The following is a 223116-nucleotide window of genomic DNA, read 5'->3' as shown; positions in this document are numbered from 1 at the left end:
GGATCAATTTCTATCACAGTGAGAGGAATTTAGAGAGGAAATAGAAGCTCTATTCTATAGGCCCACTAATAATAATGATAACCTGCAATAGCTACAGATTCTACGAGACACATTCATTAATATCCCTAATGCTCTGATATGATTTATTGAACTGTAGTCTATTACATTACAGTCTGAATGTCATATCGGAATTTTTCTTTTTTTCCTTTTGTCAGGAAGTTAGCCACACTTTCCCTCCACCTGTCAATCCTATAACAGGTTAATATTTATTCTGTACATTCATATACTGTATACCAATCATTAGTGTTTACAGACAGAAGAGAGCTAGTAGTTAGAGGCTAGAGTTTAGCCAGTAGTGCCTGATCAAGGAAGACACATTGCAAAGCGCAGCATAGACAGAGTGGTAAGTGGGGTGAGGAAAACGCTAAATTTGCTGACACAATCAATTTCTGCTTTAAACAAATTAAAAGGAAAAAGCCAAGAAAGGGGGATTAAGCATAAAATTAACTTCATCCAAACAAGCCAAGTCTTAACTGCAAATAAATAAACAGGCGCAGACTGCAGAGGTAGACATAAGAAGATATAGATTTTAATATCTTTATAAACATTTTTGTACTGTTGTTCTTTGATGATAACTTACTCAACAATTTAATTATGGCAAAGAAAGAAAAAAGAATGATTAATAGACATACGGCAGAACAAGAAAGAGGAGGTGAGGAATTGTGCATTAACAAATAAGAGGTTCTAAAAATATACCATGAAAAATAAACAAGTCACCAGAAAATAAAAAATGTAAATACTCCTCCTGACAGGAGGAGTGAGAAACCCTGTTATCATCATTGATGTCACTGATATTGTTTTTTTTTTGTTTTTTTTTTGTCATAGTAATACAGTAAATGATTAATATCAGCACTGCGAGAAGTCCTCCCGTCTCCATTGTTACTGGTACAGTTCACGTTACTGATATGGACACTGTCTTATCAGTACTTTTTTTTTTAGGCAGGCACAACAGCTCCAGCGGTACAGCATGTCCTGTAATAGTCCATCTCCAATCTGCGTTTTACTCCATCCTCTTGTTACTTCAGACGCGATTGTCTTGCTCTTAGATCCCTACATCCATGAACAATCGCATCAGTCACCGCATGATCCTAGTTTCGCCATGCTCCATTCAAATTGTTCTTTTTAAACACTTATTAATCGCAAGAGTCGTTTAATGTAAGCACACATTTTTTTCTCCAGAGTTGTGTTGTGTCCTTTGAAGGTAAGCGATTCCAAAAAATGTGTTCCTCATATTCTCAATGAGGCAAGGATGTCCTCACTCGAGAGGGATCATTTAACACATCCTCACTGGGAAACAGAGAAGCCCCCATTTGACCCTTGACCTCAAAGGCTCCTGTGGGCCCTGCAGCGGGGATCCATTTCTAGGTCCTTTTCGTGTCTTAGGAAAAAATAAAATAAAATGAACAACATCTGACACAAGATATAGACAAACTCTTCATTATTCACAGCTTGATCTCCCAGAGACGCGCAGTGCTTTCCAAGCGAATGAAAACAGCGGATGGCAGTCCTTATCATCTTGAAACAATTAGCAGCTTAGTCTTCAGTTGCACAAAAAGAGAGAAGTGGTGTAAACTAAGGTGTCAGAAAGAGTTGTGTAGAAATGCTGTTAGGCAGAAGGTATATTACCTGAAAAAAAAACCCCAGCATTATGTAGAGAGAAGTTGTTAGAATTTGTTACGGCTTTGTATTGTGTATGAGCTTACTGGTTGCACTTTTTATGGCCATAAAAACATCTGTGGCTATAGATTTTCACTTGGTAGTGAGAATGGCAAATCCCTGTGTTTCATATCGACTCACAATTTATTGCCATGCTTACACTTTACCTCTTTGTTTATGATAAACACATCGAATTGTTTGGACCTGTTGTTGGCGAAGGATGGAACAGAAAAACACATTTGTCAGATGGGATGAGAGTAAGATAAAACTTATACTGGAGGTTCATTGCCTTCGCATTTATACTCAAACATAAAGCTCAATGGGGCACTTGAAGACCTGTCTTATCCATTTCAGAGCCAACTAGCTAACAAGTTTTACCCTGCAAGCTCCACGATATTCTTTGTTCTCTTTTCACCAAATTGTGGTTGTTAGAACTCCAGCTTACTTAAAAGGAAACTTAAAATGTATAAGACACAAATACGTACAGTGATTAAATCATATTGGTGTTGGCAGTGCAAGCTTGGTCTGCATTTACCTGTCATGTCACCTATCATTCTCAGTATCTCCCATTTTTGTGCTGTGAGTTTTGCTCTTGTTGATGTTTGATGCTTTGATACCTGTTTCAGTTTGAACAGGTAAGCTCCCTACACTACGTTTACACATATAATCAATTCACACACATACATAAAAAGACACTCAGGCCTTTGTAGTGCAGGAGCAAGAGAGGATCTGAGGACTTATTTTTTGTGATTAGCATTGCCTAAACCCTCTGAAGGTCAGCGGAGAATGTAGTCAGTATTTGTCACTATCAAGGCCACAAAGAGGGCGTTGGCATGTAGTAAAGACTGGGATAAGGTTGCCCTATTGTTGGCTTGTTGAACCCCACTAGGGGGGCGAACAGTGGTCCGGGGAGTACACTTGTGCTTTCTTCTTGTGACTGTGCCATCTGGGGATGTGTGGTCATGTTTTCCCCCCTCTGTGAAATCTGGGGAGGAATCTTCTTTGTCTGCCATGACCTCCTTTGAATGGTGAACCTCATTGTCACCTTTCCCTTTGCTCACCCTGTTACGAGGCTTTGTGCAGTTTCGAGAACGGCCAGGCCTTGAGGGATGCACTATGTTGGTCTGCCCTCCGGAACCCAGTGCTACTCCACGATTCATAGATGGATTCACTGTCCCAGATAAATTGTTAGTCTGGGCCCTGGATTCTGAGCTTGGAACGGTTGGTGAACAGTTGGGGAAGTCCTCCTTTCGGAGCTCCTTGAGGTCTTTCCCAACCATATCAACTGGTGACTGGCAACCAACGGAAGATGTTGAACCTCTGAATCGTTTTAACCACTCCCATAATGACAGGGCCTTGCAGTCACATGACCAAGGATTGTCATTAAGACGTAGGTATTCCAGGGCAGGCAGCGTGTCTAGGCAATGTCCAGACAGCTCTATCAGGGAGTTGTTAAACAGGTAGAGGGTGGTGAGACGTTTTAGGTCATGGAAGGCCAAACGGTCAACCCACTCTATCTGGTTTTGGTGCAGAAGCAAACGGTCCAAGGCTCGCAGACCTCTGAAGGTGTTCTGGTTAAGGCTCCACAAACGGTTTCCATGCAGGAATAAGTGGCTCAGGTTGTGGAGATCCATAAATGTGTCATCCTGCAGGTACTTCAGGTGGTTATCCTGGAAAGACACATGGAAATACAAATCTTCATGAAGAAGTTTCATCAATATGTTATCATCTTTTCAAATTCAAGTGTCTCAGAGAGTAAGCCCCCTGTTACTCAATTAGAGCATTCCTAACCCTACCAATGCAAGATTAGCTTGTCATTTAGTTGACGCATCAAAGTCTTGACATCGCATGATTACTCTGTGTGGGTTGTGTTTGAGTGCATTTATATAAAATGAACAGCATTAGTAGTCTTAGTGATAAAGAAATGAACATGTAAAAGACAAATTGTGTACAAAGTATACCTGCAAGTAGAGATACTGAAGATTTCTGAGACCTTGGAAAATGTTATTTGGAAGTGAACCGAGTCCACAACGGTACAAGTGAAGTGCGTTGAGCCGACTCAGCCCATGAAAAGTGTCTTCAGCCAACGACCGCAAGTGGCGGTTATCTCCTAGATCCAGCTCCTCCAGCAATGTGAAGCCATGAAAGGTCGATGGCTCAATGTACGTGATATTGTTGGAGTAGATCCAGAGAGTGACGGTGTTGGCGCTGAAGTGTCCTCGTAGCAAGCGATGGATCTTATTGTTCTGTAAGAAGATGCGCTCGCTGTCGGGAGGAATTCCATCAGGTACCGACAGGAAGTTGTGGGCTTGACAGGAGACGGTGCTGGGTGCAGTGTAGCAGATACAGTGACGGGGGCAGGACCAAGAAAACTCAAGCCCACAGAGAACCAGCAGGAACTCCAGTCCACAGCCTGCAGTTAGAACACACACACGTACAAAGAAACACAACAAGGAAAAATTAAATAACTGCAACTTGTGACTTAGAACCTCTGTATTTAGTTCAGTACTTAAAAAACTTAAATACTGCATATAAAACCATCAGCTTTGGGTGTAAACCATTACAAAGTAATGCAATACTGTAATCACATTATATTTTTCAGCAAGACAGTAAAGGTCCCGTTTCGACCTTTAATATATCTGTAGAATAAATGGCTGGCAATCTACAACATACTGCTTGTCATATTTCATCGTGGACCAAAAGGCTGGTCATTCAAACAGACAAACATTGCTATCTCTATATCCACACCAGTTGTCTGCGTAAAAATTAGCATCATATTGAAGTTATACAACACAGGCAACGAAAAAATAACACAGAATCTGTGATTTTTCCACTGTTTCACCATCTTGTTTCTGTGCCAGTCAAAGACATGCGTAGCTCATCCCAAGTCCATTATGTGCTTTGTTTTAACACTGCGCTTACATCAGCTCTCTGATTGCTTCACTCGTGGCACTGAGTGTGTACGCATATGGACCTTCTCGCTCACAGTTTGCAGCCCAAATCAGATAAGTTTGTTTAGGCCCGCAATGAGGAGTCTATTAAAGACGGCAAACAATAACACCTGCTCCACTGAGTCACAAGATGCCTCAGTGAAGCTGACTGAATCTCTGGTGCAACACTTCTCTGATTCGACACATATGCAGCTAGTTCTGAAATGACGCTTTCCAATTCTCTCCCACCTTTGGGAGATATGCTATCAAGAGTCCACTCCCTTTGCTGAGTCCACTGGCATTTCTTTGCATCGAGCGCAGGCTGTGATCAGTCACTTTGTGTTGTTAAATGGGGTGTGGAATGCTTATTTAAACTTGTAGTAAGCTACTCTGGGGCGCTTTCTGATCAGTGACATGATTCCTGCAATCCTTGAGATGGGAGATGTGACTTATCCGTGGTCTCATCTAAAATGAACACAACTCACAGCCTGTCATGAAGGTTCCATCTGAAAACCCCTGGCTGTCTTCTACCCAGTTTATTATTCACAGCATAGTGGAGCTGTGATTCACTGCCTCTAATCGATATGCCTCTGTTGCTTCGATGCTTTTAACTCACCCTATAATCCTGGGTCTTTTATGCTGGAAATTCAGGGGCAGAATTACTCTCCACCTAGAGACGGGGCTATTTATCTGAATGTATTTTCTTGCCAAACTGTGGCTAAGCTGTGACATTCAGCGTCTGACTCCACTGACCTTTAACAGTAATTCTCTGTGTCTAGTTGCAGAGCCGAAGCATGGAGCGGTGTGTCACCTGAACACAAGTGTGCTCTCTCGGGCACGGATCTAATCCTATTTGTTAAGCTCTGCCACTGGGCAACAATGGAAATGCATGCATCCTCCTGAACCAGAAATGTGCTCACTAAATGAGGTGATTCTTCACAGCTGAACACAGTCAAAAGGTTGAGTGTAAGAGCGTGTTTCTGTGTGCTGGTATACAGGCGAATATAATTTTAGAGACCGAGACATGCCGTGAGATAACTTCAACAAACCTAATCTTTTTTTAGACTTGTGATGTTACTGTCATGACCTGCATCAGGGCTACCGGATTTTTAACAAAATCAATAACAAACAAGAGAACTGTTACACTTATTTGTCACTCTGCAGGCTTTTTTTATACCTCAATTTTTTCTCTCTACTTTCCATTTCTGTGGCCATGTATCAAGCGTGGCACCCGCTGACCGAGTAAATAGGTGAAAATGTTTTGCATTACCATTGGGAACATAAAGGCTTGCTTTATTTATCAGACAAATAAGACAAGACACAGTAAATTCTCCAGCCACGCTTTCAGGAAAATTTGCATTACGCAGGAACAAGCGCAAACTTGAGATGCGGCCTTCTAATCATTTCATTTGGTATGGGTGTCACATTTTATTAGTAAATTGACCTTTACAGAAGACACATTTTGAGGAAGAACGCACACAATAAAACAAATGTCATCCTTCTAATGCTTTTATATTCGTTCTCAGATTAGATACTTATTTCACTAGGCTCGCTGCAGGAATTCATCCAAGGGATTCTATTTTTCATAAAACCGATCTTATCACTCAAATAACTATTTTCTGAGGCCTTAAACTATTTCCATTAACACCTTACTTCATGCATGTCTTCAGCTAAATTGTCTGAGCAGTCCAAAGACAGTGATAAGTCTGATACACGGGGAAAGCGAGGTGATGAGAATGTAGATGCTGCCTTGATAGGGAGACAATTTGAATCAGTAATCTGCTAATCATGTTGGACACATAAGGATGCGCCTCCTCGCCTCTCACTCTCCTCAGCTTGTCAGGACAAAGTAATAGATTCTTTACCCTGCCCTAAAATGGATGTTTCTTTATTTCTTTACCACTTTGCAGAAAAAGGTGCAATGTTTATTCCTCCCCTATGAATAAAATGTTTTAATGTCAGCCCAGATGAGGCTTTAAATTACATGAACATACTGTATAATGTGGATGCCCTTTTGATGGTGAAACAATCTGACATAATCTGTTCTCCATGCATATTTAGGTTCTGGGGAGCTCCAAACACCTTTTTCAGTGTTTCCAGTTACGCTCAGGGCATTTGTGCTTTGTTTTGCAGCCGCCGTAACGTGCATCTCCACTATTTCCGCTGGAGACTTTAATACCTGCCAGCTCAGTGATCTCTACATGCATTGTACTTGCGCCACTAAACGCTACGTGAAATACAGATGGAAATATAATTGCACACGGGGACTGATTCACACAATGCCACATCAGATAACACGTGTAGCCGGTTCAGCGACATGGCAGATCATGTCAGCATGACAAGCATAAAAGGCTGAATTACTCTTGCTTATAGAGATTTTCAATAGGGAGACTGGTGTTCAGCACAGAGGAACAAATAAGCATTATGTGGGAATGCTGACGTTAAATGTAAAAAAATTAGTGTTTATCATAACTGCATTGTGTGCTCACACAATAAGCCTTCCAGCTCATATTGTATTATATAAATAGCTTTTGGGCATGACAGTGCATATATATGCCAATAGTGCCTATTGGAATTTGGCAGAAAAAAGGCGAAGCTCTGAAAGAGAGATAATGTGTTTTTGGAAAAGGAAAAAGCACGGCTATTTCTGGTAGGAGTCTGGCCTGTCTATTAACACTTCACTTTGCATCACAGGTCTTTCACCTTCCAGTTTTCCCATAAAGTTTCCCACTGATGAGAAAAGGTATCGATAGCTCTTTACAGAGACAATCACTTTTGACCCCTTGACCATCGTCATCATCAAGTTCCTTTTTTTTTTTTTTTTTTGAGGGTTAGAAATAGAAAAAGATAAATGAATGAATAAAACAGAATGGCACGGGTCCCTTGCCAGACAATGAGAAGTGACTGTGTAGAATATCAATGAAACGTAGTTCACACTAGCTTTGCCCTCATGAATAACACATCTTTGCTAATAGGAGAGAAATGGTACGTCTGTAAAGCCGTGAGACTCTGCCCATCATTAGACTGGACAAACTCAATTTCCTGTGTCTCTCCAAAGACCCTGATAAGCTCTCTGGTGTTTTTGCCTCTACTATTGGCTGGTTCTAAATAATGTCTCAGCTCACTTAGCACTCAAAACATGTTTGCAATCATGGTCATGCATACAGTGGTCAATAATTATAAGTCAGTGCACTGGACTGTTGAATAAATGATCACATCTTCTTATATATGTGTGTGTGTTTTTCCTAGATGGTTTGACATGCAAACATTAAACAATTTTAACAAGAGTCTTAAGACACAAGGCCGCAGTGAAACTTAACCTCTTTAAATTGTGTTTTTGCGTTCAATCGTTTCTCTTCGTATTAACTTACATAAGCCTTTCATAGCAAGCAGAACGTCAGCTCCTGACATTTTCAGTGTGGGTCAGTGATTGCATATTTATTTTAATTAGCAATGTTGGAACAAAAGCACACATGCAAGTATTTACTGTTCAAGGAAAAGAAACAGCCGTAATGGCACAAAAATTATACTTTCACTCAAGCTCTTTCTCATTAGCATTTTTAAAGTATTTCTCTGTTGACTTGTTAAAAGCACTGATTACTGCCATTATTCTCTGACTGAACAGCAAACTCACACATGAACGCCCCTGCCAACAGCTATGACCGACAACACTTGCCGGGGAATATTTGTTTTTTTTCTCTATTTTACAGTTGACTGCAAAATGTTATAGATTTTGTCTCGTTTGCCATTTCCCGACCCCACTGCAGGCAATATTGCCTCATAAGGTTGCATGACTATTCTTCTGGTGAATGAAATAAAAATGGGTGAGAACAGTGACAATGCTGCAGACCTTTTAGAAATGTAGCATAAATAAAATTGTTTTTTTTTGTTGCAGAAATACAGAGTATCGCCATGATAATCCTCTGGTGGAGAGGTATCAACAAACTGAGGGATCTTTTCCTGTCTGTGTGTGAGGAGAATATTAACTGCATAAGATTTTATGCAGGAAATCAATTAGTTTTTACCTTAATTCACCTCATCACTTCATATAATGAGACTTTAGGAGTGTCGGGATCTTCATAAAATATTCAGAGGACTAAGTTAAATTCCACAAGTTGTTTTTCAGAGCAGCAGGGCTCTTGCTGTTGATTTACATTTGGTTGTTCTTTTCCATGTTTTATTCCTGTGATTTGTTCCATGCATATCAGCACAGTGTGTGCTGTGAAGCTGTAAGCTGTCAACAGTCTTCCACAGTGTGACCACTTCCTGCACATTAATTATAATTTGATCACTCTTCTGTCTGCTTGGCTTCTTTTCAAGGGACAGAATGGCTTCATGTTTCTGATTACATCCCTGCCAAGAGAGAAAAACAGTAAAAGTATAGAGAGCAGGTGAGAACTGAAGCCCAGTCACATAGCAGGCTGGCACAAGCTGCCAAGTTATGTCAGGGTTATACAGACCATTGTATTTCCCACTTGACTGATATTTATAACTTGCCAAGTGCTATATTATGGCTGTTTGGTATTGTTAACAGTACTGGCAGGTCAGTTGTGTGGCCCTTGATAGATCTATAAAACAATGACAGAGGCCTCTCTTACTCTTACTCCCTGCTGCAGACGGCTGCAACTGAGAATGTTGGTTAGATGCTACACAGCACACCAGCACATAAAAAAGGAGCAGACAAACCAAAGGGAAGTTAAACATAAAGTAAGCAGACATTGTACGAGTGACAACAGTGTTTCTCAGTTCAGAGGTCCTAAAAATAACTCCTCTAAACAAGCGACATCTTACAGCGCATGTATAGACTAACGGAAAAGATTTGTGGAGAGTGTTTGAGTATATAAAGTTTGTGTATTTCAAAGATGGAATTTGGAGATGCTGAAGAAGCCAGGCAAAGAGGAGCAAGGCTGATGGCTGAGCTATCCACAGATGTTTAATACCAACATGTTAATTAACTGACTTAAGAGTTAATTCCGCTTGGACTCTAAACAGCATCTGTACCTCCTGCTCTTTTACACTTCACACCTTCAGATTATTCTCTTAAAAATCCACTGATGCCATACATCATGCATGTATGCACAGCTGCAAATGCATACATACACTTATGCATGCATACAGCACGTACACACCATCCATGCGTATTCTTACACTAGCCAAAAATCACGACTGTTGACAGCAACACTATCAGCCACCAACTACTTTCATTTATCACGACAGCACAAAGCAAAATGATTCAAATATATTGCACTCCCTGTGGCGATATTGCACTGCACTGCCCAAACTAAATTAACGGTTCTGCCAAACCTATATAAATCATCCAAAGCATATCCATATGTAGTTCACAAACTGTAGTTCTATTAAAGTGATAGCATTTATAACACAATTCCCGTTGGTGGAGTGGCTAATAATTATCCTTTATAGTGGCTCTCAGAGGTGTTTACAGGCTCTAACTCTACAAATGCAGAGAAATCTTTACAGTGTGATTCGCAGTATAAATGGATATGAATGGATATCTATACCTCTTCAGTCTTCAGATACTGAAATTTTATTTCTGAATGAAAGTACAGCTGTACATATGAGATCCCAGAGAAGAAGACCTTTTTAATTAATTTAAAGTTTTCTTTACCATGTCGTCATAAACAACGATGTTAGCCAGTATAACCAAAAAACCCAAACCAAAAAATATTGCACCATTGCTTTTACTGTTAATAAGACAACAAAAATTTTCTTAATAACACACAGAGATAATATGTGTAAATAAGCCAATTGCAATTTGTTTTTAGTAATAACAGAATGAATAATATAACAGCGCCTTGAGACAACTGTTGTTGTGATTTGGTGCTATATAAGTAAAATTTGCTGTGAACTGAATCAAATATTTTTGTTTACTTAAAGTAGTACTTCTTACCTTATGTTATTTTATCAGCTAAAACAGTCTTACAAAGCTCTGAGAGGTTTGGTATAATATAATGGATGATTAAAAGAACAACAGAAAGTAATACTAGATGAATGCCAGTGGGGAAGAGATTCATAACAATCAACAGCATTACTGGATTTACATTTTCCAATCTCACATTGTTTTGTTTGTGTGTTCCTCAATCTAAAAATGACATTCTCATAAACTTCCGGACTGGATGCTATTTTTGATTTTTGCCTCAGTGGGACCAATCTGGAAAAGCAGTTACACTGGATGTTGTCTGGACATGCCCAAGAAGAGGGTCTTGAATGTGAGAACAGCCAAACTGAAATAATTGAAGGGTTTTTTTTATTCTAGTTGATCTCCTCTCAAAACGTTTTGATCACACCTAACATTTTTCCTAAAGGCAAGCAAACAAACATAACCAAAGCATTAGTGGTGATACAGTGACGTTATGTACTTATGTTCCACGGGGAACTACACAAACCGAGGAACGTCCGAGATCGAGAACATGTCAGTCTCCGATACAGATTTTGTACCTAAAAACGGAGCTACTCAAAAGAAAACAATACTTTGCAACATATGCAAGGAAACTATTCCTGCTAAAGGTGAAAACAACAAACTTGTTTCACTATTTGAGGATAATACACAGCACTGAGAACAACCAGGCTATGATGGTATTTGAGGAGATACTAACAGCTGGTGATGTGCAATCCAAAAGTAAATAAATTACTAACTTTGCTGGAGAAATAGGGAGGTTGATGCAAATTACTGAAGTAGTTACATGATAATAAAGGGGCACTTTGAGCACTGGGCACTAGTTAAAAACTTTGACCCAAAACACAACATGTATCATTTCTTAGTTTTATTATGTGACAAGATTGTGCAACTATTTTAAGTCACTTTTGTCCTCATTAAAGTAAAGTGTTAAGCAGTTATGTGTTTACTTAAAATTTCCGCTGAAAACACAACCTTGGCAACTTTTGTTATTTGGCTTATGCTGTGTCACTGTATAAATGCTGTATCACTACAATTGCACTATAATGCTGCTGCTCGCAAATTGTGGCAGTAGATTCTCACTTTGAACAGGCTAGTCCATCATCAATGACAGCAGCTCAATGGAAAAGAAGGATGGAAAGCGCCCCTCATTTTGTTTGCACTAATCAATGCTGCAGGCTGCAAGCTGCAATCACTGATAAAACATTGTCATAAATATCATTATTGCAAATTTTCTTTCATTATCGTAAGTATATTTTGAGTTGGAAGAGTGGATCTAAATTAATTTAAATTATGATTTCTCTTTGATTAAACAAATAGATAAAATAGATAAAAATAAATGCACCAAGCAATTAAAGCTTAGCATACACAGGTTCTATAACACTCCTTCGAGTTTCCTGTGCCGCACACTCAATAATTCTTTGCAGAGTTTTTTGCTGACTTTATAGCTTCTAACAGCTGACTGGATGGATGTCAGTCAGCCTGGCTGGTCCAGTTGCTGTGTCTTGTTCAATCATGCGCATGTATGTCAGTGACAGAGTGCAGCATAGCCAATCATTGCATGTCTTTGTCAGAGTGACAACTCGGCTGTAGCGATACTGTGTGACAGTGAGCCGGCAAATGGAGAAGGAGCAAATGACAAAAGAGTCTCGAACAATAAGTTAATCTGCCGACTCCATCTAATTTAAGAAAGATGTAATTGGAGAAGTGGGAGGTTGTTTTTAAAGAGTGCCAGTGCACATGGGAAAACATGTCTACAGGACTTGCAGTTACTCTGTGTACCGGAGGACTTGCTTACAAGCCTTGTGTCAGCAAGCATCTCCCCAATGAAGAAACTGAACAAGGCATTGAGTCATTACCAGCTCCAGGGCTGATGCTCTTTAACTGACCCTGTGCTTTGATGTTTCTCTAGAAGGGGAATGCAAAGTATTGAAATTTCCCCGTGGAGTTAATAAATTAACACAGTGCTTAGAAAAGCAGAGCGGAATGACCAGTGTGGGCCAAAAGTAAAAGTGATTTCTTTCTCATTTTCAAATTCAAACAGCAACACAAAATATAAAAATCTATTATTTATAACATTCCAATCAGTCTAATAGCACGGTGATGTACCCTACAATTTGCCTCAATCTGATTGGAGTTTTACATCAAACTCCCCTTCATTTCACATACCTGTCAGCTGAAAGACTATAATCTTAGCACAGGTAACGTGAGTTTACTGGATGACTTAACAATGTCACACTAACAGGAATAATTTCGTGTTTACCGGACAAATATTGAGATTGTTTTTACCTATCAAATTGCTATTTATAAACAAATATCGAGTTCATTGTGACATTTTTTCCCAATTGTCAAGAACCTTTGTTCTACAAGTCCTGAAAATTTCCTTCAGATTTTTTACATCAATTGTTGTGATTGATTGCACCATGCTGACACTTGTAGAAATGACAATACCTCTCCTTTTATATTTTTTGCATAGCCCATTCCAGCTACAGTACATGCCACTAAAAGCTTTTTTTCTGATTAATGATTTAGAGTTGCATAGCTCTACTTTGGAGTCATTAGGTCAGTATAGATCCATGTCTACAGACAACGGTGCCATTTTCTAGTTCACTAATCTCGACATCCTGGTAGCCCTTACATTTTTCTTTTAAAACAAACCGTAAGGTACCTTCCTGCTGCAGCAGCTGCCTTCTTGCATACAAACCTCATGTGCCCTAGATTCAACAGATCAATTATTCATAGCAGGTGAGAGTTTGGTGCTCCATGTACATAGAGGCATACACACACACACACACACACCGAGTTTCATGAGTCTTAATTAACTAGCTAACAGTTTTAGATAGAAATAAAGTTTAAAAAAAAAAAGCCTGCACAGGGAACAACAATTCAATGTGGTTCATATGTTCAAAAGATGACCAACAGCTGCGAGGACAAACACGGTGGAAGTCAGAGCTGAAAGACGATCTAGAGGCAGACGTGGTACGCAATACAAGCATGAGTGTACCGCACACTATATTAAGTGCTGTGTACACACAGTGTACAAATGAAAGTGCAGGTGCTCACTCTCATGAAGTACATAAATTGATACAGGTCAACTGTGTTAGGTTTACAAATTAACACAAATGAACAAATGAGCAAGTAAGCAAATGAAAACTCCATTCAAATTCCGCATTTAGAGTGCCAAACGCTCAATGCGAGTAAGTTTAAAAAAGCAGCCTGTTTTAGAAGTTAGCGAATACAATTGTAAACACCCAGAATTCAGTAGAGAAAGCCAGTGCCTTGTTGCAGCAGAAGGAATATCCTAAAAAGCTGCTTAAACCCTTGGTTTTCCTCAACATTTCACATATTTGTGGGTGTGACCATTAAAATACCAAAAACAGGACGCTGTCAAAGTCACCATCTAATTAACCCTTTAAGACCTACCATAGAACCAAGTCCACCAGAGCTTATATTATATTTTTACATGTTGTAGAGCCATTTTTGGGAGCATTTCAAGTTGCTATACATCAATACAACCATTATAGCCCAAATTTTAATAATATGTATGCATTAAGTGCATAGTAATTACATAAATTGAAAAAAAGTGCAATAAACTACAAAAAAATTGAAAATCGTTTTTGTTTTTTTAACATATATTTCTAGTTAGAGAAATTTAAGAGGCTTATCCCTCAAAACTGTAAATACAAAAAAGTTGCACAAAATAGTTTCCCACCACAGAAAATTTATTTTGAGTGTCTTCATAGTTTTATTTTTGAAATACACCAATTTTTATATATAGCAGGAAAAATGAAAATAAATATTATAGTGCAAATTTGCAAAAAAACAGCATATGCATCAAAATAAACTATTTCCAGCAGTGCAATTTGACTTGTAAGCATCCCAGAAACGACACAGAAAGTCATAAAGTCAAACATAACCTTTAAAAACACCAGTATAGGCTCATGAGGCCCTGAAGGTAAAAAAACTACATTTCCGCGAAAATGACATCACTTCCGGTTTCGGGCAGGTCATGGCGGACATGCGATAGTTCGCGCTGACGTCTATTCCAACGTAGGAAGTGTTACAAACAGCTGATCAGATCGGCAAAGTGTGTTTCTGGAACATTATGTTTTTGTTGCTGCAAGTGCTTTTTATGCAATTTTTGCAAAGCTATATGTGGAAGGAAACCGTGACCGAGGACAAGCTGATGGCATATGATGTAAGTACAACTCCTCTGGTTTCATATGCAAAAAAAATTATTGCGCTAGCTTACGCGGTTGCAGTGCTACCGAGATTTAAAAATAGTTATGCAAAACGGAGCGTGCCCGTTCCGACCGGCTTTAAAGGGTTAAAAAAGCAAATGTAGAAAAGGACAAAAAACAAGAAAGAAACTGTTAAAAGGTAAGCCATAGCTTGTTCCTTCCACCCATAAGATAAACACACTCGCTAGCCACTTCATTAAGTACTCCTACTCAACTGTTTATTAATGCGCATCAGCCCATCCCATTGCTGCAGCTTAATGCGTTTAAGCATGTAGACATGGTCAAGGTGCCCTGTTTAAATTCAAGTACCAGAATGGGATAGCAAGAGGATTTTAGTTAATTTGACATGGTTGTTATTGCCAAAGAGGCTTGTCTGAGTTTTTCAGACCCTGCTGATGTATTTAGATTGTCCCATACAGGCATCTCTAGGGTTTACAAAAAAAAAATGTCCAGTGAGCAGCAGTTCTTTGGGTGAAAATGTCTTCATGATGACCAGAAGAAGCTGATGCCCCAAACACTGAACGTTAAAGCAGATGTGCTACAGCACACTGGGTGCAGCTCCTGTCTGCTAAGAACAGGAAAGTGAGGCTACAACTGATATGGGCTCAACAAAATTAGACAACTGAACATTAGAAAAGCATTGCCTGGACTGATAAATCTCACCTTCTGCTGCAGCATGTGGATCGTAGAAATTTGGAAATAAACAACATGAAAGCTTGGTCCATCCTGCTTTGTATCAATAATTCAGCCTGCTGTTGGTGTAATGGCGTGGGCAATATTTTTGTGGCACACTTTGGTCCCCGTAGTACCAACTGAGCGTCATTTAAACGCCACAGTCTATCCGAGTGTTGTTACTGACCATGTCTATCTCTTTACTGTGCTGCCAGCAGGATATGGTACCATGTCAGAAAGCTCAAAACAGCGTAACTGCTTTCTTGAACATGATAGTGAATTCTCTGTACACAAATGGCTTTTAGAGTCACCAGATTCCAATTAAAAAGAGCAGCTTTAGGATGTGGTAAAATGGGCAATTCACATCAATCTCAGGTTAATGTTTTTAGCATCTTGTTGGGTCTACGCCATGAAGGATTAAGTCAGTTCTGAAGGCAAAAGGGGTTCAACCGACTACTAAAATAATGGCTATGAATGTATATACCAAAACATTCACAAAAACTTGCAAAGAACGTCTGCACTGTAATAATTCACCTTGCTATTAATATGCACTAAAATCCCCCAAATGTTTAATGTGCTTGTAGGTGATACAATAGCAAAGAATAAGTACTGAAACTACTTAATGTGTGTTGGGAACCTATGTTATAAATCACCAAAGATTCTTCAGAACCATTTTTGGAGCTAATTTCCATATATTTTAGCATGATTTGTTTTCCTTAGCTCTGAGCTGCTATTAGAATCGATCATCGCTGTGATTAAGGTGACTGCACACACTGTCACTGAAAAACAAAGAAGTACAAACTTTCAGCACATTTCATATCCTAGTGAGCAAAAAACAGGTAAATTATAACATCTGTTTTACTTCCAATACAGACTCAATTGAACTATAATTAACAAAGTGTGCTCATACAGCAATGCAGTGCAACAAAGATGAGATGCAGTAATGGTACATTTCTAGCAAAAGTCTTCATTAAAACCAGTTGATTGGGGAAACCCTGTCATAATGCAAATGAGAGCCTGTGTTTGTGTTTATTGTTCTGAAAGGGCGGGGGAGCTTGGAACAGAATACAAAAGAGCCAAAGAAGAGGAGCGAGGGGAAGACGTGAAGTGGAGGACCTTGATCTTAAGAGAGTAATCCCTTTTCATTAAGTGTAGTTTTTCAAATCCTGAGAGCTTCACCATTGATCCTTGGGTAATGTCAATTCATTAATGTGCTGGGCCTCTACAGGCCTTATCACCTTGAAGGCCCCCAACACTTTCCCCCAACAAACACACTCAGCATTTACTGTAACTTTTGATTCATGAGAGGGGAAAAAGACTTTGTTGAGTTCAGTTTTCATCTAATCACATTTAGACCCGTTTTTCTCCTGATTGGATTCTATCTTGGTCTTTCCACTTTTTTATTCAAACTGTTCTGTCTTCATTCAGTTCATCTTTGGTTTCATATAGTCTAGCTCCAGCTGAGCATGATAACTTATCATTTCATTCGCTCCATTCTCTGCAGCGTATTAGAGTTGCCCTTGAGTCACTTGTGTGTCTCCATTTAACAAATGCACACATACAGTACCTGCGCCTGTTTATGGATGCTTCACTCCTGAGAGACAGTTATAATGTCCCTCCAGTCCTGAGTAAACAGTGACAGCTCATCAATGTTATCTCTTGCATTTTTATAAATGGATAGTTAATTACTGTTCCTCTTTACGACCTGTCTCTGCAATTATTTACTCCCCTCCTTGCTCATGCCATGTCCCCCTTGCTGTTTAATTGATTCTGTTGTTCTTTCTCAAAACTACAAAGCAGGAGGCTTTGCTGGATAAAACACAGCCACTGTCTAGTTATGATGAAAGAAAGCACGGTCTGGCTGTTAGAGATACTATAGCAGCTTATGGGATTCAGTAAGCCAGTGAAAAAAGAAAAAAAAAAACACAACACCAAACCAAAGATTCACTTCAAAGTGTCCCATTGCCAAAACCCTAAAAAATATATAACACAATAATTCATTCTTGACTCCATATGCTTTGCCAGTTGCCTATGAAGTGAAATCTGAGGATCATGAAAAATCGCCTTGTCTTTTCAGAAAACATGCTGGTGTTTCATCATGTCAAGAGAGCTGCTGCTTTTGCCACAACTCTGCCATTTCAAGTTTCTGTTTTGCTTTCCTACTCTCCATTGTAAACCTGAACCCTCTGGAGGCAAACCACACTCGGCTTTGTGAGTGCTTCCCCCTCCTTCTCAGCTGCTTGTCTGCATGCAACTACCACTCACTAGTGAGTGCTCCCAATCCTCTCTCTCCTTATAAAGCCAAGTGCTTTGCTGCAGACGTTCCACAGATAAGTGGTTTATTCCCCCCCCCCCACCCCCCACCACCACCACAGTGATGGCCAGAGACTAATTTTTGTTGCATGTAATGACTTGGTGCCTTGAACTCTTTTGACATGTGACCAAACAGAGAGCCTTCCACTGAATATTGCAGCAAGTTATAAACAACAATGATATTCAGACGAGCAGCAGCAAAAGAAGATGTCAGGCCCTGTCTCACTTCATATGGTTGGATGATGAAACATGATTCCCTCCAGCCACTTTCCCTCCATCTCTCCTTGAAGATGGATAAGGAAAACTAAAGTCAAGGACGAAGAGCAAGAGAGAGAGAGAGAGCGAGAGAGAGAGAGAGAAAACCAGTGAGGGGTTTGTTTACACGAGAAATTGTGAGGGTGGAGTTTCAAAGAAAGGAAAAAAGGCAGAAAAAAAGAAAGACAATGAGACAGTGTAAAGACAGAAAGAAGGGAGGGGAAACCTATGGATGCTAAGTTGAATTAAGCCACCTTTAAGTGAGCTGTAAAGGAGGAATACAATGATAAAGCACCGTATCCTGTGTGTGGTATAGTCTGATAACAGTATTTGCCTGGCGCTTTTTAGAAGAAATGGCTATAGTGCCATCAACCAATTTAACCTTAGTATTATGAGGTTACTACCACAAGTCGGCATATAGAAATTCTAATGCACAGCTGTTTCAATGCTAGCAAGTTATAATATTGTTAGCATTACTGCACTATTATTCATTTGTTTTGCCTCATAGCAATATGTTTGTTTCCACATTATTACCCACAATTTCTGATCCCCTTACCCATATTATATACTATATGATCATTTTTCAATAGCATAATAATAAGTTACTTGGTAATTAAGTGGTAATAACTTGCTATTTCTCGACTACTATCTTGTGTTTCCACCTTATTACCACATAATTGTTGAGTTGTTATAGAAAATGCTTATAAATATTCCTCTCTTCATATTTATTGTATGCCCACCTATACACATACAGACTACAGAAGGGTTACACAAGGTCCCTTCCTGTCTCTTTTATCAGAAAGCTAACTGGGATGTTGGTGAAAAACAGCACAAAGATCAGTTTTCATAAAATTGTTGTGGCTAAAACCGATCCTCAGTCACATGTCTAAGAAAATAAAGGCAACATCAGCAGTACTGCCTCCATATACAGGAAGTCACTGTTACTGTGACTGATCAGCAACTGCAAAGTTATATTGCAACCGTCGTCTGTTAAAGGCAAAACATAATTACAGTAACATATTTCTTTGTAATGCATTCTTTTGTGAGTGTTGGTATGCGTGTGTGGGTTTCTCCGAGTAATTACAGATTACTTGCATACTGTGTATTTAGAAGCATCTGCATACAATCTAAAACAGAAAAGCATAAGAAGGACAGAAGAGGATGTTAAGCTAAATTGAAAAAGTGTTGTTTTTTTAACAGAAATGCACTTGTAATTGATAAAGTCTGCAAGAATAATTGCATTTAATTATAGCCATGGACGTAAAGCAAATTGAATTTGAGATGCAAAAAAGATAAGAGACAGTAGGAAAGGAAAGAAATGAAAGTAAGATAGTGATCCAAAGGCTCCTCTGTGGAATAAGTTAGAGATTACTCTTTTGGTTTTTGTGTGCAATGCAGGACTCCTTCACAGCAGACTGACCGAGCCTCATAAAGCACCCCTGCCTTGCATATCTCCCCATTGGGGCTATTATCTTCACACCTCTCTGCCCTCACCACCACAGATGTTAGCTCCTCACCATGTCATTGCCTCTCACCTACCTATTTTGCTCTACCCTGAAGCAGAATCGTTGGTAGGGCTGTTTCAAAGGTAAAACTGGGCCCCAGTCAGCCATGCAAAGCTGTAATGGCAAAAGCCCAAACTCAAATAGACGGAGTTTGCCAAAGTGATTCTTTCTGTTTAACTCACAATGCTGAAAAAATAGCAAATGTGAGGCCTGTAAGGTGCTTTTAAAAGAGTTTAAATGCATTTTGCAAAAGAGGGAACAACAGCTAAAATCATTACGTGCCAAAAGTATTTCACCACTTGGATTAAATATAGCATTTTAACAGTCTTAATATGAATACAGTTTAATAAAACAAAATCTTGTCATGTCCTTTCTGAGGTAAGTCAACTAAAAGTGTAAGTCTTGCAATATTCCACAGTTCTTACTGCAAATAAATTCCCTGAAAAAGCAGAAAACAACAATGAATGGACATTGTTTGTGTAGCTTGTTCCTCTGTGGCATGACCTCTATTGTTGCCCAAGCTCTATAAAAATCACACAATTTAGCTTCACTCTAGCGCTGTGTTCCTTCATTACCATAAATATTGACACTGCAGTTTATTCTGAGTGAATCCAAAACACCTATCTGCTCCAGTAAAGACTCAGCAGAGTAACTATTGTGTCTTTATCCATATCGGAAAGTACTCCCCAAAATATATTTTTACTTCTGTTTGAGTAATGTGTGGCAAAAATCGAGCACCTTGCTCTTTGAGGACCCTTACCTCTTTCTTTCAAAACAAGCTGTCCAATATTTGTTACTTGTTTTAAATACCTTCAATAACGAATGAGCTTGAGGCTGAGTGCCACCATCCAAATCAAAACGCATCAACTTGAGACAAATATAACACGTTGTCTGTTTGGTTTATTCATGGGCTTTTTGTCCCAATGTCATTATTACAAAGAAACAATCTGCTGCTTCAAAAAAAGGAAAGAATTCAGAATCAGACAAAAGATCTGCACAATAGAATAGCTTCACAGTGCAATAAATATCAATAGAATGTGCAAGTCTTTTATTTGAGATCTGTGCTTAATTTTTCACCAACAATAGAAGTTTATTTTGGATGTGAATGCTCTACACTCACTCTGCCATGTGCGCTGATGAACTGACTATCAACCGCTTTGTTTTTTAGAGACATCCATGAAGTGATGACGCTCATTAAACTAAGAAAATCGTGGAATATTTGACTATTTTGTGTAAATTTCATGTGAGGATTGTGAATTACATTTTTTATAGCAGAAAGAATGAACAAAAAAAGACAGAGTACTGCCATTAAAATCTCTCAGGGTTGCAAACATGACAAGATGCAAGCCAGTGTTGAATTTATTTATTTTTTTTGCAACCCTTATGGAATTGCCCACAATTCTTTATAGCGATGATTCTGAGTAAAAGAAATATTTGGCTGCGTTAAAAAGGGGATGTGTGGGTGGGTAAGTAGGTGGGTTGAAGGTAGAAAGGTGGGGAGTTTATGTAGCCTCAAGTGATCGTGGTGCTGATTAATATACACCGTGTGGTTATCTTGTCGAGAAAATCAAGAAAACATGTAAGCAATAATTTTAGGTTCCCATAAGAGAAAAACAAAATGAAAGAAAACACATTTTATTCCTACTCATTGGAAATACCAGGCTCACACTAGCATAAATGATCATTCTTCAGGGTTAACTGAAAATGTGTACATCCAGTTCCTCCTGTATAGTGATGATATTGTACTGTGGATCTAACTCTGTAAAGAAACTGAATACTGTTTTAACTCTAAGATGAGACTAGATGAGACATAATAACTTCAATCGCACACTGCTGTGTAATAACATGACTGTATTTTCAAAGGGAAAAATACAGCATCATGATCAAACAACCAAGAATACTATGAAGCAAAGTGAATTGTGAATGCAATGCAAACTAACATGATTAGCAATGTTTAATTCAAAGTGTTGCGATCTATTATTGACTGCAGTTTTACCAGTGTACTATAGTATGCTGCTGGCAGGATCTGTGTGCAGCAAATATCACAGGTTTAATCAAAGACTGTAACATGTCAGTTATTCTTAGGCAAATATGGTATATACTGTGTACCGGATTAATCGCAGAGCCACTGGATGTCTGTGCAACACTAAGCCTCTGCTTCTAAGGGAGTCTCATTCGCCTTTTGGCTTTCTGATTTAGCTTGCACGTCTCTTATGATTGCATGAGTATTACATTGTGTTTTCTGTTGTGTGGTTTTATTTTTTGCATTTTGTTTTCTTTTTCACAATGCACAAAACTACAAAGACTGTAGTTTCATTTTTATTAAATAAAATACTTAAAATTACAGTTACACACTTTATGCTGCACTCTGTCACTGACTGATTTCAGTCACTCAAGAGTTAAAACAACACATCTCACATTTGCAGTAATAAGCGCTTTACCAAATGTGCATCTGCTTTCAGCAAACTCTTTTTCCATGTGTTCCACTGTTAGTAGCAGTTGGCATTATGATGAAACTTAATGTAGATTATATTAATAGCTATCAGTTTCAGCATGCAATAATTCATATACAGCACATTAATTCCATTTCCCCATTAGTTGAAATCTGTCATACTTCAGTCTTACTCTGACCATTGCAATGGATTTAATGAATCCATTGACACATTATCTTCCTTTTCTTTCTTCAGAAGTATGAAACCAAGTTATTAGATCGCTCTATTAAGTACTGCAGGTGGATGTCTTCTGCTAGGAAGTCTGTGACAAATTCCACTAAATTCAGTGTGCTGAGATGCTTTGTACAGTTGGGTTTGTTTGGAGTGTCAGTCTCGAAATCTCTACAGTAAAGCACAGCTTACAGTATTTTCTTTAACAGAAGCCGATGTGTCTGAAGCTGACAATTTTTCAGGCCCTTATTTTTACATGGTTAACCTAACCCATATACTGTATGTAAACTATCTAATCAACCCAGTGCCATTAAATGTTATCTTCTAATTAGATAACCACACAATAGTAAAATGTTTTTTATTTTTTAAATTAAAAAAAATTATCTCCTCAAGACTATGCAGTTGCAGTTTGATAAGATATTAATAGCAACAGGACAGCTTATGCAAACAACCTCATAACTGTACACAGTCAGGTAATAATGTTGTTAAATCCTCATTGGTGAAATGACGTGCATGACCTCGTTTTTCACACCAAAAGCAGCAACTCATTCCAGAAACAAGGTGCACAGTGCTTGAAATCAGTCTTCTTCAGATATTTACATGGAGATGGAGGCAGCTCTGATGACTGATCTGACAGGCTGCTCTTCAGTAGACTGAAGTCCCGCGGTGCACGAGTGACTATGGAATACCACGAAAGCGCGAGACTTCAAGTGAAAGTATACATTTTATTTATTCTTTGTACATTTAAAAGCATGTATCGACTCTAAGGCTTCATCGGGGCCTGACAAACAAATTACAAGTCTGAATTGAATACGAGCCACCTGTGGCATAGAGCATTACCCCTAGAGTGTGGGGTGTGGGGTGGCTGTAGCTCAGGTGGCAGAGCAGGTCAGCCACTAATCAGAAGGTCGGTGGTTTGAATCCTGGCTGCCTCCTGGCTGCATGCCAAATATCCTTGGGCAAGATACTAACCCCATGTTTGCCTACTGGTGGTGGTCAGAGGGCCCGGTGGCGCCAGTGTCCAGTGTCGCCTCTGTCAGTGCGCCCCAGGGCAGCTGCCAGTGTGTGTGTGTGTGTGTGAATGACTGAATGTAGTGTAAAGCGCTTTGGGGTCCTTAGGGACTGAGTAAAGCGCTATACAAATGCAGGCCATTTTACCATTTTTTTTTTTTACCATAAAGGATAAACCCCAAACAAATCAAAGAATCCCAAAAAAATCTAGATTAAAAATAAAATAAAATCTTTGTTTATCTGAACTAGGGATGGGTATTGATAAGATTTTCACGATTCCGATTCCATTTTCGATTCTGTTTAACGATTCGATTCTTTATCGATTCTCTTATCGATTATTTTTTTTTTAAAAAAAAGGAGAACACTAAGGTCAATTAGCTTAGATCTTTGTTTTATATCTTCTCTTTGAACAAGATAGAAATTTAGGAGTAACATGGCCTTACAAACCCAACAGTGAGATCTTAACAGATCCAACCTACGGCTCTTCAATGGGGTGTCACAGGGTCCCCAGGAAAAAAAATTGTGAATGTAAAATAATAAAATAAATATTCTTCTGTAGCAATTACACAAGAATATCCAATAATGTCCCTGCCTACAATTAAACACATTCACTTACCGAAAATCGGGGGCATCTGCTGTGGCAAATGGGTGCAAGCCTTTTACCACAACTTAGTCACTGCTCGGTGACATTCGTCTATCCTGGCCTGAAAGGAGACGCTACCGGTAGACTGCAGCGAGAACTGCCAGCATCTGAGCCAGACTCTGTCTGTCTCATCATGGTCACCTAAATGCACAGTAATGGCAGGTTTTGTAATGAGGCAGATCGCGCTAACATAATATGCACTGTTAGTTGATTATTTACCTGCCGTATTAACGGGAGAGGACGTGCAAACGTTACCGCTGCTGCTGGGTTGAGATTCACGAGTCCGGAGCGGAATTAAAAACACGACATTTATTTAAGGTTATCGCGCGTTTTGTGAGCAAATGCTTTTGCATATTCGTAGTGTTTCCTCCCTTAAATGAAATATCTACTTTGCAAGTATTGCAAGTTGCCCTGTTGTCATCCGTTCCCGTAAAGTATAACCAAACTTTTTAGCGTTTGAGCCGCCATGTTTCCTGCCAGGTAAATGACGCTCCGCAACGTGGTGACGTCATTCGGGGCGACTGGAATCGATAAGGGAATCGTTTGCAAAAATGGCAAACGATTCCAAGGAATTGAAACAGTGGGAACCGGTTCTCAACAAGAACCGGTTTTCGATACCCATCCCTAATCTGACCTGAATTAAAGTTACTAGCTATAAATATATATCTACTCCTAATGTGAACATTGGTACAAGTGCTCATGGCTTGCATATCAAAGTAGAATTCAAAAAAATCTGAGAAATAAAAAGTTTCACACAAAGTTTTGTTTTTCCTCATTGTTAGCGAACTGCCAACTGTTTGCTAACAGTGAACTGGCAGACATGCAGTAAGTGTGCCAGACCAAATCACAGCTTGTGATCTGGTGCCACACCACAACAAAAACTCTGTCACAATCTGCCCAGCTTGACTTGTTAATGGAATCACCTGAACACCTCACTTTCCTGAAATAGAAAGCCACTTGAAGCTGAAGAAATGAATATGAACGGGTTGAAATGAGGTAAAATGCTTTCTCCGTTCGCCTCCTCACATTCACTTTGCAGCTGCTTTCAAGTGATATTCATTAGACACATTCTCACTTTTATTTTCAAGTTCTTAGGTTCAAAATTCTCAGACTATTCCAGCCGACATCCCAAGATGTTTGTGTTCTGTTGAGAGCTGCCCTAAGTGCCAGACTGTGTGTCTTTGAATGTGATGTGTTTATTCAGGTGAAGATGTTTTTAAGAAGTTGGCTTTTTAATGCAGTCGTACACCAGGCTGCATGACAAGCAGGTGGAGTTTTTAAAGATTTATTTTCTCACTCGACTCGTGAATGCCCCTTTAGAACTGTTTACGGACCATGTCGGGAATTTTGCCCATTTAATTCAGACTACACCTTGAATTTTTTTTTTTTTTTTTGACTTTCTGCCTTTCAGTAACCCACAGGTATTAAATTGTCATGTGTTTACGTAGTGTCAAAATGGTTTGAAAGCTCTCAGTATGCCTCTGTGCTACTAGGAGACCAGGCTGCACAACTCAAGAGTGAACTTTCTAAATTTACATGATGCTTCCAGCAGCAGCCATGTTTGCTCATTGTTTGTCCTCCAGGTTTGGTTTCACAAGGAAAAAAAAAAGAAAAAAACCTTGCGAGCAATGCTTTTCAGCTACAGAATCTCAAATATCAGATGCCAGTGCTTCCCTGAGCACCATGACAAGTTTCAGAGCTCTCTGTTTACAGCTGCATGACAATGAGATGTTAATGTAGCTTCAAAAGAAATAAGAGTATGGTGTAGAAAGTACCCATGGAACGTGGTTAAATGGCTAAAACTGAAAAAAATGAATGAGATAATGAAGGAAATAATGATCCCCTATACCCTCCATCTCTATACAACAAAAAAGTGGTTTCTCACATCTCTTTCTGTGTTTAAATACAACAAAACCCCAAAAATTTGCACTAGTGTTGTGCTGCTACTTGCATATCATATTGCAAATGCAATGCCAGTTTGAAACTGGGCATGGTGAAAGAAGCAATATTAAAGTGGTGTACTAATTTTGGGATTTTTAGCTCACACACACGCACACAGTTACTGGACGAATGAGTGAGTGAGCAGCAAATGGCATTACTTTCATTGCCTTCACCACCCAAACTTTATTATCCCCAGGCTGCTCCTCCACCAACGACAGCCAACATGTTTGAAAGTGTAAATCTGCAGCGAGATAATGCACTGCGCCCTATACTTGGAGGGAAAGAGAAAATGAGCCTCCCCTCCCTTCTCTCGCACAGAGACTAATGACACCAGGGAAGTTTGAGAAATAGTGATGGTGAAAAACTTGTGGAGCAAATGCTTTTCAGTCAAGAAGAATTATTTCCTGTTAAGTTGTGGGGATTTTTTTCTTAATTTTCTATTTTTGTTGTATACGTCCCCTCTTTCCCCCTGCTTCTCTTTATGACGTGTTCTTTGGTGCTTTGGGAATGCATTCAGTGAATTGCTCTAGTTAGAAATGACAAAACAGAAATTGGAAGAATATTTCTCTAACAGAAATAATGGTGCAGGGACTGTGGAGTAAGAAGAATTCTGCTGATGTGTTGTGGGACATAGAGTGGAGCCCTGAATGGCATTTCAGAGCACTTTACATTTTTACAGTCCAACAGCTCCACAGTCATCGGTGATGATGTGTGTGAGAGTCATGAACACATTCATGCTCACTGCTGAAAAAGCAGAGGGACTCCTGTTCAGCTCCCTGTAGGGCCAATATGTTATGGATCATTTTGTAGCTGTGGAATTACTATATGTTTTAAAAAGCATAGCATCTGTGCCTCTGGGTACACTAAACTCCACATACACTCACCGGCCACTTGATTAGGTACTGTGCATATGCTCAGTTGCTTGTTAAACCAAATATGCAATGACACAATAAAATAGCTGAACTCTCCTTCCCTAAACTGCATTTGATGAAGAAAGGTGATATAAGTGACTTTGTTTGAGCCATGGTTGTTGATGCCAGACAGACTAGCCTGAGTATTTCAGAAACTGCTGACCCACTGAGATTTTCCTGCTGAACCGTCTCTAGGGTTTAGAGAGAATGGTCGGAAAAAGATAAAATATCCAGTAAAAATGCCTTGTTGACTAGTGGCTGCTCCAGGATGATAGGAAAGCAACAGCAACTTAAATAACAATCAAGGTATGCAGAAAAGCATCTCTCAATTCCCACATCAAACCTGGAAGAACATGTTTACCGCAGCAACTAAGACTGGAAACGGAGGCTACAATTCACATGGAACGAATAAATCTGGGACAATGGAAGACTGTTTGTAGAGTCAATTTCTGCTCCAATATTTGAATAGTTGGGTCAGAATTTGGTGTAAACTACATGAAGCATGGATCCACCGTGTGCCAACAGTTAAGACTGGTGGTGCTAATGTAATAGTACGGAAGATATTTTTGTGGCACATTGTGTCCCTTAGTACAAACTGTGCATCAGTACAACGCCACAGCCTACGTGAGTATTGTTATTGACCATATCCATCCCTTTAGAACATTTTGTTTGATGGCTGCTGCTAGCAAGATAATGTGCCAGGTCACAAAGCTCAAATCGTCTCAAATTGGTTTCTTGAACATGACAGTGAGTTCACTGTACTCAAATGGCCTCCACAGTCACCAGATCTAAATCCAATAGAACACTTTTGGGATGTGGTGGAATGAGAGATTCACATCATGGCCAACAAATCAAATCAACAACTGTGTGATGCTATCAAGTCGAAATCTCAGAGGAATGTTTTCAGCACCTTGTTGAATCGAGTTCATGAAGACATGACCGCAGTTCTGAATTTAGAAGTGTCAACATCTGTACTAGCAAAGGGTACGAACAAAGTGAACTGTAAAAACTTAATTACTTAATGTTCAGTACAACTACAAGAACTGGCTCTTCATAGATCTCACTTTGACTGTGATTTAAGATTTATTATAGCTTTTTGGTAGGTAAAAACTACAGTGGGGCAAAAAAGTATTTAGTCAGCCACCGATTGTGCAAGTTCCCCCACTTAAAATGATGACAGAGGTCAGTAATTTGCACCAGAGGTACACTTCAACTGTGAGAGACAGAATGTGAAAAAAAAATCCATGAATTCACATGGTAGGATTTGTAAAGAATTTATTCGTAAATCAGGGTGGAAAATAAGTTTTTGGTCAATAACAAAAATACAACTCAATACTTTGTAACATAGACTTTGTTGGCAATAACAGAGGTCAAACGTTTACTATAGGTCTTTACCAGGTTTGCACACACAGTAGCTGGTATTTTGGCCCATTCCTCCATGCAGATCTTCTCAAGAGCAGTGATGTTTTGGGGCTGTCGCCGAGCAACACGGACTTTCAACTCCCGCCACAGATTTTCTATGGGGTTGAGGTCTGGAGACTGGCTAGGCCACTCCAGGACTTTCAAATGCTTCTTACGGAGCCACTCCTTTGTTGCCCGGGCGGTGTGTTTTGGATCATTGTCATGTTGGAAGACCCAGCCTCGTTTCATCTTCAAAGTTCTCACTGATGGAAGGAGGTTTTGGCTCAAAATCTCACGATACTTGGCCCCATTCATTCTGTTCTTAACACGGATCAGTCGTCCTGTCCCCTTGGCAGAAAAACAGCCCCATAGCATGATGTTTCCACCCCCATGCTTCACAGTAGGTATGGTGTTCTTGGGATGCAACTCAGTATTCTTCTTCCTCCAAACACGACGAGTTGAGTTTATACCAAAAAGTTCTACTTTGGTTTCATCTGACCACATGACATTCTCCCAATCCTCTGCTGTATCATCCATGTGCTCTCTGGCAAACTTCAGACGGGCCTGGATATGCACTGGCTTCATCAGCGGAACACGTCTGGCACTGCGGGATTTGATTCCCTGCCGTTGTAGAGTGTTACTGATGGTGACCTTTGTTACTTTGGTCCCAGCTCTCTGCAGGTCATTCACCAGGTCCCCCCGTGTGGTTCTGGGATCTTTGCTCACCGTTCTCATGATCATTTTGACCCCACAGGATGAGATCTTGCGTGGAGCCCCAGATCGAGGGAGATTATCAGTGGTCTTGTATGTCTTCCATTTTCTGATGATTGCTCCCACAGTTGATTTTTTCACACCAAGCTGCTTGCCTATTGTAGATTCACTCTTCTCAGTCTGGTGCAGGTCTACAATTCTTTTCCTGGTGTCCTTCGAAAGCTCTTTGGTCTTGGCCATGGCAGAGTTTGGAGTCTGACTGGTTGAGGCTGTGGACAGGTGTCTTTTATACAGATGATGAGGTCAAACAGGTGCCATTCATACAGGTAACGAGTGGGGGACAGAAAAGCTTCTTACAGAAGACGTTACAGGTCTGTGAGAGCCAGGGATTTTCCTTGTTTGAGGTGACCAAATACTTATTTTCCACCCTGATTTACGAATAAATTCTTTACAAATCCTACCATGTGAATTCATGGATTTTTTTTTCACATTCTGTCTCTCACAGTTGAAGTGTACCTCTGGTGCCAATTACTGACCTCTGTCATCATTTTAAGTGGGGGAACTTGCACAATCGGTGGCTGACTAAATACTTTTTTGCCCCACTGTATTTATGTGAGCTTCATCAACTTGCTTCTGTGATATTTAAACTGTAACGTGCAATCCCATTTTTTATGTTCATCTACTAGTTTTATATACTAATATTCTTGCTTATAGACTTTGTTGTGAGTGAGCGAGTGATATAATATGTATGACTTGTAATGTAAAAGTAATTTGATAGCTATTGCTTTGCCCGAAGCATCTTAGTAGCCATCTCATAAATCATGTTCCTAACCACACAAATGTGTGTCATCAGGTGTCATGTAACAACTACCCTTTGCCCGAGTGACACCCGACTGTGTTAAAGACTAAAACTGTGCATGTCAGGCTGGATAAACAGTCTGTCCCGTCTAGCCTTATAAATACTCTGTTATGCAGCGGCCCACTGCTGTTATTTATTTATTTATTTATTTTTGCCTGTCCCTGGCCCACTGCTGTTATATACTTTCGTGACTTGCCAGAGTGTCGTCTTTTCCAGCCCGAGTGCCCGAGCTATGACTACGTTGCCATCTGTCGCATCTCTCTCTCTTCGGTGACTGCTATTTGCTCTGCTATATCACTCATGTCTTGTCTGCATCTCCTCAGACTCGCAGTCAGTCTTCTGTTTGTCCACAGCATTTGTGCAAAATAGATCATTCATGTAGCTAGTGGGAGTTCATGTTAATTAATCCTTCTTAAATACCACACTGACATCTGATCCTCTGTGTTTTTCGTTTAACAACTCATTTGGATTGTCCTTTTATAAACTTTTGCTGACATTTGCCTTTTGCTTACATTTTTCATTAATTGATGAATATGTAAAGACGCTGATTTATGCGACAGTTTAAACTCTGAAAGGCAATTTTGTTAACTTTAACGAACGCTTGATATTGTTAAAGTTAACCCTTCCCTTAGTTCTTCTTCTCTTTCTGATATAATCTCAAGTTATTTCGAGAAATATACCTCCTGCTTTTCACAGCATGTAGACGAAGTGATTTTTGAATGAAAATCCTATGTCAGCAACTCTTTACTGATGTATTACTGCACTACCTCAAAAGCACATACTTTATCTTACCTTTTTGGTTGCAGCATAGTTAACTGCCCGTGGCGTTTACATTCAAACTGCATAACCTGTTTTTGGGTTATTTTGCACTGTAGCAACCCCTGTGATGTACAAATGGCAAACACAAGCAATCGCTGACCTTGACATTTTAGCGAGTGTTGATAGCATTGCTCCATATTTGGACTCTTTTTTTCTGAAACCACAGATGAGCAAGAAAGTTACCTGTAGGTATAAAAATGACCCCCTGTGAACTGCTGCAGAAATAGTTCCAGTAAAATTAGGTATGCTGGGAAAACATGGAAATATGAGTGTGTGAGCCATCTCATTACATTGTGACTTATCTGCCTTGAACTGCCAAATATACTTTTAAGCATTAACTAGCCTCCACCTGAAGAACCTCTCCTTTTTAGTGGCTTTATAACTGCCAAATATTTCCCCTTCTTTCCCCCAATGATTACATTTGCCTCAGCTTTGCTTTCAGATGACTGGCTTCTTTGCTTAGTTCAAATGGTCAGTTTTTTCATGCTGCGCTTTGATGACAGGCCACATCTCCTCATCACATGAAAAACCTGGCTGGTGGGCCAGCAAGGTTGCTCCTCACCTCCCACTGCTAACTGAGATTTGTTTCTTATTAGTAAAAAATGCCAAAGATTTTGTTTTAACACAAAGCTAAAAATGCACTTAATGAAGTAAAGTGTACAAAATAGCCCTCCAAAACATAAACAATATAGTCTTTAATGCAGCAAAATTGTCCTTGGCATTGTTGTAATGTCTTATATAACGAACTACTGAATAATTCATAGTGATTCATTAATACATAAGCAGTATTTAATAATGTAGCTGATCATGGTGGAGACTATGCTTTGGTGTAGTTTAGCTGCTGAATGCTCTGATCTATAAGAAAAACACTGCACTGATATGTAACGGAGCAAAAGTAGAATTTTTTTTTTATAGATAAAACCTTTTTGTGAAAGTGTTAAGCAATTAAATCCTTAACAGGTAATACATACATATTCTAAAATATATGGGTTCACTTTAAATCTAAATATGAATGATGAAAAGGAAAAGTTATATAAAACCCTCTCAGAACTGAAAAATTCAAACTGCTGAGTGGCATTTGATCAGTGGGTTCAGAGCTTGACATCAGAATATCTACATTGTTTGAAAAACATTTCAGTTTCAGTCTCAAACTGTCAAATAGCGAATTATTCTTTCATGAATAACCATTTGCACCGATGTTCAAGGCTCATGCAGAGAGAAATATGTTGAGGTGGAGATGCGAAACTCTTCACAGCAGCAGCCTGAAAAAAGCAAACTGAAATGCAGCCACAAAACATGTCACCTTTAGAGTTACAGATGTGACTCTCGTATTTCCTCAACTGGAAAAAAAATTCTGCCATAGATGCTGTTGCACTTGACTGAACTGAGCACTACTCTCTCTTTTTGGGAAAACTGGTGAAAGACAGTCTGGAAATCAGCAATTGAAGCGTAAGCTCCCTTGGCAGGTTAAAACAACCCCTCCCCCACACAAAACCCAACAACAAACAAAAAAAACAACCCAGATTTTTATTTTCAAAAAATTCTAGGCATGCTGGATCATTGAAAACACTTGAGATCAGCCAATTACACCTGATAAACCAGTAAACGTGGCTCTCAGTATACTATACACTCGCAGCCAGTTCTCACTTTGAGGAGAGAACACTATGACATTGAGGTAATGAACTCATAACATGTTTATAAATGTACCATCTGTCGTAATGCCATGCATGAGTTGGTACAGGTATGATGGAATTTTGAGTTTCTCTTTATCGTGGAGTGGCTGATTTTCCAGGCCTATTATAGTGAGTCACTTTGTGATGCTGTGCCATATTGCCGTGCTAACCACCAATCAGAGACTACTGATGGAGGGAATATCTGGTCATGTTTGAGTGAGAATCTGTTATTGAGTGACTTTTTGCTCTGCAAGCCATTTCAGAATAAAATCTGCATAATTGCTGCCCTAAAATGTGACAGGCTATCATTATCTCTGGACAGCAGCTTTTTTGAGCTAGGCTTATTCCTTTTTAGAACATAATTTGGTCAGAATTCAGTGGACACAAAGCCTGTTTTTTTTCCAACTCTGGCTCCTCTTACATCCCCATAACACTTAAAAGCTAAACTGCTGCAGTAATTACAGTCACATAGCTTTGATCATTTGCCAGAGGTTGGACATTTAATCTTATCAGAGGCAATCACCATAAGGAACAGCTCTAATATCCCCCATGAAAGTCTGTAAATGCATTGCTCCTTGATATTTTTACATTCGTAGCCTTCAAACCATTATATTTATATTTCCTTTTATAAATTAGGCGCTATGAGCTGAGAAAGTGACAGTAGTGCTGCTATGCTCCATTACAGCGAAGCATTCTGTGCAATGACATCCCCTGCTCATCTTCAAAATTGCTTATCACACAAACGTGCTCGCACGAACCCTTTAATGCTTAAATGTTTGCAGCAGAGCAAAAACACCAGTAACATCAAATCTGTCAGCGTGTTTTCATGTTTACTTTGTACAATACCATTATCTAGTGTCCTAATTACAGAGACGAAAGTAGCAGCACGAAAAATTGGCGATGCACAGAACTGCAGATACAGGACTTAACAAGTTCATTTGCCCTTTTCTTGCAATCTCTGATGGCCACAGACCTCCCGCCGGTATGGACCCTGCTGACACTGCACGCAAGTAGCTTGCATTCAAAGACAAGTTGACAGCATCCATTAGTGACTTTATAACCGAAATGATTAAGAGCCAAATCTTTACAGTCCAGTCCAGGCCCAGGTCCAAAACAAGCCTTTGCCTACAACAAAAACACCTTTGACTGACTATTCTGTTTAACAGAGTCTTTATCAAGACTTAATCTTTATAGTCAGTAGCATTTGTCTTCTAGTATTATCCTATTAGATCAAATTGTCTGTCAATGGTTACAAATATTACTGCCTAATGCTTTTCGTTGATTCAAATAAAAAGTTTAAGCTTAAATTCCAAGAGTCAGGGATCTAGAGGATACAGCCCCTACTGCTCAGGGGGGAACATGGGAAACACAGGAGCAGGCAGCATAATCACCGCATGATACGCGGTTTCCTCTCCCAGACATTAAAGAGAATTTTGGTCCTCCATGCCAATTTAAAAGCATTTTCATGGGACTGAAATTTTGTGTCGTTTTATCAAATCAAAAAAGATTGCTGTTTTCATGTTCTTTATGGACAGATTTGTCATCTTCCTGATTAATATTTAATAATAACCCAGAGATTCTTATATCAAAAACTCCAAGGCATATACAACACTTACTTGCTGGCAGTGCTACAGCGATGAAAAAAAAATTGTATTTGATCTAAACTCTCGCAATCTGCAGCTTCCTCTTCAGCACTGGAGGTCGACTGAATTTGCTGTGGTAGAAACGGGCACTATAATTACCAATAATTACATGTTTTTCCTTCCATGGCAGTGTTTACATGTGTTGTGTTTAATTTTAGATTTCACCATTAAATGATTCCCAACTCTCACTTATTTGTGAGAGCAGTAATAATTATGATGATTGTCAGTGTAAAAGCAGGGAATCAGAAGAGGCTTTCAGGATTTTGTGTACGAGAGGCTGTATTCTCTCTTCTATTGCTATTTCTGTTAGACGATGAGAGCTTGGAGGCTGAATGGGGCAGCACAATGACAGTTTCATTCCAGAACTGTTATGGTTGTTCAAACTGAAATTCAAATCCAGATAGCTTATTGGCATGAATGTTTAGCTAAACAACGTTGCCAAGGTCTCAGACTTCTCGGTATAGTGTGCAACAATTCATCCACCTATCCATCCATCCACCCATCCATGCATTCATCCAACATCTCTGGTAGCTGGCAGGTGAAAATAGGAAAACAAGTGACTCTTTCCAAATGTGGACAAACACCTGTCTCCCCAGCCCGAAGACTTTTGTTTTTAACAAACTCCAATTATTTCGCCTTAATGAGCTCCTGTAGTGGTCGATGTGCTCTCCCATCATCATTACTGCGGGGACAGCAGTTGCAGTGCTGGGCCTGACTGGCAGCTTACACAGACCTGTTCTCCCTGACTGACTGCAGGCTGCACTTCCTGACAGCTGGAAGCCAGCCTCCTGGAGCACAGCATACAATCACACACAAAAGGAAATACACAAGCACACAAATGCATGAACTTGTGTGGGCACTCAAAGTTTTTACTTGAAGTTCTGTTTTTGTTTTTTTGGTTTTTTTTTAAAAATTCAATATCACAATTACCTTGATATCAAGAAAAAAGAACCACTTGCCAAAGAGCACTGTATTTCCTTTTTAACCATGCCATTTCCCACTTTTCTTTCCTTGAGCTGCAAAAAAATCAGTTTGACCTTTAAACAATAGCTGAAAGTAGCAAATGTTTTTAAATGTTTTAAAAGTGTGGAAACATTATGACGATTTTAAGTGTCAGCTTACATTACTCACATTATTACAAAATACCCAGCAGTCTGCACACTGCACAAAATTCTAATAGTGAGAAACAACTGACAATGGCTCATCTTCTTATTTTCGCTGATTCCTGTAAACATATATCTATACATAAGCCCCGTGATGATTTTTAGCGTGCAGAAGCTTTGGTTCGTACATTTGATGAAAGTATTTACAATTTATCAAATAAAATCATTCAATCATTTCATTTCTCCCTGGTTCAACTTCCCAAGGGGAAGCAAGGATTACATTGATTTGTGATTGCATTTCCCCAGACACGAGTGCTGGGGTCAGCAGCAATATAAAAAGCAGCAGCAATAACTGATGCACACAAGACAGCTGTTAACCCAGGATTATGGTTCTGGTGTCCGTGTTTGATTTAAGCACTGATAGAAATACGAATACGGAGGTAAAAATTTCTGACTTTCCGAAAGGAATGTGGTTAACGCTCTTCAAAGAGTAATTGCTTCTTTTCATAATGTATCATTATAATGATTAATATAACTTGCATGGCTTCATTCAATAGCTTTCACATCACATTTCACAGTACTGGCTCTGCCTGCTGCTGCTCCATGCAGAGAGGCCTGAAAGAGCCTTTAAAGACCTCGAAAAAACGATGAAATAGAAAGCTGTTGCACTGCAGCATATGGCATTTACACCTTCACTTAAGGAAGTGTGTGAATGCAGCATGTAACATGTCTGTGAGTTAACGAGTTGAAATGATGCAAGATTACGTGCTAGCTAAAACATGTCTGATGCAAAGTGTCAGATTGTAGAGAAGTGTTTTCTGACACGCTCAAATCAAAGTCAGTCTATCTCAGCAGTTTGCAAACACTATGTGTGAGTTTGTAGGTAATAAGTTGGTAATAAAGTTGTTAAATAATAATGTAGTTGGCAGTATTTGAAAGATTACTGTGTTTCCCATCACAATTACAATAATGTGCCTAAACTAATTGCTTCATCAAGATAATGTAACTTATTACATCTGATTACGTTTTGGTTATTTTTTCCAACAAACAGTTGAAACTCAGCTGAAAAAAGAAGATAAAAACACAAAGCAGGCAGTGCAAACCTCAAAATTATCTAATAATGATTTCAGACAGTTTTTTAATTTGGTCAGTTTTGACACTGAGGATTTGTTAACAGCATTTTTACAGGCTGTATAAAAATACAACAAAAAAAAAGCCTTCCTGTGAAAAAAAGCCTTACACTCTGGACTGAGCCTCTTTCTTTTACAGTCATGTTGAAAACTAATTCCTTTGATTAGTTCATCACCAGCAAATGTGAACTATGAGTAGTTTGTGCAGAAGTTTTGGCAGTTTAGCAGTCTGGAACATTCAGGTGCGTTAACACAAATCTTTTTAGTGGATGTCACCCCAAATTCAACCCAAGGTCAGATCAATAACATGCTCAAAGGAACTGCAAAAACCCAAGAGCTACATGTCAGTCCTAAAGGCCTCAGCATGTTAAATGTTATTGTTCGTGACAGTAGAATTAGAAAATAACTATTGCTTGTTTTGAATTATCGCCAGTAACTGCAAGACTTCTGGAACAATGTCATTTGGACATACAAGACCAGAGTGAAGATGTTCAGCCGAAATACATAGCACATCAGCACAAACTACTCATAGAAACTGTCAGCATGGTGGTGAAGGGGTGATGATTTGGGTTTCTGTTGCAGCCACAGGACAGACCCTGGCAACTTTCAGTCATTGAGTTGACAATGAACTCTGTTGTATACTAAATTATTCTACAGTCAAATGGGAGACCCGACTGCTAAGGCTAGGCTGAAGTTGGGTCATCCAACAGGACAATGACCCCCAAAACAGCAGAAAATCTATAACAGAATGACTGAAAAAAGAAATCGAGCCCAGTCAAAGTCCAGACCACAGGCCAATGAAAATGCTGTGGTGTGACCTAAAGAGAACTGTGCATAAATGAATGCCCACAAACCTCGATGAACTGAAGCAACACTGGAATGACGAGTGGGCCAAAACTCCTCAATAGAGATTGACAGACCACGTGACTTTCGCGCGTTGCATGCCGGTAACTCGTGGCAAAACAATCCAAGTACCGCATCAAATGCAAGCATTTGCAGCACCGCAAAACGTTCATTCTCCGGTTCCAATACCTTCTTGCCCCCCAAAAAGGTTATGTACAAAACGAAGGAGAACAATGCCGGTCCGTACAAAGACAGACTTGATGAAAAGGCAAAGAAAAGATACGAGGAAAAAAATCAAAGGAGTGAAAGGGTTATACCCTTACGAGCACACAGAGTGGACAAAATACGTTAGCGTGCTGCCCAACTTTCACCACGCTTTCACCACATTATACGGTTCTTGGGGTGAGTGCATACACTCATGAAGTTTAGTAACTGCAACAAGCCCAGGTACAGTTTACCGACGGATGGGTACAGGACCATGAAATGCACCGTGTAGAACGAAAGACCATCGTACGTATCATAAGTTTACCAGTCTCACAAATCGTCTTCATAAATACACATTTGTTAACCGTTTATTAATGGGACCTTCGAGCTCAACGGTAATTAATTAGTAGTGGAAATAATTTCTGGTTCGCATTACAGAAATGTAGCAGTGACAATAATATTGTATGCTGTAATCGTACTGGGCAATTAGTGATACAAAAAAACCTGTTTTATCCTGTGAATAAAAGTATACGTTTTTGTCAATGTACCATGGTAATAAATGAAGCGAAACGCAATATTGTGTCAGGACAATTCACTATTTATGCACAATAAACACAGGAGCATAGCGCCACAATTTCTGTTCAGTGCCAGACTTGCTTGTAACCTATATCACCAATTATGTTATGAAAAATGACTATTAACTACTACAAAACACTGACCTTTGTGGAAATGCTTGGAGCAGACTAACCTGTGAGCTGGAGTGTTCTGGGATGTTATATTTGGTCTTTGAATGGCTGCAATCCAGGCCATCCGTCACCTCTTTTTACTTCGGAAACACGGCTCGAATAATTTCTCTTCAACGACGTAATCCGATAACAACGATCTCTTTACCCGTCGGCTTCCCGTGGCTGTCATGCGACCGGCTATTGCAGTTAATAATACAACAGCTTCTTGACAGTTTTTTGTGTTTCTTTTTATCGCTGTGTAACTGATTTCAATTGAAAGCCCGCGTGCGCTAGTACCTCTTGCCACGAGTTCCCAGAATTCTTTGCGGTTTTACCCTTGAATGACGTCACATTTTCAATCTCTATACAGACGTGACATACATACAAACTGATAAAGTCATACAGAAAATGAAGACTTCAAGTTATTGCTGCTGAATTATGAGGTGTACTTAATTTTCCACAGGTGGGTGTGGCTGTGAAAACGTCCTTTTCATATGACTATATCAGAATTTAAATTTTGGTTATTTGGAGCAATGTGACATGTGATATGATTTGTATCAGAGGTGGCTCAAATTATAAAGAAATGGATCCAATTACAGTAATTAGTCCTCAAAAATTGAGTACAGCTTTGCTGTTGGGAAAAATGCCAAAAGTGGCATTACTTGAAGGCAAAAATAATCAGAGCAGCAGAATGAATGTTAATTCTAACTTGTAAGCCCCCCCCCCCCCCTTCTCCCATCTAAGAATATATTTGCCAAATACATTACAAACCTTTCAACATATTATTATTAACAATAATTACATTTTTATCAGTTACTGTGATGATTACAATTATTGGCAATAACATGTGATTTGTAATTTATTCATCATGCAGATAAAATACATGTTACTAGTTAATCGCCAGCACAATCGAAAGCTTGTCTGGATTAAGCTGCTACAGTAAGGTACAGTGTTGAGCCCAAATTCACTCTTACAAATCAGTTCAATTCAATTCAGTTTTATTTATATAGTGCCAAATCACAACACCAGGGCCTTAAGGCACTCAGTATTGTAAGGTCAAGACACAACAATAATACAGAGAAACCTCATTAATCAGACAACCCCTTATGAGCAAGCACTTTGGCACCAGTGGGAAGGAAAAACTCCCTTTTAACAGGAAGAAACCTCCTGCAGAACCAGGCTCAGGGAGGTGCAGCCATCTGCCATAACTGGCTGAGGGTGAGGGGAGTGAGACAGGACAACAGACATGCTGTGGAAGAGAGCCAAAAATTAATACTAGCTCATAATTAAATGCACGGTGGTGTGTAAACACATAGTTAGGAAAAGGGGCGAGAGAAGAAGAAATGCTCAGTACATCATTGGAAGGGTGTATTCAGGTATCTGATCCAACCCTGACTATAAGCTTTGTCAAAAAGGAAAGTTTTAAGCCTAATCTTAAAAGTAGAGAGGGTGTCTGTCTCCTGAATCCAAGCTGGGAGCAGGTCATACAGAAGATGGCCCTGAAAGCTGAAGGCTCTGCCTCCCATTCTACTTTTAAATATCCTAATCACAAGTCGTAGAGCGAAATGCTCTACTGGGGTGACATGCTACTGAGCTCTAAGATAAGATGGGGCCTGATTATTCAAGACCTTGTATGTGAGGAGAAGAGATAATTCTGGATTTAACAGGGGGCCAGTGAAGAGAAGCAAATATAGGAGAACTATGCTCTCACTTTCTAGTCCCTGTCAGTACTCTTGTTGCAGCATTGATCAGCTGAAGGCTTTTCATGGAGTTTTTAGGACAACCTGATAATTATGAATTACAGAAATCCAGTCTAGAGGTAACAACTTTTTCAGCATTACTCTGAGACAGGGTGTTTCCAATTTAAGAGATATTGCTAATTTAAAAAAAAAAACATACATACTTGCTAAAAAGAACAATATTTGAAAATGGGCTTTCTGTTGTCAACAAGTTTGTATTTATTTGATTAAACAAATGCATTTGAGAAAGTAAAGGCTGATGTGATCACATCATGAACTAAGTGAAAAGAGAACGGAACATAATAATTCAAGAGCAACCTTTCTTTAATTAGGTAACATTGGGGCAAGCTGTCAAATGCTTTCTCAGCTGGCAGCTGCCACCCACAGCAAGCCACGTCTGTAATCCCATTTTGTTTAAGCATATCATGTGCTAATGTAAAATATGACCATCTTTATTTGACTTTACAGAAGTGTAGGAGAATGTGCTGGATGTTGTATGTGTATATATTAAATAGCGATAGTTCTATAGTGACATAACTATATTACTATAATTCTTATGCTAACAAAAGCTTGAGAAATATGGAGATCTATTTTTTATCAAGTCATCAGCCAATTCTAATGAAGTTGTTTTACGATATTATATTAATTTATTGTCAAAAGCTGCATTATGCTGTCTTTATTCCATTTGGTTTACCCTCTAATCCCCACTGACTTTGCTAAATCTGAAATAAAATCTGCGCTAATTCACACGCTGTGGAATGTTAATTTATAGTTTGGCTCACACAACAGATAATATGGGGCAATTATCTGCCTTTTCATATGTAAAGTATATTTTGGTTCATGTGGTGTCTCAGAGCTGAACAACACATTTAAACACATTGAATGGCCAGAAGAGACCTCAGATTACATTAGCTGTTAGCTAAAACTACGGTTAGCTGTATAATTTATAACTAACTTAAAATTACTAAAATAAGGGATTTAAAACTACTGAGATGAATTTAGAGGCGGCATTTCTTAATCAGCCAAAATTTTCACATGATTTGTTCTACTGTTGGCATGAGAATAGCACACCACAGAAATCATAAGGTAGATAATTGAATTCATTATTTAATGTTCTAACACTCTAGCCTAGATAATAAGCATATTTTACATTTTTCCTAGTTGAAAAAAGAAAAAAACAGAAATAATATGCTGGTTAATATTGTTAGATCGCAGCAGCCCAGTAATATAGGTAATGTAGACTATGTAATAATACTTTTATTACAGTAAGTATTTAGTGGCCAATATCCACATGTCTCGGGTGTTTAACTAACTGAAGTTATAGAAAAGATTTTTCAATATAAATGGTATCTGTGGCTGAAATTTTGTAATGTAAAAAACTTTCTTTATACTTTAAATGTATCATGCAGCGGTGTATAGAATAAAAATGGTAGGAGTACAAGAACATAACCCAGTTCAGTGTGTTGACCAAGCCAGTTGCTAAGAGAAGAACATTAAAAACCTAAATAATTGCAGTTCCCGTGCTATGGTGTGCCCTAAAAACAACTACAATTGAATAAACAGCGTATAAGATATAGTGTGGAAGAAAATAAAATGTCAGTACTTCAAAACAACCAGACCATTTGTAGATCTGCTTTGTTACATTGTACCACTGGTTCAACATATAACAGTTTAATGCCACCAAAGATGAATGGCTGCCTTAAACATTACCATAAATTTCAGCCAGCTTCTCTGCGACACTGGCTTCAAAACAGGGCATCATTATTTTTTATCATATTACATTAGATTAAACAGTCCTTCTGTCTTCTGGTGTATGAAAATAGGTACAAGAAATACAGTAATGCCTACATTTACATTTCCAATATACAAGTCGGCCAGTTATCATTGTAACAAGAAGATTTACACCAAGAGGTTTCCATCCAGTAGCAGTGCCACCGTACTCTATCACTGATAAATGGGCTAGCTCCGATCTGTGGACTTATGCTCTGCCAGCAGCATTGCATTGAATGAGCTGAACACAGTGACCTTGATACCCAGACTCAGAGTTGGTAAAGAATGAAGACTGACAGAAATGTAATGAAGTGTTTGGGAATATTAAGTGCCATTCTCACTGACATTGAATTGCAGTTTAGTATTTTATTATACCAAAATTGCCTACTGCAACTGTAGAACCTATATCCAGGACTCAAAGTCACCTCATAAATGCCATAAAAACGAAGAAACAAATGGTTTGCAGCAACCTGTGGTGAAAAGCAGCCCTATTATACATTTATTGTAGAAATTGTTGCTAGCAATCAAATCATTACTGGCACCAGTGAACCATGTGTAAAGGAGTAATTGACAATGAGGTAAAACACATTTGAATCCATGCATGTATAACAGCAGACAAGTATTTGCTATCCAGCCTTTTTTGTGTGGCCTAGATTCATCTAACTGAGATTGGTTCTTGATAGCACTGTTGTTGCTCCTCAATCCTCCCTTCTCACAGCTTCAAGCACTGACCACATTCAGAATGGGGCACACATGCACGCATAAAATAAATACAAAAATAAAATATAACCTTTTACTAATGTGAACAGACCTGAAAAAAATGAAGGCTTTTTGAGTCACAATCCACATTTGCCAAATTTATCTTTATAGTGATGGCAGTTGCGATGAATGTGAGGAATTTCTGTCCAGATACAAATTTGAGTGCTGTTCCCTACAGCTAGCATTGAAATGAATTTTTCGTTAGACTCCAATCATGATTGCATAGCTCTACACTTAATGAATGATATCAAGCTCAAATGATCTACATTTTGCACAACAAAGTCCTCAAATCTAAAGACCCTTATTACAAAGAATTTAATCTTTTTTAAAGCACTTATTTGAGCGTTAGCAGGCCTAGAAATGTACAGAAATACGGAATATGCCTATAATAATCACTATGCTGTATGTGTCTGTATTAACATATTCAAAATTTACTTTGCATCCTAAACGTTCTGTCGCAATACATTCTGCTGGTGTACCAACTCTGTCTCTCTAGCCTTACCGCCCTTCAGCAAACAGTGGTGAAGATAAACTATATTGATGAAACTATTGTGTGATGAATGATTCAGGAATAGTGGGTGAATCATTTTTCATGCTCCTTTGGGAAATTTATACCATCACTGCACACTGAAAGCTTAGGAGGACTTGAAAAAAAAACTCTACAAAGGAAAGGGATGTCACATCAAAAAGATATTGCAAGAAAAATGTTTATTTGATAAATATGAGAACACTAAATCAAGTCAGAGAAGCTCCACAAACCACTTTTCTTCATCTCTAACCTGTAGTGGTTTGTTGCATTTTTTCATATTAAGTGCTGTTCTTCTTTCTCTTAATTAAATGTGATTTTTATTGTTTTGTGACTGCTTCAAAACAAAACAAAGCTTTCTTGCGACCACACGTCACGTCATTGCTGCAGCTCTCCTAATGCCAAAAACTGAGATTAGCTGAGAAGTTCAGAAACACTGATTAGTGTAGGGGAATCGCAAATGAAGGCTGTGGGAAATTCTAAAAGAATAAACCGACACATTCTCACTCCTTGCATTGTGAAGCTGGGTCAGAGACCCATTCCTATCATATTTCACAGACTTTGGGATACCAATGTAGCATCTAATTTGAAGAAACACATAAATGACACAACCTTCAACCTTAGATTTCTGTCTAGGGACACTTTAATTGCAGCTCATTTTACTTTATTTTTGACTCAACCTTTTTGGTTGCTGTTTGATTCGTTTTTAATGAGACATCAAACTACTTGGACAGGTTTAGGGACTAAACTCATTTGGTCAGATTTAGGTGGGGGGAAAATGGGTTGGGTTGAAATACAACTTTTTACAATGTATCATTGCCATTATTACATGTCCTTGGTAAACATAGTTATGGGTGGTGTCACTAGTGATCGTACTGTGGGCATGTTTGCTGTGTAGGCATGTTTATTTCAGATGTTAAAGTACTCCTATTTAACCCTAGTACACTTTGTACTCTACACCCATGCAGCTTGACAAGTGATAATAGAATTACAATTGGGTCCTGACAAAGTATCTATACAAGTTAGGAAGATAATAGATTCAATAAACATGAAACTATTTTATTTAAGTTTATTGTATTGTATTTTACATATATACCAAACCTCTGGTATAAAAAAAGTTAAGGCAACATAAGTTTCTTTTTTTTTTTTGTATTTCAGGGTTTTTTGTTTCCTCACCATCATCAGTATTTGAATACATTTGGGTCCTTTTTGTTTGTTTATTCCTTGGGGCTTGGGGCTCAGTATCAACAAAATATAATGTTAAAATTCCATCACTGTGTCAGGGATTTAAAATGACTTTTTAATAAAGGAGTTTACATTTAAGTACACGGGATAATCGCTTTGTTTTGGTATCAAATTGAATTATGTAATTCTACTGGCACTGATGCAGACTACTCTAAAATTGTGTTGTGCATAACTGCGACAGGAGCTCAGTTTTATAAAAATATAGCTTCATAGCTCTGCTAGTCATCAAAACTAACATGAAGTAACTTTAACATATTGAACATATGCATTCAACTCTTATCTCACCTTCTTATTATTTGTTGTTTGTATAACAAATATCATATTTTGTCAGGGGCAGACCTTGGGGTGGATTGTTACTGGGATTTATACTGGGTTTTTCATGCTTATCCCATTGTCTCAAATACTTGTTCATTGGCAAGGTGCAGTTCTCCAAAGTGAGTTGTCAGGATTTAAATCAGAGCTACTACTCAGCCTTTCTATGAGTGTGGGACCTGAATACAGAAATACTCAAGCTCCTAGGGAAACTGGCTGCTGAAAAGCAGGGCATTTTTGTCCCATAGTGAGATTGTGACTGATTTAACTACAAGATAATTATAGATTAAATATGTAATCCTAATGCTCCAAAGGCCATGGAAGATATTTTGCCAGATTATTTTTTGTTAGAATGAGGATTTGGGACTTTGCAGGTGATAAGTTTGTGAGTCAGAGACCTGCCCTACTCTGATATGCCTTAAAGACAGGACTGGATTCAGATGAACCCCCAAGAGAGGCTGTATCCCAATAAGGATTACCAAACTTGAAGCTATCCTGCACAGTGGCATTTGATAACAGTCACCTTTTCATCAGTGTCTAGCGCTAGACCCACTTAAACAAAAGCACAATGCAGATTCAGTTTATTTTATCCAAGCTGCATAAACCTACAGATCCACATGCGCCAGATGGATCTTTCCTGATTTCTAATTACTCTACCTCATAGAAATTCTCAGTGCTCATCATTTCCATTCAATCTGTCACACTATAGAGATTTACCTGGCAAGAGTTCAGGGAATGACGGTGACAAACCCACCTTCATCTCCATGTTTCTATTCCTAATACACTTCATATCATTGCTAATACTTGTAAATAGGCAACTGAAATCCAGCTCAATATTGTTTGCTGAAATGGCTCACTGTTTATGGATACATGAAGCATAATACAAGGTTGAGATAGCTCGAAGCAATAATGGGAAAGTGTGTGTGTGAGAGGTGCAAGGAGTGTAAAACTGAAGCTATAGCCAGCATAAGAGTAGACTGGATGGGCAGGGCTGGCTGGTCCAATTATACTTGAGCCTTCAGGAAGAGTGAGAGGTAAAAATGCAGGAATTCATGTCACCTTGAGAAGCTATTGTTACTAACAGACCTCTGCCCTAGACACTGTGTGTTTTGCAAATATCTATTTTTAGTTTTGGTAGCAGAAAAGGGAAACGATTATGTGCTTCTCATGCAAAAGATATGAATGCTAATGGAATTTGTAATAGATATATATAGTTGAGAAAATTAAAACACTTTATGTAGCAACAACATGACTTGCAGAATGTCTTTGAGAAGATCTATATACATACTCGGGTTCTTCAAGGATTCATTCTATCTTTATCCACCCAAATTACATCTTTTTGGGAAACAATTTAATTCTAAAATTTAAAGTGGTTCAGCTTCACTGATGAAATTCTAGTATTAGAACCCTGGTGATATATATATTTTTAAAGTTAAACACTGTGTCTGAGTCCCTCTCCTGACCCTGATACATGAACAGCTTGGTGAAGTTTCATCGATGCATCCTATCCACACAGAGAAATACAACCACACACTCGTCCATTTGCACACAAGAGCAATTTAGAGTAATCAAATAACCTAACAAAGATGATACACCTGGAGAAAAGCAGTGTAGAAGATCAGCGGAGCCATTAGCTGGTGCAGCGTGGCATGAAGATCAGCTTTCATCAGCGAATATACCAGATTTGTGGGCTGAGCACGCTACCCACATTTATCACTAGACTCATTAGACTGCATTCACTGTATGTAATTGTTTATAACATAAAGTCTTCACTAGAAGAAGCACAGATTCATCTCTTATTTTTTCTAAATCTTTCCATAATTTGCATTAGAACATCAACAATTCACTTTCTTTTTCTTGCTTTTTTGCATTACTTATGCCATCTAATGTAGAAGATAATCCTGCATAGGTATTTCTCAAAAGCTCATCTGTCTTGTGTTCTGGTTTGTTTATGTGACCGAGTGAGAGTGCATGTTTGTGTGTTTGTGCATGCGTAAAAGTCTGCTCTAGTAATCAAGCTCTTTTATTAGAAAGCTGTGCAGTGCATAGGTTTTTTTGTATTACTGCCGGAGCAGGTGGTTTGTCATTGTGGCTGATCGATATTTGATCTTTTTGTTTGTTGCATGGTGGCACAATAAAAGCAGAAGGAGGCAAAATAACAGGGTGCTCCTATAGGGAACCAGATAGCTCCCAAAGCAGACAGAAAGGCTCTTCAAACCCCTCCTCAGGAGGGACAATGACCATACAATCTTTGGTAGCAGATGAAGGAGCTGCAGAATTGATAAGAAAACAAAATGGAATAGAAAAGGAGTAGAGTAAGATTTGTTGAAAGGGATGCTGATTTTTGACAGAAGGTCACTCCGTTGAGTTACTGTGGGGTTGTCGTAGCTCTACTCATAAATGTGCTTTTCTCTGTTCACTAGGCCTCTTGATGAATGATGTTAGTGTTTAGTGAATCCCTTGAGGATTTAGCCATTTAGAAAATTGACTGCATGACTTTCCCACAACAATCATGGAATCGCACTAATGTGAAGACCTGAGTAGTTTGACACCAGCTAATTTAAAGCCATCTCAACTGTTAATTGGTTGCTTTATATAATTATCAAAATCAACTTATCTGATCATTTTAACGGCTCTTTACTCACATTGTTGTCATCATAACTTCAGAACTGTCAAAAATATACATATTAACATCCAAATAGATGACACTGGCCAGCAGATGCCTAACATTTTTCCTGTCTGCACAATTGGAAAGGTAATTTAGGAATAAATAATGCCTACCTTGTGCTTCTGGGGCATTAAGTAGTGTTTATGCAGAAAGATTGTCGCTCATCAAAAATATTTATTTGTAGTCATGCTTCCCTTGATTGATTTTCTGTCAACTCCTTTCTCAGCAGAAACAGCAGAGGGCTTGTGCAGAATTGTTAAACACAATCCTCCTGAATAGCTTCTAACTACAGCGACAACCCCATACAAATCCATGATGACATAGGAGTCTATCTATTTAATTTTTTACACGCTGCCTCCATTGTCCTCAAAATATAGCGAAGCCAGCATGAAATTGCAGATGCATTACTCTGGCTAAATTACAGCTCGCGGGCCCGACCGGCACTTCCTGAAATAGATGAGAAGCAAGGGGTCAGTTGCACTTTTGTCATCCACTGAAAGGAGTTGCTCATTCCATGTCTGTTCCACCTACTTATGTCACCAAAGACGATTCTCGTATGTGTGATCGGCACGAGGTCTGTCACTTTGATTAATGGCACAATAACATTTACAGCCACCATGCGGTTTATTCTATATCAAATATGTCCCTCTAAACTCTCGGGTTTTATCTGCAGATACTTTGCTTTTATATCTTTTGCAGGTGCTGAAAAAGGGTCATATGAGAGGGAAAAAAATAGAACAGAAAATCACTTCCAAGGCTCTCCATTTCTCTCCCCTCTATATCGAGTAAATATGACAAATTTATGAACTGTGAGTTTGAGGGTTCGAAAGTCATAAGTAGGGTTGCCAAGTGTCCCGTTTTAGCTGGAACATCTCGTAAAATGAGCAAAATTGGTTTGCCGCTTATTCTACTAATGTCACATACAGTGAATATGTACACTATGCCCAGCTGGTTGTGCATTGTTCAATGCCAGAGTGTCCCTGATTTGATAGTTAAAAAGCTGGCAACCATAGTCATAAGTAACCCAAAGAGAGGAACTGGCACTAGTTGTTGCTTTTATTATAAGTTGTTTGATGGTGATTAAAGCTGTATCTAGCCAAGAGAAAATGTTCATGTTCACAAATCGGTAAGTGTGGCACGAATGACGGACCCAACCACATAGTTTGTTCTTTTAACCTTTTTATTCCAGTCGCTGTTCCTCTCACACACAGCCGTGATGTGCTGATGGACCTCCAGTGTGTCAGCCTCCCCTCCAGCTGTGCCACAAACAACGTCCCACCACAGTAAAGCAAGCACTGAATTTATGTCACTCTGTTTAAAGTCAACACCAGGTTAACTTATCTTATCTTAGCATAAAGCCATGTATTCTTATCATGCAATGCTGCATCTTCGAGGGACTTTTTGCCATATCTCCGCACCAGCACCAATTCTAGTGTGGTTTCCTCACTCATGCTGCACTTCTTTATCCTCAACATGTATTTACTGCACACACACTCATCGTACATGCCATAGAAATACTTCCTCATTTTAATGATTTTGGAGAAATATCCAAAGTTTTCCGGTGCTCAGTGTGTGTGATGAGGGAAGGAATGGTTATGCAGATGTATATGTGTGCTTCTGGCTTTCATGTGAGTGAATATATGTGTGTACTGGGACTGACAGGCTGAAAGCAGGGCAGTGACAGGTCCTGACTGTGAGATTGACGTGGGTACTGGGATTGAACAAGAGATGGATTTAGCTCAACTAATTGAACTGAGAGACCACTGAGGCTGTAGAGGAAGCTAGACTCAGCGTGCTGAAGTGCCTCTGTGTGTGTGCAAATGTATGCATGTGTGAGATTGTAGCTTACGTGTGTTTTTTTTCCCTTTTTACATTTATATTATTATTAATGACTCTGCATTCTGTCAAGATTGATGACAAAGCATGGAAGTGGCTTGTGTTTGCCATAACCAAAGACTGCCTTGATTGAGATTTTTCTTTGTTGCTGTGAATTGTTTTTGACAGGCTGTGCCAAGGCCTCATGCCTCACCACTGACAGCTCTAGCTTTAGTCAATGCTATGTTACATTTGCTATTTATCAGCACCCTCAAAGCTGACTTTATTATGCCTATATGTCAGTCTCAGAGAGGAACTTGATTTTAGCTCAAGTACTGTGATATCCAGATTATTGTTTCTGCAATAATATATATGTAAGTCTTCTCTTACATGTATACTCATACATACTGTAGTCAGCTTCGATGACAGAGTGATTCATCTTTTATGTTTAACTCCACGGCAAGTGCTGGTGAGCAGCGTACATTAACCCTCTCAGACAGGGCTGAGACAGGCTAGTACAGAGCAGGTTTTCTTTCTCTCCTGTCTTGCTGTCCATCATCTATCATGATATTTTCATCTGCCTCTGTCTGTTTACTTGCCTTGTCTCTATTCATCTCCATCCTGCCTCCCATTCTCTGTTCCACCTGCCTCCTTGCTCCTTCCTGCACCGCTGCAACACTTTTATCTCAGTCACCCCCATCTTCTATCTTCAATGAGTCCCTATGCTTTTTCTTTCTCTTGGGAACTATCTATCGAGATGAGCAGTCTCTGTGTATGTCTGTCCATCTTTTTGTCTTACTGTGTCTGAGCCAAGAGACCTAGTCCCCCTTGTTGACAGCCTCTTTCACTATGACTGTACTTTGGCCATGAACCTCTGACAGAAACTTTAGAAGGCCTGTCTGGAAAAAGACATTGAGGGGAAACTGAGAGGGCATTGAAGAGGTTATGAATCCCTGTACGAAGCCCTGTGCTGACAGGCAGCTCTTCCCTCTTGGCTTGTAGTCAGAGGCTGAGATGGATGGGAGGGATAGTCGGGATGGATGGGTCCCAGCTGGAGCAACAGCTATGAGCAGCGACACTGGCTAAAAAACACCAGCAAGGGATAAACCTAGTGATGAAAGAGTTGGAACGACAGCATGAACATGAGCATGCATATGTTTGTGTATGGCTGCACATTTGTGTTTATTTGTATCTGTACAGGCGCGGCGTGTGTGCGTGTGGGGTGGTGGTGAAACCAGAAAAGATGTGACTTGTGAAGCACTGCAGAAAGCATGGCAGATTATGCCTGGAAATCCCTGCATACATGTGTCAGCATTATGGGTGTGAGGTCTGCAAAGGCAGAGAGTAAAAGCTAGACAGGCCATATCGGGCCACGCTGTTTCTGTAAGCTGTGACTCAGTATGGTCTCAGCTTCTGTCATGCCTTCTTCCCAACCTGCCTACTGTAATCCACCCAGCTTGCCATGGGGTTCTGGTTACGGCAATGCCCAACCCACCTAGGTGCCAAGAGGAACACAGTATTCCCTCAACAGACAGGGTCTATTGATTGCCGTGTCAGAGGCCCTATCATACTATCCGTTTATTGGACTGACTGAAGTTTTATTCAGCTTGCCCTGGCTGTGTATACAGCCAACAGATGACATTTAAACTATGGCTGGTGTACGCCTGCTGGACTGGAGCTGACAGCCTTACAAATGGCTACTTTACAGATGGCATTTTACTCTTGGCTTATTAATACTATTAAACACAGCTTGTTTATATGAGATGAAGGCCAGTCACATTGTTTTGGCCAGATACAGTCTAAAGCAAAGGGGTGTCGATATTGCTCATGGGAGCTTATTAAATCCCTTAATAATAAACAGCCGTTACTTTTCTTTCTGACTTTTAGGCAGCGCTGTGGCATGACATGGCAAGACTAACATTAGTTTGTTCTCCTTTCTGTCGATATAGTAGTCACACTTAGACTCAGTAATTCAAGTAGCACCACAGAGGACACAGACGTTTTATAACCACTGCCCAGACAGCAGGAGCTACTGCACCTATTAGCATTAACCAGGTCTTTTCTCCTTAGCAAATTACCCAAATGCACCAGTTCATTTGGAGCACATTTAAAAAGGAATCAGCCAATATTGTCATGCTATTAACCACTTTGATTTACACCATGACCTCAAAGATATGTCAGAATTGGTTAAATAAACTATGTATAGCTCCTAGGGTAATTGGATTTCTGCTCACGTCCCCAGGCAGATGATACAGTTACATGTGGGAAGAAGGGATTACCTTTGATTATAATGGAAACCTGATTATTAAATGTAAATGGAGCGGAAATTACCATGGAAAATGGACATCTTCACAGGAAACAGCCATTGCACAAAGAACCTATACAAGGAAAATAAAAAAAGGAGTGTCTTATAAATAGCCGTGCAGTCTGGCTTTAAAAAAAGTGTCCCTTGTGAGATTTATGCAATACCAAACTTACTAAATTTTTCACTAAAACCATGTTGGTGAATCACAGTAGAATTAAATAAATACATAATGAGTCATTTGAATACTACAGACTGTCTAAAAATGAAACTCTTTTAACTATTAATTTCATTTAAATTTCATTTTTTGTATTATATATAATATATAAGTTGACCTGTGTATGTATGTATATATATATATATGTATATATAGTATACAGTTTGTCAGAGATTTAATTTTATCAGTTGATGCGCTTCAGGCACAGAGCACAAAAAAGTTTTGGTATTTGTGAATTATACCACTGAGCTGATAAACTGAAAGGCTCCCAGCACTATGTGTTGGTTGTTGAGAGGACCTGCATACAGCACATGTAGGCAGGTTTAATCCTTACATACTGTCTGGGTCAAATTTGACCAGATTTGACATTTGAGAGCAGTAAAAATACTAAAAATATTACAAATTTTTCTAAAGTGAGCCAAATACAAAAAAATAGAATATTTTAAAACTTTAAACTGTTTTACAGATGCTTCAGATGTTTGTACATTGATGCCACTCCTGGTTCGAGTTGACCTGTATCGGATGAGATGGATTTAAGATCCAAGAGTTTGGGTTAAATCAAGGAAAATTATGGTTTTAGGGAATATATGAGTATATGTGCAACGCTCGTGTGTATTTTTTACCCCTCAGCAGTAAAAGACTGATGGGTTATTGTTGTCACCCTGTCAGGTGACAAGAAGAAAAACAGCACACTGTAGGATTTTAAAATTCAGATCATAGGTGCATCTACTGGGTGGTTGAGAGGTTCTACTGGCTGCTGCTAGTATCCTTTTATACAAGGGGGACCCTGACGCTATCAGAAGAATTGCTTGTCTACTCCCCATATTTGTCCAGGTTCCTGCAGCTCCTGCTGGTCTTTGAAGGATCGCTGAGCAATTGTGAAACAGTGAAATATTGAGATACAAGAGGGACAAAAGATCTTTGCCCCTAATGTAACTAAATAATCTATAAATTAAAAAAAAAAAAAAAATTATTCTGCTCGAACTGAGATAAGCTAACGGTGTTTAAAACAGAACTCAAACAGGGGTTTGGGAAGTTGGCATGCCCCCATCTAGGGATTGCTTTTATATAACGTGAGGTGCGACTTCCCACTTCTTCCACTCCCAAGAAAAGGCAAGCAGCACAGAACAATTCAGGATGCCAAACTGTTTATTTGTCAGCAAAGCCAAAACAGAAAAGTTTAATATGATCCCTATTCATAGGATTATAAAGCCACTTGAACTGTTATTCCAGTGAGTGTCCCACACACAAAAGGCTTGCTACCACTGCGTTAAATGCACAAATGAATTCGCAATAAGCCATTAACAAGCCACAAACACTGGGGACATTTAACCAGAACCACAACTCGAAACTTTCACCAGATCACAAACTCACAAACCCCAAATCATAAAAACTGACACTTGGCACTAGCAGAATGAAAATAAAATCAAGAACCATTCAGCAACAGTACTGAAACTTAACATGACCAGAATCATTGTGAAAACCAGGAATCTAAAACTGAAAAATGACTCAGAACAATGGGACTGATACACCCAGTGTTTAATGCAGCATCATCAGCTTTTGTTGCTTTGGTTGTGGATAAATTGAGCCTAAGTACAGAGTCGATATTGAGTTGCTAGAGAGAAAGGGATATTTATATCTGAGTGTAATTAAACTTTGGATTCTTTGGGAAAAGCCTGCTTGTGATATTTGTCACCTTTAGGAGACTGTTCTCATCTCACACCTATAATAATATCTTTCTGAAGGTGCAGTATTTTCAGTAGCAACACCCATGTTGCATGTCATTTTCATTCACATAATTAGGATGCTATAAGAAGATACAACTTGGAAACAAGTTGTTTTATGTCAGTGTTAATAAGGTGATGAATAGACATGGCTGTTGTTCTTGTCATACCAGGAAAGAAGAGATGCCTGTGGGGATGTTGAGGTTGCGGTGAAAGCCAAAAAAGCTCACCTGCTCCACTTGGGGAAGAGAAAATCATCGGGAGTGACTGAGGACAGAGGTGTGAAAAATAGCGGAAGGAGACATCAAATGGTAGAGAGCGAAGTGAGACGCTGTCATTACCCCTGAGAGGACAGGTGTGGACCACAATTAAGACTGAGTTTCACTGGCAGCCATCTGTGAACAGTCCCCACATCACCCGCAAGGGACAGGACATTTCCAAGCATCCACTGCAGTGTGCACATGTGAGGCCAAGCACTCCAGTGCACGCATTCACACACATATGGCAACATCTTCATGAATGAAACAGCGATGTACAGCGATGCTGCAGTTGAATTTGAGGTCAGAGAGATGCTTGAAATAATATTTCTCTCCATTTTAGACCTTTCTATTCCAGCTCAGTCTCGAACACAGACACAGCCCCCTGCTACAGGTCTCAGTCAGGTCTGTCCTTACTACAGTGCTGGCTCAACCAAAATAATTTCCCTTCCTCTCTGAGCTGCAGGGTAATAAGGGAAAAGGAAAAGGGAGGGAGAGAAAGAGGTAAAGTCTAAATGAAAAACCAGCCTCGGTTTAACATCTTCTCTTTCTGGGGCACGGCTAAGCTTTATTGGATTTTTTTTTTAAATTCCTACTTTCGTTAAATCAGACAGAATTTTCTCATAACCTTTGGCACATGTGCAATGTCGAGTTTAATCACTTCTCTTGTTGAAATATACTGTACATGATATTAAAATGCAAAGATGGACAAATAGTAATTCAGCATTTGACAAGTATTTCATACTTTACGTTCTCTTGTTATCTGACAAAGTGATGCTGAAACCTCTGCACTTTAACATCACTTTAATGAGAAGATGCATGAGATTCACGAATCTCATAAACCCACTTAATATCTAGCCTCACTGTATAACAACTAAGGAGATAATCCTCAAATTCCCCTTTCAAATTGAGGTCCCCAGTATGAAGACCGGTGCAGGAATGCAGTTTGCCGGTCAAGAGTTGAGGTAGAGTAAAGACCTTAAAATATAACTGCGTAATGCAGGTCATCACAGAGGTGCTCTTAGCAGCATGTGTTGCAGAAACAAGCCGAATATTTTATTATAGATTTTCGATATATATTTTTAAAGGCCTAAATGAAAGAGAAACACGAGAACTCACTCTACAGACATGCAGCCACAACATGCCAGACAATCCTCCACCCTCCCTATTTGTCTATCCATTCAACCACCCATCAAAGATACAATAATATAATTTGGTGATGAGAAGACAGGCTGGTCATAATTGCCTCTAATGACCCATTGTTTACTGCACAGCCTCAGCTGAAGTGTTAGCGTTTTTATATTGCAGTTTCTGAGTCAGTGAATGATTTTTGCAGATTTTTGAATGAATTTCAAAGATATCTACAAAGAAGCATCTGTTTTGTGGGCTTTATTTGCTCTTTTGGTGTGTGTGTGTATGTGAATGTTTGTATACTTGGTCATGTAGTTCAGTGTTTTACTCCATTCTTTTAAAAACTGAATTGGAAGATCTCTTTTAAAATTAGTTCTTGCTAAAGCATGGAGCTATATCAGTATCTACAAGAGTTTGCATTGCATTACAATTTAGTGCATCCCGAGTGGTGGAAAAAGAGAGAGAGATCCTCAGTGATGTATAACATGCTCTTATAGTGAGTATATCTTACTACCATCAGGACAGAGAAACAGGCTGTCATCTTTGTGAGCTTCTCGTAACCAGTCATCTTTTATACCTTGTAGTAAACTATGATGAGCTAATCCAAGTGAAATAGCATAATTGTGCTTTGAATTAACTTTATAATCCTTAGTGACATATCTCGGTAACATCCACCGCGAGTTTTGTGTTTCAACCTCTTAAAATCTGTGGGGAATTTTTTTTAGCCTGCTAAAAATAGTTTCTGTCATTCTCGTAGCATTTTGTTACAGTTTACAGTTCAAGCATTGATTTTTAAATGCAACATCGAATAAATTATTGATAAATAGAGTGATGTTAATAAAAAGCATTGAGCAGCCTAACCAGTGCATTAACTATAAAGCTGCATTTGAATGATGTTATTATTAGGTCATTTCCTGCTTGCTGATCTCAAATGGATAGTTCATTGTCATCAGTTCAGAATCCTCTCTGGCCAAAAGTATGTTTGCGCAGGTCATTCGGATGGAAAAACAATTCTTGCAAAGTATTACAGTGGATATCTAAACAGTATGTATTTTGCATAGGGTATAGATCCTTGGTCATGGTGGTGATGTGAGTGTGAACCAGCTAAAGGGTGAGTTACATACAACTATATATAAAAGACTATAGTATAGAGACTGTGTGTACATGTGTAAACAACTTTCAAGTGCAATTAACTGCTTAATGTAAACAAGATAAGGACTGAATAAAGTCCTCACCAGTTTTTTGTGATGTCTCAGAGGACAAAACTCACTTAGTCTTTTTAGATATGTGTCCTCCTATTAACGAGAATAGAAACCACAGCATCATGAAGTAAAATACTCTCAATCATGCAAGAACTCAGCAGTGCTGAAGAGATGGAGCCCTCAAACCCACACTTACTAACGTTGCTCCCGTGGAGAGAGCTCATTTGCATGCAGTTGATAGAGCATGATTTTTGCTTGTGCACTGTCTGTAAAGTAGGTTTTGTACAGCTCGTGATAAATATAAATCTCAGCATGCTTACCTGCTTGTATAGGTTGGTTTGCTGGCATTAAAACGACAGATGTTAGTTGTACATTTTAAACATTTTTTTTTTTACATAATTTTTGAAATTGTGCAATACTGCATTCAAAATAACACTTCTATTGCCAAATCTCCTACAGCTGCACCTGAGCACACAATACATTTGCGCTCTCTGCAATTACACAACCTTTTCACCGGCAAATACACCCAGGAATCTCAAATATGAGGAAAGATTCACCCATTACATCTTGTGTTGTTTCACAGAAAGGAAGTATGAGATAATCATGCTAAAAATAGCCAAAAGATTCCTGCTGCCTGTGCCTCCCCTGCAGACACACTAGTAATACTGGGACCATTACTTAGAGCAATGGAGAGCTGAAAAAAGTCAAATAGCATATGATGCAAATGTGTACAAGATCTTAATGATTGAGCAATTGCCTGATTAAAGAATGTATTTGACTTTAAAACCCTGCTCTAATAGGAATGTCATCTTATCATTATACTATAGAAAAATGAAAATTGAATAATATGCTAGCCCTAAAGCCAGTGATATTTACAATATAAGAACACTGACTGTGTAACGATTATGTCAGAGTAAAACATATAGATATTTTGGGGATATACCAGAAAGAAAATGTATCAAAGCTTAAAAGAGTGAAGAAAGAGATCTCAGAACCTTGACTGAGAAACTCAGTGACCCTCATCCACTTCTTCCATCTCTTTTTATCAACTATATCCGCGCTTGACCATCTGGCAAAATTCTATCCTCTGACAATCATCACTGATAAGGTAACAGAGACATCTGTCTAGTTATCTCCAGTAAAGACAGATGTGATCACCATGACTTCACTCACTGAATTTTAAAGCCTCATTTTAAAGTCTCAGTGTCTTAGACTCTTGTCTGTTGTCATGTTGTTGTTGTTGTTGTTTTTCTTGGAAACATAAATTACACTAAATCAAAAATCAAAAAATCCAGGCCCTAATAAGACCGATTTTAAGTGTTGCGAATTGATTTAATTAATTATAGAGTCTGAAACAGCTTTTTCACACAGTGCTGAAAACATGTTTTTTAATGTCTATGCGAACCACACTATTCGGCACTTTTATGGTTTAAAGCCAAGCAAAAGAAGCAAGGCTAAGATGCTTTTGATATGTGCAAAGAAGCCCACAGAGGGAGTTCATGGATGTAGTGAAGGAGGACATGGAGAGGGTTGGTGTGACAGAAGAGGATGTTAGGGATAGTGTGAGATCAAGGCAGTTGGTCAACCTCTAAAGGCAGCAACCAAAAAAAGAAGAAGACGAAGACATGCACAATGCCCGTTTCAAGACCCTTTAGTGATATCACAAATAGCATTTGTTTGTTTTAGGTTAAGCCTACTTCTTTAAAATTCTCTAACTATTCTTTACCAGCTCTTAAAATCTTTTTGAACTGCTAATTTGTACTAAGACATTCAGTGGAGTATTACAGATGAGATTTTCCTTACGATTCATGGACTTGAAAATGTGTACACAGTGTCAAACAGAGTAAAAGTGAACTCTTTCATCTATATTTTCTGTACACTTTTAGATAATACTAATTTACTACTCCTCGCTGTATGTCTTCAGCTTATAATTTCTTGTCTAGGACAGAAACTCTTCACCAATGTTTAGCCTTGCCCAGCAAGCTCCCTGCACCAGGCGGCCAGATAATGGGCTGGTGTGGTGCACGGCAGGAGCAGGCGTTCCTAATGACCCGTAACTGAGCAGCACTGGGCTGTACAGTAAGAGCACTCAGGAGCCTCATGAAATCTAACCCCGATCTCATTTTGTAACAGCATGCACTTGCTCTGAAACATGGCGTCACTGGTGGGCGTTAATAATAAAGAAGCAAGACAGGCTCTGAGCCTTCAGAAAGTGGTTCTCTCTCCAGTTTTACTACATTTGTTGAGTAGCGTTGTTGACAAGTTAATAAAATCTGCTTTGGCTCTAAGGCTTTCATTCCAGCCCACACTGACTTAAGTCTATTTCATTCACAGCAACTTTTCTAAAGTTATTCCTTGATGCATGCAGATGGGATGGACTGGTCTATTGTTGTGGAAGGAATAGAGGGGGAGAAAGAAGTGTGCTGATGCTTCACAGCTCCTAATCCTATTGGAAGTTAGGCCTGCTGTTTGTTCTCCTGTTTTGGCCCTATCAGTCACACTTAGATGAAGCCTGAGGGGAAGTAATATGGGTAGATTGGGCCTGAGTGGCATGGGGAAGTTGCCAGGGCACATGGGGGACTGCGAAGTAATACTGTGTGAAGTACCACAGCCAGGGGTTCAGCTCACAGTGGATGGATGTGTAATGGTAATGAAGAGAGATGAGATGAATCTGATACTCAAGGGAGGGAAATGTCTCTCTTTCACTCACTCTCTCTCACACACACACACACACACATACACAATACTGTAAAGAATGGCCATATAGATCGTGTGCTGAAATGCTCGCTTGTGATAAACATCATTTGGTACGGTGCTATTTCTGCAGTGTCTCCACTTTTAAATGTTTCAGGAGAGATACAGTGAAACTTACAGGGATGGAATTCATTGATATACAGTATGAAAGGAATGTGCTGACACAATAAATCACCAGTTCTTGAATTGTGAACTTGAAATAATTTTCTGTGATAGGCTACACATCCACAGTGGGTATCACTGGGTAATGGACTTCCTGTAGTACGGTCTGAATAAGGACTCTGTAAGATGGAAACAAAGATAGGCTGGGATTTTAAAATATCTACATCCAGTCCGGCTCTATCTAGCTTGGAGGGATAAGAGTGTCAATTGGATGATTCAGAGTGTGTCTATTTTAAAGCACCTACTGGACACTTTTAATGCATGGCTAACTCTTTTTTTTTTTTCTTTTTTTTCTTTTTTTTTTTTTTTACAGAATTTGCTGTGACTTTTAAAATATGCAGTGATGGATGTCACTTTCAGTCAGAGAGTGCTTTTTTTCATACTCCAAATTAAAAAAAGAATATAAGTGGAATCTGTTTTTACAGCATTTTATCCTGAGTACTTAAATAAGCTGTAATAAAATCCATAACAGGACCTTTGACGATGCTTGTTATCTTATTAGGACCTAAGCAAATATATCCAGCGCGTTCTCAAAAAAGCTCTCTAACAGCCCATTGTGCTATATAATGAGAAATGAGAGAAAAGTGAGATATTATCTGGAGTCTGTTTACCTACCTTACCCTGGTTGCTAACGAGCTCTGAATGTCTATGTCTCATAGAGAAATGAATAGGGGTTGGGGATGCACTTCCCCCATCCAAGTTAGAGTAAAAGCCATCAATAATACTCTTTAGTCAGTTGCAAGGTGCAGATTAGTTTTTGCCCCATGACTTCAGCCCTATTCTTCTACATGGCAAAACTGCTCTGAAGAACTAGAAAAATAAATCCTTTCCTTATTCTAACCACTAATGAAGATTTATAGCTGGACGTTTGAAATTATAGATAACTTGCACACTGCAGCGAACTAAAACTAGAGAGAGAGGGCAATGAAGGAAACGGTATTAAGATCTTTGAGGTCTTCCAGCAGGCACGCCAGTGACATGCACATATATCTTTTCCATTTTATTACAAATCAGAACCCAGTACACACACAGAGATGGGTGAGGCAAGTACAGTTTAACATGAATAAATCCTAAATTAAAAAACACGTGAAAACATTGACATTTGGCAAAAATTGCTCAACCATGCTGATTGTATTTGATCACAGAGCACTAATGTAACTAATGTAAACATGGAGTGCTGCTTTTTTTCCAACCAAAAACTCTCTGCCAGTGTAAATGCTTAAAGTGGGTACATCTCTGATCCAGTTTTATTTCTGTCTCTATTAAGGTTGATTATAAGTACTTGGTTAGAATAAAGCACAATATTTTACGGCTGAACCTTTATCCACTCTCTCTTATCTCTCTTGTGGTGTTATGATATTTGATCTAACAATGAATCCTGATTGCTACTACATAGCTCATAGTGGCCCCTAAGAACTTTTCCGATGTAGAATAATATCTCTATAGTTGAAGTTTTGAAATAAAAAAAAAAAAATGTAATTGAAGCAAACATTAATGACAAACATTAAAAAAGATAGTGAAAAGAGTCTTTCTCTGCTAGTCAAAACAAGGCGAAGCAAAATGAGATTTTGCTTCACCTTTAAAAGGGCCACAAAAGAAGGTGGACATACAAAGCCTGAAGCCTGGAAAATCAATCAGGAACATAAGTGTGAGTTCCACATAGCCTCTTTGTATTGCCTTCTTGCTATGCTCAGGTTAGCTTTAATCATCACTGATCCCTTGCTACTATTCAGGAACTCACAGCTTCTTCTCCTGCCCTTAAAGCCTTTGATATGGATAGGTGTGAAACTGGCTCTCATTGCTGATCCCTACCAGCACCAGGCTCACCATCCAGGTAATTCAGTTTGCAGTCTCCGGTTTGTGAATTGATTACTTTGCTATCCCTCTTTAAATTGGTGTTTGGAGAGTGGCTCTCTTTCACTTCTAAAAAAAAAAAAAAAAAAAAGAAGACGAAAAAAAAAAGAAAACTCTCATCAAATCAAATGGAAATCTAATATAGGAGGCTAATGGGAATGGATAGTGGATAGCCTATGGTTCAGAATGATGCATGGACGTGATGATCTGATGTGTGCATTAGACAAGTCCATAGCTGACCATATTCCATTGGCTATCTTATGGGCTTATGGATAGTATTTTAAACAAGTCTACTTCTCCAGGCCCAGGTTTCTTAAAGTGGAGCCCAAGGCCAGTGGGGAACCTTTGTACCATTTTATGTGTCAAGCAAAGAGTGCACTACTGTACATTTAGTTCCTTAAAATTTCATGTCATACTGTAATACAACAGCATAGAAAAATGGACAAATACAGATAGTTTAGAGAAATTTAAAAGGCACCTGATAGCAATAAATAAATAAATAAAAAAAACAAACACATTATAAACAGTCATTTCTTCTCTGTGTGCACATTCTTCGTGTGAGAACTCACATAGTCACAGATAGGTCCATAAATACCGTGACCTAAATACCACATAAATACCAATTTTTGTGCTTTTGCTTATGTATGTCACCACAATCAGTACTCAAGAGTGTTAATTCAAGACATAAGCAAAAGAAATGTTTTAAATGTTTGGGAGGCTCCGGACAGACCAAGGACACAAGGAAGAAAATATATCTCTTGGATGGCTTGGGAACACCTTGGTATCCGAAAGAGCTGGAAGAGGTGGCAGGGAAAAGGGAGGTCTGATAATCTCCTCTTAAGGGTAATTTATGGTCCCACAAATATGTCTGTTTGCATATGGTTTCCGTTCAGAGAGTAAAATGAGAAGGCGTTTAACACACCATAAATGTGATCCCTGTACCGTAGTCTTCCATGATCCCAACTGGACATTTTTGAACGTGGATGACCTATACATAGGTAAAATGCTTATTGGTTGACAAGTGGGCCAAAACAGGGAAAGGAGCAACAGTGGAAATCATGAGGAATTTTTACTATCCTCCACATTTGGCTGATGGACCAACAATAGCACAAGCAAGAGAAGCCCACAGTCCAGTTCTACTACATGTTTTTGACACTGCCTGCATCTGACAACAAACACTGCCTTTGCACTGCCCCTGCTCAAGGAAGCTTTAGACTGCTACCTGTACACAGATAAGCGGTAGAAAATGGATAGATGGATGGATAGGATTAACTGAAAAGCAGTTTCATGGCCAGGTTGGGACAGTTCCCCTATTTTATTACAAATTAGCAGATAAAACTTTTGGAAACGATTCCAAAATGAACTTCATTTGGGCTCTGTCTGAAACTCTCACTATGAGGTCCAAACAAATGTCGATGCAAGTGAAGGAGGCCGTCACTATGATGAAAACCCAAAATAAACCTATCAGAGAATGTGGCACATTATAAAAAAGAAAAATTAACTGACAGCTACATCAAAAGTCTTGGAAAACTACAGAAGATAACTATTGGGGATGATGGCAGAATTCTTTCTTCAGTTAAGCAAAACCCCTTCACAACATTTAGCCAAGTCAAGAACACTATTACAGAGATGCCATATGATGTCAAAGTCTACATTCAAGAGCCACCTTCTTGAATATAAATACAGAGTTTACAATAAGGTGTAAACATTACACTGATTACACTCATAAACAAAAAGAGCTGATTAGACATTGATAGAAAGTGTTTAAAAGAGCCTGCACAGTTCTGGATATAAATTCTATGGAATTCTATGGAAGCAGAATGATTAGAAAAGTATGGGGAAGAAGAGGAACAGCTTGTGATCCAAACCATGGGAATCCTATTATTAAAATTATTTCCACATACCCAATTATTTCTGAGCTTTTAAAAATGGGGGACTATGTATAAAAATGTCTGTAATTCCTAAAGAATTAAAGCAATACTTCAGTTAAACCCCTTGAATTACAGCTGAAAGTCAGCACTTCAATCACATCTTGTTTGATTTAAAATCCAATGTGGTTATGTGCATAGGCAACATTTACAAAAATCATTTAATTGTCCTAAATTGGTGATTACAACTTTAAGAACTCCTGCTTTAAGCCAACATTATGAGCAATAAATTAATCAATTAAGTAAATTAATACATTAAAAAATTAAATCCTGCTCTCCTCTCCTCTTTCTTCCCCTACAGATCAGACCTTTTTAGTAGACCTGGGTAAACTCTAATGTGTTTAACTTGACATTATATGTTTCATGGCCTTGTAGCCATTAGGATTTTTTTTTTTTGCAGAGCAGCATGAGCTTATGTAAGAAAGAGCTTCATGGTAGGCGGTGAGAAATTCAGGTGACACTGCATAATTATGTAGTCATGTGTCAGTCTTTGAGTCTCTGTTTAAGTAATGCATGTTGAGTTTGCGGTACATTTGGAGTGTCTAAATGCATCTCTTTGCCTCCAGCATCACATGTTTGCTGCGTTTTCCCCTCTTCTGATTCAGTCTCTCTATATCTCTGTATTCCTCACCTCTTTGTCATGTCTAGACACTCACTGTGGAGCCAGGCTCTGCTATATCACAGATCGATGAATCACCTGGGGTAACGCATGCAGCACAGCTGGGCATTGTCGTTTTCCTTGGAGCCACAAATACACAAACAAACAGACGTACATACAAAGATTTAGCCTTTACATAGCCCCTGAGTCTACATATACTGTAACAGATGAATGTCACCCCTCCAGGCACTCTGCTCAGCAATCAATACACCACATGCAAAATGTCCTGCTGGAATTATGCTATTATGTGTGAGGAATGCCTTTAGGATAGAAATTCAAGTAAAAGTGCATCTGAAGGGCAACTTTAGCCCAGTATGTTAAAACACAGTGAATGAATTAGTAATAGTGTTGTTAGGACTGAAGCTCCCACACTTAATATTCTCATGTTTAACCCATCTATCTCCAGGGTCTGTTGGGCATTGTAAAAACATCACTGACCCAAGACAGACTTGCTTTTTGATCCCACAGACCAGTTTGAGTCATAGTGGAGGACATGTTAACATGCAATTAAGTAAGACCAAAAATCTTGTTTTAAATACTTAATCTGCTGAGTTAAAAGAACTGCAGCACTAGAACACAGTATCAGTTTGAGTGCATGGGCATATTTTCTGTGATACAATACATGCTATTGTTTCTATGTAAAAAAAAATGTGAATGACAATCTCTATCCATATAAACATTGTCACAAATATTTAGATATTATTTCAACACAGTTTCTTGAGTAGCAACACAGCTAAGCTGCTGTTGCTGTACTGTGCATATGTGGATTCTGCACCCATTTTTACTCCGAAAAGCCTTCATCACAGGCTAGCCTACCAGGCTAGCTTGTTGAAAAAAGACCCAATGAAGTCCTCGGACAAGGCGCCAATTGAGTACACTGAGATTGCCACACTAGGCACCAAATGGGGCAATGAGATGGATGTGGTCCTCCTGCTAATGGCTGATGCTGAGGATAATGAGGGGCTAATGAACGTTTTCTACAAAGAAGCGTGGGAACACCTCACGTCGGACAAAGAGAACAACGCCTTCTTAGCCTCCTATAGAAGACATTTCTGCAGCGGAGCAGGTCAATCAAAAACAATCGTGACACGCAGCCTAGTGGCAGCCTAGTGGAGCTGTTCAATGCTACAAAATATGCAGCTGGAAAGGTAACAATCCAATGGCACACAGTGAGATCTCCACCTCACAAAATGAGTGTAAGAAGCTCCAAAAAGAAAAATGCACTAAGAAGCAGGTGCTACAGTTTTTCAGTGAGTGCATGGATGAAGTCATCTACTGCTAGCGTTGCCATTTTCATCACACAAGCTTGTGAAGGGAGCAACAGCATTTGGTTGTGTTGAGATGATAGAGAAAGACATTTACCAAATTTACACAGTGAAAAACCTTGTGGTTTCTCATCTCAAATGTTTTCATAGAAAATCTCTGTCCTCTTGTCAATTCCAGCCCTCCAAGGCCGAATGCTAACAATCCTCCCTGGCGGGCAAGTCATATAAATTGATCACCACCAGTGCCTCGTTCAGTGCCTTATTGCTGCAGCTAGCCTACTCAGCAGAGCTCCAGGACCAAGCAACTGCCAACTCTGATGCCAGTGAGCTGTGGGAAGAACTGGGCATCATTACAGGCCAGTGCCACTACCTTACTACTGTCATCATCCTGCAGAACAGGCAAGATGACTCAATTTGTCACAGAGAAGCGTGACATCCTAGATGAGGCCGGTGACTTGACTGGACTTGCTGGGACAAATCATAAGAGAGCATGTCTGTGAGTATGCTAGTGATTAAATTTTTTCTCAAATGGTGAGCGTGAGGGTCCATATGGATATCTACGTGCCTGTCTGTCTTTTGTGACTGCGTGGGCTTGTCTGAGAAGAATTCACATTATAATGCACCAACTACGCATGCGCCCCAGGCAATGGACTTCAAAGAAGTATAACAGGAATGATTTTATGGCCACTGGGTCTTCAGCTGTCCGTGACCACAGTGGCATGTAATCAAGGCTTAAGACCCAATCAGACAGCAAATACATGTCTGTGACATTGTTACTAATAATTCATCTATTCAAGACTAAAACACAGTACTGATGACTTCAAACATACACAGATTTGGTAGTTTTAAACAATCTCAATTTTAGACATTTTGAAGTTCAGAGGCAGAGTGAAAATCTGGCTAAACTAAGGAAAAATTGTGCATTTTTAAACTAAAACTGGTTTGTGTTAACAGTGCCTAAGTGACAGGGAAAAGATAGTAAATAAGACAAGCATGTCCACATGTTTTGGCTTCCTGACAAAAGACAACCTAGGGGTAGAAGGATGTCTTAACTTATGCAGAGTTTATGAAATTATTAAAAAAGGGAACATGGACGGATGTACTGAGCAGTACATATACTCAGTGAACATGTGGCAAGCATAATCTTGCTCCTACTGAAAAATTCAAGACGGATGTGCAGTGGAGCAATTTCACCAGGAAAAAGAAAACACATCCAAGACCAAGGACTTGCTCAAGGTCATTCCTTTCCCCCCCTCCTTTTTCCTCCTTTTACAGCTATTTCACACTTTATATCAAATAGCTATGAATCACAGCAAAATGCCTTACATATTTGTATTAGTCACAAAAGCAGGTGGTATTAACTGAGACATCGATTTATCAAATTATGCTGAGACAATACAAAACAACTGCACAGCACTTTATATTAGAATTGTGAAAAAATTGATTCCCAGATACTAATAGCTATTATTGGATTAGATGCCCCTTTGCAACAGTATCAATACCAGCATAGCCACTACGCAGTAATGCTGCATACAAGCAGGCTTACAGCTCCTTCCCTCAATAGCAGCTGAAACAGTTGACATTCAGAACACTAAGCAACACTTTAGGAGGAATTTTGAGTAGTCAGTAAGGCAATATTGAATTCGAACATTGGTTGATGTGCAAGTTAATGCAAGTTTGCCATCTGTTATTTTAATATTAAGGTAGCAAGTAGAGGCTCTGGCTAATAATAAAACAGCAATATTAACATTGGGCAGCAAACATAATTCCTTCCTGTCTGTAAATTTATAATAAATGGTGTTAATTTTAACAGGATGACACAATTATTTGTGTCAAAAATGGTTGATTCTGAGAAATCTCTGGTATCAACTAGTGAGAAAAAGTTTCAGCTTACTGTAACACCTCTTATCTGCTCAGCAACTGAAATTTAGAGCCAAGTCACAGGAAGCACAGCACTACCTGAGCAACCTAAAAATATTGTTTTGGGTGGTTTTTTGTTTGTTTTTGGCACTACCTAATGGGAGTAGCACATGCTGAAATTTTACAAAATAGTACATGTGTCAGACTTTATGTGGATACCTGAATATATATAATATATATATATATTTTCTCCTCTGGTTTCTCTATAAGAAAAACTTTATATTTCGAGTTATTCAAAAGTTATTGCAGTTTATTATGCCTTAAAACTGAAAATAAAACTGCTTAGTCAAGATGGTTTCCGTCAGTCTTCTCTGCTATCACACATTTTATCAACATTTTTTCTTAGTTCTACTTCTAAAAGAGGAGGCATAATTAATAATTGCCTCAACTCTCTGCTTTGAGAAATCTCTTGAGATTGGTAAGGCAACTGTGGCGCAAGCAGAGCCTTGCATCTCTTGTTCTGTCTGTAGTCTGGATTTGCTCCTCCTGAGATTGGTGTCTCCCTGGTGACTGTCTGGTTCAATTCAACCCAGAGCTGATTGCCTGTAAAATCCCAGTTCCTGGAGTGCTAGCTTCTAAAACATTCATCATTCCCCGACTTCTTCTAGGTGCAAACTCAGCCTATATCAGAGGATTTGACAGGGGCTATTTCTTTCGCCCTGCTGGAAGATTTTACAGAGTCCCCGCCACCATCCAGTGATCAAAGAGCAGGGTCAGATAGTCGTGAGGTTCCTGATCGTACTTCTGTTCTTCTTACCAGTCAGACTTGCTGCTTTAAGGGCCACGTTCTTTCTATGTACAAAACCATCCTATGGAGACTTACTTGTCATGTTTCTCCATCTGTTTTAAATTTTAATTTCAGGACAGTTCACTTCAATAACATTTCAACTTTGCTAGCTGCAATTACAGGTTCTAACATTTTGCTTGTGGTACTTGAATAAATGCATCTTCCTATCAGTGTGCATGACTGTCAGCAGATGAAGAAATGGAGGGTAATTTTAAAAGTCCATCTATTAAGAAATGCTAATTATATACCTGCCCCTGTTTTAGAAACAAAACTTGTTTGATGTTCCCATGGTAAAAGGCAGAGTTCATGCAGATATTTATTAGCATTCCACTGCTTTATCTATACTGACTGAAACTAGTTGTGGTAATCAATGTACCGTTTTCCACAGTTCTCATTGTACCTCTTCACAGCCACAGGGCTATTTGCTAAATCAAGATCAATACAGAACAAGACATCTATGCAGATAGCCTGCTAGAATTCAGCCCTCTGTTGTTCTGCACATTTATTTTTAAACAGATGTGGCCTTTGTACACAACCAATTCTCATGTTATAGTTCCCTGCTGTGTTATAGTTCCTCTCCTTACTTACAGAGATGGCAGAAAAGGAAATTATAGTAAAGTTAAAAATTAACAGAAGGCAAACGCAACACTGTGAAAATAATAATTCAATTATTACTTCAAACGAGGAACTGTAAGAAGTGCTCTTCAATAAGTTTCTTAGTTCACTGAGCTATACAGTAATCGCTCATTGTGCTGTCGTCACTTTGATCAGAGGAAAAAGTGTTGTATCCTTCAGCACTATCAAACTGCACCTCAGTCACTGTCTTCAGGCTTATTTTATCTTCTATAAAATCAAACAACTTTCTCATCATATATTAAGCTTGCGATTGTTTGATTCTGCAAGATAACAGACAGTTTCGACGCCTCACTAAATATCAAGTGTTTGTGTGGTTAGCCAAGGCTGGGCCCTAATCAAATGTATCTCTTTCCTGTTTCTGCTGACGCCTCTGTTGACACATCCGTAAGTGGCTTTATCGCCACTCCTCTGGGAATGTCCTCCTAATAGAATTAATTGCATCCCATGTTCTGTTTGCATTTTTAATTGCTCCATTTGTGTTCTTACGCGCCCAGTTAATTCCTGCGCTTGTCTTTATCAAGGTAAATCCTAATATTTAAATGACCTGCCTGCCAATATAACACGCAGCACAACAAATTCTACTCTCTCTAGTCATCCTCCTGCTTTTTATTTCTCTGTGTGATTGTGACCTCTGCTGCAGTCATCCATGAACACAAACATCCTACTGATAAAAGGGGGATGCAAAACCAAAGGCTGTGCATCTAAAAATCTGTTTGCTGTTTTTCTTTTTTGTCAGACTTTATTCAGTATAGTCAGCCAGCAAAAGTTGGCAGATTGGCACTTTGGGTGGGAAGACGGTCTGGAACAGTGGCTGGTTTGGCACTGATAATGCCCAACATTACTGAAGCAAGGACACCTTTAAACCATGTACAGTATGTGTGCTGATGTCCTCCAAGGTCTGGCACCGGAGACTGTCAGAGTTGAAATAAATTACACAAACATTCACACACACACAGCTTCATAGGTAGTATAGCCACCATTTTCCTCTGAATACAAAGCAATTTACAGTTTTGTCCTTGGTGCAAATTCAGGGGACGTTCTCTTATCGTTTTCTTTTGGGATTTTTTCATTCAAACTGGTTAGTGTGACATCGAGCTTAGGGCTAGGCTAACATCCTTCCGTATGTGCAAGAGGCTGTGTGTGAGTGTCTTTGTACACAAGAGTTTCCAAGATATGAAAAAATAAAGCGTAGCTCTTTAACATCCTCTTCCAATGGCTCTTTTGCAGTCTTCTTCACCAGTGAGGCTGACACAGCTGCTGAAATGGCCTGATGTCATTGCTCATCCAAACAGAATTAAACCTGAAAGGTCTAAGCTATTCGAAGGATCCCCTAGGAGGCATGGGGAGAAAGACTGGACATTGCACAGGGACAGTAAAACCTGATTTAGTACCTCTCAGTGGAGCTGAGAAAGTGCACACATAGACAAAGCAATACTTAGCCTGAAGTAAATAGTTTTGGTACTCGTGATTACGTAAGCATATTTAAATACTACACCGAGACAGCTGGACTTGCTTGAATTTGAAAACTGAAAGCTTTCTCTCTACTAATTGGTAAGTACTCCCAGGGGTTATTAGCTTTTCGAAAACTGTTGAGGTCAGATGTGAGGTTAAATGCCTTAAACTCCTCAGAAGTCAGTACTGAAGAAGCTTTTCAGATGGGAGCTAATCTTGTTGCCTTAGCATGATTATATTGTGAATATAAAAATTACTGATTTACTAAAATCCATCCATCCATCGTCCAACCAGGGTGCTAGAGCCAGTCCCAGCTGATACTTGGTGTGTGCTGGGGTACACGCTACAAACAATGTAGATTAATTAGAGCCTCAATCTTAAATAATCACTATGTCTCATCTTTTTGGTCATCATAGTGGCATTGTACTTTGAACGTGGCTGTTAGATTGGTCTACTGTGTACGTTAAAGTCTGTTAAAGGACTTTAAAGCTAATGGGGCAGTCAAATTCATTAGTTTTGATGATTTAGGAGTTTGTGAATCAAACCAGAACAGGGGAGAAACAGACAAAGAAATGATAAGACCTGAGTAGCAGAAACAGGCTCCAAAGAGGTAGCTCTTTGCCCTGTCTGCCAGTACTAGGTTACACTCATAAGCAAATGTGCCATGCACACAAACCTTTGATTGCTAATTTCCCATCATTCCCATCAGACATTTTACATCAGTCAACCAGGTTATTTTTAGCTCTATCTGTAATTACGTTGCGTGTCAGTTGATTGCTGCATGCTATAGTTGTGGAATATGTTCCAAATGATTCACAGACATAGCTAAGTCTGAGCTGACAGAATTGGGTTGCATCAATCGGAAAGAATGCAGTTAGTTTTCACTTTTATCTGGACTAGATTGTTCTGATAAGCTTGTTAGTACTTTGAAGATTCAGAAAAAAACACACAAAAAAAAGACCCACTTTGAATCCCAGAGAGTTTGTTGGCTGAGATGTTTGTGGTGTGTAGTTGCCAGCTACAGTTAATAGAGTGGCAAATGTTGCCTCAGGTTTGGAAGTTATTTCATCGCTCACTTGCAAAGTTTCATCATAGGGAGGATATGATGCATTTAAGCACTGCTAAAATCTACCAGGTAACACATGTGGCTAAATGACTCTAAACGGTTTCATACAAATTTGTTAAATGTGAAATTTCATGTAATACTGCATAGAAAATTAACACGAGACAGAAGGGAGATAATCAGCTCATTCTGTAATGATTCGTAAATGATTTACAACAAAATGCTAGCACTGATTTAGCTTGAAAATGATCTGATAATAAGTTAACACCTTAGGAGCTTCACTGCTTTTTCCTCCTTGATCATTTCTCAAAGATGATAAATGAAATTATTTTACTGATAGATATAAATGAGCTCTCCTAGAAATGAAGGCTCATGGCAACTTAGCAATAAAATTACCTTTCAACATGTAGGCTTCCACTCACAAGCAGTGGGAAATAGGGCTTCCAAGCCAGCCCATCAAGACCAATTAAATAAACAAGACTGGAAGCCATGGAAATAGTGACAGTTTATTTTCTGACAGGGATCATAAATCAGTTAAGCTCAAAACAACACAGAAAAGGCAACCATAAAATGCAAGAGAGAGCAACATGAGCTAACCTTAGACCTATGCAGTCCCAGGTAGAGTGAGAAATGCATCAGGTTCTGGGAAATGCAATGTCACATGTACAGAAATAGGAAGTAACAAAGCCCAATACATCATTACTGCACTTCAATTTTGAGGTATTGTTGCTTTACTTGAGTATTTATTTATCTGACGTTTTACTTTTTTACTTCCCACACTTTTACACATATATCTCTGCTTTCTACTCCTTAAATTTTCAATACCCGATCAACTGAATTCAACTGATTTCAATCGATTTGAACCTAAATGCAGGGATCAATAACTTAAACAGTCCTGTTGGTGTATCCATCACCAGCACTTATTGCACTTGTCAAGATAAAATAGGCAAAACATATAAAACTTGTGTATCATTTGTACCTCTGTACTCAGAGATTAAATTGGGGTGGAACAATCCAGAGCTTGTGGTCGTAGTACTATAGCATCTAGCTAGTGCTAAAGAGGAGGAGTGAAAGTAAAGGGAGTAAGTAACTTTACATGCAATGTTGCTGTCAGCTTACCAAATCTTAGCAGACACACAAATTGTTTCTGTGCAGTTTTATCTGCTAACTGAAGGTGCAGCTGCTGTATTTCCCAGCAAGGCAAAAGAGTCCAAATTAATATAATTAATTCAGAGATGGAGAAAGATGTAATAAAGGCAGGGCAGGGGTGGAAGAAAACAGATTACCTTTCATAGTAAGGGCTGCTCAGTGGTATTTGATAAACTGGATATTTAAAGCTGACTAGTTTCCGCTAACTGTAGTGAAGTTTTACAGTAGTGCACTATGTTGGACTAGTGCAGAGTAGCTGTATGTGTTCATAGTCAACATCAAGGTTAGCAGACATTTATATAAGTAACTATATATTGACTTTATACTGTCTATGGGCTGGAAATCTGTGGCGATGGCTTGTGTAATATCTTGTTGCGTCTTACTGAGTTCAGTTACATAAATCCACAAAAAAGCACCAGAAGCACAGGTCAGCTGATTCCAGTCTATACACAAACTGTACTGCAAGTCACAATAGGAATAATTGTAAAATATTCTTAAGTCTTCTCTTCTGTACCACTACAAAATAAATCCCACTTTAATCTCTAAATATATTCATTTTACTGTTTACAAGCAAAGTCACTCATCTACAGTGTAGGCAAGAGCAAATAGAGCTTTTTATTTAAAAAATATTCTCCTCTGCTTGTGCTCAACATAACAGATGTTCAAGCTGTTAAATTCAGTAGAATTAGAATTTAAGTTGAAATAGAGCTTGTATTCAGTTGTATTAATACTTTTGTTTGTAATTCGATTAATATGGCAGGTGGAGGTTCAGTTAGCTTTGCACAAAAAAATAGCTGCTAGAAATGTTCTCCAAAGAGCTGCTGGTAACTTTTATTCCTTAAGTAACTTTCACTTTCACTTGACTAGAAAAGTTGAATCAGTAGTGGATCTTTTACCTGGCTGTAGCTCAGGTGGCAGAGCAGGTCAGCCACTAATCAGAAGGTCGGTGGTTCGATCCCAGGCTGCCTCCTAGCTGCATGCCAAATATCCTTGGGCAAGATACTAACCCCATGTTTGCCTACTGGTGGTGGTCAGAGGGCCCGGTGGCGCCAGTGTCCGGCAGCCTCGCCTCTGTCAGTGCGCCCCAGGGCAGCTGTGGCTACAATGTAGCTTGCCATTGCCAGTGTGTGAATGTGTGTGTGAATGACTGAATGTAGTGTAAAGCACTTTGGGGTCCTTAGGGACTGAGTAAAGCGCTATACAAATGCAGGCCATTTACCATTTTACCAGAGTATTTTAAAATCAAGTATCTGTACTTCTATTTAAGTGCAGTATGTCTGTTCTTTTGCCACCTCATGTGCAATTTGGCTTTCTAATCTCCTCTGTTTTATTTTATTGAGCATGAAGGCAGTCATGGATGGCACTGCTAAAGTGTTTCCTCATGTAGTGGTGCAGAATGGGTGTGACACAGACAGGAAATTAAAAATATAAAATACTTCCAAGATATGCTACCATGGTAAGTCAAGTAGAACTGCAGTGCTGCGCGACCTCAACACTGACATTCAATCAGCATTGGGGGCTGTTTGGGTGAGAGTGAGCCACCTGACTGTCAGTGCTAAAAGGGTTCAGGAAGTCCAAGGATACTGATCAATAAATGTGAGCAAGCATACTATACCATGCATGGTGGCTACTTACACATAGTCACTCACTTTAAGAAAAAGCATTACACAGCAGGAGGAGCCCACTGCACGCAATGTACACATCTACACATGCTCCTTATTGTTTATTTGCTACATTGGACTTATGATTGGGGTTACATTATCTCCCTGAGGCTGCTATGAAGCATTATAGCCATCCTCCTCTTCACGTTATTAAATGTTCCTGTCATTATTTCTGATGACTTCTCAGAGGCATTCGTCTGAAAATAGAACTGCCTTGTTCAGTGGCTGTCAGGCAAGAAACGTCTGGTGCTGGAAATGCTAGAAAAGAGATGGGTGAGAACATGTGTAGTGAAGAGAGGGAAAATCTGATCAACTGAACCAGTCCCTATGTTTGGCACTAATGATGAGCCTGGAGGAGAAGCCTCTTTCCCCTCCCCAGATGTGTATAAGATGGTAGCAAGAGTGTTAAACAGATGAAGAGAACATTGGCCCATTATGGTAACTGTCTCTGCTAAAATGTTAAAGCGATGCTTAGAAAAATTCACATTATTGTGATCAATTTCAGAGTTTCTGAGTCTTGATTATTTATATCTTTCAGACAGCAACTGTGTTTTTAGTTTCCTGTTAAAATCAGAATTAACAGATGGGACTACGGCAGTGGAAAAAAACATTTTTAGTAACTTTTTATGTGACAAAAGTGCAGGGGCTCTCTTGAGTGTTGTTTTTTTTAGGCAGTCTCTTTTCGAGCACAGAGAAAAAGGATTCCTCTTAGTAAGAAACAATTGAAATATCAGATGTCAGTCAGTAAGGCTTTAAATTTCTGGGTGCAACAGCAAAGACAGTTTCTAGATGTTGTTTCAGAGAGTTTTGCAAGACAGTGTTGATTCACTGTACATTTAAATGATGTTGATGTTTATGTTATATTACTGTGATGCTGTATTCCATAAAAAAATCTTAGTTAAATCGTCATTGATTAAAAGAAAAGACAGAATTGTTTTTCAATATGACAGCATACAAAGTTGTTGTATTTAGCTGTATTTGGAAGTTGCATGTTGTGACACGAAGACTATAAATTGTATAGTGACTTCCCGGGGAAATGGGAAATCAGGCTAAAACTTAGGCAGAAAATGATAAGCACTTTATATTTTCATTTGTTTGAATTAGGCCAAAACTCTGACGTAGTCTTTAAAAAGCATCACTTTCAGTTGGGGACCAACTAAAATCTTTTTAAATTTTTCCAAATTTAACAAGGTCTGGCTGCAAATAACTAACTTTCTTTGGGCCCAATTACTGTCTATTTATTGAACAAGGCATTGCTGACTGATGTGTGTTCACAGTGGGCGATCCATGATTCATAGCCATTTTTTCTTTGAATACCATCAGGCATAGTCCACATGTATGTTAATGAGTCATGGCTGTAATTAGCTCAATGAATAATTCATTTAGTTAACATTTAAAAATGTATGCCTGCATATGATACATGCATCAAGCCCACAGAAGAGGAGTGTGTCCTTATGCACCATTTGCCTTACAATAGAATGATTACTGATTGTCAGGGCTTCAGCTTGATTTCCTTTTAAACGGAGCCAGGCAGAGCTGGCCGGCAATTTCCGAAAGAAATGGTAGAATTAACCTCTCAGTGTTTAATTTAATATAAACTCAACATTCCTCCACTTATACAGATGAGTACTTAGCTGTCATACTATTTGTTTCGTGTTTTAGTTTGTAAATATAAGCCTTAAAATATTTCTTTCCATTAATATCTATCTACAATATGGCTTCAATAGTTACCGCTCTTTTATGTAATCTGTATGATTATTTTAGACCTTGATCGAATTCCTGTCGCTTCATAATTTCACTTTGTGTGCTGTGTCTGTTATGTGTAAGGGCATAACATTCACATAGTAGGAACATAGTGTAGCACTCTTTAGCCTTGAGCTGACTGGCAGGGGAGTCAGAGCACTGAATGCATCCTCGTCTCAGCATTACCCCCAGCTGTTTATATTACTGATGGCTATCATTCTACTTTTCACTCATCCTGCTTCTCCCATCTTCCCAGGAGATGTTCACAAGTGACAATTCCTGAAGGGGGTTTGTGGAGTGATTCGATAGAATAGATCCTTTCTAACAATAATCTACACCGTGTCTCTGGAGACTTGCTCATTAACAAGAGTAGACATATGTGCACGCAGGAGAACACACAACCACACAACCACAATTGCTCTGCTTCTACCCTGTGCAAGTGGAGGGACTGGCACCATTTCTGCCTCATCTCTCCCCTACTCTGCCCTTTGCTCCTCTCATTTTCCACCTGTCTCTGATCCTCTGCCTCTTTTACATTTCAATCCAGCGCCTGTTCGTCTTCGTGCTGACAGTGGAGTGAGCAGAGAGAGAGAGAGAGCAGGAAAGAGGGAGTTGTCCCCTTTGGGTAGCTAAGCGATTACCGTTAGAAAGATCCAGTCCCTTGCATCATACCTCTCACAACCTCCTCTGCTCTCACATTACTTTGTGGGAACTCTATTCTGCCTTCCTTACACGTCTCGCGCCTCCGCTCTTCTTTCTTCCTCTTTCCATATCTGTTTATTCTTACTCCATTTATGACTCCACTTGTCTCTAATCCCTCCCACAAGTAAGCCAGTTAATTCATGTTTATGAGCTTCAACATATGTGTTGTAATTATTTCTCATGCATCTGAGGAGTACCCAAATATATATATATATTTGAAACAAGAGTTTTTAAAAAGAAGCTTCCTCATTCAATTTGAAACAACTGGATACATACTGGGTACATTCATATATGCATATTTGCATTTTCTGCCTATGCACATATGTTTATAAGAGTATATCCCAGTATGTATTAGCATATGCAGTAAGATGCTTCAGGAGCCATTTCTGCTTGCCTTATCTGTCTGAGTGGAGAGCTGGCTGCTCCAGCAGCAGAGCCAGAAACCACTGCCCACTGCTTAAGTGGAAAAGGACTAATCCCTCCTCTCAAAGCCCGCTCTAGTAAACACCACTTCTCCAAAGCCACCCATGCACACCCAGCCTGTCCAGCCATGGTCCCCAGTAGTCTGTGTAGGTTATGTGGGGTGGATTTATGTAGGTGGTTGCGGGGATTTATTGCTGGTACCTGATCTCATATCAAATAATTACCAGTACAACATTTAGGAGGTTTTTGTTGTTGTTGTCTTTTTTTTTATCAACATTCAAGACTTATTTGTCTTTCAGATGCTTTATTAAGAACTGGTGTGCGTAAGAACACTTTGTTGAATCAATATACCAAATTTCCTCATTCATTACACTCCATTTCCCTCATACAAAAATACATATTGTTATAGAAAGTGTAGACGTGGAAGAACTTTAAGAGACTGGACCCATTTAACTGCAGGAAAGGAGAACGAAACTGTTAGTGAAATCTTCCTAAATGGGTTTTCATTTGAACCCAGGAGGGGTCATTCTCACATTTCAGTTGGTAAATGACCTCCTCCTAGTTTGATGTCTTCAGGGTATAATTTATTCTAATGAAGAGAGATTATATCTTGAATTAAAAAGTGCTCAGCTCTGACCAATATACCCGGATGAAGGAGACAATCAAAAGATCAACATTTCCTGCTGTAGCTTTTAATATAGTCCAATCTACAATATCTATTTTAATATGCATGTCAATCCCTGTATCATAGTGGTGAATAGTACCATCAACAGCTTGACACAGCACTCACCAAGGAAGTATAATGATTTAATTTAAAGAATTTCTTTTTTTTCCCTCTTTTTTGACTTTATGCATATACATTGTTGTGCATCGCCAGAAGTGTTTGATGGCAGTTCCTGCAGTGTAAGTGAAGGCTTTTATCTGCTTACCTTGATGCAGTGAAACAAGGTATTTAACAGTAGAAGGTCAGATGCAAAATAGAGATTTGCCATATGGCGTGACGAGGCTTTGATGAGGAAATTCATCACTCACTGCCGTATCTGGCAGCCTTGTGATTTTTCACTGTAACACTTCCTTTGGCCATTTTGGGTCCATTTTAAAGGTGGGTGGGAGGTTGAAGAGCCAGGGTTGCAGATTGAAATTCATTTAACTGAGCTTTGCATAGTACCCGTGTTCCACATGGGTGGTTGGTTTTTTACTCAATCAAGTCTGGTAAAAGTTGACCTACATCATCCATTACTCTGCAAGGTGGGAACAGTGTGTAATGTGGCATGCTTTTTCCATTATTTCAGGGAGCACTTGCTATCAGTTACAGTTATATTATCATAAAAAAAAAAAAACTTTAAAATGTGGCAGTCTTTTGATATCATACTATAGCCTTTAATGGGAAAAAGCTTCCCACAAAAAGGACACCCTCAATTATTTTTCTCCCTTTAGTCACCTTTTGCATGAAGTTTTAATTGCTTAACATTGAAAAGGATTGTTATACGCTTACAAGTATTTTTTGATAGTTTTGAGATATATAACTGAAAAACATGCACCTATAACCAAGATTCACTATCAAAACTCAGTTCCATGTAAGGTTAAGTGTTACATTCAACCATATTTTTTTCTATATCAACAATTAGAACATTTCAACAACTTAGAGATCTGACTGACATCTCACACACCCTGTGCAGTGACCTTCTGTGGTTCAATTAGGGTTAATCACAGTTCAAATCTGTTTAAATCCCTAAAGGAGTTGAGGAGACTGTGGATTGAAGTTAGAGTAATTATTGTGAAGGTGAGGCTGGCAAGAGAGCAGCCTGTATAGAGCAGAGTAGATCTGAATCAATTGATTTAAGACAAAACAGGTCTAGTCTCTGTATGTCTAGGAGCTCATTAGCTTTGTCCCTGCACCTGCGTGATGGCTGCACGCTCATGCTGCTCATCAATCTTTTAGGACATTTGCCTATGATGGCAAGGTGGCCCTGGTGCTGGGTCACTGCCAGATGAAGCAGATTCTGAGGGGGACCAAACAAGCACAGAAATGCTGCAGCGGCCGGCTGGGCTTGGTTGGTTTGCTCTGGTCTGGTGGATGGACACCAGAGGAGTTCAGCCTGTTTGTCTTTCTGCACAGCAACCAAATAGCCCAGCACAGCACAGCCAGTATTTGGCCACAGTCATTGCATGCATGTGTGTTGGTTGCTTCAGTAACAACAGGGAATGTAGAGATTGGAGAAGCACGCTGGTAAAGTGTGTTTCTCTCTGCCAGTGAAACCACACAGCTCTTTGATCCTGTTTTACTCATCTAACCCAACACACACAACACACACAAACCGTGAGACTATCTCAGGCTGTCTGTCAGCTGTCAGAGAATTCACCACGACTGCACGTTGCCTTTTTCTTTTTCAAAGCCGGTCACCCCTCGAAAACAGGAATGTTATTTTCCATCAGAAATATGTTACAGGTGTAACCCTCCAATGTTACTGTCAGAAAAAACTAATGAGCATCAATTCTCATTCATCACTTTTTACTCCACAAAGACACACACTCACACAAACACCCACATCATCAAATCTTCAGCTCCACCAGCCGAGGACATACTCTACTACACAGCGGGAGCAGACAGTCTGTTGCTGATTCTGTTTGTTTCTCCTGTTTGATGGAGTTGAGCGTCCCTAGGGCACACTCAGAGTATTGTGGGCAGCCACAGAACATAAACGATCTGAGACTTTCTTTTTAGGACGTGTTCATCATCATCATCATCCTCAAAAAGATGTTTGGTTTCACAGAAGCAGTGTGTTGGCCTTACAAAGCATAACTCCACTTGTATGAATGTATAGATTTTAGAAACAACACTGCAACATTTAACTGAAAAGGCTTCTTCCATTATAATGTAAAATGCATCTCGATAATGAGGTTTTCTGCATCAATCTGGTGGTTTTTGCAAAGGTAAATGGAAATAGCAATCCAACGTGCTATTAAGCGTTTTGCATTTCAGAGTGGCTTCAATTAACCTTTTTAATGATTGCACTGGAAGACACACTGGAATCCCTTGTTAATCCAATAATTATTGTCTGGCGGATGTACTTGACTTCGCCCTGCCAGCCAGCTAATTCACTTCAAGTGTTTATTTGCAGGAGTCAATAATTCTTCTGATTAGAATTGGATTTGCAGCTTAAAAAGGGAGAAATTTGTCAGGTTGTTTCCCCCACACTCGTATTAAAATGCCCTTAGTTCAGGTCTATGTAATTTGTCTGTGTAAGTGTCTTTAAAGAATAAATATCAATGTAAATGTAGGGCTCAGTGAAATAAATTATTTTATGATAATTACTATGTTAAATGTGACTATGCATGGCAAATTTTAGGTGCCAGACCCAAATAACTTTCTGCTTATAATCACAAGGATAATAATTGTCATTTACTTTAAGCTTCAAAAACAATTATATAGCCAAGTATTTAATTGCTAACTCTAAAGAAGTGCAACATCAGAAAGAAAGACAGAAGGAATTTATGGTTTTTGATGGCTAATAGTGGTTATTTCTCAGCAAATGTACATTTTTTATATACAGCCTTACATGTCCCTGAAGTCAGAAGGGTTTTTTTAACAGGAGGTCAAGCTTCTGGTTAGAGCTCTCTGTGTATACATTGTTCTAAAACTCCACTAAAACACCAACATATTGACAACTCAATTCTATGCCAAAAAACAACATTAGCGTTGCAAATAATACGTGTAATAATACCTTGAAAAGTGAAGCTAAAATTTGCTAAAAACAACTTCACGGTTCTTGAATGAACTTTATTACTGAACCGATCACACAGCCAAGTGATGCACTCCAGACTACTATTATCTTTCTGCTGCTCAGAAATGCTCTGCACCATCGTGACAACACTTGCCATTATAAGAGGATCATTTTCTGGCAACTGCAGTGCAGCCAGGGAGACCACAACCTCAGTTATATTTGTGCTCTCAGTGCCTTTTAACAACAAGATTGGATCATTCTCTTTTGGTCATAAGAAATGATGTTTTGCTTTGTAGATATTAATGTAAAACTAGCATAAACTTGGTAAGAAAATCATTCCCTTTTTCTAAATGCGCTTAGTGGCAACGGGCAGTCACTCATCTCTGCTCGCTTTCTCTCCAAGAGACCCATCTGCTGTTTCAAGTCTGTTTATTGATAACTATTTGCTTCTCCTGTTTTGCTTTCATGCCCTAATTTTATCCCTGAACCATTTCGGCATTTCAATGACTCAAGCGCTGCTAAGTGTTTGGCTTAGCCGGGCATAATATAAAACATCCTGGTGTTGCCACAGTGAGTCTTGAAATGTGGGAAGCTAGTTAAAATATTAACTAGAAACTGCAGAGTGGAATTTAAAAAGAAAAACCTTCTTAAAGTGCTTCATTTATATCTCGTGTGAGCAGGGCCATGCTCCAACATAGAGAGAAGACGCTCAAGAAAATCCCCAATCAAGCAAAAAGAGAGCATTCAAAATGTTTTGTACAGTCATTTGCTGAGATATAAATTCGTCTTTCTTCCTGCACACTCTGTCCTGCAGAAATGACTAAGGAAGGCTCATGAACTAGTGGTAATTGCCATGGCAGAATGTGTCTTAACCATAAAAAGTACAGCACCTGCTCCATGTTATCACCAAAAACAAGCCCACGATGACTGATTTTTGTACCGCTCAGCTACAATCCAGCAAAAGGTTGCAGTCAGAATACGTTTTGAAAAAATATACAAGGATGCAAATCACAACACAGAAGCAGAACAGGTTATTATGGATGACATTAAAGGTTGAAATTAACTATGATAAAACACAGTGAGAAAAACACTTTTTTTTTAGCAAAGAGTGTAAAATGGCTTTAATGAGGTGAGACAATAAAAATTAATGCGAAAGGGGGGAAGGTAGCGCAGGAGATAGGAAATTCCCCTAGTGAAGGGGAAAAGGTTTATATCAGGAATACAATCTAAAAAGTGTCTGCTTCAAAAACATGGTTTCCACTCCATTGCATGGCTAAGGAGGTCAATTTAAGGATGGCAACAAACCGCTGTGTTTAATGATTTGTCTTCCTAATCTGATGCAGATCATTAGGCAGAGGCCTCTGTACAACAAAAACAAGGCAAGGATAAGAACATCGCTAAATCTGTTCTCTTTAACAAAACAACACAATTCTATCTGCGGCGCCTGCTACGTGGGTTTGACAGCTTACTTGCATCCATATAATCGAGGGAATGGATCCAAGATATTTTTAAATTCAAGATGGTGATACCTGACTGTACAGACCTGAAAATGTGGAATTTATTGCCAGAATCCTCTTCTCTCTATACTCTTTAGTTGTTGTTTTTTTTCACAGACTTTGAGAAATTGGTAAGAAAGTGTGGTAAGAAATGTCTGATGAACTGCTGATTGAATTTTCTTATGAACAGTGACTGATCAGGATGTGTATGTGGCAGCAGGTGGCAGCCTGTGAGGGAGAACCAGCCCAGCTGAAACGAAGCCTAACTGCTGGGAAGTCACCAGCAGGACGGACACATATGGAGAAATGCATGCTTTTCTGTAGAGTGGAATTTGTGTGTGTGTCTATGGACGTTGCTGGAGCCTGCCACATAGGTTCTGTTATAAATGAGCATGGCACGCTGGGGCAGCTGGAACAAGCATGGGGCAGCTGGGTAATTTGGAGAGTTGTGTGGTGCGATTTGTTGGCCCAGCTGTGTTAGCTGAGGTGGGAAAAATGTTCCCGTCGCATGAAAGTGTGTGCTCATACATATATGACCACAGTGGCGCATGCACGCACATGCTTCTATAGGGATGAACTCACAAGAGGCAGCTTATCTCAAATCCCTGAACGAGGCAGGGGAAATAAACAGGCCTGGAACCGAAATGACACTTCACTGAAATATTGATCATTCTCCACAGCAGAGGAAGCATGCGCACGCAGACACAAAGATAGATAGATGAAACAAAGTAATGCAGATATGAGGGAATAGGTTTCTCAGCGAAATCTCCTGGCTGTACACATCATGTTTTCTTTCCTATGCTTTGAGCCCTACACTGATCATTTTTGAGAATGTCAATAGGTGGTGTATAATTTATTCTCAGAGCTGGCAGCTCATATGTGGACGGGCTCAATATGCAGTATGACTTTAAATAAATAAACAGATTGGCAAACCACAGACCTGTAAAGGGAAATGTAGCAGCTAGACTGGCTACTCCAAACAAATGAATTATTCACATTACTATCTCACAATGTCTGCCACCGTGCACAGCTGCACCCTACACCTGTAGGTATCAACTGAAATGGAGGAGCGGCATTAATACACAAGTCCTGGAACTTTTTAAAAACTTTTTGAAAAAAACGTTTTGTTTCATTTTGTCACTGGGAAGTCCTTCAGATGCAATTAGAAACCGAGTGGCTTTTAACAAATCAATTAGCACTATCTTCGAGTCATCCAGCTAACTGAAGAATGGGAGGGAGGGGCAGAGAAAACTAGAGGAGCTGGAAGGAGATAGAGGATGTGTGGAAGGAGGCAAAAAGAAGAGCTTCTGTTTTTCTTTCTCGCTGCCTCACTCTAATTAGACAGGCCAGTGTGAGCAGAATCTCAATAGCAGGATGCACAGTGTAACAGATAAAGTGAGGAAGAAGAGAAAGCACAGGGGATAGTATACTACTGTACTAACCTGAACCTATACATAAAGAAAACTGGAAGGGTGCACAGGCCCGTGGGCTGCAAGATGGATAAAAGATAAGATATAATGCTGCCACATGATTCATGGTTGATGCAGTAAAGCCATAAAGAGGTGAAACATATTGATAAACCTTTTGCATTTCCTTATTTTATTTATTAAATAAAATCCATTAAAAATAATCATCTCACATTGCATCAGTTTAGCATTTAAGTGAAAAGCTGATCTCAGATCAATGGATGAATAAGCAAAAGTAAATTAAAAAAACATCCAAAGACATAAGTATTCCCACCACCATATTACCACAAAGGTTTCAAACACTATCTTTATCCATCCTTCACAGCAGAAGTCGTCCACTATTACATGCTGGTGTAACTTTGATCACACAAGGTCTCGTTTCGCTTCCTGTAAAGCACCAAGTGACAGAGCTTCTGTTGAACACAGTCGTGTTTTTATTTATGTTTATTTTTTGACCAATTTTGGATCTTTAAATAAGTTGCATGTCTCTCTGTCCATCTTTGATGGTGTAGTTACTTTTGGTCTGGCTGATCATGCTTTGGAAAAAAACGGTGCAATTATGGTCAAATGAGTCCAACGCACTGTCCTGCTTCAGTCTTGCTGTGATTTGACGCTGAGAAAGTCCCTCAAGCAGATTAAAATAACAATCTGTCAGTATCAGTGCTACTCAATAAGCATTTTTTTTTTTGCCATTGTTCACCTTGTATTTTACAGGAGAACAATGGCTACAGCCTGATTTACTTGAAGGGTTCTCTGATAAAAAAGACTGAATCGATCTGAGTCATTTGAACTCAGCTTCAGCTGGGAGATTACAACTCAAGGAAATCTGACCTTTTGTTCAAATGAGTGCACATGGTTTTGCATGCTCTCCCAGTGCCTGTGTGGGTTTTCTCTGGGTACTCTGGTTTCCTCCCACAGCTCAAACATGCATGTTTGATTAACCGATTATTCTGAATTACCCTTAGGATGCAAGTGTGAATGGCTGTCTTCCCATCTGTGTCCGTTGCCTTGCAGACTAGTGACCTTTGCAGTGTGTACCCCATCTCTCACCCACTGTCATCTTGGGCATGCTCCAACCCCTCTAGTCAAATGAGTGGTTAAGAAAATGAATGGAAGGATGACATATGACAGATGAATATGGTGACTATGACAAATTTGCTCAACTGTATTTGCTTAGCAAGAAATCATGGCAAATGTTAAATATTTTTTCTTAAGTTTCTGTCATAACTTCTGTTTTGACATGTTTTTAAATACTCAAACGGCTGAGAGTCAATATGCCTGCTTTAGAAGCACGTTTGATTTGGATTTACTACAATGCTAATTACCAAAAAAAAACAAACTGTGAACATAATATTAAATATTTAAATTAAGGGAAAAAACTACTTATAGATTGAGATCACACTCATTTATGTCATGTTATTGCAACTATTTCCACTTTACTGCATCTCAGCATTTATTATTGACAAATGAGAAAAAACATGTCAAGGTATCGGTCTATTGCATTCCCTCGCTACATGCTACTGAAAATAACTATATAGATATTAATATGAAAAGACATCTTCAAAGCTAGAGACTATCTATGAGATGTTAAAATCTTAAATCCTTAGGCACCTGAGCCCTTTGTAAAAAATTTTGTGATAATCCTGTCACTTTTTTCGGCAACTCGGCTGTAAATGATGCTGTCAACTGTGTCGACTTTCAGCATAACTTTGGAGTAAGTATGAAAAAGCATTTCTAGAGAATATTTGGGGAACAAATGGATTATGTGCCTCGAGCTAAACTTCATCGTCACAGGCCAGATTTGTCATTCTGCAGGATTTTAAAAGCCTTCCTCCAAGCTCTTAAAATGGATTTCCTTGATTTGTGTCACTATTTGGATACTGAAGACTGCCAATGAGTCAACAGAAGGCGATTTTTCTTAGCGTGGTGGGACGAGCTTTTCCAAAATGATAAATTTAAGTGAACTTGACTTATCAAAGCAATTTTAAAATCTGGGGTTGTGAAATTCTCTATAAAATGTGAATTACTCCCAATGGGTGTGAAGTATAAAACAAAAGTGGTTCAACTTTTGTTTGTCACAACAAAGAAAATTTCCCACTGATATACAGCTTAGTAAGATAAGTACTGAGATCTAAGGTGGCTTTATTAAATAATGAGCAGCTTTTCATATGGAGCAGTCATACTGTGATGGAGAAAAGAATGAAAGTGAGATAATCTATCAACACATATAAGTGGTGATGACCCATTTCTTCTTGGCACCTGTTTTCAACACTTCAGCTAAAGCATGCTTTATTAATAACATTTATCTTTCACTTCCTGAGTCTTTAGGTGCACACCTGCACAATAAAGAATTCGTAACAAGGATATTACATCTAGGAGGTAGAGCGGGCCATCTACTGATTGGAAGGTTGGTGGTTCGATCCCTGGCTGCTCTCGTCTGCACGCCAAATATCTTTGTGGAAGATATTAACCCCAAGTCGAAATTCACTGAAGTGCAACTATTGGAGTCTGAATGTGTGTGAACTTGCGTGGAAAAAGGCAAGCGAGGCAAGTTGTATAAAGCGCTTTGGGTACTCAGGTAAAGTGGAAAAGTGCTATATAAGAACCAGTCCACTTACATTCTCAATACTGGACAGTAATATTTTCTTTTGACTCTCATTTTTAACCTCCTAGGACCTGGCGTCCACATATGTTGACATCACATTTTGGGTTATTTAGACCAAAATAGTCAATTTTGCTCTACAAGGGCCTGATATCCACTTACGAGGACATTATACTGCTACTGTTCTATCGAAATTTTAAACGAATATCCTCATATGTGGCTCTCAATTTTCTTAGAAACAAAAATCGGGTAAAAAAAAATAAATCTGGTAATTCTTTGTTTTTACATTCATTAGGTCCCAAATATCAAAGAGAAATTAAAAATGCATGCTGTGGAAGAGTTCAGGTCTTAGGAGGTTAATGCAGACGAGTGACATCACAAGAACAGTGATGAAAACGTTTTGCTTTTAGATTAAGAGAAGGCTGCCCAGTTGTTTACGTATCAAACATTTACATTTAGACCTTAAAATATTAAAATGATATACAACACCAGGTTACATGTACTTTTAGTCTTATATTTCAGCCTTTATTTAATGATCAGATTTGAGCCTATATGTTTATCTGATATATGTGCTTGGTTGCCATGCTTACATGTGACAATGCAATGCAGTATAATGGCTGCTGAATCACTGTGAAGCCATATTTCAGCACAGTTTTAAATAGACTTGGCTAATGGGTCTGGAATCACCCCCCACTCTGGAACAAAGATTCACCACTGTGGATAATCCATCTGATTCAAATTTTCTTCCTTCCTTTTTTCTCCTTTTTCAAGAGTTTTAATTAAATTTTCTAATGATCAAGGCTCTATATGAAGGGGGAATTGGACAGTGAGAGGAATTGAAGTTCAGAAGAGCGAAACCTCTGCAATAAAGCTTATTCACTTAAAGCATATACTATGGCACCAGACAGTGCTATCTCACTATGTAGTCGCCAAATGACCTGACAGAAGAAGAATGATATAATTTACTGTGTGTGGTAGCGGCAATAATCCAGTTTAATATGAAACCTGGTGCAGATCACAAAGATGCAACACATGTTTTTTAATGAGGGAGGCAATTATGCCGTGATTCGGAGGATCCGTGTGTATGAGATTGTTAATTTCAATTACGGGGCACATCAGTATCCACTTCAGCTCTCTTTCCTCTGTGGGGAAATCTCAGAACCCCCTCTATATTTTGGATCATAACAGCATTAAGTATAGTTAGATGAGCTTGAAATCCTTATCATCAGCTCACTGTTTTACCTTTTAAAGGAAGATACACCAAAAATCTGCAAAAGACATTTGATTTTATCTTTAATCCCTATTTTTATATAAAGGAGCCAAAGAAGAGTTTAAATATAATGGTGTCTTGCTCCCCCAAAATAAGTGAAGGTCTCGTGGATAATTTACTAGCTGTCGTGGTTATGCAAAATCTCGACCCAAAATCCAGACTCCAGGACAGGATTTAATAAACAAACAAACAAGCAAAAAAACAGCTGAAGGAAGCAGGGTTCAACAGTAATCCAAGCAGGTAATCCACGAGGCAAACACTTAGGCAGACAAACAGTATGATGCAACAAAGAGCTAAGGAAAAGTGAGGGCTTACATACACACAAGGTAATCAGGGAAAGAGACAGCTGGGGGGGGAAAGGCACAGGTGAACAGAATCAATTAATGAGGGAGGCAGGGAGGGAAGCAAAACTGACTGAAAAATACACAAGACAAAAGACTATCAAAATAAGATAGGAAACGAAGACTGAGACATGGCAAAGCAAACACAAAGAGAAAGCTAACTAAACATGGGAGATATCACAGAAACAGACTATGCGAGATCAGAATGAAAACATAATCTAGGCAAAGGTAATATCCAAACTGAAAACTCCAACGATGTCAAACAGAAAATATGAAAGAGGAAAATGGGTCCATAACAGAAAATATTGTGTACAAAACCCAGTATCGTGACCTGCAAGTTTTAAGTTAAAAACAACAACAACAACAACAGGAAAAGCCTAAAGGCAAAGTTCTAAGTCTACTGGTTTATCTACATTCTACCTCTTACATACAGAGAGGATAAGATTCATCCTTAGGGAGAGAGTGAGGGCCGAGGTGAGAGCCACTTCTCCTTAGTCATAAAAAAAGCACTAATTGAGGTAGTTTAGGAATTGGATTAGAAACCCTCGCATATGCCTCTGCTTCGGAGCACATGTATGACCCTGGGTTTTTAGATGTTGAGAGGTGTAACTGTAACTGAAAAGGGTTAAGTGCAACCTAAACATTTTCAGGTGTTTTTTTTATTCGTTTCTCTGTTTGTTTGTGTTTGCAGATGATTTTATGGTTTATGTTGACTTTGATCTTCAGTGGATAGTGTTGCATTTTATGTCTGTCACCAGGAAAAAAAAATGGTTTTGGCTACTTCAGCCATGTGAGAGGGAAAAACATGCCCTCAAAGTCTTACTCATGTGTGACAGTAAGAAGGATCATGGGATTAATGGGGGGTGTGAGCTGCACTTATTGTAGGTGTTATGTCGGGATATAGCACTGAAAGAAAGTGAAGGCCAAAGTTTAAAGCTTTGCTGTTGGATGGCACTGGTTGTGACTATGGTTATGCAATTTTGGCTGGATCAAAAAAGTGAAATAAGAGTGCTGGGTTTTCCTCTGATTGCCTGGCCTTTTTTCTGAATGAAAAAATATATATGAGAGGACATAAAGAGAATAATATGCAGTATAGAAGTTGGTGGAGAAAGTAATGTTTAGTCTGCACAGCAGTGGCAGTGTAAGATTACTGGGCAGACTGGAGGGATTAATGGATGTCAGGATGGAAAAAAGCTAAATAAGCTGGAAACATTTGCAAAACCACTTCCACAATAGCTGCTGCAAGACTGAAAAACATCAGCAAAGGGGCTTTACAGTGGCAACAAATGGCTCAACTCCTTAATCTTTAGTGTAATGCCATTATTATTGGTGACATGGTGTCAGCTCAAAAGCCATGATATGGTGCATCACAGAGTCATTCTGTGTTCACATTACACAAATGGATGGGGAGAGAGTAGCGTGCTTGGAAAAAAAGGAAAACAAAATTAATCTAACGAGCTTTTCCTTCTTAAGTACGTGCTCTGTCTCTAGCTGAATGACAATGACGAGGCATCCGCTTACCACGATACACATCCCATTGTGAATAAATGAATATGTGAGCACCCTGCAAAACAAAGCAAATGGAGGAATTAATTCAATGAAATGAAAAGCCTGCATTGCCAGATAAGCCATACGGCTTCACAGCTGAGGTATGAAATGTGACAGTGTATGATGAGTTGCATGGATATCATGGCTGGGCTACATACGAGAGTCTGTCCATTCAGTGGCCAGTGTAACAAACTTGCAGCACCAGTCAGAGATTTTTGCATCATTAATTCAGAGTCTTCTTGGCTCAGTGTTTTGGCTGCTCTCGCCGCATAGGGAATGAAATGCCAGGAGAAATGGAGGTCAGAGAGCAACAGAAAGAACTTTCACAAGAAAACTAAATTACTTTTGCAATATTTACACACATCCACGTGTTTTTTCTACAGAGACTTTAAGGAAAAATCTAAATTCTGTTATACTGATCCGAGTGAACACATGTATTTCATGAATGCAAGTTGAGCACCATTTTTAAAAATTTGTCTAAGGCTGGGAATTTTAAAAAAAAAAGTGTCTCTACTAAGAAACACTCCAACTACAGTGTGCAAGATCAGAGAGGAAATCCATACTAAGATCTAGATTTAGTCTAACCCGCAGTAGTGCATCAGGGCCAGCAGCTGCCCAGGGGGTGGGAGGCTGAACGTTCAGCTTCAGCAAGGCCACTCAGCTAGCAGGATAGCTAAAACAGGCACAGCGCCTGGCATTGAGCTACAAAGAGCCTGGGCCTGCAGGGGAGTCCTGTTTGATGGGGAGACAATAAAGGTGGATGGTCACCATGCCAACTACCTCTAAGTGAAAGTAAGGATGAATGGTGGAGGTGGGCAAACTAAAAAATAAAAATAAAAAAAACAAGAGAAAGAACAAAGTGAAAAGCTTGGTAGTTACAAAGCTGCACTGAGGAGCTCTAAATGCTGCATTATTAGAATTGAAGAGTCCTTGATAAGAGCGAAAAGATTTTGCTCTTAGCAAATGAAACGTACCAACGCCACATATTTTATTTCCTTATATAACTACTCTGGACTGCTAATTAAGCCCTTAAAGTCATCCTGACTCTATGCTGGAGTCGGTTAAAACTGCGTCTGATAGGGAAGTGGGGCATCGCTCAGATTTGAAGTGATCTTTCCTCCACAGAGACAAAGAGAAATGAAAAAACAAACAATGCACTATGTGACTGGAAAAGCTCTGGCAACATCCCCACAACATGGTATTTCACTTGAATGAGCTTATATGATGACTGTGATTGTGGGAGTCCTTATCACTCAGTGTAAACAAAGCCAGATTTAGATTTGAGGAGTTTGAAGCAGCTCGCATAACTGTTAGGAGGTTTTTTTTATCAACTCCCATTTATTCACATAAGTTTTATATGACCAAAGCTGAATTGACTGAATTTGTCTCTGGTGGTTATATACGGCTTCTTAAAAGTCCATCCGTCCATCCTCTTGAGACATTAAAGGGAGAGTGAAGAAACCCATGTTCCAGCTGATCCTGCAGGAGGAATAGCACTGTCCCATTTTCTTCAGTACTGTGGATTCCTCCAGTAGTTCAAAGACAAGCATGTCAGGTTAACTGGTGATCCTAAACTGTCTGTCTGTGTTACTCCTGTGATAGACTGGCAACCTGGCTAGGAGGTCTAGGGTGTACCCCACCTCCCACCCGCTGTCAGTTGGGATACGCTGCAGCTACTGCATGACCATAAATTGGATAAAAGGTTAAGAAAATGGATGGCTAGATGGAAACATTTCTTTCCTGATAACAGTAGTCATTTCAAGAACACCAATTCCCCAACACAGGAAAAAATAGTAAGCAAGGGGTCACTGAATGGTTTTACACTGTGGCTTTTACAGTCACCACGTCCTAACCTAGTGAACAACCATGAACAAGTGTATTAGACAGTACTTTCTACCACCATCATCAAAAACCCAAATAAAGGAATATCTTTTGAAAAAGTGATGTTCCGCGCCTTAGCTCCAACTCTAATTAAGACACTTTAGCAGTTTAAAATTGATTGCATTTGTGTGTGTGTGTGAGAGAGAAAGACTTGCGATATTCACTGTACCATCATGTCTTAATAATAGATTCCTCTTTTTTAAAGAACTATAGAAAGGCAAATCCCAAGTGGATATGGATGTGCAAGGAGCCACATTAAAATACAGCTCGGAAAATATGTGTTATTTTTACACTTGTACAGTCAAAGAGAAAAAAAAGTCTGCATTATATGAGGGCAACACTTCAGATTAGCAGACTGAGAAAGACAAAAGAAAAAATTGAATGTATTCCATCTATGGCTCTCTGTTCTTCCCTCTGAAGTGTTTCCAGAATGACAGGAAGGTACATGGAAAAGGTATTTAAGCATGACAGTAGAGCTGGAATTAGTTAAAGCTACAAAATACTGCTGTCAGAATCCTTTCTGCTCAGTCAAACAGCTTTAGCTGGGCCTGCAAGTGACCTTGGATATATATATATACATAAATGTATGAACACATGGACACGATATATAAATATTTCCATCCAGATATCCACGTGGTCCACTTGGGTTTGCATTATAGACCTCAGATCTCATTTTATTTTATTGTTCATGATGTAATTGTATACTGGAAAGTTGTGTTTACCTTAGCCAGAAAATAACTGGTTTATTTATCAAAGGTTTAAAAATATCCTCAGATCACAGCTCCACAGAGGCTGATAATAAGTCTCGAGAGTGTCTCTCATTCTCAAATAGAGCTGTTTAACACTGAGATGCTGAAAAGGGATAGCAGATATTTTTGTACTTTATACTTTTAAATAAATGAACCCAAACATTTTTTTTCTTGTTCACCATGCTGCTTTTTTGATACTGTTACTTACTTAGAGCGCATAACACACTCAAATCTGTTTATGGTTGTTTATCAATGTGGATAATGTATTTTCCTTGACAAGCAAGAAGAAATGTTGAATAAAACTATTTTTATTTTTTTTTAGTGTACAGTTCAATTATAACATTTAGACAAAACCCCCTAACCCAGTACACACACACACACACACACACACACACACACACACACACACACACACACACACACACACACCATCTGCTGCTTTGAAGAAAAGACTTCTTTTACTCAGGTTGTGAAAGCTTTTTATGTTGTTGTTGTTTTTGCCAGCAAAATTGAAAGTTGTAATGTAAGGAACATTATAATTCATTTGAAGCTGTGTTTCTGGCCACCAGATGAAACAAAGTATACTACTCACTCTGACTTTTATCTTTGGTTTGATCTCTGCTACTGCTGTTTTTGTAGTAGAAAGACGCAAACATCTAATGACCGCTTTGTTGTTATTTTGCAGAATTAGCTGGTTGCTGAGTTTGTTGAATTTACACCACGTTTAAATCTCAGGTTAACCGATAATCTCCCTCGAAGAAAAGCGTGCATATGATTTGGGGTGGCTGTGGCTCAGGAGACAGAGCAGGTCATCTGCTAATCAGAAGGTTGGGGGTTTGATGCCTGGATGTTCCATTCTGCATACCAAAGTATATTTGGGCAAGATACTGTACCCTGAGTTGCTCCCAGTGCTTTTATTGGAGTGTGAATGTTAGCTACAAAGCATTTTCTGTGAATGGGTCATATTGTGTAAAGCTCAAGTGGGGTAGAAAAGTGCAATTTAAGAATCAGTCCATTTAAATCTGCAAACTCTAGTGCACCGCAATTTGCCTACACTGACTCTCACTATACTTTTTTAAACTGCCATTTGCTCACCCAGAAAAAGTTCCCTCAGCATGCCCACCGTTCTCTGCACTGTCCTGCTAAATGTCATAAAGTTACACATAGGGACCCACCTGGGACCCACATGGCGCTATTAGTCACTGTGCCACTTTCAGGCAATAGTGGGTTCACTGCTTTCCTCAAAGGGTCATTAACAGTCTGTGCTATGGCAGAAAGCAATGTGTTTGATTCAATTCTTCCCCCTTTAGCTTGTCACGGTCATTAACCTTCTTTTTGTTAGTTCATCTCTCTAGCTGTGTGGCCACTTCATTTCTCATTTGGCAGCATGTGCAGCGATGTTGTATAATTTAATCATTTTGGATTTTAAAACACACAGTTTTGGTTGTTTCTAGGTCACATAAGACATTCATTCGTTTTTTTATCCTTCTGTTTCTCATTAAGACTCACATTACTTTTATTATTCAGCCAAAACAACGGAAAGCATTAAAGTTTTGGAAAGTTTCCTTCTTCTTCTTTTCCCACTCTTTTTTATGCTGACGTCAGTGGTTTCTGTCCCTTATACCCATTCCATAACTATGTATCATTTCTCATCATGCATTCTCAATCAACTCTCAGAGCATCACCTGCTACAACCTTTGCCCATTGCCCAAGCAGAAATCCACCACAAAAATCTCAAGGTCTCAATGGGTGACAGGCCATTAAGTGGTCTACAAGGAGCCTTAAACTCAGCTGCACTTTCCTTTACCTCTGATGGCTGTCCGGTCCGTTACAAAAGTAGAAGGGCATTGCAGATACCACAGGTTTTCTTCTAGTTCCCAGAAGAGAGCTTTAAGCTTTCAAGATCTTCACAACCCACTGACCATAAAGTCTACCAGTGCTTGTGCAAAGTTGTGCAATGACAGACCCCTTGATGATATCCTGTACTGCAAGCTAGCGCGTATAAGGCATAACCTTATCACTACATAGACTGCTGTCTGCACAGAGAATTTGTGATAGCCAGATGGTAAAATAAAACGTCTTTTTGATTTTGTCCTGTATTTATTGTTGCTCATAAAAAACTAAGCTACTGTTAAACTGTATTTTCCATGGTCAGATGGTGTTATGTTATTCGCCTGCAGTCTTACCAGTCAGAGGCTTCCATTGTTGTCAAAAATGAAACAGAAAGAGCTCAGAGAAAAACACTGCAGCTTACAAGAAAGTAACATAAAATGTGCAGGATAGAAAACACTGGCTTCAGATTGTATAAAAAACATTTGTGGATTTATATTTGTTAGTATTAATCATGGCACATATTGTTTACTGTATATAGAGCAGTGCTTTTTATTACCAACTCTCAAGACTACAAGACATTTTAAATCAAGAGTGCCAACTATATCTGTCTTTCTTTCTGTGTTTTTCTTTTTGCAGGAGGAAGCATTGTCTTTCAAATTGTTAGGAATGGAAGAATGGATCATGTTGTGAGAGTGGTTGCTTGAGCAGTAAATTTAATTTGAGCTAGAGGTTTGAACCGTTGTTGTTCTTACCGTCAAAGACATTACCCAAGTGATACCACACACCACACAGGCATGGGGCGGTTAAGCCAAGTAGCCATTCTGAAGTTTTTCTATGAGTTTTGACAGGAAATTCTTTGAGATGACAGTAGACTGACTAAATGTGAACCATTTCCGAATGTATTTCTATTTCTTTACACAGAAAGCCTGCTTCACTCGTCCACAGATTAGGCTGTTTGGCATGTGGCAAATAAATGTTTTGAATGGTCTCTATGGAAGTGCTATATCACTTTTAAAACAACTGATACAGGAAATCTGATTTAAAGAGATAAAACAATCTCTACCCACAATGATCCTGTAAAGGTAACCTCCAAAGTCAGAGAGGGAGTGAATAGCCTCCAGTATGAGAAGGAAAAACCAAGCTTGAGCCAGAAGCCCCCGAGGCACCAGGCATGAGCCTTAACAAATAAACAACACTACTTCCCCCTCTGCATCGCTCGTCTATGCTGCATTTATCATTTCACAAGTAATGCTTTTCTTTCCTCATGTTTTAGGGCATTAAAGGTTTATTCAAGTATATCTATTATTTAAGCTGACCCTGGTCAGTGGTTGGGGAGATAATTTATTAATATGTTTATTTGGGTTGCCAGAAACAAAGAAAGAGAAAGTTCTTTTATTATTCTAATGAGGCAATGATATATTTAGTCACTCCTCTTGCTCCTTTCATTGCCACACAATTTTACAGTAAAGTAAAAATCCATCATTGTCTGCTCTTTGCATGGTTATATATCAACAATTTGCGATGCTTCATTTATAATAGCACATTGTAATTGTCTTTTCTTTTTTGCAGTTTCAACTTGCATCATCTGTTCCCTTTTCAGTCTGTGATTTCCCAGAATGACTTAAACCAACTGCTACAGAAAAGCTTTTCACAAAAGAAACACGTATTGTCGGATGATTCCCTTCTCTCCAGTTGGGCCTGCCTCATTAAACATAAAACTACCAGATACATGATCGCAATCAGCAGTGCCACCTTCAGATTATTATAAGATCTTAGCTCATTTGAAGATGTGTTAGAGCGGTTAGGCTCACTTCTCTGTTTGAAAGTTACAGTACAACAGGGAAATAAGAAAAGGAAGAAAAAAAGATAGATGCCCGCTTACAATAGTCAGCTAATATTTGTTAAATATGTGTAACATGTGTATACGTGTATCTGTATTACTTCACAAATTAAACAAAGTACAGTAGTAAAATAATACAATGCCAGGCCTAAACTTAAGACTAAGCACTTAAGTACTGATAAAAGTGGTAGTATAACGAATTTTGGCATTTTGAGGAAAATAAATATAATGTGTAAAGTAAAAGGTCAACATTTCACAAATCACATAATGAGACCTCTTCCTGATGACTGAGCCTGCTGTTCAGGGTAAACAATAAATAAGTCCAAGTTACTTATCTTTCTCAGCTTAGGCTCTCACATTTCTGTACTTTTCACAGAAAACCACCTCAAGACGGACTGACGGTCCTACATTTGCGCCCGTTTGCGTAGATCTCAGCCTACGCAGAGAAGGATTATGGGAATTCAAGCAACATGTAGGACACAGAGATGGGCTAGCATCCTGTTCTCCATGCTGACTGGCTGAAAAAAATCAGCTTGAATAGGGAAAAGGGAATGACCACAGCAGGGTTTACTACCAAAGAAAGAAGAGCGAATACACATCAAGCATAGAAAGTGGAGTGGAGAGTTTTAATTTAACTCTTCTTTTTACTCCAAATCAACAAAGTTTCTTGCTTCTGTCTTTTGAGTGAAGAGTAACGCTAAAGGACCAACAATGTGCTAAAACATAAAGAAAAATTGCCCACTTTGTTTGAAATGTTTTTGACACTGCCCCCAAGTGGCAGTAGATGGCTAAATATGTACATACAGGTCTGCAAAGTTCGACGTAGCATCATAGGCTACCATGCTGGGACCATTATGCACTGTCAGAAGATGCTGCATGCATGTTGTTGACATTAAACACCTTTGTGATCGTGATGAAAGGAACAAAATGCCATAAAAGGAATGCAGCATATAAATCAAACGAGAGCCCTCCAAAAACGATGGTGCATTAAACAGGTGGCATGGCATCGTTTATCATTCTGCAGAGCCATGGCCTTCTGATGACTTTAAGTTACCTTACATCACTTTCTCTCGGTGTTTCACCTCCAGCACAGTCAGCCATGTCATCTGTATCCACTTTATCTCCACCCCTGAGCCAGCCCATCAGGAGAGAATGTCACAATGCATAAACAGCAACAAAAATACCTGCATCTCCTTCAATGAATAATAAGAGTGGAGGGAAACTAGAGAAAGAATCATGTCTATATATAACTTTTTACTTTAGATTCAGTGTGAATGTACAGATCAAAAGTGATGTAGACTGCCATATGTTATATCTGGTCATCCATCACAAAGATGTTGACACACTGGGTGATTTATGTTGTCTCCACAACCACTGCTGTGAAGAGTAAGAGATGCTGTTCTCTTTTTTTATATCCTCCCCTCTAGGAACACAAGAAAATAAATGGTTCTCTATATAAAATGTGAGCTTGAAGACTTGAGTTTCTTTTTTTCATCGTTTAAAACCAGATGACCCTTTATTGGAGGAGGTGCCACATTGGTTTGGATAAAATAATTTTAATGTTTTGTGGCTGCTGCCAACAGGGCACTGCCAGAGAGCACAATGGCAAGCAATACAAAGCTGCAATGCCTGTTTCTCTGTCTTGTTCACACACGCACACACGCACACTCACAAAAGAAGTTAAGATCAGAAGATATCTATTTAATGTGATCAGATCTTATCACAGCAGGGGCGACAGCTGACAAGAATTCAGACCTAAGCAGTAAAGGCCCTATTTTAGCTCGCTAGTTTAAGCTTTTATGTGAGGAGTCGTACAGCAAAGTTTTTAGCAAATTAACACACTGTTTTCATTTAACACTATGCGTTTATGTGACTAAATCAATTAATTCAGTGAGTGCGGAGTGGATTTGCCTTTGATGACGCTCTTGTGTGTGGGTCAGTGACAACAGTTCTCCTTATAAAGTGGATTAATTAAAGGCCCACACCCAACCAGCTTTTTCATGCTTGACATTTCACAGAAGCATCACTCCAGTTCTCTTCTTTCTCCTTCTGTTCACTTCTCTTTTTCCAATCTAATAATACAAAGTATCTAATAACACAGAGATTATCTTCATCAGCACTTCTCTTCAGCGTAACAATATCTCAGATTGCCTATTGTATTCCCATGTATTGTGTTATTGTTATCACAAAGGTTAGTAATTAACTTATAGTATAAATGGAAGGCAGTGTCTCTTGGCAGTAAATCTTCTTTCTTATTAAGAGTGGGTTCCTTCACTTTCAACCTTTTATTTTAAAAAAAAAGAAGATGTGGTTCTATGTGTGGTATTTAGATTAAATAATAAAGGAAAAAAATATTTCCATGTGATATAGAAGATTTTACTTATGAGAATCAGAAATAATCTGACGTGTCCATTCAAGCACAAGCACGGAATTTAACTAGAAATGAACTTGGCTATGCATCTGATCTTGTGTAAATCAAATTTTTTTTCTATTTGCAGAACCACCTCTGTTTGATGTGTGTGTGTGTGTGTGTGTGTGTGTGTGTGTGTGTGTGAGAGAGAGAGAGAGAGAGAGAGAGAGAGGGTGTGTGAGTGAGAGAGAGAAGGGCTATTTCTCCATGACCCCTTCCTCCAACACCACTTATTGATTGATTGCCAGCACCAAGGCTAAATCCCCTTCCAAGGACAAGTGGCTTCACATGCTCACAAGCCCCTACACACACACACACAAATAGAGAAACACAAGTCCCTTGAGCTTTTGCTTTGAACAGGCCTCTGAGTACACTGTGCTTTGTGTGTGTGTGTTTGATGACAAATTCAGTACAGGAGCAGCTGCAAACAATCTCATTCTATACTGAAGAAGGTTTGATGGAGACAGAGCTAACTGCTGCTGCTGGGCACACGTGTTAATGTAACTGCAGCAAGCATCCAGACGAGCACATGAAGTATGTAGGTAACCCTTGAACAGTTAGTTGACAAGAAGTGCTTCCTGGATTCAGTTTGCTTTTCTTTGAGGTGCTCTTTGGTATATAAGCTTAAACATCAAAGAACTCTAAGTCACTCGCTTTTTAAATAATGTTTTTTTAAAAAAAATGTTTTTATTTTCATGGCACGGTCACATTTCACCTAAAAAAAAAAAAAATTCCAGTGCATTTCGGCATATAAGCCTTTATGGGGGAGTTAAAAGATGCTGATAACCCTACTGGATTTCATTGAGGGGGCTAAGGTCTATTAATAGAAAATCCTAATGCTAAAGCATACAATTATAATTTAAGATACAATAATTGAGCCTTCACCTCAACTCACAACCAGCACATTATGATCAACTTAAAGCTACATCTCTCAGCCTGAGCAGCCAACCTCATTAGCACTCTTTGGCTGAATTAAAGTATGTAACATTAGTAAGATTCCAGAAACTTCTGAAAAGGCTGTAGGCTGCTTAGTAATTCCCATGGTAATGGTATATCTCAAAGAATTGGATTTTGGTGTCTACATACTTTGTTCAAGTTTTACTTTTACATACATTTTCATAAAGTAAACACTTTAGAGACTTTTTATGCGTATTCCACTCAATACACATGTGAGAAACATATCGGATTAAAGGGAAAACATAACAACAAGGCACTGGCCCCCTAAATAACGCTGAAAGATCTTTAATATGCCTTTGATATTGATATGATATTACAAAACTGATAAATACGGACATTTGGGAGTCCTGATGGAGTGATGGAACTCCATTCCATAAACATTCAGTTTGATTGAGGTCAGATGACGATAATGGCTATAGCATATGATTTGCATAATTTCCATTGTCCTCAAACATGGATGAGGGCATCATTGTCACTGAGATAGCTCCTATCAGGATAGAAATGCATCATCATAAGATAAAGGTAATCACTTAGAATAAATCCACTAGATCTCCAGCCAGTTGTACTTTGCAGTAAATTCAAGCAAATAACGTGCCTCAACTAACAAGTGCTCTTCAGCCACGGTCGCTGATGAACGTACCTTTCTGTTCACAGGAGACTCGGGTACATAAAAACTGCAACTCAATAATCCCCTAAGGTAACATTGTTGACACTAAAGAAGAATTTATTTGGCCAATAAGTTCCTAACCTCTGCAAAAACGCTGAGCTAAAGTAAAGCAGTAACAGTTTTTCTCCCACTTCAATCAGCACAATATTATTTTATTGTCAATTTGACATTTTGCCTAAGATTTGTATAATCAGGAATATAAACTCTCTTTATACAATATGCACTATCTTCCCTTTTCCTTATCGCTTTCCTTTATTGCGAATTATAAAGGTTAGTGAGGTTTGCTGAACATGCACATCACTCTCAGTGATCAAGCATCTGCTTAGACTAATCATAATTATGTTGATAGTTATGTAGTTAACACACATCAGTTCACGTGCCTGAGGCATGTTGCAGTTTTTCAGACAAATACACAAAATGTCCCAGTTCTTCAGAGTATGAAAATGTGAGTGGTGAAAATAATAGGTGCTGGTATGAGAGGAAGAGTGGATGCTGTAGGGCAGCAACGGCAGGGGACGAGGGGGCAGTGGTTGGACGGACTGCCACCAAGCAGCTGTTAAGCTCTGCTGGCCTGCCGTGTGTTATTTATTGCAGCACTGGTTAGCATCTCAGCGTGGTGTCTGCAAAGTGGGTCAGCATATTATCTACCTCCTTCGCCTCTTCTCTCAGTCACTATCTCACACTCCTCATCATGCAGCCCTTTCACTAACTCTCACTCTGATGTCTTTTTCAGTACGTATCTCACAGCTTCTTTGTTTCCCCCTTCCCTTCTCTTATTTCAGCCAATTTAGCCACCTGTGTTTTCCTCAAACATGTCCCTTTCTGTTTCTGACGACAGCGTAATGTCTTTTATTACCACTCGAATACCTCTTCTTCTGACTTTCCTCCAGTTCTCTGTAGATTTTTGTAGCATGTAGTTTTACTGAGAAAGTAAGGAGAAAGTAGTGAGAAAAAGGGTGGGGGCAGCCACTAAAGAGCAGGAGTAGGTTACTAAAGCCCAGACACCCAATGAGCTTCATTAGCAGCCTTCCACTGTGATTCAGGAATCACATTAAAAATAATAAATGCACAGTGCTCACAGGAGAGTACACTTTTGCATGCATAGCCTCACACTAAAGAATCTGAATACATTCATATACAAACAAAGCCTCATGCTCAAAGGCTTTTCAACAAACACAAGTTCATGGACTTTCAACAATTAAACCTGCCTGCTGTGTATGAATATGCTCAAGCACGCTCCCTCGCCTGATTCTGTGAATTCTCCACAGAGTGCATGATCATCAGGCCACGAGGCAATAAGGATGTAGCCTGCTGAGTCATCAAGGTTTCTCTCGAATCATTGCTGGGTTTGGTTTTGGACCCTCAAGGCTTCAGGGCTGCCAGGTTCCCACAACTCTTAAGAGCTGCACTGATGATTTGCAATCCCCTCTCCGACTGGCCTAAAGCCTTAATCAGAATCTCAATCCCAGCAGCCCCTGGGGCATGGGCGGGGCACCCGCCTATTCCCAGAGCCAGGTTGCTAGGATACAAGACTGAGATCTAATAAAAGTGAGCACCTGTGTATGAATTGCACCTGCTACTCGAAGGGGGGAATTATTAAAATCTATGCCAGCACCTCTCCTCTAATCTTTCCTTCCTATTCATCCTCATTTGATGTGGTTAACTGTTTGCAGTAATTCAAATAGTTTGCAAACACAATCAATCCTTCCTCCTTCACCATCACCAACAAAAATAGTCTTATCAAGCCCAGTGCTAAGAAACAAGCTGAATTTAAACAGTTTTTCCTCAACCTTTCATGTTTCTGGACTGACTTAAAAATATATTTTTAAAAAAAAAACAGCAAAAAAACATTGAATCTAGGCCATCCAAAGTTTTAATGTTTCATATTCAGCTTTTGGAAAACACACATGAACACACATGCCCAGCAGTGAGAAAACGATAAAGAGAAAACTGTTTTGTTTTTTTTTTGTTTTGTTTTTTTCACATGCGCTTTACTCTCCTACCCAGGGTTTCTTCTTTCCTACTTCTTCCAACCCTTCACCCTCAGAACAATAGAGAACATGGGCTGGTCGTGCACAGAGCTTTGGTGAGATTGCAACCAATTAAGGGAAGCAGTGCTACACTTTGTGGAACTGCTGCACATAAGACAAAGTGGTATGTTTGTAATCTAGCCCAGTGTCTCCTCACCAGTTCATACTCATTAATCCTTGCTACACCGGGTGGCAAAGGGGCAACGTGGAGAAGAAGCGGCAGTTTGCGCCAGGGTCGCTTCATCATCACCCTGTACCAAAGTACCACTACATCTCTCACCCCTATTGCCTCATCCATAGGGTGCTATAAATGTCAGGAGTGCCCACCCCATTCCCACTGCCCCTATACTGAGAATCAATCCACTGGGAGTTAATACATGTTTCTGTCCTCTGTCCACTCTTCCATTACCCTGGAGAGTGCAAGGCTACCTAATGGACATCCGTTATGGAGGGTCACTCATTCTGCTGTGAGATTGTGATGTTGTTAATGGTGACCTGTAACACTTGTAATGAACTGGATGTTCGATGCAGCCTGTAGAGTTCAAACAATGTCAGCAATTTTCACCAGTAACGACACATAGTCTATTCTCTCTGCATTCTTGATAAACAGTGTAATTTGTCAGCAAAAATAAATAATTAAATGAATAAATACAGACATAAACAAGATTTGCCATGCTTGCCATTGGTGCCCATAACCACTACTGAAACTATAGTCCTGAAAGCCTGTACAACATCAAACAAAGCACACCGCAAACGACTGTATCCAGTAAATATCTAGGCATGTGTTACATGTCCCATTGGACGACTGCTCATCTCCTGCACTCTGCTTCCCTCTGACATTTACTTACTGCTATTGTGTCCCATCCTAATATCTTTAAAAGAAATTTCTTGTCCATCTGTCATTTTTTTTTATCTATTCATTCTTCTCAAGGGCAAAGGATATTTTTATCCTTTTGTTTCTTGCTTGTGTCCCTTTTTCTTTCCTGTTCTGCTGAATGCTCGGCTCCCCTATAGAATGTACACTACCTTTATTTTTGGCCATCACTCATTGTCAAGTTCAGTATTAGCTTTAGTATTGTGTTCTGCTTGTAGGACAAAAAAGAATACATTGTTTTAAATGTCTGGATTCAACACAGTTTGGGGGTCACTCTTGTACTGAAACAATGACATTAGTGTACAGATCCATAAGCTGAACCCTGTAAAGAGTTTGCTTCCTTAAGCAAAAGTATTGATGCTGAGTGATTGACTTTGTGTCAGCATGTTAAGTGTTGTAATGTGTTAAGCAAATTCTACAGTCAGGCTTAGATACTCTTTGCTAAGAAAGTTGGGAAAGACAGAAAGGAGAACATCAGGACCCTTCAATTTTTTTTTACTATTACTCCAACAGTTATCTTCAACCTGGCAGAATATGAATACATTGTGTACTGATGGCTGCAGAAAGAGGGGGAAAACAAACAAAAAAAGCTGTAGAGTCATGCAGGAGCTTCCCTGTCTTTGTTGGACAGCTTCACAGAGGATTTGGGGCCCTGTCCTTTCATAGTGCTGAATAAGAAGTGCAATGCTTTATTTCAGTGAGTCAGTGTTGAGAAAAATATGTGCACAACAGAAATATGTGTATCAAAGCCTAAACCAGCTATGGCCTAAATGTGTCAGGTTCAAACGTCACTTTGTGTATCGAATGAGGAAAAGAGCATAAGCAGGAAAAACACAGATTTATGGGTGCACCATCAGCCTTAATGGAGTCTGAGAAGCAACTGTGTACACTGCATCATCTTGGATTGTTCTACTGCTACTCCGACATCTTCCTTTTTTCCCCCCGCTCCTCAATCCTTCAGTTGCCTAAACACACATTTCAGGACTATTAAATGTCAGCTGGAGCAAGTACACAGAATAATGCTCTGGCACATAAATATTGACTTGACACAATTGTAGCATACTTCACAAGTGTTTTCCCCACTGTCACATTCATAGGAATTTTATTTATATATTAATACCAAAATCATGTTTCTTCCTTTGAGCGAACAAAGTTTAATTTCATATCGAATCACATCACTCCAACGGGCAACAAAATTCATTTCAGCAGCTCCATGTGTCATCTGTTCAGATTCGGAAGTTTACTGTTACTGTTTTTACCACAAGCCACAACTGTGCAATATTGTACACTACTGCACTACTGCAACATCCTGAAATGGCTCTCTTACTCTTACTTTGCCTTTGCTCTTTCTCTAACTCTCCATAATTTTATCTTTCTCACAAACACACATTAACATGACCATAATCCTATCAGCCACAACATTTAACACACAGGTCAACTCAATAACACTGAACAGTGTTTTACTAGGAAACCTTGCATTCACGTCAATCAGCCGCCTAAACCCTCTTGGATACCAAGCACACCCCTGATGAAAGACAGTGTGTTCCACCACATACACACATACGCGAAATTGTCAGGAAAGGCTTAGGGAACATAGCAATATAGCCAAGGCATTAACCCGGCTTTACAATTTCTCAAATCCAAGTAATTCAGCATTTGCGGGATGTGCCAAAAAAGGTCCAGTGTAGTGGTAGGCCACATTGTGCAACTATAGGACACCTACACAATATAAGGCACTTTTAATACTGTCGCTGGCAAGCCATTATAGCTACCACCTCCACCACCACGACTCTATACACTCTCATGCACAGTATTTCTGCTAATGATGTTAAAAAACCTGCACATTTCTAACAGGCCAAACTGCAGCCATCGTCTTTGTGTTGCATTTTTCTTCTCTCATTAGTATCTCCCTTCCTCTGCCCACGTGAGACAAAGAACAGAGGAATGTAGACTGCATTGTTTGGTGCCCTTGATAAGAGTTGCCAGCATAAATGAAAAATAAACATGTCTGCCTGGCTGTCTTAATGTAGTTCTCACATCAACTACAAAGCCCAATGGAAATAAGCAGAATAGGATGAAAAAATTGCTCCTCTTGACATTATTATGACAGTTGAACCATAAATTTTTGCCTGTTTCCTGTTATGCAAAAAGAAGTTGCCTGCAGATCACGTATGTTTCTGCAAAGCTCTATCCTGTGTACATAAACACAGAAGGATCCATAACAAATGCAAGTAAGCTCAACACAAATACAGATGAGAGGGGCAGGTGGAAAACACAAAGACTGCAGAAAAACACGCCACTATAGGTCTGGAAGGAATTACGCAGTTCAAAGAATATAATTTAAAAAGTTACGATAGTTTGGCATTGCTCAGTTCATATTGGATTAAATAAAGAAAGATGGAGTCCAGTTTCAATGCTACAAAAGGGAAAAAAAATCTTTATTGCTCAACAAGAAGACGACTCATCCAGACAGCATTCACTTTGAGTCAGATATGTGAATATCCAACTGGACTACAACTACGTCATTCTTTGAAATAATGCTGGACATGCATTTAATTTAAGTTATGAACCATATTTCTCTCTTCTTAGTGTAAAAGGTCTAAGTTCAGAGAGATGGTAAGACAGGAGCAGACGGGGCCACACCAAAGAGCTTTTTAATAATAGTGGATAAATGAATAATGTTGAGTACTTGAACATACTTAGTATTCCTTTTTAGAGCCCAACATCACAACAATTACTATAACACATGAGAAAAAAGTATAGTATTCCTATTATGACATTTTAACATTGTGCCCTATATAGACATTGTTCTTATAAGCTGAGATGAGCAACACAAATGGGATGTCCTCTAACAGCCCCAAACAGACTGTGAATCACTCCTCAAGATAACATCAAATAAAACTAATCTCAGTAATCATTTCTTCCTTGTACAAATAAGAAAAAAATCATCCCTAAATGGAAAATGTGGTTACAACGTGCAGGTTAGTCACAAAGTTCTCCCCTGCAGCTGCAGCTGTGTCTTCGAAGCACAGACTCAGTTGATCACAGTGTGCTCTAAACTAATAGTTCCAACTTCTCACACAGTAGTTCCCTGTTGCTTTTTTTTAAATTCAGCATGCCATATCATCAACATGAAGGGACGGTGTCACGGTGTCAGTTAATGTGATCATAACGGTGGTATTCAAAGACACAATCATGGTTATAAAAGCACTGAATGTGTTTGGGTAAAGATGTACCCTTTTAGCAACACCTTTATGGAAATGCAGCACTATATTGCTTTATAGGGATAATGGCACTTGGTGTATACACATCAGAGTGTAGATTATAGAAAGAGACCAGGTAAGAAACATCTGAAAAGAAGGATCTGAGACTCACTGTGATAAAGAAACTTGCGGTGTTAGAGATATGAAACATTTTGTTGACTGTCTATCCTTTAGCATGGAGAACTGGAGTCTGCACAATACTGTATATCATTATAATCAGTGCTATATGCTTGGGCGGGTGCTGACGAGAAGCTGGCGCACCCAGAGTCTGATAGAGAGGATTAAAAGTAATATATGTGTGTCAGTATTCATGAATGGGGTGCATCATGATCCCATGAGAAACATGTGGTGAGAACAGTGAAGGAGGAGCCAGGGCATGGCTGACAGATGTGCTGTGCAGCAGGAACACAGGTGCGGGTCTGTTTAATGAGCAAAAGGAGGCCATGTGGACTAAACTCCCTCATCTGTTGCCATCACACTTATGATGAGTCCATTTTGGGGTCAGTTCCGCTCTGTTTACCCTCCTCCAGGACAAACTAGATTTCAAACTCAGCCATATGGAGTTAAATGCCAGTTAGTAAAACACACATTCTCCTACCTGTCAGAAGAAGGCTACTTCAGAGCTCTTCTGTGATTTTTTTTGTGGGAGGAGGGAGGATGGGGGGCTGCTAAACCTGCTATATGATTGCAAAAGCACTTGAGATTGATTGTTGTTTAAGAAACTGAATATTACATCTACCTTCAGATAATAAACATCCAGAGGGTTAGTATTGATTTGGACCTTTAATCAGAGAAAACGTTAGGCTATTGTCATGTGAGCTTGCAAAGACAGGCCTCTGTCTTGTTGAGTTATACTCTCTAGAAATTAAAGTCTGGGCTGGTTGAAAAAAGGTGAAGGCCGTGTTTGAATGATGACAAACTGAACATAAGATAATTGTGCCCAACCTGTCACGCTGTTTCCTGAGGCAAACATTTCAAACTCACAGACAGATGAATAGCTGTCAAAGAATTTCCTGAGATCTCACGATTGCATTTTGTAATAAGACTTTCTCCAGACCACTGTGTGCCTTACATGACTGGGTTTGGCCTCCTTGAGATTAACAATCATGTAGCACATAGATACTGTACTTCTCCATGGGATGTGAACAATGCTGCATGCCAAGGAGGGCAGATAAGAGTGGAAGTACAGTTGAGTGGGGTTGCTGGGGCTGCTTTATGCGTGCACAGTTGTGTGCCAGCCTCTCAGAAGGGACAACGGGTAATTACAGGACTCAAAGTGGTAATGGGAAATATGCTGTATGTCACACTCTCCACCATACAGACTGAGGTCTGAAATTTGTAGTCAATCTGAATATCCCATTAGATCCAGACAAGGCTTTTGTTTTCCTAGAGGCTGACGCAAAGCTAAAGCTACGTGGGCACAAGTGCCGACCTGGAGCTCTATAATCTATTGTTATAATGCGCTGTATGCTATTTGTTTTCCTTTATTCTGATTTACTGAACAAAGCCAGTTTTATGTCAGTTAATTCTGGCGTTTCCTCATCCTTTCCTTTAGGGTAACAGGAAAAAATGTAGGACTGTAGTTGTGGGCTTTCAGAATCAGATAAAAACTGCATTTGAGTTTTTACCTTTTGAAGTCCCTCTTGTCTGACATGGCTTGTACGGATGGTTTGCACAGCAAATAGACTTAGCCGGGGCATGGCCCATCTGGGACAACACGAATGGGTATGGGCAGATGAAAGGTTTTGGAACCCTGCTTGTGACAACAACAGTCACAGATCTCTGCTTTGATGGTGGCACCCTATCTTCAGCATCTGCCCCATCCTGCTAACCTCCTGGCATTCCTCTACGAGAGATAATCACTGTCTCTGTCCCTCCCTGAAACATCACCAGCAGCTCAGTTATTTACCACTGCATCAGCTATGTATCAAATTCCTTGTACTCTATACAGTGAACCCTCTGATCTCAAGCATCACTGTTCATTACCATCAGCAATTACAGATATCTAAGATTATTACACTGGAATAGACCTGGAGAAAACACTCTCAGCATTGATTAAAATGACAGTGAAATTGGAGAATTACTGTCTCCTGGTTATCAAAGTCATTTATCAACATCATGTTGTGTGTGTCCGTGTTTCCGCATCATGGTGTGTGTACAAAAGAGTGTTTATTATAAATTGATAAGTGCATTTAAAGAGATCAAACCTACAACAGTTTATTTTTCATCCTCTCGGAGAGGAGGACGAGTACATTAGATTTTCTGAAATATTACGATATTTTTTCAGGCCGCTGCTAAGCCACGGGTCCGTATATGTAAGCTGAGACTCTCTCAGAGTCCATTTTGAGAGGCAGAATTTAGTTAGTCTTCACAGACCCTGAGATGCCGATAACTTGCAGGATCACATAGACAAATAATCCTGCCATCAGTGGAATATGTGGACCTGTATGAGAGGAAATACTGCAGGTCACTTAGGCCAAAGAAATAAAAGCAGCTCTGTGGTCTCCATCCGTGTCTGCTTTTGACCTCTGGGCAGTAACACAGTATTCACTGCAGATGGCCTGCATGCGCCTCACTGCTCATTGCTCACCCAGGTCCCTTTGCTGCCACCTTGTTACCTCCAACTCACACACACCAGTCGCAACGCCAACTGACAGGGCTGAGAGCTGGCGTGTGCCCATCAGCCCTGGGCACACTTCAGTGCAGCTGGGGAAGCTCATACACAACTTACTTGAGTTTTTGTCAATACCATCATAACTGCTTGAAATGCTAATGTGGGCTTTATGTGGGTGTACAGCAAAGGTAGACCTCTCTAGCAAATATGGGAAAGCATATATATCACTTTTCAAAACAAATCATGCTTATCTTCTGGTAGACAGAATGCAGCTGCACAATCTGCAGTTATGTCTTAATCAGGGTAATATTATGTGTTTTATATTGCTATTGTCTTTACACATGTAGCCTTGATTTGATACTGCACTTTTATTACATTTTGTAAGTCCTTGACTTACCATTGAATCTTATTAGACAAGCTCGTCTGGTTCTCTTTAACTAAAAACAAAAGGTAGTCACGGTTTAAATATTTTTTTCTGTAAACTTCTACTGTAAAATCTGCCATATCTTCTTTGTTCTATGACCAACTATAAATACAACATCCCTTTATTTATACATTGCTAAAGTCAGGTCAGTTTAAACCTTTGCTAGCTGTTTAAGCCACTGTTGATGGCCTTTTGTTCTCTTCTCTGTCAAGATGATCACACACCCCTTCAGTAATATTGAGGTCCAGGCTCTGGGGTGTTATAGTGTTACATTGTGTCTTTTTTCTACCTGTGCATTTGGGAATGTCATGCTGAAAGATGAAGCCAATCAGATGCTTTCCAAATAGTATTGCGAAGTGCATCAAAATCTGACTGCATGTTTCTGTGTTTATAATTCCATCAGCTTTGACAGAGCCTCCACTGTATTTTACAGATGGCCGTAAGCGCTCACTGTTTTACCTCTCTCCTGACCGTCTCCATATATATTGACTTTGAACCAGAAATTTTAAATTTGGACGAGTCCTGTTGCTATTGATTTTCAGTCCAGTTCTTGTGTAATTTGGCATACCTCAGGCTTTTATCCCCGTTTTTCTTTGTTAAGAATGGCTTCTTGACAGCCACCCTTCCATGCAGGTCATTTCTAATGAGACTTCAGTGAATAGTAGATGGATCAACTGAAGATTCTATGTCAGAGCTTTACTGTATTTTTTTCCTTTTTTCTTCAGGACACACCTTTCAGACACTGCTCATCTGCTGTTGATAATTTTTTAAGCCTGACATTTCTTTTGCCCTTTACTTGTCTAGTTTTCCCAGATGTTTTAAGCACAGACTGTACAGCATGCTGAAATATGCCAAGTTTTAGCTGTTTAATTATCACCTTGTTGAAGCAAACATATAATTTTATGCATGTTAAACTGGGGGTTTTTTTGGCAGTTTTTGTAGATAGAGTAAAGAATTGGGAACATAGAATATATTTTTGTGACAGGCTGCTAGTAACAAACTGGCCAAAGACACCATTTAAATTGGATCTTTTCTAATGGCTCATTCCTTGAATTAAGTGCCTTTTTATGCTTGAATGATTCATAGGTCACCGTTAAGTGGCTTAACAAACAAAACGTTCCTTTGAAAATGGCCAGATACAAGGACTGGAATGAATGAATGAAAAAGCAGCCAAATGTTGAGGAAAAACTTTGAAAGACCTTCAGGAAGCCTGGAGAACTACTGTTTTGAAAACTTCAAAAATTGCTTGGAAGTCTGGCTCATTGGAAGCAAAGTATAGAAAAATGACCGGTAGCTTAAGATTTTTGCATAGCACTGCGTAAGTATGCCTAAAAGCAAAAATCAGTCCAGTGCCGCAGTTATCTACCTGTAGTCCAGCTGTCTGCAGACAGATAGAAGAGCCCTCCCACCCCAACTGAAAAAAATACAGGCTAATTCTTCTTTACATCACCAAACGCTGTGTTTGCTCTTTTTTAAGATACACACAATCTTAAAAAAGCAGAGTGTTTTTTCTTCTATCCACGTATCTCCTCGCATCCAATACAACACCACAAAATACTCTCTCTCAAATGAACTACACGCACCCTCTAAAGATGTGTATGTGCAGTAAAACACATGGAGACATGAATAGATGTGTATCCTGCACCCTTCAACTTTTTCATCAGCAGTAGAAACAGACAGGAAGAGACAGAGTGGGAGACAACCAGAGAGACATATATAGCTAGAGGACATTTTGCTCATAATAACAAGCTCTGAGTACTTCTAACTGCACAGAAAATAAAATTCTAGATACACAAATGCAGCCACAAGAAAAAAAAAAGTGGGTGAGGGGCGTAAACAATTGCACTTGAATGTTGAGATACACATGCATTATTTCATGCAGATGTAGTACAGCATTTGAGTAAATAGAGGTGCTGCACTTCTATGTAGCACGCACAGATTGGTTTGCATTCGCTACAGAGTTTATTTGCCTGCACCTGGTCTGTGTGCAGCTGGATTATCTCACATGACATGATTCCATAATATAATTTCTAGAATATAAAGCTTGTAGCTGAATCTGGCTCAAGAGTTGGCAGTTCGTAGGCGGTAGGGTAAAGTGTCTTGCCCAAGAACACAACTACCAGGACAGAGAGCCCAGGGATCGAACCAGGGACCTTCCGGTTACAGATGCGCTTCCTAACCCCCTGAGCCACGGTCGGCCCCTTGTCAATTAGAAGGTTGCCGGTTCGAGCCCTGGCTCGGACAGTCTCAGTCGTTGTGTCCTTGGGCAAGACACTTCACCTACCGCCTACTGGGGATGGCCATAGGGGCCGATGGCGCGATATGGCAGCCTCGCTTCTGTCAGTCTGCCCCAGGGCAGCTGTGGCTACAACTGTAGCTTGCCTCCACCAGTGTGTGAATGTGAGAGTGAATGAATAGTGGAATTGTAAAGTGCTTTGAGGTTCTCGTAAAGCGCTATATAAATGCAATCCATTATTATTAAATTGTAAAGTAACCTGTTACCGATTAAGATCTTAGCCCAAACCTTTAATCTAGGTTAGACTCACCACCTCTATTGCCTGCATGTGTTTCTGGAATTTCAATTTTTAAATTAGTTTGATATTTAACTGTGTGTCTAATTCAGCCAACTCTGGAGGTATTGCTAGCTTTACACTATGTTGTTTGTGTTTTGGATCATTGTCTTGATTTTACAGTTTCCAAAGTGACAATTGTGGTTAACTCTCCTCAAACTAGGTTCCAGCTGTTCATCGTGAGGTGTTGAGGGATTAGGAGTGTCAAACTCTTTTTACATCATGGGCCACATGCAGCCCACTTTGATCTTAAGTGCCTGTCACTCTGAAGACGTTACAGCTCAGGTTTTTTTACATGACAAAGAAATGAAAGAAATCTGTCGGCACGAGTCTTTAGGCTTAACTTTTAAGAAATAAACATCCTGACAACCCGCTGTTAAAAAAAATGTTTATGTTAATTACTTTGATGTTGTAGGAATTGCTTGATTGTAAAAAACACGTCTAATGGGTCGAACTGGAGACCTTTTCCACAGTATTCTGTCTTATATTTGACACCCCTGGTTTAGACAAATATTCTTCCCAGATATTTGTGGAAATTAAAGACAATTAATGATATTTTGTGTTTCTGGCATCTTTACAAAGTCATAGTTGTGTGATTGCTGCTTTGATTCATTACTGATTCATTGTTCCACAAATGGTAAATGGCCTGTATTTATATAGCGCTTTACTAGTCCCTAAGGACCCCAAAGCGCTTTACACAACCTGTCATCCACCCATTCACACACTGGTGATGGCAAGCTACATTGTAGCCACAGCCACCCTGGGGCGCACTGACAGAGGCGAGGCTGCCGGACACTGGCGCCACCGGGCCCTCTGACCACCACCAGTAGGCAACGGGTGAAGTGTCTTGCCCAAGGACACAACGACTGAGACTGTCCAAGCTGGGGCTCGAACCGGCAACCTTCCGATTACAAGGCAAACTCCCAACTCTTGAGCCTCGATCGCCCCACAACTGAAATAGCGCTAATAGCTGCGTCCAGTTTGTGGTGCAATACTGCATCAACTATGTACAATTGTCTATTAACACAAAGTCAAGCAGCTAACATGGTGTCATTTTAGTGAAAATGAAAACAATGAAAACAACAATATTAGACTGATATAATTCTTCTTATGTCTGTCACATCATCCTCGAGCCGGCTTTTGTGTTGCCTCCCGCCCACATTCTGAGTTTATTTCAAAACATTTCCTCTTTTGATGTACTCGCCCATCAATGAAGTTAGCGCTGGAGTGACAGAGAGTGAAAGAGAGACTCTGACGCGTACGTTAACAATAATTCGCCACTTGTAAGCCAACTGCTTGCACTCGTGTGCGGCCATACAGATCTTTGTGAACACTTGCGGGAGAGCAACAGTGTGACGACTCTTTGGGTTAATTACAGCGTCACCTGCGATACTCACGCACGCAGAGGGCATGTGGTAACGTCGCTTGCAGACGAGGAGAGATACATCTGTATCCGCACTGTGTGTGTGCGCTTTCAGATGTTTGACATAGTGTGTGCTCCCGTGTGCATGTGTTAATGTCAACAGAGAGTGCAGTGGGAGAGGCTCATTGTCTTTGAAGACGTCAGAAAGAGATGAAAGGGCTCTCTCTCACTGATGCTTCTCTTCCCTGTTATCCCTCTCAACATTTCTCTCCCTCCCTAATCCAATGACGTGCCTAGCTCTCTCCCCTTCCCCTCCCTTATCCACACATATTGTTGTATTTACATGCATAGGCCACATCAACCTCTTCTTAAAGGAAAATAGATTTTGTGGAAGTGAGTCCTGAAGCACTTTTGCCACGTTGATTGCCCCAAGGGGTTGGCGAATGGATGGATCTTTCCCAAAAGTAGGCATAAAAAAGGGAGAAAGAAGTTTTCCTTTACACACATAAATACACACAGAGAGATACAAGTTAATATTTTTGTTCTCCATCAACATCCCTATATCCACAAGCATCCCAACAACTGCTGAACAACCCTTAAAAAAATAGATTTTTTTTTTTACTGCTTTGCTTCCCCCAAATGAAAAGGTACAACACATTCTCTCCCTGTACTTGTCACATACTGATGCATGGTCAGGACTCTTTCCTCTCACATTTTAACACACCGAGTACCTATTTAGTGTGATTATTCAACATGCAGTATACTGGTCCAGAATACTTTTTTTTGTGGCTGATAATGAATAACAACTGACAAAAAGCACACATAAGGAAGTAGGTGGTGTGACGGATGCAATAAATCACAGAACTTCTAACGCGAACACAGCAGTCCCACCTGGGACTTGTGCTTTTAGACTCTTTTTTTTCTGCTGCTTTTTTGTTTGGGCACCAAAAAGACTAGGCACTAAAAATTACTTGGTTAGGTTTAAAAAATGTAAGCTGTTCTGAACTCACATATGGTGCTGGTTCAACAAAGCCCTTTACACACACACAGTCGCACATTATTGACTGCCATGCAAAGTGCTCGCTTGCTCTCAGGAGCAATGCGAAATTCAGTATTTTGCCCATTTGGGTAACAAGTTTCTCCACCATTTCCTCCAGTGATGCATTCAGAGACACTGGCAGAGTTTACTTGCTGTGTGTTCTTAGCTTCTGTTTTTTTTTTTATGTTTAGGGATCTATCTATCTATCAATTAAACTATCCTGCATGAAGACAAAATGATGCTACCAAAGGGATATGCGGTGCTTTAAAATGCAACACTTAAGGTTCCTGAGCAAGTGTCAGTATGGGACAAAGTGGAAGTGAAATCAGGCTGGTAAGGTTCGATGTGAAGAAAATAAGATTTAAAAAAACAAAATAGGAAGAAAAATAGAGATGCAGAGAGACATTTCAAGCAAACACCACTGTACTTTACAGGATACAGGGTTGAACTACAAAAGTACAACATGGTGCAATGGGAATAGAAACGTCTTTTCTGGGGAGAGGTTTATAGTAGGGAAAAATGTTGTAAAATTCAGGTGAATTGGTCAAAGTGGGAATTTTTTGGTCTTTGTTTTGTATTCAGGTGTGTCCAGCATGAATGTGCAGTGAATTTCAAAGGTGAGACGGATTATATAAATCTGTGAATTCAGCCTAGTAGGTCAAACCTAGTAGGTTGAATTAAGATGGATCCTCATATGTCACAATGTCAACAAATAATGTACAAAAACACGATAGAAATAAATGAAAAAGATCAGATGGTGTCACTCAATGCAAACTCAATGTGTGGGATGGTTAGCAGGTAGAGCTATTGTCTTTACAGTGAGCACATTACCTTTTTTTTAGGGTGAATTAACACAAACTGCCCAGCCTGAATTGCCTCCATTTGTCCATTTGCTCTGTGTCTGAACAATCACTTAGACAAACTCAGTTCACAGTTACTGGATCACTTAATTTACTGTTAGGTTGCATTTAGCTCAATGCACTTGGGTCTGCCGACACTTCCCCACTACCTGGTTTCTCCTAGTACAAATGAGACAGCGTTAGCTGTTCAATTACTGCGTTAGTATAGAAGCAATGGCACAAGGGTGGAGCAGTAAAGGGCTGAGGATGGACCCCCTCTTGTCAGTCTATGCCCGACTGACAAGCTCAGTGTCCTATATTCATCAGGAGCAGCCTGAATGTCAGAGAGGAGAAGAGATTAGTACAGTGTCCGCCTTGACGAAGGTTAATGCAGGAGCAGGCAAACCATTTGCAATCCAAAAGTACATTAATTACTGTCAGAATCTGTGTGCGCCGGTTTCAACAGTGACTATTTCACCAGCTTCACTTTTTTTCTGTTTGTCATTGGTTCGTGGTTTTAAATCTCATTTTAATAGGGATCGTCTTTTGCTCTCCTTATTCTATTTTTCTCTTTGAATACTCATTCACTGTGCCATTAGAAAGGGCAGGGCATTTTATTTAAGTTTTTCATTAGTTTTTTGAGTAGACACACTGGAAGCCTCGGCCAAAACACACCCACTGCTGCACATTCACTCTGCAAGGCAAAAATATTCTTTAATGTAAGTTCTGAATGTGAGAAACATTTCCAATCAGAGTCAGTTTTACTTTTATTCAGATACAGACAAACTGGCCTTTCAAAATGTACAATTCGGTTGATTGTAATTTTTGAAAGTTTAAAAAGTATCTTTTCCAAACCGACAAAGTATTTTTAACTGGTGATTAGTGGAAGACAGTGCCACAACTGCTCAACCAGTGTGCATGGCTAAAAGGATTCAGTAATTTGCATATGAATATCTTGGATTTCTTCCATTCACCATATTTTCCCTAGGTATCTAGTTCATCTCTTAATGAACAGGCATACTCACTCTTTCCTAGGGTGTTAAAGCATTTCACAAACCATCTTAACTCAATACAAAAGGGAACTAGAGGTAAGAGCAAAGTGCTGTGCAACATGAGGCCTTTACTAATTTAGCAAAATAATGCTGTGCGCTAATACAGGGCAAACCTTCAATACTAACTCAATATAGCATTCTGAAATGGATGTTTTGCATGAATAAAAATTAGAATGACTATTATCCATGAAGAATAGGATTTACAAAGTAAATTTTAGTCACAATTTAGGGAAAATAAGCACAAAATGTTATGGTTAAAGAAGCACATGGCTAAAATTGATGAAAAAAGACCCTGGATGCTTTTTTTATTTCTATTTTTACAACAATGAATAAGAAGATTTCTATTTTTTCTTTTACATGTCACGATTCAAGAATGTTGATTTCATTTGAAGGACAACCAAGCTAACGACACAAAGCCTGAGAAAAAAGAGGTGTGGGAGGCCAGAAGAGTCTGCTGCTAAAGCTGAAATACCTTATTTTACTTGTCACAGTTGCACACTTCCACAGTCGTGCCAGGAACACATCACTATGGTAAATTATGTGAAACGCACAGGTAGCATAGTGCTGTAGGTTTTCTAACAGTACCTCACATTTACAATGATGGTCTTAGGCACTAAAGAATGTTTTATATTAATATTTTGCATTGCATATAAAATAAACTCGCTGTAGATGAGGTTCTACGTCGATCCAAGGTCATTTAAAAGAGGAAGGATGACAATAGAAGACTTATACTCTGTAGAAGAAGAATATATTTATTTCATCTGCTGCTACTATTCAAAAGCAAACAATAAATCTCAGCTACATACTATGTAGCATGTCATCGATAGCCAATCAAGTGCAGGGGTGGATTTGCAGCTCAGAAAAAACCTGGTGGTCCAACACACATTCAAATGCAAAGATCGGAAGTAAAGCAATGTGTACCTGGCTGCATGCTGACATTGTCTGTCTTTTTTTATTCAGCACAGGATCTCTACAACTGATCCAACTGCGACACAGCTGAGTCACGTCTCACTGTTGTGAAATAAAAGGTGGAAGATGGAGGAATCCACCCACTGATAGGTTTGCATAGTCAACAACTAAGGGAGAAAAACCTCAACAAGGTCGAAACTGCCAATAAGTCCCTGTTGTGAGCCAGTCTGATGAGAAAAACAGCACTGCTAACTGACCACAGATGTGCCCACACCCAGCTGGAGTTTCTAACAGAGAAAATTGCACAGTAACCTCTTCTATCTTCCCTTTGTGTTGCTTACCTACAAACTCTAGCTGTGGGACTCCAGGTTATCATGATACGATCCACCATACATGCAGCAGGTAATTGGTTAAGCTATTGTGGCATCTAGAATAAGCATCTCAGGTCTACAATCACCAGTTTAATTCATATATCCATTGTGATTTTCTGGTATTACCATCAACCATCAGTCAGCCTAAGCCAGGCGCATTTTCACAGAAAGTCTATTCTCATTTCAATTAGGGGTGTCAAGGTGGTTTAATCTGGAATCAGATATGGTAATGTTTGAGAGCTGCACGCAGTTGTAATTAAGGCCCAGTGGGAGCTGTGGCCCCAGAGAGAAGCAAAGGCTCTGAGGTCAGACTACAATCACTGCCTTCACATGTGGCCTGCCTGCCTTCCTCAGTACCACAAAGAAATCCGAACCTCAAGCCAGGTGACTTTATTATCAGCAGCCTAATTGGGAAAACATGCTTTTCATTGGCTGGGTAATGACTGTGAATAGTTTTATAGCTTGTCAAACAACAGGCTATTTTCAATTACCTGCAGACCCAAGTGTTCGAATGCCGTGAAATTGAGCAGTGGAGGAGCTTTTTTTTTGTTAAGGCTGCTGATGTGCTTAAATCTCTCCATTTGGAAAATGGACCTCAAACACTGATGGCTCTAAAATCACTACTGAAATTGTGAAACCTGACAACACTCAGATAATAATAACAAGATCAGATATGTTTCCATCAGCTTGGTTTTGTGCACATTTTCAATTTGAGGAAACGAGGAAAAAGCTGAAATAATAATAAAAAGAAGATGAAATACTGTAAAAAGGGTTTCTATTTAGGTGACAGAAAAGCAAAAACACTGAATGCAGAGAAGGCTGATAGAAACACATGTCACACTTACTTTCACTCCAACAGAAAGCCATGAAAATAAGGCATAAAAGGAAAAAGGGTAGTCTCTGTAAATTTTCCAATCTAACCACATGTTTTTGAACGTGTCACTCTAAATACAAACATCAGGGGCCCAAAACAAAATGCTTAAAGTTACAGAATGACACTGGAGACTGGGGCTGGTCTGTCCTCACAAACAGGTCCCACCTGAATTCATTGTTTTTTTCCTTTTTGCCTGCCAGCACACAACTGAAAATGGATTTAGAGTTCTCAAGTGTCCCCTCTCCCTCACTCTCGTTCTCTTGTTTTGTTTTTTCCCCCCGTATGACACGCTTTAACTCCACTTTATCTATGTCTCTTTTGTTTCTTCTGTGTAACATTGTGTAGCTTTTCTCCTTTTTTAAGCTAAGCTCAGCTATTCCTCTTCATTCCAGCTCTATGGTCCTTTTCACTGTCCTCACTTCATCAACTCTCAACTCTCTCATTTTTCACTTTGCACTGGTCTCTTCAACCACTTCACTTTCACCCTTACACACCCACTGTTCCTTCTATTCCCATGCTACCCTGTTTACATCCTCCAGAGGCTGAATTCTCTATTAATAGCATAGCGACATATAAGGAGAGAAAAGGAGACGGAGAAATAAAGAGAATTAAAGGAAAAAACAGAAAGAGGGGAAGAAAAAAAAAACTTGCACCGCATTCAGAGGGAAAAACAATGATGCCTGTTGCAGGGAAGGCAGCCATCCACAGTATACACACCACAGATCCCACTATTACAAAGAGCTGAGCTTCATCCCACACCCTCAACCCCTAAAGGCAGTCTGTACCATAGCACTCCTATTTTAATGAAAGTGTGGGTTTAACAATGTGCACAATGGGGTTTAAAATCAAGGCATTTCCTCTGGACACTGTGATTCACTAACAGCAAAAGCTTGCATTGCTCTTACTTAAAATTCAAGCTTGGATTTGTCTGTTTTTCTGTTATATAATACTCACAAAAAGCATTAAGAGAATGAATGTGAAGCATTTACACATCAACACTCTTCAAGAGGAAAACAGGCTTAATATTCTAAACTAAGAACTCATTGGCACCAGCACGATGGATTATTATTACTAATTGTTTTTTTTTTAACCTTTTGTGTGTTTACTTCTTTTCCCCTTCCTTTTACTTAACTAGGCTTCTCTCAGAAAGACTGACAAAGTATTACTTCCTAGGTTTAGAGATGAAGAGGCCATTTAAAGAGTAAAGAGCAGGTGAGAGAGTGGAGTAAAGAAGACACAAATATAAGAGTGTCTCGAGGTCAGCTCAGCTGGGTTCCAGACTCATTCAATCACTTGAGCACAGATAAAGAATCTGAGAACCTGTATTGCTTTCCTTAAAATTAATTCCTTTCCTCAAACAACAACAGAGAAAATGCAAATGAGCGGCTGCCATGGAGCTTGAATGTAAGGGGCAAAAACAGGGCAGAGGGTTCATTATTCTTCCACTTAGTGTCATAAGGGATGGGTGGCTGGAAGAGAACAATGATAAATCTGGGAAGAAAGGATATATCGGAGAGGAAAGAAAAAACAAAAACAAAAAAAAACCAGGACCAGCTGAGATTGCAAGCATTGAGTTGCGGAGCTACAGGCATTACTGAGTGGCATATTTATCATAAGATGGTGAGAAAATGATCTTGTGAACAGTCAAAGTCTGTGAGCGTAATACATAGCAGGCTCGCTACGTGTACGTGTATCTGCATCAATGCCTTAAATCAGATGTGTGCTGCTGGCAACTTGTGTTTTTTAGTGAAACCATTGGCCACAAAACAATTTCAACTCTGCTGCCATTAATCATGTGCCATGGATAATTGTGAAAGTGTTATTAATGAATTTCATGATGACTGCAGTGTTTTCCTCCATCTGGTGCCTTCTGCTGATTGCCTGTCTGCTGCTGTCATAAGTGCTCATTGCTTGTTAATTGTTGTTTAAATCCTAATCTACAGAACCAGATCACAAAAACTGATTCCTAATGGATCTGTTTTGTTTCCTGAAATGAAACTGCATGATGTTGCGTGATGTAGTCTTTTGGTTTGTTTTGTGCACGTTAACTACAAACATGTACAGTACTGTTCAAAGGTCTTGAGCTCAGACTCATTCTTTTATATTTTATTTCCAATGAGCCAGACTGTGTTGTAATCTGTTAAAGTGCTCTAGAGCAATAGCTCTTTTTGATGTTTTTCTTTTGACCTTTGGCTGTTTTTTCCACTCATTTCCACTCTAGCTTTTGTACCTAACCATTATTAGATGAATGTTTTCAGAGGAAAGGTTTTTCTTTTTCTTTTCTTTTTTTTGGACTACCTAACACTGATATATGAATCATTCAAGATTTAAAAAGATTAAAGTTAAAGAATGCACCAGTGTTGTATCTGCACATAACTTAACAAATTGTATCAACTTTAAGCTCTTCGTTACTAGCTGCCTGTCGCAAAAAGATATAATTTACTCCAATTTCTTTAGTTGGCATGGCTCAACTTGGCATACCTCAGCATCGTGCGCAGTGCGCCAAAAAATCTGAAGAAACAAGCAAGTGGAGGATAAACAAGGGAGTGACAAGCCTAAAAAATTATCAACAGGAGACAAATAGCATGTGAAAGTCATGTCGTTAAGAATTACACAAAGACCCAACACTGAACTGAGAGATGCATTTGGATTTTTGGCTGCTTGTTGAAGTTTCATCACAAACAGTCTCAGTGAAAGGGTCGCTGGCAAGAAGCGAGAAGAAAAGGCTGACATATGCTATATTTACAAGATCAGACTAAAACCAGTGACATCATCAACATGTACAGACAAAATGAGGTGAGAAATAGTGTGTGTTGAGTGTCTACGACCATCAGTAAAACATAGTGGAGTCTCTGCCATGTTTTGGATCTGCAGTTCAGCCAGTGGAGTTGGGGATCCCCAAGGGGTGGGGGGGTGGGCGTACTGTATACTGCATCTTCCAAAGATCACATGTCCCATTGGACTTTATACAGATTTGCTTCCTCCCTTTGTGTTAGTTTCCTTCTACTGACAGTTACTTAACAAGCCAGTGCATGTACAGTAATGAGAAGGCCCCTGACTCCCAAAGTGAACAGTGGACATGTGCATTTTAACCCTATCTGAGTAGTTTTTGGCACCCAACCAGCAAGTGTGACAAAAAAGATGAATGGAAACTAATCAGCTACTCACAAAAACAGTGCAAAACACAAAGCTCCCAAGAGAGGCTACTATGCATCTATACAACCAGTGTGTCATGACTTATCAGAAAGAACACCTCCATTTGTCACCCTGGTACAACAAGCTTTGTTCAATGAAAGCAAGAGAATTGAAAACAAAGTACCATCAACAACACCACAAGTTTTCAGAAAAAAATCTAGGGGCTCCATGCAAGGAAAACCACTGAACACTTTACAAAAGACTGCAATATTCTAAGGTAATAATGGAAATGACAGTCACTTTTTGAATGAGGCTTCAAAACTGAAGTATTCCTGGGTGCATCTTCTTGAAAGGCTGCGTTCAAAGGCTCTGGTGGGTCAGCGCGGTGCAGACAATTTTTCAGAATATAACATTTCTAAAGAAAATGGGAGAGGGGGGGGGGAGAGAATATGTAAAGACAGCACGTTGGATGCTGGGTCAAGTATAGCAGTGACAGTGAGCTTTTCTGTGCACCCAACCTGGCTGATTTCCTGCGATTGCAGGAAAATTACTGTGCAAAGGTTTTTCCATCACAAAACCTCTCGATAGTCCGAGCCCGTCGGTCATATTGTCTGATTCTGAAATGGATTGTGAATTATATGTTAGAATATTGAATATGTGGTTGGTGAGACACTTAGAACAGATGGTGTGAAAAGGTTGGAAATTGGGTGAGATAAAGCAAGAGGAATGAAAAAGAGCACGCTATAAGGAACGCTTTTGGTAATGGATGCAAATTACATCCCACCAGTCAGATAAAAATGCATTAAAATAAATTTACACATATAAAAAAAAAGAGTGTCAATTTGTTTAAAACATGGGTTTTAACTGCCAGTGCGTCCTTGCATTTGTTACGCCAGCAAACCCGCCATCATTTGCCCCAGGTATCATGTGTTCGCTCACTAGCGTGCTCTGACAAACACGTTTTTTTTGCGTGTTTATTTTTCCCTTATTCCTGCTGATATCATACACTTACATGGTTGCTGCAATTCTAGGTTTATTTTGTTGTTGTAGTGCCGCTGCCATTTCTTATTAATGTTAGTCATGATTGCTTTTCTTTCCTCTTGACAATCTTTGCCCTGATGTCCCACCACTCATAACAGCTCCCAACCTTACTCTGTTTATACTTCAAAACCTATTAGTTTGCCCCAAGTCACAAGAGGCCACGTTTTTCCCACAACAGACTGAATTTGCTATCATGAATTTGCTATCACAGGTTTATTTCACTTCTGTGCAGTCTCCTTCCTCTATAGCTCACAAGGGCACATCATCTAGATGCTACTGCTAGATGTTACTATACATAAACAGAGATTCACATACGGCAGAACTCCATGAGGGGAAAGTATATGGAGCCGTAATGTATCACCCACACTGGTATGGCCTTTTCACACAAGCTGTTGTGGGTCTCTTATTGCCCACACTTCTTACGAGAGCAGTGGCAACATTTCTAAACTGAATGGCTTGGATGCTAACTATATATCAGCAGAAATTTTGTAGTCTCTGTAGGAGTGCCCTGGAGGACTGAGGGGTAAACAGGTTCAGGGTTTGCTCGGTAAAATCGCTTGTTGTTTCTTTGCTGTCATGTTGAAAAGGAAGGAGTGAATCAAGATGGGAGGAGAGGATGTAGAGAATAAAAGGCAGTGTTTGATGTGTATTCACACACAAGCAGGGAGTGATTAGACAACAGAAAAAGCACCACTCTTTAATCTCATCTTTTAGCACATCTTCATTACTTACTCACCCAGTATCAGTAATGAACTGAAGTGCCACGCAGTCTGCCAATAACTAATTATAATATATTATTATATATTTAACGACACCAAAAATAAAATTGCTCTTAATGAGCACTGCAGAGCGTGTCCTCTTACACCGCAATTCAGGTGGTCAGGCTTAAATTTGTTCCAATATATTTTAACATAAATAGGTGACAGATATGCTTATGAGCTGCTGACTCGGTTCAGTTCAGTCTGATTAAACTTTGACAAGCAACATTGTGTCTCTCCTACTTTAGATAGTCGATAGGCTGCCCTCTAATTCATGAAATACTGATTTTCTGTATCCTTGCACACACTGTACAACTTCACAGCAAAATAATAGGCTACAAGCAGTGGGTGGGTGGGGTGGGGTTGGGGGAAGGTTGTTGTTGCTTGGTTCCATTAAATGCAAAGACCGTGACAGAAGATAATTACAGGAAAATGCTTTATGAAGACACTTTATAGAGAGATGTCACTGCCTTGCTAACTTTAACTCTGCCTGCACTGCTTCCTGCTGTTTTAAATTTATTTTGCCTTGTAAGACAGTCTTTAAAAATACCTGCTTAAAGGTAATCAACTAATGCTCCTTAGAGAAAATAAGATCTACATTTAGGCTCTCTATCAGTTATTTTTAGTAAAAGTCAACATACTAGTAGCAACTGTTTTGGTAATTGTATTAAATTATAGCATATTAAAGCACTCCACTCCACTGCAGGTACAGTACAGTGGCTATATCCACCTCTTAGCTGTTGCATCCATCTTAACTTCTACACAGAAAATCTATAACTATGTCTCTTAAGGATATTCTTTAGTTGTACTATACATAGAGATGACCACTTACAATCTTTATGTCTGTTTTTGTCTTGTTAAAATGACCCTGAGATTGTACTTAAAAGTAAAAAGAAAATTGACAAAGACAAGGAGACATTTTTTTGTCTTGCTTGTCTCAGCTGCCTACCACTCTTCCTTTTAATAAATCCCTGACTGTCTATTTAACACAGCTGGAAAGTTTCATATCCACAATGCCTGAATATGGACACTACCCTTTTTCTCCTTCCTGGTATCCTCCAAACTTTACCTCCTGTGGCGTTACAGCCAGACAAAGACTAGGCCACCACATATGCCATCTGGTCCGTCACATCCAACAGAGCGAATACCTCATCAGGGTCAACCATTAAACCATTTCAGCTGGCAGGAAAACATTTCAATTTTCATAGCAAACTTTTCAAGATTTTTTTTTTCATTGTTGGCTACAGAAATTGTAAAATTAAAACAGGATCAACAGACAAGTTCAGACCTTGAACAATGCAATTCAAATTAAACAGAGAGGAAGCAGACAACCACATCTTGAGTGGGGTTGCTGCTACAGTATGGTAAGATGTCTGTGAGGGTTCTCAGTCATCCAGGTCATCGTAGTCTAAGGAGCTTGGAAAGAAAAGCGTCTGGACTTCTTTAAGTTGCTTGAAGACGTTTCACCTCTCATCCAAGAAGCTTCTTCAGTTCTAGGGTCAAATGGTGGAGAGTGCCAGATTTAAGCTCTGTGGGAGTAACCCACCGAGAGGGGCAATGGACAATGGAGCCACCTCCACGGGACAAGACTCGGCGGTCCATCTGCATCTAAAGGATAAAGGTCACTCTTTCGAGGATGCCAATGTTCAGATTTTGGACAGAGAGGACAGATGGTTTGAAAGAGGAGTGAAAGAAGCCATTTATGTCCACTGTGAGTGACCATCTTTGAACAGAGGCGGTGGTTTACGACACCAACTGTCTGCCATCTATAATCCAGTTTTGAGATCCCTTCCCAGACGCTTTAACGCCCACTCACATCCTGGGCCATCTGACCTCAGGAAATCACATGATAGGGTGGGGCCAGGTTTCACAATGAGCTCACCCGAAACCTTGGCTGATTGTGACCCACACCCGTTTTCACACCTTGGCTCATGTGATTAGGTAGAGGATCATTAGGGGGTCCATTGTCCCTCTTGGTGGGTTACTCCCACAGAGCTTAAATCTGGGACTCTCCAACATTTGACCCTAGAACTGTAGAAGCTTCTCGGATGAGAGGCAACTTAAAGAAGTCAAGCAACTTAAAGAAGTCCAGACACTTTTCTTTCCAAGCTCCTTAGAGTATGGTAAGATCTCTTCAGCAGCTTTGGTAGAACAGACAGAAAGTCAAGTTCTTCCTCCACTGGAGGGGAAAACAACTCATCAACTCTGTTGGGTTTGTGTTGTGTGAACATTTTTCCTGAGTTACGAAATGTGTCTAAAAACCTGATGTAGGGTGGGAAACAGAATCAGTATGCTAAAGAATCTAGAACTAAATTTATATTCAAACTGAGAGGACTTTATTATTCTGTAACTTAAGGTAAAAGAGTGTGCAACTTGCATTGTTGTGTAATGCGAATAATTCATTAATATGTGTTCAAGCTTTAGCTAAACACAAAACATAGCTCACAGAAGCTCTTTAGACACAGAGTGATAAAATAATCCACTTATATCATGAAATCAAATGTTTTTAGCAAGCTTAAGCTGTGTTCGAGTCCTCATTTGTTTATTTTGGGGTTGTCTGAGGTTCCGTAGAAGACTTTGGGGAAAATTTAATGCTCTAGCAACCTGATCGCATAACTTGGTGCCTTGTGTGAGTCAGATACACAATTTGAAGAGACAAAATTGTTAAGTTACTGTATTTTACCTTGCACACATGCAACTGACAGCGCACTTGATGGTTGTTGTCATGGTAACACACCAGCATAAGAGTTTTGTCCTTTCTTCATCAGACTTCCTTCTTGTCATATTATCAGCTGTGAAGGGGCACTTGATCTCACATATATCACAGTAGAGACAACTGACCAGGCCATTTGAGGAGGCTGCAGCATCAGGCCACATTATTCTAGTGTCTCTCACACTCCATCCACAGTTTTGGGTGACACATCCCTGCTTCCTTCTCCATTTTGCGCCGCACAGCCCTCGAGTGTTACGTTGTGATTAGTTGGGTCAAACTCTAAATTCAGGGAGAACGTTAAGAGCTGTAATTAACCACTTTTGTCAAAGTAAAACACAAAAATGCTGATTCAACTTTGACCGTTAGTGAGTCAGGGAAAAATATCTAATAGATTTATTCTTGTGCCAGTCAACTGTGCATTCCAGTCACAAAAGAGTCCCAACTCATCTCACAGAGCTAAAAGTTTTTAATATCCCTACCCAGTGCAAGACTGAAAATGACGGTTATGCTTGATTTCCCTCTCTGGAGAAATGTTACCTATCATCTGCTTTTGCAGCATCTCTCTTTTTATCTGTTTTGTGAAGAGGCACACTTTAAACACAGGAGGTTCTGCCAGATTCAAAAATAGATTCAAAGTGTTTTTGCACAGTGATAATATGATGGCACCTCTATGAATTCTTCCAACTACCTGCGAGTAACATAGACAGAGGATTTCTACAGGGAATGGGCAATGTAAAGTTCTCAGATGATACTGATAAAATGTGTTTGGCTTTGCTTATATTGTATTGTTGGAGCCACTCCAAAGGGACTCGCTTTTATACTGTGTCTAAATGTGCGTGAAAATTGTGCTTTGCCAAAATTGTATTTGAAAACCCGTTCAATCCCCTTTTAGAAATGCAGTGTTAAACAGTGTTATTCCAGGGCAAGAATAGGCCATAGTTAACAATGAAATGTTGCCTATTAAAAGGCGATATTTTAAACTAAAGGTTTCTGTAATTGCCCAGCAGCAGAGAGGTCATCTGCCAATTTGTAAAAACATACAGTGAGACACCTAACTCAGTAATATGCAGTGTCACAAATAAGAAAAGCAAGACTGCATGGGGGAATGTGTGTGGTGTGGGGGTAGGCTCATTAAGGACCACTTGTTTTTTTTATTTTTGTACAGTGGTCTTCATTATGTGGTCTTGGATTAGTAGCCAGAAAATATAACCAAACGGTGTCAGAACATTTTCAATATAATAAAACAGAATTTGAAATAGCAATTAGTGATATAAAATGTTTTTTTTTCTGCATCTCCAACTACTGTTGGAGATGCACCTGAGGTGAGCCTTTTGGATGCCAGTTAATAGCTCTTACTGTTTTATATATATATATACATCTATATATAAACACCCAGCACTCCCCTGCGGGCGGTTTATCCTTCAAGCTCGGGTCCTCTACCAGAGGCCTGGGAGCTTGAGGGTCCTGTGCAGTATCTTAGCGGTTCCCAGGACTGCGCTCTTCTGGACAGAGATCTCCGATGTTATTCCCGGGATCTGCTGGAGCCACTCGCATAGCTTGGGAGTCACCGCACCTAGTGCTCCGATTACCACGGGGACCACCGTTACCTTCACCCTCCACATCCTCTCGAGCTCTTCTCTGAGCCCTTGGTATTTCTCCAGCTTCTCGTGTTCCTTCTTCCTGATATTGCTGTCATTCGGAACCGCTACATCGATCACTACGGCCGTCTTCTTCTGTTTGTCTACCACCACTATGTCCGGTTGGTTAGCCACCACCATTTTGTCCGTCTGTATCTGGAAGTCCCACAGGATCTTAGCTCGGTCATTCTCCACCACCCTTGGGGGCATCTCCCATTTTGACCTCGGGACTTCCAGGTTATACTCGGCACAGATGTTCCTGTACACTATGCCGGCCACTTGGTTATGGGGTTCCATGTATGCCTTGCCTGCTAGTATCTTGCACCCTGCTGTTATGTGCTGGATTGTCTCTGCAGCATCTTTACACAGCCTGGATATATATATATATATATATATATATAGCAATGATCTGATTTTACTTAAACATGCCTTCTATCATCTGATATTTATGTACATCAATATATTCAGTTTTTTTTTTTTTTTTTTAAAAGGCTGTTCCCGACATACATTACACATACCTCCTCTTCACTAATGTCAGTAGGTATAGTTCTCTAATGCTTCCTCAAGGCCTGATGAGTGAAGGGGTGGCTATGTTTATAATAACAGTGAGTACATGTTTATTTGCCATGAATTCTAAATAATTTATTCCACTTTAGTCCTTTTCTTTTAAACTTGTCCCCCATGACACATCAAAGAGTGTGAATTTAAACTGCCTATTGTGCTTACATTAAACTTGATTGTGTGACACGCACACAATAGAGTTGTTTTTGATTGATTTATTTTGTAGGGAAGGTTACACTTGCTCGTGAACAAACAGCAAAAATGGTTGCAGCAACACTGCAGGCAGAAATCACAGAATCCACATTCATCTTTCTAAACAAGAACCCATTTGTAATTGAGCTTCAAACATGCATAGATACAAATTATTGTTCATGTATTCACGATGAGACAAGGGACAAGCACACAAAACGGTAGCCAAAATGCACACACTGAGCCGACCTATACACACAAAAACCCAGCATAGGAGGAAGAATGAAACTAAGTGCAATAAATTCAAATGTTACACAGAACCTTTTCGAACAGACATATGACATTTAGTCAGCTATCATAGCTGTCAAAACAAGAGTTTTCTCCACTCTGAAAAGTGCAGTGGATGATAGTGTGGGAGACAAAATAAAAAAAGAGGGGCGGTTGAGATGGTGGTAGGCAGAGAAGAGGGAGCTAACTTAAGACAAGAGTGTCGATCAATGGAGAGAAGCTTGAATAACACCCATAAAAAAGAAAGATATCGTTTTTAAATGCTTTTACAGTGCAGAGTTATACAGAAATTTTTAAGCGCAAAAAACGGAGGGTTTCATATGTTGCCTTTCTATTCTGCACCACTTTTATACTATGTCCATCTGCAATTGCCTCCACTCCAACCACCACATAGTCTTCTCTGCACTGAAGCTGATCACAGACTGTCTCGGTGTGGACACATCCAGGCCTGGAGGCACGCTCTGGGGAGGAGAGACCACTGGATTTCATTGCAGAGCTCTGATTTCGCTGGTCCTCTGATGATTTATCTCGGTAGCCTCTGCTCCTCCCGGGGTGTGATTATGTGCGCAGAGGCTGAATGTATTCACATTAATATGCCTTTGGCAGCTAGCGAGAATAGATGCTATCTAATATTGCTATGAAAGACTACAGTAAATGCATGGCAGTGTCTGAGAAGCCTGTTGATTATCACTCAAAATAGTTAAGCCACAGGCAATTCCCACTACAAGAATGAAACGTTTCATGACATATCACAGCTAAAAACACCCTCCTTTGTCTTACTCTATCGCCCAGTCCCCTGCTACTTCATTATAAGTAATACCACAGGTGCATACTACAAGGAGCCTCAGTCTTTCGGTGGTCTTTTACAATCATTATCATTATGTTGCCAATTCCTTACTGTAGCAGCCCTAACAACCTGTAACCCTGTACTCATATTCCAATCCTTCTGCTGGACAAACTCTGTTTCTCGCTCATTACCATACATTGATTGGAAAAAAAGGACTCCACTCTAAGGCACTCTGGGCTACATAGTCCCACAATATCTACCTACTGCCTCATTAAACCACTATTAATAATCCCTGCAGCCTTTAATGTTAACTTTATTCCCTCTGCGTTTTTGTAAAATATCTTTAATATTGAGCACTTAAGCAAGCAAATGTGATTTATATTTTAAATTGGCACCCGTTCTTTTAGGGCAGAAACCATGCTTATGACCTTTAGAGCGCTGAAAGCATGCATGCATACTGTGTACTGTAACATACTGAATCCATCCATACTCTTTTCTTAGAGACCCTATCTTATCTTGGATGGATGGATGGAATTTAATCACATTAATTAATTAAAGTTACATTTGGCAATATAATTTTTAATTGGTCATTTTTAATTAACATTTCTTTTCAGTGAACTTTTAATTTTCACTTTTTATTCCTGAGTGCCATCTTTACTCCTTCATAAACCTCAGCCTGGGACAGTGGTCTACAAAAAAACAGCAGAAAAACAAAAACAAAACGTGTTGGAGGAATAGTTGTTTTTGTTGTTTTTGTGCTTTCTTCAAAAAATGATATTTCTGATGTCAAAGAAATCTTACTTTCAAGGACCAAGGCAGGATTTGTATGAAGAAAACCACATGAGATTGAAGATCAAGTGTCTGTTTGAAGAGGGTGCTAGTTCATGTCAGACTTACAGAATAGTACAGTATAATCATTTTGGTGCGTTACAGAACGTTGCAATCTAATACTCATGGGCTTGCTGAGTATTTTAATTAAGCAATTAGTTTACTTTAGATGGTTGTCTCACACAGTTTTACAAAGCTGTCTGAGTTTTATGTTGCTATTCTATGTTCTTCCCAGATACATCTTGAGCTCATTAAATGGTGAACATCCGTTACAGTGCAACATTTTCTGAGGAGTTGCATGCATGTACTCTGGGAGCAACACAGATGGTAAATGGACTGGTTTTTATATAGCGCTTTACTGCTCTGAGCGCTCAAAGCGCTTTATACAACTTGCCTCATTCACACAAGCACTTTATTTTCGGTGCTCTTTCTACATAAGTGCTTTCTATCTAACATTGAACCACCAACCTTCCGATTAGCAGGTAGCTCTACTACCTGAGCTACAGCCAGGAACTGAATGCAAGAAAGAAAAAAAAAAAAGCTTCAAATTCAGTAACTCAACTAGCTAGTAATGCTTTCAGCAATAGAAAAAGCTCCTTTAGCCATCCATATCTAACTCTCTCCATATCTTCCTCTAACTTGCTCTCTAAGGATCCCTCTCATGTTTTCCACACTGTCCTATTAGAGTGTACATCCAGGCTGTGCCACATTAAAATCCCTACAACCCACTGCTTGTGGACTCAGATAAAGATCCCTCCTTTTTTTACTGAATAGTTTGATCCATCTCAGACAGCACACACTACATTAATATTCTCCCACAGATCAGAGACAAAAGAGCCACAGACCCAAGTGCTGTACTGACTGGTGTGTCATCTGTGCATCATCCAGAAAGAGAGAAGGAGAATGAGACAGAGGGAGAGGATGAGGCAGGGATACTCAAATATATGGTAACACTGCATGAATCTTTCATTTGCCAGCAGCTGTTTTCATAACCTTTTCACAGGGCAACTACTGTGGTTTTTCTCAGTGCCAGAGTCACTGGCACATCAAGTCTGGCAGCAACTGGAATCTGAAGGAGCATAAAAAAAAGAAAGAAAAAGAGGCGGGGTCACTGGCTATGGTGACAGGTCAGCTGTGGGAGGAAGAACGTGTTGGTCTCTTGGGTCTTTGGTTAGGTTTGAGGAGACAACGGACATGTGTGCTGCTGTGAATGGACGTCCCTGGCAGATTTCCCTCAGAGGGAATCAGGCAAGAGACAGCATGCTTATCCCTGGAGAAACTGTCCAACCCCCTGTGCCAATTTGGGTCCTACTGCTGGTGCATGATGGGAAAGAAAAATATCCCTCCCTCCTTTTCCGCTACCCTGTGAAAAGCACCCTGACCTGAATACAGATCCAGATGAAAAACACTTGCCCCGTAGATGAGGGCTGACACGACTTTCGGAGTGTTCATCATCTAAAATCCCCCCCCCCCCCCCCCCCCCCTTCCCCCTTTGCCCTTGAAGGTGAGATTTGGGGTGTAGAGACTGCATCATCACGCTCTGGCTCGTGAACCAAGCGAGAAAGCACGAGGAAAGACGGAGAAAGCACTGTGAGGAGAGAGAAAAACAAGCAAATGTGACTGCGCAGTTGAGAGCTGCAGCCCCAGATTCACAATCATACTGGGAATCACAACACCTTTTAATAATTCAGGATGAATAGAGGAGAAAAAATTCTGCAGCAAGCAAGGAAGCCAAAGAAATGACAGGGAGAAACAGAATCCAACACTGTATAAAAACTAGCAATCTGGGCAGTATGTCTAAATTACTGCTTTATGGTTACGCTATAGTACTATGTCAGAGTATAGAAATATCTTTTAGCTGTATATATGGTCTTGGCTCATTCATGTTTATATTTTTGCACAGATATGGCTAGGAATCAGGCTTTTTTTTTTTTTTTTTTTTTTTTACAAATAAAAAAAGATCAGTGTATAAATATGCATTTATTTTCTTTGTGGGTGATGGACTATGTTATGTCTGTACCTAAGGACACATTTTGCCACCAAACTATAATTGAGAACTTTTACAATTAATGTGGTTTAATCTTTCAATTTGAACAAGAAATTTATCAGACAAGTCAAATTCTAAATGAAGTTTGTGTCAAATTAATTGGGCCATTCGATTTTTTTTTTTCTGCTTCACTCGAACTTGGCCCAAACAACATCTCATTGAGTCCCGGTATTCTTAATTTCTTACCACTGGCAAGAAGGTAGAGAGTGGAAAAAACATTTTGCCAATTAGTTAGAGCCCTTGTGATTTTGCCACTCTTGCTAACAATTCCAATTTACATTAATTATTCATTTTGAGGCGGCACACACAATCCCTGCCAGAAGGAAAGAGGAAATGCTGCGGTGAGATCCGATCATTTGTGTTGATGCTGTCCTGTTTCAAATACCACCACTTGGTATGTCTGCCGTCCTGTCTTTTGATGGCTGTCTGTCTGGATAAGATTGTAATGGCGCGTTAACGGCTATCTCTTTGTGTATCGGACAACAACAACTAGAATCAAAAGAAAGAAAGCAAATTTCTGGATGCTTTTTGTAATAATGTTTGTGTGTGCGTGCGGTTGTGACAAAATATATTTCCGTGACCTCTGTTACGTGTTTAGTCTGTTCCTTTGTATCTGCATTCAGAATGAAAAAGTACCAGCAATTCTTGCAGTCAGCAAGAGGTGATGGATCAGACAAAAAACACTTTTCCTCAAGGATCAGACAAGAAAAAAGAAGAAGAAGAAGAAGAAGAACACCTTGCCTGCTTCATTGTTAATACTTCTATCTTCTTTCAACAATACCTTGTTTATTGTTGTGACTGGAGATAAGCTGGATCTGTGAGTGTTTAAAGGGCTGCAGGGGCTGAGCGTGCTGAAATGTGGGGGTCACAGAACTGGTGCTGAGAGGTCATGGCCTTTATGTTCCGACAGACTCTTCAGGGAACAACACTTTCTTTGCCCAGCACAAGTCTAAAAACACAAATGCTAACACACAAGCACACTTCTTAGACGTGTCCTATTAATCATAAGCCAAAGAGGGAGCGAATACACACAGCAGGACTGAGCTGACTGCAGAACGAGGGAGCCGACCGAGCAATGAATCATCAGCAACCCAGACAGATGTTGCGTACTTGTTGCTTCTCAAGACAGGAGACTAATTTGCACAAACAAGGATAGAACAAGTCCATTACTTACTTCTGTCTTAAGTTACAACAACTGCTGTACTCATAAAAAAGTCGAAGTTTTCTGAAGTGTAAATTATGAAATCAGTTTGACAAAAATGTGCTATGATTTATGTCAGACACAGGGTTAAAAAAAAACATTTAAACGACGCTAGAACAGGGTTTGTTATTTTCAGTTGGATAACTTGGGTTCTGTCTGTATTTCATTACAAGGTCTTAAAATATACCCATCCACCCCCCTCCAAAAAAAATTAATAAAAAAATTAAAGGAACCCTTTTAATCAGAGTATAGCATCCAGTCAAATAAACCTCTGGGACATTGATCTCGTCAGTTAAGTAGCAGAGAGTGTTGTTAATGCTTTGGTGTTAATGAAATACTGTTGACAACATGTGCACTACAGGGGCAAGGATGAGACTCTAAACAGGAACGCTTTTCCCTCCTGATCTTTTCTTACTACTTTCAAATTAATTTTGTATTTGGCTACGGTCAATGTCACTACTAGTAGCATAAAGTGATACCTGGACCCTACCGAGGTTGCTCAGGAAATCCAACTCCTCCAGGAAGACACATCAATATGTGCCATTGCCAAAAGATTTGCTCTGTCTCCCAGCATAGTCTTAAGAGCATGGAGGAGATTCCAGGAGACAGGCAGTTACTCTAGAAGAGCTGGAAATGGCTGTAAAAGGTCCTTAACCCATCAACAGGGCAGGCATCTGCTCCTTTGTGCAAGGAGCAACAGGATGAGCACTGCCAGAATTACAAAATGACCTCCAGCAGGCCACAGGTTTGAATGTTTCTGACAAAACAATAAGAAATAGACTTCATGCAGGTGGCCTGAGGGCCCAGTGTCTTGTAATGGGCCCTATGCTCACTGGCCTTCGCTGTGGTGCCCAATTGGCATTTGCCATAGAATACCAAAATTGGCAGGTCCATCACTGGCCCACTGTTCCTCTCACAGCTCAGAGCAGGGTCACCCTGAGCGCATCTGATAGACATGAAGAGTTCTGGAGAAACTTGGAGAACGTTATGCTGCCTGTAACATCGTTCAGAATGACTGGTTTTTGGTGGTGGATCAATGATTGTCTGGGAAGGCATTACCACTGAGGGACGCACTGACCTCTTCTGGCTAGGGAACGGCACCCTGACTGCCATTAGGTATCGGGATTATTTGGTTTTCAATGCCTTTGACTTCTAGAATGTCTCTCATTTTTCTACCATGTGAATTTCAGCTTATAATAATCAAGAATCCATTCTTAAGAGGTTTTCTGCAAACATTTCATACTATCTTTAATACCACAAACTAGAGTCACAAGGCAGAACGCTAAGGACAACTTGCTACAACAAAATGATCTCAGGTAACATATTTGCTTTTAAAGGATTATGTTCTAGTTGTATTGTCTACTAATTCTTTACTAAAACAGTCCATCCATCCCTATTCCAGCTGGCAAGAGACAGCTGTTTGCACCTATGGGCAATTTCAATTGTGAATACTCACACACACACAAACTTGATAGTACAAACTGTTTGGTTTCCCACATGCGTGATAATATCACATCCTTCAGGATGACTACGTGGTTCACGATAAGTAGATGAATAGTCCGTAGAGAGAAAAAAACTGGAGCTGTTTAGTTCTATAGAAGTGCTTGCACCTGCTAGGTGGGAGGCAGAGAGCTGAAGAGGGCTCATACATACACGGATGTAGCAACAGTAGTGTGAAACTCCAACAGAGAGCGCAAGACAGAGAGCGTACATATGCATGTGCGTGCATGTGCGTGTACACCTGCAGCCAGATCGCCCAACTTCTCCCACACAGTGCCAAGAGCTGTTCCGATCAACAGGATAATAGCGCCATCATCTCATGGTTTCATAAGCTGAGGCACCATGCACAGATGAGAAACCAACTAAATGTATGCATTCTAAGAGACAGATGCAAAGCAGTGCTGTGTGTGTGCATGTGTGTGGCAGGGCCTGTTGTGAGGGGCGCTGACAGATTGGGATGTGGGTGCGCTTTCTTCTCACTGCCACATCATGTTGCTAGTCCTGCGTGGAGACTTTGGGAAAAGGATGATATTAACATCATAAACAAGGTGTGAAATTTGGAAATAAACATAGGTCTGATGGAGTGCTCTCCTTCTAGAAAAGGGAGGGGTTACTGAAAGGTAATCTTTCTCCCTTTTCAGAGGCTTTTTTGTCACTATTTACTTCCCTACAAATTAAATGACTATTGTAAAGAGCACGTTGTTTCTGTGCTGTTTAATTAAGCAGAAAAAAGAAAAACAATAAAAAATAAGGAAAATCATTTTTCTTTTAATGGATGCCACTTTTACTAATAATAATTCTCTGCAAAGTTCTCTGCAGGGAATGAATCTGAATACCAAAGAAGCCAAACTGCAGAAAGAGCTGCACAATAAAGCTGCCTAAAACACAGGGACACACTAGATGTGCCAGCTTATGTTGACTGCCATAAAAATTGGGTATGCCAACAAAAGCAATAATGAAAGAGCCCGCAAGAAGAGAGTCAACGACAGAACTGGGCTGAAGGTATGTAAAGCATTTTTAATCTTGTTAAGAGTAGTTGTTTTGGCTAAGAACATTGTGTCATAAATCCTTATGATAAGTCTCAAACTGAATCATAAAGAACAAAGAGCATTGTCATTGTTTCATTATTTTCTGGTCACATCCAGAGGATGGCAGAGGTGAGCATCTGGTTAATCAAAGAAACAAATTAGTTGAGTTCAGGTGCCATAACGTCCTTATTATTCTTATACAACAAAGCAAATAATCAACACTCACTTGGTTGAAATGAATCAATCCATCCAGTGCAGTTAAAAAAGTTTTAGTGGCTTTCTATATATTATTTATTTGCTCAAGTTATCACTTGAAGTTTTTTTTCTTGTAAACGTGAAAGCAGCAAACTTACTTGTAGAAAAATAAAAATTGGAAAATGATTATTAAGATGATTAGGAAATATTTTTTATGTTCTTTGATCCCTAAGAAATCAAAATCTAATTTTCCTGTCGAATAACTAAGAGTATCCAAGTTATTTTGCCTTTGTTTATGGGTATCACTTTTACAATGCTACCTGAGGTTTATGCATGATGGCAATGCATTTTGTAAGTCTCCTAATGCATCAAGTAAATCAAATTGTGGAGTATTAAAAATTTTCTTTTTTACTCAAAATAACCAAAGTGAAATTAAATGAAACACCTTGCCTGACAGTAATATGTGCTTAGTTTTCATAAAAGTGTAGAAAACTATATGGAAAACAGAAGATTTGATTGAAAAACATTTAAAATAAACAAAAAGGTTGTCCTATAGTTTAATCATTTTACGCTAAAGACTAAAGCCAATAGTTGCCTTTGATCCCCTTTTATAGGGCTTGATCCAGTCTGACTTTGTGCTGGCAATGATTAATAATAGTTATAAATAATGAAGTTACTGCTGCTGTTGTAAATGCGCTGAGCTCTCTCAACTTTGAATATACTCGTGCCTATTCTGCTGCTTTAGTGATACCATAAGAGCAGCATGTATTTGATAAACTAAGAGAAAAGACTCCTACAAACACCTGGGCATCTGGCTGGGACACCTCCTTTCCACCTCCTGTGCATGTAAGGTGTTTCTGGTTTCTGTGCTACCAGGTGGAGGCCCACGACATCCAAGAGAAATTATTCTCCAAACTGATTTTGGAACATCTAAAGGCTAGCTGAAAGATGGCGGCTGGGGCGAAGGTGGTCTGGGTATCCTTGCTTAGACTGCTGCCCCATGACTTGGACCTGGATAAGTGGCACAAAATGCATGGATGGATAGATGAATGGCAATAGAGCTTAGATAAATAAGTTTGAAGTGAAAATTTTTGACTGAAATTAAAAAAGGTATTCACACACCTCATCAAAATGCTCCATTATAACATCTTCTACATATGACTTTAACACACCCACCTCAATGTCTTTGAGCAGTGTGCACTTTTTAGTGCACGAGTTTTAATGTTTATTACCTGGTTTCTAGCATTGCATATAAGCACATGTTTGTAATAAATGTCTTCAGTAGAACAGTCTCACGTGCCCTGGTCCATGGAAATGCGCATCAGTTTTAGGGGTCAACTGTTTTTTCATGTCAATGATACCATCTTAGGCTCACAAAATCCCCTAGACATCCCCCCCCCCCCCCCACTCCCTCCATCTACCCAATCTCCATCCCATCAGTTCTTTCTGTTTTTGTTCTTTTTTTGACAATGTCATTGAATCTATTAACTTCTGTTTCTTCCACAGCAACACGACCTGTGAATGTATTTGGTTAGAGATCTGCTTTATTACCAGTGCATATAAGCACCTACCTTCGACTGCTTTGGTAAATTTTGAGGTCCCTTAAAGACAATGCATGACATTTCTCAGAAATGTTGAAACAATGCATATTTTGCTGCATAACAGATGCCATGGGGGGCAAAGTGGCCCGGCTACAGTTTATTATCACAATGGGTTAAAACCTAAAGTGTCAGTTTGGCTGGCTTTAAGAGGGATTTGTCTGTCATGTAGCTCCTGAGGATGTTGTGCACCGGGCTACCTAACTCATAGTGACTGTTAACCTCTCCATCCGTCATTGGAGAGTGCAGCTGTGACACAAAAAACCTGCTTCTTCCATTAGAGCCCTGACGGACCTTAATGCCTGTCTTTGCGCTTTCTCTCCTTCTCTCTTTGGCCCTGGATCGCTCACTTACTATAATGAAGTTGTCTGCCTCTTTCTGCTCCTGTGAAGTGAGCAACTAAGCAAGTCTTTAATAATAGTTTTTTTTTCTTACCTTCTCCTCAGTACCTCTTTGTTTTCCCTTGATGCCCTCGTCTTTGAGGGACGAAGGGACCCACATTGGAAATGGTGTGAATTAGCAGATAGACACATAGGGATGAAAGACCAAATTATTATGGCCTAAATGCATGAGCAGACTTCTGGGAATAGAGATGTGTAAATGAGCTCCACACACCAAGTGCTGTCTTTTCTGTGCTGTTGTTTTGCTCTTTTAAATAATTGACAAGGCTCTGCTTGTGAAGACAGGGACAAATCTGCTAAGTTAATGTCCCAGCCGGAGGAGTTTTAGTACCAAACACTATCAATCCCCCCCTACATAGAATTGTTACCGCAGTGGCGGTTCATAAATCATATGTAACCCCAGCTCAGCAACAGAAAAAGTCCGTTTTCCACCAGCGTGTTCTGTTTATTGTTTCATCGGAGAGCCGGCAGCAGATGACATCTGCTATATTTACTCTTTAGATTACGCTCTATTTCTAAACAATGCGTTAATGTCAGGCGTGTCTGTGTATTCGGACTGGGGACATATTAGCATGATTGCTGAGGGCAAACTATAGGCTGTTCTTGGCCTTCAAGGGAATAAAGAGATTTGTAGTTTTAGCAAGAGCTGGAGCTGTCAGAAGTGCACACACAGCTTAGACAGTGATGTTATACTGGGGTGTTGGGGCACAGCAGTTGCAGTATTCACTGTCAGACTGTGGCATCTCTGTGTTCCCGGGTCTCCCATGGGAATTGAGCAGTGTGTGATTGAGGCCTTGACTGGAAGCAGCATCTACAAGACACAGCATACATGGTAGTGGCTTTCTATTAGCCTGACAGTTTTTTTTATTTCTTCTTCTCTCTTTTTTTGACTGCGGGCAAAGCAGGATGCAGCCTTCTCTTCAAGGTCCCTTGCCAACCACAGCAGATGGGTGGAAACCTCATAAAAACAGCTCTGAGCTTTCCCCTTTTGCTTACCATTATAATCCCAAAAGAAAATATGCTTCTGCGCTGCCCAGGCAAAAAAAAAGAAAGAAAGAAAGAAAGAAAGAAAGAAAGAAAGAAAGAAAAATCCATATCTGAAAGTGTTTTTATAGAAAATGGCCTTTGCTTTTAGAATGCAATGTTGAGATATTTGTCCCTTTGATGTGTCAAAATGATGGTCAGCAAAGAGATGTTTCAAGAGCAGCTTGTTTCAAATCAGTTTCATCTTAAACAGAAAGGCACCTGGATTTTATCCGGTGCCACGTGCAAAGGAAACTGCTTCATTAAAATGCACAACTGAATTCCAGCAGGATCAAGGTGATTGGAATGTAAAACAACCTGCTCCCAATTTCACAAGTCCTCTGTACTCTTTCAACTCCCCCATCCTAAAGTACAGTCTTCCCAGCCACACCTCTGCCAAAAAAAGGCACAGCAACAACAGTTAAGCAGGCTGGAGTTGCAATGCAGCACAATACTAACGTGTTATAAGCATTCGCCGCGTGCATTATGTGTCACAAACCACCTCAGCGTGTCGTTTAAATCTAGCTAGTCCTCTATACTCTTTAACAAATACTTGAATAATTAAAACTCTTATCTCTGCCACACAAAACGGCACCTTGCTCCTCTATTGTGAGTTTGATGCCCAGTGTTTATGATGTAAGCACTTTTTGGCTTCAGTGATTTCTATGAGTGAGGGCCAATTCAGAAGAACAGTGTTTGTTAGGGAAGGAAAGCTGACAAATGTCAAGGACTCCAGTACATAAGGAGGGAGCATAAGAGAGGTCCTTTCTGCACCAGAAATAGATTTCAATTTGTAAGGTTGCTGCAAAAGCAGAAGGACATTTGTGACTCAGATTTAGCCAGATATGAAAAGAAATGGAGGGTAAATTGAATCTGGTAATTCCAATTCTTTCTTATCCCCTTTCTATGAGCCTTAATAAGGTCAAAACATGGTTATGCTGCTGTAAATGACTGAATTTAAGACCATTCTAAGACAATTGTCAGGGATTTGCATATAAAAAGATGTGCGATTGTAGAAAAGACCTTGGCCTATATTCTGTAATTACTACAACTCCATCTGTCTCTCAGTCCTGCCTTTTAAATAATGCTCGCACATTTCCCTATTCAACTATTTTTTGGATTCTATAGTAAATCCTCTTGTCCCCCTCAAGCGATTATATGCGACAACATCTTGTACCAGGCTGTATCGCATCAATTCACTCTTGAAATATTTAATAAAAGAAAATGGTGCTTTCAAATAAGCGTCAAATATATACCAATTTTTGAAAGTAGATGAATCAAAAATAAAGGTTCAAGCTGAGTTTCTTTCAAGATTAGTCATAATTAGCCAAATTATCATGTGACTGGATAACGTGAGACTGTTCTTTAAGTGGTGCTGCAGTTGTAGGCCACAGTGTGAATTCACATTTCAGGCCTGAATTAATTCGTTGCAGCAATTACCTGAACCCTGACTGTTCTTAAAAGTCAACTTTAGCCATGACAGGCCTACGAACATAGATAACATTAGCCAGAACACAGACATGGCAGATATTACAAGCACTAAGCTCAGATGTGACTGTGACAGTAACCTGCCTCATTAATGCCAGCGATGAGCAGGTCACATCTACAGGAGATGGCTACTGGGCCAGAGACGGGAGGCAGGAGGAGAAAAATGAAAAGAAGACGGTTGTTACTGTCCTCATCTCATTCCCTTTCGAGTGTTTTAATTCTCCCTATTTGCCAGAACTTTTATGTGGAAGCACCTTCGAACCTGCATACTCGGGAAACTGAATTAGCCATTGTATTTACATCAAGCACCATGAAACAAATGAGTTCTGACTGTGATATGGATGGAGCGTGAGAATAATCTGAGGCATAATAAGCGTGATAAATCAATGCCAAGACAAGAAGCTCTGCAACAGACTGGCGATCAGAAAGGACCTGCTCAAGGTAGCTTTATTATACTGAGCTCACCTACAAGCCAACGTTACAAACACTTAATGGACCATTTACAACGTATAGTTTCTAATCTCAACCACACAAAACACAAATATGTTCCCTTTCCGATGATAAGAACAACGAACATGTGCGATAGACATCCCCCTCTCCCCTCTTGTTAACCTCTGCTGTGTCTTGATGATATGCCACTCCATTTTGAGAACTTGCTAACTCTCAATGGCAAAAGGGCAGATGCCCAGGTGCTGGTGTAACCGAATTGCTGTCCTCAGCACACAAAGGCAATGTCGCCTGGGGAGGATAGCTCAGGAAGGGGGAGAGCTGTCACAGTAACAGGAGAGCACCTGGGATTACTGTCAACAGTCTCTTGGACTGTCTCCCTCTGTCTCTCCCCCACCTCCCTCCTGTCTTCGAAGATCCATGGCATTCTCGACGACATTGACCTTTAAACTCCAATTAGCCACTTAATCGCAAATTAATTATTAATATTAGAAAAACCAACAGGGCTTAGGTTGTTTGTCTCTTTCACCTCATTATCATCCGCTAATGACCAACCTTGCATCTCATTTCCACCACAAAGAGTGAGGAAATGGCGTTCACACAAGAATCAGGTGACTTTTTAAAGGGCAAACAGAGATGGACGGACGTTTTTTTTTGCGCACTCTGTAATTTTGACTCGTATTCCAAGTGAAAATGTTGTGCGGAGTTAATCGTTCAGATGTCTCTTCAGACCGCATTAATAAGAGAGTTCTCAGCTGCGTAAGAGCACAGCATCCACTTCTGAACTCAGAGCCCTCATGACCTAATTCAATGTGAAATGGTTGACAGGGAAGTGTGAAATGGCTCCCAGAAAAAAACAACAACAACAACAACAACAATTCATAGCAAAGAAGTGTCATGCACACCAGCGAGTGCTGTATTCTTTAACAGGCACAGCACCGTACACACACACACACATAAACACTTGTTAATTATTTGTCATCTTCTGTTAGATGTCACGTGCCAGACTCTTTTTTTGGAAGCACTCCTGAGTATTGGGCACTAAATAAATGGCTTTTGGGTTTGAGCAATCTCCTTTGGCTAAATCAGATATTTGGAATGCACTGTGCACTGTGGCAGGATAATAAATGTGACTCAGTTATCCAATAATTGGTAATGTTCCTCTGCCAATTACCCTAGACTCTGTGTTTTCTAGAATAGGTCTTAAGACTACCAATGGGCCATTTTATTGATTTTTTTTCTTCGTTGCCTTCGTAGCTTGCACCAAAGCTTATGCAAAACGGCACAAAAATAAGTTGCTCTCGGTTTATTTCATTTTTCGCGCATCTACTTCATGTTTTGATTACCCTGCGAGTTTAAACAGATGTGTAGAAGGTCTTAAAATTTACACCCTTAAACAACTGTCAGAGAGAACCAGAAATGTCGTCCTCCGCTCAGATTTGCTTTCTATTTTTCAGGCAGCTTAGAAAGACTTAGAGGATCAGTTTGAGGTTTATATTTTTGCTCCTCTCTACATTATCCTCTTCACTTCTCTCAAACCTGCTCTCCTCCAAACCCTCAGACATCAGTCCGCACTGCCTCACACCCGCACAGAAACACAAGTCACGCTGAAAAGTACAACAATGCAGAGCTGACAAGGAGTGATAGCAAAAGGCTGACACTGTGAGCGGATTAGGAAGGTGATAATGTGAGCAAGGAATCTATTCTCGACTATCTTTGAGTCTTGAGGATGGTTGCAAGTTTGCAGCAATGACGGATGGGCATTTCTGAGCAAACATTTCAAATCACTTGTGATGGATAAGGGCACAACCCATGTTTCTTATTCAGGAAAAGCCAAGAAGACATCTTTTTCCTTTAATGTTTTGCCTTATGATCAACAGCATAGCACTTGATGTCTATGAGTCATACCAGGCTCTGGTTAAAAAAATTCCTGCCAAAAGAAAAAAAAGAGTAGCCCCTTGACATCTGTGGTTATTTGATATCGTGGAGGGCATTATTGGAGCTGTGGCTAAAGAGCATTTCTGATTCCACTGACACAAGTCCACAAGATACAACCTGCATAAGTGAGCAGAGCTGGAAAGCTAAAGAGCGGAGGCCACAGGTGTTCCCCTTACACTATATTCATTGTGCTGCAATCATTAATAGCAAATCCTCCAGCCCAGCCAGGTAGTGCTGAAAATAACACGAGCCATGTGCTACTTTAAAGTCAGTGCTTGTAGTTGCAGCTGATTTTCCAAATATGATTACTAAATGCTACAGCATATCAAAAAAAGCAATTATCCCTGTATATATTGTCAATCACTCTAGTTGGGAGATTAAAGAGGACACTGTGCTGTTGTTGTTTTCAATTATGAGTTTACCATGTTCAAATTTTCAGTTAATTACTATTCATAAAATTGCTGATGCGAATGCATGTCCTCACCAGCGTAAAGCTTCCATGCTCTGTGGTGTTCTTCCAGTTCCCTTTGTTCTTTTTGAGCTAAATTCTATTAAAAAAAGAAAAAGAAGCTCATCATGTTAAATGAAGTCAGTGCAAATGCATTTCCTAAGTAGTCTTATCTCGAAAGCCTGACACAAAAAAGGAAACCTTACCAGACTTTCAGTGTTTGCAAGTGTGTTTGTGCACGCATGTACAGCTGTTTTCGGGAGACAGTGAAAATCCTGTTTTAGATTTAGAACATGAATGTATGGTCATGAATTATTAGCATAAAGATAAGGTATCAGTGCTGAGGTAAAACTTGTGCTGCTTATGCTATAGAATTTCCAAGGAAACACATAATCCATTCCTCATGCAGTTTGCTATTATGTGTGCTGGGCTAAACTATGGGAGAGACAGATGCAACAAAATGTAGTAGGTGAACAGCAGGAAAAGATCAGATGTGTTAAACCTGTCCAAACGACAAGCTGAACCAAGTACATGCTGACCCGAGTGTTTTGCTCTGAAAAACAACTCCTTGTGCAAATTACGAAGCTTTCGGGGAAGCAAACGTTGCTCTGGGAATATTTAATGGGAAAAGGATGTCACTTTGTGGAAACCTGTGCAATACTAAATGGGAATAATGGTCGAAGCAATGTAATGGGAGGTGTCTGGAGGGGATTGGTGTTCTGTGGAAACACATAAGTAGGAGATTTTGCAACTATGGTGGTTGCTTTTATATACGAAGACATTTTTTCTGTGTTTCTCTAATAAAGGTAAATGACTGCTGCCTCAGACTTATTACAGTGATCATATTTATCAGTGATTTTGCATGTTTTTCTTCTTCATTACAGCCAAAGCATAGCAGTTTTTAAAGCACGGCAAAGTTTGTACGTGATTCTTTTCAGTACAGGATGACGAGCTACTCCTAGAAACTATAAACAAGCTCTGTTTTAAGTTATATACGCTTATGTTTTGCATTATCAGTGCATGCTGAAAGTGAATGAGACACCCTTTTCTTTTGCATTTAAAAGACTGCTTTCATTTTTTTTTCCATAATAAAATGGGAAGTATGTCAATATCTTATTTATCCATACATGTTGCCTTCAGTGATCTCTCCCTGTTCATATGCAGGCAGAGTTTTGCAGAATTCATGCTCTAAAGCATCGAACCTGTCTGATAGCAATGTCATGTGATAATGCATTCTTGTTGCTATTTGAATTTTGTCTTTCAAGCACTGGGGATTAACAGAGCCTTTTTGTTTATGTTTCCTGGCCATAGACAGCCAGTTTAAAAAAGAAAAAGAAAAAAACACATCCATCCAGTTCCCTGTGTGAAATAGCATGACAGTACAAAATTAATGTGCGTGATTAATTAATAAAGGTGATTTCATGTTGCCTGTGATATTCTCAACAATGTTCAAGCCATTGAAAATGGATTTTTATACTACCTCAAAATGAACAGAAACTTATGGCTGCTTACTGAAGTGAAATAAACTATGAAATGCAGGTCTGCAGTACATCCTGAATGGGCTAAAGCAGCATAAACAAATCTATCTGTGTAATTATGAAAGGACAAGGGTATGTGCATCTTTATCTTTTACAGCGAGTAGATTTTTTTTATTTCTTTTTTTCGCAAGTGAGTCAGCAAGTACATAAGTTGCATGCCTTTCTGTGCCTGTCTGCATGGATCATTTGTTATATGCCCAAGTTCAAAAAGCCTAAGCTGAGCCTCTTCCAATAATCCTGAATAACATGTAGCAGCAATTACAGCATGCCGTGGCATGGTATATTCAGTGGACATCTTGTCCTTTCCATCTCAGAGCTGTTCTGACAGATCATCCCTTGTGTCCACTCTATGGCTGACTGGTTTTAAGAAAAAGAAAGACGGTGCAAGTGAGAAAGACAGAAGAGTCAAGACAGAGATGGAGTGACATGTATTGCATGGCTACGTAAAGGAGACACGCACTGAACCCAGATACAGACTCAACCTCATAGCTGCTCTAAGTTGTTCTAAGTCACAGAAAAGACACAAAGCAGAATCATAAACATCAGTCAAACAAAGATATGTGGACCGTGTTGTCTCAGTTGATTATACACTATAACACCTGCACATTTTCAGACATGTTTGTTGTTTGTATGGGCACAGCCAAACAAATATTACCTCACTGCAACAATAAACGACCTGTACAAAATCATTGCCTGAAGCTTATGAGATCAACATTGTAAATTCTAAGTGCCCATTCCATTAAGATGGTAATTAGCCACAGCAAACTACAATATGGAGTCATCCTGAGGTGTACTCTCAACATGGGTCAGCTAAGATGTTTTTCTTCTATGTGTATGTGAATGGTGGGTGTCTAACAGTAAATGCTGTGCCCGGTGCATCAGACAGGCTCCCTGGAATGTGTTATTTTAGGTTAAAAAAATTCAAATTCACCACAGAACTTCTGCAGTGTTCCTGCCAAAGCTGACGCATCTCTGCTTCACTATTGTAGACCCAGACATGTTGGCAAGTCATTTGTTTTGAATTAAGTGATTTTCTGTCTGCCACTGTGCAGTGGCTGGACAGCTGATTCACAAGTGACAATGTAGCATGAGTACCAAATCCTCAGAGGCCAATCACCTCTGTACAGTTCAGTTCTTAATTTAACCCTTGCCATATACACTGAAAGAGAAAAAAAATGATTGCGTGCTCTGGGGAATCTTCTCGTTGAGAATCTGCTCGTTATAATTACATGTTATCACTTCGGCACTTACCAGGGTGCTTGTTAGTTAGAACAGAGAGAGACATATTTGTGCATGTGTTAAACTCTCTTCTGGAAAAGAGCTTCTTGTAGAACCTACATCATGACTCACGCCGGTTCTCCCAGATATCCAGCTGTAACGCTTCTCATAAAAGCTGTGAATGAACTGTCTATTTCGTGTGGAGCCACATCAGTTATGAGAAACTGTCAGGATACAGGCTTAGACATTAAACCTATTCTCAGAGCTATAAGCAGCTATAAACACAATGTGTTTCATCTCAACTGCTGGAACAGCAATAATCGATCTGATGACAGCTAAAAAAACATGTTGTTTTTCTCTGCCCTGGAGGAACATGACAGAAACAAACCCTCTAAACAGACAGTTTATCAAAAGACAGAACAAATAGCTAAAAATACAACACGAGCCATTTGCTGTATGCCATGGCAAAGTCAGAGAAAAGTAAATCCTAATGCAGTGACTGGAAAAGTGGAGACTAGAGGTCTCCAGGGGTCCCTAAAGGGTCTCCAGGGGCCACAGCAAAATGAGAAACAGTTTAATTTCACTATTATTCCACTCCCTCAATAAAAGCACAGTGGGAGCATAGTGCTCTAATCCATTCTCATTAGAGGTTTTAGTCTCCCTACTGTTACACATCTAGTACAGACAGCTATACAGCTGATTGGTCAGTTGAAGCATTGAATGAAAGAAACCATTCCTCGGAGCAAAGATAGGGACAAAGCAAGAGTGCACGATAGCTATCTACCGGGGGGATCTCGATATTAAAAGTTTCAGGAGCTCTTCCTTTTTATATTAAGTGCCAAAGGTCTTGAGTGCTCATATAGTGTGTAGCCAGCGGAGAATAACCTTGTGAACTACGATTTGATCCATCACATCTAAATGTACTGACACAGAGCAAAATAATAATCCTTCATCCGAGGGAAGTGCTCGGAGAGATAGCCCTGTGACCCGGGTACAACTCATAAACTGCAGTGCGGCATCAGCTGTATTAATATCACACACTCGTCCCCGTGTATCCTTACACAGATGAATATTTCATTGCCAGAAACCTTCAGTGCGTGTTTTGCAAATTAAAGATGCGCTTAGAATGGCGCATCGGCTGTAATAATACATCTGCGGGGCAGTGTGGTGCATTATGATTGTGTCATATTTAAACATCTGTTTCATAACGCTAAAAAGTGCACGCTGTAGATCCACGTACCGTGGGGCATTACGACGAAGCAGACTTCGTCGTGGTTAAAATACGACTTAATTTTGGGGGGCAAAAGTTGAGACTTACTCACCCCTTTTGAACATATTTGCAGGCCTAGGTGTTTTTCGTCTTATGTCCTCTGAGAATCATCTATTCTTATATTCCAGACTTGGAACTTGTGCCTTTTAGTTTTGAAGTTGATCCACAGCTTTCGTGGCTCGTCGTGCGAGTGTTAGCTGTCACTCCTCTGGATTTTCTTGCGATCCACTGTATTGAGTTGTAGTTGCAGGATGGCTGCCGCGGGATTGATAAATATTAACAAACAACAGTTTTCTTTTTCATAAAGTCTGGCAGATCTGGAAATGAGGCAGAAATCACCGGGAAAGCAGACCAACTAAAAGCGTCCCTCCTCTGTCCGAAATAATGTTAACTCCAATGTGAGTGATGACCGCAAACGCTCAGTACAGTCCGACACAGCCCCTTACAGCCAACTCCTTTCAAACCCGAATCACCGTGCAAGCTTCAAATCAGTTCTGGGGGGCAAGTCGACGGTGATCACAGGAAGACTCCGATTAAAAAAACCCCACAGATATTTCAATTCAAGTGGCCAATCTCAAATTCTTCTCTCGGTGCTTCGGTGCCGTTCAAATCTCACCATATTTAAAATCTCTAATTAACATAAGTTATTTGGATTCACATTTCGCCTCTGATGTCGGATTAGCCTATAAACGTAGACTCTTCAAATCCTCCTTAATAATGTAGACTTTGATGGCGTCGCTTTTCTTAAAATCCCCTACTTTTCCGCTCTCCCCTCGTAATTATTACATTTATGTGATCTTGTCTGTGAATATCTCTCTCTCCCTCTCTCTTTCTCTCTGCTTTCTACCTATGGTTCAGGGCTTGCTGATGCGCTCAAGGAGGGAGAAGTATGTTACCGCCTCAGCCTCCCTCCACCGGGCAGCACACTGCTCCATCGCTCTCAGTGCCTCTGCCCCTGTCAGACACACTGCTCCCTGACACCAGCGGGCTTTGTAAAACATATGAAATGACATAAGGAGAGAAAAAACAACAACAACAACAAAAACTTCAATCACCGACAATAATCTTAATCAGCATACAAAATGTCAGGAAAACCAGGCGATATGCTATAAAAGAAACTCATTTGCTAAAGAAATTCATCCACCCAACTGTATATATTATAGATAACAGACCGATCCCCCCCCCCCCCCCCCCTCACTCTCTCTCTCACACACACACACACATATACACACACGTGCACGAAGTACTCACAGATTATAATCATATGCGTGGTTTTATTTAATTTTAAATGTCAGTTTAAAGCAGTTTGGAGCTGAGATATTGAAATAATTGTTTAAACGATTTTTTTTGAGTATTTTTTTGTGCCTTGTATTTATTTTCTATTTATTTATATTATATCTATATGATCTATTTATATTTTCTATTGTATATTTTCTTCTATTGTGTTATTATTATTATTATTATTATTATTATTATTATTATTATTATTATTATTAAATAGGTTATAGACCATAAAATTAGTTCTATTTCATTAGATTTTATTCCCACTAAGAGTATTGGCTCTTGCTCTTTGCTATTACTGTTTAACCTGCAGTATAGAAAAGTTTTATACCCAAGTTTTCAGGTCAATTAAGTCTGGTCACCCTGTCTTCTTGTCCCGATCAGCTAAATCGGTTGCATCGGTGCTCCGCTTCTCTTCACTGTTCTCTGTGATCGATTGGTTTCGCCTTTCTGTTCCTCACACGTGTGTGTGTGTTTTGGAGGAAAAGAAAGATGGCAGCGCCCTCGAGTGAAGTGCAACTTGTTCCTGCCAAAAAGCCCCAAGGTAATATTAATTTTGTCTGGGAATTAATTAATATAGAAGAAATTCTGTTTCGTATGAGTGTTTTGTAGACATCCGGTTTCCGCAACGAAAACAGATATGGCTATAGTACAAACAAGAAAGTGAGTAGCGCGTCCAGCTTGTATGACGTTAAGTAGATAAAAGAGGTGTTCATTATACATTTACGTGGTAAAGCATTTTGTATATTAACACTAAGCATCCCATCCACGTTCACGCTCGTCGATGTGACTTCCTGAGATCGCTGCGGAGTGTCTGCAGAGAAACATTTCAGATATAGAAATTTCTCTGATGCCTTGTACTGCGTTGGGTTTATAGGTGCTGCACACGGTATCGGTTTGCGAAGGTTCTCAGTCATCCAGGTCATCGTAGTCTAAGGATTTTGGACTTCTTTAAGACGTTTCACCTTCAGGATGAGAGGTGAAACGTCTTCAAGGAACTTAAAGAAGTCAAGACGCTTTTCCTTCCAAGCTCCTTAGACCGCACGGTATTCGATTTTACCCTTAGAAATAGATGTAGATAGTTAAATGTTCGGGTCAGCTGTACTGGTCGCACTTGTGTGACGAGTGAAAGGTCTCTTAAATAAGGAAAGAAATATGCAAGCACGTTTTTGGATGTCCTCGCCTTTGTCCAACACAAGCTGAACTTCCAGCACCCGCTATGTTTGGTCGTACTGCCAGCTGGACGTATTTAGATCATGGTTGCGAATGAATAGGCCAGAAAACTCGACTACCATTCTTCATGTCTCCTAGGTACTGTTCACTTTCCTCTGTCCTCAATGGAAAGTGTCACGAGGTAAACAAAAGGGTGTGAAGGACTGCTTCAGTTAAATGAAATGCCTGTCACATTGACAATAGTTACTCCAATCCACTCAATATGTTCTTCCAGCTGGAAAGTGGAACTACTGTAAATCCGGCCCTCATAATTTTTTTCTGTGACTGAAGCACAAATGTCACAATACCATTTGGCTAATACTGAGCAGGGAGTATACACTTCAAAATTCATCCTCATCCAAACAGTTTCTCTTCTTTATATTTTTCTTTTTTCATCATTCTGGTATAAGTTTGTCTTGGTTTCATTTGAACAACTTATTATTTTCAGAATTGTAAAGGCTCTTTTAGATGTTTTCTGGAAAAGTCTAATCTGGCCTCCCTGTTCTTTATTGTAACCAGCGGTTTACACCTTGTGTTTGTAGGCCTTGACAATGGTACGCCTACTTCTTTCAGAGTGTTCTTGACTTGGTTAGATGTTATCAAGTTGTGTTTCCTTAAACGTTTTGTCACTCATCTTGCCAAGAAGAAATTGCCTCTTCTTGAAGGGACAGATTTAAATGAAAAGTTGATGCATGACTGCACAAATTTTAGAGCTGTTTCATCCCAGCACTAAGGTGATCACTCAGAGTAGCTTTGTATTGATTTGCTGTGACCTTTATCTTCAAGAAGATAAGTTGGCCTATTGCATCTCAGGAAAATGTTCCTACAGAATGAATAAAAAAAGCTAATTCGTCACTTTAAAGCAAAAGGTTTTTGCATTTTTTTTTTTTTTTTAAAATATGTCACATTTCTAACTCAATGTCAAATCTATTGTTAAAAATGTAGGAAAATAAAGTGTTCTTTAGTATAAGGACAAGTAATAGCCAGTGTCAAAGTTGAATAATTATATGGTAATGTGGTATGTCTTGAGCCAGTGATCATTTCTTTATGTTTTTGCTGTAAGGGAGACATATTTTTTTGTAATTTTTTAAAGTGGACTTGAGCAATAGTTCTCCAGGTTTTTTTTTTTTTTGAAGGTCTTTCAAAGTTTTTGTTTAGGACATTGTTCGCTTATTCATTGTTTCTGTCCATTTTCAGAGGAATGTTTTTCTCTCTCTTTTGTTTAGCCACTTAACACAGACCTTGGAATCATTCAAGCATGATAAGGTCACCAAACTCAAGAGATGAGCCAGTGTTGTGTCTATACATAACAGATATTTTAAATTCTGTTATTAGGGCCTTTGCTATTAGCAGCCTGTCGCAAAACACATTTGTTCCCATTTCTTTAGTTAAATCTACAACAAAAAGTCAAATATACCACGAAACAAATGAAATAATATTTTCGCATTAACAAGGTGGTTCCAAAAGCACGATTAGCTGAAGACTTTGATCTCATCATGGAGTACAGTGTGTGCTCAAATGAATCTGAGGAAGTGGAGGACAAAATGAAGATGTAGCCTAAAAAACGATCTACAATAGAAGAACAGTATCTGCAAGTCTTTAAGAAGCAGGAAAAAAAAATCCAGAAACACAGGATCGGAAACATCTGGCCTTTCAGTTGATCCATCTTCACCGAAGATCCTCCTCAGAAATGGAATTAGTGGAAGTGTGGTTGTCAAGAAGCCATTCTTAAGACTGAGGTGGATTGGTCTCCCCAGAGCCCGGACCTCAACATTATTGAAGCGCCGTAAGATCATCTTGAAAGAGAACTGAAGAAAAGGCAGTCAACATCCGAGAAGAGCTATTTATGTCCTGCAAGAAGAGGAATAGAGAAATTCCTGAAGGTTACTTACAAAATTACAAGAAAGCTTACCTAAAAGAGTTTGGGTTGTGTCGAAGAATAATGCTGGTCACACCAAATATTGGCTTTCAAACTTGTTAGAAATATTTCCAGGGATTTATTAAAAAATGTTTGCACATTTTAAACAAATTGCTGCACCAATGTCACACTTTCCTAGAAACTATAAGAAGGCGAAGGGCAGCTCAAAACTTTCGGATGATACCGGACATTGTGACTGTAATTCTGGCTCTAAACTTCCCCAGTTTTCAGTGTTTCTGCAAGTTCAATGAGTAATAGAAAACTAAACTGAAAAAATTCCAAACATAGGAGACCACATAATGCAACTTCTTTAACCTCCTAAGACCCAAACTCTCCCAAAGCATACATTTTTAATTTCTCTTTGATATTTGGGCATATTGGCACCCGATGAATGTAAAAACAAAGAATTACCAGATTTTTTTTTTAACCTTATTTTTGTTTCTGAGAAAAATGAGAGCCCTATATAAGGGTATTCGTCTAAAATTTCGATAGAACAGTGGCAGTATAATGTCCTTGTAGGTGGAGTAAGGCCCTTGTAGAGTAAAATTGAGTATTTTGATCTAAATAACCCAAAATGTGATGTCCACATATGTGGACGCCAGGTCCTAGGAGGTTAAAGCACTGTTTAAAATTAAAATAAATTCGAAATGCAATGATTTGAAAATAATTAAAATACTCCATGTAATAGAAAACAGGACAAAGATATGATATCAGATTTAAGATATGCACATTTTTAATTACTGTCAGCAACACTTTTAATAAAGTTTTTGAGAAGGGCATGTTTCCTGCTGTGTTGAATCACTTTTATTAAAAATACTCTGTAGAGACGGACTCCTGTAGTTTCTTTTTAAGGCAAAAACTGGCGTATTGCTTCACTTAAAGTCTAGTTTTGTGATAACTTTAGTGAACTTTCTATACAGACCTAGGTACATTATATATGCTTCAGACTGTGTTCACCGCATTGCTAACAGGTCGATAATTTAACTTTCTCTTTTTAGCTCGAGGACCACGGCGGGTAGCCAATCAAATTCCAGATGAAATCCTCCAAGACCCTGAGTTACAGGAGGCAATCAAAGCCCTGCCTGCGAATTACAACTTTGAGATCCACAAGACAGTTTGGCGAGTGAGACAAGCAAAAGCTAAGAGAGGTGAGTTTCTGTTACATCCTATTTGTTTTTTTTGTTTTTTGTTTTTTTTTGCATGTTTCCATTTTAATGGAAACAGAATCTGTAGTTGAATTCCACAATGTTACAATTCTCACATTCAGTCTGAGTACAGCTGTGCCCTCACCCAGATTCACAAATGCCTAAATTGCTTGTGCTATAAGCTTTTAAAATGCACGACAGGCTTCTGATTTAACTGCTGAATTGGGTCAGAGTTTGGATGAAGTTATTTGGAAGTAAAGGCTCTGTAGCTGTCTTTTACACAGCCTGGGATTTCATAAGAGAAACGGTTCTAATATGTAGCCCAAATTATTGGGCAGCGTGAGCAGAAATGATGCTTTTCTTGAACAATATCTGTTCCATATCCTGACACGAGCAACTGTGCATTGTGCCCTTCTTTATTTTAACTGAAAAATGTTTGTTTTATGTCTGTTTCATTTCATTGTCAGCTTAACATATGACTAATATTACCTAAATGTTTATAAAACAATTCCACAAAGAAGAATTTTCTTTTGCTTTACTGCTGTTTTGAAAGCTTTTAGAACGTGTGGGAAGCAGAGCATTGAACATTTATATACAGAAATACCATGCATGCATGCTTTCATTCAAAATGTTGTCCCTGGGTGCATCTGTGCTTTGACCTAGTTTGAAGACTTTATTTTTCAGTTGTTAACGTGTGAGATTTATACAGGTTTATCCAGTTTGGGACAAGCGAAAAAGGCTCCCTTCATCACCCACAGTTACTGTCATTAAAATCAGCATCAGTGTAGGGAACTGAAGAAAATACATCAACACAAGGTCCGCATGCCTTCAGATGTAATATACATGCTGCTGCATTTAGCTTCTCATGTGTGGGCAGCAGATTCAGGCTATATTGGTGTAAATTATAAAAATTAAGTTGGAAGAGCATCCAGCCTATGATCCTAAGTTGGACTGTCTTATTGAGTCTTTTATGGGTGGATGCAAAAGCCTCAAAATGACATCAGATATTTGAAGGAAATTTGCAGCAGTGATATTTCTGATGATATAGGAAAAAAATACTGAACAGTGTTATTTTTTTTTATCAGTCAGCGCAGCTGGCGGCCAGCAGCACTTAGTAGTGCGAACAATATGAAAGCCATTGTCTGTCCTTCATTTTCAAAGAGCTCCTGTTATTCAAGCAGACCTAATTCAAAGAGTGAATCAATTACCACAATGTGCTGGCAGCAACAGCACCAGTAAGGGCAACAGCAGCAGTAAGGTGCCAGTATACCTGCTGTAATGGTTGCTTCGCTCACCACCCCCCAACCTTGTTTCACAGTCACTTGTATTTTTACCTGCTAATAAGGCGCAGGAAGCTGCTACGGTATTCTCCTGGACGATAGGTGTCGCCACTCAGATAATATCGTAACATAAGTGCTGATATAAGAGGAGAAGTAATCAAAACTAGAAGCCGAGACTTTGAGTGTTTTTTGCAAAGTTTTCAAACTGTTCCATTATCTCCCTTTGGCTGTCTATATGTTTCTGATATCATTAAAATGGTAGTAAAAACATGATCGTACACTCGTGTCTTCCACCTAGCTGTGGCAGCCATAGTGCAAGGTTACAAAAATCGAAAGCTGCATAATGGCCCCATTAAATGACAGTGGTGATGCAGCATAGTCAAATATGAGAACAAAAGTAGCCTAGGTCATGTTTAAGTAAATGTATAACTGCATAACACTTCCACAATGACTAAAGTAATTAACTCGTTAGGAGAATGCACAATATTGTCACATCATAAAACTTGAGAAATATTTTCTGCCTGTGATTTTGTAGCTTTGGTTGAACTTTTTAACCAGTTGCTTAAAGCCCTGCTTTTCCATCATGTAACCAAATCTGTAATCTCCATCCACATTTGCTCTTCCTGTCATATGGAGTAATTTGCAAAGCACCGTGCTCTGTTGGAGGCTGATGAAGTAGTTCCCTTTTTACTAAGTTTTTATTGGAGGCTGAAACACAGCTCTCGCTCTTAGATGTGTCTAGGTTAGTGTCGTTGTCGTGTACTATAGAACATGACACATGGCATTGCTATGTCATTGATATCACCTTTATATCATGTAAATATTTATATTACACCTCTGCTTTTACTTCTTACTGACCATCTTTACCCTTGAGTCTGTTATAAAAGTGTAATGTTGTAAGCCCATGCTAATAAAAGATGTATGCTGTATGAAAAGTGTTGCTGGGATCAAATATAGGGATTTAAGTTTCTATTAAGAATATGGTTTAAACAACTTGCAAAAAATTACATTCTAGTTTATTTGCATTTCCCCGGGTGTCTGAACTTTAAATAAACAGCAGTTGCAGATACATTCAGTTCTGTCAGTGCTTATTAGGTTAGCAACAAATCTAGTGGTAAGGTTTTTAATTTTTGTTTTCCTGAAAATGCAAATTGTGATTTGTGTGCATTGTACTCTATTCAAATTTACATTTAGAGATTAACATTGCAAGTCAAAAATGTCAATACTTTTTTCCTCTTACATGCTTTCACATACAGACTTGTGTTTTTACCCTCATGCATTGCTGCATGTATAGTCTGACTTTTCCCGATGCCAGTTTTTTCTAGTGCAGCGGTATAGGAATAATGTGTCAGTATTTGCTTCCAGCCTTAAAAAAAGATCCTTCACTAATATATATATCAAAATGTGTATTTTTTCTACTCCTTCATGCCTTGGGTAGTAGTATGCAGATGGCATGCCAAGAGGATAGAATTTTTTTTTGTCCCTGTGGGGAGTGTTTGTTTTATTGCAGCCTGCTTTCTTTGCTTTTTCTGTTATGTGACTTCTTTTTATCAGAGCTTCTGTCTCTGAACTGAAAAGGGCATAACTCACCTCATCACCCCCATCTCTCTTTGTTCCTCTTTGTGTCCATCTGTTTCTTTGTCCTCCTTTGAACTCTGCAGTGGTCTCATAGTGTTCTTTTAAAACTGAGAACTGAGCATCATACCATAAAACTTTATTTTGGTTCCCCAGCCTCCCTTTTTTTTTTTTTTTTTTTTTTTTTTAAATCTAATCTGTTATGCAATTTTCAGAACATTTTTGTTCTTCAGCAACTTTGGCTGTTGGCTGTCTTCTATCATAATTACATCATACATTCAATGAAAACAAAGGTGAGTGAACAATTTAGTTTTTCAGCAACTTTAACTTCTGCTGTTGCAATTGCATCATCTGTTCACTTAAAATAAAGACCCAGAAAAGTAATAACAGGTAATATTAACTTGGTGACTTGAGGCAACTATGTCTTTGGTGTTGAGTTTCAAGTATTATAGTTATACAATTAAATAAGAATAGTTCATTTTCTAACTTTGGTTAAGAAATGAATTGAAGCAGATGATTTATTGCTCAGTATAAATTAACTCCTGTATGTGGATCCTGGTAATTATTTTTGCATTGTGTTGTGATTTTTTTGATGGGGTAAAATACTAGTTTTCATGTAAATAAACATGTAAAAAAGCCAGAGCTAATTAAATGGGTACATTTGACATTTTCTTTTTGATGTTTGCTTGAGCTACAAGAATTAAGTGAAGCATTTAACACCATCTTTTAGTTTCTACAGTAATCTTCCACGTTGCAGTTAGAGGCACGATCAAGCAAAATAGGATAATATCTTAAAGCTAATAATCCCTGTTTCATTACACTCATTAATTTTCTAAACTTTAAAATTAGGTTGTGAATTATTTTTGAATTATAATCACAAACAATGTTAGCCTCACATCCAGCTTATGTGGAATTCATGGTACTGTGTTTATGTCTATTTGTATTTACCTACACAGATACAAGGATTATATGTATGTAAACTAGTACTTCAGAAAGACTACAGCACTTAACCCAACAGGAATTATGCGATGGGCAGCGTAGCAGGTTGAAAACTGGGCCTGGGCAGCAAAAGGAGCATAGGTCACCACCTAAAGAGAGAAATGTAAAAAATCTGATATCCAAGAACGGCGTGAGAAGCTTAGAGACTCCAGCAGACATTTGGCATTGTTTTAACTTGAACTCTTTGTATGTTTTACGTGTTGTCTTTTCCGTGGCTGGCTGAAGGACCAACAATTGCAAAAGCGAGATGAGGCCTAAATTCAAAAAGCCTTTAAAATTCTTTTTGTACATCTCTGTCCACCTTTTTCTACATTCTCCATGAAAGTTGTTGGGTAGTAGTGATTGAAGTCAATAGTGAGCATTTGTATTTCTTTATCTATGAAGATGGGCAACTATAAAACACATTATTAGGTGTCAATGATCAGAAACTCCTTAAAGCACCAGTGCACAGTCTGCATTGGTCGCTTTGTGCACTGTTGCAACATCATGACGCAGTCACTTATATTAATGTCTGCTGTTCAGGCACAGGAAGCTGCAGTATTGAACTAAGGAGTTTTTTGAGGTCTTTAGACACATCTCTCACTAGTTTTCCTACCAGGCTTCTTCTATACTAAGTGGCTCTCTTTGAAGATTATACTTCTCACTCCGGTTCTTGACACTTGGATATGCTGTGATAACTTTGCATGTCCATTGCTTGCTTTGTGAACAATTCTTTTTCTCAAGTCTAAACTAACTTCTTCTTTTTTGGCATAATGCTTTCTCAAGTGAAAGCTCAAACCCTTTATCTTCCAATTTACACACAGTATAATCTTCAGTTTTAACTTGATTTTCCAAGCTTGCGTATTGCAAAATTAAATCACATCATTATACAGCAGTGGTCTGTGCTATGGCTCAATAAAAAGGTTAAGTTTTTTTTATTGTGTGCAAATAAAAACACTTAATACTTTATGAAAAAAAAACCCACTTTTGAACAAAAGTTTGCAAACAAACTACATTAACTGAGCTGCAATAGTGATGTGAGAATGTATTGAGAGTGAAACAGAGGAAAATTGAGGCTAGGTTTTTGGAGGTCTCTTTGCAGCCTTGAGGGTATAAACATAAAGGCACAGGACAATTCAGGGCCATCTTAACCAGGCCTAGGCAAAAGATTAATCAAAAAGAGGATTTTTAACTTGATGATTTGGTATTTGCTTTCCAAACCTAAACTGGACCTGGTTCAACAGGAGTGGGGCCTGATAGCTGAAACAGTCACCTCTTATTGTACTACTGAAAACTCCAATGCAATAATATGGATTAATGAAGACTTTCTGGCCTGGGTTTTTAAAGAAGAAGCAAAGAAACTGGAAACAAATAGCAGAAATATGATTCATCTTTCTATGTAGTTTCTTTTAGTACTCCAGCTGCAGCATTTTTGGATTAGAGGCCACTCAAATAGCTTTTGGTCATCATTAGAACAAGGAATTACAGTAGTTCAGACTAAAAAGTCTAAAGAGTTTAACCCTTTGTTAACCCTTTTCTCATCTTTTCTCATCTTTTAGGAATATAAATTTTCTCTCAAGCCAAGAGTCTGACATCTGACAAGGGATTTAAAAAGAAGTATTTGAAATAAATCATTTCAGTGTAAGGAAGTCATCTAAAAGTGGTGTACATTTCAAATAACTGACAATTTGTCCAGGGCGTTTTGATGAGAGGAAAAGTCTCAGAAACATCCAAAATTTAATCAGTGGATCTGCAGGTATGCTTGGAACCGTTGTTGTCACAGTGGATGAGCCCATAATCATAAAGAGATTTTGCCTGTTAAATTGAATTCAAGGCATACCGGGAAATAGAAAAGCTGCTGGACATTTATATAAAACACCATCATGAATCCATTTGTGCTGGAAGTGACTTTGGAGGATGAAGATATTCTTTTTTACTTGATCTGTTGATATCATTGTTGAATTAATGACTAAATCAGATATTTATATTTGTTACTGTTTGGCCCAGATATTTTAAAGTAGACAACAATATCAAGGTGATATACTTATTTTTTGTGACTGTAGGCAAGTTAATTTCTAGAGAATTATTTTGCAATTAGTTTTTTGTTTAAAAGTTCTTTTTTTAATTCCTTCCCCAATTAAAAATGTTTTTTTTTAATACTAAATGCAAAATAAATGCCAACTTAAAAAGTACAAGATGTCCATTCCTTTTGTCTGAAGAGTTTTTGCCTTTATTGAAGGGATGACACAGAGTTCTTACACAGAGGAATTGTGCTCATTGTGTTCAAATTCAATGTCTCTTTCTGTCTTCCATTTACTCTTCACACACTCAGACAATTCACACACCTATTACACTGTAGGTATAAACGAATCTGGTGAATTCCCAGAAAAAGAAACCATTCTGCTACTACAACTCCAGTGGTGTCTCACTACAATAAAGCAGCAGTAAAATATAAGCAGTCTTAAGAGTTGCACTTTAAATACAGTTTACATAAATTGAATGACTTTACAGCTCTCAATAGTACAAGAAATTATAGCTTTAATAAATCTGAAACCATATCATTTGCAGAGGACCATGCCATTGTGCCCAAGGTTCTGGTTAACAGTACTCCATCTTACAATGTAGCTGCTTGGGTTGTCATGGTAAACCGGTAATATCTGCTAAATTAACACTGCTTAGCTAGTCAAAGTGAAAAACAAGATGCTCTCTGTGGGCTGGGGTTGTAGCACAAACTTAAATTAATTGTTTATTGTGAAATATAAGAATAGCTGCTCAAATTATGACAAACCTTATACCCACATACACCCACATAGTTAGTCATTCCCTCATCATCAATCATCAATGGAAGACACTCTTAGTACTGCTGACCACTGCGTTAATGGCAGCGCCAATAGAGGGCAGATCACACAAACCAGTCACCAGATTAATCACTTGCTATGTATATAGATTATTACAATTTATGTTGTAACTATCAGTCAACAATATTTGTATGCTTAATCTAAGCTTTACATACCTCAGCTTAATCTAAGATATGTAAAACTGTACCAGTAAAAGTGCTATTTCAATATGAAGTGAGCATATATTTTTCATAAAAGCAGTATATCTATCTATCTATCTATCTATATATCTATATATCTATCTATATATAGATATATAGACTTTTCTAATACATTGAAAGTCAGATGTGTTATAAAAACTCGTGAAAAAACTTTATTATGTTTCCTATTTTTAATACTACTCATCTTGGAATTTAACATTATACTGTACAGATAGAAACACAGGGACATCTAATATAATCACATGTATGCAAAATATATTTTTGTTTTATGGGATAAACCCAGTCTATGGTGTGTTTTTATCCTTCTGGTCAGGTCTGTTGTTGTGAAAACTTCATGTAATCTTTGGCTTTGTTCGTTCTCTCTGCCATCCACTGATAAATTGGTCTTTCCAGCACTTTCGCAGTTTGCCTCCTACTTTTGATTGTTAACATAATCCCACGTGTCGCTTTTTAGTTACCTGTGCAGCCATTAGTGTTGCAACAATAGGTATACAAAATTAGATGATTGTTGATTGACATTTCACGCATAAACCAGATGTTTACTTTCTTTCCTATTGAGAAAGTTAAGAGAGGGGCATGTATATGTGAACTGCATTTTTATTTAGCCTTTTAATATACTTATTTAATTGCTTATATTGGCCATATGGTTGGGTTGTTACTCTTATTTGGTCAAGAATGTCCAAACGAGAGCAAGAGGGAAGTGGCAGGATCTTTATGTAACACAACAACATGCATTCACACAGCCTAACACACCTCTTCTATCTGACTCACCTTTCATTTGATGGAGTAGATGGAGAAAGCTCTTCGTTTCTGTCAGCTGTGGCAGAGGTGTGGTCTGAAACCTTTCTCTGTTAATAAACTTGGCCTTTCCTGGGTAATGACCTGCCTCTCACAGTCTGCATGACACTTGGTGATCCCTTAACCTTTCATCAGCAAGAACTTCTCTGACTCTTTCTCCTTAGAACTGCTTTATCTATCACTCCATCTCATGACTATTCACTTTCAGCCTCCTCGGTCTTTTATTTGTTCCAGCTTTTATTGTTTAATGCCATCACTGGCGCCGAAGTCTTGAAATGGTTTCAGGGCTAGTCATCTGAAAACATTTCTACACTGAATTCAAGGTCTTCGAGTTGTAATTCTCCACTGAGACATTGATGGATTTATTGAACTAAGGTGTGACAGAGTTTGACGGGAAGAAAATGTCACGGTTGATTGAAATAACGCCTTTGTTCCCAGGTACCCGCTCAGTGTGTCAGACTTGGTGGCAGAGACTTCACACTGAACTGTTGAAGTCTTGTGCCTGCATGTCTGTAATATTAACTTCCACAAAAGGTATAAATAAAAAAGAAAACAACTGACAGGAGATATTGCTAGTATACAAACAGTGTAGACTAATATAATCCCAAACAGCAAACTACTGTAGCCAACCCCTGTGTTTCAGAATTTTCAGACAGACAAACACACACAAAAAAAAATCCTTTGTTACCATCACAGCCACACATTTTTCCTAATTTTTAGAATATCTATACGCAAGTCAAGTCTTTCAGCATCACACTCAGCCTTTGCTGTAATATTCAAGTGTTGATGGCTGGTCAGCAAATAGAAAATTGGTTTCCAAGCATCTTGATAACTGATTAAATGTTTGCATCCTTTATCCAGACAAACTGTTGGCTTCTCAACTCATTTTTTTTAAATCACTGAAAATAGTTTCTCTTTGAGTTTGCTTCTGCTGATGTCAGCATGTTAGCTTTTTTGCTTTGTGAGGAAATGATAGGATTAATGTAACTGGAACATCATTGGATTCTTAGTGAATTATGTAGGAAACGTACTGCAAAAACACCACAGCCTGTTTGTCAAGAAATCCCAGTTTCAATTTGTAGTTACTTTGTTTTCCAAGTAAATCCAAGTATATTTGCCCTGTAACCAGTAATCTCAGTCCACAACTGTTTCTAATATAGCTGGCAAGTGGCTGGGATATATTTTGAATATAAATGTTGTGTTGTTGAAAAGAAATGATAAGAATTTGTATATTGGTGTCATCGTTTTTTAACATTAAAAAAGTGTCACAAAAACAGATACAATTGACAATTTATTGATTTTTATGCTTTTGCTTCTTAGGTTTGGTATATTTCTTGTTTAAAAGCTCACAAAATGTTCATTTAAGCTAATTTATTTTAGTCCCCTTTGGACTTATGGTCTAGTATGATGTCCAGTCATCATTATTGAGAGAACAAAAAAACACTTCAAATTTCCTTGTCTATGACAGAGTACATTTAATAAAATTGTCTGCTTTCTAGTGGCTAAGAATCTCTCATATAACACTGATTTCTCTTATTTTTTTTGAATGAATATGCATGAAACAGTTTCATTTCACTGATTGCAGCCAGAGAGCAGTTTAAGAAGAGGGGAGAAAAAAAAAGCTCAGAGATTGAAATGAGACACTAGGCACTTTGGTAAATGTTGCCCTATCATCTCAGGTGGTGTAGCATATCAGTAGAAGTATCGGTGCAAATTAACTGATTCAGTTTATCTTCAGTGCTCGCGAGTGTAAGTGTTTTGCTCGCATTTGGGAGTAAATTTAATGTGTGCAAACAAATACTCAACTTAAAAGTGTTAAAAAAATGAAACTCCACCAGTCTTTCTTTCTCTCTTTTTTAAAAAAAGAAAAAGAAATGGTTAAAAACACAAAAACAAATTGCCGATCATTTGTGTCATAAGTTTCCCCTTTACAAATGTCAGCCTTCACACTCATATACATATTTGCAGACAGCAAATACACAGGATTGTGGCATAGACAGTGGATCTGAGTTTTGCTGGGGGAAAAAAACAACCTCAGGCTGTGTAAAAATGAGAGTCTTTGTAAGTAAAAAAGCCTTAAAAAGAGTTTTATCACAACACCTGTTCAAGCATCAACCTGTAGAAAAGTGATTTTTCTTTTCTTCAACCAGTCATATCCACCCACCTTGTGGGGGAAAAAAAAAGAAAAGATCTAGTAGCAGGCCTTGAGCTGCAGAGACAGACCTGTGGTTATTGGTTTGGACTATATTTCCAACAACCTGTCACCCACTAAAATAAACCAAGAGCACTACTGTGGCGAGAGGACAAATCCTATGAAATGTCACTGTTTGCTGTCAGTGGAGCACTCTGAACCAGAAGCAGCAGCTATGTATAGCTGTACAGTTGAGAAAGTATCAAATAACATGTTGTCATCCCTATAATGCAAGCATGTAACTTTTCTATTTGTTTTCTTTCTCCGGTCTCTCTCCAGTTGCTTTGCAGCTTCCAGAGGGCCTGCAAATGTTTGCCTGCATCATCAGTGACATCATTGAGCGGTAAGCCGCATTTAAAAAAAAAAAAAAGTGATTTCATACTTTGATTGCTTGAAAGATAATTTCAATCTTAGACTTCCCACCAATGTGTTGTGTTGTGGTTTTAAAAGCCATTCTATCTTTGCACTGTTATAATTTGCACTTGTTTGCCCCATGCAACGAATTTCTGTGTTCACCTTTCTGTCAGATTTGAGAACAAATTTAGATGGATTTGTTTGGAAAGCTGCAGTTAGCTTATTTAAAGCCTAAAGTTAGCTCTATAGGTTTTGGGGAATAAATACCTAAATTGTGCTTCGATAAACCATCACAGTGGACATGAAATGGAATAATCAAGATGGTGGAATTTCAATTAGCCATTGCTTTTTTTGTTCTATAATTTGTCCTGTTTTGTAGATGGTGGACCATATAAACATGACTATAATTGTAGTTTATGTGGTGGAGAAAGGTCAAAGTCTCTACTTCAGTCATATCGTGTTTGATACAGAGAGGCAAAACAACAAGTGTCGTTGTCAAAGTACTTACGCACCAGTGTGTAGATGTTCACACTCTGTTTTGTGTGACTCCTTACATCAAAGTTTTAGAATGCAAAGTTAGCACAGCATCGAGGTCCACTGTAACCACATTATAAGAAAATATCCATACATTCTCTTCCACTTACAGCTGGTGTAGAAACCAGCATCATGACCACTTGGTATTGGAGAGCATCATCCTTATCATAATTCCCCACCTTTGACTCAATCAGAGATTCTAAGGAAAATGCAGCATTACTCAGGTTTAGGACAGAGCAGATAACAGCCTCCCTTGCTCATAGCCCACAGCAGAGGAGGGAAGCGATATTATTCTTGTTAATTACAGTGCGTTTCAGCCTGCATATTCCCTATTACACACCAGCACTCAATCACACAGACACCACAACTTTTTTCCCCCCACTCCATCCCACAGTGAGCAGTGCTTCAGCAATAATGTCCACTAGACCTAATAGTTTGTCTTTGAAGCTACCCTGTGGTTTACCCTGCTCTCTGCTAAATAAAATTGGTTATTCAATGTTTAAGAAAACACAAATCATAAAGCACACTCGAGTGAGAGCACTGCTTTGGAATTTGTTAGTATAAGTGTCTTCTTTAAGAAAATGACTGTTATGATTAAACACCCAGAGTGGATTCCTTTCATATGTGTTTAGCCAGTGGCAGCTTCATTATGTGATGGGCAAGATAAAGAATAGTTGTAGGAGTTGCCATCGATTTTTCAGGCAGGGTGCACCATTATTATGGTTTTCATAATTAGACGTACTTTATATTATTATTGCAAAAAACACTTTGCTAAAATGTGTTTCTGCTTTACATTGTTTCCATTTTCTCTTCTGACACCATCATTTTTGTTCATCTTTTCTCCTGCTGTATCATTCTTCCTCTAACCAGACTCCTGCTTTATCTTTCTGTCACTCTCTTTACAGACATTCCTTACTTTTTTATCACAAGAAAGATGATAGTGAAGTTTTGATGATAGGATCGGATCTTATCAGTCGTATTGCTATCAGACTGAGAGCTGCTACTGTGTGCACACCACACAGCTATATAGTCCACAGTTATATGTTCAAGTTATGACCGTTCATCATAAATCTACCAAATCGGCCACATCTCTTCTAATGAGAGCAATTAGAAGACACTAATTGCTTTTCTCGCTGTCTTCTACCTCGTTCTCTATCTCTTGTGTCTGTGTATTTTTCACCCCCTCCTCAACATCCACATTTTTCTTCCAGGCTGCAGAGTACAACATGGTTCTCACGGTTTTCCTTCATTAGGTTCTGCGCTATAGTCTCCCTGCCTCCAGAGACTTTTTCTTCTGTCTCTGCTGTCTTAGTAAGAATTTCAGCTCCATACTTTCCAGATTTAACAGATGGGTTCTTTGATTACTGGATGAACATCAGAGCCTGTTCAAAGTACTGAGTATCTGCCATCTTTCCAACAGATTGACAAGTTGACAAGTATCATTTGAGTGCATCGACTTATTTTGACATAGTCTTCTCTGCAAAATCTTTAAAAAAAACCCGCTCTCAACAATGCTCATCCATGTTGGTCACAAGGAGCCCTACAACTGCGGTTTTGTCCTAGGTTTCAACGTTATTGCAGTTTGACTTCTATTTTTTTTGGGCCATTATTTGTAGTGGTCAGGTACTACAAGTCTACAAATTCCTCTGGTGCACATGCCGGACATGCCGTTAATGTCACATTGCAGTGAGTTTACATTTACATTTCACATTTCTTCTTCTGTTAGGTAGAGTAAATATGATGGATATCTTCATATTTACAAAACTTGGGTTAATTTCCCCTTGTGGGACAATTAAAGGATTATTCTATTCTATTCTATTCTATTCTATTCTATTAAATGTTCGCTTATGTTGGGAACGATGACCAGAATTCACGAAAAGTTGTGAAGAATAGGTTTTGTTCTGTTTTGTTTTTTTAACTCTGACTTTTTTAATATCTCATCTCACCCTGAGAGGCAGGGCTTAGCAGTGGCTGATTCATAAGTACAGAGTCACCATGAATCTGTCAGTTTTTCTATGTCTAAATAGGAAACTGGTGATTCCCAGAAGTCATTTAATAGCACACAAGAAGTCCACTTCCCTATATAGCGATATCCTGATCTGGCTGACTGAGAATCTTCTTAGACATACTTTGTTTTAATTATGTGATAGCCACAAGGCTTTTTGGATCAAACAATTAATCTAGGAACCGTCATCTGAGGGCTCCCTAGGGTATAATCTTTGATCCTGGTGTGTGGATACTCTGTATAGTAATTGTAGCATTTGTAAGGTGGCCATGGTTTAACTCTTTTTACTGCTGCAACAACCTTGTGCCCAGCAATTATGTACAGTCATGATAAAGGTCTTAAAATTGCAATATAACCTGAAATCTCTCTATAGCAATTACAATTTGGGACAAAGGTTTTATTGATCGGAATTCTGCAAATCACCATAAGCATCCTAAGATGAATCTAGGACAAAATTAGATGAATGACAGGAACCTTTAGAAGTTTGCACAGCTTGCAGCTGACCTCATGTCACACAGCTTATGCTAAAGGCTACCAGAGGTCTCACAGGGCAGCTTTGCCATCACCATCACTATCACCCCTGTACTCGTGAGACGAGGCTGAGGTCCATATGAAAATGGGGATGAAAGGCCTAAGCTGCCCTCAGAGTAAGAAGCTTCAGCTGGATGGACTGCTAAGTCTTAATGAGGACAAGCTGCTCTGAATTATGGCCATTCCCATGGCACAGTTAATACACTTTGGCCAAAACTGTATTAATGCATACTTTTAGCTTGCCCCACTGTGACTGTAAAAGAGTAGCATGACAATTCATAGATGGATGGATAGATAGACATAGCACCACAGACTACAGTGTCTAAAACACCTTAAAAAATATTGCTACATTACATGTTTCTGAATGGTTTAAAAGAATTAAAGCCCAACAGTCAACAAATCAGAGACAATAGTGAATGAATAGAACTTAGATGAGATCTGTACCTAGAAATGTTAATGAATGAACAACGCACTGCTCTCTGATAGAGTTAACAGATCAGCCAGTCTCATATGTACCATGAACAGTGGTGTAATTTCCACTGGGAATTGGTGGGCATATCCGTCTTAATGTTCAGAATGGTATTTTTGTCCCTCCTCCAACGTTTAGAGTTTCGATTTGGCTCTAGTATTAAAATCTATTTAAACATTATCCTCTTGCTGCCCAGCTGCCAAAATGATACTCTGAGTGGTTAATGTGACTCATGCAAGTCACCTTCAGTGTTATTATGCACTCGAGGAAATTAACCTTTCCTTGATTACCAAGTCATTTGTGAACTTTAACTGCCCTAGGTTTCACCAAAGACATTATACAAGCTGAGATAGACTGTATATTGGCACATTGTCTTTGGCGTAGGATCTTGGAGTTGTAATCAACCTAAGAGGAAACCAGCTTGTACTATTCAGGGCTGAAAACTGTTGTTCAATCATGTGCATTTTGTAATGTAATTTATTCAGAACATCTTAAAAGGTGGTGTTAGAAAATTAAAAGGTCTTTGTACATATACAGATATTATTTATATTAGTTATTTGCCAATATATTGATATTGACATGTATGATGACCAATAAATGAAAATATTAAAAATAAAGAAGAGATCTTAGAAACACCCTTCAGCTATGTTACAAGTACTGATGTTGCATAGTTTGTTCACTATAGGGCAGTCTGCATACCTGTTGGCAGCGTGTATTTGGAACGTCACAAACACAACAACCAGTGGAGCAGAGCATAAACGAGTAATCAACAACTCATTGTGACCTTAAAACACATAACTTTTAAACCACATTGGAATGTTATCTCAGTAAGGACTCATAAATGACATCACATGACAAATATTAGGGAAGTCTGTTTTAAAGTTTTGTGTGTCTGAAAGAAAGAAAATATGGGCTTATATATTAGATTTTAAATCACTAGATATTGTCATTAATTAAAAAAAACTCTGTATAAATTGTGTATCAGTTAGGTTTTATTATCAGAATGCAACATTTTTTGGTCACGCTAATCCCAATCATATGTTGACTTTATTTTCTACAGATACCAACAGAGCTCTTTAATAGTAGCCCGTTGTAGTTTCCTACAACACTCTGCAAATGTTGACATAGCTATGTGAATTCACAGATGCGAAGTGAGCAAAGAAAAGCTTTCAAAGCAAAAGAGAGACTTGTTTAGAGGCAGCAGTGAAGTATGTCCTGTCACAGTTCAATGCGTTTTTTTTGCCTTTGACGGTATGCCAGCTGTCTCGTTCTAGGTTTTAAACATACTTTCATGAACTTAAAACAATATTTACTTCAGCTGCTTTTCTGACAGTGTATGACTATAAAGAGACAAGGGAAAAGCATGTGTATCTCGTATACATGGAATTTACACACAGCTTCTGTTGTTAACAGCTGAAGTGAAAAATGAAACATTCAGTTTTTTGTGTCTGAACACAAGGTTCTTATACTATTTATTAATCGCACAATATAAAATAGAACAATTCAAACACATCCATTATATAATTTTGTTTGTGCCTAATTTGCAAAAAGGTCTTCCGATAAAGCAGTATTTAAGTGTGTGCTTCATTCTGAAAAAATAATGAACAATTCTATTATTTTTTTGTATCCAACAAACATATTTGATTTTTATTAATATTCATTCAATTCATTGATATTAATTGAATTAAACTAGGGGTGGGTTTTGATAATTGATTTATCGATTAAAATCGATTCTGGCTTGGATAACGTGATATCGATTCATTAAAATCCTGAATCAATTTTTTAATATTAATTTATTTTGCCTGAAACGCCAGAATCTCAGGTTAAACCTCACAAAATTTCAAGAACCACCAAACAGCTAAAACAGTAAATGAGAGCAGGTACACGGATTCTGCACAAAGACGTAAACACAAAGCGCAGAGCCGGCGACGGATCAGAATCAGTGAGATGTCGCCTTTCTCACCCGACGGCACGGACACGGTCGGGGCTGAAAGCCGACAGCTCGCTGATTCTGATGTTTCGGCGGGTCCGCGCTTTGTGTTTACGCCCTTTTTTGCGCTGATTCTAAAGCTGTTAGTTTGATCTCTCTCCAAACATTATTGACTGAACCAGCAGCAAAAGAAGATCCAAACTACGCTTCACAAAAACATCGTCATGGACTCCCTCTTACTTTTGCTGTTTTGCTTCCACCACACGTCATGCACAGCGCTCTCTCTCTCTCTCTCTCTCTCTCTCTGTATACTTTAAGAACAGTTTCCCGTCTAAAAATCTTTTTTCTGCATTATTCGCTTGCTTGTTACGCACATGTCTACTGTTGTTTACAGCGCTGTCAGCCGCTGTTTTTTTTCCTTTTACTTACTTCCGAAAAGAAAACTTAATTTCTGCTGTTCAATAGGCTTCTGAACAAATGTAAACTTTTTAAAATTATGCAAAATGCAAAACGCTGTGCCTCTAATAAAACCGCTGTAACTTCAGAGGTAATGTTCATATGTTGATTAATAGTTTTCTTTTGTTTTTGATGTGCTGCAGAATATTTTTATAAAATCCCAGGCCAGGAAAATCTCCTTCATGTTTTTCTGTATTTTATCTTCAGCTACTTTGACACAGAGGCATCTGCTGTGATGCTTACACCTTTGATAAAGTCTTGCGAGTGTCAGCTTCCCTTTTATAGATACAAAAATATGTAAATTTACTGATCTGAATTATAATATTTCTGACTGTCTGAGGCAAAATTTCCCAGATTTAAATCGAATTGAATCGAATCGTGGATCGAATCGATTCGGGACCTTGTGAATCGGAATCAAATCGTACTAGAAATCAGTGACGATACCCAGCCCTGAATTAAACTAACTGAGTGAAAGAAAATAAACAAAAGTGTGCAGTGACTCAGGCTTCAATGAGAACCTTTGTTTACTATACAATTACTATATAAGTTTTGGGGGGTTTTACCCGTTTACAAATTACAGTTATGTAAAGGACGTGGACATAATGTGTATGCTCACAGCTTTTATTTGAGGGTATTCACATTCAAATTGGATAAAGGGTTTATTAGTTTCATCTCCTTAACATGTGCCACCCTCTACTAAAAGTAATTGGCCAATGGACTCCAAGGGTATTTCATGGGCAGGTGTGGGCAATGTCTTTGTTATGTCATTATCAGTTAAGCAGATAAAAAGCCTGGTGTTGATTTGAGGTGTGGTGCTTGGATTTGGAAAATTTTGCTGTGAACAGACAACATGTGGTCAAACCAGCTCTCCATGCAGGGGAAGCAAGCCATCCTTAAACAGGAAAAAACCCATCAGAGAAAATGCTACAGTAGTAGGAGTGGCAAAATCTACAGTTTGGTACATCGTGAGAAAGAAAGAGAATGCTGGTGAACTCAGCAATCCAAAAAGACCTGGATGCCTAAGAAGACAACAGTGGTGGATGATCGCAGAATCATTTTCATGGTGAAGAAAAACCCACTGACAACAGCCAACCAAGTGAAAAACACTCTGTAGGAGGGAGGTGTATTACAAGTCTACCACAAAGAGAAGATCGCATGAAAATAAATACAAAGGGTTCACTGCAAGGTGCAAGCCTCTCATAAGCCTCAAGAATAGAAAGACATTTGAAGTAGAGCAGGGCGATATGACCAAAAATATTTATCATGATATACATTTGAAAATTTGCGACAACGTTATAACTGACGATATAATTGACACTAGACAAAACACTTTACAACTCCACAACTTTATTAGTGCAAAAAACAAAAAAACCCCAATGTATTTTCACTTAAACAAGCAGCTGTTTTTTATGTGCATTAAAGTTATATAAAAATTAACAGTGCAAATGCAAATTCCTTGCTGACAGTTTAACCAAAAGGCATTTCCAGTGGAAATTGACATATCCTCAGCATAACCATGTAGAATATCCACAAAACTTAAAAAGAGCTTATACACACACAATACGGTAATATTATGTTGAAGCACAGTACGTATCACTCCGCGAGGCGCCTGCCTATGATAGCCGTAATGATCCAACAATCTATCAAGCGTTGTGGGTTCGTAGCTTAGCAAAGTCGTACTAAAACATTTGACAGATTTTTGAGCGCCGTGTACGACATAAAATCGTTTCGAGGTCAGTAAACACAACCGGAATTCATACATAAGGCACACGGGATTATAAGGGGCACTGTTGATTTTCAGAAAAATCAAAGGATTAATTTTAAGTGTGCCATATTTTCCAAAAAACACGGTAATAACGACGGCCCGCTAGCATGCTCTACCAAAAATAGAGGTCGCACAAAATAGGATTTGTACTCTACTGATCACATGACATCATCTTCTCCTTCCCTCCATGCTGTAAAGAATGACATATAGCACAACATCTGTTAAAAAACAAATGAGTGCATAATGCTTAAGAAGAAAAAAAAAGACAGGCAAAAATTAGGTCAAGGAATCAGTAAAGATAAGTGTCATCTTACAGAAAATCTTGGCAGTAACCAAAATGTTCATTTCCAGTGGACCTGGCAGTTGCCTTAAAATGATTACTTCAGGTTCAAGTTTTTATGCAGATTGACAGAAAAAATGTTCCAGGTTTTTATAATGCCTTTTAATGAGGTCCATATTTATAGAAACATGAGTATGAAGGAAGTGTTCCCAAAAGTGGCAAAAGAAATAAAGATAGAACGGTGACTGAGCCTACGCATTGACAAAAATGGCCAACCACGGCATTTAGTATACAGTGATGAGTCAGGGATTTGCAGTTTGTAACAACACTGCACCGTAATAAATGGTGTCTAACTCATAAAAAAAGAAGAAGAAAGTGATGTCACAGAAAATGACTAATGCAGTGTGAATGCTAGCATGGCAATGTAAGTATTTAGCTCACAGTGACACACACACATCCTTCAGGTTCCTTATGTGTGTGAACATGTCAAATTTCTAAAAAGACATTGACTTAATTTATTTATTTTTTATAAACAGTATATAGATGGAATATATTTTCACATCTTACAGGGATAGATTTTTCCAGATGCGTGTGTTTAAAACTTTTTTTTCAGAAAAGGTAAAGAAGTCAAAAGACAAATGTCAGAAAAAAGTGTGCACTAACAGTACTGCCTGAGCAAGAATAGGATTCAGTCAGGTCTGACCAGTTAGGCGAGCTAATGTGGTGACAGTTGGTTCTGGGATGCTCATTGTAGAGCTGTCTGCAGAAGTTGCATAAACCCATGAGATGGAAGGCACTTATCTCGTGATTCGAATGTTTTCTGTCTTTCTCCATCATGTACTAACGTAGATAACTGACAACATATAGGTGTTAGATGGCTCAGGTAAGAGTTGTGACAGATGTGGTCTGTTGGTAAATCAAGGTACAGTAGCACACAGAGCCCCGAGACATCTCTAGCTCCTTCACCATAGCAATCTTCATCCATCAGAATAAATTGCTCTACATGCTGCACAACAAGTTGAATCATTTCTGTGGGAGCAGCAGCCACAGCCCACAGCCTCCCAGGGTAAATGTCAAATCCACCATTAGGAAGGAGCCTGGTAGGAGCCTCCAACGCCTTTTTGCCCTCACATCGTCACAGTCTTCACAGCTCCCACAGCACAGCTGAGCTGTAGCATCAGATCTGGGCATAGATGAGTGAGTGAATGTGTATATGTGCCAGAACTTTTTATTTATTTTTTTATCTGCATATTTGTCTGGTTTTGTGCATACACGCACCCTGGTTGTGTTTCTGTGTGATTCGAGCTTCAGCCTGTTATTCAGCTTTATAAGATATTCAAACAGGAGATTCTCATAAATTAGCTGGCAGCTCCCCCCATAAAGACATGTGCTGTCTAATTAGATCTCTTGCTATCTATACCTTTACTACCAAAACATATGCTTTAACAATATCTCAGTGTCCACTACCTTTCTGTACTTGTGACATCTCTGCAAAGAAAGACTTGGAATTTATAATCCTGGCGGCAAAATCTAAACCTCCCGCCCTGTTCCCCTTCTTACTTTTGTATGTGAAAACAAGCATTTGGTTTGAATATTTTATGTTGTATTTGAAGAAAGCAAGCTGCAACATTACTTATCTCAAGTTTAACCCCTGGTGTATGGGGTAAGGTAAACTAGAAGACCCACACTGATGTCAATGTGATCCTTAGAGGCAAAGACACACACACACACACGCACACGAAAGCCTAAAAAAACTACTGGTTCTGTCTTTTCTAACCATAATCACATCTCATCCGGTTTTGGTGCGGTGTAGGGGCATCACGTCCTAGAGTGGAAATCCTGATAGGTGCTGACACTTACACTGTGTAATATGAGATCTTCGAAGATAGCACCTTGGAAATTGCCTTAGCTGTCATGAAAGTACAATTGATTGCATCTGCAGATAGAGCAAGAAAAGAAGTGGCCATTTTGGACTTAGACAAGACTTGATAAGCCAGATGGATGTTGGAGTGTTTATTTTTAAAATCTAACCTTTGACTGTTGAATGAAATGTGGAGATAGTAATGGGTGAGGACAGTGATGAGACCACTGGGATTATCTTAGCATGGATACTTTATACTTATAAAGTAATTATATTAGCACATTTCCCCAGTGTGTAGAAGAGATAAGCAATGCCTAGTGCTGAAGGTTACAGTCCCGCTGTTCTTTCCCCAACATAACCACTCAGACTGGCCATAATCATTCTCATTTCATATGGCGCACTCCCAGGCAGTGCCATGTAATTGTACTCACAAAGAGCCGTGTAATATTATGCACACCCTAGAAAGAATGTATCAGAAGAATATTACACATGCTTTTAATATGTCCTTTCACAGTAATGCCACTGACATTGCTGTGGCAGTTGAAGGGCACACAGTGGGGTTGCATAATCTGCAAACTGGGAGGAATAAAAAAATGTATAAAGATATATTTTAAAGTTTTGTGGGATCAACTTAGTATTTCAAATCCCCATTAAATGAACATAGACTAGTCAGGTGGACACAAAATGTCTTGCATATTTTTCTATTTGCTATAGAAAAGTAGTAGCTCAATTTTGTTTCCTATTTTCAAATTAAAAAATTGACATGCATTCCATCCATCGCCCACTTATCTAAAGGGAGGTTGTGATGGCACTAGGCTAACCTGGATATTTTAGACATCCCCTTTCCCAGTCAGGCTTTCCAGTTCCTCCTGGGGAATCCTGAGGCCTTCTCAGGCCAGTTGAGATATCTGTGAACATAATCTCTCCAGTAGGTTCTGGGTTATACCCTGGGCTCTTTCCCAAGTTTAGCATGGCTGGAAAACCTCTAAAACGGGCTGGCAACCTTTCTGATAACGAGTGCCATCTAAAATTTCCTGAGAAGTCAGTGCGCCATATGATTGCATTAACAATAAATTTAATAACGCTCTATATGAACAGTTACACACTATATAGAACAACTTTATAGAATTATATTTGTTCGCAGATGTTGGCAGCTATTAGCGAATAGTTATCAGCTATTTTGAAACAAAAAAAGACACCTTTTATCCATAACAGCAAATGAACTGTACAACAGAAAATGCAAATGCTATTTATGGTCTCCCCACAACAATGATAAGAAAAATAATCTGGGCCAATATGGCATGTTTGTTAATACAGAGATACACATGTTAATGTGATCTCTGGTCTCCCACTCCGAGTTTCCAGCATTCAGACATGTGAAAGAAAATCTGCTCACACAGATATGTAGAGCCAAATACTGTCAATAAGGCCTGTGCAATGTTCTGAAGGCAGTTAAACTTGTGAGGTAGTGATGTCCAGCAGGTGAAAATGCAAGCTCCATGAACACGCACAGCTGTGTATTCCAGCTGCGTTCGTAGTTCTGCAAACTTTGAGTCGAGCTTTTTAGTTCAATCAGCTGCATTTTGATGTCCTCTGTGTCCAGCCAGTTAATGTGAGGTAAATCCAGCTGCCAGCTACCAAGAAAATATTGGTCCATACACCTGAAAGTCCCGAAAACACATTGTGAATTTTGTCTCGAGTCTACAGCTATATCCGTGTATTTTCGCGGTGCTAATGCTGCACTGAGCGGACAGCTCCTGAAGCTTTTGAAGTGTCGTAATGTGGAAATTTCAACATCGCTTGAAAAAACTGCCAGCTAGCAACATCCCTCTCACCGGTAGGCTAAGTTTTTTTTAGCCAATTACAAGTTGAATCTGGTAGCTGGGGTTGTTAGTTAAGGTACTGTCATTAAGAAGCGGCACAACTACGCGAGCTAATTTGTGATGTGCACCGCTGGCCCGGCCATTTATTTTTTAATGCACCCTCTCAGATTAATTCACGGCGTGTCGTGCCCAGGGCTGGACTGGGACAAAAAAATCGTCCGGGCATTTTGACTAGAGACCGGTCAACCAGGTATTATAGGAAAAGCCATAAAGGCTTTGAATGAAAACAAACGCTGTTGTGACAGTGATGTACACTGTCTTGTTGGTATATGTAGGATTTCTATACATTTTACATCAGATGAAAACTTTGGTTGTAAGATTCAGATAATTATTTATTAAAAGTTAGACATTTTAAATGAGAATAAGAAAGTATTTCTTTGTGCCCCCTTTCCCTGTTAATGCCCTACCTGGCCCCCTGGCAAAACTTTGCTAGACCCGCCCCTGCACAGTTACCAGCTGTCAGCTACTTAGAAAACCATCCTGGTGTTATTTGTCTCTCAGAAACAGTTCATAACTTCCCTTCAACTCATTCATGTCACCTAAAAGGTAAACCTGTTTCTCCATCACCTGTTCAGCTCTGATGATTCAGTAAGGACATCTACTGGTTTCATCTTCATGTTTCCCTCTCACCAGATAACCAGCTGACATCATGGCTAGCAGCTTTTACAGTTGTGGCTCCAGCAAACATCAGCTGATATAGAAAGTAATATTAAATAAATTCTAACAACAACTTATCAAGCTTAAAGGTGCTGCTGTTGTTTAATGCGACCTCCGCTGGTTTCTTCTTTCTGGCACAAAGTGGGCGATAAATAAGCTACACCTAAACTTGGTTTATATCTGACCCAGATAGACTGCAGCTCATAACTTCTTACCTGTTATGAAGTTCAGTATTCAGTTCACCTGACAATCTGAACGGCGGCCGCCTCTGGTCTCTCCTCCTCCTGCCTTCCCTTTCCCTCATCCACCTGCTGGCCTCTGTGGAAGCTCCGCCATAGCCACCACTAAACCCCGTCGGATCATAAGAACGAAAAATCACCATCAGCCCACGGGCAAATGCCTGGTATGCCCAATGGCCAGTCCAGCTATGGTTGTGACATAAGTTAACCCTTTGCATGGCAGCTGTGCCAGCTCTATTAAGGGAAATTTTGTATTCATTAAATGTTTTAGTGGCAGAGATAGCTCAGTAGGTAGAGTGGTCGCCCCATAATTGGAAGGTCAGGGGTTCGAATCCACTGAACGGCTACCCTGAGGTACTCCTGAGCAAGGTACCGTCCCTACACACTGCTCCCCGGTTGCCTGCCGCGGGCCCACTGCTTCACTGAGTGAATGGGTCAAATGCAGAGAAAGTAATTTCCCCACGGGGATCTATAAAGTATACATTATTATTGTTATGTTTTATATTATTATATCAACATATTAACAAAATTAAACATAAACGTCTCCACAAGAGAGGGCTAACTCTTGCTCTGTTGTCCATTTCTCACCCAGCTGAGCTTCCTGTTCACCATGCAATGAATGAAACAGAATTTACACTTGTCTGCACAGGCAGAGAAGATGTTTTCTGACTGTTTGATCACTTTTTGCTGTTATATCACAACCAGTTTTGACTGGAACAAATTCAACAGTTTCAGACACATTTGCTGGTGAGTTTGTATTGTCTTCTAAATGTTGGCATCTTGAAGTTTTGTTCTTGCACTAGAAAACCTTGTGGAAATTACCTCGAATGTTACTCATGTTGTTCAGCCTTGGTTTCACGATGTTTATATTTTATTTGCTCGTGATGTGATTTATTAAATTTTGAATTAGATTAGCGAAGGTGTTGAGTGAACATCCCTGTGTTGTCATACACAGGTTAGATGTGTTCACCCTACTGGACTTGCTCAATGGACTGTAACCAAAATCAACTATGAACAGCACAGTGAGAGCGCTCTGTAATCAACAATTTCTGGGTAAAAAAAACAAAGATATCTAAGAATCCAGTTTTGGTAAATTGAGGATTGCTTCCATTTTTTCCTTAGAATTGTAACATTCTAACATGTTTTTGCTTGTTTTTCAGAAATGGTTCATTTAAAAAAAACATTTTGATTTAGTCCCCACATTTTTTTTTTTTTTACATGTGGGCTTCCCCTGATTGCCTTTGGTGGGATTAATTACATTAGGTAGAAGAAGAGATGAATGCATAGTTCCAGGCAGTAATCGGTGTCTTCAAGGAAGCTTTGGTGTTCCTGTGATAGTGCAGAGGAATTTAATACCCCTATTATCTGTCCTCCTTAGTACTTACACTGATTCCTGTCTTTATGCCCTGCAGATCTGATAAACATTGTATCAAACTCAATTTAGTTGTCTGTATTATTTCTTTTGAGATCCCTAGAGATTAGATGCATTCCTGGTTATAAGCCTGGCCCTGAGATTTCTTTTAAACTCCTTAAGCAATACCAGCCCAACAGCACTCACTTATAATAGCTGTTGCCATTTTTTTTTCTTTTTATGAAATTGGATTGCAACTCTTTAATTGTGCAATGCTATGCTATATAGATTGGGGGCTCTATCTTGATAAAGCTGTAGCTTTTCCATAATGACCCATGGCTCAGGCTTTTGAATAAATGCCATGACAAATAGATGAGATACACTCACAGAAATAGTGGTAATGATGCTGTTTTTTGCAGGGAGTTAAAGGATTATCTAATAGCATTACTGAAAACATCTGTCTAAGCATCATCCCATATTCGCTGTGTTGCCCTTCTCTCTATTTACTCATTCCTGGCAGATGTTCAATGACTCTGGTTAGACTGTCATATTTTACTGGGGGGTTTCTCTCCTATTTTTTTTCTGTGGAAGACGGGCAGCCCAGGATTCCTGTGTCAATATGACAGTGAAATGAAGTGAAATATGTAAGGGGAGAGGCATCAACTGCAAAAAAAGGAGTGGAAATCATTTAATCCTCTTGCTCAGAGCCCCATGCCAAATTTATTTTGGAAGGGAATAGTTTGTTAGGATATTTTCTATGTTATATGTGCAGAAAGCAGATTATAGATATCAGATTTGCTAATATTACGAGCCCAGCAGCGAACAGCTCATCTGTCTTACATAGACTGTCATCTCCTCTTTGTCAGTATCATCATTTTCATCTTTTGTGACCTGCGCTCTCTTGGTGCTCTGTGGCAAGAACTCCTGTTCTCTCGTTCTGCCTTTCAACACACGTGTTTGTCATCATTTGCCTAAAATGAACTAAGAAATAATGGAGGTTCATCTCTAGTTAGCCCCCCTGCTGCCTTTGGGGAGAAGCTTCTTTTCCTGGGCCAGTCTGCTTTTCCCCTTGCCAAAGCTTACTCACACAGTAACAATGGGCAGATATCTGAAATGTAATGTAATTAAAAGATGCACTTTTTCCAGACATAGGAAATAATCCACGTGTTTTTTGTGTATAGGAAAGTCGAGTTTGTGTCTTAATACACATGTTAGCTTGTGTGTGTTTTGTCTTGGGATGCAAACGCACCACATATGCTCATTTGTGCTGTCTGCCCTCAGTGGCAACTGTGTAAGAGCAGTGTTACTGCACCTGTACCCACCTTGCCAACCTGCTTGTCACTTTGTTTCCTATGAGGCCATTGTGCTGCCTTTGCTATTATTAGATTTCAGATGTTAAAATGTCGATGGTAACACAGTCATAAGGACAGCCCTATGGACACTTACTGTGTTGTATTCTGCAGCTGCACTGTAGTGTTTCCAAGGGTAGACTATAACAATACAGACTATCCTGTCTGGAGCAAGTTCTGTGTTTATGCTTTAGCCAAACCCTATTTAATTAATGCATGTTATGCTACACCGACCTCTTTGATGCATTTACTTGGAATGCACAGGTTTGCCAAGAACCGATAAAATGCCACTTTGCCCTTTTCAACCCTCAGCTCTTTTATTTTCTTCATGCTACATAATGATTAATTCTGCTGTATCGCTCAGATGTTTTAACACAAACACGTGTAAGGGTAGCTATGCCTTTGTGCTATGGATTATACTATAATACTTTAAAGCTTATGTTAAAACTTTGTGATTAATACTTTAAAATGCTTTAAAAAATGTTTTATTATCTGTACTTAAATATTCCAACTCTTGCTTGATTCAGGTTTTGAGCTCTTTTGGGGGAATTATGAAGATCAGTGATGTGCATTTTCAAATTCTTGATAGTCAAACAACCTCTTGTCTTTCTAGATTTCACCAGAATCTCTGAGTGTTTTATTTTTATTATTTACCAAAAATTATGAAGTCCACAATCTGAGAAATTCAGAAAAATAGAAACAAAATCCATTCTGGAAAGTAATTGAAACTAAACTGAATTACAAAATAGAATCTAAGTAGAAAATACAAAGCTATAATAACTCTGGCAGGTAAGCCTTGAACCATTTAAGAAGGATTTATTAGTATGTGTAAGAGTGTCTTGCGTGTCTTGCATAAAATTCAGTAAAATGCAGCCACTCATTGCTTTCATTTTTAACCAGCAATATAGTTCAAACACAATTTATTGAGGCATTTCTTTTATTATGAGTTGAGCCAGCTAATTCAGAGTAGCCTTCTGACCCTACTGTTTATATGAAAAATAGCAGATGACGGTATAAGCTAAGTGCCTCTGCACACCTTGCATAGATCATGGGCCAGATTTACTAATGAGGCCACATTAGCTTTAGGATACAGTTTTTAGAATTGGGTTGATGGGAGAGGAAAGATCTGTGGGTGGTTCACTGACAAAGACACAGTTTATTTCAGCCATGACTGACACATTCAAATAAAAGCAGTTCCAATTAGCAGGACAACAACAAGGAGATATAATGAGGGAGAATGTTAATCTACTATCAGAAATAATAGTGTAAGTGCTGATTTTAAGCATACGTTTCCCTTCGGTAACAGCATGACAGTTCAGATCCAGGAGAGGCAAGTAAATCAGAATCACTTTGTTTGACTGAAACATAGAAACACTACAAGATCATCTCTCACTGTAAAATGCAACCTTAATGTAATGGGCATGTCAGACATCTAAGTTAAAACATGTATGAATTTTGTATTGGAATTACCCACTTCCCTCTGTTGTTAACTTCAGTTAAGTTCTGCTTCATCAAAATACTAGTATTGTAGAAAACCATATAGGAGTTTTGGCTATACTCAGGGTCAGGACTTCAAAGCTTTGAGCCATCCACCCATTCATTTATCTGCTTATTCTCAAAACTTCTTCCTCTGGCTTTCAAAGAAATTACACCTGTAGTGGAAGCTGTTACAGCCTTTTTTTTCTTAGCATTATGCATAATTTGTGGAAAGTTGTCTGGTGCAGACATTAGTAAATTATGTTTTTATAATTTATTTTAATCATATTTTCACCATATTGTGTGTTTTGAAAGGGAAATGTTTACAGATATGTATGCCAAGGCCAGCTGGAAAAATCCCATTTCCACACATCAGTTGCAAAATTGACACTCAGCCGCTTTAGTAAATACAGACAGGCAGGGTTTTATGCTGGTCTTCATACCATAAGGTGAACCTGACAAAAAAACTGTTGTAAAATTCAATTCAGTTCAACTTTCCTAATACAGTGCCGGAAGTCTCAGAGTGCTTCATATTGCAAGAGTAAGTATCCAAGAATTTGGGAGGAAAAATCCAACAATTAGAGAGTTCATTGTGAGCAAGCACTTGCCGATAGTGAAAAGAAAGAACTCTGTTTTAACTAGGAGAAACTTCCAGAATAACCAAGATCAGAGAGGGGCAGCGATCTGGAACAATTGGTTGAGGTGTGATGGAAAGGGAAAGACAAGTGCAATAAATAAATAATAAATAAATACAAGGACAAAATGCAAACTGTAGGGAAAACTTGACATGCAGTAGCGACATGTAAATGCATTAGGCATGGAAAGGAATGGCTAAGTGCATCTTGGGAAGTAACCCCATGTAACCTGAGCATATGCCAGCATAATTAATAAATGGCTCAGGGTCACCTGATCTAGCTGTAAGTACATACGTCATCAAAAGGAAAGTTTTTTAGTCCTGATCTTTATAAACTAGAGAGTGTCCGTCTCCTTAATCCAAACTGGGACCTGGTTCCATAGGATGAGCAGCCTGATAGCTGATTGGCCTTCCTACTGTTCTACTCTAGGAACCACATGTGCTCTATTGGGATAATAACCAATGTAAGGACAAGACTTCAGTTGGATGCACATTATAATTCATAGTGATAAGCTAAAAAAAATGTTCTCCCCTTCAGCTTTTGCTGCAACAGCTTTTTCATTACCATGGGCATTACAATATGTTTAGTGACACTGTATAAGAAAACACAACAGAGAAGCAGTTGGGTGTTTTGATCAATTAGACACTTATTGATATTGGTTGATAAGTTATTATACTGTACTATTAATATTGAAATATGCATGCATAGTTATACTGCTGAGAAATAGCCAATGCTATCCCTTAGAAATGAACAAGTTTCAGTTTATAAGGTTATAAATTAGGATTACCATTTTGATGCAAAATGAAAAGCACTGCCATTAAGCCTTACCTGCCCTTTATATTCCTTTAAGATTAATCAGTAATCTTGTTTAATATCCATCTGTATCAGTAACCGCCTAACTGTTTATTTTCAATAACAATTAAGTATTTGTTGTACTGTTAATGCTCAGTACGTGCATGCCAAAGAAAACAAAGTTGCCAGACGCTGCTGATGAGTTTCAGTGTGGCAAAGATATTACGCTCCAAGATATTCCTCTATAGTGCTTTTCTGAAAATGGTGCAGCTTGCAGTGTGTTGTAATGCATCCTAATATAGAAAACCACAAGACTCATATATTGGTCACCTTGACAAAAGAACATATAGTAATACTTGGTTTTCTGAAAACCACTGTCTAGAGGATCACATTGAGTCCATCACAGCATGCACCGAGTGAAAGGCAGTGAGACAGTCTGGACAGATATCCAATACATCAGGGTCAACATATTCACAGTTCCGCTTGGCAATTTAGAGTCAAAATCTATTTGCATTTCTCTGGAGTAAAAGAAATTCAGCGACCCTGGAGGAAACCCACACACCCACCAGGAGAGAATGCACACCTATTATAGCGAGGGCTTTGGCTGAAGATTAAAAATAGAATTCTATTTTGCAAAAGGACCTTGCTAACTATTAAACTCTCCTGCCAAAGTAACAGGTTTTTGGTTGCTGATATTCACTGTCATAATACCATCCATCCATCCATTCGCTTCCGCTTATCCTTTGCAGGGTCGCGGGGGGCGCTGGAGCCTATCCCAGCTGTCATAGGGCGAGAGGCGGGGTACGCCCTGGACAGGTCGCCAGTCTGTCGCAGGGCCAACACACAGGGACAAACAACCATTCACACTCACATTAACTCGCACATTCACACCTAGTGGTAATTTGGATTTTTTCCAATTAACCTATTCCCACAAGCTGCATGTCTTTGGACGGTGGGAGGAAGCCGGAGTACCCGGAGGGAACCCACGCAAACACGGGGAGAACATGCAAACTCCACACAGAAAGACCCCGGCCTGATGTTGGAATTGAACTCAGGACCTTCTTGCTGTGCGGCAACAGTGCTAACCACCGTGCCACCGTGCTGCCCATAATATCATTTAAATTAAATCAATGAGCTGTATTTTAAAAAAAAAATAATGAAAGAAACCTTTCTGTAGCATAAAAACTGTTGTTTACTGATGTTTTACTACAAAATATGTAACATTTAAAACATTGCAATTTTGGACAAACTTTCATTATGTTCTTACTCATTTTGCTCTTCTTGTAAAGCTACTGCTGAACAAATTCATTTACATCAGCAGGGAAATAAGGAGGCATGCAAATTTGTAAATTGGATTAGCCCACCTGATGATCATGGATGACTGTGAACAATTCAGCGGTTAACCACCCTCAGCCCACTCCACTCTACTTTACCCCACCCACATGCACACAATATGGACATTATCACCCTTAAAAAAAAAAGATCTGACAGTCTAGTTGACAGTTCCCACACTTGCTGAGTAATTCATGGAATACATGTTATTCTAGTGAAACAGGCTTGGTCAGTTGGAAAATGTGGGTTTGGCAGATAAGCATTTTAATTAATTACCCCTGGGTTAAATTTCTTTTTTTTTTTTTTTTTGTATATTTTACCTTTAAATTTACTGGTTTCTCAAAACAGAAAAGTAATGATGATGTTAGTTAGTGATACAGTTCGGGCACATGGATAATATATAGGATAACAATACAATACAATCACAATACAATACATAAAAAAAAGAATATAATAGAAAACGCTAGGGCTGTGCGATATGACCAAAATCTCATATCCCGATATAAGAATTCTATTGTCCCGATAACGATATAAATCACAAAAATGTAACATTTTCTGTAAATTCTGTGAATCTCGGGCAGCTCGACTTGCGGGAAGTGTTTCCAGCTGCGCGTCATGTAGCTGGAGTCGAGTGTTTTAACCGATGCATGAAACGATACATTTTTAGACATAAGTTGTAACGGCCGCTGTTTTCTTTGTGAGTATTTATTACACGGCGTGCTGCGGGGAAAAGCCTGTTCTAAGGTTTATTTTTTAGCACCTGGCGGCTCTTTTTTGCTTCTCATCCGTAAATAATCTGCTCTTTCACGTGATTCAGTTTATTTTGAAAAGTCTCAACAGGATCTTGAGCTTTATTGTGAAAGATTTATGTGGAACATAAACAAGCGGACACGCGATGGCGTTACCGTCGTTGTTGCTAACCACAACGCATAAAAACAGCCGCTTGTTCATCCGTAGTGTGGTTATATAAAATATAAGAGAAAGAGAGAACTTTAAGAAATTAATATAGCCACTACAGTGACCATCAAAACCATGAAAAAATATTGCCGTAAACAGTTTATTTTGCAACACCACGAAACAAACAATATCGTAAAATGAAACGATAGACGTTTTTATATCGTCATCCGATACATATCGTTATATCGAACAGCGCTAGAAAATGCTATAATTTTGTAGTTAGACTCCCCAGCTGCTTTATTAGGTACATGTTGATGTTAGGTGTTAGACCCTGTTTTCACTTCTGAATTGCTTTAGTTTTTATTGGCATAAATTCAACAAGGTAGAAATTTTCCACAAAGACTTTAGTACATATTGAACAGGATGGCACAGTTACTCTACATCCATGAGGAAACTCTCCCATTTCTCCCATTTTGTGGTATGATGTGTTACTCTGTTGAAAACAGACACCAGAAAATGGGTTATAAATATGGTTATATATGGACATAGTTGTCACCAATATTCAGGTAGGTTATTGCTTCTAAATTGATACTAAGGGGCCCAAGGTGTCCCTAGAAAAGATTAACTAGCACCAATTGGGACTCACTGTCTGAAATTCTTCAATAACTATTGCTATCATTATGTTTTTCAACAATGAGGTCTTGAGAGAGCCGATTGGTTTTACCCACAATAAGATGTTTCTTGTCTGATACCTTGGTAACAAGGCACTTCTTTTAAGCCATCAGGTGGGACTGACCCAGCTGATATTAATTTGCACTGTGCGGCAGGATTGCTTTTTATTTGTGTTCCTGTTTCTCTTTAAACTTTATTCTTCTGCCTTATTCTACTTTCTTTGCCGCTTAACTACTCCCTCAGTTTTCATCCGATTTTCACCATTCAAATTTTAAGCTGTTCTGCTCATTCTGCTAATGTCAGCTATATCTTGTGGTGCTGATAACTTTTATACTTTTTGAAAAATTAAGCTTTTTATGCCATTTTTTTTTTTTGGCCCATTTTAATGACTGGAACCACATTATCAGTGTGATCACCAGTTTAGCTTGCCAGGCTGAGCCATGTTTTAGCTCAGTGAGATGAGCAGCCGTTTTCAGAGCAGGAGGCCCAGGTTCGAATTCCGCTTATGGCAACATTTTTTTCAGTAAACACTTTAACTTTTTTTTAACACTTTTCAGAATAGATTTCAGCTTCTACATCCATTTTCAGCAGAAATTTCAGCTTTTTCACCTCTTTTTAGCACGATTCAGCTTCTTTGGGACCCTGCACATTTTTTCTCTCACTATACAGTGGGGCAAAAAAGTATTTAGTCAGCCACCGATTGTGCAAGTTCCCCCACTTAAAATGATGACAGAGGTCAGTAATTTGCACCAGAGGTACACTTCAACTGTGGGAGACAGAATGTGAAAAAAAAATCCATGAATTCACATGGTAGGATTTGTAAAGAATTTATTCGTAAATCAGGGTGGAAAATAAGTATTTGGTCACCTCAAACAAGGAAAATCCCTGGCTCTCACAGACCTGTAACGTCTTCTGTAAGAAGCTTTTCTGTCCCCCAGTCGTTACCTGTATGAATGGCACCTGTTTGACCTCATCATCTGTATAAAAGACACCTGTCCACAGCCTCAACCAGTCAGACTCCAAACTCCGCCATGGCCAAGACCAAAGAGCTTTCGAAGGACACCAGGAAAAGAATTGTAGACCTGCACCAGACTGGGAAGAGTGAATCTACAATAGGCAAGCAGCTTGGTGTGAAAAAATCAACTGTGGGAGCAATCATCAGAAAATGGAAGACATACAAGACCACTGATAATCTCCCTCGATCTGGGGCTCCACGCAAGATCTCATCCCGTGGGGTCAAAATGATCATGAGAACGGTGAGCAAAGATCCCAGAACCACACGGGGGGACCTGGTGAATGACCTGCAGAGAGCTGGGACCAAAGTAACAAAGGTCACCATCAGTAACACACTACAACGGCAGGGAATCAAATCCCGCAGTGCCAGACGTGTTCCGCTGCTGAAGCCAGTGCATGTCCAGGCCCGTCTGAAGTTTGCCAGAGAGCACATGGATGATACAGCAGAGGACTGGGAGAATGTCATGTGGTCAGATGAAACCAAAGTAGAACTTTTTGGTATAAACTCAACTCGTCGTGTTTGGAGGAAGAAGAATACTGAGTTGCATCCCAAGAACACCATACCTACTGTGAAGCATGGGGGTGGAAACATCATGCTATGGGGCTGTTTTTCTGCCAAGGGGACAGGACGACTGATCCGTGTTAAGGACAGAATGAATGGGGCCAAGTATCGTGAGATTTTGAGCCAAAACCTCCTTCCATCAGTGAGAACTTTGAAGATGAAACGAGGCTGGGTCTTCCAACATGACAATGATCCAAAACACACCGCCCGGGCAACAAAGGAGTGGCTCCGTAAGAAGCATTTGAAAGTCCTGGAGTGGCCTAGCCAGTCTCCAGACCTCAACCCCATAGAAAATCTGTGGCGGGAGTTGAAAGTCCGTGTTGCTCTGCGACAGCCCCAAAACATCACTGCTCTTGAGAAGATCTGCATGGAGGAATGGGCCAAAATACCAGCTACTGTGTGTGCAAACCTGGTAAAGACCTATAGTAAACGTTTGACCTCTGTTATTGCCAACAAAGGTTATGTTACAAAGTATTGAGTTGTATTTTTGTTATTGACCAAATACTTATTTTCCACCCTGATTTACGAATAAATTCTTTACAAATCCTACCATGTGAATTCATGGATTTTTTTTTCACATTCTGTCTCTCACAGTTGAAGTGTACCTCTGGTGCAAATTACTGACCTCTGTCATCATTTTAAGTGGGGGAACTTGCACAATCGGTGGCTGACTAAATACTTTTTTGCCCGACTGTATCTGTCTTTGGGACAAGAACTAGTTTGGCTCAGTGAGATGAGCAGCTGCCATAAGACCTGGTGGTGCAGGTTCGATTACTACCTGTGGCTGCTGTCACACTTCTTCTCTGCTTGCATTCAGTGTGCTTTATTGACATTGTTCAGTGTACCCTTTCAAATACAACAGTTTTCAGCAAAGACTTCAGTTTCTACAAAGTGTTTTCAGCAGATAGTTCTCCTGCTGTTTTCAGATTCCACTACACGGCATTCACACTGCATTTTCGCAGGAAATGCAACTTTTTCTAGTTACTGATAGATTTCAGCTGGTGCTGTGACTTCCCATGCCTTTTTAAACCTCCCTTTATTCAGGTATTCAATAGTTTTTTCCCTTTTGTCATTTCTCATCATTACACATAACTGAATGTATGGACATCAATGGTTTGATTTCTTTGCATATGTGGAAATGGTGTTGAATGGTTTGTTGCCAATATCTGGTGAAAATCTCATATTGATAGCACCTTTTAGAATTATATTTACACTGAAAATTGGTGATGGGTTCAATACTTTATCTGCTGCACAGACACAAATAGAAATTAACACGTGCTACCAGAGCAAGCAGTGTTAATACTATAAAATGTATAATGTAATCATAGCTTTCAGCTAGCTCAGAGTTTAAATATGTCATTGACATATTAGCAATGGAGTTTTATAATGGAAAGTTGTTTATATATAATTTTTTAAACAGTCGTTTGTTTTTTTTCTCAGGCTAATGGGCCCAATAGTAAAACTGTCAATGAAATATATCTGCAACTTAACACATCGCAAAATACTCAGAACCTTAAATCAAATGTTATCCAGACAGATGGTGGAAGCCTGATAGTTTAATTTAGTCTGGTAATTTTCATGAACAGATAAGTGTCATCTGTGACAGAATGGCTTTGTGTGGCGCAATTGAATTGTTCAGAGACGAGAGAAGTTTTGCATTCTCTTTGTCTGCTGCAACATCTTTGAGGTGTAATGCACTGGTACTAACAAGTTCTCTGCTTTATTGTGACATCAGAAGAAATTCCTGTCAAAGTCAGGAAAAGGAAATTGGCATCAGAGCACAGAACAGAAAGATGCATTTACTTTTATGCTTACCCAACGGCATTAGGACAATGATGCAGTGAAGAAAAATGCCATTTATGTAAAAACACATCAGTTGTTTAAACTGTTGATAAGTAGTGATACAATCAGCTGGCAATACATCTACACCGTGTGCGCGCGTGTGCACATGCGCACTTGGATGCATGTATTCCATTCTTGCTGCAGACTCAAGCTTGTTTTTGTAGCACACACCAGCACAGTGGTTTTTGTAACGGAGATGCAAATCAGTTGGCAATTTCTCACACATATTGAGCTGTATGCTAAAGAGCTAATTAACAAGGGCTGTTATGGAGTTCACAAGCTCCTCTGACATCTTAATTAGATCTTAATGACATTTCAGTTGGAATGGCTGAACTGAGTACCACAAGATGAGGCAAAACCACTGCTGATATGCAGAGAGAAATCGGAACTGTGCAAGACACGGGACACCAGTATGCGAAGCAACAGAGGAGAGGAGTGATAGTTGAGGATGTGAAAGTGAAAAAAATCTAAATAGGGATGGATCGAAGGACATTTTTGGCTTTATGTCTGCACAGTAGTTTCCTGTGTTGAGATAATGTGATTGTGATTTACACTGATACACATTTCAAGTTGTTGTCCTCTCTCTGTTTTTTCTCATCGTGCGTCTTCGTTCTGTTTCGCTCTCCCATTGGGATATGGGACTATATGTTGCCCAGTAATTACTCTGTCCATGTCCCAGTAGCATTACACATCTCATATCAGCCTCTTAAACAGATTCTTAGCATTTATTACCATAAAATTTCAATGTACTTACCCTGGAAATAACTAGATACAGCTTGCACTGCCAGTGTAGTAATGATATTTCTGTCAGATAGATGGCTGATTAGATACAATAATCTTCTGTAGTGCTGTGTTTTGCATTGTAGATGGTTTTGCGTAGTCTGCAGTGAATTGCAGGGGAAATCTTTTTTTTTTTTTTCCGGTGGACAGTATTTTTAGCTGAAAGGTTGTTGCACGTTTATGAAAAATAATCTTTCCAGTGAGCGAGGAACCTTAAATGATCCCTGTTATTGTATCATTTTTAGTGATCCTTAATTACCTTCCTGCTATTGGCTAGGGTACACAAACAGATGGGTACAGACAAAATCAAAACCCAGAGAAAGAGAGAGAGCCACTGATTCAAACCTTTGAATGCAAATATTTATTTATCAGATGAGTTGCTCTGTCTGTGTTTTCCTGGGCTCAGCTGGCCTGTACTCCTTTCACTTGAGAGCTGCTATTATAGGAGAAGGGACAGGGACATTTGGAGAGAAACTACATCGAAATCTAGGGGACAATGATGAGGGGCCTAGAGAGAGCACAAACTAGAGATTACATGAGAGAAATTGAGGGAGGAAAGGCTAAATAGAAACTTTGTGTGAAGCCCCTGGCGAGGTGCAGAGCGAGGAATAAACAGAGTAGATGTTGGTTGAAAGATTGGGCAGCAGGAGACGTATTACTAAGAATCTGTGGGTTTCTACAGATGTTGTTCTGTGTGCAGCCATTTCTGTTTATCACTTTCCTCTCCTTTCCCCAAGTCCTTCTTCTCATCTCAGTTCTGCCTCTTCTGTCTAGCCTAAATCTGTCAGAATACAGCCTCGAATACCTGGCAACAACTTCCTTTTACAAACACCCCCTTGTCTACCCATCTTCCCTCCCTTACAATGCCTCAAGCTTCTGTTCATTAGCTCTTTTTTGCTGTTACTCCCCGCTTTTATTCATTTTACTTAGTCTTTATGGGTTTACTTAGCATTTTATTTGCCCATAAAGGGTGATATGTGTAGGCACTTGTTTTTCAGTAGCACAATCTGCAATTATTTTTAACAGTACTGAGTCCACAGATGCCTGTGTAATTTGTTAGTGTTCCTTTCAAGAAGGCCATGTTTATTTTCCCCTTGTACATCTGCAAAGTGGAACATTAGGGCCCACATGGTCTGTGTATTTCACAGCCTTCACAGCAAATCTGGGAAATAGATTGTTAAAGACCTTTGCAAATTCTAATCTATTTGTGTCAGTCATACATTTCCTTTTGTGCTTCTCCTCTTCATGTAGCGTTCTGTCTGTGGCCAGGCTAACTGATGACCCATTAACCCTCGTCTGGCAGGGCTTTAACTATCAGACAGCTTGTACTGTACTTTGGCTGCTGGCTCCCAGTTATAAGGAGCAAAAGAATAGCAGTGTGTCACCCTGATGTACTGTGAGTCGGTCATTGACTGGTAGCTTTGTCAGATGCTATATAGTGTACTCTATCTGCAGCAAGTGGATAGGAGTTGATCTTACTCAGCTCGCTCATAATCACACCATGCCTTGGATGCTATGTGTATTATTCGCTATGGTAACAAGCAACAGCATATATGGTCTGTAACAACAGTGATTAGAGCCTCTGCCCAAATTCCAGGTTCACAGATGCAGATACATTTGTGATGGGGGATGTGACGTACGGCGCCTGCTGTGTGGACGACTTCACTGCTCGAGCCCTGGGAGCTGATTTCATGGTGCACTATGGCCACAGTTGCCTAAGTGAGTCTCTTTACTGTCTATTTGGATGGTTTTTTCTCTCTTCATGACTTTTCGTGTAGAGAATGTCAAGTGATCTAGCATCGAAGACACCCACTTACTAAGAGTGGGTTGCATAAAAAAAAAAGAAGCTTCAGAACATAGACATACCAACACCGACAGACTCACAGACAAAGCCATCGATCAATGGAAAATGTTACTAGTTGGTGCATTCTTCCCAACTCTAGTTTGGAAAGCATATCAGATGTTTGGAGCCTGGGCATCACATTTACTCAGCAGATCAATGGAGGACATGCATTAGAGCCGTTCTTTGAAAACCTCAAGCAGTTCTCGAGGACCTTCACCCTCGCCCCCACTGTCTGCCTTTCGCAGAACATGGGAGGAAATGTTAAATCAATAGTTTTGATATATCTCTGCCAGAACGACCTCACCTATCCCAAATACCAGAAATGGCCAACAGAATTTTAATACTACTGAAAAACGCTCTCTTTCGCTCTCTGTCTCTCTTTTGGCTTTATTGTGTTCATTGTGTTAGTCTTTGTGTATGTGCTGTTGGCATATTTATAATTTGATTATCATGGAGCAATTATGTATGCAGGCATGTATGTTTACAAAAGATAAGATGTGTACCTGTTTATGCTGAGAGCAGCCCAGCAAATGCAAGGATAAAGGCGTTAAAGTCTTTGCGGGTTGGGATGGAGATCAGATATTAATTGATGGAAGAGATTAAAAAAACAAACAAACCCAAATGGACTGCAGATCCTGAGAGAATGCAAATGTAATGGTGGTGTCGTGCATCCGTCCCTGACCTTCATCTCTCAGTCGTGAGGACATCACTGCACTGTTTCCCCAAGATGTCAGCCACCTGTGGGAGATGAAAGACACAGTGTTTTGACTGACTCACAGAGGAACTCTCTCTCCCGCATTCATTCATTTCCCTTTCATTTCCTCTGCAGTATCTGCTTTTGAGAGTAGTGGTGTCTTCTCATATTTTCTCATCATAAAGCACCTCCAGTTTGAACCGGACAATATGGGCAACATCATAAAACCGTGTTCAAACATTGCTTGCAGATATGAGTTTGGGGACTTTTTTGTTGATGTTTAACCTGAATACCATAGTAGTTGGAACAGAACAGCCTGAGATAAACTGGGGAACATACTGGAATGAAAATATAGAATCCAAAATTGAACTCCAGGAAGGAAAACTGTCAGGAGATAGAAGCTCCCCTCCGATAATGCCAGGAAAGTTTTACTGGTCTTCCTTAAACATCATGAGTAGATCCTCACTATTAAAGTCATTTCAGAACATGGCCGTGGCACCGATTTTAGAGTAGCTAGTCGTATTTGTGAGGTACTGAATAACAGTTTTATAATTTTTATAACAGCCCAGGTAACAGTTCCCATCTGTAGACACTTGCTGTAGGATTTTTATTATATACGACTGTATTGATTGTTTTGAGCAGTTGAAATGTTGTCAGCAGTATCAGATTATGACATTAACTTTAAGTGAGAATCCTCTCATGTCCTGCTGTTAATGTTTGAATTCATTGTGAATCAATACACTGTTTGGATTGCTCCATCAGGTAATAGGGAAGTCTTCGGATGATTGTGGCTATGGTGAATAGCTTTAGATAATAAATTTAATAAACGTATAACCTTGACTGCCCTCTACAACACCACAGTACCATATTGTATTACATTTCTATTTTTATATATTGCCCTCTTTACTCACATCCGTTTTCTTGTTAAATTGAGCTCCTTTGTGTATTTTGTGCCATTCTCAGTTAGCGGTACTTATTATATCAAGCTAGGTTGCTTTTTATGTTTTGGCTACTTTAACAATGTAATTCACCAACTTTTGGGTCAAATAAATGTCATATCTTATTAAACCATAATAGTATAGCAAGCATCTCTTATTTCATTATATAAATGCTAAAGCCATTCTCCAATCCAAGTTAAATGCTATCACATTTCCCCACATAGATAATACAGATTATTTCAGGACCACATTTTCAATATGCCAAACGATTGGCTTATTGTTCATGAATTATACAGAGGTACAGAATCAGAATATATTTTGTTTTTACATATTGATTTTTAACAGACCATTTGTAACCAAGCCAGTATAGCACTATGTCCACCCTTTTGTTCAATTTGAGTGTGCATTTGTGTTTGTGTTCATGGGCATTAATAAGCAGCTGTGCTAAGTGAGCTTATAGCCATGAAAAGGATAAAACCAGTGATGGTGCAAGTGAGTCGTGTCTGTCTCATTGACTGTGTCTCTGATTGCAGCACCTAAGTGCTCTCAGGCTACCATGCTAATGTGAACACAGATCGATGTCACTTTCCTCTGCCCTTTTATGTTTTGGGAGTGTCTATAAACAAGCAACAGACGGTTGTTGGTCTCAGTCTAGATTTTTACCTATCTCCCCCTCATGATGTATTTAACTATTTGGTTTCTCACTCAGCGTGTGGCCTGCAGCAAACCCCACTGTTTTAAATATCTATCCATCTGTTCTCCTTTACTCAGAGCTGAAATGTGAGCCCATTCATCACCTCTGTTCCCAGTTAATTGACAACCTACCCTTCACATTCAAACTAAATACCCATAACACACACACACTCGGTATCCTGTTACTTTTTCCACTCCTGCCTCCCATTCCAAAGCATTTGCTCTTTATACAGTTTATTATAAAATCATCTGCCCACACCCCCAAATTAAATTTCTCTATTTTCCAGCCTACTTTCATGGGAATGTTTCATTCTTCTCCCATTTCCATCACAGCTGCCTTCAGTCCTTTGTTAAGACAGCTCTTATGTTTTCCCACTATCCCCTCTTTATTCACTCCCTATTATCTGCACATTGTTGAGCCTTGCTCCCATATCGCTCTCTCTCTCAGTGTTGCTTTAATCTAGGCCATCAAGTGAGCTGCACTTGTTCATAAAGCATTTCAACCATAATGGGCCATTTGCTTAATTGTAACAAAAAAAGTCCCCTCGCTTCTGATCTGCAAATTAACTGTAGCACGAGAGGAAGACCGATTATAATGATCAACACAAACAATAATTCTTCGTTCTTATCTGTACCCTTTCCCCCCTTGTTTCTTGGACTCTCCCCTGCTTTATTCAGCATCTAACTCAGCATGTCTGTAGCTACGTCTCCCAGGCCCGGGCGCGTAGTAAATGGTCTGTGAAATTAATGGCATTAATAGTAATCGCGTGTGTCCTTCTCCTTCCCTAAATAATTGAGGTCTTTGCATCAGTTCCTGCACGTGCTAGACTCTCACGCTCTATGTTTCAGTTATGTCACATAGGTGCGTACCGTATGATCTTTATATTTGCAGTATGCTCACATACGGTCTATCTGTGTAGCTGTATTGCTATGTGTATATATGTTTATGTTTTGATGTTCCATATACAGCAGTCTAAAGAAGCAGGACTGAAGTATTCATCTGTCTTTCTTTTGTCTTTGTCTTGCTGCAGTCCCCATAGACTCGACAGCAGGTATCAAGATGCTGTATGTGTTTGTGGATATCCAGATGGACAATGCACACTTCCTGGACACAATCAAGTTCAACTTCTCTCCTGGACAGTCTCTTGCACTCGTCAGCACTATTCAGTTTGTGGCGGCGCTGCAGGTGATTAAGCGCCGGTTCTGTCAGACTTTGTGTGCATTTGTGTGTGATTCTCGCGTCGGAGAGAGCTGACGCACACAGTTATTGTCACTTGTATTTTCCGTATTACATAAAGAGTATATTTTTCTGTATAGTACAGGAATACACACACACATCTCTGCATTTGTACAGTATACTTTTTTTGCAGTTCCTGGCTTTTATGAACAAGCTCACACGCCGCTCTTAAAGCTCAGTTCAAGTGTGGGTTTGACAAATCCGGCAGCAGTTATTTTGGATTTGAAAGGTGCAATGAACTCGGAAGGCCGCTCGGTTCAGCATCGTGCTCAGTAGTGCTCTTTATATAAGCAGTGGCAGCAGCTATAGTATTAAGCTCGAGCAGCCTTCTTTCAGGCTGGCTGCCTCCCTCTTCTATAATGCATTTTGCTGCTTTCATATGCTGTGTTGAACCAGCACCACTTTGGACCTTTACTAATGCAACCACCACTATTTTTAATTCAAGCTCTACCCTAACAGGTCACATTATATGATGGGATGTTTGAGTCCGCCTATCTGTATATGTCTGCATAAGTCTCTATGTTTTGTATGCATGCTTGCGCTAATCTCACTCGTGTCTTATGTGTGTAGGCTTGTTGGGGTCACACAGTACGGGCGGGAGAAGTTCACCCGTATTCCCTGTGGATTGCCTTAAATTAGCCTTAAATCGTTTGTTTATCCTCAGAACACACACACTTTTTCCTTTTTTTTCTTATAATAATTGTTCACTCATTTTCTCTTTTCATCTAAATGAGTACACATGAACTAGTTCGTTTTTCTAAAAATTAAAGCACTCTTTTTTGGTGCTTTGCAGAAGCATGAGGATTTAAACACCAGTTGTGTGTTAAAAGTTACACTTCTGGCAGAAAATCATTCATGAGCCTTTCAGTATCACTTGAAGTTGACATTTTCAGTCTTTTAAAAATATTATATTATTATAATATTCTATATATTTGCACCAGTGGTAATAGTGGTAATCCCCTATCTTCTGACTTTTAATTCTGTTTTTCCCTTTTGCATACATTGAATCGAGACCACAGACAGTTGCACGTTTTTATTCCTCGGGTTCATATCTTTAGCGTGTTCAATTTAAAATAAAACAATGGACACTACATTAAAGTGCAGGTCTCTGCATAAACTTCAAAACCCATTAAAAGGCAGACTTGGCTTTAATGTAATATCTATTGTTTTGTTTTACTTAAATGTCCTACAGCACAGAGCCTGATGGAAGATGAAGAAAAATGTTTGGTCTGTATGTTTTCTGTAGGTTCAGACTCAGCCACATTCATATTCGATGCATCTCTTGTTATCTTTCCGTTATTAAAAATGTAAAAATGAACCATCAAAAGTGAAGAACCTGATTAAATATGTGCACAGAGAATATAATCCCTTCTCCTTCCTCCATATTCTAGGCTGTGAGTGCAGCCCTCAAGCCAGAGTATGATGTGCTTGTCCCACAGTGTCGCCCTCTGTCACCGGGAGAAATTTTAGGCTGCACCTCCCCTCGCTTGGAGCGCCATGTCAATGCCATTGTGTAAGAAATCGTATTCCTCCTGTCTCCCACCTTACAGTGTCTGCCCAGTTCCTTTTTTTTAGTTAGCACAGATTAGATAGCTGCAGAGATCCAGCATTGACTCATCCAGCCATTGTCTTCTCTCTCCTTTCCTTCCATAGTAAAGCCTGCTATTGCCATGCCCACCCATGTGGCATGAGTATAATCTGTATGCCATAATGCCTGTCACACCAGACTGAGCTGGCTGTGATAAACAGCCATATCTGTGAGCTGTAAGCAGCCAGAAATGGCCACCGTGAATAGCTTGAATTGTATGTATTCAGACACCTTTGGCTTGTTTCAAGCCAGAGTCAATATATTCACATGTTTTATAGTTTAGATTTAAGGAAACGCTTTAGCAAAATATAACACCTACTATATGTTTCCATAGTAAGGATTGACAGGTTTCCTTGATATATTAGTTTGTCTGTAAATTAGTTTCAGCTTGTCTGATTGCCCGTTTTAATTTCTTATTTTCCCCATTTATTTAATCTTAATCAGAAAAAACAAGATGATGCATCCAGTCAGGAGCTGCATGTACCCTAAAAGACTACTTCCTGTGTATTTTCACAAAAACACCGTTCATGTGCGATGTGTCAAAGTGATGCTTATTTTGCCTGTGCTGCAGGGAGGAAAACGCTTGGCAAAGTAACAGGTCCAACTAACAAACAACACCTCCGCAGCTACTGTGTGTCTATACATCTGGTGCTGGTCTGCAGTAGATAAATCTTATGCTTTGTAGTGCACAGTGAGATGATGTTCCCTTGATATAATTATGCCTAGGTGCACAGCCCCATATGTCTGATCTGCACACATCTAATGTTTGTCCATGCGATTAAAATCTCCCAGTGCATAACAGCTGCACAAGGACGGGCTTTGCTATATGCATAAGTGGATACAAAAGTGATGTGTACTGTGTGTCTGTTTCAGTGTGTCTCTTTGTATGCGTGAAAGCTGTGGAAGGGTCAGAGTGTGTTTCACCTTCTAATCCAATGTGCATTGTCTTTGATGTGTCAGCTGGCTTGTGCAGAGGTGTGCTGAGAGAGAAAATCGATTAGCCTACCTGAGGGATGTATGTTGCTCTCTTTCTCACTTAATCCACACGTGTTACATTGAACACATGAGCAACGATGAGGACTTTAACCTCACTGGTAGCACCATCCCCTAGTGTTAAATTTCAGTCTAAAAATATATAGCTGAAACATTTTATTTTGATGTGACAACTATATCAGAAGTACAGCTACAGCGAAATGGTTTCCCTCTGCTGATCAGTCTCCTTTTACTTTAACAAATTATTAGAGTAATGGCACTTTGATTGTTCACTGTCACTAACGAAAGCAGAGCAGATCTGCTCTTAATATGATTTCTTTTTTACAGTGCATGGTTTTGTTCAGCACCTGTATTATAGCAATAAATGAATATTTAATATCAAGTCATCCTATATGAATTCGAAATGAGCAAGTTCCCACAAAAAGTGGTGTGTGCTCAAGCTGTAATTGCATTTTATCAAAGTTTTGACCCGCTTGAGCAATATGGAGAATGAATAGTGATGCATTAGTCTTTAAGGGTGATTTTGAAGCTCTAAAAGGTCTTAGTCTCTGTCATTTCCATAATGAAAAGTATTTTTAAAGTGTATTGAAATGGCCATTCGCCCATTTCGATCTGCCACCTCTAGCTCTCACTCATAATAGAACAATATAAAGATGTGAATGTGAAAATAGGCAGTTGCGTAACGCACAGACACACAGCATTCTGCCATTCTAGTGAGAGCACTTTTGAAAAATAAAGAATATAGATAGGACTGTGGCCATAGGGAGAGTTAAAGCACACCAACCTTTTAGAGCCGCAGAGTGCTGAGGACAACCGTGACTGAAATGCAGCAGGCTTATTGTTGGGAACATAATTATACAAGGGCCTTGGATGTTTCTAAGCAAAGAGAGGCAGTGCAACAGAGGCTCTCCTTGAGTTCATTTTGTGTTCAGTGTTATTACACAGATGCAAACAGAGACAAACGTGCTTACACACAATCATGCACTTGCTAACAAATAGAGCCTCAGCTAGTCGTGTCTCTTGGTAGCCTGTATGGCAAACCACCCACAGCCTGCTTTGAGCCACTCTAAACACTGACCAATTAGTGGGTTTAATTGCACGTCCTGGCACAGTAGGCCTTTTGAGACCCCTGCTAAGTAATAAGTAGGGGTACTGACCTGAGTCCCCCTCACACTAACAACAGGATTGTTCTCAGCCTGACCCCAAGGGGCATTTATGTAAGAGACCTTGCATTTTTAGACACCTCCATGTCACTCGGTGTTTGCGGTTTGTGAACTCCACGTCTGCTTGCGCTCTGGCGAATCCCCAGCACCAGACCCTGGGTTAATTGGAAAAGCTTGTATTCTCTGTAAACAGCGTGCTCCGCTCGTTGAGGTCACATTCCCAAACAGCAAAAGTGGGCAGACCCTCCACCCAAGCCGTAAGGCTTCTGCCCGAAAACACTTTGGTCTTCTGTTAAGAGGCTGCAGACATAAATTAAAAGACAATGTTAAAAAAAAAAACAGAGAGAAAACGCTGATGGAGAGAATAAGAGAATAGGTCAGCATTTCTTATGGCTGCACAATGAATTTTAATCATCTTCAGGGAATTTTCTTTGCACACTTTATTTTTCCTCTCGTTTCATTCACCTCAAACATTGAATTGATTGGTATCTTTCTACAGTTATCTTGGAGATGGAAGATTTCATCTGGAATCAATCATGATTGCAAACCCAGACATTCCTGCCTACAGGTATTGTCACATATTTCATGTATATCTCTCTTTATATGATACAAAATAGGGTTTATTATAGAACTAGTGTTAGTTTGATCATTTGGGGGCAAATGATGTCAAATAAACTTTTTGTAATAATTGCAATGAAAAAAGAAAAATATTTTTTTAAGTACGGAAGCGATCAACATTCATAATCACCTTTTTGGATCCTCAAATTATGTTCTAGGCTCAGAATCTTATGATGCTTTTTAGTGCTGTTTAAATTTAAAAACTGCTTGCAGTCCTGATTATTCACCTTATCGCAGTGGCATGATAACATTATGTGAAGCTCAAGTTCTGTTTTGATAAGGCTTGCTTGCATGCAAAGTGAAATTGTGTTGTTATAGACATATGCACTGCTGCACAGATCACAGGTCTCTCTCATAAACAAGATTCTAATCTCAAGTGTACCCCTTGTACCAGAGAAAAGGAGATTAGATGCTCAAAAATACATCTATTTTCCCTCAGATACACTAACTCCTGTTGTATTTGATGACTTTTTGTGATTGGATTTTTCACCTTTTTTTCTTCTTCTTCTTCTTTTTTTTGGTGCATTTCTGTCCTTGAGATTGATGCCAGAACAATGGATTGTAATATGTGTAATCAGGTTCATTCTTTCAAAAGTATCGACACGTCCTGTTCACATCTGTGATTTTCAGCCTTTTTCTGCCTGGCTATTCTTGTAGATACGACCCCTACAGTAAGGTGTTCTCCAGGGAATACTACGACCACGAAGCCATGCGCGCTATAAGGCTCCAGGCTATTGACAAGGCTCGACTGGCCCAGAGATGGGGACTGATCTTGGGCACGCTTGGCCGACAGGGCAGCCCTAAAGTCCTGGAGGTGAGTTTGCATCCTCATTTCAACACTCTACATGTCCCGAGGCCACTTGTGCAACGGCTTGTAATATTTCTTAGCGCGAGTTTTTTTGACAAGTGATTTGGTGACATGAAGTAGTAATAAGACAAGAAGTCGTCACACTGGGAGCTTGTTATTTCAAATTTTGGATGATGCAGCCAAACAGCCATAGAAAATCTTATCCTTGATCTCGCTGCTGGCTTCAAGCATGACTGTGTTTGAGTGTTACTAGTGATGTATGATTTTGAGCGTTTTCTGTTATTGCTTCCACAATACAAACATGAAATAAACAACTACAAATAAACATCTCAAAGCATAAAGAACAGTCTATACTTTTCCTTGGTGAAAGCTTTTGCAGCACAGTCCCATCACATTATTTGCATAAATTAACTCTGGAAAATTCAGCCACTTAGAAATGCAGCTCACGTTCTTGTTCAGCAAGCATTTCTAAGCAGTATTCAACTGGTTAATTGTAATAATTCAGTGAAATGTGGGGTATTTTTATACATAAATGATTTTAAATTATCTATCGGTAACTGTTTAATGCTCTCATCACACTTTGTAGGTAAGACAAACCTTGCTTAGAACTATTGGCATGAGAATTCATAAATAGTATAGTAAGTGCACACAGTCAAAGGCTGGTATATTTGGTGCAGACTCTTAAGTGAGAAGCTCAGTTTGTGCAAGTACAAGATATTATGTATTAGCATGCGTGAAGGTCTCTAGTCACTCTTAACTTGCAGCTGGTTCTCCTGTTTTGCCCTCTCTTCAATTGCCAGTTAGTTTTTCTCCTGTTTGTTCCTTTTCCTTTGTTTTGTTTCCCCTTCTTTTCCCTACTGTTTTGAATTTCACTTATTACTAATTAAATCATAATTTAATCAGTAATAATTCAGTGCTGTGTGGATTGCTGTATGAAAAACTGGAGCCTCCATCTAAATGCTAGATGTAAATGGTTTAATACTTCCTCAGCGAGTGTACATCCATAGACTTGACTTGTTCGCAAATATCCAGACTCAAGAGATTATGTTAGCACTGATGTATAAATGTCAACTAGAGTGAAAAGTTTAATCTTTGTGTTGCATTCGGGGGTGGATTTAAAAAAGGGATTTGAATACAAACTCACCAGAGATCTTTTAAGATTAGGAAGTGTAGTGTCAGATAACCTCTCAAGTAAGGGGGCAGAACTATCTGATAAGAGCACAGTGATCTAAATGTTGCAAGATACTCTCAAGGACAGCGGATAACAGTCACATTTTACCTATATCTCATCAAAGAAGGATTTATGGGATATCTTCTGGTTTGTCTGCCATTTGGATTCCCAAGTAACGCCTCGGTCCGCTACCCACAACTAAAAAGACAGAGTGAGAAAAAGAACCAAGTTCCTTGATTTGGCTAAACAGTTTAATTTAATGACTTGTTTTATAAGGTCTGGTGACTGGGCTTGTGCCCATCAGGCCTTATTCACCGACCCTGAGGAATGATAGCCACATGTGAGACCGCTACTCGCCAGTCACACTGTCTTTGTCTCGCTTGTCTGTCAGTTTTCTGTTGTGAAAAATGTCTTTATAATAGTATAATGTTTTATAACTTCTGGCTAGACTGCCCTTTTCCAGAATTGCCAAAGTGAATTTTACCAGATGGGTGTGGGGGACACTGATGATTCAGTTGCTAACTGTGTTGGAAACTTTCCATGCAGAAAAAGCTCAAAACTATTGTGTACAATACCTCACCAAGTAAAGTGTGTTCTGAGTTGTAGCTGGGCTGATTTATTTATTTGTTTTGTTGTTTTAAACTTTTGTTTTGTCAAATCTATGGACAGAATCTTCAGGTGGACTTAAAGAGTGGAGAGGAACCAGGCACATTAGAACTGCAGCTTTGCTGGTGATGTAATTGTGTAGGTTTCATCAGACTGTTCAGCACTCGATCTAACAGTTTACTGCCAAGCCTGAAGTGATTGCGAGATTCAACACTTCCATGTCTGACGATATAATACTCTGCCTGAAAACACTGGATTTGGGGATGGTAATTAATTATATTACTAATCAAAGGAGTGGGATCATGTGGTCTTTTTTTTATAGTGACCATAAAATATTAGATTGACAGATGAGTTAGTTAATCCACCACAGGAATGCATACAGTGTACAAAACATTTAAATGAGCCAATCTGAGGCACAAATGCTCAATCTAAATTCCTGCCCTCTCCTACAGCTTTAAGCTCTAGGAGACTGCGAGAATGGGATTTCAGTTGTAAGTGCCCAATAAAGAATTATCTTTACAGTGTGCCTGGACACATGGCAAAAGGATGAAGAGATTGATTGTCTGTATAGAGGCTGGAATAGTACACTAGGTACTTAGCTCTGAACATAGCCAGTTGGTTTGGGGGTCTAATCTGTAAGCTTCCCTGTTGAGGTGTTGAGGCCAGAGCTAATTGGAAAGAGATTGAAGGGAAGAATCACATTATACTGGAGGGGAGTGTAAGATGTTGTTTCCGATGTGTAAATGTGCATTAGCAGAAAAAATAAATAGGCGGAGATGCGATAGTTCAAAGCTTGATGTCCAGATGAAAAAGTCTAGTCAAGCTGAAACTGTGAAAGCGCAAAACCTCTGGAGTGGAGTTTTTGTATCAGCACATGTTAATGCCATGAATCATGTGACCTATACCTTATTATATGTGGCTGAGTTTCACAGCCTATTTTATGTCTAGAAGGCAAAATGTTTTCATTTCTTTTTCTTCCAGCACCTGGAGTCAAAGCTCCAGTCCTTGGGCAAGTCCTTCACTCGAGTGCTTCTCTCGGAGATCTTTCCCAGCAAACTGGCTCTGATACCAGATGTAGATGCGTGAGTATTACAATGCATGCACACAGTTTTTTTTTCCAAAATGTTATTCATTTGATGGTTTGTTTGACACTGTCACATTTTAAAAGAAATAATTATTTTTTTGCCCAGACATATTAAAGACATATATATGATCAAGGGAATGCATACCACTCTAGAAACACAGTATGAAAAATAAGCATTCAAGCTTATTCATTGGTATATTGAGTCCCTGAAAATAGGGGAGTCTGTATGAAACGGCCATTAATTTCTCACTGTGGTGTTGTGGGTAAACTCAAATTAAATCTGAAACTCTGCCCTTTAAACCCAAATTCCTGAATATGGGTTGCAACAAATATAAATATGGACTTATTTACACATGCACTAACGCGTGCCCTAATTAAAGCGTTCTTTTATTTGGTTAGAAATGCTGAGCCAAAGCAGATGAAGCAAAATGATTCTCTTGCACTGTTTTTCATTCTGTTTTGTGCTCTGTTCTTCCTTGTTCGTGTGCTATGCCATACAGCAACATTAAATCCAAAAATTAATTAACCTACACACATCCCTAAAACTCCTCATTTGGCTCTTTGTGTTCTTCATTTGCCAATTCTTTATCACTGCCGTGTCTCTCTGATATAAAGGCTGGGTAATTTATCTTTCACATCAAGGACCCTGCCAGAAATCTAGTGTTCAGCAGCTAGTAGTCACCTAAAATTTGCAATCAACAGCATTTGAAATGTATTCTGTAAGCATCACTGCACACTTAATTGGGTAGTCAGCATAATTTGCAAGTGGGTGCTATAACAGGGAGCTGACAAACAGAGTTTATAGCTTTATACACAAAATTGGTATTCAAGTCCTGGGAAGAGTCCATGATTTTGCATATGGCATAAAAGCAAACAGTCCAATGTAATGAACTTGAACGAGTCATAAAATTTCAGCTTTGGCACAAAGTGCATTGAAAAGGGATCTTTATACACAAATCATACATTGAAGTGCATGCTTTCAGTCTGTTTTGCAGTAAAGTTAAAGTAGAAAGTACATCAACCTTGCCCTTGATGAAGATTCAGGGTTTTTTCTTTAGGTTTTACTTCTGTTTATGTAAGAATTTTACTTGTGAAGCAAGAAACCTGAAGCAACTTGATAAAGACATTCTCATTCTCTCATACACTAAGATCTTGACTTTTACATCTTGATATGTGTAGTGGCAGGTCCTGAAATATTCTCTGCTGTGTAGCACTGTAACCCAGTCCAGCAACTTACAGATGTCTTTTAGACATGGACTCCTCACGTTTTATTCAATGAAATATCAAGTACTTGGCTCCAAGGTTCAGTTTGTCTGATTTATCTGACTTCCAACCAGAAGAGCAGAGTTGAAGATGGATAAGGGGTTAGTGAAACACTGATGTGCAGCAGCGCCAATCACATTCGCACAGGCACAGCACTCACACTCCCTCAGATTGGCCTCTCAGTGTGGAGTAATGAGAGGTGTGATGTGTGAGGGAGGAGTGGGTGAGAAAGGGACAGAAGGTCTGAGAGAGAGTTGGGGAGAGAGAGAGAGAGAGATGCAGAGGTAGTTGAGGGGGCTGTGTTTGGAAAGCGAGCGATCACGGTAAAAATATTATTTTTTTATTTGTTTTTTTGGCTCTTGTCTTCAGACTGACGTATGAGTACAACTCAAACATTATGTAATTCAGGCACGATTCACTGAACCAAAACAAACCCTCATTACAGACAAAAAGGTTTCCAGCAAGATCTGTTTCACTAACATTAAAACTAAAGCCCAATCTGCACATGTACCTCAAGTAGGAATTTATTGTATGGTTTTACACCAATTTTTTATCCCATCAGTAAACCCTAGATTTTATTTTCCTTTAATTATAAAAAAAACCTGCTTTAAATAGATGACAAATTCATGTTATTACCCAAAGTGACCATGAAGTTGAATTAGCGCCATACTACATACAGCAGGTCTGGCACTAGAGACAAAACCAGAATATTATTAACCTACAGGGTGATGATTTATTGCTATGCTGTTTTATTGGTTTGTAATAGTTTTATCTAGGTGCACCTAATAAGCAGTCCATGGAGTGTACATACATCAGAAAATAGTGCAGGAGTAGTCTGCCTTTGTACTATTGAAGGCTAGGGCTGTTTATCATTTCAGAGTGCTGGAGCCAACACAAAACCTGAGTTTCTGTGCTGGTCAAAAAAGGTATCCGAGAATCTTGTCTTGAAAAAAAGTTCATGTTTGGTTAAATAGTTCAAGTTACTATTGGGCCGGTTGTTATGGGCTATTCCTTCCCTGTACACCCTGTCACATCAGCATGGTTTGCTGACATTTATTCACCAATAATAAGTCAGACTCATTTCTGGTAGAAGCTGGAGTTCACCCGGTTGGTAGTCGTGGAGGGTTTTAGGCTTGATGGTTTCCATGGGCCGGGGATTGGACCGCTGTACTAGGAGGCTTTTTATGCATTTCAGCAAGTGCAAAAGAACAAAAACAGGACTGATGCCCGATTGTAGGCTATTTAGAGCCATTTCCTTCATTTTTAATAATGTGGCTTTGTCTGTAATCATAAAATAGTTCCTTAACAAGCCTAAAAAATTTGACATTTGAAGATGACTTGCTACCAACATTGTCCATATTACTGGTGATAAATATTTATTGGGGGTGACAACTTTAAGTAGAATTCTTCTGATGATAATTTGTTCACCTCTAGTATTTTTTCACCTCGCTCCTCCAAATAGTTTGTGAGACAATTATAGACAATACAATTCACCAAGTGTTTGAAGCTGTGTCAAATCTGCTTGTGTTAAGAGAGGCATTAAAGAGAGAGACAAAGCGAGGGAAATTGAAAGATAGATGGTGAGGCGGTAAAAGACTCACTCCTGCTCAGCACTAACCAACATAGCACACTGTACAGATCCCACCCTCAGGCTTTCTTTGTCATTAGACACACACATACTCACTCATATAAAGTGAGAGGCACCATTAACATATGCTCTTAAGAGTGTAATTAGGCTGTCCCCAAGCAGGTTTTAAACTGTTGTGCAGACATCTGCACAGCACACACACACACTTATCTCAGCCAGACAGCAAATGCCATCCGCTACATTTCAGCCTTTTATCTCTGTTCGAATATTTTTGGGGTCTGGGAGGGGGGCTCCTCAAAAAAGAAATTGTTTATTTTAATTCAATTAGCTAGTTTGCAATCAAAGGCGAAGAAATTGTTCTCTCCTTGGAGTTCTGAAAGGTTAATTGTTCTTGCTCTTGGCAGGTCAAGTTTGTGAGTGTAATTGAAGCAGAGCCCCACAGGTAGAGGGAGGCTGAGGTGTAATGGGCCACAGTGGGTAATGCAGTGAACTCAGGCTGGAGCTCACATAGCATATCCAGATTTAAATGTCAGGCAGTTTTACCTTTATACCTTTATACATCACTTGTATGCTGCTCCTCTAAACTTTATATGTTGTGTTGTGATGAAAGCATCACGTTTTTCAGACAGATCATTTTGAGAGAGGCTGACTAAACAACTGTCCACAAAAGTCTGTGTGGTATGAAAGACTCAAAGCACTTTCCTCCTGGAAAGTAATTTCCCGGTGACTTTTAGGCACCAACAACTGGGTGTGTTCCTCTTCCGTGAGGGTGTCATGACTAACTCGATAAAGCCTATGCTTAATCAATACAAAATGCGGGTAGGTCAGCGCTGCTTCAGGGTGCCCCATGTAATCATCAGTTTTTATCACTTGGTCAAAGACATTACACTCTGCTAAAGGCCTTAAACGCATCCTCACATGCTATGCCAAAAGGTTATTAAACCCCGGGTCAACCTGTCCCCAGAATTAAGGGATGCAGGGAACAGTCGCGAGCTAACTCCAGCCTTTACTCTGTGTTTTGCCCTGCTATTTTATTTGAAGTGGCTCTATGGCATATTTGTGCATGTCCCCATGCAAACACCTAACCTCCACCCACTTTGCCTCCAGCAAAGCCCTGGGCCAAACTAGGGTTTGGTTGACCAGGTTCTGTATGTAGCCTCAGTCCACCATAGCCTGGCCGAGGGAGTGTGTTGGAGGGCCGGCGACACGGAACACTTCCAGCAGTCCTTCCCTGATCCTCATGCAGCTCCCGGTGAGTGAGGTGTGCCGTCTTTAGCCGGTGGGACCTGCAAAGAGACAGACAGGTGTGAAGGGTAGATGATGCTGGTGGCGGGCCTCGATGGTGATTCATTCCACAGCTGCCTCCATGGAGCCGGGACCAGCCAACTACTCACTGCTGGTTGCAGCTGCCCCACCAATCCTCTCAGCTGCCCAGACAGGTGGGCCTCCACATGCGTCACCGCACCAGGCCGACTGGTCGGTGGTAGTGGACCCACTCTGCTGTGTCCACTGAGGGCCTCTTCATGAAATGCTTGAGCATGATCATATCCAGCAGCGATGCCTCTCCTTTGGTTGAGCCAAGCTGCAGCCACCTGGCGAGGGCAGATCTGCTAGCCTCATCAGGTCTCCCTGAAAATGGCAGCAATGGCTTCCGGTGCGAGCTCCAGCCAATCCAGTATCGTCTGGCGAACACACTGGAAGCTGACCTTCACCGTTGTGGGGAGGCTCAGCGCTGCCACATGTACCTTGCTGGCCACTGTGGTACCAGATCCTCCAACACTCTGGTCCAGTGCTCAGCCAGGTGCTGCAACTGGTCAAACTGTTTCCAGTGCACCGTCGCCTGCTCCATATGCATGGTAGCTAGCTTCACCACCATATGGGCCAGCCCCTCCAATGGCTGCGCCAGACGCTGGTCCATCATCCTTCACCGGACTGGGTTTTTGCCCCATTGTGGCATGAGGTACCCAAGCCACACAGCATGGGTGCTTTTATTTGCCATATTTCCTTTTCTTGCACAACCTTCGCGCTGCCTTGTCCCCTTACAGCACACAGCTCTCTTGTCAGGTCCCTGCATCCTACTAAAATAGGGAAGGCATGACCAGGTGATGGAAAACAGCGTTGTAGGTCTGCCTCCCCTGACACCACACCTTAAACCCACTGCTCCACCCCTCCCGTGCAGCTGAGCTACAAACCACACCCCGCCCACAGTCTGTTCCACTGTTTGTTTGTTTTTGTTTTTTTCTTGGTTTGCGAGCAAATTGTGAAACAAGGCTCAAATGAGACAACAGCCCACCTCTTCCAGTGTCTGTGTACCTCTCCTGTTTTTTAAAGTCTTTGTGTTTTACTGTATGTCATGATGATACCAGTTCTCTTCCACACTTGCTAAAATGATTTCAAAGATAGTGGCTACAAATACTGTTTCCACTGCTTCTAAGGAACAATACAGTGGCACTATGCACCTTATCACACTGCAACATTCAGAAAATCTCATTGCTAACACTTTTAAGTCCCGCCTCAGTTCATGTGCCAATCAGCTATCTTCGCCCTATGAAGGACGAATCCTTTCTTCCTTCCCTTTTCATGCTTTTTGTCTTGCTTCCCTCTCTACTCTCAGAGTTAGCCCTGAGGATTTACTCTTTGCTTATTAATCACCCTCCCTCTTTTTTATCACTTCCAGTGTTCTTTTTTTAATCTTGCACTGCAAATTTGCATATTCAAAAACATGTTGCATATAAAAACACACATATACAAACTGTTGGTTTTTCTCCTATATTTAGCCCTTTTCCCCACTGTTTTCCTGCACTAAGGCCGCTTTGATGCACGTGCAGTGTTTGTCTGTTTAGAGGCTCTGGTTATGAATAGCGGCTGATAGACCTAAAGGTAACATTTCAGATTCCAATCTCCATCTAAACTTGGCCAACTTAGGACTGAGGAGATTGGTACTTGGTTGAAATGTCTCTTACTCAGCTGGCTCTCAAATTAGGAGGATGAATCAGAATTCACTCTTTGGGGGGAGCCTTTTTTTTCCTTCTTTTTTTTTTAAGTGTTAGTTGAAAATGAGAAAATGCCATGCATTTGCCCAGAGGGGGTGGAATATTTCTGTGACAGAAAGCAGAGTGGAGTGAGCGTCAGCGGTGCAATCAATTCTGCAGCTGAGAAACTGTGTGAAAGTTGGAAAATGAGGGAAAGACAGAAAGGAAATTTGACGCAGTACCATATATTTGAAAGTAGTCAAGTACTCGCAAACTAAATCTCAAACTGGTGTGTCCTTATTGACGTTTACCTAGAATTAGTCTTTATATACACTGCAGTTCATTTTGTATTTATCAATCATTCTGATGGATCTTCATCATAAGGATTAGGGACAGGGAATGTTATGCTTCCTCAGTAGAGACGGAGCTGTGAATAGCATTGATCTGTGAAAGCTAACCCTCCGTAGCCTCAGCCACTTTCCGTCTCCATTTTCCCATTGTTCAGTTTTCCCTGCAGCTGTTTACTTCCACACACCCTCCTCATCCTACTCCCATGCATTTTCCAGAGTAAACACGTTCCTCCCTGCCTGTCTTCTTCCTCTCTTCTGCCTCACTTCTGTCTTCTCTTCTTGCCTGCGCCTCTTCAACCCCCCCTCCGGTTTTTCATCTTCATTGCTCATTCTCCCTATCGCTCTGTATCTGTGTCCTTCTCTCTCTTTTTTTTCCCACCCCCCTCCCCATCTCTTTAATACACAGCCGCTTCACCACTAAACCTACGCCCACCCCACCCCATCCCTCCGCCACCCTGTCTGCGAGCAATGTAGGCTACCTCCGTGGAGACCGGCTGGTGCGGCTTTTTTATTCACACTCACCTAACCTCTTCGTCTTTTCTTTCACAGCATTTCTTTTTACCCCTGTTTGCATCTTTTGCTGTATTTTTTTTTCCTCTCTGTTTTTCCCTCTTGCAACCAGTCGGCACCACTAGACCATATGAAACCTTCATCCCTGTCTTTTCAGCCTCCCTCTGACTATGCATTCAGATGGTGTAGCATGGCTGTCTTTAGAACTGTTGCAAATCAGGACAGATCTCTCCAACAGATGCTGGAGGTCAGGTGGAGGGAGTCTCCTCGCACTAACCCACTGCATCACGTACCCACATGCAGTGTGCAGTTGTAGATGTGCTCTGCCTGTCTAATAGGATCTTAGTCTCTCAACGTTATTGCTTAACTGTTACACTCGCATTTGCACTGATTCTGAGCTGTACGTTTGAGCTAAAATTTGCACCTACTCCTTACAGGTGGGTTCAGATCGCTTGTCCACGCCTTTCTATCGACTGGGGCACTGCCTTCTCCAAACCCCTTCTCTCTCCATATGAGGTAAGCATCAACCTTACAGCTTCTCAACAAGCCGCTAATCGTTTTTCATACAAGTGTCACACATTTCACACACACAGACCTTCCTGTCTGCACATAACTTGACTGATGTCGTGTTGAAGCCTTCATCAAAGTGCAGAAGGAGAAAGTTACATTGTTAAGTGATTTTTCAAGTTGTATAAGACTCATCAAGGCCTTGCTTGTGCTGGAGATGAAGAATTATGTCTAGTTCTTCCTCCCTCTTCCTCTCCCTGCCATAAAGCACACCAGCACACGCATATAAAACACCATCAGTAGCAGACTAGCCCCCCCTGCTGGCTGCAGAACCATATAGACACTCCCCACCCCTTTCAGCTTGTTTTTCTAAAGGGAGAGAAATGGATCGGACAGCATCCCATAAAGATCCATTTCAAAGCATGTGTTTGTTTGTCTGCAGCTGTTGTAGCAAAAAAAAGCAGGCTTGTTTTGTGATGAGCTTGGCAGTTATGTCACATTATGCTTTTATGTGACCTCACTGGTTAGCACTTGAAGTCAACTATTAATTCGTTCAACAAATTTTTTTTCCTCAGATGTATGCCACTGATTTGAATACTGAAATGGCTGCAAGGGGAATTGCTGTCTTGAATATTGGATTGTGATTTGAAATGGTTGCTGTTATGTTCAGACTACACATCTTTGTGCGCCGCACACAACGTGAAAGCACTTACATTTCAGAACGGGGCCATTAAGAATAATGATAGCATTCACCTTAGAAGAAGAAGCAATGGTTATTTTGCATTGTTTTTGACTGAGGTCTATAACGGCGCGTGCGAAGACGGAAATTCGCCCTGCTGTAATGAGGAAAGCAGCAATCTGTTTTCTTAAGCCCTTTGTGCTACAGTTTGCTTTGCTCTCCCCGCCAGCTATTTGGGAACGATGTTTGTGCATTTAAATAATTTGGTGCTGCGCTTGTGATAAGTCTTAATTCACCCGCATCTCATACCTATGAGTGTTACACATCTCGGTGCGCTATGCTTTTCACTGTGGCATTTAGGAGGAAGATGAAGAGGAACGAGATGGGAGGGTGAAGTGAGCAAGGAGATTTATTTTCAGTGCGTCTCATGTTATATTTATAGTCAATAAGACACACTTGGCTCTCCTGTCAGAGCAGGGATTAGCAAGAGAAGCTAGCTTCCACAGAGAGAGGCAGTTGGTGTGAGAGGGGAGAGAACGAGAGCAGTGGGGAAAAGTGAGAGACTGATTGAATAAGGGGTAGACGAGAGGAGGAGACTCTGGTAGAAGGCTGCCTGGAGAAAGGAAGGGATGGTTATTCTGTAGTATTTTTATTTTCTGATAGATTGTGTTTTAAAATCTGGATATGAAGAAAGTTATTTTGCCTGAAAAACATATGTTTACGAGATTTTTTTTACAACAGGTTAACATAACTGGGATGCAATTATATCTTAAAAGAGAAAGAAGCTTTATTAAGTTTGCAGTACTTTCTTTTAAAGAAAAACTGTTTTTACTTCTGGTTTTATTCAGGAAACGTCAACCTTTGCGTAAGAGAACAGAACACTGTCTTGTCGGTTTGGGTGCGCGCTATACTAACGAACGACAGTCACAAGCTGCGCAACAGTGATGAATTATGTCGCACTAGAAGAAAGATTTCATCACTTTGAAGCTGAATTTTTCATGTCTCCTTTGAACTAAATTCTCTAACGGGTGTATTTGGAGTTTTATAAAAATTCTATGACTTGTTTTCTCATCATAATTCCATACATCATCGGAATTATTCCAAATAGTTCAAAGCTGAAGTTAGGTCTTGGCATCTAAACAGCTTGAAAGATGAACGAGTGCTCGGATAAATGAATAAATGAACAGTCAAATGATTTGTTCTTTCATTCAGAACGCTTGTTATGTATGCTTTTTCTTTCGTTTGGAATCAGTATTCACAGGCATTTCTCTTCCATATGGAGCAGCCTTCACTTAAGTCACAGCTCTGTCATGCCACTGTTGTTGTTCCTCTCTAACAGCTGTTGTAGCGTTCAGTGCAGCTGCATAGGGATAACATGACAACTCTGCGTGTTATCCAAGCTTATTATTATGACACCTGTCTTGTCGGTATAGTCAGTCTGTTGTGTCTTCTCATCACTCTTTGGTTTCCTGCCGCTTGTTTGTCCAAAACGCTGAAAACTGCAGATACAGTACTAGGTGACAGTGAAAATCAGCGGAATCATGTACCATAACACCTTGGAGGGTGCCATTATTGCACCTTTTGCTCATCGTTTCTTGTCCTTTTTTGATTTGGTTCTGATTTGTCACTGTCTCGCCATCTGTATTTCTTGGTATCTTTTAGGCAGCTGTTGCTTTACAAGAGGTAGGCTGGAAGGAAGTCTACCCCATGGACTTCTACTCCAATCAGAGCCTGGGTCCGTGGGGACCTAACCACCCTGACAACCAACCTGTGCGGCCTGCTCGTAGACAGACCCAGGTGAATAGAGCTGGGAGATAAAAAAAAAGAATGAGTGACTGGAAGTGATTACACACTGTTCAACTCATGCTTGATGGTCTTTATCAGAATGTCACCACACTGACACCCAGTGGCACAGTGACAACAGGACATGTATCTCAACATCTCTTTGTAAGGCGTGGCTATGACCTTGACCTTGATGTTCCTTTTACTTATTAAAAATGAAGAAGGGTGCATAGATATTGATTGAGTTACTGCTCTGCGGATACATCATACAGTAGCTGTATTTCCAAGTATTATCATTTGTATGTCTGAGGTAGGTACTGTCACTGCTCCAAGTGTTAATGCTATCCCTCTGCCTGCCTGCAGAAAAAAGGCTCGGAGCCAGCCATTCCTGCCAAGCACTGTGAGCGGAACCAGTGCGCCCCCTGTGGCTGCCAAGGGGAATGACATGCTAACAAGCAGAGAGGGGTCAGACCAGAAGAGGAACAATTGGAATTTGAGTCAGTCTAACTTCAGAGGAGTTTTCAGCTTCTTTTTCAAATAGATTTTCTGCCGATATGTGAGCAGTTGAGATGCGACCTGACCCTGTTTTGCTTTCTTCTTTTTGTGGTGAAATTGTGAAAACAGTAAATCAGAAATGAAACCTTTCTTGTTGGGAGCAGGTTTTTTTTCCCCTAAATGCAGTGCTGTTCTGAAGCTATGAGCCTGTTTTTAAAGCTGAGTGGTATGAGTTCCTAGATGCGTGCAGAGCTAGTCACGACTGCTCTCCGTTCTCATTATTTATTGATGGTGGAGTCTGTCAATAAATAAATAAATAATCCTCCTATTGCTGTTTGGCCGTTACAGTAAAAACTGATTGACAGAAGCCTACCGTGGCCTCAGCTGATCCCAAGAACCCTCCCCAGGTGGCAGCACAGTGTGACAGGTGATCTTTGGAGAGTTTTAATTCTAAACAACTACCCAACTTCTCCAATCACATCCTCCCTCTGCTTTCCACCTTCGTATCACTTCAGCAGCAAATGGCAGTGAGATAGAGCGATACTGCCAGACATATCCGGGATGCGTCACGTGTCCCGCTAGCAGCTACATTTTTTTAAGAGCTCAGTATTTGCCACAGTACCGTGTGTGATGCATAGCAGTCGGGAATAAATTATTGGCCAGCAGAGCTCTCTTTCAGCTGATGTTCGATTTATATTCTAGTTTGTTCTTTCGCAGGCAAAAAGGAAGAATGTTAATAATCTGCCCTTTCCTCTTCTCATAACCCTTCAGGTTTGTTATCCAAGTCTAAAGATTTGTCATGATTTAAATCAAAAATGATTTACTGATTACAACATAAATAAAAGCTTTTTTTTGATTGTTTAAAAGACAGATCATATACATTGAACTTTATGGTTTTAAATTTAACCATAATAGAAACAAGAGCTAGAAAAAATTAGATTTTAATATTTAATAACCAGCCATTTACTTTCTGCTGCTTATCTGATTTAGGGTCACAAAGGTGATGTAGCCACTCACAGCTAAGGCGAGAGGCGGTGTACCGCCTTGACAGGTTGTCAGTCTGTCTACTGCATGATAACACAGACAACCACTCAACATTCACACACACGGCAGGTTTCGAATTGCTGATTAGCCTAACATGCATGTATATGGACTGTGAAGGGGTATCAAGAGAGAAGCCCAGTATGGGGACAACATGCAAACTGCACATAGAAAGGACCCAGGTGCTTCTTGTTGTGGGGCAAGAGTGCTAACCATTCCACCACCACCATGCCTCCCTTATATTTAAATACAAAATTGTTAAACTAGATCATTATTACTTTCTTAATCAAGTAAACTTAAAAAATTATGAGGACATCAAATACCGACTGCTGAAATCTCCACACAGTGAGTCCTTCAGGTTTCAAGTGTGACATAACAATAATCAGACCCTGTCATCTAAACTTCATCAAAGATGAGGGCAGTTAGTGAAACAGGACAAAAACTGCAATCTCCAGGTTCACAGGTTTTATAACGCCGCCTCACCTCCCTGCTTATAGACCCCTTAAAAAAAGGTATGTGAAGAATCTGTTGGAATTTAGAGTAAGAAATGAAATATTTTTATGTTATAGTATATATAGTTTTATAAAACACCAGTTTCCACACAGGGAGTAGTTATCTAGATAAAGTTCATATATAGCTAACAAAATCATTTTTAATCAGCGAGTGAAGGTTATTGTTTGATTATTTAACTGTAACAAACAAACTATCAGTTTACAGGTTTGTAAATGATGGTCATTAGGAAATGTTGCCAAAAGGCACCAGCCATTTTTGTAGTTTTTTTGTGAGGATAAACTTAAATCATCAATAATAACTTTTTTTCTGATGCATTTAAATCCTCACTGAGTAACAAATTACATTTACAGCTTCTACATGAAATACGCTGTATCAATACTATGGTAATCATAATAATATCACCTTTATGCCCATCACTGTATATTTACATAAGAACTTAACATGCTAAATATATCATTTGAAATTTGACACTTTCTAGTTTGATTTTTAAGCACCTTATACTTCATTTTGCTTTTGCTTCATTTTCCCTCATGAAGACTTACCGATTTTTTTTTTTTTTTTTTTAATGTTCAAAGCTGATGCTCAGTTTTATATGTAAAAGGTCCAAATAACTAGGAGAAATTCATTACCCTGGGATAAGTCCCCATGTGTTTCTTGTGTTAACGGAAATCAAATATTTAAAAGTGAATTTATGAGTATTTGGATGCAAGATTACAGTTCACAAAACCAAATGAAAACTAGATGTGAAAAAATGTAGTAAAACCAAAGCTTTATAAAAATCCCAAAATGGAAAGTATATTTGTATAAGAAATGCTAAAAACATCATTTTCTAACAGTTTGGTTGAATTTGTCAACACAAAAATAAAGAGGAATTTTAACCCTCTTATGTGTTGTTCCTTTATAATAAAAAATAAGCTAAAGCTAAACATTTTAACAATAACAACCATATATGAAAGAAGCAAATGCGCTCTATAAACTAACCAGTCTGAAAAGAGAAGCTGAAATGATGAAAAACACAAACCTGTTACAACACAAACCTGTTACAACCCCAATGTGTGAAAATGTGTAAAATGTAAATAAAAACAGAATGTAATGATTAGCACATCTCGTAAATCCATATTTTATTTACAATAGAACATGGCAAAAAAAAAAAAAAGTTAACTGACACAAATTCAAAGAATCCGGAGAAATCTCTGTGCGAAAAGGTCAAGCCAGAAAATCAGCCCTTGAATGGCTGTGATTTGGAGGGCAATGAAGTTGTACTGTGTTAAAAACCCTGTATTGTGTTTTGGAAATCACTGCATGAGCTGTGAATGGTACAGCACATAGTAGTGATGATACTGTAATGTTACGGTGTGGATGGTATAGCACACTCTGTGAACAGAATTTGGCACACAATCCACAAATATGAAGGTGATCCAGAAATACTGCCATCTTCTGTGGACCACGGCTAATTTTAAATGGACTGAGACAAAGTGGAAAACTGTTCTATGGTCAGACTATTATTTTGAAATCAGACCGATCAAATTTCAAATTGAAATGTGAACCTCTTGTTATCAGCTCCCAGTCTCAGCAGCTGGAATCCTATATTACAAGAATAGAACAGCATTTCCTGTCCAAAAGCCTGCAGCTGGTTTCTTCAGTTTACAGGCTTTTACAAACTGTTGTTAAAAGACGAGGCAAAGCTTCACTGTGGTAAGAACACAGGCCTGTGCCAGCTGTTTCGAAAAGTGTCAAAAACGATTTAATACTTTTCTTAAAGTTCTACATTTTCTCAGTATAAATATTTTACATGTTTTATGTGTTTTTTGTGGATAAAATGTGGGTTTATGAGATTCCCAATCATTGCATTCTGGTTTTATTTACATTTTAAACATCATGCCAACATTTTCAGAGTTGGGATTGTATTATTCTAGTTGGCTGTAACTGTTTCAAAACATATTGTGATAGCTTAATTTATGCACATAGCTGCAAGGCTGTGGGGGAGGTAGACCTGAAAGTCAATGAGCTTCTCATCCACAGCTCTGCCAGCTTCTCCCAGTCTGACCTGTTACCTCAAGTACATTCTCTTCCCTGCCAAAAGCTGAGTGACCACACAGGGGCACTGTTTGCACAGCTTATTTGCATTAAGCCATTCAAGTCACTTTTCACTTTTCATTCTAGAAGCTTTACACTGCATGATCACACGTGATTACGTGTACTTGGTTGAGTGCAAGTACCCAGTGTGCCTTTGGTTGCTGGTGTGTGCAATTATTTTCCAGACGTGGTGGGAATTTGACTCCACACTCCTTCATCCTGCTTGGCATCCCTTCTGCCCTGAGTGTGCTTGCCATCGCACTTTGTTTTGTGTCAACATCGAGTGTCTGGTCCCACGGAGAATTTATGACGTATTTATTATGGGTCTTATGACTACACAGGCCACACGATTTAGTTATCCTGGACAACAGGTGCTCAGGTCACGTACCATGCGCAGTGATACTGATGTAACCTGACTGGATGGTTAGCTGGTTGCCATTGGTGCCCAGCATTTGTTTGTGTAGCCCTCAGTGATGCGACTCAAAAGTCATCGGTTAATGCATTCTCGACAACCACTCATCATTCAGAAGCCGAAGACTGATTGAAAACACATTTTTAGTAACTCTGAACTGTCTACCTGGGTTAATGTTTTGGGGATTTTTTTTTCTCTCTATGTGAAAGCAGAGAAAAACATGTCAGCACCTGTGATGTATTTAGTCATTGTTTCTCTTATCTAGGGAAAGGCTGAGTCACAGATGGCTCATCCGACCTTTATTTTCACCAGCCCCAACACCTTAATGCGTTTTAGGCAACTCACAGAGTAAACTCATCTTTCGTGTTTTTCATATCACTTATTTGTTTCTTCTTATTTCTGTCCAAAAAGGAAATCAGGTGTAAGTGGGGGAGGGGGTAGAGGCTTATGGCGTATGGTACCACAACAAAAATAAAAATGAAGAGGAGTAGATTTGCTTTGCAAGTTTGATTTTGTGTGTTCTTTTTTTTTATATATATACCAGTTTGTCTTTGATGTACAGTTTAACACATACTGCATGTTATTAGAGGGTGGGCAGGGGGAGGTGAGGCAGTAGAGGGCATGTATATAAAATCCAGATGAAGTTCGTGTTCCAGTGTTTGCTCCTGTGTCTCTGTTGGTTTTTTTTCCTGTTTCTCTCTCTCACTTTTCTCCTTCTACCATTTATTGGATTACATTAGAACAGAAAATAAATGATTTTGTTTACATTGCCTGTATTTACTTCTGTCAGGACACCGTAGGTGGGCGAAAAACTGTTTATAAAGGCATGAAGGTGAAAAAACTGTGTTTGGAAGATTGAGACTGCCGATTTCTCGTTGTTTGCTGTGTAATAATATACGTGTGGTGAGATGATGCACGTGCGATTTCCATTTCAGAAGAATGGCCCTCGGAAGAAGAGCTGCATGCTGTCACTGTGCAAGATGTTTCTGCATAATCTGGACATTTCTGGGATCATTTTCTTGTGTAAACCAAAACGCAGCAAGGCTTGTCGTTTCCCATTTCTGGATTTTGCTAAGAAGCATCAAATCTGTAATACAATGAGGAAAGCAAATCCCTCAGAACAAAGGTTACTGCTCTATTGAGGACAGAATTATAAAAGCGAACAGCTAAATTTGTCAAAACAGCTTATTATGTAAAGTTTCAAATGCTGTAATTCTGAGTGTTTCTTTGAATTAGTTTGATTAAAATGGTTTCAAAAAACAATTGAGCTCTTCTTCAATCTATTTGATCACGTCTTGATTAAATCACCCTTCAGCATCCCTGGGGAAATTTGAACAATAAAGCTGACTCGTGTGTGGGGGAGACAAGAAGGCTGTGCAGCAATGTGAAGAAAGGTTGCTAGAAGGTTGAATAAGAGTCTTTTGTGGGAGAAATAAAAAAGTGGTGTAAAGTGATGACTAATTCTGTGTGGGAGGTCAGCCTGTCCCTGATCATCCGGCCAAGCACCACCCATGCACAGGGCTGTCACAAAGTCACCTTCTTCCTCAACACGTCCACGTCCTGCACTCTATTCTGAGTGTTTTCTTGTTCTCATTTCGTTCAGTCCTTTCTTATTCATTTTAGTGAGGGAAACCTGTTGAACAAATGAGGTACCAATTGTTACTGTTTTCTTCTTTTTTTGTTGATTTTTTTCAGGCCTTTTATAGCCATGCTATTCCTATTAAAAACCTCCAAACACTTTTTGGCTTTTTGTGAAAACATTATTCATAATGGTTTATCAAGATTTTGATCATCCGGGAGCAGCAACACCCATTTTATCTACAGTTCAGTCTAAATACATGTTAATCTGGTCTCGGTATTTCTCCCAAAACCAAAGTGAAAAATCATTTGCATAATAAATCTTCTTATTAACACTCTTTATGTTGCTAATGTACCAGTCTCTAATGATTACTTTCTTGATGTTTCTGAATCTGCATACTCACACTCTCTATACGGTTAGGTTTAACAGGACTGCTCTTTTGGAGGTCATTGTCTATAAGCTGGAATAATCAATAAGCTGTAGGAAAATGAAGTTCTTTCAATCACAGAGGAAATGAGTCAGTTTAAATTGGTGGATCATCCAGTAGCTCGCCCCAAACGTACGTCATGTAATTTTATCAGTATCTGTTAGTTAATAATATAACATATGGATGTGAATATTAATAAAACGCCCTGAACATTATTGAGTCTTTTTTATACACTTCAGCCATCTGCCTTGTGCCATTCATGAGCTAATGATGCTTTCTTAGCGAAAGCTATGATTGTTATAATTATTGGTGGGATGTCATTTACATCTGATTATAAGTTAATCAACGGGAAATCCATTAAGGCAGTGGTAAGCATGCAGATTCAGAACCAAAAGCAGACTGAGTGCAGCTGGTTCATCTTGGAAAATCACTACCACAGTGTCTAGGAGTAGACTCTTAAGAACTTTTTTTGGTTTTGATAGCATGCAGTAGTTATTAAGTTTTTCTCACATGTTTCTTTCTTTGTAGCTGTGGTAGCTACTGGAAATAAGAATAATACATTTCATATTTGAATTAACACTTGAAATCGAAACATACAAAGAAGCATTTGTAACTCTTGTCATGACAAAAGTTCTTATCTTGGCATTTTCAGTAGAGCCAGTAAATGTATAAATACATAATTTAACGTCACTGTTATTTTTCTGCTAATCTATTATGAATTTACATAAATGATTTGTTAGTAGTTTTGACAAATTAAAGATAACACTGCATATAAGTACAAAAGTGCTTTATTAAGATTTTCTTTTATAAAAATGTCTAAATCACTTATTGGTTTCTCTAACAATGATTTGGAGAACAGCTAATGGATTCAATAGAATTCTATTTAAAATATTTTTAATTACTTTTACCTTTAAAATATATGCACATCAGTAAGATTGAGGTCTGGACTTTGACTGCATCATTGCAACACCTTGATTCTTTTTGTTTTTAGTCATATTTCTGATTTGCTGCTGTGCTCGGAGTCATTGTCCTCTTGCATGACTCATTTCCAACTCAGCTGTAGCTATTGGACAGATGCCCTCACATTTGTCTCTTTGGTATACAGAGGACTTTGCGGTCGGCTCAATGGCTGCAAGGTGCCCAGGTCCTGTGGCTGCAAAACAAATCCAAATCATCACCTAACAGCAGATGCTGCCTCCTATGTAGCAACCCTTTTAAATAAGTCATAATTGTTCTGTTCTTATTGTATTGTCAAGATCTTTAGCTGTTTAACATGCTAACTGACACCTGTAGATTCTTAAATTCAACTCAGTCACTTTACTTGGACACACACTTTTGGCAAGATTAAGAATGTTAACACACACCCACACAGTTTCAACCTGTCTTTGTTCGCGCTGCACCTCTTAGTCATCGATGCAGATGTGAGATAGAAAAGTCTCTGAATGGTTACTAAGACTGGCAAAGCCACGAATGACTAATAACTGATAAATGAAAAATGGAGCATAGTCTGCAAGCTAGTTCAGGAAGGCGTCTCGAGCAGCAATGCGACATAACTCACTCACTTCATGTCACACCATAAGTTACCAAACACATCCTCCCAGTCTGGTAGTATATTTAAACTGTAAAATGTCTTTTCTTTAACCCTGACATGTCAGCGTCACTGCTGCCTGGTGTTCCAACCACTCCAGCATCCACCTGCAGACTCCATATGGATCTTTACTCATCTCTGGCAGTTTCTCTGTATTATATTTGCACAGCATTCTGATTTGAAGCCCACACGCCAAAATCAAACTGCATTCTGATACTTTAAGTGATCCTTTTGAATGTGATTTCTCTGGGTGGAATAAATTAATAGTTACTGTTTATCTAATTTTGCACTTTTTTGTGCCCTTATATAAAGTTAGTAAAGGTCCAAAATATATCACTATAAGCTACAAATAAGGCCAGTGGAAAATTCACTTCACTTCATTTCAAAGACTATAACATTTTATTTTCCAAGACTGTAAGAGAGTTGTGTTTGTTTAAAAAAAGAAAGAGAGAGACAGAAGCTAGCTGAGCCATATTTATGATATTTTCTGAATGTGGAGATATCTTTTCAACTGTATACCTTTTTTATCCTTTCTAGCTGTCAGATTCAGAAAATATCATGCATATCGTTCAGCCAGTTTCCTGAACACGTTCTGTTACTTGGAATCCTAGCTCTAAAAGAAACATGTTTTACCTTGAGACTACCTTGTGGAACAGAAGATTACCATGAAATTATGAGGCCACTTGAGAGCAATTCACCGAATGACGCTTATTTATGGAGTCCTACATCACATCATTCACTTTATTCATTTCCTCTCATTTGTTTTGGCACCAAGGACACAGCATGATTTAGAGTCTTCTTTTGAACCCTTTACAATCACCCTCTTCTAATTTTAAATTGCCAAAAATGCTGCAAAGCATGAAAGAAATATTCAGATCTTTACCAAGACTCAGATCAGGAAATTAGCCCAGTAACGGTAATCAATCAGATTTTAATATCTCCACATTACTACATCTGCAGATATTAAAATCTGATTGATTACTATTACTGTGCTAATTTCCTGATCTGAGTCTTGGTCTCTGAACAGTAAATTTTTGTGATGATGAAAAAGAAAACAGCATTTGTTGATCTACAGTGCAGAGACAATAGACAAAAATCACATTTTAAATAAAAAAAAACAGTGGATGGTGATTGCATTCTCTTATCTGATTGATTTGACTAAATTTTTAAACTGATTTATCCAGCCTGTGTCCTTCCCCAAAGGACCAAATTTATGTTAAGCCAAAAGTCACCCCTGTGTGGTTAAATTTGAGCTCTGACTTGATTATTAAAAAGCAGCTCCAATCATTAAAAACACAAAGTGGCGTGTGCTCATGTTTAAATAATTTATTAATAAGAAGCCATACTTTACAGTGGTAAGATTCATACATGCAGCTCAAGAGTATCTATCTATCTATCTATCTATCTATCTATCTATCTATCTATCTATCTATCTATCTATCTATCTATCTATCTATCTATCTATCTATCTATCTATCTATCTATCTAAAAAAATATCTTCTTATTACTGTGATTAATAAGTTCCTTGTTGTTTCTTAGATGTATGATGTGTCTAATGTGTCTTTCATAAACTTCCTTATGTGAACCACTCTGGTTCAGATGTATGTTTTGCCCCCTAGCGACCATGGCTGTAGACTGTTACCACTGGTGCTGTTACTACAGTAACAATCTAATGCCACGGTCACCATGGAGACAGCAGGAGAAATATGATTGGCTGTGGTAACCACTGACGTCCTCTGTGGTTTTATGATGTTGGTGATGCAGCCTTCAGTAGTGCTGGGCTCCGACAGGAAACTTCATACAGTATAGCAGCATCTTCCCACTCAGCTTAATTCTTACAGTCACAAAGGTGAAATTTGTCACTCAGTGCAGAGGCTTGCCAGACGTCAGTAGCCATGACTGTAGACTGTTACTGTACTTTGGAGGAGTTTTAGCAGTAAGCAGTCTAGAGCCAAGGTATTGATGCACTGACTGATAAAACAGAGCACTAGCATATTATTCAATCTGGCTGCAGTGAGTAAAGTACTCGCATACCAGCCCATAAAAGCATGCAGAAGGAGAGGTGGGGGTGCAGAGTAAGGGATATAGCATGCTGTTGCCCTTTGCTGAACAATGTAATGTCAGCCATAATTGCATTACATAAACAAGTCAAGGTGCGATGTGCAAAGGAAAAGGAGCTCGTTGCAGTTTCTAGAATATTGCTTTGGCACATAGTATGAAATTAGCCAAATTAGATCATGCACTATGACACATTACTCCAGGAAACAAACAACATGGCCTTTCCTGCCAGAGGCCCTAGGCAATGCAAGGCCAGACTGGCGGTTTCATAGCTCTCTTGTGTTTGTGGTATTGATTTCCATGCCGATTATCTATGAGTCAGCCACAAGATAGAGATGGACGGAAGAATGGGGTGAATTGGCAGCTTATGCAAGCCCAGCTGAGTAACTCTCGGACTTACGTCAGCAGTCAGGAAATTTATGTACACTCAAGCGCTCATCGGATATTTGTGTATTGGCTGTTTGGCCTCTTTCAGACAGGGTAAAGTGGTTGGTGATGGTGATTTGTGTATTTTCACATAAACAGTTTCTCTTCTGGAGGAATCTAGAAATGTGTGGAGAAAAAAAGGGGAAAAGCACTGTGAGTGAGGATAGTGCAGAAGTTGGTGTTGAAGCCCAATCAGAGGTTACCACTGACTTCAGCTTGTTCCTGCATCATATTTATTTTTCTGTTTATCTCCAATGGGGTCACTGTCAGTACCTTACATTAGTTCTCACATTAATAACATTTATCAAAGTGTTAACTCTTACTCATATAGAGCAACAAATGGAACAAATGTAAGAATATTTTGTGGGTTTCATTCATTCAAATGAGACCAATTAGTTTTAACAGAGTAGCTGGATTCTGTCACTGTCCATGGTCCTGAAGATCATCCAGTGACAGAGAAACACTGCTGGCCGAGTTTCTGCAGCTACGTCAGCCGTAAATATCCCCAGAGATGCGCGACTCTATTTTTAAGAGCCGCACACACGAAGGCAGAGGTCAGAGAGTTTAAAAAGTAATTGGTATTAAACTATGACGCAAAGCAGAACGAACACGGAGGACTGGGTAAAGGTTTTCCCAGGTCACGCTGAGAAAAATCTAAAACATCTGTTAATTTACTTTATTATTATTATTATTTTACATTAATAATTTTCTGGAGGATGAGAGACTCAACGGACACAAACCATCGGCGCTCGGCTCTTAGTACTGTACTGTCATATTCATCAGTGTCATTTACATGCAGTCAAATGCGGGTCAATTTTCAGACCATCTACAGGACAATGGACAGCGACACTAAACTAGTGCACTTGCCAAATCCTTTATAGTCCATATGGATACCTGGCGCAATTGAACATTAAAGCCAAAAACCTGTGGGAGATGTTATTGGACCATGCACATTAGAATTCTTGTCATGCCCCCTTCCAGGAGTTACCTTGGGGAGTTTTCATTAGACCCCCCAGGCCTTCCCACCCCCTCACCTCTCTCCTAGTATGGAGACACATCGCAATGCAGGTGGCAGACGTATATAGGCGGCTCGCTCTGTGTCTTTAAAACCCTCCGTTGTGTGATTGGAAGTCGTCTGCATGTGCGCAGGAATGACGCAAAATTGACTTCATCTCAAGAATACGTCACGATGTCATTTTACCATGAGTGGGGAAAAAGGGAAAACTGGCGAACTATAGAGAGGATCTCCGCCTGAATAATAGGTCACTGTATTTAAAGTACGTCAGGTATGCATACAACGTTAAGCTCACCGACTGGCACCTTAAGATTTACGCTATGATGCTCGTTATAAATAAGATCATCTTGAATCTAATAGTCATGCCTTCACGTTGTTCTGTATCGCCCTGATTACACAGACTGGTCTTTGGTGTTAATAACTACGAAAAAAAGCAGGCGGTTCTGATACGTCCCACAAAGAATGATTCCCTACAGGGGAAAAGGAGAAAAAGGGGAACAAAGGGGGGAAAAAAGGATTCAGTCTCTTGTCGTGATTCGCTTACTATCTGCGGGGATCCAACCTGGTTAACATGCAATCAACGTAGCCTACACCCTACAAGACATTCTCCTCTTTTTTTCCACAGTTGTCACTGCCCATGTGCGCCAAAGTGACTCACACTGCAGTAACTTTCAGCCTCTGTAGTCTACCGTAAATTCACAAAAAGACACGCAGAGGAAAATTATGTGAAATGCTACATAGAGTTATGTTACACTAATTTAACGAGCTCGTCACTATTTCGAATTTCTTGCTACATGTGGTTCGAGACAACTAAAACTGACATAATGAAAAGAGAGAGGAAAAAAACTTACCTTTAGACTTCACTGGCGCAGCTGGTGTTTCTTTAGTTCAAGACTTGATCAAACTGTAAAGAAAACACAGGTTTTGCCATTCCCACCTCGTAAAATTATAACGTGATGGCGGCAAACGTGTTCATATATAAGAGTCATATCCTAACCTCATCCTCGGCACTACTGCGTAATTTTCGGCAAACTAAATTAAATTAAATGTGTTTTTTTCAATGTCTCTCAGCATCTCGCTCTTCCACCTCAGTATCGCATGAAATTCAGCGGGCTGTCCCGGCGATCTGCTCTTATAGACATCCCGTAGTACTAGTAATGGAGATGGGAGGGGATACTCATTCATTCAGAAGCATCACCTACATGGCCGTCGTACGTGGACTCTTACGTCATCGAGAAAATTTAGTCAACAGGAGGACGCTCAGGGTTCCGCGAGGGGAGGGAGGAAGGAAGGAAGGGGGGGGGGGAGCATGATAAGGGGTCGGGGAAAAACACTTTAGCTTTTCTGGTGGGTACAGTAATAC

General features: G+C 39.4%; 2 protein-coding genes across 2 annotated transcripts; one reads left to right on the top strand and one right to left on the bottom strand.

Moving 5' to 3' along the window:
• Positions 1 to 618: 618 nt before the first annotated feature.
• On the bottom strand, positions 619 to 146827 carry rtn4rl1b (reticulon 4 receptor-like 1b). Its single transcript, XM_006801555.3, has 3 exons — positions 145987 to 146827; positions 3678 to 4129; positions 619 to 3386 (listed from the first exon to the last, which is right to left on the bottom strand). Exons 1-3 carry the CDS (start codon positions 145997 to 145999, stop codon positions 2493 to 2495), a joined length of 1359 nt encoding a protein of 452 aa, XP_006801618.2. The 5' UTR covers positions 146000 to 146827; the 3' UTR covers positions 619 to 2492.
• An 824-nt stretch (positions 146828 to 147651) lies between these two features.
• dph1 (diphthamide biosynthesis 1) lies at positions 147652 to 216017 on the top strand. Its single transcript, XM_006801556.3, has 12 exons — positions 147652 to 147759; positions 151344 to 151493; positions 161650 to 161713; positions 188634 to 188755; positions 192236 to 192390; positions 193833 to 193954; positions 196685 to 196753; positions 197461 to 197617; positions 200370 to 200470; positions 207593 to 207671; positions 210004 to 210138; positions 210487 to 216017. Exons 1-12 carry the CDS (start codon positions 147708 to 147710, stop codon positions 210565 to 210567), a joined length of 1287 nt encoding a protein of 428 aa, XP_006801619.1. The 5' UTR covers positions 147652 to 147707; the 3' UTR covers positions 210568 to 216017.
• Positions 216018 to 223116: the final 7099 nt, after the last annotated feature.

Source organism: Neolamprologus brichardi, chromosome 14 (genome assembly GCF_056152115.1).
Source record: "Neolamprologus brichardi isolate AB-2024 chromosome 14, ASM5615211v1, whole genome shotgun sequence".
Taxonomy (NCBI): domain Eukaryota; kingdom Metazoa; phylum Chordata; class Actinopteri; order Cichliformes; family Cichlidae; genus Neolamprologus; species Neolamprologus brichardi.
The sequence above is the reverse complement of the archived record's forward strand: the minus strand, read 5'-3'. Positions and strand labels throughout refer to the sequence as shown.

Bases quoted from the DNA above. Each gene is read 5' to 3' on its own strand.
- dph1 (XM_006801556.3), top strand. From the start codon at position 147,708: ATGGCAGCGCCCTCGAGTGAAGTGCAACTTGTTCCTGCCAAAAAGCCC. The intron at 161,714-188,633 runs GTAAGCCGCATT...CCCAAATTCCAG, and splicing joins ATCAGTGACATCATTGAGCG to GTTCACAGATGCAGATACAT. The intron at 200,471-207,592 runs GTGAGTATTACA...TACTCCTTACAG, and splicing joins CTGATACCAGATGTAGATGC to GTGGGTTCAGATCGCTTGTC.
- rtn4rl1b (XM_006801555.3), bottom strand. The intron at 3,387-3,677 runs GTATACTTTGTA...GTGTCTTTCCAG, and splicing joins TTCAGTATCTCTACTTGCAG to GATAACCACCTGAAGTACCT.